Source organism: Rhinoraja longicauda, chromosome 15 (assembly GCF_053455715.1).
Source record: "Rhinoraja longicauda isolate Sanriku21f chromosome 15, sRhiLon1.1, whole genome shotgun sequence".
NCBI classification, from domain to species: Eukaryota; Metazoa; Chordata; class Chondrichthyes; order Rajiformes; family Arhynchobatidae; genus Rhinoraja; species Rhinoraja longicauda.
The window spans coordinates 32,502,312-32,790,669 of NC_135967.1; the positions used below are offsets into that span (position 1 = coordinate 32,502,312).

The 288,358-nt window shown below is 41.8% G+C and overlaps 3 protein-coding genes across 8 annotated transcripts; 1 reads left to right on the plus strand and 2 right to left on the minus strand.

The window, feature by feature from the left end:
• Positions 1 to 1,009: 1,009 nt before the first annotated feature.
• Positions 1,010 to 92,906, minus strand: LOC144600629 (MORC family CW-type zinc finger protein 4). 2 transcript variants are annotated; one of them, XM_078412450.1, is made up of 17 exons: positions 92,791 to 92,906; positions 92,621 to 92,693; positions 68,849 to 68,981; positions 62,456 to 62,678; positions 60,988 to 61,130; positions 55,537 to 55,693; positions 53,893 to 54,021; positions 50,564 to 50,683; positions 49,310 to 49,413; positions 35,124 to 35,231; positions 34,156 to 34,284; positions 31,696 to 31,773; positions 31,118 to 31,172; positions 15,437 to 15,648; positions 14,462 to 15,299; positions 9,973 to 10,256; positions 1,010 to 8,815 (listed from the first exon to the last, which is right to left on the minus strand). In XM_078412450.1, exons 1-17 carry the CDS (start codon positions 92,827 to 92,829, stop codon positions 8,668 to 8,670), a joined length of 2,973 nt encoding a protein of 990 aa, XP_078268576.1. In that variant the 5' UTR covers positions 92,830 to 92,906; the 3' UTR covers positions 1,010 to 8,667. The 2 variants fall into 2 exon arrangements, with proteins under 2 accessions (XP_078268576.1, XP_078268577.1); XM_078412451.1 differs by lacking the exon at positions 68,849 to 68,981 and having other exon boundaries at positions 92,791 to 92,828.
• Positions 92,907 to 96,547: 3,641 nt separating this feature from the next.
• On the minus strand, positions 96,548 to 122,859 carry rbm41 (RNA binding motif protein 41). Its single transcript, XM_078412452.1, has 7 exons — positions 122,793 to 122,859; positions 116,602 to 116,721; positions 112,389 to 112,581; positions 111,667 to 111,871; positions 103,838 to 104,256; positions 102,004 to 102,151; positions 96,548 to 101,291 (listed from the first exon to the last, which is right to left on the minus strand). The coding sequence occupies exons 1-7, from the start codon at positions 122,798 to 122,800 to the stop codon at positions 101,191 to 101,193; spliced, it is 1,194 nt and encodes a 397-aa protein (XP_078268578.1). The 5' UTR covers positions 122,801 to 122,859; the 3' UTR covers positions 96,548 to 101,190.
• Positions 122,860 to 123,000: 141 nt separating this feature from the next.
• Positions 123,001 to 135,448, plus strand: cox11 (cytochrome c oxidase assembly homolog 11 (yeast)). Of its 5 annotated transcripts, none has more exons than XM_078411992.1 (5): positions 123,001 to 123,061; positions 128,837 to 129,235; positions 130,716 to 130,871; positions 131,239 to 131,364; positions 132,760 to 135,448. In XM_078411992.1, exons 2-5 carry the CDS (start codon positions 128,921 to 128,923, stop codon positions 132,940 to 132,942), a joined length of 780 nt encoding a protein of 259 aa, XP_078268118.1. In that variant the 5' UTR covers positions 123,001 to 123,061; positions 128,837 to 128,920; the 3' UTR covers positions 132,943 to 135,448. The 5 variants fall into 5 exon arrangements, with proteins under 5 accessions (XP_078268118.1, XP_078268115.1, XP_078268119.1 ...); XM_078411989.1 differs by lacking the exon at positions 123,001 to 123,061 and adding an exon at positions 123,127 to 123,192; XM_078411993.1 differs by lacking the exon at positions 123,001 to 123,061 and adding an exon at positions 124,165 to 124,199.
• The last annotated feature ends 152,910 nt before the right edge of the window (positions 135,449 to 288,358 follow it).

A 288,358-nucleotide genomic window follows, 5' to 3' on the forward strand; every position in this document is an offset into this window, starting at 1 on the left:
TGAAAATAGTTCAGTAAAAGTATGGAATAGAGCAGATGTAACTGCAGGACAGTCTGAGATATGTTTGGAATATATATATATATATATATATGTATATACAATACACATTGCTATAATGTCAGTAAGATCACCGGTGTAAATCATCGTGTGATATCAAGACACAAACGGAAAAGATTTAAAGGGGTAACTGGGAACAACATTACGGGCTACAAGTTATCTGGGAATAATGGGGAAGTGCAGAAATGTAGCAGTATTGAAAAATGAAACCATTGCAGAAATAGTGAGTGATAATTTAGTTGAGGTCAAATTCGGGCAGTTCGTTGTTACAATTAAACGAGAAAGCTTATAAATTATAGGGTGTGGGCCACTTAAAAAAATGTGCAAGAACTAGTATTGAGGCACTTCAATTATGCTCATGTAGACTGGATGAATAACATAGCAAGGGGAAAAAAGGGAACCTGAGAAACTTACTAAATAACTTTCCGAGTCAGCGTTTCCTTGGTCTGATAAAGAGGAAGCTGTGCTCATTCTTGTTTTGTGAAATGAAGTGCTCACTGGATGATTGTTTCAGTAAGTTAGCAGTTGGAGGACAGTGATTATAGTTTCATTAGGTTTAGCAAAGTTGTGGAAAAGCACAAAGAAGTCAGACATAAAAATAGTTAAATGGAGGAATGCCTAGTTCAATCTACACCTGATAGATTGCACCAAAAAATATATGATTTGGGTGCAAACCCGACACAATTTCAGAGGAAATGGAAGCAAAGGCAACTTCACTTATGCAACATTATTGCAGAGAACAGTACAGCACAGGAACAGGGCCCTCAGCCCACAATCTCCTCTGCTTGCATGTGATCCATATTTCTCCATTCCCTGCAGAATTTTCAGTGTCCTTACACTGTGGAATATGGAGTGTGGTTGTCCACAAAGAACTTTTCACTTATATAAGTAAATGATAAGAATATTCCTAATGCTTGTAATCTTTATTCCTCTTTATTTACATGACTTATTTAAACATTTGAAGAGTTTTAGATTGGCAGCATCATATTTGGACTGCAAGATATCCCAGTAAATCACAAGAATGCATATTCCCTTGCATATTCTAACAGTGAAAGGGACATCTCACAGTAGTTTCTAGTGTTCCTGTTGGAAAAGGTACAAGTGAATCACAGGTTTAAAACAGGACTGCATAGATCAGAATGCACAAGAGGTCAGAATTTTTATTACATGGGGGCCAAGGAAATTCAGGTGTTGAATCAATATATGGCGCAGTGTATTTACAAACAACAGGTTTACTAAACAAACACAAAACCCTTTTTAAAAGTTTTGTTAGTTCAATGAGCCACAATCATGGATATAAAATATTGATCAATTACCTTGTTACTGCACATAAGATAGCATGATGACAGTGAGATATTTCTACAATTAAAATATTACCTACATACACAATAAAGCCCTCTGTAAATATCAAACAATAAATATTAATTTAATAGAAATAGACATTTTTCTTTATTCAAAGTTATGAAAAAAATGAACATCTAAGGAGATATGAGTGTATAGATTACATTTCCACTGGTGCCAAAAACAGGCAGGACCCAAGTACTTGTGGCTCTGTCATTTGGATTTGAAAAATCCAAATTTTCAAATTTCAAATTTTTAATTTAAATTTTTTTTAGGTTTTAATTTAATTTGAATCATCAACAGAGGAAACATTACAAATCAAATCATGATTTTCACTCCATCTCAAATCCTGCCAGATTTTGCATTGGGAAAGTGTAGACATAATGCACGTATTTTTTGTTGTAATGCCAGTTGGTCTTGCTCACTTCAGGTGGTACAGGGTTTTCCAGTCAAAATCTCATCACCTATAGGGATCCAACAATTTTATACTATAAACTTTCTTAAAATTAAATCCACAAATTGAATGAGAAATATTCCGATTATTTCTATGTCATATTCCTTTTCCTCCCTCCTCCATTTTAATGGTCAACAAATTGGCAAAAGAAACTCACTTCAGTTGGTAACTGTAATCAAGTTCCTCATTAATAACTTGGATATTAATATTGATTATAAAAAAATTAAATACTGGGCTTCAGCACCAAAGCAAGACAAATACTTATTGTAAAAATATATTTGGTTAAAATATATCAATATTTCACCTTTCATTACAGAACATTCCTACTGCACTAATCTAATGAAAGGAATAAAAATACCCACTTTGTTAAAATCATTGACAATCTATACCTAAACTCTACAACTGATTATGAATAAAACTTATCAGAAGTTATTGAAACCTATACAGAAGATACAAAAACATCAGTTCATGTAATGTAGTATTACAAAAGGATGTGAATCCTTTTATGATAGTCGATCACACATAACGATGTACATTGCACCTTTAATATTTTAAATCTGTTGGTTGTGGCTCATTAAAAACAGTTAACTATTGACCTTGAGGGAAACCAGTTGATGCAGAGTATTTTAATTTCCATAAGGCATTCGATAAGATGCCACATAAAAGGTTATTGTATAAGTGTGCTCAGAATTGGGAGTAATATATTAGCATGGATAAATGTGAGAGACCTCAACAGAAAATAGAGATTTGGGATAAACTGATCATTTTGGAATTGGCAATCAGTAAGCAGAGGTTTAATGTTGGTTCAACCTATAGTGATGACTTGGATAAAGGGATTCAGTATAGTTGCAAAATTGAGCGATAAAACCCAAAACAGGTAGGGCAGCAAGTTGTGAGGAATACACAAAGAGCCTTCAAAGGGATATAGGTAGGTTGAGTCAGCAAGAATAGTCTAATGCTGAAAAATGAGAGATTATTCACTGGAATGAAGAAACAATCATTTACATGGAGAGACTAAAATGTTGTGCTACAAAGTGAATGCATGAAACACAAAAGTGAGCGTGGAGGTAATTGAGGTTATTATAAAAATAGTGAAGTTTTGCAGCAACATCTTGTAAGACTAGAACTAATAAGAGTCTCATATACTGATTCAGATTCCACGTTTAACATGGCATTGGAGGCAATGCATAGCTGGTTCACCAAGTTGATTCCAAGGATGATGGGCTTGGTGCATGAAGACATGCTTAGTTGGTAGGAAAATGAGAGGTGATCTCATTGAAATGTAAAAGATTGTGAGGGGGATTGCCAGAGTAGATGCAAAGAGAATATTTTGATTTGTGGGAATGTTTAGAACAAGGGGGATCGTTTCAGAATATGGGGTTACCCATCTCAGACAGAACTGAGATGGAATTACTTCTCTCAGAGGTTCATGAATCTTTGGAATTCTTTAACTCAGGAGTTGATGAATATATTCCATACAGAGATGACTATAAAGAAAACAAGGGGAATGGTGAGGGTGCTAGAAAATGATGCTGAGGCTAAGATTACACCAGCCATCTTCCAGGAGCTGGTCACCTGGTTTAGCTCCTGTTTCCTATGTTTTTTTTAGGCTTCTACTTTGCTGCAGAGAAATCTCGCCTTGGCTTGCTGCTATTGTTACCCAGGCGGTCCTCTATGAATTGCAGGTCCTGAGTTAGATAACTGCAGGAAAGTAGTTTATAATCTCAAATGTTATTTAAACATTTATTTTAAACAAAATTCAATTACTGACTGTCCTGTGAAAATTTGATGTTGGTCTTAAAATGTTTAAGATCTCTTTAAAAACTGCCCCCTATTTTCATAAAATTGAGTAGCTTACTAAAAAGATTTTAAAATGGAAGTTCAGAATTAAATATTTTGACATGGACCTGAACTTGTATCAAGATTAGAAAGAGTAAGAATGGCAGTTTCCCTAAAAGAGTTTGATGATCCAGTCCAGTTTCTTGACAATCTCCAGAAGGTTGTTTATACTGTTGGTATTAAGTTTAAATAAAGTTGAATTAGGAGGAAAACACAGCACAGGACTCAGACCCTATCTCTGTCCTTTTTCCACCAGCAGTGTGATCATGGAAATACATTTAGGCCCAAATATATACAGGCAGAAAAATAAAAACATATTGAAGTTATCAATTTGATTGAATATAATAATTTAACCAATCGATAGAGATGGGCATACACGAATAGGGAAATGAGAGGTCTGCATGCTTTATCTATTGATTGGACAATTGCAATACCACTGAGGTCACAATAAGGTGGAATGTAAATTCATCCAGGAATCAGAGGCTTGCAATTGCTTTTCTTGGAAAATGATTTTAACAATGTAGCAGTTAAGAAAATTATTTGCACTCTTTACATTGAATAAACTTGCATTTTTAAGGTTTATGCTTTTTGGTTCTCAATAGAGAGGGGGGTGTGGAAAGACGGGGGTCTACGAATATTTTTGGTTTTGAGCTGTTACTGCCATCATTAGCAGACCCAACAGCACTTTACGCAGCCCTTTGATATGTCTCTATTGCATTTTCATTCCTCCAATTGTGAGGATGCCTTAGATTTCAGTTAGTATTGTCAAACCTTTTGTGAATTGAATATTTCAGCATATGGCACACAAAGGAGGTTTAGTTTAAGAAGATGAAAGTAGTGTGCAATAGTAGCGAGGCAATAGCAGAAAGCATATTAAAAAGAAATTTTGTAAACTTCAAACATTTCAAAAATGATCTTATTTGTCAGTACAAATAACATATCTCCATGGGCAAAACAGGCTAAAGTAAATTCATATATATTTACATACTTTATTTTTTAAGGAAAATCTTATATAATGATGTTTTGCACTTCTGAACAAATTCCATTGGGGAAATAGTTCGGAAGAGGAATCATTTCCTTGTGTGTGCAAGGTCTGTAATCTCAACCTCTAAAACAATGCTGTCATTCTATGCTCATACGTGGTATGACTATACAAAGCATGTTTTGAATTTTGTTTATTTAATATTCAGATATATTACAATGAAACAGCACTCCAAATCCTAATGATACTTAATCCAGATTCAAAGACTAAAAAAATAAAATTTCTAGAAAATGTATAGGGGAGCAATTATTGAGAATTTGTACACTCCTTAAAATTCTCCTTCAGCAGAGTCAAGCTGATCTTTCAGTTAAATATTTGTAATAAAATTGCAATCCAGTGAAATTGCAATGAATCTGCACTAAGTGCAATCAGCTTCAATTTTATGTTTTTTTTCTTTTAAAATATATTAAGGTCTATATTTTGAAAGTGTAAGTATCAAGCTACAACTAGTCAAAGGCAGCATGGCTCGATGTAACGGAAAGCTTGCACCACCTTTTTTACTCAACAGGCCTCAGACTCAATTTGAAAATGTTATCGAATGGCAGATTTGCAGGATGTGGACTGAAGTGACACAATTACGTCCTGAGAAGACTCATTTTTCTTAACCGTTCTTCTTACAGCTGAGTGTGCGTGAAGCCAATTTCAGACATCATTAAAAACAACGAGTAATGCTATAATGCAGTCATTTAGGTTGGACTGCATAGAATGGGCATGAGCCTCACCCTGAGGGATATTAAGGAATGATTTGAAATTAGATTAGATTGATTAGAGACAAATCAGCAGTTTTTATGGTTGTTTCTATTTAATGATAACAATTTTGTAATCTTTGTAGGGTGGAATTTGAACATACTCTGAGGCGCTCACATAGAGCTATAACCATCAAACTGCTATCTCATTCAGTAAATCCTTACTTAAGCTGCAGGTCTGTATAAAGTAGAATCACTCAATAAATTTCACATTTATTCCAGACTAATACTTCAGTGTTGAACTGAAGAAGAGTTGCATTGCCAATGGTGCTGCCTTTTAGGTGTGACATAAACCATAAACCATAAACCGCTACTGCTCAGTGGATCGTAAAAAAAATCTCAAGACTCTGTAAGGAAGAGAAGTGACTTCTTCTGGTTCCCTGGCTAATGGCTGTCCTTCAATCGACATATTCAAACATCCAGGAACTGGTTATCTCATTTACATTACACAGAACACAGAACAAGTATGCACAAAGTGGCTGCTAAATTTATCTACAGTAACAATAATTGTACATTGTGATAATGTAAAAAAAAGATTTACTTTTCGATACACTGAATTTTGTTCAGGCACAAATTAAATAACAAAAATGAATGTTAATATTGGCACAGGTTTGTCCAATATGTCCAGTATTGACAGCAAATTTGTTATTAAATTAAATGTAATGTTAATTAATAACAAGGCAAGACTATCTACCCACCAAACATTGCTCCATCAAGTACATACAAGTCTGGTTGACATAGCTTGAAGTATATTAAATCTGAGATGTATGAAAAAGAAGCAGGGTATCCAGAGTAGTAATTACTCAATGGCCTAGATAGTTTTACATTCCACAAATCACCTTTCAAATTTCTTTGGAAAGGACTGCCAGTTTAATACCAAAATACAAACAGGTCTGCAGTGTTAGCTTGTAATGAGTTCAAACTTTCATTACTGTCAAAGAGGGAACATTTCAACATATCACACTGTAATATTAAAACACAGATCCTCAATGTGAAAGGACTATTATATATTGAGCAAGCAAGCCATAATTTTGCATTTATCTTTAAAAGTTAAAACAGTTTATTAAAACTAATTGTAGTGTACTTCCTTTGATAAGCTAATTTATGATTCACTTTCTGTGTGACTGGGTATTTTGCTGAAAACGGTAACAAATTCAGATAAAGAGATCAACTGGAAATAAGTAAAGCACCTGTAGATATCATAGAAACGTGAACATTACTTAGATATTCAAAAAATCAACAAATGACTTAAAGATGCCTGTCTCTAAACTTTCTGAGCCTGCCAAGATAACTGCCAGTGATGAGAACGTCAGTAGCCAATCCTGACAATGCTAAAAACTGCACCCTTCTGTTTCCAATGGCGAATGTCAAGGCTTCTCTGCTACACTTCCACAGGGGGAATGGACCTTCTGGAATTACAAGGAGAAAAATACCTTTGTCCATTTGAGCACAATGTGTACAAAAGTATCAGTTTCTGGTTGCATTCCCATCCTGAAGCATTAGTTCCGAGATGGGAAGCATAAACAACTGACAATACATGTTCTCACATGTTCAATGCCAGAAACAAAAGGAAATTTCTCGCTTGGGGTTTAATGCCTAATACAATATATTGCATTGAAAGTAAGGAATATTCCAGTTAATTCACTGGGTTTCCCTTCATGTTTTGGACACCAACAATTAACTTCTGCTCCAATGTAATAAAAATTAACAAATGGGAGAAAGACTCACCTAGTCAAGCTAGACATTTTTTTTTCAATTCAGCTGGAGCTTTGGAAATAAGCATCTTTGAGAATTTTCACGGTACTTCTCCCTGCTTCTGCTTTAGATGATAGTGAAACATTCCAATGAAAAAATCAGCTTATTGATCAGTAATCAGTAATCTTTTAGGAAGGGAGTTATAATCTGACAAAAGGTCTTTGATATGAAATGTTAACTCTGTTTCTCTTGCCACAGGTGTGGCCTGATTTACTGTATATTTGCAGCATTTTGTGTTTTATTTCAGCTAACATCTTGGAATCAGTCAGAGTACTTTGAATCCAAATAACTGTAGAAATGAACATTTTTGCAGTAACCAGCAAATTCTAAAAGTAACCAGATCACTCAAATCCGATTTTGGTTCAGGTTTTAGCCAAAGGCAACATATTGATTTGTTCGTAACTACATGAACCATCTTGTTATAATAGTCTTGGTTTCTAAGAAAACATTTTTTGTAAGAGGAGGATGCTAAGAAAGCATCTTAAGAACTTCTCTTGTAATAGCAGTCGGAGAATTGGCTAATTGAGTACATACATATGTTATCTTTGAGTTGTCACTCTTTGTTACTGAATTTCAACACCAATCTGCCAATTGTTTTACAGGCTTACTCAATCATCTACTGGCTAAGAAAGGAAAAAGTGATCTTCATTAATACTTTCCTTTCTAACCATAGATAAATCTAAGAAGATAATATAAAAACAAACTTAGGGACTGCAAAAGTGATTGAGAATGAGATCTCAGTGGAATGGTAAGTCATTTCAATGCACAGGTTTAAAACCATAAAGCAACAACAGACATCAGATATCTGCTTCTGTATCTCCACTACGTATAGCTTATTATTATCTTAAGTCGGTCCTATATACTCGTTGGAGACACAAGAGATTGCATATGCTGGAACCTTGAGCAAAAAGCAAACTGCTGGAGGAACTCAGTGGGCCTGGTTGTATTTGTGGAGGGAAATGGACAGATGACATTTCGGGTTGGGACCCTTCTTCAGAATTGGTCCACTGAGTTCCTCCAGCAGATGGATTTTTGCCCTGGATACAAGTTTCTACTCTTTGAAATACAACAAAATAATCATTTGTCTTCAGACATATTTTCAATTGCGTTACTGCTGGAGGATACATTTTGCACCACATATCTCAGTAAGAAAAAAAATAAAATTGAGAAACATAGCAGAAATTTGTGTAATTACCAGCAACTCTGACAATTTCATTACAAATGTATAAATCTAATCAACTACATAGTTATCAAAACATTCAGTTTTGTGTTTTTGGTAGGTAGTCAGTGTAGCTAAGTGTGCAAATACTTGATGTACACTGCTATCACTTTTTCTATTTTTCTGAGATTCAACATTACAAATGCTCTCACATTTTGGTCAAACACAATCATCGGCTGTTGTTACTGTATTTATACAATATGAGAGATTGAGTTCAGAGTTTATTTGCTTCTATGACCTTTTCCAGGATATCGTCAATTGTGTCTGTTTCATAACTGATATCCTTTAAGTCCAAGTGCGGCAGAACAGAACCCAACAGGTGCCCAACCTTTACTCGCAATGACTTCAGCTTTGCCATTAAACTGTTGAAACACAACAGAAGTTATTTTTAATTATTTTGTTCACATTTTAGAAGAAACATTGATAGAAAGTAGAACACTTGAAAGAGAAAAGCTTAGTTCAAAGGAAAGCTCATTCAGTTTTGGTTGAAGCATCACCCTTGTTTTTGTTTAATAAAAACTGCCTGGAAGACATTTGCTGTACATTGCCATTTTGGAAACAGTCTCATACATTCACTATTTTGAAACTCCAATCATTTATGTTCTCTTGAAGAGAAGTCTGGTTGAAGGGACTGTGTGGTTTGTAAGGCCAGAAAGTGGACCTATCTGCTTATGTTTTTCAATACTGTCCCAGTCAAACTCTTCTTCCACATGTAATAGCAGTACAACTGCTGATCGCTCATAATCTCTGGGTTTTGCTCAGTTTACTATTCACTTCTTCATGTGGACTTCAAGAACAGGACAGAAGCAGGACTTGGTGTGAACTTGCCTCCGCATAGTGCAACTTGGAACTCAAGTAACTAGACTGTACAGAGTGAAATACTGGCTAGCAATGCTTTTCAACTCATCACTGCATCTCACACAATGTCAAATTCCTATAAATTTGCCTCACCGTTTAATTTTCCTGATGCTTTGGAAGAGAATTTGTAGGGTTGTTCACAATTTCAATCTTGTTATTCCATGTTACATATCATTGTGGCTACAAGCATGAAGTACTTCAACAAAGATTCTGGTGTCTAAAGCTTGCAACAGTGCAGTGGGTTGGAACTTTCACTTGCAAAACTATTGTTCTGATCAGAATAGCTGGCTTTCTATTTGTTTAATTGGGAGGAAGTTTGGATTATGGAAGGCAATGGGAAGTCCAGCATTCTGCTCAACAATTCCAAGACATGTGCGCTATGTAATTGAACTTGTGGACTCTGACAGGAGCAGCTTCAGCAGATATCCCTGCACCTTAAGCTGGTGATTTCTAAAATATTCCTTATGTTTGGTTTGAACCACAATGTAAGTTAATTTTTTTTAAATTTTCAATAATTTTTCAAATGATTGTTGATAAACAATTATGTTAAGTAATTTTGCAATACCCAGAGTTTCCCAAGAATTTTCAATGGTATAACTTTGTTAAAGGGTCTTTGTAAAGCAAAACTCTCTTTAGCCTTAAATACTTATATGTTCATTACCTGTTAGCCTGTGCAACTCCTTGACTGGTGGAAGGAACCAATGCCTCTTTATGTAATGCATTACATCTAAGGGCTTCATCCAATTTCTTCTCCAGCTCTTCCTTTTGTCCTTTTAACTTCTCCACCTCTGTCCGCATCAGCTCTAGTTCCGAGTATCTATAGGCAGCAGCTGATTTTTTGGTCCAATAAAATTCATCCCCTTTGTTTCTGTTGGATTTCATATCCTGCTTTATTTTATCACATTCTGATCTGAATTGATCTCTTTCTTGCTCCATGTTCACGAGCTAAAAAAAAGTAGTATTTTATTTCCCATGCCTTTTAGTATAAATTCATACCTTCCACCCTTTGAATATTTTTTTAAATTGAGAAACGTGAGATCGAAACCTGAGTATTTACATTCTTATTTTTCAAATTAAATATCTTTAAAGGAAAGCATTTATTGTCAATCCATAATTGCTTAAGTAGGTGATGGTGAGCCACCTTCTGGACCCACTGCAGCCTTCTGGTAAACATGTACAGTATTGTTGGGAAGGAAATTCCAAGGTTTAGATCAGTGACAACAATGTCTGTCTCTTGCTGGAAATGGCCATTGCCTGACATTTTTGTGCACAATAAAACGTGAGTTTGCCAGCAATGCCCATAACGTCCAAAAATAAAAAGTTGACCCTTGTATTTAATGCTGAAGTTCACTGCTGTTCCAATCTTCATCATCATCTACTGTGATATATGTCAGGATATATGTGACTTGGAGGGGATCCTGCAGGTTATGGTCCTCTCTGGCTTCTGAAGTCCAAATTGATGGCAGATGGAAATTTGGGAAGCATTGGTACAATAGATTGTCAGTCGCTGGAGTGCATTTTAAAAACAGTATACACTGGAGCCACATAGTATTGTTGACTGTGAGAATGAATATTTAGCCTATTGGAAGTAAAGATAATTTAAAGGGCTGTTTTCTCCTTCATGCAATTAAGTTTCTTGTGCATATTTGATTTATTGGGGAATTAAATCACATACTGTAGGATTTTCTGACCTGCTCTCATAGCCACATATTTACAAGGCTGGTCAATGATGGCTCTCAAGATATTGAAGGCATGGAGCATGGCGATGTTAATGCCACTGAATGTCAAGCATAAATCGTAGGTCTCTCTTGTTGGAAATGGCCATTGCCTGGCACTTCTGTGCGCAATAAAACCTGGCATTGCCAGCAATGCCCATACGCCCAAAATGAATAAACTAAAACAGTAAGCCTTGTATTTAATGATGAAGTTCCCTACTGTTCTAATCTTCATCCTTTTCTTAATCTAACTGTGGATCAGCTGTGCCCACTTTTTGAGTAACTTTGTATACAAGGATAAAAACCAAAATAAATCTAAAATCTTTCTCCAATAGTCAACCTCTTGAAAATACAGCATCGGGACGCCGATGTTAAATCACTTTTTTTTTGGAGTGTAGAGTGATTTTTAAAAACTTTAATAGGTTCTTTGAGACAACCATTCAGAAGTAAAATTTCCAAACCAGAAAGGTTCCTTTCCAATCTAGATTGTGCCTTACTGCATCCAAGCAACATAGCTGGATATTTGAAAATCTTTATTAGTACAAGATATATCTTAAAATTATGAATTGCCTCATTACAGACATGTATTCACTGTTGATGAAATTATCTGTAGAGTTCTCCAGCCACCAGTTAACAAGAACCCTGGTTGTGAAAGAAGTATGATCAATTTTTCAAAATGTGACTTTAAATTAAAATGTTAATAAATCTGTTTGAATGTAATACTTCCCTTTCATCAACAGATTCTCAAATCTACATTTCAGGTTACGTTGACTGATAACCATCAAATAATAAATGTGGAAAAACGCCTTGCTTCACTAATATGGTGATTTGGAATAAATTCCTTTCTAGTCATATTTTTTATAATGCAAGTACGAAGAGGAAGAGAAAGATTTATTCATGAGGGATAAAAAGATTTAAAAAGTTTACTCTTCTCCCCCCAATTAACTTAAACAGTTCATTCGAATGAACTGAATTTTAACAGAACTACAAAAAAATTGCATTTATATTCAAGTGGCATTCATAGATTCAGATTGTGGGACTGAGTTTACTGAAACAAAATACATGCAAACTAAAGAATAATTCAAAGACTGTCCTCCCATTCACATCCAACTCACAAGATAAATAGCAGTGAAAAATACATAAATATACCTGCACAAAGCACGATGAGTTACAGTGGGACCCTTTTGCTGCATGAATATGAATGATTTTGAAGCACAAGCACTGTTAATAAAGTCTGTAGGATTACAGCAAATTCTACTATTTAATCTTTATCATACAGTTGCATTTTAACTTGTAAAGTACAAATGTTTTACTTTTAAATTTCTTTTCACATTAGCTTTTACCAATATCCTAATTAATTTTAGTGTTTCAATAAAACTATTTTTTCTTTTCAGTTTTTCAGTTCACTAGAATTCCAGTCACTGAAACTTATAGTAAATAGCCAGCCTTTTCTTTATTGTTGGCCTCTTCCTCATTGCTCAGCTGAGTACATAAATGCCATTTACTGTTCATTAAAATGCTGCACTCACATATGAGCTCAGAAATCATCTGTGACAGTGGACTAGGCAAGAGAGTGTCAAGAGTGTTTAATTGTCATATGTACTGACAATGGAACAATTAAATTCTTACTTGCAGCAGTATAACAGGCCTGTAAACACTATACACAAAGATAATATATAATAAACAAAAATTCAACAATTCTATGCGAGTGTAAATAAACCCAAATTCCCTTGTGCAACCAAAGATCCTTCATAGATTTGTCATTCAGAATCTAGCGACTGTCATAGAGTCATAGTGCGATACAGCGTGGAAACAGATCCCTTGGTCCAACTTGCCCCAGCTACATGTCCCAGACCACTACCCCAACCTGCCTGCGTTTGGTCCATATCCCTCCAAACCCGTCCTATCCATGTACCTGTCTAACTGTTTCTTGAACGTTGGGATAGTCCCAGCCTCAGCTACCTCCTCTGGCAGCTTGTTCCATACACCCACCACCCTTTTTGTGGAAAAGTTACCCCTCAGATTCCTATTAAATCTCTTCCCCTTCACCTTAAACCGACTGCTCAATCATGAATAAATACCCTCGTACAAGTATTAAAATTCATACCAACATTTCATGAATATACCAGCTTCCCTCTGCAACAATAATTCTGATCAGTGGTCTTGTGTTGGTGATAACAGCTGCTGACCATCTGCAATGACAAGATGCAAACTTCTACCCAATACCAGTGCTGTGACTCTGAAAAGGCATGTAGTTTCAAGCCATAGTGAAAGTGAATTCTTGCTTTCAATTGTGTAATTATAAAGATGCATTGGAGACCAGAAGCTTTCCCTTGTTGTGAGTGAGAGCCAACCCATGTTTCTTTCATGCATTTCCTTTCGAATCATGCCAATTGCTAGAAGCGATAATATCAGGCTTCCAGCTCATCCTCTTAGCTGGAGATGGATTCTTAGCATGGAGGGAAAAGGGGAAAATGCAAATAATAACTTACACATTTTTGAAAGTCACTTCAGCTCACAAACTAAGAAGGTATTTAGAATCATTTTTTCAAACTATTTCCTTTAAAACACACTGATTTATTGACTCTGTTTCCATCGACATTGCAAGCTGTGATTCTAACTACCTACTGTGCAAATGTTTTCCTCACATCACCCTGTATTTGTCTTCTGATTCTTGAGTCATGTGCTAATGCCATAGCTTCCCTTTCTTTGCCCTGTACAAACCGGTTAAGACCTCGTACATCTGCATCAAATCTTTACTCAAATGTCTCTATTCTGAAGAGAATAAACCAGTTTCTCCATACTATAGCTGAAATATTTTATCCCAGAAACAAAATCGCAATTTATTTTTGCACCCGTTCCAGGAGGACTTCAACAATCCTACCAAAATCTGGTAACCAAACCTGGACACAATACTGTAGTTGCGCCCATGGCGTTGTGGGATCTTAATATGAATTGCGGAGGCATAATATAAATGTACTGCTTTTATAGTTAAGGCATCTAATTCGGTATTCTTTACCAACCACACTCTCAATGTGCCCACCCACTTTTAATGATTTATGCACATATTCACACAGATCACTCAACCATACTACTTAGTTAATATTGCCTCTCCTTATTCTATCTGCCATGGTGTTGCCTTTCTGGTTTTCTGTATGAAATTTTACCTACCATTTCTTCACTCATTTTGGCCAGCCTACCTTTGCCTGTTGGGGCTATAACCTTTTCCCTCACTGCTTATCACATCGTCAAGATTTGTTATCGACCAGTGTGGAAATTGTACTCTATACATTGCACCTGTGTCATTAATATATACATCAAAAAAGCAGCAGTTCCAGTAATGACGTCAAGGAACATCAAAGTCTACCATCCTTCAAATGTGAAAAACAACCATTTACCATCACCCTCCTGTTTCTGCCTTTAAATAGAAATTACCTTTTCTTTCAAAAGATTCCCTTCTAAGGAATAATTTTCCATCCCCTTTGTTGCATCTTCTAACTGCTGAGTCAAGGAATCGCGATCTTCAATTATTTTCTTGTAATCTGCTTTCATCTCTTCAAGACTCCAGATTTCAGCCTCTTTTTTCATTTTGCTTTGTTGTTGGCGCTCGTTTTCTTGGTACTCCAGCAGTTGTTTTGTTATCTGCTTTAGTGCAATTGCATGTTCTTCATTTTGCTTCCTAAAGCAATCTCTTTCTGCAGTTATTTCATCCAATAATTTTCTTGCATGGTCCAATTGGTTCTCTAAAAATTGCACTGAAGCTGGAGCACATTTTGTTGAATCGACAACAATTTCATGAACTTTGTCTGTTAAAACACTTCCTTGGGATCCAACATTAAAATGGGAGAGTGTGGGCTCATTCGTGCCATTAGAGTTTGTTTCAATTTTCTTTATCACAGGAAATTTATTGGTCTGCGTTCCAATTGAAATAAGTGCATTTTCTGCACAGACATGAATAACTGACCCATCACTATTTTCACCATTTTGGTTAATTATTTCATTGTCAGGATGATCTTCATGGGGTCTAGAGAACTCCACGGGTTCTATTTTTTCCTCCTTGGTGCTTCGTGGAATGTCTTCAAATCGCTGGATACTTTCATTATCTATGATGATGAGATCCTCATCACTACTGCTACTTTCCATTTCTCTGTTCGAATTCACAGTTCCAGATTCCATTGATTGGTCTGCATCAGGAGTGACCAATTCTTCTCCTTTCTCTTTAAAACGCTTTTTATTTCGGCTTTTACCTTTTGGACTCTGCTTTCGTTTGTTACTATGGGGGAGGAGGAAACAAAAAAGTTACTCCACAACAATTCATATGGCTGTAATTGCAAGCTTTGTTTTTTAATGTTATAATTTTTCTTTAGACATGGAATTTTCAGTATACAAGTGCAAAAGCAGACTAAGAACCTGTTCAGTCCGAGACTGGAGGACACAACACGTTCTTCGTTCACGACATCTGCATTTCCTGAAGTTGTGCTGACACTGGTGATACATGATCGTGTTCTGCAGCCTCTCTCTTCTTGCTCCTCCTCCTCTTCCTCTTTCTCTTCACTCTCTTCTGTTTTCAGGCTATCTTTTCTTTGGCTTGGAGAAAACAGTTCAGATTGCTGCTCAGGTAACTATAAATGAAAAGAATGCAAAACAAAACAATATTTCAAAATTTCAGTGGGGAAAAAGAAGTTTATAAAGCCAAATAAATGATGCAGCGTCCAACAATGATGACTGGGCACATGAAAGCAGCCATATCCCAACAATGATTTTCAGGGGAGTTATTTGTTTGAATTAATAATATGGAGTTACTTTAAAAAGTATAAAATTCTATTTTTTGGATATTTGTAAACTCATTCAAAGAACATATTTTACTTTAAATATTTGAACCAAAAATTTCTTAAACATTTTTCTTCTTTCATTAAATACTAATCAGAGTAACTGAGAAACTCTTCTCTCGGTGTCATGTAAGATATATGTAGCTGAACTCAAAATTTGTTCAATGGCTTTAAAGAAGTGTTAGTTTACTGAAATGAAACAAAAAGGGCTGGAAATACTCAGCACAATACCTGAAAGAGGAACATTTGAATAGGCCATTCATCAGAACTGAGTTCCTAAACTGAAATACGAATATTTTCTCTCTGCCAGAGAAACATTAGGGTTACCGGCTGAGTATGTTCTGCATTTTCTGTTTTATTTCAGATTTCCAGGTTCAGCAATATTTTGCTGTTTAAGTTATTGGGCTCTAATTTCGACATTAGCAAAAGCTATTGTCAGAAGTCCAGAAAGGTCGTATGGTAGCTTCTCAAAACCTAGCATTTCAATGATAAGTGAAAGAGTATTTGACAACCCAATTTAGACCCCATATCCTGTGCTCCAGCTGAGACAAATCCAGGTTCCACATCTTAAAAATAAAAAACATGCATTGCAAACAGGAATTGTTCTGGTCCTGACTCTTGCATAGGTTCCAAATGCACTTTGGAAACTCACCCAAACATAGGAATAATTAAAGCCTGTCAAAATCCAGTCATCAATCATCTTTAGACCAATTGACCAATGTTTAGACATAGACATAGAAAATAGGTGCAGGAATAAACCATTCGGCCCATTGAGTCAGCAACGCCATTCAATATGATCATGGCTGATCATCCAAAATCAGTACCCTGTTCTGGCTTTCCCCTCATATCCCTTGATTCCCTTAGCCCTCTCTTGAAAACTGACTCTACATTTTTCACATGATGACCCATGCACTTTCTGCCAAAATGTGATCAAAATAACATTAAAAAGACAGAATTAGCAGTAGACCATTTGGCCCCTTGTTCCTGTTTCGTCATTCAGTCCCCATTTTCTGCGTCATTTTCCTGCACTGATCTCTTGATTCTTTTGATATCTAGCTATCTGTTGATCATTATTTTTTTACTCTTTGAGACCACACATACCAACCTCCACTTGCACAAAACACTGATTGAATCAGGGATCTTCCAGTTTTGCATGAGGCAGCTCTTCCTCATTTTCCCACCTGTGCTATATCGATTTGGATTGGAAGCTTATAGAAATAGAAACAAAACAGGGAATCTTTTAAGATCCAGTGGATTGGGAGGAGAGGAGGGGACTGAGGTGGAAAAATTTATATCATTTGAAAAAAAACTTTGCTTTAAATTTAATTTTATTGGGAATGCTGGAGTGCTACATACAAGGAATCAAAGTATGAACTCAATGCTCCTGTTACACTAATTTAAGAATAATGAAATTGTTCTAATTTCTGTTATTTCATACACATGGTGTAAATATTCTGCCACGCCATTACACGATCATGTGAAATGACCAAACTGAATTACATTTGATAATATGTTAAATGTAAAATTCTTACGTGCAGCACGTTAGCACAGTCTGTAAATAAGTTAACAAAAGGTGTAGTAAAAGAATTGCACAATGGCATTAAGGAAATTAAACTCCACAATCTGTTTAAGACTGAAATTCAGTTGGTATTGACAATGCTAATTACTGCAAACTCAATGTGACATTTCTCTTAATCCTCACCAGTGCAAATACTAATACAAAATTTGCTGCATTTGTTTAAAAAAAGTTATGATATTACATCTTTCAACCTAAAATAACAATTGTCATTTCCTTCTTTAGTTTCTAAATCTACAACATATTTGAAAATAATATGTGAAGAAATGCAGAGTTCACGAATTGCACTTACCTGTGATGAACAACTTAATTTAACTAAGGTATTATTTTGTTAGAGAAAATAACAAGCATTCATTCAATCACCTAATTACCTTCATACACTAATACTACCAGGTAAACCAAAGGCAATGATTGTGAGATTGCAACTCAATGGGGAATTCAGAAAGTGGTGCTTCTCTGGCTTACCCCAACCTACAAATCTTTAGCTTTATCCATTAAAAAAACTCCCTTTTTAGCTATTATGTTCAAAAGTAAAAACATCTGGAGTTATTCTAATGTAACCTTCTAAAAAACTGACAAGATCAAATGTTAGTTTTATATCTTGTTCTATCTCATTCTTTATTAGTTACAAAAAAAGTGTGGTTTAGGCAAAATTACCATCTTATTCCTGTAATTGAACTTTCAGACTGTAAATTTCACTAGTGTATTTCTGAAGATCATAATGATGAGAATGAACAGAAGAGGCTCTGGCAGGAAGGGGCATCAGGAGGGAGAAGTTCTATTCTAACTGACATAGCTCTCCCACACAGTTCCAGCTTGCAATTCCCATCCTAACATTCTGTGACACTCCTTAGAATACATCATAACTTTAGACTTTAGAGATATAATGCCAAAACGGATGCTTCGGTCAACCATCGATACCAGCACTATCCTACACACTAGGAACAATTTACAATTTTACCAAAGTCAATTAACCTACAAACAGGTACGTCTTTGCAGTGTAGGAGGAAGCACCCAGAATAAACCCACATGGTCACAGGAAGGAAGTACAAACTCCGTACAATAGTCAGGATCGAACCAGGACTCTGGCTCTATAAGGCAATAACTTTACTGCTGCACCACTGTGCCATCCTCACAGTTCATTAGTAAAAACTATTCTTAATGGCCAGCATTTTTGGATGTTACAAAAACTAAAATTACTTATAGAACACATAACACAGAACACCACAGCACAACACAAGATCGGGCCGTTCGGCCTACAATGCCTGTGCCGAACATGATGCCATCTCTTATTTACCTGCACATAATCCATATCCCACCATTCCTTACATGTCCATATGCCTACCCATAAGTCTCTTAAATACGACTATCATATCTCTTTCAACCACCAATCTCAGCAGCCTTTTCCAGGTACTCACCACCCTCTGTGTAAAACAAGCTGCCACGCACATCTCCTTTAAACGTCGCCCCTCTCACCTTACCTTACAGCCCTCTAGTATTTGATTTTTCCATCCAGGGAAAGAGGTTCTGACCATCTACCCTATTATTGCCTCATCAATTTATATACCTCTATCAGGTCTCACTGCAACCTCCAGAGTTCCAGAGAAAGCAACCCAAGTCTCTCCAACCTATCCCTGGAGCTAATACCACCAAATCCTGGCATCATTCTGGAAAAAATCCTCTGCACCCTTTCCAAAGCCTGCACATTCTTCTTGCAATTAGCTGACCAGAACTGCACCAAATAATCCAAAAGAAGCCTAACCAAAGTCCTATAATGCAGTATCGTGACTTCCTGAGGTTATACTCAACCTCGACCTATGAAGGTAAACATATCATGTGCCTTCTTTACCACTTTATCTACTTTTGTTGCCACTTGAAGGTGTTATGGACTTGGACTTGTGACTGACCGTTGATGAGGCAAACAACTCCAATTCTGAAATTCCAGAAACTATGAAATGAAGAATTTTGCTTCATGTGTGTACAATTCCATTGGTTCTAAACCATTCACTTATATTTGGACTAACCTAAATTGGGACTGCAGTCTATAATGACGATGATAATGCAATGAGGGACATATATTTACAGCGTACCGTCTCCTTGCCAGAAAACTCCTTTGCTGTCCTACAAATCAAATAAGAGAGGATAAGCAAGGTATTCAATTATAAGATGCTTTAGAGCCTAGCCCAATCCACTGAACACGTATATGATTAAATATTTGTACTTTTCTATCGGAAATCATTGTATGGTGATTGCAAGCGGGAACCATGACTAATATTTCTGCCCTAATTATAATCTTCACAGACACCCTCAATGTTTCAGATAGCTCTCCACAAAACAGAGATCAAAGCTCAGATACAAGTTACTGACTTGAAATGGCCTTTAGTGCACAGGGATAATAAAATATTATTCTTCAATCAGTCTGAATAGTACTGCAATTACACCCCATTCTATGTTATTTTGGATTCATTTCAAAGTACTTTTCAAAGCAGAATCTGAGTGTTGAAAAAGCACAATCTCATAGGTTCCATTTAAGATCTGCAACAAAAATAAAGCTGTAATCCACCTGCACATTGCCTTTGTAAATGTTTTTTTAGAGATCTATATGCAAGCAGCAAACAGCAGAAACTCTTTATCGAATGAACATAACATGGTCAACATTTGTTTTCAATGTTCATTCATATCTTAGCAACACAGGAGTCTTACTACTTAGTACGGAAGCTTACTGGTAGAAAATATGTTAACATTCTTGATGCAATTTCTTATTTTAAAGCATGCCACAGTGGTTAGGAATCTCCAATAGAGCAGGAGATATTATCTCTAAACATGCAAGGCAGCAGTAGCATAGCCAGGGATTATTAATGGTTTGTGAGTACAGACTACAGGAGGAATGATAGAATCATTCTGAAGAGATTAACATCACCATTGTCCCCAGTTATTCTCAGTGTGGAGTGAGGACTTGAAGTTCAGAATTGAAAGCAGACCTTTTAAGTGGCAAAGCATCCTGAGCGAAAACTGGGCTGAGAACTCCAAACGGGAGGAAAGGGGCAGGACACAGGGCACCACGCTAATATTGCCTGTAAATTCAAAATGCTAGGGTTTAACAAGTAAAAGTAGAATTTATCAGGAACTTCGAAAACAATGCCAAAGATACCAGACAGAATATGAAAAAGTAAATTGAAAGCAAGATACACACCAAGTAATTCAGGGAGAAAGACCGAAATACAAAGTGGGCAATTAAAATTATAAGCATAATTGTAAAGAAAAGGGCAGATATTAAGGAAAAAAACACAGCTCGACAAGTTTCAGAACATTTGAGGACTTCCACAATATTATTTTAAATTTAAATGATTAATTAAAAAATGTTCAATTAACATTCTACTTGCTGATTTTCAGTTAGATTTCACTCCTCAATTTTTCAATAAATTTAACTCAAAAATTATTGTGCAATCCTCAAGGCTGTGCATAGTTACAAACAAATCATAACAGTTTCTGAAATATGAAAATAAATTAATATGCAACAATAAATTATTCAGTTCTCAACAACAACCATGTACTTTTATGGGGCATTAGGCTCTTGTACTCCAGGAACAAATACATAGCAGGAGGAAAGCTACTGGAAAATTCTGAAGGTGCTAAACTTTTGCAATAACCTCTAATTTTCACAATAACTTAATTTCTGAACTAATTCTTCATTTCAAGTTTATATTTCTTTGAAAATTATCAATACCTATGATCAAGTTTAATTTCTATAATATAAGAAGTATACACGTAGTTCATTTCAATAATAATGTTTAAATTCAATAATATGGGAATAATAAGGCGGTTCATTTAAATTTTAGGCAATGAACTAATTGTAATTTGCAGAATTATCAACTGGTAGCCTGATGTTGCTGCTTCTCATGGTGACTTGAGGCTACCTGTGACATATGCCCCATATATCAGGAAGGGAGAGAGCCATATACAGTCCTCACTATTTCACTATCTCTCTCTAACACCTTTTTTATTCTATCTCCGTTGCTAGGAAGCAAACTCTTTGAAAAGAACTGTGCATTTCCAGTGGATTAGCATGTGAATAACACAACAGCGGAGAGCAAGAACACAGCTGGCATCTTGAAATACACAAACTCAGGTTTCATAAGGCTTAAGAGGGAGCAAATCTTGATAACAATATTTTAAAGCATGGATATCTAATTTTTGTAATCTTTTTTAATTCGGATTTGCATTCATGCTTTGCACAGCACTAATTTGGTGCACCAAAATGTCTTAAGTTCAATCTCCGAGCAATAGTTTAAATGAATGCAAAAAAGACGGCAAGACAGAGATGTTTAAGGATGCAATTAAGATATATGGTACGGGCAAAACTAATTTTGTTTGTATTTATTCATGTTTTTGAGATATGGTCATCGCTGGCAAGGCCAGTATTTATTTCCATTCTAAAGTACACTTTAGATGGTTGTGCTGAGTCTCTTTGTTGTAAATTTTTGGGTGAATGTATTCCCACTGTCCTGGGATTTAGGATTTCGACCTAGTGACAATGAAGGACCTGTGACACACTGTGTCAGGATATTGTGCGACTTGTTGGTGACCCTGCAAGTGGTGATGTTCCAATGGAAGGGCTTAGGTATATTAGAAGACCACGTATGGCCGCACGATGCTCAGCTTCTGATCTGGTCTTATAGCTACAGCATATATGTCACTGAAAATGAAAATCAAACACCTGCAGATGATGGAAATCTGTTGTTAGTTCAACTGAATTTCTATTCAACAGATTGTTGATGGTTGGGCCTTGGTGAAGGTAATGGCATGATCTTCAGGATAGAAAATTCCACTCTCTTTTGTTGCAGATGGTTATTGACCAGCACTTTTATTTGGCTTAAATGTTACTTGCCACTTATCAGCTTATTCCTGAATGTGGTTTTGCTGCATGCAGGTATGGTCTGGTTTACTTGTTGAGGAGCTCCAAATTGAACATCACACATTCAATAGTGAAGTGATTATCCCCACTACTGACCCGTTCGTAAGTCATTGATGTAGCAGCTAAAGTCACTCATCTGAAAAACCTCTGCAGTGATTTCTTAGGCTGGGAGTATTGGTATCCAACCAATGGAGTCTTTTCTGTCTGATGCCCACTAATTTGAGGTTTACCAGGGATCCTTGTGTACTATATTGTGTTCAATGTTCTCAGCTATTTCTTGATATCACATTGAAGAGACTTAAACTTGAAACTGTAATTACGCTCTCTGGAAAAAGTCTAGAGGATCATCTATTCTGTGCTTCTGGCTGAACATGATTCAGCTTTGTCTTTAGCAGTCATATGCTGACTCTGCCCATTGTTGAGGACTGAGTTTCATTTGGAGCATCCTTCTTCTGTTGCAGATGAGAAATAGCAGCACCACAGATCTGATCTATTAGATTGCTTATATCTATTGTGTTATTTTACAGTTTAGCAATTATGCAATTCTGTACTGCAGCTTCATTCAGATGGCACTTCATAATTGTTAGGTATGCCTGGTAGTGCTTCTGACATGTTCTGCTGCATCCTTTGTTGAACTAAGCTTGATCCCCTGCTATGAATGTACTGGTAGGGTCAAGGTTATTGTGGTGATGCTGCTGATCAACATGACTCGTGAATGCCCATTTTTTGAACTGCCAGACGCTCATCATATCCGCTGTGCTTTGCAACCTGATAAAAAGCTGTACACAGTGTGAAGATGGATTTTGTCTACATCAGATATTGGATGGTTATTTCCACCAACACATCTGCCACCAGCAGTTTGGCAAGGACGAGTTTGTCAAATTAGTGCTCCAACTACCTACTCCAGGCCCAGTTTGACAACTGTCTTTGACAGAGCTGTTACGCCAAAGCATGCATGGTGATGAACATTGAAGAATTCCATCCAAAGTATGGGAGATTTCAACATGCAGGTAGACTGGGGAAATCAGCTTGGTACTGGACCCCAAGTAAGGGAATTTGTGGAGTGTCTTCCGAGATTGATTCTTAGAGCAGCTTGTACTGGAGCGTCCCAGGAAGAAGGGAACTCTGGATTTAGTGTTGTGTAATGAACTGGATTTGATAAGGGAACTCAAGGTAAAAGAGCCATTAGGAGGTAGTAACCATAATATAAGTTTTAATCTACAATTTGAGAGGGAGAAGGGAAAATCGGAAGTGTCAGTATGACAGTTGAGCAAAAGGGACTATGGAGGCACGAGGGAGGAGCTGGCCAATGTTGACTGGGAAGAGACTCTAGCAGGGAAGACGGTGGAACAACAATGGCAGGTATTTCTGGAAATAATACAGAGGGTGCAGGATCAGTTCATTCCAACAAGGAAGAAAGATTCTAAGGGGAATAAGAGACGACCGTTGCTGACAAGGGAAGTTAAGGACAGTATAAAAATGAAAGGGAAGAAGTATAACATAGCAAAGATGAGTGGGAAGCCAGAGGATTGGAAAACTTTTAAAGAGCAACAGAAGATAACTAAAAAGGCAATACGGGGAGAAAAGATAAGGTACGAAGGTAAGCTAGCCAAGAATATAAAGGAGGATAGTAAAAGCTTCTTTAGGTAAATGAAGAGAAAAAAAATAGTTAAGACAAATGTGGGTCCCTTGAAGACAGAAGCAGGTGAATTTATTATGGAGAACAAGGAAATGGCAGACGAGTTGAACCGGTACTTTGGATCTGTCTTCACTAAGGAAGATACAAACAATCTCCCAGATGTACTAGTGGCCAAATGTCCTATGGTGACGGAGGAACTAAAGGAAATTCACATTCGGCAGGAAATGGTGTTGGATAGACTGATGGGACTGAAGGTTGATAAATCCCCAGGGCCTGATGGTCTGCATCCCAGGGTACTCAAGGAAGTGGCTCTAGAAATCGTGGACGCATTGGTGATCATTTTCAAACGTTGTATAGACTCAGGATCAGTTCCTGTGGATTGGGGGATAGCTAATGTTATCCCACTTTTTAAGAAAGAAGGGAGAGAGAAAACAGGGAATTGTAGACCAGTTAGCCTGACATCGGTGGTGTGGAAGATGCTGGACTCAATTATAAAAGATGAAATAGCGGAACATTTGAATAGCAATAACAGGATCGGTCTGAGTTAGCATGGATTTACGAAGGGGAAATCATGCTTGACTAATCTTCTGGAATAGTTTGAGGATGTAACTAGGAAAATGGACAGGGGAGAGCCGGTGGATGTAACGTACCTAGACTTTCAGAAAGCCTTTGATAAGGTCCCACATAGGAGATTTGTGGGCAAAATTAGAGCACATGGTATTGGGGGCAGGGTACTGACATGGATAAAAAATTGGTTGGCAGACAGGAAACAAAGCGTAGGGATTAACGGGTCCCTTTCAGAATGGCAGGCAGTGACTAGTGGGGTACCGCAAGGCTCGGTGCTGGGACCACAGCTATTTACAATATACATTAATGATTTAGATGAAGGGATTAAAAGTAACATTAGCAAATTTGCAGATGACACAAAGCTGGGTGACAGTGTGAACTGTGAGGAGATGCTATGAGAATGCAGGGTGACTTGGACAGGTTGTGTGCATGGGCAGATGCAGGTTAATGTGGATAAATGTGAGGTTATCCACGTTGGTGGTAAGAACAGGAAGGCAGATTATTATCTGAATGGTGTCAAATTAGGAAAAGGGGAAGTACAACGAGATCTGGGTGTCCTTGTTCATCAGTCACTTAAAGTAAGCATGCAAGTACAGCAGACAGTGAAGAAAGCTAATGGCATGTTGGCCTTCATAAAAAGAGGATTTTATCTTGCTGGATAAAATAGTTAGGCACCCGCCTAAAGGTATGCAAAATCAACCATGTAAAATCAACAATACAGTGTACATTTGAATCACATATCCAACAAAAGTGTTAGAAAACACAAAAGGGAATTAATTAGTCAATCAGTTAAGCTTTTACATCAATTGGAACAATGCAACAAATTATCATATGGTGTGAAGTCACTAAGTGTCCACAAAAGAGTAGTAATGGATAAAATTCCAGCACTAATGCCTAACACTAGTAGATAAGAATTAGCCACCATCAGCCAAACTGCATAAGTACAGCTCTGACACTTACTTTATCTTATAATACAGAAAATTGTGCAGTTGTGTTAATTCATACCAATTTTGTAAATGATTATAAAGAAAGAATATTCTCATTACTGATGCCATAATAGAAGTTATTGCTCACCATGCTGAAGGTTGGGTTCGGCCAGGTGTACTCAACTTCACAAATAATTGCATAGATCTCAAATTGATTATGAGCTGAAACCAACTGTTCCTGACATCAAAGTCTATTGCAGGGGAACAGAGGGACATTAAGCCTCTTTTGAGTGTGTTATACAGAAACAAGAGGAGTCAATCAGCTCCCTTTGTGTCTTTTGCACAGGAAAAAAGGAAATCGGCCTCATGCTCAGTTTGTTAAAGAGGAACAGGCAGACGTGATTGCGTGCTCATTGAAACTGTTACACAGGAAAAGGAGAAGTCCATTCTATTCCCTGAAACCTGATGCACAGAAACAGGAGACTATCAGCTCCCAATGAGCTTGATACAAAACCTCAGAAGGAAACCACTCTGTCCCCTCAGCCACTACATTTAATGCAATATCAGCAGAAGCCAATTTCCCACTGAGTTTAGGAATTCAGGAGTGCCCAACTCATCGACAGAAAAAGCAGAATGTAACCAAGAAACTGCTAAAAAAAAATAATTGTCAGTGACAGCCAGGAAGAATAGAGTCCAGCTGTAACTTCCCAGTCACGAATGGACCATAAGTGTGACTTTCCCCATTCAGCAAAATAAGGAAAAAATTATTCTCATCAAATGAAACTCTTTCGCCACCATTTTTGTGGAGAGAAGAATAATTGTAAATTAAGCCATGTCTCTTCAGTGAAAATGCAAAACTTATATATTTGTTTTCATAATCCTATTTTTGAATCTGGCCAAGGAACTATCATTTTGAGATGTTCTTCAAAATAAATGTGTTAATTAATTTTAGGAATTCAATTTGAATTTTTCAATAGTATTTAACATATTGCAGGAAAAGACAGAAACCCCCCATGAAATTGAAACAAGCAAACTCAACAGTTGTAGATGATACATGCATGCATTGGGCCTCCAAACCACAAAGTTCTGAGATAGAACGAACAGTAATATCAACAAAACCATGTCATTCTCAAGGCAGAGATATTAGTCTACATCTTCTCAACAATAGACTGCGATAGGAAAAGATTTTAATAGAGTCATACAGCACGGAAACAGGTCATTCAGTCCTACTTGCCCATGCTGCCTAAAATGCCCCATACCCACTAATCCCAACCACGGTTGGCCCGTATCCCTCTAACCTTTTCTATCCGTGTACCTGCCCAAAATCCTTTTAAATGTTGTTTTCATAACTGTCTCAACTACCTCCTCTGTCAGCTTGCTCCATATACCCACCACCCTCCGTGTGAAAATGTTGCCCCTCAGGTTCTTATTAAATCTTTCCCCTCTTATGTTAAACCTATGTCCTCTGGTTCTTGATTCCCCTACTCTGGGTAAAAGACTCTGCATTCACCCTATCTACTCCCTCATGATCTTACATGCCTCTGTAAGATCACCTCTCAGCCCCTTGCAATCCAAGGAATAAAGTCCTAGCCTAGCCAGCCTCTCCCCATAGCTCAAGCCCTCAAGTGTTGGCAATATCCTCATAAATCTTTTCTGCACTCTTTCCAGCTTCATCCAGAAACAACATTTTCAATTGAAATTCTTAAAAAAATAACTGGAAATATTGCTTTTTGACACAGACTACAAACATAAGAAATGCAGAAAAATCTCCAATACATGGAAATGAAAACTGGGATTTGTTTTCAGTCAAATTCTTTATCTCAGATCTATACCACAAATTGTTTTTCATCTTAGATTTATGTTTTGAGCAAGCTTTATCAATTCTGAGAACAGAACATTGTAAAGAGGCAGTTAAGTGACCAGTATCAAGTGTTCTGAGGCAAGATAAAGCATGCGTTTGCTTTATTCAATATATTTACCTGCCTCAAATGAGAAGTGCCAAAAGTGGACATTTGATTTCATAGGTCAGGGCATTGAGTGTATGAGTCGGGAAGTCATGATTGGTTTATTTGAGTGTCTGGGCTGCGTCCACAATTCATTGCAATTTCTTGCGGTCTTGGAAGAAGCTGTTCCCAAACCAAGCTGTGAAGTATCCTGATAAAATGCTTTCTATGATGCATCTGTAGAAGTTGGTGAGAGTTGTAGGGGACATGCCGAACTTCCTAAGCCTTCTAAGGATGTAGAGGCGTTGGTGTGTTTTCTTGGTCATTACTTCAAGATGGGTGGTCCAGGTGAAGTTGATGGTGAGGAGCCAGCACTGCCCTTGCAGCTGCGGCTTGCCTGCAGTCCTTATTGTTGAACTGCGGGAATTTTTTCAAATTTTCATTTCACTGCACATTTATGTGTATGTGACAAATAAATTGACTATTGACTATTGATATTGACGCCATGGAATTTGAAGTTTTCCACGTTTCCTATTTCTGCACCGTCAATACAAACTGGGGTATGTGTACTACTACACTTTCTGAAGTTAATCACTATCTCCTTTGCCTTGCTGACATTGAGAGAAAGGTCGGTGTCTCGAAATCAGGACCCGAGGGTCTCGATCGCCCTCCTGTCCTCCTTCTCATCATTATTTGATCTCAAACATTGTTAGGCTGTAACAGCCAACATAGAAGAGATAGCCCTATTCTGTAACATACATTAAGCCGAGTCATGAACTATATAACTGAGGTACAGTGAAAAGCTTTTGTTGTGTCAGCAGAAAGACAATACATGATTACAATCGAGTCATTTACAGTGTATAGATACATGATACGGGAATAAGGTTCAGTGCAAGGTAAAGCCAGCAAAGTCCGATCAGGGATAGTCCGAGGGTCACCAATGAGGAAGATCGTAGTTCAGCACTATAAGAAGATAACTGCAGATGCTGGTACAAATCAAAGGTATTTATTCACAAAATGCTGGAGTAACTCAGCAGGTCAGGCAGGATCTCGGGAGACAAGGAATGGGTGACGTTTCGGGTCGAGACCCTTCTTCAGACTTCAGACAGTAGTTCAGCACTGCTCTCTGGTTGTGGTAGGATGATTCAGTTGCCTGATTACAGCTGGGAAGAAACTGTCCTGGAATCTTCTCACACTTCTATACCTTTTGCCTGATGGGAGAGGGGAGAAGAGTGTAGCCAGGGTGCGACTTGTCCTTGATTATGCTGCTGGGCTTGCTGAGGCAGCACGAGGTAGCAATGGAGTCAATAGAAGGGAGGTTAGTTTGTGTGAGCTGTGTCCACAATTTGGTGCAATTTCTTGCGGTCTTGGATGGAGCTGTTCCCAAACCAAGCTGTGATGCATCCTGATAAAATGCTTTCTACGGTGCATCTCTAGACATTGGTGAGATTTATAGAGGGCATGCTAAACATCCTAAGCCTTATAAGGAAGTAGAGACATTGGTGTGCTTTCCTAGCGAGATGGAAACGTCACCTATTCCTTCTCTCCTGAGATGAGTCTGAAGAAAGGTCTCGACCCGAAACGTCACCTATTCCTTCTTTCCCGAGATGCTGCCTGACCCGCTGAGTTACTCCAGCATTTTGTGTCTACCTTTCCTAGTCATTGCTTCAATATGGGTGGTCGAGGAGAAGTTGCTGGTGATATTGACTCCTAGGAATTTGGTTTTCAACCATCTCTACTTTAGTGGCATCAATGCAAACTGGGGTATGTGTACCGCTTCGCTTCCTGAAGTGAATCACTATCTCCTTTGCCTTGCTTACATTGAGAGAAAGGTTGTTGTCTCAACATCAGGACGCAAGGTTCTCGATCTCCTTCCTGTACACCGTCTCATTATTATTTGATCTCAAACATTGTTAGGCTGTAACAGCCAACACAGAAGTGATTGCCCTATTCTGTAACATATATTAGGCCTAGTCAAGACCTATACAAGAACCGTCTGCAGAAATCATACTTATGATACTGCAAAATATCTTTGATGGAATCAACCGTCTGGAGCTTTCAAATTACAGTCAAATTAGTTCTCAAAAGGAACCTGCTATTTCTTTATACCAAGGGTTGTTTACTATATTGTCAGGAAAATAAACCACATTTCCCACACAAAATTTGAATGCAGTGTGACTATTTTCCTGATAAAGGTGGAACTTGTGATAGGACATCATATCATCTTTTTTCCTTATGACACAGAAGGAGGCAGCCAACACATCGAGTTCATGCAGGATCTCAAAAGTGTTCCATTCCCACACTTATTTCCTTGCAACCTATTCTATCTCAGACAGACATGACCATGTCCAGTTGATTGTCCTATGATCCACCTACACTCGTGCTAATTTACAATGGCCAAATAACTGCACACCTTGGCTATGTAGGAGAAAACCCATGCAATCACAGGAGAAAACCTGTGCAATCACAAGATGCACAGGAGGTCAGAGTGAGCCTGGGAAACTGGAGCTGTAGCACCTGCAGTGCCAGTGTGCAAGTTGCAAAAGCAGACTACAGATTGAAACATCTCAAATCTTTATTGGTCAGTACAAGAGGCGGAAATGCACTTCACAGCTGAATCACTGGGAAACTACAATAGTTTTATTGTAGAACAATTACTCTGTTGAATATTGTCAATGTATGGATAAGCTATGAGACTCTCGATTATCCTATAGTTGATATACAAATGAACTAATGCAATAGTTTGAAACTACTAATAACTGGGGAACCATAGTACAATAAATATCTACATTAAAATATCTTCTCAATTGTACTTTGTAAGCCAGGATGAACAGACGCTTATGACAATTTCTTGTATTCAGTGAATGCAGAAAACATGGCTGGAACATTGGATTCACTGCTAGGATTTGTATATAGTCACACAATTTTGGTAATGAGTATAAGAACAAGAAATTTTAGTTATATGCAATTGAAAACATGTTGCTTAACATTGCTTAAATAATTTCTCGCATATCTAAAGGTAGAAAAAATATTGTTAACTCAAGTTAATAGTGTACAGATACATACATAAACATAGGTCACACTCGTGATGCCATTTTGTAATTCGAAGGAATCATTAAAAGTAAGTTCAGTACACATTTAAATCATTTATCCAACTTGAGTGCTTAACCAGGGAAAAAGTTATGATCCAGCTCTTGGCTGAACAAAGTATAATCTATTTGCCTATCAGTATGAAATATAACTTGGTGTAAATAATTTAACAAGAGACAGCTCACAGTTTTCAAAGCTAATTTGAATCTACTTTGGAAACTAAGTAAATAGTAGATTATTGTGGTATGGGTTTGTGGCATTGAAGTGTGATTTCTGCAGTCCTTCTGGCTTGGTTTTTAAAGAAGCCACCATAAATCTCAGAAAAGTCCTTCTCTCTTACAACATTAATTATTGGAGCCCAGACAATAGACTGGGTTAACCAGTGGCCTTAATTACAGGCACTCTCATACCATTACATTGGTTACACTAGAGATTGTGTGCTACACAGCATTTAGATCTTGCTTTTTCACAAAGGGTTCGATTAGGATATGACTCTTTCCCTGATGAAGTTTTCAAGTTTGGAGTATCACATACATACATAAGTCACCTGGAATTGTCTACAGCTGTTTATATAAGAGATTATTTTATATTTGTATAATTTCTTACCATGAGACTCTCTTGTTCCAAAGACTTTGTTCTTTTTCTCTCCAGACTTTGATCACTAAGAGAAAACATTGCACATTAAATTGAAAATATGGTAACAATCTAAAATAGCTGCGAGGTCTTTGGTTTTTACCATGCTAGAGAAGAGGTAAAGATTCCCCCACCAATTTTATTAAATTCTCCTGAAGCCTACTATTAGCTAATCTATTAAAATTATTAATAGATAGAATAAAATAGAGGGAACAGAATACTTTTAGTATTTGAGGGCTCAAGAATGAGAGGCACAACAAAATAAATGAAAGGTCCTTGGCGCAGATGAGGGATCTTTTATCTTAAATATTAGCATTTTCTCTCACACAGTCAGATGGTGCCTGATCTGATTACTGCTTCCAAACATAATTATTTAAGATTAAATTAAATTTAAGATAGGAACCAGAAAATTTTTAATCACTATTTATTAATGGCTGGAAATAAAGGGAATGTCATCAATTGAAAATAGGTTAAATAAGTGGTTGAACCTGAAATAGAAATATGCTTGTCTCCATCTTGCAAACAGACCATTTTTCTCAGTGATACTTAACTGTTTTTTTGATGTTTTCTCGTAACTGGGTGTAATCTCATCATCACTTTCTTCTGGTTCCTCTGGTATAGAACAGTCTCTAAAATGAAAACAAGTCTACATGTTAGCATTTTATCATCATACATGTTATTTATTACCCTGTAGAATAGACATTAATATTTCTTTGGAGGCTAACAGACTACTTATTCCACAAGAAGCTGCAGTAGCAAAATGATCCATGAAACTGGAGGTGTTTACAGCAATGTTTGAATTCCACCATGGATGAGGAACTAACATTTGTTAATTAGATGGATCTGCAATTTAAAAGCTGATGTCAATGACAGTAATCAAGACAGTCGTCAATGACAGTCTGAAGATAGGTCTCGACCCGAAAAGTCACCCATTCCTTCTCTCCTGAGATGCTGCCTGACCTGCTGAGTTACTCCAGCATTTTCTGATACCTTCGATTTGTACCAGCATTTGCAGTTATTTTCCTACAGTAATCAAGAAACTATTGGATGATTGTAATTTGCAGATTGTAAAGGAAATCCACCATCTTTACTTGATCTGGTCCATCGGTGACTCCATATTAACAACAAATGCATTTGATGTTGCATGCCCTCTCAAATTGCTTATCATCCACTCAGTTATATCAATGTGCTACCAGAAACTATCGGAACAAAACTGGAAGGCACATTAATCAACAAAGTCAAGACTGTGAAAATCCTGCTCCAAAGGCATGTTGAAATTGTGTGGAGTTTCCATAGACTAATGGCAGTACAATTTGGCATAGATTAAATGATAACATCCTATGTGCATGTCCACGTGCAAGACTGCACCTTGATCCGGGGGGGGGTGGCAAATGCCCTAGAAACCTGATGTCAGTGTGGCACAGTCAGTACGAGGGGGGGGACCTCAATTGTCTCTGAACTCCATTTAATCTCATGGCATCAGGTCACGCATAAGCATGAAAATCAGCTGCTAATTATCATCTTCCCCCTTGCCCCATTGATGAATTGTTTGTCCCCCATGTTGAGCAGTATTTGAAGAAAGCCAGTTAGGCCATTTCAGCGTCTTTCTTCAAGAGGACATCAGCATAATCACCTTTAATTGGCTGGGCAAGTCCTAAAGGATGTTTGTCTCCTTTCACAAAGTGAAAGGAAAACCCTTGACCCAGTTCTCATTAATCTATCAGACATCGGAACATCTGGCCATAACACTATTGAGCATCACACACTCCTTGTAAAGATGAGGCCCTGTCTTCACTCTAACGTGTTATGCGAAACCACTGACCACACCAATCTGCAAACTCTTATTGAAAGGAAGAGTTATCTGTGTATACAGTTACAACTGAGCTTTCAGTGCAAAGTGCGGATGTTGACATTAAGCTGACTCTAATTTGATTATTCAGTCAATAATGCTCAATATCACAAACTGTTATCTTACATCAAAGGTTTATCATGGTTTTATTATAGGCTGATCTGTATCCCACCATTATTGGTGCAAACCTTCAGAGTGAATTTGCAGGTCACTGTAGGTGTTTAGCTGATTTCCATTGGAGTGTTGTCTTTGCAGCAGATCATACCTAGTCAATTATGGGACTAAAGGAGCACAAGCAGCACCAGTCTTATTGAAAAATTAAGCTACTAATCTGGTGCTTAATTTTAAAGCTACTACACAGGACTACATCTGTACTAAACAATGCAAGCTATGTCAATTTAAAAAAAAAACCTATGTTCCACAATAATGAATCTGATCAAAGCTCAGTCATTCTGAAACATCCAGTTCAGAATGGAGGAGGTCAATTAACCAACAGTTGATATCCTGATCTTCAATGTAAGCACAAAAAACAGGACTGAAGCAGCTCCACCAAGAAGTGCCAAGTGATGAATCAGCTCAGTTTACTTTTGAAATACCTATCGTAAGCCAATTTGATCTATGCGCTATTAAGAAACAGCAGAGACCACTCGAATCCTTGCTATGGATCCTGACAATTTTCTCACTGGAATGTCGATGGCATGTTTCAGAACTGTCTATGACCATAACCAAGCTGTTTCACGTTTATGCAACTGGGATCAAGTAAATCCCGAGGATTACAAAGGGTGTTGGAATAAACTTAAGAGGGAAATCAGGGGGGGGAGCTAAAGGATACACGAGATAGGTTTGAAAGACTAGGTAAAGGAGAATCAATCACACATCCTAAATTGCAAATTAGGTGATCTGAACAATATCACTCCCCAACGTGCCGACTAATTGAGGCTTACCACTTGAACTTAATGTATTAGAGCTGTTGTCCAAATGGTACAGATTTTCACAAGTTAAATCAGCCACACTAATGCAATATGAAGAACATATTTTCAGATGACTCTGGTCATATATGATTACCCCACTGTAACCCTTTTTTTTTTTAAACAGCAATTTTACCAATTAAATTTAAGAGATCTGTATCTGCTTATGGTGACAAGCACCAGATCCTCCTTACCTGAATTTAGGGTCAGGATTCATATTACAGTACCAATTTTCTGGTAATGATTCTGGGTCAACTTCTGGTGGTAATTTGCGCCATTTCATGCAGGTCTCACACTGAACCCACGCTTGATCAGGAGCAGTTCTGAATGTACAAACAACAGAATAGAATAAACTTTTTTTTTGTTTAAATATTCATACAGTAACCCTATAATAAAATGAAACATTTAATAAAGTTAGAATCAAAAGGTAGTCATCCAAGTGTTAATGACATGTCTGGCAACAATTAGTATCGACAAAGTCTGAAGTTGCCATTATGAACTCTAAACCTTAGAAAGAAACTGAATGCAAGATGAAAAAAATCTGCTACCAGCTTTGATTGCACTGCTTTCTTATACCCTCCACTCAACATTTCTGTGTGATGGTGCCCATTAAATGTTGAAGGTTAACATCATTAGCAGCAAAATGGCGCAGCTGGTAGAGCTGCTGCCTCACAACGCCAGAGACCGGGTCCCATCCTGACCTCGGTTGTTGGCTGTGTGGAGTGTACATATTCTCCTTGTGACCACGTTGGTTTCCTCTGGGTTAGGTTTCCTCTGGGTTCGGTTTCCTCTCACATCAAAACATGTACAGGTTTGTTGGTTATTGATTCTCTGTAAATTGCTCCTGGTGTAGGGAGTGGATATGAAAGTGGGATAACATAGAATTTGTGTAAATGGCTGATAAATGGTCGTATGGACCGAAGGGGCTGTTTCTGTGCTGTATTTATCAATCAATCAATTGTCTGTTTCAAAGGATATTCCACAATATTTCCAGGAGGTTGATAAACTGTTTACTGAAACATTTCATCATCCACCAATCTGCAAAATGTGGGATAAATTTTCTGGGCTTGAGGGTTTGGATGGCAGCCTGTTATCAGGACACATTAAAACTGACGCATTCAATGCATCGTTAACAAGGGAACAGGAGCCAAAAATCTCTCACCGTGGCTCTTCTATCATCTCTGTGCTATCTGCTTCCTCTTGTCTTTTCTTGATTTTCTTTTCCTTCCAGTAATCATTCAGCTTCTGCCCCAGTGCCTGTAAAGTCAACCTGAAAAACATAACTTTGTCTTTTAGGATATTGTATCAATTATAAGCAAAACTATTTTGATGCATAGATGTTTTTTGGAAGTATTTCACACTTTCATAACAGGGTGTATCTAACAAGAGCTTGAGACACACCAAAGACGGGCTCTTTTTAGAGAACCCTTAGCTGTCAAATGGGTGTGCAGAGAGTTATATTTCTGGAAGGGTCTATCACTGATCCACGACAAATACAATGCAAACAGGAGATTAATAGAACAGGAAATACAGGAGTTTCTGCAGCTTTTGTTATGGTAGCTCAACAGAAAGACATTCCCCCAGAGTATTTTCCTGCAGTGCCTAAGAAAGGTAAGTACTTGCCATCTCCTGGCATCAATATTGTGCCACACATCTTCAGGAAGTATAGTTAGAAATGAAAATGTCAAAATTTGGATCACTTTTCATCAATATCCCCTAAATTGCTACCATTCCTGTTACCGGTTAATCCTACCACCACCCCTGGTAAATGGTCATTTATCATCTGATCAACACAAATCTACTCCTTCCACAATAATGCCCTGGTGATCGACCAGTTCCACCCAGTTAATCTCACAGACTGTCCACTTTCCCCATTGATTTTAAAACATCCAAAATGCTGGGCACCATGATTTGGCCTGTGCCCAATCCGTTGAGTCAGGCACGGAGAGGAGGAGACTTGTATTTGTTAAAATTCGTAACTCCCTGTTTGTTGAGCCCAAGGCCTGATGTTCATTTATGAATGGCTTTTCTGTTTTTAGTTCAGAATTCTCTCATATGCAGGTTTATATTTTCAAATGCTTTAAGGTATTGTGTCAACATTTTCAAGAAATTCATTATAATTGATGGCTTGGCTAATTTGATTTTTTTTTACACTGAGTTTCTATTGCGATGGATAAATCTCTGGCAGGCATGTCTTCATCTGTGTAGAAACACATATCTCTAAATCTTATTTACAAACAGCGGGTGCACCAAAAATACTAATGCGTGTATTACCTGACTCAGCAATACTAATGCCGGACTCAGCAAGTAAGACAGCATCCTTTGGATGGAAATGGTAAGGTCCACATTTCAAATAAATGGCCTTTGACCAGATCTTGAAGGAAGCTCAAGGAAGTTGTAGGTAATTGAGGCTCTGTGCGCTTAACACCAACTTTAATAGCTTCATAACAACCATAGTCCCCATAGTCTATGTCAAGTGCCGGTAATGAAGGCAAATGTTACCAGCATTTTCTGGAATAGCATTTGGGCATTGCGGTTACATTGGTGAATCCCCATTCACCATATGGTTTGATATCTGGTTTCAACCTAATTATATTTTCAAGCACACTCTTATCCCCTGAGACTTTTTCTTACATATCACATTCCCCCCCCAATTTTAGCATTCTATTTTAACCATTTACACAATGGTTTACATAATCAGACATATTTATTTTCTTTCATTACTTTTGAACCATGCTTCATCATTCTTACTTGCTTCACTTAGCCAAAGATCAGTGACTTGAAATGATGTTTTCTCCGCAGAAAGATTTAGCTTAACTTGCTCAATGATATCAGCATTTTCTTTCTTCCCTCCAATAAAAATCTTTAGTTTCTCAGCACTTTTGATTAAATGCATGTTGATATTTTAAATGGGATAACCACGGGGAAAAAAAAAAAGATCTACCATGACTGATATAATTCAGAAAGCTGCAATGGCACAGAAAAATAATCACCTAAGACTTAATTCCTAAAGGTATAGCTTTAATTGCAGAAGTCACACATAAAGATCAGTCTGATGAAGGGTCTCGACCCGAAACATCACCCATTCCCTCTCTCCAGAGATGTTGCCTGACCCGCTGAGTTACTTCAGCATTTTGTGTCTACCTTCGATTTAAACCAGCATCTGCAGCTTTCTTTCCTACATAATTTACAAACTGTATTCTTCCACACCAGAGATAATATAAAAAGTCGTAAAAATGTTTCTAACTTGAGAAATTAAAAAAAAATTAAACAAATGAAACAGGACATTATCAATGGTAAAATGAGAAGTGAACATAATCCCTCTCCTCTCCCCTTCCCCCATGCACCACCCAGACTTACACCCATTTCTCACCTCCCCCTCCATTATTTCCGCTAGCTATGCATTTCGCAACTTTTCAATCATTACATCTTTTCATCTCGGACTTTATCCAACCATCTGCATATCAAAACCCCCTTTCACCACCTATTATTTGCTAGGCTTTGTCGTGCCCCTCCTCTCTTCCAGCGTTCTTTCACCAACCTCCCCCACAATCAGTATGAAGGGTTTTGACCCGAAACGTCAGCTATCCATGTTCATCAGAGATGCTGCCTGACCTCCTGAGTTACTCCAGAACTTTGTGTATTTTTTGTAAACTAGCATTTGCAGTTACTTGATTCTACTAGGAAGTGAAGTTAAGTGAGTGGGCGATGTCAACCGTGGATTTTATTGGCAGGGATGATTTAAATCCTCGGGTTAATACCACATCGGTGATGCTGATGTTGAAAGGGTCAGCAGCTTTAAGTTCCTCGGTGTGCACATCACTGAGGACCTTTCCTGGACACTGCACACGGACACAATAACAAAGAAGGCCCACCAGTGGCTCTTTTTCCTGAGAAGACTGAGGAAGTTTGGCATGAACGCCAGCATCCTCACAAACATATGCAGATGCACCATCGAGAGCCTGCTGACGGGCTGCATTAGTCTGGTACGGGAACTGTTCTGCCCACAGCCACAAATCACTACAGGGAGTGGTGAAGACGGCACAGTACATCACTGGCAACTGTCTCCCGGCCATTCAGGACATTTTCTACCGGCGGTGCCTGCGGAAGGCACGCAGCATCATCAAGGACCACAGCCACCCAGCACGCAGGCTGTTCTCCTTGTTACCATCAGGCAGTCGATACAGGAGTATGGCTGCGCGTACCACCAGACATAAGAACAGTTTCTACCATCAGGCTTCTGAACTCAACCACATTTCAAATCATATATGTTGATTATTTTTAATATTGTCTTTTTACCTATTTTTAATATTGTCTTTTTACCTTACTAATGTCATTTTAAAAATCTTATTTATCCTTGGAATATTACTGCTGAGGTGACCCGTTGTCTTGTCAAATACATTTCATTGTACCGTTGACCCTGTGCCAACCTACATATGACAAATAAAATCTATTATTATTATTATTATACGTGCAGGATTACCTCTGACAAGCTGACTTTTCAATTTAGGTAATTGCAGTGGAATCCTGCACTACACTCATTATGTTTTTAACCTTAGCGTGCCCTACCTGTCCTTATCTATATTCTGTCATTGGTAATATGATCTAAATACATAGGCTCATGTGAACCTGATTTGAGGCATCAAGCAGCCTAGCCCACTCTGCTAGAGAGAGGCAGCTAGCAAGTCCAAGGAATCTGCTCCTGAGTCTAATTTACAACAAGCGCTAAGACCAAACTTGGTGAGAGGGGGCAAAACAGTTTATTTCTCCTGACCTTAATTGCTGAGTGTCTTTCCACTCACTACCAGTCCTTGAAGAATGATAGTGAATAGTTTATGTAGAATAGCAGCAGGTATTTCATACAAGCTACAAAACATCTGCATTATTAGTACACATAAAATAATTTTTACAAAGTATAAAAATAAATTGTGCAATTTAAGATGTCTCCCCCTATTGCTCCTCACCCTAAGAAATAAATAAGTCAACTGGCTTTTGCAAAACAATGGAAACATTTTCATAATCTTGGCCTTTTGGTCTGCAAATTAGTTGCAATATTTTGATGATGAAACTTAAGGAGACTTTTTGATCAATACCCTGTTTTATCCGAAACATCACTGGAAAGACACAAAGTGTATGGGAAGGAACTGTAGATGCTGGTTTATACCGAAGATGGACACACAATGCTAGAGTAACTCAGACTGAAGACAGTCTGAAGAAGGGTTCCGACCCATTACGTCCTCCTATTCTTTTTCTCCAGACATGCTGCCTGACCCGCTGAGTTACTGTATCATTTTGTGTCTAAATGCTGGAGTAACTCAGCGGGTTAGGCAGCATCCCTGAAGAACATGAAATCCCTGTTCCTGTCTCACCGTGAACACCAACATTAGATTTCCCTTTTAAATTACCGGTTGTAGCTGCAAGCACTGGTAGACAGTCACTGAGGTCTGGTTTCACTTCCCCTTTTCCGAATCTATCACCTTTCAGATAATAATCTGCTTTTATGTTATTGAAACCAAACTGAATAACCTTAATTTTCCTACATATTATAACATCTACCATACATCTGCCTGCTCCTTCAGTGTGTCCAAAACTGGAGCTACACTGTGTCTTTCTCACGGCTCATCTCACCTAGCTATGTATCATTTGTAAATTTTCAGAGCATAGATATTTATTTTCTTCATTTCCAAATCATTTCTATTGTGAATAGCTGAAGCTATAGCATTGACACCTGTCACCTCCCACTAATCACCAGCCACCACTTGGGAATAAAACATTTATTCCTGCTCTTTGTTTCCTGTTGCCCAAGCAGTCCCAGATGCTTTAATTTTGCAAACTATATTGTGCGACTTTATTGAAAGCTTTTAGAAGGTCCAAACACACAACAATTACAGGTTCTCAGTTCTCTGAGCATTGTAATGCTCGAGTTCCATTTCTTGGATCCTTGCTGTCTCCATCCGAATCCATTCCTTGTCTCCAAGCACACTTTTTAAAATGAACCCTAGCAAATTTACTACTCTTACATATTTTAAAATGAACCCTAGCAAATTTACTACTCTACCTTGAGCATGCCCATTGTTTTCCTGCCTGTGCACTGCCTCAAAGAGTTACGCACCATGTCATCTGCATCATGATCGCTCCATAGTGAATCCATCCACTGCTCCAACTGCGGAATGCAGTCAGTCAGAAACTGTTATTGGATATATTTCCTGTACATATGATCATAACTGATAGGAGCAGAATTAGGCCAATTGGTCCATCAAGTCTACTCTGCCATTCAATCATGGCTGATCTATCTCTTCCTCTACATTTTGCATTCTGTTTATTTTTTTCTCTTGCAGGCCCTTAATTCTCTTTAGTTTAAGGTATTGATTTATGTCTGGGAACTTATTCTACCCCAAATACTACTTACTACAAAGCAAACAGTTAACATCCAAAATTATACCAGCAAAGAAAGCGAAATGGAAGAGAAAGCTCACAGATTACAAAATATTTGAGTAAAATAGGTGATTAAAAAAAAACAAAAAAACTGACAAATGTAAAATGCAGCAAACATATGAAGTATACGTAACACATACAATTCATAAATTATACTGAAACTGCTCGTGCTATAGTTCAAAGAAATCTAGGGGTATTTGTTGATTCAATACCAATGATGTGCAAGCAGTCAAAACAAGCACTATATATTGGTATTGATTTATTATTGTCATGTGTACTGAGGGACAGTGAAAAACATTGCTTTGTATGCTATCCGGGCAGATCATACCAAAAGAGAAAATAAACAGAATACAAAATTTAGTGTTACCACTACAGAATAAGGACAGATTAAAAAAGAAGTGCAGGGGCTGCAACGAGTTAAATTGGAAGATCGGGAATACATTTTTTTGCATATGAGAAACTTAGTATATGAGGAACCACACTAAACTGTGTGTGAGGAAAGACACGAATAAGTTCCTACCGTGCATTGGTCAGACTCCACTAAGACCATTATGACTGCCCAAGAAATATGAGAGACAGTGAAAGCATTGTGGACAAGATTCTCAGCACAAGACTTGAGATCTGGAGAGGAGAATGGTGGCTTTTTGTTTCTAGTGTTATATTCAAGCAAATTATTGGCTGGCCACAGTAGAGAAAGAACTGAATTTGTAGAAGTAAGTGGAATTGGTAAAAAAAAAATTGTTGCTTTTTCTCCCCTGTGGCCATACAGCCTTAAGTAAAGGTTTCTCCAGTGGTGATCTTGCAAAGACATCAAAGATTGTTACAAGTTTAATAAATATTAATCAGAAAAATGAATTGATTGAGATTAAACTAAAACAGACAAACGGCAGTTAAATTTAGAAACAGATACCAATAGCGGGCCACACAGGGGCGCAGCGGTAGAGTTGTTGCTTTACAGGGCCAGAGACCCGGATTCGATCCTGACTACAGGTGCTGGCTGTAGGACGTTTGTACGTTCTCCCTGTGACTGCATGTGTTTTTATCCAGGTGCTCTGTTTTGAATTCTAGTGTGTAGAATAGAACTAGTGTATGGGTGATTGTTGGTTAGCGTGGACTCGATGGGGCGAAGGGCCTGTTCCCACGCTATATCTCGAAACCAAACAATAAATTATTCCTTACATATGGATAGATCAATACTTGAATGAAGCAATGAAGACCACATCCATGAAATCATTTATGAAACAAATGGATATTTCACCATGAAGTATAAATTACTGGAGGATTTGAACTGGATCCATAATTTGAAAGCATTTTTAATCTATATTTCAAAGTTTACACTTTAAAAATATACAGCGAAGGTAAGACATTAAAAAGTACCAATACATCAGTGAGGTTATTGTAATAACCATGCATGTAATCTACAGGACTATTTCATTGCTGAAACCCTGCGGTTTAAAAAAATGATGTGTACAGATGAATTTTGTACCAGAGCACAAGTGCTGCCCGATATTTGACAGAACACATGAATTGCTAAAATTTATCCTGGCAGTTAAGCTTTAACAGTATGTGGTAAACGTCTTTATCTGCTCTCGGCAATGTTCGTGGACAGCAGAGTAGGATATCCTTTGTTGCTGAAGTTCCTGTACAACAACCACATAAATACCCACAGGGGGGTTGAGTTTTGAAAGCAAAATACTTCTTTCAGAGCATCTTGTACAAAGCACTGACTGAAAAGCTAAGCAACAAACCAAATATGATTATCGGCCTGAAGTAAAAATTATCAGCTTGAAAACGCAATTGCTTTTTATTCATTTTGACAGCCTTTCATTATGGAAAATATTTCTGGAAAAAAATTCTACAAAGAAATATGATAATGAACATCTCCTGATTGTTTCAAGTCACTCGGAAATTTGACCACCCACAAGTCTCTCACCCTAATTCCACATCAATGGTACTTGGAATAATGCACACAGAATGAATCTTCTGGATCACTACAGGGAAACATGTAGAAACACTACAAATAGTACCACAAGGAGGCCCGCTCCGTCATTTAATACAATCATGGCTAATCTTCAACCACAACATTTTCTTCTGCCCTTTCACCATATCCCATGATTCCTCTGCTATCCAGAAATCTATTAATCTCTATTTTGAAATAAATTGCCAAGTCTCCATAGCCATCTGGTTCTGGCAAATGATAGTAAGAAACTTCACGATTACACTCAAAACCAATTTTTACAATAAAGGTCAATATACCATTAGCCTTCCCTCCCCCTTGACTCTGAGTCTGAAGAAGGGTTTCGACCCAAAACATCAACTATTTATTTTCTCCAGAGTTGCTGCCTGACCCGCTGAGTTACTCCAGCATTTTGTGTCTATCAACCAGCATCTGCAGTTTCTTCCAACCATTAGCCTTCTTGATACATAGATACATAGAAAATAGGTGCAGGAGTAGGCCATTTGACCCTTCGAGCCAGCACTGCCATTCAATGTCATCATGGCTGATCATCCACAATCAGCACCCCGTTCCTGCCTTCTCCCCATATCCCTTGATTCCACTAGCCCTAAGAGCTCTATCTAACCCTCTTTTGAATGCATCCAGTGAATCGGCCTCCACTGCCTTCTGAGGCAGAGAATTCCACAATTTCACAAGTCTCTGGGTGAAAAAGTTTTTCGTCATCTCAGTTCTAAATGACCTACCCCTTATTCTTAAACTGTGGCCCCTGGTTCTGGACTCCCCCAACATCGGGAACATGTTTCCTGCATCTAGCGTGTCCAATCCCTTAATAATTTTATGTTTCCATAAGATCCCCTCTCAACCTAAATTCCAGTGAATGAATATAAGACCAGTCATTCCATTCTGTCATCATATGGCAGTCCCGCCATCCAGGGAATTAACCTTGTGAACTTACGCTGCACTCCCTCAATAGCAAGAATGTCCTTCCTCAAATTAGAAGACCAAAACTGCATATAATACTCCAGGTGTGGTCTCACCAGGGCCCTGTACAACTGCAGAAGGGCCTCTTTGCTCCTATACTCAAATCCTCGCTTTATGAAGGCCAACATGCCATTAGCTTTCTTCACTGCCTGTTGTACTTGCATGCTTACTTTCAGTGACTGATGTACAAGGACACCCAGGTCTCATTACACTTCCCCTTTTCCTAATCTGACACAATTCAGATAATAATCTGCCTTCTTGTTCTTGCCACCAAAGTGGATAATCTCACATTTAACCACATTATACTGCATCTGCCATGCATCTTCCCACTCACCCAACCTATCCAAGTCACCCTGCATGCCACTCAGCTTTGTGTCATCTGCAAGTTTGCTAATGTCACTTTTAATTCCTTCATCTAAATCATTAATATATAATGTAAATAGCTGCGGTCCCAGCACTGAGCCTTGCGGCACCCCACTAGTCACTACCTGCCATTCTGAAAGGGACCCGTTAATTCCTACTCTGTTTCCTGTCTGCCAACCAATTTTCTATCCATGTCAATACCCTACCCCCAATACCATGTGCTCTAATTTTGCTCACTAATCTCCTGTGTGGGACCTTATCAAAGGCTTTCTGAAAGTCCAGATACACTACATCCACTGGCTCTCCCTTATTCATTTTACATGTTACATCCTCAAAAAATTCCAGAAGATTAGTCAAGCAAGATTTCCTCTTCATGACTTGGAGAAATCTTGTTACTGCTTTCCAAATGCACCGCTATTACATCTTTAATAATTTACCCCAGCATCTTCCCCACCGCCGTTGTCAGGCTAACTGGTCTATAATTCCCTGCTTTCTTTCTCCCTTCTTTCTTAAAAAGTGACATAACATTAGCCTCCAATCAACAGGAACTGATCCAGAATCTATAGAACATGGGAAAATGATCACCAACGTGTCCAACATTTCTAGAGCCATTTCCTTGAGTATCCTGGGATGCAGACCACCAGGCCCTGGGGATTTATCAGCCTTCAGTCCCATCAGTCTACCCAACACCGTTTCCTGAATAGTGTGAATTTCCTTCAGTTCCTCCGTCACCCTAGATCCTCTGTTCCCTAGTATTATTGGCTGCACCTGCATATCAGCTTTCAGGGACATGGGAACAAGGTCACACAACCTTTGGACAATCTTTCCCAATCCCCCTCATTTAAAAATTAAAGCATTTTTGTCTACCAAAATAGATAATCTCACATTTATCCACATTGTACTCCATCCGCCATGTTATTTTCCCCTAAATCCACTTGTCCATAAACCCTCAAGTCTCTTTGCATCTTTATCTCTACCCACTTTCACCGTTAATGTGATGTCTAATGTTATATTTAGTCCCTTCAACCAAATCAATGATATGGATTATGAGACCCTGGTGCTCAGACCCCAGCCTTAGTGTGCCGACCGAGAAGGAACTTTTATTCATAATCTTTATTTTCTAGCTGTTAAGCAACACTTAATATCTACGATTCCATATGCTCTAAACCTGTTCATTAACTTCCTGTGTGGGGCCTCTTTTTAAGCCTTCTGAAAATCCAAGTACATCACATCCACTGGTTCCCCTGCAGCTACTCCACTGGACATATTCTCGAAGAACTCCAGTAGATTAGTCACATATCCATCCCAACTGATTTAAGCAGTCGTTGGCATTCCAACAGAATCCCAATTGGGCACACAAGGTCAACCATTTGGGAAAATGAAAAGTAACATCAACTAGGGTTCCAGCATACTTTTTGTTATGCATCATGTGATAAATGGGCAGGTTCTAAAACTTCCGTTAAACCCTTGATTCCAAGGAACAGATTTTAAGTTCATAGAAGAGAAATTGTGACAATTGATTTAAAAATGAAGCAACATTCCTTGTGAATTCTGCCATTCTGCTACTGTAATTCCATTAGAGCCCTGGCAGATGGTGGAAAGTTCACTGTGGCAGGTTCCTTCCATTTTTGGGATTCTTTTGTTTGCCACATAACGGTCAAAATTTACGTTTGCTCATCACAAGCCAAATATTATCAGGAGTGAAACTGGAAGCAAGAAATTACAAAGACAAATGTCTTCTCTCTACATTATTTTTTTATGGAGTTAATTGTGACATGATTAAAGTATATAAAGGAGTTTTGAGGCAAATTAAACAGTAATGTTCCAAAGGTAAATAGCTAAATATTTGGAGGATAAAAATGTGCAACAGTATGTAAAAATTGGTTAGAACTAGACAGACATGTTGGGCAAATCTCCACTTAGTCGGCATAATTTGCATTATGCCAATCAAGTTGCATTTGTGGGTAGAATTGTATGAGGCATATTGACTGCAGATCAATGACAGCAGGCTACTGGTAAAGTCCAGCACAAGAAACCAGCACAAAACTATCAAAAATAAAATGTTACTTAGAAACATTTAAGATTCTAGCTCTCTTACACTATAGATCCTAATGATAAACTTTTCAGTTATTTATCTTTCTTAAGGACTCCATGTATACAATAGATCTAGTTTGTTACATTAATCTTAGACATGACATTTTATAGTACTGAACAATGAACCATTTGAAGTCTATCTCCTCACCAAAGGATAGCCCAAAAAACAGTCTCTTTGTCAAAATTATTGACAGAAAGTAATCCACATAATTTACCTTCGTCTAGCCTCAAGAGCAGTTCATTTTATCATCAGTTTTGAAATGTCGTTGAAATTCACTTAAAACTAATTCCGAACTTGGAAAACGATAATGGATGAAAATCGTACAAAATTGATTTCACCAACAAGGTGATAGGATGTTAGTGCAGCTTTACTCTTCGAAAACTTAGCATAATGCACCTCCAAATAGTCTTGTACCATGTAGGTGCTGTCAGTCACATATATCATAAAACAAGGGTAATAAAAGGAAAAAAGTTCAACAATTGCAGTAAAAAAACATTCCTTGGGTTGCACATATGCATCTAGCCGATGAACTATTAATCCTATCAATGTGTAGTATGGATCATCTTTACAGCTACTTCTGGGTAAAGAAGTCTTGATCAGGTTTATCTGAAACATTTTTTAAAATGTATTGTATGCAAAATACTTCTAATCTCTAAGAGTTGAAAAAATAATCAATCCCAAATCTTTTTTTTTTATTCCTTTCATACAAAAATACTTCTAATCTTGAAGCCTGGCTCAACAAAGTCGACAAGGCAGGCCTGCCTGGCAGATTCAAGGCCTGGATCTATCAGCATTCCATCCTGCCCCGAGTCCTTTGGCCTCTGCAGCTTTATGCTGTTCCATTGACCACAGTTGAGGCTCTCGAAAAGAAGATCAGTGGCTTTCTCTGCATGTGGCTTGGCCTTTCCCGCAGCCTCAACTGTGCAGAACTATACGGGACCAATAACATCTTGCAGCTCCCATTCAGTGGCCTCACTGAAGAGTTTATGGTGGCGCGAACAAGAGAAGCCCGACAGTACAGGGACTCCAGGGACCAGATCGGCTGGCATCGAGGTGAGAACAGGGAGGAAATGGAGGACGGAGAAAGCAGTGGAGGTGGCAGAGTCACGCCTGAGGCAAAAGGCATTGGTGGGAGTCATGGCAACTGGCAGAGTGGGCTTGGGATACTTCCCTAAGATCCAGGTTGGCAAGGCCCAGGGCAAGGAGAGACACCATCTAGTCCAGGAAGAGGTCCGATCAGATGTGGAGGGAGAGCGTGCGAGCAGGACGGTGGGGCTCAGGTAGCAGGGAGCGTGGACAAGGTGGGAAGGCAGACCGCAGTGCAGGATTACCTGGTCAAACATCATGCAGGCAGACTTCCAGCGTGTCCGGTTCCTTGTCCAAGCTGTCTACGATGCCCTACCAAGCCCAGCAAACTCCCACGTCTGGGGCAAGAGCGAGACACCTTCCTGCCCGCTATGCTCTGGAAGAGGATCATTAGAACATCTCCTCAGAAGCTGCCCAAAGTCCCTTGGCGAAGGTCGCTATTGGTGGCGCCATGACCAGGTGCTCAAGGTGGTTGCTGAGAGCATAGCCACTGCCATCAGTAGCAGCAAACACCACCACGCCCCAAAGAAATTAATCACTTTTGTCAAAGCTGGAGAGAAGCCCCAACCACAATCAAAAACAAGGGCGGGCCTCCTCTACACGGCCACTGACTGGCTGCTGCACGTCGATATGGGCAAACAGCTGAAATTTCCGCAGCACATCACAGCAACATCACTCCGGCCAGACATGATCATCACCTCCGAAGTGACAAAACAGCTGATCATTCTGGAGCTGACAGTGCCCTGGGAAGAGCATATTGAAGAAGCAAATGAGAGGAAACGCGCAAAGTACCAGGAACTGGTGGAGATGTGCCAGGACAGAAGCCGGAAGACATACTATGAACCAATAGAGGTGGGCTGTAGAGGCTTTGCAGGACACTCACTCTGCAAAGTCCTCAACCAGTTGGGCATTACAGGGCTGGCAAAGAAGAGGGCCATTCAATCCGTAAGCGAAGCCGCAGAGAAAGCCACTAGGTGGCTTTGGATTAAGAGGGCTGATCCGTGGGCGGTTGCTGCTGAGACGCAAGTCGGGGCCTGATCAAAGCCGGCTGGGTCGCCTGGGCGAGGGTGTCTGATGTTGTGAGACCCAAAACACCCGATGACCCCAGGTTACATCACTGAGGATGCATCCCAGCGCAAAATACTTCTAATCTCTAAGAGTTGAAAAACAAATCAATCCCACATCTTTTTTTAAATTCCTTTCATACAAAAATGCTTCTAATGATCAAGAGTTAAAAAGAATCAATCCAGTTTTCTGTGTACCAGGGAAGATGATTGGTGGCATTTTATCCTATAATAATTATAAAACTGTAGGAGACAGCAAAGAAGTCCAGCTGTAATGAAGAAAATTCTCACTGTTGCAACCGCACTGTGCACTTTCCTCTGTGACACTTCCAAGAATTGAAACTAATTTGACAGACCCTAGAACAGTCAAATGCCACATGGTAAATATAATTCTTGATTACATTACTGATTTTCTAAACAAATATGCATTTTCAGTTTTCAAATTTGTAAACTTTCTTGGAAAAGTATTCTGAATTTTGAAATATACTTAAAACTATATTTTATGCTCTAATCTATTTTGTTTCCTTAAATTTCTATAATAGATGTAACAATAATTACTTCTCGAACCACAGATGACATACATCACAGAATATTTTGAAGTCAAATGTGGAGATTTGCTGTGAAAATTGCAACTTTGTGAAATCTTATTGCAGCTTGCAAACACAAAAGAGTGTGGATTAGTTTCTTAAACTGGTTTATTCTTTACCACCATGTGTTTCCTCCATTTTTTTCTGAGCAAAGCATACTTAAAATATTTCCAACCAGAACGACAATGGAAATCAATATATTCAAATCTTTGGGGAAAAAAATTAGTATCGAAGTTTATTTTATTTGACCAAAACTTGGCCCACATTGTGTGGTTTGAATGGCACAATACATTATTTACATTACATTAAAAGGAGTTCCTAGTCTTATTGATAATGGCTTAACTAGTACATTTTCTTGAATGGACGTGAATGCAGGATTAAAATGGACCTGTTTATCTTTTAAAAGTCACTGATCTGTTTCCCATTATATATTAAGACTTGTGTAATTTTTTTAAATCCAAGAGTGGAGGAGCGGCGCAGATCTCGCTGGTGCTGAGAGAGAGGGGGGGGAGAGAGACGGGGAGAGAGGGGGGAAGAAATCTATAAATCGACTATAACCCAAATGATAACTTACACCCAATAACTCTAAAAAGATTTAAATAAGTTTGCTGGGCAATTAGAGATTATTATTTTAATGTATGAACTATGAACATTATCCAAATCTGTGCTTCATGCAAGCTTTTAGTCTCCTGTGTGTGCACTTCATTTAATATGATCAAAGCTGATGACCCTTTCATTTACATTTGAGATATTTATGTACTATTGTTTCCTCAGACTTACCTGTATTCTTTGGTGTATTCAAAATCTTGCTTATTATGTGCTGGTTTTAGAAAATTGCACTCAATAATTCCAATTACACCAATTCCACATCCTCTGGAGTTTGACTGGAGCAAAAAGATAATTAAAATGATTAATCCATTTTTCTATGCAGCTCATATTATTCACATGCACTACTTACTCCAAAAAATAAGCTTTTAAATTAAAATATTTTTATAAGGGACTATTGTGCAGTTGTAACAAAATCTAGTGCTGAAAAATTATAATTCTAAGTCAGTGTTTTAAAGTTAGATATCTCTTGACCTTTGCAACCCCATTATGTACACCCTTTTTTGTAACATGGTCGATTGTTCTTTTGATTGTTCAAAGTTATTCTTCGTACTTTTCTTTAAAGCAATACATTTGAAAGCAACTAGGTTGTTTATTGGTTTTCAGCCTGATACATGAAATGGCACATAACAGAATGCAGTTTTGTTTCTTGGCTTGTGTCAGCTAGCTTCTTCTTAGTTGCAACATCAATGATGCAAACAATCACAATGCTTAAGATTGAAGGCGATAAATCAGAAACATTGTCTGGGGCAAATATAAGATAGGCTTGAAAGTTGAACATTTCAACACAGACAATATCAAATTTAACCAAATTAAACGGTAATGAATTCAAGAATTTCAGATGGTCAGCCACTCCAGTTTATATCAGGACCACCCAGTTCAGATGAAAGGGAAATCAACTCAATGATCCTTTCTCCATGGATATTACCTAATCCGCTTGTTTCTTTTGAGCACTTTCTTCCATTTCAGGTTTCCAGAAACTGCCACACTTGCAATCTCACAAATCACAGTTGTTGCTATTTTTTCTCTCACTTGTGCATCTGTTTACATTTCCTCTAAACAGATCAGTTGTAACCAACAAACCTTAACCATCTTCTCCTTGCCAACAGCAACTCATTTGTCATTCAATCTCTCTTCGTCTCTCTCGGACTTTTCACAAACATTTTTCCCCTCGTTCACTGCACCTTTCCCCTTTTCTGCAACTTAAAACTTTGTTTTCTTACCTTTCCTAGTTCTGATGAAAGCTTATTCAATGGAAATGCTAACAACACATCTCTCTCCACAAGTACTGCCTCACCAGCTATACATTTCCTGCATTTGCTGTTTTTATTCAATGGAAAGGTATTCAGACAAGGAACATTGGTTAAAAGGAGTTTTGGGTGTCAATTAATAAGATCATTCCAAATTCTTTGAATACTATATTCTTACCTTTGTCTGACATCCAACTTTCTCATAGGATTTGATAAGGCGATTTTTATTGTACATCATTATCCCATAATGTTCCTTGTTCTTGCAGTTAAAACCAAAGGTTATTTTTACACGTTTATTCTAATCCAACCATTAAGGTAAAATACACGTTAAGCTTGGGATAAACTGAGTTTGTGAAACAAATTTTAGGTGCCACATATTTATAGCAGTCAACTTAATTTACACATTATGATACACGAGATCTTGCAGCCCATTGCTATTTCCCACAGAACAATCACATTCCCCTTTTGTTATCGGCCAAAAATTAGGAGGTAAGGAACAGAATAGGGATACTGGACACATTTTTTCATTCAGAAGGGGGTGGATAAATGGAATGAGCTACCAGAGAAGGTAGTGGAAGCAAGTACTATAAAAGACACTTGGACAGGTACGGTGAGAATGGTGAGGAAAGGGGTAATCGGCCAAATGGTTTTTGATTAGATGGGGCATCTTGGTCAGCATGGACAGTTTGGGCTGAAGGGTCTGTTTCCACACTATATGTCTATGACTTTAATTGGTGGGTTATGAATTGCATTCACAAAGGAAATACAAAAGGATTCATGTTAGGGTAAGAAATTAAATAATAAAAAGTATTATAGTGCAGGGTGAAAGTGATTAACAAAATAAAGTAGAAGTGGAGAAACAAGAGAAAGTTATTATCTAAAATATAGCTAGTAAAGAGAACAATAAATAAAGATGAAATACAAAATAAAATTGCTGAGCTTCTGAAATTGTTGAACTTACAGATATGTGTTCAGTAGCAAGATGGGGTACTGTTTCTCAAAGTTGTGCCAAGATTCACTGGAACAGGGAAAGAGGCAAAAGACAGCGAGGTCAGAAGGACTGGAATGGAGAACTAAAATTGTAATTTAAAGCTCCAAGTCGTGTTCGCAAAATGAATGAAGTTGTTCCACCAAATGACCAGTCCATCTGCATTTGGCTTTTACCAATATGGGGGAAACTACAAGGTGAGCAGTATATTCATTATATTAAAGTGGAAATAATGTACGTAAATTACTGCTTCACATTGAAAAGTAAACTTGGGTCATTGACAGTGACAATGGATATAAAAAAGGTAGATGTGGTATCATTGATTCCCATGATCCATTTCCATGTTAAAATCAAGTACAGCAAAGAAAATACATTAAAAGGGTAAGAGAAAGGTATCAGGCGAGTATCAGTGCACCTCACAAAAAGTATGAAGGCGGAGGAGTTATTGAAATCACATAATGACTAACGTTGCTTACACTATACATACTTCATACCTTTTTTAATCTAATTGACTGTCTTTGTGCCACCATACCTCTTGGGCAACTGATTAGTTTGGAATTTTATGTTTAATTCCTCTATTTTGCTCTTTAGCAAAAGGACAAGAGAATTAGAATAGTGAGATATCTCAGTTTCCATACAGGAAGCAAACAACTTACTTAAAACAGTGACAACATTGTCCACAATATCAGTCATAATATTGCACCTTTCTAAACCTAACCACTAAGCAACCATTAATGCTAAACCGTACATACAAAACCAAGCTACAACTTTAATTCTAAACACCTCACCCCATTTTTAAGACAAACCTGCACAGTGCCAATAATGCAGTGTAGAAATAACTGCAACTTCAATAGTTATGTTTTAAGGACATGGTGGTCTGGAGTACAGATATAGGATTAATATACTTAAGGGATTTGGGAGAATTGCAAGACTTGCTGGCATGCGAGCCTGACAGGGTGTTGGGGTGTGGAGAAAGAATGAGTCAGCATGGTGGCAAATGGACTGGAAATCAGGATAGTGTGGGAATTGATGCGATGCAAAGGGGAAGGTACAAAGACCCTTTACCTCCAAGGTCAATGCTACTTTGAAAATCAGATTATTTGGAAATGACAACTCCTGAACAACATAGTATAACGTCCCGTGAAAAACTAAGGGGGTAGCTTGGACCTCATTGCTCATGATAACCTATCAATGATGCTCATCAATTTATTAATTATGTGAAATGACCAAAATATGGTCATCCTTTTGTTTCACTAAAGAAATCAAAATTGAATTTAGAAACATAGAAAATAGGTGCGGAGGACGCCATTCGGCCCTTCGAGCCAGCACCGCCATTCATTGTGATCATGGCTGATCATCCACAATCAATAACCCGTGCCTGCCTTCTCCCCATATCCCTTGATCCCACTAGCCCCTAGAGCTCTATCTAACTCTCTCTTTAATCCATCCAGTGATTTGGCCTCCACTGCACTCTGTGGCAGAGAATTCCACAAATTCACAACTCTCTGGGTGAAAAAGTTCTTTCTCACCTCAGTTTTAAATGGCCTCCGCTTTATTCTAAGAAATGGCTTCCCCTTTATTCTAAGAAATGTTGAAAAACAACATTTTGCAATGAAATTTCTAGGCAGTAATATTTAGATGACAGATGCTTGACATTTCACACCTTGTATTCTTTATATTGAAATAAAGAAGAAACTTACAAGTTACAGAATTTTCTGATGCTTGAAAACTGTGATTTTGGCTGGAAAATGCTATGTACTGCTAAACATATAATGAAATACATTTAAATCAGGAGCACTAAAAATACAGCATAGGAGCATTGAAAACATAAGTACTGATTAAATTAAAAAGGAATTGATTTTGGTGTACTTGCTCGTGGGTTAGACTCATAAAGAGTATTATGTTATAAATCCAGTAGCTGGCTAATTAGATACAACATTGATCTAAAAGTTCCCCGCAACCTGTTCTAGTATAACGCTGGTTTGTGATTTCCACCATTATTCACTTACAATTCAAAGAAATTTAGATAAAGGAATTGATTTTGTTGTACTTGTTCATGGGTGAGATTCATAAAGAGTATTATGTAAGTTTAGATAATTACAGATTATATTACCTTTTACACAATTCCAGGCCGTATGCAACACTTTGTTGAAATGACAGGGGGAATGGGGAGAAGGCAGGAACAGGGTACAGATTGAGAATGATCAGCCATGATCACATTGAATGGCGGTGCTGGCTCGAAGGGCCGAATGGCCTCCTTCTGCACCTATTGTCTATTGTCTATTGACAAAAAAAATCTACAAATTGCTTCAGACAATGTCCAAATCTAGCAGTCAAAACAATGGCGATTGCTAATGATTTCGAATTTTGTTTTCAGAAGAGGAAACAGTGGTAACTATTTCTTTAATTGACCGCAATCTGAAAAACTGAGCAACTTCAATACAAGCAAAGACAGTAGATTGTAATTTTAAAGACAAAACAAGACTAATGCTTATTAATGTATACCCAAAAAAGGATACAATAAAATTAGGTCTATAAACATCATATTCCACATGCGCCAAACTCTTTGTGATAAGCTGTGCTTTGATTTTCTTCTTACGCAATATGATCTGCATTCGAGGTTTCAGATACAAAATGCTACAATATGCCTATCATCAGATAAAGAAACATAGTATTAGCTAGTCATCTTGCAGTCCTCAGCTTTTGTAATGATCTTCATTATTTCTTCAAGCAATAAACCAGTCAATGCAACAATAGTTTTAAAATCAGGACGTGTATCAGTATAACGTGCATATAATAATAAACTCAACATAATTTACAGATTCTAAAACAAAGTTCAGCACAATCAGGTAAATAGTTATGGTCAGGCCGTCAATAAACAAATAGAGAAGAACTTCTGACTTTTCCGACTGCACGTCCCTCCCTCTCACCTGGTCTAATGGAAATTATCACACGGATAACCTGAATGAGGCTGAGGGGGTAACCTGATAGAAGCATAGATAGATAGGGTAGACGGTCAAAATCTTTTTTCCCATGGTCGGGATATTAAAACAAGTTTAGATGAGAAGAAGGAGTTTTAAGGGGGATCTGAAGGGTGATTTTTAAAATATTTACAAAGTGGTTGAGATCTGGAATTCACTACCAGAGAAGTTGATGAAATCATATACAATTACTATATTTCAGAGGCATTTAGACAGACACTTAAATGACATAGGGGTTACAGTCCAAATGCAGCAACTGGGATGAGCAGATGGGCAAAAAGGTCAATATATATTTGGTGAGGTGAAAGGACAGTTTTTATGGTGCACGGCTCTAAAATCAAGAAACCCATTCTGGCACATGGCACACTTGCCACAGAAATTAAAGCACACTGCATCAACTAAAGAACTGTAACATTTCAGGCAATGGAAATTTGCCCTTACCCAATTGACAAATCATTTGAGATACAGTATAAAAAGTTACCCTTCTGGAATTTATGAAGGGAAAATGTAACTGAATAATTACAAAAAACAAAAGGAAACAATAAATCTTGTCAAGGGCTCGCATTACAAAGATTGTGCTAAGGGTGGCTTCTAGGAATGCAACCACCTGCCCTCACCCTATAGTGGAGTGTATTATAACAGTACATTCAGCGATGAAGAAAATATTTCTCTAAGGCTATATTCTCTAAAAAATTTAAAAGATAATTAAGATGATGGATTATGACAATGCAAGTTTTATACAGAAATCTTTGCCTGTTTCTCATTGCAGCTGAAACCTTAGAAACACTGCTGAAGCAGTATTTATTCAAAACAATATTCATCCTTAAATCTTTCTACTCTATTGTGATCTTTCTTTGATTTATAAATGTATAAAATTAACTGCTCCCAACAACACAAAAAGTAATTTAGTCTGGCAGTTGGTGATTTGGAGGCATTCAACCAAGACATTTAAATAGTGGATAAAAATCACTTAATCAAATTTCATGTGATTAAATATCACAAGTGATCATATGATCATATTATCAAACATGTCATCAAATGTTACATGGTTATACATGATCCAATATCCAGACATAGCAAACAAAAATCGCCAATCCTAATGTGAAGGTCTAGCCTCTAATCAACTCTACTCTTTTTTAAATAAACCTGAACAAAAAAATCCACACACAATTAAGTACTGACTCTTAAGGAGTAGTCACTTTCAGGAATTTGCTGATCCATCCTCTCTGGCCGCTTATAATTTTTCTTCTTTCCTGCACTCTCGTCACAATTGATATCTGGGATTCGGATGTCAGACTGGTCTGTTTCAAAATCCAGCTCGGGTTTTCCATCTTTGTTTCTGAAAAGATATAAAGCCATTTATAAATAAAAAGAAATTCCAGAGAAATTAAAAACTGGTCCAGCAGGATCCTTTCAGAAAAGGTCTCAACAAAATCTCTTTGACAATATATAACATAAACAACAGAAAATTCTGTAAATATTCAGTATCTGTGTTCAGGCAAACAGAGTAAAGGTTTCAAAGCAAAGACCCTTTATCAGAACAATTCTGCTGAAGGATCTTCAACCTGCAACATAAACTTTGTTTCTCTTTCCACAGCCCACACAGTTCAGCCTAGCTGAACATTTCCCATGTTTTGTTTTTATTTCAGATTTTGACATTCCACAGATTTTTAGAATTTTCATATTGAACATGTTAGTTGAAATTACTTAGCAAATCTGCCTACTAAAAGCATGTTGAGTTACATCAGTTTCAGAGATATTTGATAATGACATAAATAAAGATTGTTAGACAAGCATGGAGACATATGATGTTGCACACTAAATGTTTCTGAGGACACAGACATCACAGACATATCATATTAGAGATCACAGACATATCATATTACAGATGAACAATTTTATGTAAGGCACAACTATATATTTTGGAGCTTGTTTTGATTTAATATTTATTTTCAAAATCAATTCTGTAATGGATTGAGCTGGAAACCGCTGTGGTAACAAATTGTCCCCAACATGATTTTCCAGAGAATCAATACATCTTGGCACTCCAACAGCCTTAATTCATTGTGGACAGGTCCAGAAAATAAATCAGACATGATGAATTAATTTATCACTTATTTATTTATTTAATTCTGGTTTCTCATTCCGAGGTGGATTTGATGAATATACAAAGACAAATATGGAAAATCGCTTAACAGTGACATCAAGGATGAAACCAAAGTTGATTATTCTCTGTGGAAGCAAGGAATAATATGCTGAACAGGGTATCAGCTCTTTTGTAGAAATTAAAGACTATGCAATGACATAGCTGATTTAGTCGTGAAATCGTAATTGTATATTATTTGTAACTGGTGCAAATAAATTTGGATGACTTCAAAATTTTAAAAAGGGCAGCACAGCGGCAGTAGAGCTGCTGCCTTACAGTGCCAGAGATGCAGGTTCAATCCTGACAACGGGTGCTGACTGTATGAAATTTGTACAATCTCCCCATGACCGTGTGGGTTTTCCCTCGGGTATTCCGGTTTCCTCCCACACTCCAAAGGCGTACAGGATTGTACATTAATTTTCTTCGGTAAAAATTGTAAATTGTTCCCAATGTATAGAATAATATTAGTGTAAAGAGATCGCTGGTCAGAGCGGACGGACTCAGTGGGCAGAAGGGCCCGTTTCCGGGCAGTATCTCTAAACGAAAACTAAACTAAACATCCTTCTCAATGCAAAACAAAGCAAAGATATTACATTAATCAGACCTAGACTGAGAAATATAATACCAAAAGAAAATGCAATATGCTCAATAAATATTTTCAGGGGTGGATATGCAGGGAATTAAGGGAATGGACACAAGGGCAAGCAAGGCTGAGACTGTGCCATAACAACCTGGGAGATTGACCTGAAGCTCCCGGTGGACAGGTTGTAGCAGGAACCACCGAGCCGGTTACTGGTCGTCCCCTTATGGCAGGATGTGTAAAGACCCGATGGGCCGTGGCCTGTAGTAGGAAAGCTGCAGTCTGCCCTGCTTGACCCCTGAAGGTCAGAGACCGGAGAGGATGGAGCTGACGATGACTGGGCTGAGGAGCAAGCCGGTAGGAGAGAGGCCAGGCTCTGGCTTACCACGGCTGCAGAAAGCACCCCAGGGACACTAAGGTGGACCGGCGAGGAGAGGGACGTCAGTTCGCTGGTCGATCCACGCATCCTAAGAAGCCGACGAAGGGAGGCCAAGCAGCTTGGGCTTGCCTGGATTGGGTCTTGCTAGTAAGAAAAGAAGCAGATGCAAAATGCTGGAGTAACTCAGCGGGACAGGCAGCATCTCTGGAGAGAAGGAATAGGTGATGTTTCGGGTCGAGACCTTTCTTCAGACTGAGAGTCAGGAGAGCGGGAGACTAGGGATATGGACGGGTAAGGTGTGACAATGACAGATCAAAGCAGACGATGATCAAGGAAATGTAGAATGGTTCATTGTTAGGACAGTGAAACTAGTCAGAGAACTAGGATGGGGGAGGGTCAGAGGCAAAGCAAGGGTTACTTGAAGTTAGAGAAATTAATATTCATACCGCTGGGTGGTAAGCTGCCCAATTGAAATATGAGGTGTTGTTCCTCCAATTTGTATTGGGCCTCACTGACAGTGGAGGAGGCTCAGGTCAGAAAGGTCAGTATGGGAATGGGAGGGGGAGTTAAAGTGTTTAGCAACTGGGAGCGCGTAGGCCTAGGCAGATTGAGCATATTTGCAGAAAGCATATTTGAAGTGTCTGAGTTGCCCTCAGAAACGTCTAGATCGTCCATGTGAATTAGTTGGTATTTGAATATTCAATGGTATCTTGGCAGCTAGTGTCCTCCCATTGCAAATATGTCATTCTGCAAAGTTACCTGTCTATATGGAAAATGTTAAAGCTAAGTAGGCAATTACAACCATTCAAACAGTAGTTAATTGTTCATTGTTGTCATGGTGTTTAAAAAAGTATAACAACTCGATGTGCTTGTGAGTTTGGAAGATTCTACCGAGAGTCTCCAAGAGAATGTCTGTTTGTTTTGATGAATAAAGATTTTATATTAACCAAATTTAGGCTCCAAGTGGCTTAGTTCACAAGACACAACACATATCTTGTGGCTTTTCTTCTAGCATCAGCCATGTTGCAATTTGTGCAATGTCCATTTCTAGCCTTACTGGCATAAACTGAAGCTTTATGTGCAATCTTAAAGTCACTCTGTAACTAGAAGTACACCATGTTGCTATTACTGTTATTTAAAGAGGACATTATGTTATCTTTGTGAGACTGTCAGCTGCTTATACATCTTTTGAACGTGGCTTACACTAACAATGACTGTTTTCTCCAGCATTTAGCTGTCAAAATCGTTATTCAATGAGTATCTCAATGGTGACGCTACGGGCAACAATCCTTTCTGGAAGGTGTCGGTGTAACAAAGACTGATGGTTCAGGACATGGAGGAGGATTCCAGAACAGGTCAACATACAGGTCTACTCCCACAGAATTATCGAAGAAACCATCTCCTACCTGGACTTCATTGAGATGAAGACTTTGTACACAATCTCATCTCTTTGAGAAAATTATGGTTACATCAATTTTCAACTTTTTGTTTATCACAGGATCTTTCCAAGTTGCTGCAAGATATTGTCATATCACAGAATTTGCTACTCACTGCAGCATCATGGAGGTTACACAAACATTATTTAGTCATCAATTTCAATTTAATTGACAATTAGGTGTTATCTTGGGCAGGAGTATGAACCAGAATTTCTGGTTTTCCATGCGCAGCCAGGCATTGACTGGACATGTCCATAGAGCTCCCCTTAATAATCTAGACCTTCTCCTCAAGACTCCACTCTAAACAGAGAGGAAGGAACTGCAGATGTCGGTTTGAACCAAAGATCGACACAAAATACTGGAGTAACTCAGCAGGACAGGCAGCATCTCAGGAGAGAAGGAATGGGTGTTTTGGGTCGAGACCCTTCTTCAGACTGATGTCAGGGGAGAGGGAGATATATAAGCAAGTGTTCGGTGTGAAAACTGGACAACGGGAATGGAGATCAAGGAAAATGAAGAATAGATAATTGTTAGCTGGGAGAAGGTAACAACAAAGCAAACAGAAATAAAATGTAGTCGGAGACTGGTCGGACAACTGGGAAGGGGGAGGGATGGAGAGAGAGGGAAAGCAAGGGAAGTTCCTTCATACCGCTGGGGTGTAAACTGCCCAAGTGAAATATGAGGTGCTGTTCCTCCAATTTGCACTGGGCCTCACTCTGACAATGGAGGAGGCCCAGGACAGCACACCTTACACTTCCTTATCTATGTATCTCCCTCTCCCCTGACATCAGTCTGAAGAAGGGTTTTGACCAGAAATGTCACCCATTCCTTCTCTCCAGTCCCACTGAGTTAGTCCAGCATTTTGTGTCTATCTTCACTCTAAACATGTAGTTGGTTAGGGATCATCAAATAATCTTCCTGATGGTAAATTCCAGATGCGTCCAGGGACGAGGACTACCCACTTCGTTTTTGGCAGTCCTGACAGTTGGTGACTGCCTCAACAACAGCTCGGTGGAAAAGCCACTGGCTTGGGAACATGAAATTCCAATGACCGCATCAGTCCAGGGGAACCCCAGCAGATAGAGGGACTTCATTTCTGTGTGCTGTTTGTTCAGGACCTAGCAATCCAATGACACTCAGTAGTTCGAGAGGCAGATATGCCTGTAGACCAGAGCTCAAGCAAGAGGAAAAGGAAGGCAAAATATCAAAAGCCTCATCTTCCAACAGAACATAGGAGGAAAGTATTCACCATGACCAAAAAGATATCCGCTGACAGGGAGAGATGTTTTTCATAAAGAGCCTGCAAAATCACAATCCCCCATCCAGACGAAGTGATCCTTTCCAGATTACAATCCGTAGCTAATGACAGACACAAAACGTTGGAGTAACTCAGCGGGACAGGCAGAATCTCTGGAAAGGAGGAATGGATGATGTTTCAGGCCGAGACCCTTCTTCAGACTGTAGCTGATGACGTGTAATCACATCATTCTTTGCAGGATAACTTCCGTTGATTACTATGATGGATTACCATCAAAGAATGGGGTATGAATCATCCACGCACACTCCAAGCAAGTCAGGGAAACTTTACCCAGGAAATCGCTTGCTGCTACAGCAACCTCTGCAAATGATCCTGCTCTGCGACATCAGAAAACATCTTGCAAGGTTACATCACTAAACATGAGAGAGAAAAAAAAACCTAAGGCAGAGTAGAGGTGGAGGGCTGAGGTGCAATGCAGTTCACAATTAATAGGCAGAATGAGGGAAAATAATGGATTACTGGAGTGTGGAGGAGATCATACAGAAACTTTTAGGGGAACAATGAACCAGTTTCCCTCCACAACTGGCTAGCTGAGAATTTGGCTGGGCAGAGGAGATTTAGAAGGGGACAAGGTAAAGCAGAGAGGTTCGGAATTGGATGAGAATGGGATCAAAGGACAGGAAAGAAGTATGGATGGCAAAACATGGACAACTCGAGGGAAGGTGGATTCATATAGGAACCGAGGTATGCAAATTAATTCACAAGACAGTCTCACATCTGCTGAAATAAACCAGTTAAACTTTACTCTTCAGGTGAATAAGATTCTACACCTACCTTCTGATATTCCAAACAATAATCCGTGTTCCTTTCTTGCCAACAATTGTGTCAAATTCTGCCAGTAGCTCCTCCTGCGACTTGAAGACTGAAAATTTTAAAATAGCCTCCAGACTTGGCACTGAATCTTCAGTAACTATGAGGTTCTGTATTTCAGGGGGTTAAGAAATATTCTGAAGAATCTATTCATAATTCCACTTCAAATTCGTTCCCTGATTATTTATTTTACGATGCATTCAACCCCTTTATATATTGTGGCCCAGATCTTCTGGAACAGACCGCGAGCATTTACTTGTTTAAACTGAACCAATTGTTCTCCTAAAAAGTCCAGGAGGCCTGAACTTAACTGCGGATTTGGCTCTCTGTGGGGTCTAGCTGCAGAGCTCCATCTTTCTTGGATATCTCAGCATTTATACTAGGTGTGTTTGGAGGATGGGGGTAGCGGGGGGGGCTCAGAGCTTGCTAACATTATTTCACACAAGAAAAATGGCCCAGATGAACCTTCATGCATAGTTTCCCTCTGTTCATCTTACCAGGTTTTCTCAATTTCTTAAAAATTAGTCAATATGGGCAAGACTTCCTTATGCAAATTCTAGTCATACGATTACTATTCTGAGAAATCTATCTTGCAAAAACCACAAAAGGCCCAAATATATTTCCTGAGACATGTGGCCAGGTATGGTTCCCCAGTCTGATCCAGGGTTTCATCTTGTGGTTACATTACTTCTCCTCCACTGTAATGTATATTTTGAGTTTTAAAGTTCCATAAAAGGTGCCACAGAATGACAGAGTATCTTGGCCCGATTTCATGCAGATCATTTGTCTTTCAGCAGATATATCGAGGATTTGATGCCTGTACCAAACGTTGCTTTAATTTTCATTTTTTGCTTATCAGTAATATATTTTAAGCACTTTGGGGAAAAAAACAGCGAGTTTCAACTAAAAAAACAATCAAAATACATTTTGGACATATGCTACTCATGTTTCCTGCAATTTCCCATTTGTACCAATTCATCCTCCACCCGCCCCATTGCTATTCATAATTATCAATCTATCTTCACCTATTGGCTTACTCCCCTCCCCAATTACTATCCACAGGGATGGGAATCCTTTTGCAGCTCCCCCAAATAAGAAAACTGACAACGTCATCTAACGTTCAAGAATTCACTGACAATTTTCAAAACTGTGGTTCACATTTTTACAGGGATTAATCTATTTGCATATTATCGTGCTTAGAATATTTCAGAGTCCAGTTCTATTTACTAAGGACTGTAACACACACAAGATATTAAGGCACTTACATATTTTGAATGAATTGAGATAAATAAAATACAATGCTGCAGAAACAAGAGAACATTATTATAAGAAATGTACATTCTTGCATTACATTGACAAATTGTGGAATCTGTTATGCAAAGAAGCCTACTAAAATAAAACATTTTTATCATAAATACCAATATGTAAAAAGGATATTATTCTGTTGGTTGAAAGGCACAATGGGGACGATTATAGCTTGTGCATTAATCTGCTCCAGATACGACTGCGATAAGAGCCCCACGCTTAATGCTCCGCCATTCTTGGTGAAGACCATAGCATCCTTTCCCAGCCGCATGGAGCCTGATTTAAACCCATTTCCATACACTCCTATTGGCAAGTGGTTTTTATTCCCGGTTTTGTTAGTGAAGCCAAAGCTGCAAAATATGATTAAAGAGTGAAGTGAGAAAATTAGTAACAAAAAGCCATGTAATAATAATTTAAAAATATATATATAAGCAACCTCCTGCATTTCTGCAATTTGCTTAACAGAAATTCACCCTCATGTAAATCACAAATCACGACCAAAAAGTCTGGGATATGGAATAAAAATTTGCTTTCAAAATCTGTCTGTAAAAAAATAAATAAATAAACTTTTTATTCCAATTGCATTTCTTGGTGCCAGCACAGATTTGCAGCTTTGCATTATGGAAAATCATAATATTTGTCGTTTTCTAGGAACACAAGCACCCCCTTCCCCCAACATAGGGGTTGCCTATACAGTATCTGTATTTCATTCTGTTTCCATTAACTGACATTACAAAATTAACTTGCTTCTTTCATTTAAAACTAGGTAAGTTCAGTTAATTTTATACCGGGGAGGAGATGAGAGGAGATGCAAGAACTAGGAAGTCTTGGGTTCCAAGAATCATTTGATATTTAAATATGTGCATAGTTGTGCTCAAATTTGCCTGCAGTCAAAAATCCATCTTGTTGTTTGCCCAATTCCTTCTTTGCTCGATGTGTGTGTGTATTAAACAAATGGAACAGAGTAAAAAAAAAAGAAAAATGTTCACTTGCAAAAACTTTTTTCCGTAAGCACGTTATGGTTAGTGCAATCCCATGCATCAGATGTATAGTGGCATTGCCAGTAGAGTATCTGTCTCATGGCTCCAGCAATCTGGGCTCAATCCTGACTTCCAGTACTGTTTGTATGGAGTTTGCACATTCTCCCTATGACCACATGGGTTTACCCTGGGTGCTCCACTTTTATTCCAAATTTCAAAGATGTGCTCAAGATTAGCTTAATTGACCACTGTAAATAACCCATTATGTGCAGGTGAGTGGTAGCATTTGAGAGTGGGATTTGTTGGTAATGTGGAGAATAAAATTGGATCAGTGAAGGATGAGTGTAAATAAGTGTTTGACAGTGGACATGCACTTGCTTCCAGAACCAGGGGCCACAGTTTAAGAATAAGGGGTAGGCCATTTAGAACGGAGATGAGGAAAACCTTTTTCAGTCAGAGTTGTAAATCTGTGGAATTCTCTGCCTCAGAAGGCAGTGGAGGCCAATTCTCTGAATGCTTTCAAGAGAGAGCTAGATAGAGCTCTTAAGGATAGCGGAATCAGGGGGTATGGGGAGAAGGCAGGAACGGGGTACTGATTGAGAATGATCAGCCATGATCACATTGAATGGTGGTGCTGTTTCGAAGGGCTGAACGGCCTACTCCTGCACCTATTGTCTATTGGCTGCCTGAAACATACATTTCCCTTGTTTTCTGTTAGTTTAGTTTAGTTTAAAGATACAGCGGGGAAAATAGGCCCTTTGGCCTAGTGAGTCCATGCCGACCACTGATTAGTCGTTCACGCTAGATCTATGTTATCCCACTTTATCATTACTTCCTACATATTAGAAGCAATTTTACTGAGGCCAATTAATCTACAGACCCACATATCTTTGGAACGTGGGAGGAAACCGGAGCGCACGGAGGAAACTCACAAGGTCACAACAAGAACGTGCAAACTCCACACCGACAGTACCCAAGGTCTGGATTGAACCCGCATCTTTGGTGCTTTGAGACAGTAGTTCAAATAGCTGCACCATTCTCATCAGCCCTGTATATTACATGTTACTCTGAACAAAACAGCTTATCATTTTAACCAAATTTCTTCTTCTTGTTGAGACGAGGCTGTCGATGCTGGAAGCTGTAGCAAAAAAGGGAGGAGTTGGAGGAAGTCAGTGGGTCAGACAGCATCTGTGGAAGGTAATGGACAGTCAATGTTTCTGGTCAAGGCCTTTCATCTAGACTGAAAGAGTGGAGGGATAGTAGCCAGTAAAAGGAGATGGGGGTGGGATGGGGCAAGAACTAGCTATCAATAGGTGATACAAGCTAGATGAGCTGATTGGCAGATTGCAGTCAGGTGGCGGAAAAATGTTTGGAGATAGCAACAGAGATAAATGGGCAACAAAAGGCTGAAGATTCTAAAAACTTGATAGGCAAGAAAAGTGAAGAATGGAAATGAATAAGAGATGATAGGAACAACCGAGAGAAGGGAGAGGAGAGCATTGAGGGAGGAGAATGGATCCAGTAGGGGATGGGGGGATGACACGGTGATATTGGGAGCAAGGAGTAAGGTGGGAAGGGTATGGAAAGAGCACCAGGGTGGATGGGTGGAGAGAGATAAAAGGGACAGATTCACTGTCTCACCTGGAAAGGCTGTTTGTCCATAGATGGAAGCAACAGTGGAGGGACATGTGTTACTTATATAGTTACATGTGAAAGTACCTGTGGAAGTTGAGAGATGGATGGGATGGGTTAAGCAAACCAGGAAGTCATGGAGAGTGTATTCCCTGCAGAAAGCAAGAATGGGTGGAAAATGGATGTGACTGGTGATGGGATCATGATGTGGCTGGCATAAATGTTGAAGAATAATGTGCTTGATGGAGAAGTTTGTGGAGCATCCCCTACCCCTGTTCATTCTGGGGAGAAGTGGGGCGAGTGCAGAAGTATGGGATGTAGAGATGAAATGGCCGATTGCTTAGTCAATCACAGTGAAGAGGAGGCTGTGTTTCCTGAAAAAGGAGGACATTTCAGGTGTCCGGGAGTGGAAAGTCTCATCTCGAAGGCAGATGAGGCAGAGACAGAGAAATGAAGAGATAAGGATGGTGACTCTAGGAGTCAGTGAGTTTTGTATTAGTCAGGGGTAGCTTCAGTTTAGTTTATTGTCAAGTGAAAAACTTCTGGGTAAAAGACTCTGTCCATTCACCTTATCTATTCCCCTCTACTCCATCTGTAACCCACCAGCATACAAGAAAGGACTGTGTCAACTGTCATTAAAGCAAGACAAAGACTGCTTGAGTGAGCAACAAGGAAGTGTTTACGGGAGATACAAGCTTGTAGCATTGACGACAACAAACCCTTTTCACAAATATTTCCCAGTAATTTTATAAATCTTCAGAAAACAAGGAATTGCAGCAAATCTATATTTCGAATGATGATATACAGGGTTTAATTGAAAAACAAGCACTGCACATTAGATGATACCAGTGTATTCAAAGCCAATTATTTAATTATTCCTCTCTATGTGATCATGCCCACGGTTCTATACCAGCTACAAATGATGAGATTGATGATCAGTTCAATCTGTTTTTCTCTATTCAGTTAAAAGGCACCATAAGTCAAGACAGTTGAACAGGCAGAATATCAGGTTTACTTCACCACCTGAACAGCCTGCGCAACAACCTAGCAACCCTACAGTGTTGTCTAGGTGATATGCTCATTTCCAAAACTTCCAAATCAATTAGGGGGGCTGGGAAATTACCCAAATGCTATATTGAAGTCGATAGGCGATCCATTATTTTGAATGAATGAATGTGCATATACAAGGAATGTGCCTTGGTGCTCCGCTCACAAATGACAACACAAACATACAGTTAACTATTAAGAATAAAGCATAACCACATCAAAACAATCAAAACATTTTTGATCAAAAAAATAAATAAAAACTTGCTAGTGGAAACAAATTGAAACAAATACACTAGTTACAAAGCAAAGTCAAGGCAACTTTACAAAACCCCAAGAACATGTTTACCATAGGTAAATTAAATGGAATATTAATACTTCTAACGAGGCAAATAATAGATCAGTGTTAATTGAGATCTAACAGAATGTAATAATTTATTTAACTGTTAATATCCCATTATACCAATGTTCTTCCATGTTTTGTGTTGAATCAGATCACCAAATTACTAAATGGATTGGATGGAGGTTTACTAAATGGATTGGGTGGAGGCAACAGATTAAAAAAAAGAATTGAGTCCTTAAAATTTGGGCTGAGTTCATGATCCCATTGAGGCAGGGAAAGGTCAGGGTGGGAGTGGTACAGGGTAGGAGGGGTTAATGAGCACCGGACCCTGCTTAGGCCGGCCTCATTTAAATAACAATGCCTCCAGGCCTCCTGTTTTCAAGGCCTGCATCTGCACATGCATAAAAGAGAATAGGAAAATTATATCCAACAATACACAACTGTTGATCGTCCTGTTACAGGTGACGCTGGGGAAAATTTATATTGGTTATATATTTAGTTTGATACACTAATGTGTTGGTACAAATGGGAATAGTAGCCGAATTCTCCCTGGACCACGAGTTTTCATAATCTATCTATCCATATCTATTATATATATATATATATATATACACACACACACATATAACTAAAATTCTCATCTTGTATGTATGTATGTATGTATGTATGTTCCTGACATACAGCCAAAACAGTACACGATAGCACAACAATTTTAGGCCCACCGTACTCACCATTCGCCTGCAGTGTGCAGTATCGAGTCTCGTTACATTTTAAAAGTAATTAACTTTATAAACTTTAATAAATGCGCTCCTTCCCCCTGCGCAGCCACACCGGGAGGACCGGCGCCCATCCCGGTGTGTCCCATGCCTAACCTTCCTCCCATGGTGCAGCGCGGTGGCAGAGGGTCAAAGAGGATAGCCGCTGGCAGGACGAACATGCAGCAGCGCCTTGCGGCCGATCTCCTGCTGCTGGCTGCCGTGATGGCCTCCCGGGGCCGGGGTGAGTGGCTCCCTCTCCCCTTTCCTCTCTCCCCTCGCCCAGCCCCGGGGGAGACTCCCGGCCGGCAACGGTCCACGGGTCGTCAGTTGGGGGAGGCTTGCCGGGTCCGGTATCCGCGCGTGCCCAGCTGTGGGAGACTTGCCGGGCCCGGCAGCGGCCCTTGACCCTGGGATCTTGCTGAGCGCTTTTGGGGTAAAGAAAATTGCGTTTAGAAATTTATCAATGCAGGAGAGGTTTGGACCCAACGGGTCCACGGGTCGTCTAGTATTTATTAATAATAGGATCAAAATTTCACATAAATAATGTTTGCTATCAACAAGAATTATTCCATAATTTGGTTATTCTGTCAATCGGTTATTCCATTACTATAATACTTCAATATTTGTTTATTGCGCTCTTGGATTGCACTACAATCTTGCACTACAATCTTGCACCATTCTCCTATTTTGTACTCATCATTGTATTTATTGTTGTATGTATCATTGCTGATTATATACTGTTTAAGCTGCGAGCTTCAAGTGAACAAGAATTTCATTGCACCCTGGTGTAAATGTCAATAACTATTCCAAATCTAGAAAATAAAGATAAATATTTATTTCTGAAAGTTATAGATTTATTCTATAGTCAACTGTTAATTTCTCTAAAAGTATGGTAATGAGTGACAGCAATAAACATGTATTTGACATGATAAATTCTATCTTAATAAGCAATATATAAATAGACATGTTCATTGATACCAAAAATATGAAAATTTTCTGGTGTTCACCCGATCAAAAAGACAATTTTCAGAAGATAAAATTACATTCAAAATTAAAACTGTAACATCATGAAAATTAAACAAAATGCACTACTAGTTACCAGAATGCATTTGAGTGAGTGAATAATAAAGTATGGGAGGTTTTTGAAAGATCACCCGAGCATGTACATAATAAAATATGATGATTCTGTTCTGAAATAATCCAGTGAATTTTAAAGTTATGTACAGCTCAAGGGCATGAGTTTGCACCAAATATCTTTACATTCTTTTGAACTGAACAAAAAATATTTGTGTACATAATGAAACAAAAAACATTGTGCGTTATCAACAGATAATTACATTTTGAATCTTAACAATTGGGACTACATTTAATTGAATTTAGGAGAATACATGTTTTAATATTCTTCTTTGGAGGTGGATGATATTAATTACATACATAATTGAGAAGGTGATCTCATCTAAAACACAGCAGTCCAAATAGCATATATGTTCACACCATGTTTAGCTGGGGTGGCAGTGGTGCAAGAAATTACTACGTAACACTAAAAAAAATACGTGATAAATAACGATTATCATTCTCTCCTCCAATGTATTTTATCTCTTGTTCCATTCTAAACCACGCATGATGTGTTGTGCACCTAATTAAGTTTGCACTTTTTGTTTTTGACTGAATTCTCATCTTGTTTGTTAACTTCAGCCCTTATTTTCTTTATGAATGTATCTTAATAAAATTGGATTTGTTTTATTCATCCTTAAGCACTCTACCTCAACATTTTGTGTAGTTTAATTGGAGTCATTCCATTCCCATTATCAGTGAAGACCAGGCACAGCTCATTTTTAATCTCAGTCACGTCAATCCACATTTGTTTGGCACACACTCCTGGATCACATGCATTATCTGGAATAGAAAAGGGACTTATCATTAAAGCAGTTACTATTTTTTTGCAAGCAGAAACTGGTTGGGCAATAAACTGATAATGCATAAATTCTCATAAATTCTCATAAACACTTGTTACCTCAATTGCTCATGAAATAGAATCCACCCAACATTGTATAATAACTCTGCATACTTATCATAAATATGTATAATTCATTTTTGAAGACATTCATTCACATTACACTTATTTGAAACTTTTTTACATTGAATGAAATTCTTAATGATAGTCCTGATCCGCCACAGTCCTTTATTTTCCCTGTATTTTTTCCTTACTCTCCTGAAGTTCCTGGCTTATGCTGAGTTTAGTTCCATGAATTCTACTGATCTGTGGATGTCTTCCCCAAGTAGTCTCTTCACACCTGGTACATGTCAGCAGTCTAGTTTGTCACAATTAGGCTCAAGAGCAGAACTTAATTCTGTTGTAACTTTATATGACAGAAAACCCACTCTGCTTTAGTTACACTTACATTTTTACCTCCCCACCACAAATATCAAGATCTGATGTGGAGCTCCAAATGTTGCTTTATCTAAAATAGATTCAGCCAAAGTTTGAATCTAGGACTTATTGGTCAAGAGTTGTTTTATTGTCATATATACTGAAACGGAACAATGAAATTCTTACTTGCAATAGGACAAGAGATTTGTAAACACAACGCTCAATAGATATATAATAAACAAACATAAAAAAGTCAATAAATAATAAACCCATCACAGTGCAAAAAACAAAACAAAACAAGTCCCTGGAGCAATCAAGGCAGTTTGTAGTTTAGTTGGAGTTCGTAGTGTTCAATATCCCGATGTTTGTTGGGAAGAAACTGTTCCTGAACCTGGACGATTCAGTTTTCCAACCCCTATAGATTCTTCCTGCTGGTAGGAGTGAAATGAGAGCGTATCCAATGTGGTGTGGGTCCTTGAGGATGCCGACTGCCTTTTTTAGATAGTGCCTCCTATAGATCCCTTCAATGGTAGGGAGGTCAGTACTCATGATGGACTGGGCAGTATTCACATTTGTAATCTCTTTTGTGGCTTTCGAGTCGACGAACCAGGCCGTGATGCAACCAGTCAATATGCTCTCTAAAGTACACCTGCATGTATTTTTTATTCTTGCACTAAAATTACTCCTGCAGTTCTCTGGTTGGTAAAAAAACTAATAAGATATGTTTTAACATTATAAAGTTTACAACTTCCACATATTGTGTCAATGAATGTCTTTTTTTAAGTAATCCCACATCTAGCTAAATATAAGTGATGCCACATAATAGAGACAAAGTGAAAATCGTAAAACTGTACATAGTTCTACTGGCATTTAAATAAACAAACCAATGTTTGGCAATAATCTGAAAATACGCTTTCTTTCTGTTCCCCTCGTCTCTTACAAAGACTCCATCACTTTCCTCGATTTCCCATTTTTGTGAAATCCATTGCTATGCTCTCTTTGTACTGAAGGTACATTTTTCTTCTATTAAGATATTGTTAGCAAATGTTCTTTCTCTTCCAAGTTGAGAGCTTGTAACCAATTCTGCACCATTTCACACAACTCCAGTCTCTTTGCCGTGACAACGATCATTTGGTTTTGCCCAGATACATGTTCCATCTGATTCACTTCCAAGTTTGCCAGGTCAATACCTACTGTTCCTGTGAGATAAAATCAAAGATGTTTGGAAATGCTTCCATTCCGTTTTTAGTTCTCAGAAGTGATCTTACTATGACATTTTTGTATACATCCACCATTCTGAATTAAATTAAACGTTGCCTTATGGCGGAAATCCCATTTGTGAAGTAACACAGCTCCTATTTTATCTCAATCTTCCAGTAGTCCTCTTCCCTATTCCCTGCACAACTAGCCATTTCTCACAAGTGCTCCATATCTTGGGATTATTCATTGTTCTTGTAAACATCACCACCTAAATGGATTTCCTTGTCTGTCTTAAATTAGCCTTGCATTTATTGATGGTGTTTTTGCCTTGATTTGGCAACATCTCCAATCTATTAAGGATCTTTTACATATCCATTGCATCTCTGGAGACATCTTTATTTTTGTGGACAATTATTAGTGAGGAAAGTCCATCCACCTAGATGGGCTTTGAAACCAATCCCAAAAATGCAACATCAAAGTGTTTTCCCCCAATATGATTCATCCACCATTTCCTCAGGAAGACCATTAAAATGTAATAATTCTCAGTATAAAGACAATTTAATGATATACATTTACCTGATTACTTTTTAGTAGGTGGAACCCACAACCCCTAGTTCTCTTTCTAACCTTTAAATGCGTTCATTCCACTTCAGTGACATAAAATAGATACCGTGCTCAAAATATAGTCTAACCTTAATTCTATGTTGTTGTATCATATTTGCTTCATTACTGTGAATCTGTATTGCTTTGATACAGGATGGAGGCTATAAAGAAACGAAGGTTTCAATCCAAGGAATTTATTTCACTTTGCACAATCAGTAACCTGTGCCTGCCTTCTCCCCATATCCCTTGATTCCACTAGCCTCTAGAGCTATATCTAACATTGTGCCTTCTTGTGGGTAATTGCAGATGGGTGGTAAATGCTGGCCTTGCCAATGAATAGATAAAAACAATTTCTCAATTAATCGCAGATCCCATTAGAAACAGTAACGTTTTCTTACCCTTGAATCCAAGCTTTGCCCTTATTGCTCCATTACTAAGCAGCATAAATAAACCTATGTAGAACTTTGTAAAATCAATCCGAGATACAAAATGTAATGCACACCTTCGATATCACTTCAACATCACTGAGTTCAGTTGGTTAAGCAGGGACTTTATTTGGGATTAGTTATTGCAAATTTATTGTTTAACCTATATTTACACCTGGTAATGAATTCCATTCTTCTATATGGCATTGATGCAGAATCAATATACATGTAGTCGGCTGCTAAACTGACAGAGTTTTAGTCTTTTTACTAGACCAAGTGGACCCGTTGGGCCCAAACCTCTCCTGCATTGGTGCAGCACCCTCTCCTCCCTCTCCTCCTCCACCCCCACTCCTCCACTCCATCCCCCTCAACCCCCCTTATCCTCCCTCCTCCCTAGGACATAGATTTAAACTTTAAAATGTGAATAACTTTTAAAATATAACCGATTTCAATGAAACTTCTTCCATTAGCACCAAAGGGATGACGATGAGTAAGGTGGGCCTAAAATTGTTGCTGTGAAACAATGAAACTGATCTTTAGGGCATTGTCTAATAGCCTTGTATGACACTGTTTTATTCAAAATAAAAGATCCCGAGAACAATATTTTTCTTGTATAGTCTATTTTAAAAAACTCCAATTAAATGTTATTTGCAATATTAGATTTCATGGTATAAGAATTTTTTTTTAATTCTGGAGGAAATGGTAACATTCTTTTCATTAACAAGAGAGATGTTCGTCATATCAATCAGCTTACATTTATAAAACACCTGCAAAGACATTTGACTGGATTGAATTCAAACAGAATATGGATTTTTGCAGATTGAATAGAGGAAAGGAGAGAAAAACGAGGAGCCCAGAGATATTTAGGGATTGAATTTCAGTTGGTGAAAGGCACTAGTGATACATTTGGGCTAGAGAAACATATAGAAGTTTAGAGACAGGGAAAGGACAAGGCTGTGGACAGTTAATGACAGCAAATTTAAATAAGTACAGTAGAGGCTAAATGAAGTGAAGCAACTTTTTACAGCAATTTGGGACCACAAAAATAATTTGGCAGATTTGCAGAAAAGGGTAAAAAGCAGAATGAACGACATGACAAACAAAAAGGCATAACATGCTTTTTTGCAAGTCAGGCAGCATTTCTGAAGATACGGATAGACAATATTTTGGGTCAGAACCCTTCTTCAGGCTGTGTCTACAAGACTCATGACAAGAAGAATTCAGAGAGGGCACCAATGAAAGTGGACAATGTGCAAAATATCCAAAGGACCATTATGTAGGCTTGTTTATAGACCCAAACATTAATGATGGGGTAAAAATCCATGCTCTGCTTTTCATGCCAACACCGCTTCACAATATAGAATCTGGATATCCCTACGGAAGGTATCACCCAGGCTCTGTTCATTTAATTGCCCAATACAAAGTGTATTATAGTTTGTGTGGACCAATTCCAGTGTTGTGTATATATACGGTGTTAAATAGCCTGTGCTACTATATTGCTCTCAGAAAAACAAAAATTGTTAGAATAGCATTACCCATTTGCCCATGTTTTCTCCAAGTACAACAAGACCCAGGAAATTGGCATGGCATCTTCCAAGAACCGACATTATGGAGCTTGTCATTGCTCCAATAAGCAATTGTCTGATTTTTGAACGTCACCCAGACATGCCTAAAATATTCTGACTTCCAAAGAAATGGAAGAAAAGTAATTTCAAGTTTAAAGCATTTTAATGAAGTTGCTACAATTTTCTTACTTTTGGTCTTGATATTTTTTCCTGAACAGCACCCGTCTGAGCTGAAGATCAGAATTATTTACCAGAATATAATTATCTCCCAAAAATTAATTATCTCCCTTAGTGCTTGGGACTAAGAATGCAAGGACAAGAATGAGAGCATCAGTTGAATTAGTCTAGAATTGGTAATTGAAAGATGTGTGTGTGCTGCGAACTAGTTGAAGGCACAGCCATCTGCTGGTTCCTCCACAACAATGAAACAATTAATTAGTGGTTTTATCGCTGCACGGTTCAGTGTGGAGTGAGCCACAGAGGCAATATGCAATGAGTGTCTGCGAAGACTGGCATCTGGCAGACTGGGCAAGCAGCTTGGTTGTTTTTTTGCTGAGCTGTCGTATTCAAGGATGGATCCTGGCTGGCAGTGACTGCTCCAGGTGTTGGCAGACTGCCCAGTTACTAGTGCTCTTTCACCACCTTGTGTTGCGTGACCTGTAAACTGCTGACTCCCCGCCCCTGGCTGCCTAGCTCTCTCAGTTCTAGTGATTTTTCAGTGGTAACTGCTGTCAAGCACAGAGAAGGAGGCAACAGTTTCCAATCAGAGGTGATGAGGGAGATTATAGTATCTGGGCAGTCTCAATAGATGGAGAAGCTGCTGCTGATGTTCCCAGCCAAGGTGCAGCTCGAGTCCTGTATTTCAGCACTGAACTGGCACACCACCCACCACACCCTGCACATTGCCTCTCTGTATAACTGCACACTGAGCCCAATTAAATGCAAAGTCCAAATATTTTTATTAGAAAGTAATTTCTAAATTGGAAATTGGTTTACAAGATTTTCGACTCTGCCATAAAGTAAACAAATTACATTTTAAATATATACTCCTAAAGTTCAAAAAAATCTTATTCTGTATTTAATATTTAGTCAGTAAAATACAAAGATACTTCAGGGTAATTGTAACTACTAAAGAATGACACAAAATGTTGGAGTAACTCAGCGGGACAGGCAGCACCTCTAGAGAACATGAACAGGTGAAGTTTTGGGTCGGGAGAGATATGTATAACTGCTGCAGTCCTTGTGATTCTGATTCTTCACTATGATTAGTACACATGCACCAGATGAGCCATAGAAAGCATTTTATCAGGATGCATCACAGTTTGGTTTGGGTACAGCTCCATCCAAGACCGCAAAAAATTGCAGCGAATTGTGGACACAGCCCAGACCACCACACAAACTAACCTTGCCTTCTATTGACTCAATTTATAACTCACACTGCCCGGCAAGGCCAGCAGCGTAATCAAGGACGAGTCGCACCCTGGCCACTCCCTCCTCTCTCCTCTGCCATCAGGTAAAACGCACACCTCCAGATTCAGGGACTATTTCTTCCCAGCTGTTATCAAGCAACTGCATCATTCTATCTCAACCAGAGAGCAGTGCTGAATTACTATCTACCTCTTTGATGACACTCAGACTATCCTTGATCAGACTTTGCTGGCTTTACCTTGCACACAATGTTATTCCCTTATCATGTATCTATACTGTAAATGGCTCAATTGTAATCATGTATTGTCTTTCTGCTGACTGGATAGCACTCAACAAAAGCTTTTCTCTGTACCTCGGTACACGTGACAATAAACTAAACTAAATTGAACATGATAGGAAGAGGAATTGAGACAACCCTTTGACAATACAGCAAGCCAAGATTGTGGAAGAGGAAGAAAGATTATGATTTCCTAATGTATGCCTACAACACCCATTTTGAACAGTACATATTACAAAATAGTTTATTGAACTGGCCACATGAAACTGATAATACTCAATTCAACCATTCCAATTAGTGCACTATGGTTATTAACATAACATGTATCTTATTCAATGCCTTGACATAAAAGAAGAAATTCTAATTCACAGAACGGAAAAATCGTTTTCAAAACATTTAACAAATTAATATCAATGAAAAGGTGTGCGTGGGGGGAAATCAACTGGCACATAAGTTCAATGTGATACCAATATCTTGCTTCATGTTACTACCTTCAATTAATATCTTCAAATTTGTCACAGCACTAAGCAGAGATGAGTCTGAGCTCATCAGTACTTCATTCCAGTGATCCACAATGCAAAATAACCTCAACCAAGGGTGCCTTATCATAGATCAAGGCCAGCATTATATTTAAAGTATTTATAGCCACATTTTAAACCTGAATAAACAAAAATACAAACAACCCGAATGCAAGAACTTTGTATAAGCATGCACACTTCTGCTTCATTAAACACTGCCAACACAATAATATTGTACATCTATTTCTTTAAATGTAATATTTTCAATCAGGCCCAGAGGCTGCCAATAACATCACAATGCCACACCTAAACTCCAGAAGTTTTATCAATTCAAATGTTTCCAAACATAGGAAAATTGATTGGTCAGATACAGGGGTGAGGCACAGATGCAAAGAGTAGTGTAAGATTGTTTGGCAATATAGGGATATGTAGTCAATTATTTTAAATCTGCAGTAAACAGTAAGATTTTTGGAAAAGGGTTGTGTTCGAAAATAGCCATAATTAAGCTGCAGAGATCTAAAACAGACCAGTGCAAGGGCAGATGATGTGACGAAAGAAACATTGATGGTGGAGAATATAGCTGTAAATGTAGCTTGTACTGGAACCTACCAGGGAGAAGGCAATTCTGGATTTAGTGTTGTGTAATGATCCTGATCTGATAAGGGGACTAGAGGTAAAAGAGCCATTAGGAGGCAGTGATCACAACATGATAAGTTTTACTCTGCAAATGGAAAGGCAGAAGGGAAAATCGGAAGTGTCAGTATTACAGTATAGCAAAGGGGATTACAGAGGCATGAGGCAGGAGCTGGCCAAAATTGACTGGAAGGAGGCCCTAGCAGGGAAGACGGTAGAACAGCAATGGCAGGTATTCCTGGGAATAATGCAGAGGTTGCAGGATCAATTTATCCCAAAGAGGCGGAAAGACTCTAAGGGGAGTAAGAAACACCTGTGGCTGACAAGGGAAGTCAAGGACAGCATAAAAATTAAGGAGAGGAAGTATAACATAGCAAAGAAGAGTGGGAAGACAGAGGATAGGGACTCTTTTAAAGAGCAACAAAATTTAACTAAAAAGGCAATACGGGGAGAAAAGATGAGGTACGAGGGTAAACTAGCCAATAATATAAAGGAGGATAGCAAAAGTTTTTTTAGGTACGTGAAGAGGAAAAAAATAGTCAAGGCAAATGTGGGTCCCTTGAAGACAGAAGCAGGGGAATTTATTATGGGGAACAAAGAAATGGCAGACGAGTTAAACCGTTACTTTGGATCTGTCTTTACTGAGGAAGATACACACAATCTCCCAAATGTTCTAGGGGCCGGAGAACTTAGGGTGATGGAGGAACTGAAGGAAATCCACATTAGGCACGAAATGGTTTTGGGTAGACTGATGGGACTGAAGGCTGATAAATCCCCAGGGCCTGATGGTCTGCATCCCAGGGTACTTAAGGAGGTGGCTCTAGAAATAGTGGAAGCATTGGAGATCATTTTTCAATGTTCTATAGATTCAGGATCAGTTCCTGTGGATTGGAGGATAGCAAATGTTATCCCACTTTTTGAGAAAGGAGGGAGAGAGAAAACGGGTAATTATAGACCAGTTAGTCTGACATCAGTGGTGGGGAAGATGCTGGAGTCAATTATAAAAGACGAAATTGCTGAGCATTTGGATAGCAGTAACAGGATCGTTCCGAGTCAGCAAAATTAGAGCACATGGTATTGGGGGTAGGGTACTGACATGGATAGAAAATTGGTTGACAGACAGAAAGCAAAGAGTGGGGATAAATGGGTCCCTTTCGGAATGGCAGGCAGTGACCAGTGGGGTACCGCAAGGTTCGGTGCTGGGACCCCAGCTATTTACGATATACATTAATGACTTAGATGAAGGGATTAAAAGTACCATTAGCAAATTTGCAGATGATACTAAGCTGGGGGGTAGTGTGAATTGTGTGGAAGATGCAATAAGGCTGCAGGGTGACTTGGACAGGTTGTGTGAGTGGGCGGATACATGGCAGATGCAGTTTAATGTAGATAAGTGTGAGGTTATTCACTTTGGAAGTAAGAATAGAAAGGCAGATTATTATCTGAATGGTGTCAAGTTAGGAAGAGGGGATGTTCAACGAGATCTGGGTGTCCTAGTGCATCAGTCACTGAAAGGAAGCATGCAGGTACAGCAGGCAGTGAAGAAAGCCAATGGAATGTTGGCCTTCATAACAAGAGGAGTTGAGTATAGGAGCAAAGAGGTCCTTCTACAGTTGTACCGGGCCCTGGTGAGACCGCACCTGGAGTACTGTGTGCAGTTTTGGTCTCCAAATTTGAGGAAGGATATTCTTGCTATTGAGGGCGTGCAGCGTATGTTCACTAGGTTAATTCCCGGAATGGCGGGACTGTCGTATGTTGAAAGGCTGGAGCAATTAGGCTTGTATACACTGGGATTTAGAAGGATGAGGGGGGATCTTATTGAAACATATAAGATAATTAGGGGATTGGACACATTAGAGGCAGGAAACATGTTCCCAATGTTGGGGGAGTCCAGAACAAGGGGCCACAGTTTAAGAATAAGGGGTAGGCAATTTAGAACGGAGATGAGGAAGAACTTTTTCAGTCAGAGAGTGGTGAAGGTGTGGAATTCTCTGCCTCAGAAGGCAGTGGAGGCCAGTTCGTTGGATGCTTTCAAGAGAGAGCTAGATGGAGCTCTTAAGGATAGCGGAGTGAGGGGGTATGGGGAGAAGGCAAGAACGGGGTACTGATTGAGAGTGATCAGCCATGATCGCATTGAATGGCGGTGCTGGCTCGAAGGGCTGAATGGTCTACTCCTGCACCTATTGTCTATTGTCTATTGTCTAAAGCTGTGGAAAGGAAGGACATTAGCTTGGAGGAAGTGGAATCGATATGGGTAGAGCTACGAAACACTAAGGTGCAGAAAACGCTAGTGGGAGTTGTGTACAGGCCACCTAACAGCAGTAGGGAGGTTGGGGATGGCATCAAGCAGGAAATTAGAAATGCATGCACTAAAGGTGCAGCAGTTATAATGGGTGACTTCAATCTACATATAGATTGGGTGAACCAAACTGGCAGGGGTGCTGAGGAAGAGGATTTCTTGGAATGTTTGAGAGATGGTTTTCTAAACCAACATGTCGAGGAACCAACGAGAGAACAGGCCATTCTAGACTGGGTATTGAGCAATGAGGAAGGGTTAGTTAGCAGTCTTGTTGTGCGAGGCCCCTTGGGCAAGAGTGATCATAATATGGTAGAGTTCTTCATTAGGATGGAGAGTGACAAAGTCGATACAGAAACAAGTGTTCTGAACTTAAAGAAAGGTAACTTTGAGGGTATGAGGCGTGAATTGTCCAAGATAATTGATGGCGATTGATGCTGAAAGGGTTGACGGTGGACATGCAATGGAAGGCATTTAAAGGTCGCATGGATGAACTACAACAAGTGTTCATCCCAGTTTGGCAAAAGAACAAACCAGGAAAGGTAGTGCATCCGTGGCTAACAAGGGAAATCAAGGATAGTATTAAAACAAAAGATGAAGCATACAGATTAGCCAGAAAAAGTAGCATACCAGAGGACTGGGAGAAATTCAGAGTCCAGCAGAGGAGGACAAAGGGCTTAATTAGGAAAGGGAAAATAGATTATGAGGGAAAACTGGCAAGGAACATAAAAACAGACTGCAAAAGCTTTTATAGATATGTCAAGAGAAAAAGATTAGTTAAGGCAAATGTAGGTCCCTTGCAGTCGGAAACAGGTGAATTGATCATAGGGAACAAGGAGATGGCAGACCAATTGAACAAATACTTTGGTTCTGTCTTCACTAAGGAAGACATAAACCGTCTGCCGGAAATAGCGGGGGACCGGGGGTCTAATGAGATGGAGGAACTGAGGGAAATTCAGGTTAGTCGGGAAGTGGTGTTAGGTAAATTAAATGGATTAAAGGCAGATAAATCCCCAGGGCCAGATAGGCTGCATCCCAGAGTGCTTAAGGAAGTAGCCTCAGAAATAGTGGATGCATTAGTGATAATTTTTCAAAACTCTTTAGATTCTGGAGTAGTTCCTGAGGACTGGAGGGTAGCTAATGTAACCCCACTTTTTAAAAAGGGAGGGAGAGAGAAAACGGGGAATTATAGACCAGTTAGCCTAACATCGGTAGTGGGAAAAATGCTAGAGTCAGTTATTGAAAATGTGATAGCATCACATTTGGAAAGTGGTGAAATCATCGGACAAAGTCAGCATGGATTTACCAAAGGCAAATCATGTCTGACGAATCTTATAGAATTTTTCGAGGATGTAACTAGTAGAGTGGATAAGGGAGAACCAGTCGATGTGTTATATCTGGACTTTCAGAAGGCCTTCGACAAGGTCCCACATAGGAGATTGGTGTACAAACTTAAAGCACACGGTATTGAGGGTTCAGTGTTAAGTTGGATAGAAAATTGGTTGGCGGACAGGAAGCAAAGAGTAGGAATAAACGGGTCCTTTTCGGAATGGCAGGCAGTGACTAGTGTGGTACCGCAAGGCTCAGTGCTGGGACCCCAGTTATTTACAGTGTATATTAATGATTTGGACGAGGGAATTGAATGCAACATCTCTAAGTTTGCGGATGACACGAAGCTGGGTGGCAGTGTTAGCTGCGAGGAGGATGCTAGGAGGCTGCAGAGTGACTTGGATAGATAGGCGAGTGGGCAAATGCATGGCAGATGCAATATAATGTGGATAAATGTGGTTATCCACTGGCGGCAAGAACAGGAAAGCAGAGTATTACCTGAATGGTGACCGATTGGGAGAAGGGGAGATGCAACGTGACCTGGGTGTCATGGTGCACCAGTCATTGAAAGCAAGCATGCAGGTGCAGCAGGCAGTGAAGAAAGCGAATGGTATGTTGGCATTCATAGCAAGAGGATTTGAGTTTAGGAGCAGGGAGGTTCTGTTGCAGTTGTACAGGGCCTTGGTGAGACCGCAACTGGAGTATTGTGTGCAGTTTTAGTCTCCTAACCTGAGGAAAGACGTTCTTGCCTTAGAGGGAGTACAGAGAAGGTTCACCAGATTGATCCCTGGGATGGCGGGACTTACATATGAGGAAAGACTGGATAGACTGGGCTTGTACTCGCTGGAATTTAGAAGACTGAGGGGGGATCTTATAGAAACATATAAAATTCTTAAGAGGTTGGAGAGGCTAGATGCGGGAAGATTGTTCCCGATGTTGGGGGAGTCCAGAACCAGGGGTCACAGCTTAAGGATAAGGGGGAAGTCTTTTAGGACCGAGATGAGAAAAAAATTCTTCACACAGAGAGTAGTGAGTCTGTGGAATTCTCTGCCACAGAAGGTAGTTAGTTGAGGCCAGTTCATTGGCTATATTTAAGAGGGAGTTAGATGTGGCCCTTTTTGCTAAAGGGATCAGGGGGTATGGAGAGAAGGCAGGTACAGGCTACTGAGCTGGATGATCAGCCATGATCATATTGAATGGCGGTGCAGGCTCGAAGGGCCGAATGACCTACTCCTGCACCTATTTTCTATGTTTCTATGTTTCTAGTTGTAAAATTTAGCATGTTATTTAGGTCTATGATCAAACTATCATAGCCTATCAATGCAAGAGGAATGAAACCATTTGCTCAGTACAACCTCCTGTCCCTCATTTCATCTCCCTTCTACACTCTCACCCCTGATGCAAAGTCTCGGCATGAAACATCAACTATCTTTTCTGTTCTGTGAATTAGAATTTCTTCTTTAATATCCAGGCATTGAATAAGATACATGTTATGTTAATAACCATAATGCACTAATAGGAATGGTTGAATTGAGTATTATCAGTTTCGTGTGGCCAGTTCAATAAACTATTTTGTAATATGTACTTTTCAAAATGGGCGTTGCAGGCATAAATTAGGAAATCATAATCTTTCTTCCTCTTCCACAATCTTGGCTTGCTGTATTGTCAAAGGGTTGTCTCAATTTCTCTTGCTATCTTGTTCAATTTAGTTTAGTTTATTGTCACATGTACCGAGGTGCAGTGAAAAGCTTTTGTTGCATGCTATCCAGTCAGCAGGAAGACAATACATGATTACAATTGAGCCATCTACAGTGCATAGATACATGATAAGGGAATAACATTTAATGCTGCCTGATCTGCTTGCTTCCATAAGCAAACTATTTCATGTCCACAGAACACTAGTGGTATGGCCCGACCCTTGGGAGCTGCCACACTATTAACATATTTCCAATTATATACTATTAGGATGACCTATTTGAAACTGTGTCCACACAGCAATTTGAAAAATGTTGCACTCCAAGATGTCCATGCTGGTCACTAGTGTAGGAGGAAGCAAAATGTTGACCTGAATGCATGCACAACTATATTTTTAAATGTAACGACCAAGTGGACCCGTTGGGCCCAAACCTCTCCTGCATTAGTGCAGCACCCTCTCCTACCCCACTCCATCCCCACTTATCCCCTCTCCTCCTTCCCCACCCCCCTCCCGAGGAGATAGATTTAAACTTTAAAATGTGAATGACTTTAAAAATATAACACCAATTTCTATGAAACTTCTTCCATTAGCACCAAAGGGATGATGATGAGTAAGGTGGGCCTAAAATTGTGGCGCTATCGTGTACCGTTTTGGCTGTAGTTCAGGAACAAACGAACAAATTAGAGTTTTAGTATATAGATATTCAATGGTTCTTTATTGTCACCTCTGCATAGCACAGTGAAATTCATTTGCACAACTCACAAATGCACAATCACCATATTATGGCAACGTTTCTAGTGATTTTATTTGAATAGGGATATTGATTGCATCAATGGTTAAATTTGGTGCCAAATTTACTCAGTGAATTTCCCAACATTGTTTCTTAATAAATCAGACCTATGATATTATGATTACTGGTTCTCTTGAATGAGCACCAATTTCTATTAAAAGTAGAAAAACTCAGCATTGCCTATTTCAGGCATGCGAGCGAGGTAAAAAAAGAAAAGAGGAAAAGATCCAAGCGCTTGCACAGTGGAGGTCAAAAAATTACACACAAAATTACCAGTTTCAAGCCTCTTTTAGTGCATTTCAAAGTAAACAGAGACATTACAAATTAAGTGAATGCCATTGTACACTAATAACATTTTGAAGTAAATTCGCACATTAATTGATAATCAGCTCAAAAAGGTGGCAATTTACTTTTCTGCTTTGTTTTATATTTTATCCCTGTCTTAATTAATTGAATTATATAATCTTGCACTTAAATTTAATATTTACTCATTACAGTTCCACCACTGATTTTCTGGCACACTTGGTTCCAGAGCTTTGCTGGTTTATCCAGCAGGCCAAGGAAGACGGCTATGGGGATAGATGTGCTGGCTCCAGCTGGGTTGGAGTTCCGGAGCCCCGGCCGCAGGTTGCAAATTCAACCCACCAATCGGCCGTGGAAGTCCCGATGAGGTCGGGATTGGCTACCTTGCCCAGCCTAGGTGCCACATTTTCGGGTAGACTTCCACAGCACGGGGGATTTCCCGCGGAACCTCTAGCGACCGAATTGACAAATTGACCATGGAAGTCCCGATGAGGTCGAGATTGGCTGCTTTGCCCAGCCTAGGTGCCACATTTTCGGGGAGACCTCCAGGACGCGCGGGGGGATTTCTCGTGGAACCCCTAGCAACCTCTAGCGGAACCTAGTATTCATCACAAGTCTATACATCGTTTTTTCTTTCTTTCTTTTTTTCAATCCGATTTCTCCGTTTACTTGGCAAAGTGAAAAACTCGGAAACCATGCAAAAAGCGCAGAAAATTGATTTTAAAAACGCGGAAATCCGCGGAAAATTCACATGCCTGCTATTTTTTCTGATGCAAATAGTAGAAGCACAATATGAAAACTGCAGCAATACATTACCAACAATAGCACAAGTGAGTAATTAAGTGGATGGCATGGTGGCACAGCGGTAGAGTTGCTGTCTTACAGCGTTAGACAATAGACAATAGTCAATAGGTGCAGGAGTAGGCCATTCAGCCCTTCGAGCCAGCACCGCCATTCAATGCGATCATGGCTGATCACTCTCAATCAGTACCCCGTTCCTGCCTTCTCCCCATACCCCCTCACTCCGCTATCCTTAAGAGCTCTATCCAGCTCTCTCTTGAAAGCATCCAAAGAACTGGCCTCCACTGCCTTCTGAGGCAGAGAATTCCACACCTTCACCACTCTCTGACTGAAAAAGTTCTTCCTCATCTCCGTTCTAAATTGCCTATCCCTTATTCTTAAACTGTGGCCCCTTGTTCTGGACTCCCCCAACATTGGGAACATGTTTCCTGCCTCTAATGTGTCCAATCCCCTAATTGTCTTATATGTTTCAATAAGATCCCCCCTCATCCTTCTAAATTCCAGTGTATACAAGCCTAATTGCTCCAGCCTTTCAACATACGACAGTCCCGCCATTCCGGGAATTAACCTAGTGAACCTACGCTACACGCCCTCAATAGCAAGCATATCCTTCCTCAAATTTGGAGACCAAAACTGCACACAGTACTCCAGGTGCGGTCTCACCAGGGCCCGGTACAACTGTAGAAGAACCTCTTTGCTCCTATACTCAACTCCTCTTGTTATGAAGGCCAACATTCCATTGGCTTTCTTCACTGCCTGCTGTACTTGCATGCTTCCTTTCAGTGACTGATGCACTAGGACACCCAGATCTCGTTGAACATCCCCTCTTCCTAATTTGACACCATTCAGATAATAATCTGCCTTTCTATTCTTACTTCCAAAGTGAATAACCTCACACTTATCTACATTAATCTGCCATGTATCCGCCCACTCACACAACCTGTCCAAGTCACCCTGCAGCTTTATTGCATCTTCCTCACAATTCACACTACCCCCCAGCTTAGTATCATCTGCAAATTTGCTAATGGTACTTTTAATCTCTTCATCTAAGTCATTAATGTATATCGTAAATAGCTGGGGTCCCAGCACCGAACCTTGCGGTACCCCACTGGTCACTGCCTGCCATTCCGAAAGGGACCCATTTATCCCCACTCTTTGCTTTCTGTCTGTCAACCAATTTTCTATCCATGTCAGTACCCTACCCCCAATACCATGTGCTCTAATTTTGCCCACTAATCTCCTATGTGGGACCTTGTCGAAGGCTTTCTGAAAGTCGAGGTACACCACATCCACTGACTCTCCCCTGTCAATTTTCCTAGTTACATCCTCAAAAAATTCCAGTAGATTTGTCAAGCATGATTTCCCCTTCGTAAATCCATGCTGACTCGGATTGATCCTGTTACTGCTATCCAAATGCTCAGCAATTTCGTCTTTTATAATTGACTCCATCATCTTCCCCACCACTGATGTCAGACTAACTGGTCTATAATTACCCGTTTTCTCTCTCCCTCCTTTCTTAAAAAGTGGGATAACATTTGTTATCCTCCAATCCACAGGAACTGATCCTGAATCTATAGAACATTGAAAAATGATCTCCAATGCTTCCACTATTTCTAGAGCCACCTCCTTAAGTACCCTGGGATGCAGACCATCAGGCCCTGGGGATTTATCAGCCTTCAGTCCCATCAGTCTACCCAAAACCATTTCCTGCCTAATGTGGATTTCCTTCAGTTCCTCCATCACCCTAGGTTCTCCGGCCCCTAGAACATTTGGGAGATTGTGTGTATCCTCCTCAGTAAACACAGATCCAAAGTAACGGTTTAACTCGTCTGCCATTTCTTTGTTCCCCATAATAAATTCCCCTGCTTCTGTCTTCAAGGGACCCACATTTGCCTTGACTATTTTTTTCCTCTTCACGTACCTAAAAAAACTTTTGCTATCCTCCTTTATATTATTGGCTAGTTTACCCTCGTACCTCATCTTTTCTCCCCGTATTGCCTTTTTAGTTAACTTTTGTTGCTCTTTAAAAGAGTCCCAATCCTCTTGTCTTCCCAGTCTTCTTTGCTATGTTATACTTCCTCTCCTTAATTTTTATGCTGTCCTTGACTTCCCTTGTCAGCCACAGGTGTCTCTTACTCCCCTTAGAGTCTTTCCGCCTCTTTGGGTTAAATTGATCCTGCAACCTCTGCATTATTCCCAGGAATACCTGCCATTGCTGTTCTACCGTCTTCCCTGCTAGGGCCTCCTTCCAGTCAATTTTGGCCAGCTCCTGCCTCATGCCTCTGTAATCCCCTTTGCTATACTGTAATACTGACACTTCCGATTTTCCCTTCTGCCTTTCCATTTGCAGAGTAAAACTTATCATGTTGTGATCACTGCCTCCTAATGGCTCTTTTACCTCTAGTCCCCTTATCAGATCAGGATCATTACACAACACTAAATCCAGAATTGCCTTCTCCCTGGTAGGCTCCAGTACAAGCTGTTCTAAGAATCCATCTCGAAGGCACTCTACAAACTCTCTTTCCTGGGGTCCATTTCCAACCTGATTTTCCCAGTCTACCTGCATGTTGAAATCTCCCATAACCACCGTAGCATTACATTTGTGACACGCCAATTTTATCTCCTGATTCAACTTGCACCCTATGTCGAGGCTACTGTTTGGGGGCCTATAGATAACTCCCATTAGGGTCTTTTTATCCTTACAATTCCTCATTTCTATCCATACTGATTCAACATCTCCTGATTCTATGTCACCCCTTGCAAGGGAATGAATATCATTCCTTACCAGCAGAGCAACCCCACCCCCTCTGCCCACCTGTCTGTCTTTTCTATACGTTGTGTACCCCTGAATATTCAGTTCCCAGCCCTGGTCCTCTTGTAGCCATGTCTCAGTGATCCCTACAACATCATACTTGCCCATGACTAACTTAGATCCTGACTACGAGTGCTGTCAGTATGGAGTTTGTACATTCTCCCCGAGACCTGTGTGGGTTTTGTCTGGGAGCTCTAGTTTCCTCCCACATTCCAAAGACGTACAGGTTTGTAGGTTAATTTGCTTGTAAAATTGTAAATTGTCCCTAGTATGTGTAGGATAGTGTTAGTGTGTGGGGATCACTGGCCGGCATGGACTCGGTAACCAAAGGACCTGTTTCTAAATAACATGCGGTCTCATTCTACATTCAAATGCCATTCAATATATATGAATTACTCTCATTTTGGAGTTTCTGCAATAGCTTTATGGCTTGTGGCACTCTGGGATGGGATGTACTACTGAAGTCATAGGGAGCAAAATGCCTCATGCTAGATTGTCCTCTATGTGCTAATTTGAGTGTCGATTCCAGACAAAAAGAGCACCAGATGCTTTACCCCGATTCCTATTCTACGTGCCCAGTGGCTGTCTTTGCATACTATTAAACTAAGGGATTGTTGTAGCATACCTAATTCCATCCATAGTTCAGACTATTGAAGATTGAGGGATGAAGTAGAAGTAAAGTTAGCAAAGTCAAGAATTCACAGGTGTGAGTGCTGAGCTGATGGGAGGTTGTAAGACCGAAATTAGGTGATTTCCAAAAAAATATTGGTTGCCACGTTCAATGCGATAAAGTCGTGGTCAAATCAACTATGGTTATTGTTAAAGGTAGTAGACTCAGGGGGCCGAATAGTATCTCTGAATCCCAAATGTAATCAAAGTTTCTGGGTAAATTCTTTTTGCACCAAGTAGTAATTAGGAGTGGAAATATGGGTTTTTGTTTTTTTCTTTGACAAATTTCAATCTTTTCTTCAGTTGCTTAGCTACACACTTTCAACCAATCATGTCTGTCTGCTCTGAATCTTCCACAATTGAAGCAAATGGAAAAACAGCGTTAACGCTGTAATAAAATGAAGAAAAGCTGAAAACATTCAACAGGTCTTGCAGCATCTCTGGAAAGAATAAGAGACTCAATGATTCCGGTTGAATAACTGGGAAGAGAGAAAACAAATTAATTTTATATTGCAGTGGAAGTGGGGTGGGTATGCCATGCGAATAATCTGCTGCTGACATAATGCGGCTAATGGGTTAATGAGGACTGTTAGTGAAATAACATACAAAGGAGCAGACGTTATAAAATGTTAAGGAAAAGGAAATACTAAAAGATCAGGCCGTGCTAATAGAGAAAGAGAAACCTAGCCAAGATTATAGATCGGTGAGCCACAACAAAATGAACCAATTCTGATAAAAGAGCGAGTGAGATCCTTAAATCTGCTAAATTCATCATTTATTCATGAATAAATGAAGAAAAGATGTTGTTCCTCAAATGAACCATGTTATAATAAAGCAGGTGGTCCGAGACATATAGATCAAATGGAAATCCAAGGAATAGCAGATATTGGAATTTTGAGCAAAACTCGAAGTGCTGGAGAAACTCAGCAGCTAAGACAGCATCTGTGGAAGGAACGGATAGGTGACGTGTTAGGTTGGGTCTTCCTGAGGCTCAGATGTGAATTCTGATGTTGCTAAAGTAGCTGTTTTTACACAATATGAGTTTTCACATGATTTCCATGAAAACTGAACTCTATTCCAAGCAGGCAGTGTGACACAGTAGCACAGCTGACAGAGCCACTGCTGCATAGTGCTAGAGATCCGGGTGCGATGCAGACCTCAGATGAGGGTTTGTAGGTCAATTGACCTCTAAAATGTGCGTAGAACTAGTGTGAATGGGTGATCAATGGTTGCATAGGCTCAGTGGGCCAAAGGCCCTGTTTCATCCCGCATCTCTAAACTAGACTAGGTCTCGACCCAACACTTCACCCATTCCTTCTCTCCAGAGATGTTGCCTGACCCACTGAGTTACTCCAGCATTTTGTGTCTACATAACATATAACTTTGAAGCTTGATTCATGTGAAGCCCATCCCAAAATAATAATATTGATGCAAATGCCCAAAGATTTGATTGAAGTCACAAGGAACAGCGGATGCTGATTTACGAAACAAAGACACGAAGTGCTGGAGTCACTCAGCAGGTCAGACAGCATCTCTGGAGAACATGGATTAACAATGTTTCGAGCTGAGATCCTTCTTTAGATTGTAGCAGGGGGACGAAAGCTGGAAGAGACTGTCGGAGGGACAAAGCCTGGCATTGATCCAAATGATTCCTGTATGGATAGGAGGGAAGAGGTTTAGGGAGAGGTGTTACATCGCCTGTGATTGCCAGGGAAGATACCCAGGAAGGAGATGGTTTGGGTGTGAAGGGATGAGTGAATCAGGGAGTCTCTACGGAAAAAGGAAAGATGTAACCGGTGGTGGGATCACACCGAAGATAGTGAAAATTATCATATGTTAGATGAGGAGACTGGTGGGGTGAAAGTTAAGAACAGTAAACTCTCTTTTTGTTCCATCTGGGGTGAGGGGGAGTGAATGCTGAACTATGGGATACATGGAAGACAAGGGTGTGGGATTCATCTATGATAACGGGAGAGACACCAACTTTGCTGAAGAAAGAGGATACCTCAGATGAGAGTGGAATTTTGGGAGCAGATTCCATCACGATGAGATGAATATCTGGGAGCAGATGCGGCAGAGACAGAGAAATTGGACGTAGGGAATGGAGTCTTTGCATATGGCAAGGTGGGAGGGGGTACAGTTCAAATAACTGTGGGAGCTCTATTACAATCAATCTGAAGAAGGATCTTGACCCAAAAAGTTACCTATCCATGTTTTCCAGGGCTGTCTGGCCCGCTGAGTTACTTCAGCACTTTGTCTCATAAAAAAATCAAAATCCATTTCTCCTACATCAGTCTGTGAACAAAGTATTCAACTAGCTGACTTACTGACTCTATGTCATCTTGTACATGGCTCAGGGAGTAATCCAAAGATTCTCTCTGTTGCTCTGGGTTTTTTTTGGATCCAAAATGTTCACATTCCTGTTGCAGAAGCTTCGTCTTCTGACCATTCAATGTCACTGATTACCAAATGAATTACAGCTGGATCTTTAACCTTCTACTTTAAATTCAACCATGAAGGCATGTCCTGAGACACAAGGAATTTCACATGCTGGAATCTTGAGCAAAAACAAAGTGCAAGACAAACTCAACAAGTAAAAACAGCATCTGTAGAGGAATTAGGTAGGTGACGTTTCAGCTTGGTACCCTCCTTCACACTGACTGAAGGGAGTGGGTGGAGAAAGCTGGAAAAGAGAGTGAAGGTGGGGTTATTGGCCGATGGGTCGAATAAATGACAAAGTGTAGAGGTGAGAACAGACGAAAGGGTGTCAGATAAGACATCCTTAGTCTTGGCATTATTTGCCATGTGCTTTAGAATATAAGTTTATGTGGCCTTTCACGTAACCAGCACAGGTTTCCCCATTCATCAATGAATATTGATGTAATAAAGTCTTAGCCTTTGAAAAAAACTGTGCTCAAACTGGATGCTGATTGTTGAAATTCACAAATGTTTATCCACATCAATATGGCCTGTGGTGAAGTATAATTGACAGCACATCAGATGCAAAAATAATTATGATCTTTCAAGTATTAAGTAAATAATCAATGTACAGTTCATTTATCTCGGTACTCCTAGTCTCGTGGTTAAGAGACTAATTCATTCATTTAGTTCATCATCCTGATATGAAACAGAAAATTTCCCAACTTTGCCCTGTTACAATTGATGTTTGTTTCTTTGCTCTTCCTGTGTAAACTGCAGGCTGATAAGGACCACTGCAGTAGTATGAATGGAGCAAATGGATAAACACGCAGTCAGGGAGATATTGTCATTTCTAAGATATGTTTTTGTTAGAGTCGGTATGTCACTTAAATCATCCACAAGACTGATGATAAATGCCTTGTCCATGAGTCAATGAAGAGTTCAGAGTAAACATGGCGAATAAATGATAAACCTCCTTTCTGGAGGCTTGTTAAGAGGACAGAAAGTTCTAGAGATCATTATCCAAAGTAAAATACATTATTAGAATACAGGTTAATAAATGATAATCAACATGTATTTAGATAATCTTGTATATGAGTTTTTTTAAAATTCCTTAAAGGAAATAACCATCAGTCAGTCAAACAGTAGAGAGACAGGCCCTTCAGCCCAACACCCATTGTGACCAAGATGCCCCATTTAAGCTCTTTACCCATGTTTGGCCCACATCCCTCTCACCCTTTCCTATCCATTGATGAAAGTATCAGAGTTTAAAAATGGACTTTCAAAGGGATGTTGATAAATGCAGTAGAAAGGACTTTATTTTTAGCTAAAACGTCCATTGGATTAAAGAACCCACATCAACATTGCCAAGGGAAAAGGAAAGGATCATTCATTGTCGGATTGAAGCAAAATAGTAATGCATCCCTGGAGTGAGTTTTAGACTTGCTGCTCTTTTTGATATAGGTAACCGTGATATAGCAGATAAAATTTCAAATTTGCAAAAAATTGAAAAAAGACTTAGGTGGACAGATAAAATAGGCAAAACAATAACATAATTAAGCTCACATTATTGCAAGAAATAACATTTTGGGAGCCAGGATGAAAAGAACCAATATAATCAATAAAGTATAATTTTAAAGGATAACGGGAATAGATAGATTTCAGGGTTCAAATAAAAATCTTAAAGTTGCAGGGCATATTGCTCCCCAGGTAGTTCAATTATGTAGAGAGATGGAGAGCAGCTTAGAAGCTCATCTAAAATGACGTTGGTCCCACAGCAACCTGTCAAGCAAGGATTTAATAAACAAAAGTGCATCAGCAAGAGAACCAGACCATACCAATTAAGAAAGATTTCTTGCCCACTCAGGTGAGAGGTAACTGGATTGAAACACAAAAGACCCATAGTTGTGTCAATTGGGTGGGTGTTGAAACGATGCTTCCTCTTTTGGAGTGATCGAGAACAAGGGATCAATGATCAAAGGCTTTGGGGCAACTGTTTAAGACAAGGATATTTTTTTCATCCATCAAATGGTCATGTCCTCAGGAACCCTGTTCTGAAAGGGCACTGGATTTAGAATAGTTACGTTTTTTAAAGACAGGTAGAGAGAGATTCCTAAAATCATATCATCTCCACCATTGGGGAAATTGGAGGGTACTTCCAGCCGTATTCACTTCTTTGTTGTTATTAAGACATATTATGTGCACAATACTTTAGCTGTGGTTTAATTTGTATATTGCTTCCATGTATCATGATCTTCCCACACCACAGCCAACAAAATGCAAATATCTTATCCTTGATCATTTCCCTCCTGGGATAAATAGTTATATCTTATGTTATAACTTATGTAATATCTTATGTTATAACTGCACTGTTTGCTACCTTAAAAGGTAGAAGGATCTTGACCCGAAAGTCACCTATTCCTTTTCTCCACAGATGATGCCTAACCCGGTGCTGAGTCAGCTTTACTCCAGCTTTTAGTGTCTATATTCACCTTAAAAGGTACGTCGGTCCTTACACTCCTGTTTCCCTTCGCAACAAAGACATTGGATGCAATAACCAAACAGGTTGTGAGGCTAATTCAGAGGCGGGAATCCGACTGTGTTAACAGACCCTAATGAGAAGCTTCTCTAATTTGTACACAGAAGGTTTGGCTAATGAGCCCCCTTGACACCTCGTCGCCCTACAGACTGCAGCTTGCTCAGTCACAGTGGGCCGCATGTTCCCTGAGCAGCTTGCAACCCGGAAGCCTCAGGCTCATCCCCTTTGTCACGCGGTGTTTGTTGTGATTCCGTTGCACACTGCTATTGGGCGGCGGCAGCAAACGCCTCAAAAAGTGAGAGCAAGGCGCCGGCCAGGGCGCAGGAGAGACCCCGACCGATGCCAAACGCGCCCGTCGTCCGCCCTGCCGCCGGCAGCCGCCGTGTGGCCCCACGGATGGTTGTTATTAAACAGCCGCTGATGCGTCTCTCCAGCCCTCAACCTAACCTGCTGGCCCAGTCCCCGCCCACCTGCCTCCGCCAATGACAGGGCGCCGCCCGGTCCCGCCCCCGCGGGCGTTAACGCCGGTTAGTTCAAACTCCATTGGCCGCTGCCGCCGCCAATCAAATATAGGTCCCGCCCAGCCACCAGGCATCGTGCTCAATGGCTGCCCGGCACGTCCATCAGACATCCCCACTCACGGTCCCGCCCCCCGCATTGAGGCCGTGCCACCCGATTGGCCCCGACCTCCGTCCGTCATGGAGCGATCACGCGCCCCCTCTGCAAGTTTGGTTGTCGCTGCAGTGGCGACTTTGAACCAAATTAAATAATTGAACGTAAATTACAAGAACACCCGGCTCCGGCCACGCTGTCCGGCACGGGTGACGTGTTATTAAGAGATCAATGCGTCTCCGCCCCTTACCTATGATCTCGGCGACTGCGCTGAAAGGCCAGGTATGACTAGTCGAGTTGGTGTGTAAGTAGGTCGGGCTCATCTAAAGAGCAAAATAAAACATCGTCAGCATCCCTTGCCAGCTTTGCAATGGAGCTCTGTTTGATTTCCCTGGCTTGTTTCGGTGTTTTAAAGCTTACCGCACTGAGGCGAATCCCATGCTCGCTTAACCTCGCCATGTTTGATCAAGAATCCTTCGTTTCCCAGGTGAGGGCGCAGTATTGTCAACGGCGGCGCAGCGCCGTACAACATGGCGGCGCCCAGGAGCCTGATAATACGCCTTTGATTGGCCAGAACTACGGTACAACATGGCGGCGCCCAGGGACTGGATAAATCGCCTTTGATTGGCCAGAGTTGCCGTACAACATGGCGGCGCCCAAGGATCGGATAAATCGCCATTGATTGGCCAGAGTTGCCGTACAACATGGCGGCGCCCAAGGATCGGATAAATCGCCTTTGATTGGCCAGAATTGCCGTACAACATGGCGGCGCCCAAGGATCGGATAAATCGCCTTTGATTGGCCAGAGCTGCCGTACAACATGGCGGTGCCCGTGGGCCGGAGAAGTCGCCTTCGATTGGCCAGAGTGCCGTACAACATGGTAACCTCCATGGGACAGTATTTTCTCACTTAACTGACTGTAAATCCCCAGGATAGATACAAAATGCTGGAGTAACTCAGCGGGACAGACAGCCTCAACGGAGAGAAGGAATGGGTGACGTTTCGGGTCGAGTCTCTTCTCCAGACATGCTGCCTGTCCCGCTGAGTTACTTCAGCATGTTGTGTCCATCTTCGGTGTAAACCAGCATCTGCGGTTCCTTCCTACACAGTAAATATCCAGCGTCTGCTGAGAGAGACGTGCCCCAGACAGGCCACAACTAAGGTGTTCGATGAATGGAGGACGACAAATCTGATCTATCTTTTCTCGCTAGAAAGACAGCAGGACAGCAAGATACTGCACGTTAGTTAGTCTAACACAAGTGGCATAGACGTTTTAAGGGTGTGGGGGGGGGGAAGAAAAGGGTCAGGGACAGAAAAAGTTCTTCGGAAAAGTATTGATTATGCAAAAATTGGCAGCTTGGCGTCAGTGGGCGGAGGGGAGTGAGGGAGATGCTGATCAAAACAAAGTGCTGGAGGAACTCAGCGGCTCAGGGAGCATGACAGAGAAGACATGTCATTGGGGAAATGGATAGAGGACATTTCTAGTCGGAACCTTCTTGGTGCAGTAGGGAGATAGATAGAAAATAGGTACGGGTGGGGGCAAAGCCTGGCAAGTGATGGGTGGATACAGATGAAGGGGTTTGATTGGCAGTGTAGGAAGGAACTGCAGATGCTGGTTTAAACGGAAGATAGCTACAAAATACTGGGGTAACAGCGGGACAGGCAACGTCTCTGGAGAGAAGGGTGACGTTTCGGGTCGAGACCCTTCAGACTGATTAAAGATGGGTGGAGTAAGTGACAAGGTTCGAGGTGAAAAGGAGATAACATGGTGTCATAACGAGCAGGATGAGTGAAATGTAAAGTTGCAGGGCGGGACGTGGGTGAAAGAAAACATGCAGACACAAGGAACTGCAGATGCTGGTTTAGAAGAAACAAGTATTGGAGTAACAGCGGGTCAGGCAGCATGTCTGTAGAACATCAATAGGCAATGTTTTGGGTCATTCAGAGTGATTGTACGGGAGGAGGGAAGTTGAGTGGGGATGGGACAAAGCCTTGGAAGTGATGAGTGGAAACCGGTCAGTATGTTTTTTGATTGGCAAATGAGAGTACAATGGCTAGAGAATAAAAGACAAACGATGGCAAGGTGTGGAAAAAAATGGGTATTCAAAGAAGGGAAAAGCAGCAGCAGCAGGAGGAAGATGGGGGAGGAAGGTGATTTAAGTGATGGCGGGGGAAATGGGTAGGGTTTGAGGATATTACTTAATGTTGGAAAATGTAATATTCTCTTTGGTTCGTAAGCCAACTGAGCAGAATATTAGGTTGTTTGTTCTTCCATTGGTATATGGCCTCACTGGCAATGCTGAAAGTCAAGTACATAAATGCTGTATAGGAATGAGACGTTAAAATGGTTAGCTTCTGGAAACCCTTGCTGGTCTTGGTGGACTGAGCTCAAATGTTTGATGAAATGGTCAGTATTGATGAGATGGTATGGTAGTAAGGCTTTTGAGAAGATATGCATGGGAAACTGCTCCAAAAGGTTAGAGCAAATTTGAACCAGGGCTGGAAATGTGCCCAAGTCTACTCCATCAACCAAACATTGGAATAAATTGTACATTGATCCCATTTTATTCGGCTCATGTGTTCATCTATTCTCATAGGTGGGTTCCTTGGATCGGCATAGTTATGGCAGGATGATACACTTGTTTCTGTGTTGGGTACATTCTGTGACAATGTCTTCATGACAATTGTTAATAAGTAAGATGACCTGCTCTTTACTGTAGAAATTCTAAATATGATTTTGTACCATAAGCATTTAACTTTTTGTAATTCTGGAATCATGGCTTACAAAATAAACTTTAATTTGTGATCCAAAATTAATTGAGATGCTACAGTGCAATAGAAATACATTATCACCAGGTGTGGCAAGGTAATATGGAAACATAATTGTCTTATGTACATTTGAACATTTACTTAATTATGGTTCATAGCAATGTTGCCTTTGAGCAATTGCCGAAACTGCAAATGCTGGAATCTTGCACAAAACCCCCCCAAAAGGTTGGAGGAACTCAGCAGGTCAGGCTGCATCTGTGGAGGAAATGGACACATTTTGGGTCTGAAGGGTCCCGACCTGAAATATTGGCTGTCCATTCCCTCCACAGATGTCGCCTGACCCACTGAGTTCCTCGAGCCTTGGAGCTGTATGTAATTTATAAGAGTTTAAGTGCAATCGATGCAGACACTGCTGTATTGAACATAGCAAATGTTTTAAACAAATGGAATCGTTATGTTTTGGAACCACGTTAGCCTCTGTACTAATTCAGGTGCAGGTGGTCTTAAGCTCTAGTTTCCAGTGGAAGCAATGTTTTCTGTTAAGGTTCCAAGTCAGGGATCGAGAAACCTTGCATTAGGATTGAGAGGAAGGATTACCAGTATGCAGAATTATAAGGAAGGGGTGGGATAGAGAGAGGCTGGTAGGTGATCAGTGGAATCAGATTGGTGATGAGGCAGGCTGAGTGATGGAACTAGGTGGAAGAGAGAATGGGCCTGGTGGCATGCAGCTTGACTTGAATTCCAGATTCCTAAATCTGCAGTCTTTTGTCTTAAGGACCCCCTACACTATATTAGTTTGAATTATGAACCAGCACATCTTGTGAGAACTTTATCTAACCCTTGGAGTCATGCCTGTTTTCGTCACTTAACTGTACTCACCCACCTAAATTTTAAATTCAAAACAAAACCTAATACATCACCACAACTGTCTAGCTGTACAGACTTAAACCACAATATTATCACCCATGATACTTCTTTTAGAACTGTATCTAAATTGGAACGTATTGTACTTTTCCTTCACATTGAGGACAATAATCTCATTAATTGCTCAATACCTCAGCACCATTTTCTTGCATTAAAGCAAACTCCCTGTCATCTCCCCATATTCCTCAATGCTATCCATCTGTACTTTAAAGGAACGCAATAACTGAACCTCCACAGCTGGGGAATTCCTAAAAATGACCACCAACAATTAATACATTTCTCATCGAAGTTCTGAACAGATTCCCTTCTATTTCTTGGTTTGAGTTTAATTAGGTAATGGAACCATCCTTTCTGCACCCAGCCAGTCAAGCATTGCGAGTGTTTTGAAATAGGAACAGAAAATGTAGACAAAATCGATGGATATAGAAACAGGGTTAAATGAGTTAATAGTTCAACATTTTATGTTTTTATTTATGAATTCCAACATCTGCAGATTTATTTGCTGCAAGAATTTTATGTTTTAATGACATCTATCACTTTATAAAAAAACAGTCCTGTCTACTCAATCTTTCTCACTCAGCAAATTCACGAGTGCCTGAAACTTAGCTGCAGTCCCTTTACAATAAGTACAAACAAAAACCTTGCACATTCCACATGTGGTTTATTCCAGGTCCTTTACATTTGCTGGTTAATGGACCACTTTCCTTCCTACTTGTTGCATTTATGTTTGGCTTTCATTGTCATAACTAGGTCTTTTTGATTATAAACATTACACAATTTCACATCTTACAAATATCAATAGATAACTCAAATCGTGATGTCATGCAGGAAAAAAATGGTCTGGTTTACTGTTACACCTGCACAAATCACCCACTTGAAATTAGGGGGCATTTCCAGCACACTGGATTAAGAAGAGAAGGATTTCTTTTAACGTAAAAAGATCCCAAACAACAGAATACAAATGTTATAATTTACATGGAGCCTCCTGGTCTCCATACCCAAGGATAGGCATGAAATCGATGGAATACAGTAAAGGTTTATCAGATTGTTTGTGAGATTACAGTGTAGATTAACCATTTTTCCCCATGCTCTTGAGTTTGGAAGAACGATTTTATTGAAAATATAAAATCCTTCAGGATTTGACAGCTGGGATGCAGAGATGATTTGCTTCTCACTTGGGGGGGAAAGTAATCCTGGGGGCACAATCTAAAGATAAGGGGTTGGCTTGCAGGTCTAAAAAAACAATTCATCTAAAATTTGGTTTGTCTTTGGCATTCTCAGTAATTCAAGACATTGATTTTTTTAGATATTAACTGAATCAATGCAGGGAATGCTGCAATGATTAAAATATCAGCCAAGATTTCATTACTTAGAGCATGCACAAGGGACCAAGTGGCCTAACTGCTTTTATTTTGTATTTTTGTGTTTATATAATTGTGTAATAGATAGTAGCATCATTTGAAACTTGGTACCTTGCATACAGTAGGTAATACATACAGTAGATATCAAATTTGACAGAAAATTAAACCGTTGGTACTCTTTGTACTCTTTGTTCTCAAAATTTTATTCACCAGCTCTATCCCTTGGAGACATTCCTGATGCATCTGCCTTATGTAAGTGTAGTTAAAATAAATATATTCCCTGGACCAAAAAAATGTCATTCAAATCTTATAAAATTCACACGTGGTTAAATGTATTGAACAGGCTAAGCTGGTCAAATGTTGTAGATTAAAAAGTTAAGAAATTAAGGAAACACCCAGCAAGTCGGAATATATCAATGGAAAGAGTAGAATTAACATTTCAGGCTATTTTTCTTTGCACAGATGCTGCCGACTGCTAAGTGCTTCAACGTTTTGTTTTTATATTTCAGATATCCAGCATTTGCTGCTTTGATTTTAAGCCATGTGACTTTTGAATAACAAATCTTGTTCTGGGATTTAAAGTTATTACATGCTATTCCCTTTCCCTCCTACACCAGACAAGAGCATATAATTTGTAGAATTTACAGAACTGAATCCTACATTCTCCAGTGTTCCTCATTGGAATCAATGTGCTGGCCCACTGCTTGGAGTTGCACCATGCCTGCATTTATATGGGCTGGATCTGAAGGGCCAGTCTTGTTAGCCCTCTACACTTTGTAGTTGGGTAGCAATTGGCACTACATCACCTGCAGTGAACCCCACCCTGAATGCCCCTGATTACTTTGACGGAACCAATGGTCGGAGTCTAATTTCATCTTCTGGCGAAATGGTAACGCATTTTAATAGCATGAATGCCTGAAACATTTAATATTTACAGAAATTTTAATAAAGTTCAATGAACAATGTTACATTAACATGATTAATTAAAAAGAAAGTAGACACAAAATGCTGGAGTAACTCAGCGGGTCAGGCAGCATATCTGGAGAGTAATGGGTGACGTTTCATGTCGAGACTCTGCTTCAGACTGATGTCAGGGGAAGGGGCGGGACAAAGATAGGATGTAGTCGGAGGCAGGAAGACAAGTGGGAGAACTGGGAAGGGGAGGGGATAGAGGGAAAGCAGGGACTATCTGAAGTTAGAGAAGTAACACTTATTTATCTACTATTCAACAGGCCTGAAATTCCCATTTCAATCAACAGGATCCCAAGATCTTTGCCAGTCTGACTTGGTACAGAAAGTGAGTTATAATTTCCCCAGAAAATCCTAGCAAGACTATCTCGGCCAGTAAATTTCATGTGGTGTCCAAAAATAAAGCATTTTATTAAATAAGTGTCAGACCATGTTTGATATCATATGTGGAAGTCACTTCCATAAGTATAAATAACCTAATTCCAACAGTTTTGAATATGACTGCGGCTAGAACGATTTGCCCTATTAACTGATCATTATCTCAGGGGAAAATACAAATGGTACAGTGGAACTTGGGTTCATTTTGGTCAGAAACATTTTTATTATTTCACACTTGTGAATAAATACCTATTAACTAACATGAGACAACAGGTAAATCCATGATCAGAAATGGCATTTAATATTGCTTAGAAATTGTAATTAATTCATAAAGTTAAATTACAGCCTTGAACTTATTTACCAGACAATATATACAATGCCTACATTTATGGAATTTTTATTTCAAGCGTGACTCTTCTGTTTCTTCTCGTTCCCTATTTCTATTATTTCCAAGGGGGTTTGAATGATTCCTAATGGAATCTTTGAACAGGACAAAATTCCTGCATTGTTTTATTACTGACAATTGATTGATCATTTTTCTTACTGACTTTGAAAACCCAAATGTGTGAAAAGCACAAGACCCTCATGCAGAATAACAAAATATTTTGACTCACAAGACTTACTTTAAAAGACTATATTTTAAAACAGGTGCATACAATTATTCTAAAGGGAAAATTACCTTTGTCACCACGAGCAGTATCAACATTAAAATACATGCCAAAACTCGGAATTAGTATCTGTCATCTTTGCATAACAGAACTGACCAATAACCGAAAAGACAATGACCTGGCAACTTGAAGCATTATTTCATCATTCTCTAAGAATTCCAATTCATTTGTTTCCAGACTCTGCACAAGCTTACAACCTCCATTTTGGGGCGGGGTTGGGAGATTAATCATTCATTTTCAACAAAATGCCACATATGTTTAAAACTGACTGACAGATGACATCATTTGAAGTGACTACAGTAAAACATTTTTCACTTGCAAAAATCTTGAAGTCCCAAGTAATATAATGCCATTAATACACAATTCTTGAATGTCAAAGATATGGCTCCAGAACTTTATGGCTAATAAGTACAAATACTAGGAATAGAGGATAACCTCAAAATTTTTACGTAATAATTTGTTACAATTCCTTAAGTTAATTACAACGGAATGTAGGGGAATCGGTATATTATCCCTTTGAATTAGTTTTCAACTTACAAATAGGAAGGCACATAGCAAACTGAAATAAACAGACTTGTTGAGTTTTGATCTCACGGCAGAATATCACTGCACTTTCAAACAATATCTCAATGTTAGATGTACCTTAATCACATCGTAATTTAAAATCATAAACACAGTGAATTGGAATTGTCTTTGCCAATTTTGGTATTATTACCAAAGCTTATGTTATAATTAATCAAAACAAGTTATCTTCTTTGACACAGAAGTGTCTAAAAAAAATCACAATGAGTATAAATATAATGCATAAGTTATCCCTCATTTTGAACGTGCTGCCCATGGACGTAATTTATTCTATTATTTGTGTGCAGTTAAAAAAAATTTAAGAGGGTAGAGATGGATGAATTTAGATTTGCTGGACAAACTCACAATGGATACGTTAGGTGCAATCACTTTCCAGGTTTTGCAAAGCTGAAAAACTGCAACTAATTAGGTTGCAAAAAGCACATATTTTTCTGCTTTCCCGGGTCTGCTTTTTGTCAAATCTTTACACCTAATTGGCCGTATACATAAAGCTTTTCCATAAAAGTTCTTCTCTGGATTCATTTTCTCCAAAGAAATTACAAGTAACAATTTTTTTCTATCCATATTTTATTCATTTATAAAATAACCTATTCAAATTTATTTTAACTATGTGGCTTTTTATTTATTATCTCAGATTTATTCCCTCTTCTCCGAAACAATGACCTTACCTAGTTTTTGTTTTATAACTGGTACCTTGCACACAGGTCCATTTTACAATTGAGACAAAAAAATTAACTTTGCCTGGTGTTTCAACATCAAGTCGCCTTAGCTGGAATCATTTAACTACACAAACAAAAACTCTAGATATGTTCTCCAATCTAACAGTTCATTCAACTGTAGTAGTCCAAATAGAACTTGTACTGAGAACAGTTAATTGAGACTAAATCTGGATCTTTCCTGTTGTAAATACTCAGTATCACATCAGGCCAAAGATTTTTTTTAAAACCATACCCTTACTTTTTTTCATTATGCATATAAGTGCATCACTGCCTATATTAAGTGAGTATTTTCTAGAATTGAAAATCCAAGTATTGTAACGTATTAAATATCTTTCTTGGGGGAAGGTGGGGCAGGGGAGGAGGTCACTTTCCAATGTGTAGTGTATTGAGTAAGTAGCCACCTCATTGTACTGAAACTCCTTCCATTGGTCATAGCACTGAAAGTACTGGTCACTGGTCAGATCGATTCTGCCCGTACTCAATGATAATTGGCTTGCCCATTAGATTATAGCCGTTCACCATGTTGAGCGCTTCCATTGCCAATTCGACACCTAAAATGCAATGAAATAACTGAAAATTAAGATGAAATAATGCAACTTTTGCCAATTATACATTCAACTCATGGCAGAAATAAAAATAAAAAGCTCACCACATTAATGTATAAACCTAAACACAAGTGTCAGAAGGCCACTAGACCATCGACAGGACCTCAACCAAGGCAGATCCACTTCTTTATGTTTAAATATACTAAATTTACAGTCAGAGCCAACGAATAATCAGAGCAAAAATTTAATTTATATTCACAAGAGATCCTGATTTTGACAAAGATTAATATTAAACCTGTTCAGCTGAATTTTTCAGGATAGTTCTCAAGTATTCAATCATTTACAAATATCTCCTACTATTAACATGCCTTGGTATCCTCTCGTGTTAGAAACTCAGCACAAAAAAAATGCCTTTGGTAATAACAGCATTTCACAAATTTTAATGACAAAGTACATTTGAAAGTGGAAGGAAGCCTTAGCAATACTTGTACAGATGATTCTTTCTTTCCTACCGGTCACCTGTTTTATAGCCCTTATGAAAAACTACCAGCCAGTGAGCTTTCAGTCCCCAGAGATAGTTACTAACAGAACCTTTAAAAAAAAAATCCTTACTGTAGACAATTAAAGGAAAATAAAGATATTTTTCTCTGACGTTTGATGAACAAAACATCACTGTGATAAACGTTAAAAAAACTTCTTCCTTCCGCGCTACACATACTTGGGAAGGTGATGAACGCCTGTCCCTTCATTCGACCGGTCAGTAACCGGAAAAGGAGCTGAGGGCCATCCTTTTGTTGGAATGAAACAAATAAGGAAAACAGATCTTCCAGTGTGGCTTTTGAATTCAGATTTTTCAAGTACAAAACCTGAAGAGAAAAGAGAAAGCAAAGGAATGAAACACACTGAAGTAAAATGTCAATTGCACATTGGTACATTATCATGGCTAATGGCTTACAACCATAAGCAATCTGAGTGAACTCACCAATGTTGCCACAAAAAATATTTTTCTGCTTAATCAAATTGATCTTTCATGTCAAATCAGGTGATGGTTCCAGCAATGGCGGGAGCAACAAAACCATTTTTGACCCAAAATGTAACCTATCCATGTTCTCCAGAGATGCTGTCTAACCTGCCTTACTCCAGCACTGTCATTTTAGTAAACCAGCATCTGCAGTTCCTTCTTTCTACAAACGCATGTTCATGATCCTGATGGAATTACATTTGTGACTCTTAATTAATGGGACTTAGATACAACAATGTCTATTTTCTCACACCCTGAAATGGGCATCCTTTGCTAACTCAAACCACGCATTTCTATTTCTTAAACCATTCAGTCAGATGTCTTTTCTATGATATGTGCAATTTGTTTTGGTTTCCCAAATCAATAGGGCTTACGTCTGAGGCCACTTTACTGAATCCATAAAATACTGCAGTCAATTTGCCCCTTGCATGTCATGTTGAATCCAAGTGACTGAAGCACAAGTAAACAAGCGTGCAGAGGACATGAAATAACGACTGATCACCTTCGAAGCAACGTAGTCAGAAAGATGATATGGGTGGATACAAGATTGTACACTACACAAGATTAATCCTAGGCATTTAGCAATCACACAGGAGGAAGTTTAATATCCATCAATAACCAACAAATGGCTCTTTTTATTTTTAGGGATAGGTTGCTTTTCGGGTTTGACAGTGTTGATGCTGAGTTGTTGTCTGGGAGTATAGAATGTGGAAACACAATCTAAAAGGGTCAGCCATTCAGGACCAAGAGAATTAATTTCTTCAGCCAGTGGGTAGCGGATCTCTGGAATTCCCTGCGCAAGAGTGCTATGGAGCATCAGTTAGTAAGTTATCTGAGGCTTTCACAAAGTCTGTTGATATTAAACAAAGATATATATTTTCTTTTCATAGTAGCTTTTAAAAATATGGTTGTTCCTTTCCCAGCCCACACTATCAGACCCATAAGTAATTAGCAAAAGCAACATTTGTGATGGGACCGATTAAATATGTTCAACAAGGTGGGCGAGACGGAACAGGAGAGATTTAAATGTAAAAGTAAGTAACACAGGTGTAGGAATTAATTCTGCAGTGGATTACAACAAGCAGGAAAAAATTGTATGATATGGGTCAGACCAAAGATAAAAGATTCAAAATACAACGTGCTAGAGCAACAGTGCGTCAGGCAGCATCCGAGGGAGAATGGACAGGCGGCATTTCAGGTGGGAACCCTTCTTCAGACTCAAGACCCTTGAGTGAGAAAGATGACAATAAATGTAGTTTAACTTTTTTTAAATTTGCATTTTAAGCACCTGGTATATGCAATTCCTTTACTAAGAAACAACATTAATTCCAAATGTAATGAGTTCCATTACAGACTGTTTCAGTTCTTTAAGTAACTGAACTGTGAGATTGCTCTAGTTGATCTCATTAAAACTACAGCATCAGCAGTCCTCCCTTGGGAGTTCACTTCATCAAATACCACGCCGCAAGGCCATTTTTCGCTCAAGTAAAATCATCAAGAATACTGTTCCAACTAATGACAAATATCCTACCCTGCTTGGCTGTCCTGGGTTATAGTTTGAAAATCTGGGAATCATTCTGATTTCCTCCTCAGAAAGTTTGTTCCTTCGAATCTCTTCTATGGAAACAGCTTCCACATGCTGTGTGATTTTTTGAGGACACTGGGTGCCAGTGCTGGGGAGGGTTCTGATAGGCACATTGACAGAAAGTCTTTTGGTATTCTGATGTTCATATTGGTCGACAACACTGAGCTCATGTTGTGGTGGAATAAGCAGGCTAGTCATTTCTCCAAAACCAACTCCTTCACTTGTGGCTGTGGAAGGAATTTCTGTGGAAGACCCTGGCCTGTTTTTTGGATTTTCTTCCATTCCAACTGTATCATTTTTGAATTTTAATAACATCATTTCCAATTGGTTGATTGGGTCATTCTGGTCTTTTACATATTTTTCATCTGAAGTGGAAACAACACAAATATATTAACAAAAGGCATCTCAAGAGAAAAAACACAATAAAACAAGCATGTCAAAGTGATCAATTCCTTCTCCCTGTACCCAATACTATTCTCTTTGGCCCAAGTATGGGTTGGGATGATGGACACAGCACTTGCCTCAAGCATGCCAACATCTGAGAAGTCCAGTACGTATATGAGAACAGAGGACTCAGTGATGTGCCCGTCGTGGATGTCCTCACCTTCCTTGCGCGCTACGTCGAAGGGGCCGGGAACTGTGTGGACATAAAGGACTTGTTCGGGATCTGGACGAGCAAGAGGCAAGTGAAGGTGAAGCTGAGGGTGGACGGGAAGGGATTCATCATCCACCCTCCCTCGGTGTTCGCTATCGGAGGGAACCGGGGCTACATGACGTACGCGGGGCAGCTCAGGGTGTGCAGGAAATGCAACAAACCTGGGCACGTGGCGGCAGAATGCAGGACAGTCGTCTGCAGAAACTGCAAGTTAGAAGGCCACGAGACAAGGGATTGTAAAGAGAGTAAGAGCTGCAACCTGTGTGGGGAGGCAGGCCACCTTTACAGGGCCTGCCCTAAAAGAGCTAGCACTTATGCACAGGCGATAAGAGGGGCCGCTGCCAGCACCCCCAGGGTGGACGAGACGCCTCCTACCACGACAAAAGCCCAAAAAGGAAAGGAGAGCAGGGGCGATGACAACGCGACCACCAGGAGCCCCCAACCGCAGGACAGAGCCCCCCAGGCCCCCGCCCACGAGGGTGAGTCGATGGAAGAGGGGGAACAGGAAGAGGAGGAATGGCAGTTGGTAAAATCGAGGAAAACATTGAAGGCTGTGCGCACGGAGAAAAAGGCGGAGGGGGCAAGCAAGTCCCAAAAAAGAGTCCTCTCCCAGGACGAGGCCAGCAGCCTCTCCGCATCGGAGGATGAGACGACCAGGAAGAGCCGACAACGGAGGCAGAGGCAGAGGAAGAAAACGGGGGAGGAGGAAGGTAAGAGAAAGAACGTGTCTGTTGCCCCCCAGCCCCAGGAGACTGGGAGCAGTGCCAATGGGCCCCAGCCCCAGGAGACCGTGAGCGGCACAACGGCCAATGGGCCCCTGCTCCGGGAGACCGTGAGCGGCACAACGGCCAATGGGCCCCTGCTCCGGGAGACCGGGAGCGGCACAATGGCCAATGGGCCCCAGCTCCGGGAGACCGGGAGCAGTGCAGTGGCCAATGGGCCCCAGCTCCGGGAGACCGGGAGCAGTGCAGTGGCCAATGGGCCCCAGGACCGGGACACTGGGAGCAGCGCAGTGGCCTCGCCAGAAAATACACCCTGTGCTGAGGAAGCCACCAACCTGTACCACTACCTGTGCGACAAAAATGTGCAGGAACTCAGCCAGATGATTGGCATGCGGGAGGATCACCTGGGACACTAAAGGACAATGGAGCTGAAACTGGCATCCTTAAACGTGCGCAGTGTGAAGAGCACTGTGCGATGTGTATCCGCCTTGCAGTACCTGGCCAAGGTAAAGGCGGATGTGACTTTTTTACAGGAGTGCGGGCTGCCACACCTTCGCTGCTATCGGAGGTGGTCGCGATGGTGGCCCCATGGACTGTCGGTATGGTCGGGGGGAAATGATTGTCGTGCGTCCGGTCTGGGGATCTTGCTGCGGGGAGGGGGCTTCACCATCACTGAGGTAAGGGAGGTGGTGGGGGGGGCGTCTCTTGGTGGTGGATGTAATGTACCGTGGTTCTCCGCTCCGGCTGATTAATGTGTATGCCTCACCCAGGTGGAGCGAGCGGGTGGCCGTCCTCCAGCAGCTCCCACCGCTGTTGGCCACGTCTAGACCGCTCGTTCTGGCCGGTGACTTCAACTGCATCATCGATGCGGCTGGACGATCCGGCAGTGCCAACCACAGACTGGACGGCACCTCCAAACTCCTGGTGGAAACGGTCAAAGATGCAAAGCTGCGCGACGCCTTCAGTGACCCTGCAGGCGGAGTCCAGCTACGGTTCACCTGGTCAGGACCGAACGGTTCAGCCCAGTCCCGGATAGACTTCCTCTTCACATCGAGGGCCGTCACGGTCAGACACACCGACCTCGCGCCGGTGTTCTTCTCTGACCACTGCCTCCTTCAGGCCACCTGTCACCTACAGGAGGACCGGAAGGCGGGCAGAGGGACGTGGAAACTAAACGTGGAGCTGTTGACCCCGGAGAACGTTAAGGAGCTAAAGAGGGACTACGCATGTTGGAGAACTGTGAGGCCCCTCTTTGACTCCCCGACACTCTGGTGGGAGGCAACAAAGGAGAACATCAAGAAGTTCTTCGTCTCCAAAGGTGTTCAGAGAGCAAGACAGGGTAAGAGGGAACTGTGTCAACTCCAGACAGATTTGCAGCAGCTACTCCTTCTGCAGAGGAGAGGGGTGGATGTGAGGGAGGAACTGAGAGAGTTGAAGGGCCGGCAAGCTCGGCTCTTTACCTCTGAATCCTCCAAGATCATCGTCCGGTCCAGGGTCCGCCATGTTGAGCAGGATGAGACGTGCTCACGTTACTTCTTCCATAAGGTTCACAGGGGGAGCTCTGTGATCAAAAGCCTTGGGGAGGAGGACGGCTCGGTAACATCCTCGCAGACAGACATGCTCAAGATCTGCAGATCCTTTTATAAGGATCTGTACGATGTAAAGACCACAGACAGCACCGCCTCCCAGAACTTCCTGTCCTCCATCACGGAAGTCTTGGACGACAGCAAGCGGGAGAGTCTGGACCAACCACTGACCCTGGAGGAGCTGACTGGCTCCATCCGTTCCTTTGACTCGAGTAAAACTCCCGGAGGCGATGGCTTACCGGCAGAGTTGTACTCGGCTCTGTGGGACTGGGTGGGCCCGGACCTGCTGGAAGTGTACAACGATATACTTCTAGCCGGCAGCATGTCAGACTCTATGAGGAAGGGCAACATCACCCTGATCTACAAGCAGAAGGGGGAGATGAATGACTTAAGGAATTGGAGACCCATCACATTGTTGAATGTAGACTACAAGATCCTGTCTAAGGCCATCGCCAACCGGGTCAAGTCTGCTCTGGGACAGGTGATCCACCCGGACCAAACCTGTGCTGTACCTGGCAGGAAAATCTCAGACAGCCTGGTGCTGCTGAGAGATACCATTGCCTACGTGCAGGACAGACGGGTGGATGCCTGCCTGGTCAGCTTGGACCAGGAGAAGGCCTTCGACAGGATATCGCACACGTACATGAGGGACGTGCTCTCCAAAATGGGCTTTGGGGAGGGAATCAGGAAGTGGATACAACTACTCTACTCCGATATCTGTAGTGCAGTCCAAATTAATGGGTGGGAATCAGACAGCTTCCCCGTCAGGTCTGGAGTCAGGCAGGGTTGCCCTTTTTCCCCTGTCTTGTTCGTCTGTTGCATTGAACCCTTTGCCGAATCCATCAGGAAGGATGCGAGCATAAGAGGAGTGACATTGCCAGGCAGTGGGGGCACTCAGGTCAAGGCCTCCCTGTACATGGACGATGTCGCCGTCTTCTGCTCGGATCCAGGGTCGGTCCGCAGACTGATCAGCGTCTGCGACCAGTTTGAGTTGGCCACGGGGGCCAGGGTAAACCGCAGGAAGAGCGAGGCCATGCTCTTTGGCAACTGGCCTGACCGATCTTCCATCCCCTTCACCATCAAGCCTGACTTCCTGAAGGTGCTGGGGATCTGGTTCGGGAAGGCTGAGGCGTGTGACAAAAATTGGCTGGAGTGGATAGCCAGGGTGGGGAAGAAGCTGGAGCTGTGGAAGCAGCGCTCCCTCTCCATCACGGGGAAAAACCTGGTCATCAGGTGTGAGGTGCTCTCGGGGCTGCTCTACTTGGCGCAAGTGTGGGCCGTCCCTCCTTCCTACGCCACGGGGATCACCCGGGCCGTCTTCCGTTTCATCTGGGGGTCGGCGATGGACCGGGTGCGACGAGCCACAATGCACAAGTCGGCAGACAACAGGGGTAAAGACGTGCCCAACGTCGCCCTCATTCTGATGGCCACTTTCGTGTTTGGCTGCATCAGGCGGAGCATAGAGCCAAGGCACGTGGGCACCAAATGCCACTACCTGCTGAGGTTCTACCTGTCCCCGGTGTTGCGAAGGATGGGCCTGGCGCAGATGCCACGCAATGTGCCAGTCAGCTGGACATTGCCGAACCATCTGTCGTTTGTGGACAGGTTCTTCCGGACCAACACCTTTGACCACAAGTCCATCGGGCAGTGGTCAGCACGGAACGTCCTGCAGGCACTGCAGGGGAATGACTCCATGGATCCTGTGGCGTGGTTCCCAGAACAGACAGCCCAGCTTGTCTGGCAAAATGCCTCATCGCCAGTACTCACCAACAAGCACCAAGACCTGGCTTGGCTGGCGGTGAGGGGAGCCCTCCCAGTCAGATCCTTCCTGCACCGCCGGAACCTCACTACCAGCACACGCTGCCCTCGGGACGGCTGCTACGGAGAGGAAACGGTGGCCCACCTCTTCAGAGTGTGGATTTGCCAGGAGAGTCTGGAGAGGTCTGCAGGGGTCCCTGTCACGATTCATTCCGAGCAGCTCCGTCACAGAGGACTCTGTGCTCTACGGACTGTTCCCAGGGACGCATTCCGAGACTGACATCGAGTGCTGCTGGAAGGTCATCAACTCGGTGAAAGACGCTCTTTGGTCTGCCCGATCCTTGTTGACCTCCCAGCGGAGCGAGCTGTCCGTCAAGGAATGTTGCCGACTGGCCCACTGCAGACTGCAGGAGTACGTGCTGAGGGACGCTCTGAAGCTCGGTGCAGCCAACGCCAAGGCCCTGTGGGGGAGGACCACAGTCTAGGGTCCTTCCGCTGCTGGACATGGGGGGGAGGTGGCAGGGTGTGGTGGAGAGAGACGCCCCTCCAAATAAGGGATATGTATGTAAATGTATGTAAATGTCTAAGTAAATGCCTGTATTGAATATGTAACCTCCGGAAATGTCGGATGGGTTTGTTTAAAAAAGAGGGACTCAGTGATGTAAGTACTGTTCCCAGGGACTCATTGAGAGACTGACATTGAGTGCTGCTGGAAGGTCATCAACTCGGTGAAAGACGCTCTTTGGTCTGCCCGAGCTTTATTGACCTACCAGCGGAGCGAGATGTCCATCGGGGAATGTTGCCGACTGGCCCACTGCAGGAGTAAGTACTGAGGGACGCACTGAAGCTTGGTGCAGCCAACGGCAAGGCTTTGTGGGGGAGGACCGCAGCCTAGGAGGGTCCTTCCGCTGCTGGACATGGGGGGGGGGGGGGGGCAGAGGGGGGGGTCGGGAGAGGGGGGGGGCAGGGTGTGGTGAAGATGCCCCTCAAAATAAGGGAAGGAATTCCACGCCAGTGAGCCACATGAGTGGCAAGGGTGGGGGGAAATTGTATGTAATTGGTGTACTGAATGTATGTATAGGCTCCAAGAATGTCAGATGGAGTTTTGGAAGGAACATGTTTTGTATATATTTATTTCTTGAATAAAGTATTTTTTGATAATATATATTTTTTTAAATCAGCCATGGGATGATTCTCATGGCCTTCAAATATAACAAAAATTAAAGAAATTCTAATTACTTGGTGCTATGTTTTGGCACAAACTTTCAACCAAAACGGAAATTCTATTAAACCATGGAAAGATTGAGTTTTTACATCTTTGTTCCACAACACATTGGTTAAATCACTTGTAAATTTATAATTATATGTTGTATCCAATTAAAGTTAACAGTGAGAATGTACAATGTCAATAAAGATATAATAATATAATTTGTAACTGCACATTAAAACATTAAATTTAATACAAATAAAATCATATAATAGAGGCAAATATCTGTGATTTATTTTTCTCAGTTTTAACATGAAGGTGAACAAATTTGACAAAAATTAAATGAAGTTAAAATTAAATTTGAAAAAAAAAAATTGGTCAAAAAAAGTGATGTTTAGAGCAGTCCAATTTGGATGTCAGCATTCTGAAAAGCTTTAGGAAATGAAATCATGTTGGATACAAGATGGACCAGCCTTGCAAAATAAGTGGTTTTCACTTCACCATTAACTTTGTTCTTGCAGACAAAAGAAGCGGCCTTTACTTATCCCTTAATTTTTCCTGGGGCTGTTAGGCTCCATAATCAATGATACTTTTGCATCAACATAGACAGGGAATCTAGAGAGGGTAGCATTCTTTTAGGTGGCAACCCAATTTGGTAGTGAGGGAAGAAAATGACAAAAAATAGCACCATCTGCCCCATTTACGAGCAGCCAACCTGACAGTTTCTTGAATAGCATGTTGCAAGTTATTTTGTTCATTTAATTTGGTCCTCTGCGCCATGCATCATTCCCTAATCAGAACAGGCAATGCTATTCAGTATTTTCAAAGCTCTCTACCCAACCCATTCTAGAATCAGTGGCTGTGAGGCTTAATTGTTACTGATTCACTTCAATTTGCTTTCCCACTCACAGCCTCACCTCTCTGCACTTGTTTGCCAAACTGAGTTAGGTAGCTTGCTGTACTTGGACATTAAAAACAAGCAAGCAAGGACTTTGGAGCCATGCTGTGCTACACTATGGGTTACAGGATGCAGGTTTATGCCCCATCTTCCCCATGTTAGGCTTCTAATGTTAATGCTGTTTGGAACTAGAAACCAGAGAAGGGAAAATAAAAGTACATGTCATCTGCGCCCGTCCTGTGCATATCCGTTGATCAGTTACATAGTGACTTTGGCAGAACTTTGGGAGCAGTTCTCTACGCCATACTTGTAGTTGGGGAAGGTGCATGATGTTGAGGAGATTTCAGGAACTAAAATTGGGTGAACGAGACTTACAAAACAAAAACATAATTAACTGTCACCCCTCAGACGATGACTGGCACAATGTCATACAGTACCATTTTCTGTGTCCACTACTCTGGAAATTTGCCATTTATTTGTCACAAATATTCTGGAAGGGTACAGAACAATAAGTATTACAAATTTGAATCATAGAAACATACAATTCACAGAACAGGTCTGTAAGTATTTAAATAGAACAAGAAACGTCTCTGACCACAAAACTGCCTAGTCAAAGAACAACATTTAATGAAACACAGCTTTCTGACCTCTGAACTGAAGCAGAAGGCTTGAGTTCTTTCTGTAATTAAAGATGAATACTTCAGGTCTTATGGCTCTACAGCTCCTGTGCCCTGCTCTACAGAATTGTAAACCCTGAGTTAGCAAACAAGCTAGTTCATTCATTTTTAACAAAAAAGAGAATCAAAGGCATTTTATACCAACCTATTCTTACTTATTTCCCTAAAAAGAAACTTGGAAACAGGTTGCTTCCTTTCTCTTGCCTAGGGAATGATTGTGTCAAATGAAGAGAGTGGAAAATGTACGTTTATTTAAAGATCAAAATATATACCTTGGTAGTAGAGTGCTTTCAGAAAAGTATGTCGGTCAGTTCCTTGGAACATGGCTTTTTCAATCTCCATCTCTCTCCTATTCAACTGTTTACTTCCAGCAAATCTCTGCGGCAATGACAGAAGTCGTTGGCGCTCCTCAATCTTTTCTTCAATGGCACGGAGTCTCTGCTGCATAGCTGCTGGATCTGCTCCAAGCCCTGAGAACTTTAAACGATAGAATGGTTTTCAATGAAAGGGTTTCCTCAATACTCCCTCATTAATAAACTGCCAGATTTCACTTTGATGCAGATATGGCTTAAAGAAAATCAGGGGCGTTACACTAGGGCATATTCCAAAAATCGCTATAAAAAGTAAAAGGTACTTATGCAAGTATGCACCATTCCACAAAAACATTCCATAAAGAACAAGAATGAGAAAATAATTGATAAATAGTTTAAAAACTGAGTGGGCCACAATTCAACATCACTTCAATTGCGGGTGGTAATGGTGACTTATGTTTTGGTTAAAGCTGTAACTCTTAAGTACATAATCACAGACCTTTCCACGATTAAACAGGACTTAAGTATAAGCGGACACATTGACATAGAAATCAGTTATTTTATAAAAAAGATTTTATCTTTTCACGTGGCTAATAGTTCAACTAAGCATATTTGGATGCTAACACTGCAAGTTATGATTTCACCCTGCCTGTGCTTTGCAAAACCCTTCATGCATTCCTCACCTTGACTAGAGATTCCCTTTCTTGCCAGAGTTGGATTTCCCTGTCAGTAAGTCCAAGGTCTCTCAGTGCAGCAATCTCCCCATCTCCATCCTGTAGAGTCTGGAATTGTGACAGACTCAACACACCTGCTGCTTGCTCCCCAAAAGGCTTGTATAAAGCACTTGGAGTAAAGCATTTCTTCTTAGCTATGCATCTATGATAAGGAGAAACTCGAGTTAAGAAATAAAAGCATTCGTAAGTCAGCAATGTGTAGGGAGATAGGAACAAAAGATAACAATTTAAGAAAAAAAAACCTTCATCTGAAGTCCACTACTGTTTCTTGAGACAATGCAGTGGGTCATCAGAGTAAGTAAAGTTCATGAATGTTCACAGACTCTAGACCTGAGCTCTATCTTTTCCCAGAACTAAGTTCCCAGAAAGTTTTTTCACTAAAAGCAAAGCATTTCAATAGAAATGAAAATGCTGGCCATGGTAGATGGTCTAATCATCAAATGTGGCCAACTCCTTTACTGGCGTTGGGCATTTGAAACTCACATATCAAAGTTTTGCCTTGAGGGTCTTACAGTGCCCTCCATGATGTTTGGGACAAAGACCCATCATGTATTATTTGCCTCTGTACTCCACAATTTGAGATTTGTTATTGAAAAAAGATCACATGTCAGATTTTATTAAAGACCAATTTTATACATTTTGGTTTCACCATGTAAAAATTACAGCAGTGTTTATACATAGTTCTCCCTTTTCAGGGCACCATAATGTTTGGGACACATGGCTTCATAGGTCTTTGTAATTGCTCAGGTGTGTTTAATTGCCTCCTTAATGCAGGTATCAGAGCTCTCAGCACCCAGTCTTTCCTCCAGTCTCCCCATTACCGTTGGAAACTTTTATTGCTGTTTATCAACATGGGGACCAAAGTTGTGCCAATGAAAGTCAAAGAAGCCATTATGAGACTGAGAAACAAGAATAAAACTATTAGAGACATCAGCCAAACATTAGGCTTACCAAAATCAACTGTTTGGAACATTAAGAAGAGAGAGCACTTACTAATCGCAAAGGGACTGGCAGGCCAAGGAAGACCTCCACAGCTGATGACAGAAGAATTCTCCCGATAATAAAGAAAAATCCCCAAACAGCTGTCCGACAGATCAGAAATACTCTTCAGGAGTCAGGTGTTGATTTGTCAAAAGACTTCATGAACAGAAATACAGAGGCTACACTGCAAGATGCAAACCACTGGTTAGCCGCAAAAATAGGATGGCCAGGTTACAGTTTGCCAAGAAGTACTTAAAAGAGCAACCACAGTTCTGGAAAAAAAGGTCTTGTGGACAAATGAGATGAAAATTAACTTATATCAGAGTGATGGAAAGAGCAAAGTATGGAGGAGAGAAGGAACTGCCCAAGATCCAAAGCATACCACCTCATCTGTGAAACACAGTGGTGGGGGTGCTAAGGCCTGGGCATGTTTGGCTGCTGAAGGTACTGGCTCACTGATCTTCATTGATGATACAACTGCTGATGGTAGTAGCATAATGAATTCTGAAGTATATAGGCACATCCTATCTGCTCAAGTTCAAACAAATACCTCAAAACTCATTGGCTGGCGGTTCACTCGACAGCAAGAAAATGATCCCAAACATACTGCAAAGCAACAAAGGAGTTTTTCCAAACCTAAAAAATGGTAAATTCTTGAGTGGCCAAGTCAATCACCTGATCTAAACCCAATTGAGCATGCCTTTTATATGCTGAAGAGAAAACTGAAGGGGACAAGCCCCCAAAACAAGCATAAGCTAAAGATGGCTGCAATACAGGCCTGGCAGAGCATCACCAGAGAAGACACCCAACAACTGGTGATGTGCATGAATTGCACACTTCAAACAGTCATTGCATGCAAAGGATATGCAACAAAATACTAAACATGACTACTTTCATTTACATGACACTGTTGTGTCCCAAACATTATGGTGCCCTGAAATAGGGGGACTATGTATGAACACTGCTGAAATTTCTACATGGTGAGACCAAAATGTATCAAAATGGCCTTTATTAAAATCTGACACGGTGCACTTTAACTACATGTGATTTTTTCTATTACAAATCTCAAATTGTGGAGTACAGAGGCAAATAAATAATGATGAGTGTTTGTCCCAAACATTATGGAGGGCACTGTAAATGTTCATTTCTTAGAATACATCTGCAGCAACAAAAGCTATGTGTCTACATAAAGCTATGGGGAAAAGTTATCAAGAAAGATTTGTTGAACTATCAACTTCTGAAAACCACCTGTATTTTATAGACCAATAATTCCATGATTGCAGGGTGCTATTCAGAATTACATGATCTTTTGGGGACTATTCAGCAGTCACTTGGACAAATGAGGATTGATTAAAAAATGTCAATATGGATTTGTTAAAGGAATATCACATCCAATTAACAATACAGTTTTTATTAAGTAAGAGAGAGCGTCATTGACTTCGAAAAGACACTTGCATCAATAGGATAGTCAGAACCTTTGTGTAGGAAGGAACTGCAGATGCTGTTTTAAACCGAAGTTAGACACAAAAAGCTGGACTAACTCAGCAGGGCAGGAAAAAAGCATCTCTGGAAAGAAGGAATGTGTGATGTTTTGGGTTAAGATCCTTCTCTTGACCCAAAACATCAGAACCTTTGTGTCTATTTACTTTGTCAGAATCTTTGTGTCTATTTGGACATAATTGCTGAATCTGCAAATGACATAAAACAAAGGCATAAAAAAAGTAAGGGGATTGAAGGAATTATAGAAGAGAAAGAGGCAGTGGTCAGGCAGATAATGGGAGACAAAATTCAATACAGAAAAATGCAAAATATTAGATTTTGGTAAGATGAATGAGATGAAGCAATATAAACTAGAGGGCACAATTCTAGAATAAGCACAAGAACAAAGAGATCTGGATCCATATATTTATAACTCATTGAAAGAGGCTGTACTTGCAGAGAAAGTGTTTAAAAGGTATTCTATTAGTCAGTAATGCAGCAAGATGGCTCAGCTGTTAGAGCTGCTACTTCACAACAAAAACCTGACCTTGATTTCGGGTGTAGTCAGTGTGGAGTTTGCATATTCTTTCTATGGCCACATTGATTCCTCTGGATGCTCCAATTTCCTCTCACATGGCAGCAGAAAATACATGGCAAGAGGACGAGAAAGCACGAGAACCAAAGTACCAACGAGTGGACAAAGAGTATGGGAACTGGGGCCACGGTAAGTGAACAGGAAGCACAGTAAACATCACCTGGTGATCCAAATGCAGAATAGCAGATAGTGGGTGTAGGATTCGTGTTTTACTTCACAGGATATGCATTTTGTTTTAATGTACGTTGATTTGATTGGTAGCACCAGGTTCTTTTAGAATGGGTTACCACTTTGGATAAAGGATCTTTTTAATAAATTGGTTGTTCCCGCTCAAGTGAAATAATCCATTTAGCACTAATTAGCATAATGCCTTTCAATGGGAATATTTTAAACTTTCTAAAAAGACTATGATTAATATTGAAATGTAAATTAAAACCATCCAGTGGATCAGTATGCTTTATATGAGATACAATTAAACAAGTAAATCGTAATTTAAATAAGGAAAGAATTTTTTTTGCAAATAAGTAAGACAAAGAGTTTGCAGGGATTAAACAATAACAAATGACGTAAAAATAGAAAATGCTTGGGTTGTTAAAAAAATCAACTTCCAATAAAGGGCAGTTACGGTGGCACAGCGGTAGAGTTACTGCCTTATAGCGAATGCAGCGCCGGAGATCCGGGTTCGATCCCAACTACGGGTTCTGTCTGTATGGAGTTTGTACGTTCTCCCCGTGAACTGTGTGGGTTTTCTCCGAGATCTTCGGTTTCCTCCCACACTCCAAAGATGTACAGGTTGTAGGTTAATTGACTTGGTAAATGTAAATTGTTCCCAGTGGGTGTAGGATGGTGTTAATGTGCGGGGATCACTGGTCGGCGCGGACCCGGTGGGCCGAAGGACCTGTTTCCGCACTGTACCTCTAAACTAAACTAAAATTAAACTCAACAAAAGAACCATTTGTCTATATTTTCTTCAGATACTGACAAACTCGAAATATGTCCAAATGGGTTATATAATTGAAAATGCAAAATATTTCAAAATGTACGAAATTATTAACATGTCATTTCATATTCATACAGAAACAGATATTTTGTCAATCTTATACTTACTCTTCAAGTGACACAGTTGTGTCTAGCTGGTGCTTCAACAGGTTTTGTAGCTGCCTCTCTCCTTCTGTTTCCAGATCCTCTGGTTCAACGTCCTCATCATAGCAAATACGACTACTAACCCTAAATGTTATTAAACAAAATGGAGGTCTCAGGGGTGGTTACAATAAGAGGAAAAAGTGTTTTTAAGGGCAAGATTTGCTTGGAAAATTAGCATCACTTTTAAAGTTCATTGTTTTTTTAATTTGGTGGACACAATGATCTGAATCCTTCTGGCACATGCTAACAGTTCCATAGCAGGCAGCTGGTCTACATCCCTATAAACAATGGCAAGTTTGAGATATTAGCCCATGTTGCAACCAAATATATTTGTCCTCACTTGTTGATGGATTCCAGTAGGTGAATTGGTGAACACATTCTGCCACTTGGATCCATGGAATCCAACGGTACAGCATGATGCTAGAAAATCTGGTCAAAGAATCTCCTCCCAGAGTTTGCACATTCTCTGTGCCGGCATGGGCTTCTTCCTGATGCTCCAGTTTCCTCCCACATCCCAAAACATATAGGTTAATTGACCCCTGCAAATTACCCCTGGTGGGATAATGTAGAGCTAGTATGAGCGAGTTACTGATGTTGGCATGGACTCGGTGGGCCAAAGAGTTTGTTTTCATGCTGTATCTTTCAATCAATCAATCAATCATAATTCCTTTTAATGCTCCTGAATAACAGAAACATTGTAAAAACTTGACAGATGGAAATACAAAGGGCATAATTTTGTTGTTTATTTACAATGAGTTGGGTTGAGTTTTGTTTATTGTCACGTGTATTGTGTAGGTAGTGAAAGGTTGAGTGCTAACCAGTCAGCGGAAAGACAATACATGATTACAATTGAGCCATCCACAGTGTACAGATACCATGGGAAGTAATCATACAGGCAAGTCCGGCAGAGCCATAGTAGTGGGTGACTCCATTGTCCGAGGTGCGGACAGGGGATTCTGTGGAGGCAGGCGAGACTTTAGGATGGTCTGTTGCCTCCCTGATGCCAGGGTTAAAGATGTCACAGACCGACTTCAGAATATCCTCGAAAGGCAAGGTGAACAGCCAGAACTAGTTTTCCACGTTGGCACGAACGATGTCGGGAAGAAGAGGAAGGAGGTTTTGCAAAGTGAGTTTAGAGAGTTAGGAAGTAAACTGAAAAGCAGGACTTGTAGGGTGGTTATCTCTGGATTGCTTCCTGTACCTCGTGCTAGTGAGGCCATGAACAGGGAGACAGGGGATATGAATGTATGGCTGTGGGGCTGGTGCAGGGAGCCGGGATTTAGATTTATAGACCACTGGGACCTCTTCTGGGGTAGGGGTGACCTGTACAAAAGGGACGGGTTACACTTTAACTGGAGGGGGACCAACGTTCTGGCAGGCAGGTTTGCTAGTGCTTCACGTGTGGGTTCAAACTAAGTAGTTGGGGGGAGGGGTTGACAAATTGGAAGTATAAAGATGGAATTAAAGGGGAAGCGAATACAGGAAAAATTGCAAAAGACTCCTGAATTGATGGGAATGAAAGTTCGAGAAGAGATAAAAGAGTAAGGTCAGGGCCAATAGTGACTGGTGGGACAAGGGAGTTAAAGTGTTGTATTTAAATGCGCGAAGTGTAAAAAATAAAGTGGATGAGTTTGAGGCTCAGTTAGATATTGGCAAGTATGATGTTGTGGGAATTACAGAGAAATGGCTGCAAGAGGGCCAGGGCTGGGAGCTGAATATTTAGGGGTATACGACCTATCGAAAAGACAGGCAGGTGGGCAGAGCAGGGTGGGGTCGCTCTGTTGGTAAGGAATGATATGCAGTCCCTTGCAAGGGGTGACATAGAATCAGGAGATGTAGAATCAGTATGGACAGAACTAAGGAATTGTAAGGGTACAAAGACCCTAATGGGAGTTATCTACAGGCCCCCAAACAGTAGCCTGGATATAGGGTGCAAGTTGAATCAAGAGTTAAAATTGGTATGTCGCAAAGGTAATGCTACAATGGTTATGGGAGATTTCAACATGCAGGTAGACTGGGAAAATCAGCTTGGTAAAGGACCCCTAGAAAGGGAGTTTGTGGAGTGCCTCCGAGATGGATTCTTACAGAGCGTGTACTGGAGCCTACCAGGGAGAAGGCAATTCTGGATTTAGTGTTGTGTAATTAATCGGATTTGATAAAGGAACTCAAGGTTAAAGATCCATTAGGAGGTAGTGATCATAATCTGATAAGTTTGAATCTATAATTTGAGAGGGAGATGGGAAAATCGGAAGTGTCAGTATTGCAGTTGAGCAAGGAGGACTATAGAGGCATGAGGGAGGAGCTTGCAAGAGTTGACTGGAAAGAGACCCTAGCAGGGAAGACGGTGGAACAACAATGGCAGGTATTTCTGGGAATAATACAGAAGGTGCAGGATCAGTTCATTCCAAAAAGGAAGAAAGATGCTAAGGGGAGTAAGAGGCGACCGTGGCTGACAAGGGAAGTCAAGGACAGTATAAACCTAAAAGAGAAGTATAACATAGCAAAAATGAGAGGGAAGCCAGAGGATTGGGACTCTTTTAGAGAGCAACAGAAGATAATTAAAAAGGCAATACGGGGAGAAAAGTTGAGGTACAAGGGTAAGCTAGCCAAGAATATAAAGGAGGATAGTAAAAGCTTCTATAGGTATGTGAAGAGAAAATATATAGTTAAGACAAACATGGGTCCCTTGAAGACAGATGCAGGTGAATTTATTAGGGGGAACAAGGAAATGGTAGACGAGTTGAACAGGTACTTCGGATCTGTCTTCACGAAGGAAGACACAAACCATCTCCCAGATTTACTAGTGGACAGAGGTCCTAGGTTGACGGATGAATTGAAGGAAATTCACATTAGGCAGGAAATGGTGTTGGGTAGATTGATGGGACTGAACGCTGATAAATCCCCAGGGCCTGATGGTCTGCATCCCAGGGTACTTAACGAAGTGGCTCAAGAAATCGTGGACGCATTGGTGATCATTTTCTAATGTTCTATAGATTCAAGATCAGTTCCTGTGGATTGGAGGGTAGCTAATGTTATCCCACTTTTTATGAAAGGAGGGAGAGAGAAAACGGGAAATTATAGACCAGTTAGCCTGCATCAGTGGTGGGGGAGATGCTGGAGTCAATTATAAAAGAAGAAATTGTGGAACATTTGGATAGCAGTAACAGGATCGGTGGTCCGAGTCAGCATGGATTTACGAAGGGGAAATCATGCTTGACTAATCTTCTGGAATTTTTTGAGGACGTAACTAGGAAAATGGACAAGGGAGAGCCAGTGGATATAGTGTACCTGGACTTTCAGAAAGCCTTTGATAAGGTCCCACATAGGAGATTAGTGGGCAAAATAAGAGCACATGGTATTGGGGGTAGGGTACTGATATGGATAGAAAATTGGTTGGCAGACAGAAAACAAAGAGTAGGGATTAACGGGTCCCTTTCAGAATGGCAGGCAGTGACTAGTGGGGTACCGCAAGGCTCGGTGCTGGGACCACAGCTATTTACAATATACATGAATGACAGATGAAGGGATTAAAAGTAGCATTAGCAAATTTGCAGATGACACAAAGCTGGGTGGCAGTGTGAACTGTGAGCAGGCTGCTATGAGGATGCTGGGTGACTTGGACAGGATGTGTGAGTGGGCGGATGCATGACAGATGCAGTTTAATGTGGATAAATGTGAGATTGTTCACTTTGGTGGTAAGAACAGGAAAGCAGATTATTATCTGAATGGTGTCAAATTAGGAAATGGGGACGTACAACGAGATCTGGGTGTCCTAGTGCATCAGTCACTGAAAGGAAGCATGCAGGTACAGCAGGCAGTGAAGAAAGCCAATGGAATGTTGGCCTTCATAACAAGAGGAGTTGAGTATAGGGGCAAAGAGGTCCTTCTGCAGTTGTACAGGGCCCTAGTGAGACCACACCTGGAGTACTGTGTGCAGTTTTGGTCTCCACATTTGAGAAAGGATATTCTTGCTATTGAGGGTGTGCAGCGTAGGTTCACTAGGTTAATTCCCGGAATGGCGGGACTGTCGTATGTTGAAAGACTGGAGCGACTAGGGTTGTATACACAGGAATTTAGAACGATGTGAGGGGATCTTATTGAAACATATAAGATTATTAAGGGGTTGGACACGTTAGAGGCAGGAAACATGTTCTCAATGTTGGGGGAGTCCAGAACTAGGGGCCACAGTTTAAGAATAAGGGTTAGGCCATTTAGAACGGAGATGAGGAAAACTAGGGGCCACAGTTTAAGAATAAGGGTTAGGCCATTTAGAACGGAGATGAGGAAAAACCTTTTCACTCAGAGTTGTAAATCTGTGGAATTCTCTGCCTCAGAAGGCAGTGGAGGCCAATTCTCTGGATACTTTCAAGAGAGAGTTCAATAGAGTTCTTAATGATAGCAGAGTCAGGGGGTATGGGGAGAGGGTAGGATGATCAGCCATGATCACATTGAATGGCGGTGCTGGCTCAAAGGGCCGGATGGCCTACTCCTATTGTCTATTGTCTATTGAAGTGAGGCAATTTACACAACTGGCAAAGTTGATGCCAAACCAAGTTGAGTGTGGAGCAATGGCAAACCTGAGCAGTGATTAAAAATGGCAAGCTCCACTCAACAGGATTTGTAACATACTCTTAGCAGAAATCTTTCCTGGTTGTCTACCAAATGCATGATTTCAATGATTTTTTGTGGAATAGTGCAGAATGGATTAGAGATCAAAAGGAAAAAGACAGTAGTTTTTCTTTCCATGGATAAGTCTCTTCATTGCCACAAGCAATAATAAATCCATTTGCCCCTTGAGGTGTGCAAGTAAAAAGTACACTCTCAAATAATCAAATTAAATTACATCTGTGAATCAGATTTATTTATTTAGGGCTGTCAAACAAAACTGAAACAAACATTGAGGAATAAAATGTATTGATTATTGAGAGAGAAACAATTAACAGTTCAGTCTGATGATTTTTCATCAGAACAAAGAAACTGAACAGGTTTTAAGTTGTAAGGAAAGGGGAGGTATATTACTCGAGATGGATTTGAATACATTTGAAAATAATTCATTGCCGCTGTGAGCTGAAGAAGCTCACTATGAGCAGACAGTATTGTACTACCGTTCTGTGGGTATTCAAAAGATCCCTTTCTGCAGGTTAAAACATTTAATTTCTAACATTTCCCAGCTGTCATTAATCATTCATATTCTCTCTCCACAGAAGCTGCCTTACTTGATGCGCATTTCCAGCATGTTTTGTGTAATGATCTGCATCTATAGCTTTTTTTATTTTCAATATCATTACATGAACTTCATTGGCTTTGCTAATGAGTTTCTGCAATGTACCTGTACATTTATTTATTATTTTCTTCCTTCTCCAAGGTTAATCCAAAAGTCCTCACACTGCATATTGATATTACTGTTTCCAATCTCGAAAACCTCCCCCTTTCTTCATCCCATCCCATTGTATAAGTAAGTGCTCAGTTTCCATTATCCTTCTGAAGCCAGATTAACATCGGGGAAATTACTCTCTCCAGCCATTTTCATTTCTTACTCCGAGCTGGACACCGTGTAAATACATTCAATTAGACCAAGAAAAGTAGATAAAAGGCACGCTCGGTTCTGCACTCGCCAATTAAACACAACGTAGGTTTCCAGCAAACGAGGCTGCTCCTTTGGCCATAATACAGCGGGGAAATCAGGGCAGGCGTTTTTGCTCGGGTCTCAGAAGAGAGACATAACGACACGACCTTCTGATTCGAATGCCATGAAGCTATAAAACGAGTCAGCAAACAAAAGCAAGGAAGATGAAGCAACGTAGACGGCCAAGCATGTGTGCTACAGTCCTAAATATAGTCCCACTCTGCACACTCGAGATCCGTTTTGGGTTGTGGGAAAAGCGTGAATTATCATTGTGAACAGGAACATATTATTACAAGCAGCCAGTGTTGTATTTTATTGCCCCTCCTTGGCTCCCCCACAAGTCTCTCCACGGGCGGCCATCTCTCCCCCTCCCTCTCCTCCGTGTCTCACTGAATACAACAACCTTTCTTCAGCTCAAGCAGAATTAATAACCAGCTCTGATCGTGCTGACACCCTGCCCCATTACCGATTCCTCTGCGACAAATAAATCCGAATCAATACCGTCAAATGTTCGGTCGCTCTCACTTACCTACGCATCTTCTCCGCACGAACAGCAATAGCCAGCGATCTTGCGCATGCGTCCAACACCGCTTGGCACCGTGGGAACTGTAGTTCATGTCCACGACACGTGACCGCACGAATGCGCATGCGTCGTGAGGCCCAAAAAGTGCACGATGGGAGATGTAGTCCGTAAATCTCAGGTGAAAATTAAAAAATGCTGCCGTGCCATTGCCCAACAATTGGAGCAGTTACTTGGGGGGTGAATGGACTACGTGCATTGCACGAAATTAGAAAAGGGTATTTATTTTTCAATCGGCAGATTGTTCAGGGCGTTGAACTAGTCAGGCAGAGGCGGCCGGTGGACCTGGTCCTGCTGCCAGAGAAGGTGAACGGCGGCGGCGCGACTGGGGACAGGGCACCGGACACTGGTTTGTCAGGGAGTGTGGCTGTTGTCGGTGAACGCTGTGCGCTCGGAGGGAGGGCAGGGGGGTGAAATGTCGGCCTTGTGCGTATTGAGGTGGTCGCCGGCCACAGTCTTCAATCCCAACAACACAAATTGCTGGAATTATTCAAGCCGCCGAGCAGCCTGTGTGGGGAGAGAGACAGAGCGAACAGTCTACTTCTTGGTGTAGGAAGGAACTGCAGATGCTGGTTCACACCGAAGATAGACACAAAATGCTGGAGTAACTCAGCGGCGAAGGCAGCATCTGCGGAGAAGAGTCTCGCCCCGAAACGTCACCCATTCTTTCTCTCCAAAGTTGCTGCCTGACCCGCTGAGTTACTCCAGCATTTTGTGTATATTAACATTCTGTATCTTTAGGACCGTTTCATCCGTTCTCCACTAGTCAAGGCAATTATATGACAATCACGCTGCACCGTATCTCTCAGCCCGGGAAACTTTGTTCAAATGTACTTTCCAGTTTCAATTATGAGGGTAGGCAGGCCCAACTCCATTGTATACCTATAGTTAGAGCTGTGTTCTCTAATACAGCAACCACGTATTGGCTAAAGATGTGGATAATATTTTTAATAAAAAATAATAAGATGAGACGCTACTATTTAACACTCGAATTTCTGTAACTTATATAAGTGCATATCTGACCATAACAGAAAAAGTAATGACAAAGTTTGGAGGAATCCAAATATAGGAGCAATTAGTTTGAACATTATTAGGAATATGGCATATCACTGCAATGTTTGTATAATTAAGTTATATTTTTTAAGAATGACCTTGAAGTGTTTTCTTTGTTCCCTGGAAGTTACTTGATGTGTTGAAGGTTGGTGTTTCAGAAGTCATGACAGGTTAGCGATCTTGTTGTGCAAAGCCCCTTGGGCAACAGTGGCCATAATGTGGTGGAACTCTGCATTAGGATGGAAAGTGACATGGTTCATTCAGAGACTAGGGTCCTGAACTTAAAGAAAGGAGACTTTGAAGGTATGAGATGAGAATTGGATAGGATAGACTGGCAAATTATACTTAAAGGGTTGACAGTGGAGATGCAATGGAAAATATTTAAAGACTGCATGAATGAACTCCAAAAATTGTTCATCCCTGTCTGTCGAAAAAATAAAATGGGGAAGGCTCAACCGTGGCTAATGAGGGAAATCAAGGATAGCGTTAAATCCAAGGAAAAGGCATATAAATTGGCCAGAGAAAGCAGCAAACCAAAGGACTGGGAGAAATTTAGAACTCAACAGAGGAGGTTAATTAAGGGGTGGGGGGGGGGGGGAGAGCATGAAAGAAAGCTTGCGGGGAATGTAAAAACTGACTCTAAAAGCTTCCTTAGATATGTAAAAAGGAAAAGTTAAGTGAAGACGAATGTGGGCTCCTTACAATCAGAGACAGATGAATTTATAATGGGAAACAAAGAAATGGCAGAACAGTTAAACAAGCACTTTGGTTCTGTCTTCACTAAGGAAGACACAAACAATCTCCCAGATGTACTAGGGGTCTGATGATCTCGTGGGAGGAAGGAACTGAAGGGAATCCACATTAGTCAGGAAATGGTGTTAGGTAAACTGTTGGGACTGTAGGCAGATAAATCCCCAGAGCCTGATGGCCTGCATCCCAGAGTACTCAAGGAGGTGGCCCGAGAAATTGTGGATGTGTTGGTGATAATTTTCCAATGTTCTCTCGACTCTAGATCGGTTCCTGTGGGCTGAAGGGTAGCCAATGTAACCCCACTTTTTAAGAAAGGAGGGAGGGAGAAAACAATAGACAATAGGTGCAGGAGTAGGCCATTCAGCCCTTCGAGCCAGCACCGCCATTCAATGTGATCATGGCTGATCATTCTCAATCAGTACCCCGTTCCTGCTTTCTCCCCATACCCCCTGACTCCGCTATCCTTAAGAGCTCTATCTAGCTCTCTCTTGAATGTATTCAGAGAATTGGCCTCCACTGCCCTCTGAGGCAGAGAATTCCACAGATTCACAACTCTCTGACTAAAAAAGTTTTTCCTCATCTCTGTTCTAAATGGCCTACCCCTTATTCTTAAACTGTGGCCCCTGGTTCTGGACTCCCCCAACATTGGGAACATGTTTCCTGCCTCTAACCTGTCCAACCCCTTAATAATCTTATACGTTTCGATAAGATCCCCTCTCATCCTTCTAAATTCCAGTGTATACAAACCTAGTCGCTCCAGTCTTTCAACATATGACAGTCTCGCCATTCCGGGAATTAACCTAGTAAACCTACGCTGCACTCCCTCAAGGAGGATGGTCTGTGCCTCCCTGGTGCCAGGGTTCAGCACATCACGGACCGACTTCAGAAAATCCTAGTGAGGGAAGGCGATCAACCTGAAGTCGTTGTGCACGTGGGCATGAATGACGTCGGGCGGAAGAGGAAGGAGGTGCTACAGCGGGAGTTTAGAGAGTTAGGAAAAAGACTGAGAAGTAGGACGTCGAAGGTGGTTATCTCTGGACTGCTACCTGTACCTCGTGCTGGTGAGGCCAGGAACAGAGAGATAGAGGGTATGAATTTATGGCTGAGGGGCTGGTGCAGAGAGCAGGGATTTAGATTTCTGGACCACTGGGATCTCTTCTGGGCTAGGGGTGACTTGTACAAAAGGGACGGGTTACATCTTAACAGCAGGGGGACAAACATTCTGGCAGGCAGGTTTGCTAGTGCGACACCTGTGGCTTTAAACTAAGTAGTGGGGGGGAGGGGTTAACAAATTGGGAATATGAAGATGAGGTTAAAGGGAATACAGGAGATATTGCAGAAGACTCGGAAGAATGGGAACAGAAGTTCTAGAGGGGAAAAGAGATTAAGGGCAGGGCCATTTGTGACCGATGTGAGAGGGGAGGTAAATACAGAAGTTAAAGTGTTTTACTTAAATGCGCGTAGTATAAAAAATAAAGTGGATGAGCTTGAGGCTCAGTTAGTCATGGGCAAGTATGATGTTGTAGATATCACTGAGACATGGCTACAAGAGGACCAGGGCTGGGAACTGAATATTCATGGGTACACAACGTATAGAAAAGACAGACAGGTGGGCAGAGGGGGTGGGGTTGCTCTGCTGGTAAGGAATGATATTCATTCCCTTGCAAGGGGTGACATAGAATCAGGAGATGTTGAATCAGTATGGATAGAAATGAGGAATTGTAAGGGTAAAAAGACCCTAATGGGAGTTATCTATAGGCCCCCAAACAGTAGCCTCGACATAGGGTGCAAGTTGAATCAGGAGATAAAATTGGCGTGTCACAAATGTAATGCTTCGGTGGTTATGGGAGATTTCAACATGCAGGTAGACTGGGAAAATCAGGTTGGAAATGGACCCCAGGAAAGAGAGTTTGTAGAGTGCCTTCGAGATGGATTCTTAGAACAGCTTGTACTGGAGCCTACCAGGGAGAAGGCAATTCTGGATTTAGTGTTGTGTAATGATCCTGATCTGATAAGGGGACTAGAGGTAAAAGAGCCATTAGGAGGCAGTGATCACAACATGATAAGTTTTACTCTGCAAATGGAAAGGCAGAAGGGAAAATCGGAAGTGTCAGTATTACAGTATAGCAAAGGGGATTACAGAGGCATGAGGCAGGAGCTGGCCAAAATTGACTGGAAGGAGGCCCTAGCAGGGAAGACAGTAGAACAGCAATGGCAGGTATTCCTGGGAATAATGCAGAGGTTGCAGGATCAATTTATCCCAAAGAGGCGGAAAGACTCTAAGGGGAGTAAGAAACACCTGTGGCTGACAAGGGAAGTCAAGGACAGCATAAAAATTAAGGAGAGGAAGTATAACATAGCAAAGAAGACTGGGAAGACAGAGGATTGGGACTCTTTTAAAGAGCAACAAAAGTTAACTAAAAAGGCAATACGGGGAGAAAAGATGAGGTACGAGGGTAAACTAGCCAATAATATAAAGGAGGATAGCAAAAGTTTTTTTAGGTACGTGAAGAGGAAAAAAATAGTCAAGGCAAATGTGGGTCCCTTGAAGACAGAAGCAGGGGAATTTATTATGGGGAACAAAGAAATGGCAGACGAGTTAAACCGTTACTTTGGATCTGTCTTCACTGAGGAAGATACACACAATCTCCCAAATGTTCTAGGGGCCGGAGAACCTAGGGTGATGGAGGAACTGAAGGAAATCCACATTAGGCAGGAAATGGTTTTGGGTAGACTGATGGGATTGAAGGCTGATAAATCCCCAGGGCCTGATGGTCTGCATCCCAGGGTACTTAAGGAGGTGGCTCTAGAAATAGTGGAAGCATTGGAGATCATTTTTCAATGTTCTATAGATTCAGGATCAGTTCCTGTGGATTGGAGGATAGCAAATGTTATCCCACTTTTTAAGAAAGGAGGGAGAGAGAAAACGGGTAATTATAAACCAGTTAGTCTGACATCAGTGGTGGGGAAGATGCTGGAGTCAATTATAAAAGACGAAATTGCTGAGCATTTGGATAGCAGTAACAGGATCGTTCCGAGTCAGCATGGATTTACGAAGGGGAAATCATGCTTGACAAATCTACTGGAATTTTTTGAGGATGTAACTAGGAAAATTGACAGGGGAGAGTCAGTGGATGTGGTGTACCTCGACTTTCAGAAAGCCTTCGACAAGGTCCCACATAGGAGATTAGTGGGCAAAATTAGAGCACATGGTATTGGGGGTAGGGTACTGACATGGATAGAAAATTGGTTGACAGACAGAAAGCAAAGAGCGGGGATAAATGGGTCCCTTTCGGAATGGCAGGCAGTGACCAGTGGGGTACCGCTGGGTGCTGGGACCCCAGCTATTTACGATATACATTAATGACTTAGATGAAGGGATTAAAAGTACCATTAGCAAATTTGCAGATGATACTAAGCTGGGGGGTAGTGTGAATTGTGAGGAAGATGCAATAAAGCTGCAGGGTGACTTGGACAGGTTGTGTGAGTGGGCGGATACATGGCAGATGCAGTTTAATGTAGATAAGTGTGAGGTTATTCACTTTGGAAGTAAGAATAGAAAGGCAGATTATTATCTGAATGGTGTCAAGTTAGGAAGAGAGGATGTTCAACGAGATCTGGGTGGAGGCCAAGTCGTCAGTTATTTATAAAGCGGAGATTGATATGTTCTTGATGAGTAAAGGTGTGAAAGGTTACAGGGAGAAGGCAAGAGAGTGTGGTTGAGAGGGAAAAGTAGATCAGCCATGCTCAAATGATGGAGCAGGCTCAATGGGCCGAATGGCCTAATTCGGCTCCTATGTCTCACTCTGATTTACACTTGTACTGCTGGTGACTAATTCATGGTATTCTGGCATTGAGACCATATTTGAATCAGTCTGCACTTCCTTGTATCAATGCAGTATAATTGGTGAGCCAGTAGGGGGTGTATGGTGCAAATAGATTTCAAGCGAGCAGGAAAATGCTATCTTTAATTATTCGGAAATTAGAACAATTGAAACAAGATGGTGATACCGCAGTAACATTAGTTAGTAATATTTTTATTCAGTATACCTACCTCTCCCAGTTAATACTGCACTCCATCTCAATGTTTAAATATTGTAGAATACTATGTCTGCACTTGCATAATGCACTCGTAAAGGAAGAAACAGACAAGTTTTACGACATCTAATTTTAATTGTGTTTGTTTGCAGATCTTGCAGTAGGTTGCAGGTAGCTTTTGGCATCGAGAAGAGAAAAGATTGCACAATAGTTCCACAAACTGAATAACTGTCGGCATGCTGAGGTCTTGTTGGACAAGCATCTCAAGGGTTTACATGGTGCCCTCTTGTAACGAATGTGCAAGAAGGCTACAACAGTTTCATTTACCGAGATTTTATTCCGTAGTCAATCGAGTTACACTTCAGAAACTGAACAATCTTTCATCTCAACAGTCAGTGAGAAGTGTGAATGGCCGTAATCCCTTCACTAGAAATCAGGAAGAGCAATGGAGAAAGAGAAATAAAACTGCACTCACTTACATAGCAGCAGCAGCGATTGGGATGATTGGCGTGTCATATGCTGCTGTACCTCTCTACAGACTTTATTGCCAGGTCGGTGCTTATCCCAGTATGCAACTAATTTACTGACGTTAACATGATAAATAGACATTAACAAGTATTAAAAATATGTCTGTGCCTAAATGTTTTTAAACACTTTTTAACAGGTTCTTTGAAGTGAACGATGTGATTTAAAAGTGCAGTAATTTTAATGTATCTGATAAAGCAACTGGTCCGATCAAAACCTCTCACTATCCCCTTCTTCTATCGCCAGAGAAACAAATTGATGTATACCAGATCTCATGCCTGAGACTTGTGGAAACTAGCAGAAATTGTTCCACAAATTTATAGAAGTTCAGTAACTGAATCGACAGAGTTGGATGCACATGCATGGCCAGCCTTTTTTAAAGTTTTCGTTGCGATTTGGTTTTGTAGTGCATTTATAAACAACATAGGTGAAAAAAAATGGAGGAATGTGGGTTCTTTCTCATAAGGCGGAATGGATGCTGCATTTAATAACATAAAAGTCACTCTATTCTAGAAGGCAGTTATGTGATCTACACTCAGATGTTCTAGGAATGCAAGATGCTACTTAAATGCAAGTACATTGGGGGGTTTTTGTAATCAGTTTGAAAAGGTTTGTGCACTGATACTATTGTTGATAGAACTGCAGACTTGATTACTAGTTCAGGAAAATACCAGATTGTACTTAACACCTTTCAATCTTAATCAAAACATTTTACAAATGAAAGAGTTGCATTACTGTTAGCGGTGTTCTCATATTAATTGCTAGGTCGATTGTTATTTTAAAATCTGAAGGATAGATTTTTGTAAACTGAAGGTTTTAAGGGAAATGGGTAAAGTCAGGTGGATGGATTTGGTTTGCAGATTAGCCACAATCTTATCGGTTGGAACAGGCTCCAGGAACCAGTCTGAAGAAGTATCATAATCCAAGATATCATCTACCTCCACGGATGCTGCTTGACCCGTTCAGCTACTTCAGCATTTTGTCTTTCCCAGGAACCAAAATCGACTGTTTTTTCATTTCTCTCCCTTGTTCAAGATTGCATTCGATCAAAAGATGCTTTGACAAACTGTTGTGTTTATCATATTAGATAAAAAGAAATACTGACTGGTATGTTTGTTTATGTGCGCACATTTCAATTTCTGTCTGTAAAACAAAAAGAAATAAAGAATTGAAATGGCATGTGGTAGATGATTTTTATATATGCCATGGTCAAAAAGATTACACTTTGTGAATAGCTCAAAGAAAGACAAGAAACTGTGGACTGGAATCTTAAGCAAAAAAAAGTGCTAGATGGGTCAGGCAGAATCTGTGGAGGGAATGGATGGATGACATTTCAGGTCAGGGCTATTCTTTATTGGCGTGAAGCAAGGCGCTCTTATGGATGTCTAAATGAAAAGAACTAGCTGTATATCCCAATTAATTGTACGATGTATATAAAATAAACAATTCAAAGTTATTCTCATTTCAGCTAGTTGCTTTTAGTTTTAACAAATTGTCTACTTTCAGGCCTCAGGACTGGGAGGGACTCCAGTAGCTGGTCACAACATGGAACAAGTAGCCACGATGGAGCCTGTGAAAGATCGAGTTATTAAAATTGCTTTTAATGCTGATGTTCATTCCAGCCTGCAATGGAACTTTAGACCTCAGCAAACTGAAATCTTTGTGAGTATTTATGTACTAATGATGTACATGATATGAGGAAACTGATGTACCACTCAACAATGCAAATTAAATTAGGGAAACCTAAACCACTTAAACTTTGTTTTTGAGACATAGTTTTAATTTGGGACCTTTGCAGGTATGCAATGCATAAATTAGTAAATAGATTTTAATGTACTAACAGGGAGGTGACATTGGAAATGAGTGCATTGCTCCTTCAGATCTGGCCATGCTATCAATTGATTTTAGAACATTGAACCAGGCCATATGTCTTTGGTCTTTGTCTATGATCTTCTCTGCAGGCCTTTTAATCAAATCCCACTTCCAAAATCCCACACCAATGTGACCTTTGTTTTTGCTTTTGGTTTAGGTGGTTCCCGGAGAGACTGCTCTAGCATTTTATAAAGCAAAGAATCCCACTGATAAGCCAGTTATCGGAATCTCTACCTACAATGTAGTGCCATATGATGCAGGGCAGTACTTTAACAAAATACAGGTATGGTACAATGATGCAAATGTTAAAAGAAAGAGATACTCTTTAAACACCTTATAATTTTGTCCAATGTGGTTTTAGGAGGATGTTTTGACTTCTGTAAGGCAAAGCTTTTAAGCCCTCTGGATGGAAGTTCCACAATTTAAGGACTCTTTTCAAATAATATAACACCTCCAAGACCATCTGTTTGTAATTTTTTTTAATGTAAAAGTTGCCATAGGGATGAGGATAGTTTTTTTTTAAAGCCGATGTATTGCAGATTTTCCTTCCCCGGGCATATGTCTGTTAGGAAGATTTAATATGTTGTGACATGTAAAAGGAAAAGTTAATCTGTGGAAACAGTTTTTAATAAATGATGTATCCTTGCCACCCATGATCACAGTGACAGTTACTGCCTTGGTTTGGCCAGGACATCACTGTGCAGCTGATCAGCCCAACACTTTATATGCTACTCGCCAAACTCTGAAAATTCACCTGGAAAAATATTTTGGCAGGAGCAAGTAATTCCAGATCAGCTCTTCATCACTCTAAATTTAATGTTTATCTCAACTCATTGAGTAATTTTAGGCAGAAAGACTTCTTACTCATCACTGACAAAAATAAAGCAGACAAGAGTTGAGGGTAGAGGGTCTCCATTTTTTATAAACGGCATTATTTTCAGCATAAAAGTCCGATATCATTCTTCTGATGCAAGGTAAATGGAACTGGTGGAAGGTGGAACTTGGTTGTCATTGAGGAAACCATACATGTAACAGTAGCATATTCTTCCGTTTCTCACCAAATAATTTCCACTTTACTCCCATGACCACCATACCTGGACATCCATTTTGCACATTAATCATGCTTGGATACAGTTCTGAATTATCTTTTATAGTTTTAAAATTGTTGCAGTTTGTTCTAGAAAATGTTTAATTTTGAATAATGCTATAGATTTGCCTTTCCTATTATCCTGCTATGGTCTCACCTCAGTTATTTCCTCTTCAGATCTTGCCATGCTAAAAAAACATAATTTACCTCAGCTATTTGAAACCAGCATTCAGTGTCATCTTTCAATATGGCATTGTCTCCAAGGCTTAAAGATCTTTCCCACGTCAAAGGTTTCAACTGGGTTCAAAGATCAATATCTGCCTGATCAGGGCAGTGTTCAGGGCAGCCTTTCAAGCAATATTCATTATGACTTTTTGCAGTATTGTTTCACAATTTATGAAATTGCTTATTTTTCCTCCTTTAAAAAACCTGACCAAAGTAAGAATCAAATTTGGTTCAGGCGAGAATGCGAGTTTAATAGGTGCAGCTAATTATAGTAAATGTCTTTGTTTCTTCTGTAATGTCTGTTATATCCATGCAAATTGATATAACACCAGCTCAATGATGCTGGATTTATTTGCTGTCTTTCAGTGTTTCTGTTTTGAGGAGCAACGGTTAAATCCCCATGAAGAAGTGGACATGCCAGTCTTCTTTTACATTGATCCAGAGTTTGCTCAAGATCCGGCAATGGCACGTGTAGAGACAATCATTCTCTCTTACACATTCTTTGAGGCAAAGGAAGGTCAAAAGCTACCTTTACCAGGATATAATTAGCACAATTGCTATAAATATTGCATTCATTCAGCAATGTTCCTTTAAATAACGCGTCCTTTGGTTAACCAATGAAGAATCCTTGCTGTTGTGATTGTTAAAATGAGACGATCGACAAAATAATCAAAGAGCAGAGAATTGTTTTGTAAGCAGAATGACTGCAGAGGTAAATTGAAAATGAAGTACGAGGAAAATAAACTGCTTCCCAAGGATATAGCAGTCCATAAAGCAAATATCATGGGAGGAACCTAGGATCTAGTTTTGCAATAACATATAATCATTAACATTTCACTTAGTGAATTATATTGTGTCAAGATGATCAAGATAATAAGTGATTGAGACTGGCACAATAACAACATTTAAAAGACATTTGGACAAGTATGTGGGCAGGAAAGGTTTAGTGGAATATAGGAAAAATGCGGTGCATGAGACCAGCTTAGGTGAGGCATCTTGATCGGCATGGACCAGTTGAGCTGAAGGGCTTGTTTCTGTGTTCTAGGACAGTATGATGCTATGAAAGGTTTACTATTGAATGCCATAAAGACACAATGTCCTGGAGTAATTCAGTGGGTCAGGCAGCATCTCTGGAGAACATGGGTAGGTGGGTGAAGGTTTGGGTTGGGATTCTTCAGACTCATCCTTAGTGGTGGTTAGGTAAGTGATGAAACGTTGATTGAAGGATCCTGACGCAAAACCCCACCTATCCATGTTCTCCAGAGATGCTGCCTGACCCACTGAGCTACTCCAGTACTTTGTCTTTTTTTGTAAACCAGCATCTGCAGTTCCTTGTTTCTAAACAACTGTAGGAAGGAACTGCAGATTCTGGTTTAAACTGAACAGAACTAATGTTTCAGATTGAAGAGCCATGCTGCCCGACAAGCTTCCTGCATTTTCTGCTTCAATTTCAGATTTCCAGCATCTGCAGCTATTTATTTTCCAACAAATATAAAATATGTTTGCATAACATATGTAACATCGAGATATGTTCCAGGAAGATTTTTAAAAAAAGATGGTTCCTGTGGCAAAAGAAGGAAAGCCCAGGAAGGATGACTAAGAGGTCTTAAGCAGAGATGCCCATGTTCAATGAGATCAAGCCTTGACAAAAGCAATATTAAAAACTTTAAAAATACTTACTAGCAGTTAATAGTCTGAGGTGGGTTGTGTTGATGGTTACTGCAACCAAGGCGAAAACAGATAAGGGAAATGCAGATTCGGTGAAGAGAGCCATGATTTGCGCTGGAGTAGGAAGATAAAAAGCTATAAAGCTACCAAACTTGCTTCTCCATAATGTTGCAGTGCACAGCAAATAAACAGATTTAATAAGGGAAAGAGAAATGAATCAGTACAGGGTCAGAATTAGTCCAGTGGATGTGTTTGTGCTGAATTATGAAGATAAAACCTCCAGTTACTAAACTCCAGAAATGCTGTTTGACTGGCTGAGTTACTCCAGCACTTTGTCTTTTTTTTGTAAACCAGCATCTGCAGTTCTTTGTTTCCACTATTAAATGCTGTTTTCTTTATCACAATGAATCGCATCATTTTTCTATTTTGTCACCTCCATTGTCCACTTGAGGAGACTGCCTTCATCTCATATCCAAAGAATAGCCAAAGAATCTCCTGATAGCTTTTCTCTCCTCATCTTATTGAACGTTCTGAGAAATCTGACTTGGGTCTTGTATTGAATTGTGTTGCCTCCTGTCCCTCAACTGCATAATGCAGATTCAGGTTCAACATGACATTCTCCCTTCCACACTACCCCTCACAACGTATCTGCTGTTCTTTCAGAAAGGGCAAGCAAGAGTGTTACAGAAACTGTCTCCAAAAGCGTAGCAATTTCAGTATTTCAATGGAGTAACATTGGTCTGCAAAATTCTGGAATGGACCCACAAGTGATTGACTCAGATGTGAATGCTGCCAATTGAGGCGCAACTGACCACCATGTGACATGTCTCAAATTACCCATATATTATATCTCAGAATAATTTCTGAAAGTAAATTGTCCAATTTTATGAGATTTCACCTTATCCGACAACACGGAAGAAGTATTGACACACGAGAGGTGGTGATGAGATGTTGCTGAGAGCTTGACTGATGTGAATTATTTGCTGGATGTCAATAAATGCATTTCAATAAACATAGGTTGTTTGATCTTGTGTTGGGATTCTAACACAAGTAGGACAGTCCTGGCTCACCTTGTGTGAAATTCCATTGTATACTACATGTATAATTCATTCAAAAACATAAAAGTTTATTGTCAAGCTTTTTGAGAACCTCATTGTATATAAATATGAACAATCTTGAAAATATGGTACAACTGCCTGTTTGTAATCCTATTTAAATTACAACCAAACTGAATTATTCATTATTTTTAGGGAATCAGCCTGTCAAATGTGATATTAGGGAAAAATATTTTGGTTCGACAATGTTTTAGGTTTAATATGATGCAAAATCGGCAGTTTTATTGTTTTTGATAGCTGTAGTTTATACAAAATTCAATTAAAGACTGTGATTCAACCAACATTACCTGGCATTTTACTATGTATATTTAAGTAGTGAATTAAAATTATTTTGACATGATTTGGTGACATAGTGATCCAGTGGCAGGTAAGGATAACATGGGTTGTGACCATAAGATAATCACCAATAAAGACCTTAAAATCGATACATTGGTTATAAGTAAACCAGTGAAATGTTTCTATGTACATTTGTTAAGAGTTTAAGACAGAAAGATTGGTTTGTGTTTTGAGTCACTGGATATTTTATCCAACTTTGGTCTAGTTAAATTTAGTTACATTTCATTTGAACAGAATGAAGAAGCCCATCCATATATGAAAACCATGTTCAGTACATTTTTTCACAAGAGGATGCTATTGATACATTTCTCTGATATATTGGTTTCTATCAAGATAAGGTTTTTTTCTATTTATTTGTGTATTGGGCATCCCTGGCAAGCTGAGGAAGGCTGCCTAAGTACATACTAGGAGATAGCTCAGCTGCAGAAATGGGTGAAGAAATTGCAGATGGAGTTTGATCTGATTAAACGTGAAGTGTTGCACTTATGGGTCAAATGGAAGGGGAAAGTATACAGTGAAAACCAAGACCCTTAATAACATTAATATTTTGAGGGACTAAAGGCCATACCTCCCTGAAAGTAGCAACACAAGTAGATAGTGGTTAAGAAGGCATATGGAATGCTTGCCTTCATTGGTCAGGGCATTGAGTAAAAGAGTCAGGATGTAATGAAGCTTTATAGGATATTGCATGCAGATCTGGTTGCTCCATTACAGGAAGCATATGGAGACTTTGGAGAAGGTGCGAGGTTTTCCAAAATGCCTGGATTAGAGGGAATTAGCTATAAGGTGAGGTTGGACAGACTTGGGTTGTTTTCTATGGAATGATGGAGGTGGAGGGGAGACCTGATTGAAGCGTATGAAATTATGAGAGGCTTAGAAAGAGTAAACGATCAGAACCTTTATCCCAGGATGGAAATATCCAAGACTAGAGGGCATCGAGGGGCAAAGTTTAAAGGAGATATGCAGGGCAAACATGTACACAGACAGTCGTGGATGCCTGGAACATGCTGCCAGGGGTGTTAGTGAAGGCAGTTACGAAAGTGGTGTTCAAGAGACTTTCAGATGGGCACATGGAAATGCACGGAAATTCTCTGCTCGGCGGGGGCTTCAATGTTGGGGGCCAGAACCGCCCCGACGTGCAGCGGCAGTGGCAGCGGCAGCGTCGTCGCCCGCCCCGGATCAGGGGGCTTGGGTCGGCCCGCTGCGGACCTTTCACCGTCCGGCACGGCCTGGCAAGTTCAACAGCCTGACCATGGGAGAAGACGGCAGGGGAAGAGAAAATACATTCTGGCCTTCCATCACAGTGAGGAGGTGTCTGGAGGAGACTCACTGTGATGGATGTTTCTCTTTTTTTTTTTTGTGTTGGTTTGTGGTTGTGTAATTGCTTATTTTATTGCTCTTACTGTTGGACTGTGGGTGACGAAATCTCGTCCAAAAGACTTGGTTTTTTTGGATGACAATAAAGGTAATTCTGATTCTGCTGGGGGTTAGAGATCATATGCGGATAGATAAGATTGGATTATCTTGACATCATGTTAGCCATACACATGGGGTGAAGGGCCCACTCCTGAGCTGCACTTTGATCAATGTTCTGATTTTCAAGTTCATTTGAACAGAATGAAGAAGCTATACATTGGGTATGCAAACAAAGAAATGTCACTGTTCCTAGTCACATGCGACAAAGTATTCCTATTCCTTCCTAAATATGAAAAGCGCATTTCCAGTTCTGATCACAAGAGGATGCTATTAGTACATTTCTGTGTTGCTGGAGATATGTAGGAAGGAACTGCAGATGCTGGTTTAATCCAGAGATGGATACAAAAAGCTGGAGTAATTCAGCATCTCTGGAGAAAAGGAATGGGTGACGTGTCGTGTCGAGACATCTTCAGACTGATAGTCGGGGGAAGGGAAACGAGAGATATAGATGGTGATGTAGAGAGATATGGAAAAAAATGATAAAGGAAATGTTATTGTTAGTGGAGTGTTAGGTGAGAATGAGTTACAGACAATGAAACTCAAAAAGACGACTTTGAAGCTGGTACGGCTTGAGTGGGGTAGGGATGGAGGGAGGGGGGTATGCAAGGGTTAGTAGAAGTTAGAAAAATCAAAACTCATATCACTGGGTTGCAAGCTGCCCAAGCGAAATATGAGATGCTATTCCTCAAATTTGCATTTGGCCTCACTCTGCCAATGGATTTATTGGTTTCTATTAAAATAATACTTATTTCTTTATTTATTTATGTAATTGTGGCATCCCTGGTGAGCTTAGTGTTTAAGACAACAAGACATAAGACATAGGAGCAGAATTAGAAGCATGAGAGGGGATCTTAGAGAAGCATATAAAATTATAAAAGGATTGGACAAGCTAGATGCAGGAAAAATGTTCCCAATGTTGGGCGAGTCCAGAACCAGGGGCCACAGTCTTAGAATAAAGGGGAGACCATTTAGAATTGAGGTGAGAAGGAACTTTTTCACCCAGGGCGTCGTGAATTTGTGGAATTCTCTGCCACAGAGGGCAGTGGAGGCCAAATCACTGGATGGATTTAACAGAGTTAGATAGAGCTCTAGGGGCTAGTGGAATCAAGGGATATGGGGAGAAGGTAGGCATGGGTTATTGATTGTGGACGATCAGCCATGATCACAATGAATGGCGGTGCTGGCTCGAAGGGCCGAATGGCCTCCTGCACCTATTTTCTATGTTTCTAATTATGCTATTTGGCCCATTGAGTCTGCTCTGCCATTCAATCATGGGTGATCTATTTTTCCCTCACAACCCATTCTCCTGCTCCTCTCTGTAACCTTTGATGCCCTTACTAGTCAAGAATCTATCAATCTCCGCTTTAAAATATCCATCTCCACATTTAAATACCCATTGCCATTTGTGGCAATGAATTTCACACATTCACCACCCTCTTGTTAAAGAAATTCCTCCTCATCTCCATTCTAAAGGTACATCCTTTTATTCTGGGGCTTTGCCCTCTGGTCCTAGACTCTTCCATTACTGGAAACATCCTCTCCACATCGACTCTATCAAGGCCTTTCATTATTAATGCAATTTTCAACGACTTTGTGAAATGGTGTAGACAACATAGTGAAAGTACACCCATTGTGCTGTAAGATAAAGACCCAGTATTCCCTACATACTGAGATAGATGGTCAAACAGAAAACAAAGTAGAAATAAGCATATGTCAACTGTTTGCAATCCACATATGTGTTTTGGATGAGGTGCCAAGATGCAATACATGCAAATTTGCTGATCATACAAAGCAGGATAGCTGTGATAGTTGTAAGGGGAATGCAGAGACCTCAAGAGATGTAGCAGGCTAAGAGATTGAGTGAGGACTTGCAAAATGGAATATAATGTGGGAAATGTAATAGGCATCCATTTAAACAGACAAAAGAGAAAAGTGGAGACATTTGAAATGTTGTGCTCTTCTTGTACACTTCATGTGTGGATGCAGCAACCAATCAGGAAGACAATCAGCATGTTTGGCAAGAACATTTGAGTAAAGACACCTTACTGAAATTATTGGGATGCTGGTGTGATCATTCCTGGAATACTGTGTACTGCTCTTGTTCCCAACCTAAGGAAGGATATACTTGTGGAAGAGAGAGTTCACTAGATTGATTTTCAGTTTAGATATTATTTTAATGAGGAAAGATTAGACAGTCTACACCATGCTCTTCAGACTTTTGATGAATGGCAGGTGATCCCATAAAAACATTTATATACTAAAACTCTCGTTTGTTTGTTTATTTGTGATCGAACTATAGCCAAAACGGTACACGATAGCTTGACAATTTTAGGCCCACCTTACTCACAGTCATCGCTTTAATGGTAAAGCAAGTAGTTTTATTGAAATCGGTGTTATATTTTTAAAGTTATTCACATTTTAAACTTTAAATCTATCTCCTAGGGAGGCAGGAGGGAGGGAGGGAGGGGGAGGGAGGTGGGGGAGGGAGGGAGGGTGGATAAGGGGGGTTGGGGGGGATGGAGAGGGGGAGGGGATGGGGAGGGGGGAGGGGGGTAGGAGAGGGTGCTGCACCAATGCAGGAGAGGTTTGGGCCCAACGGGTCCACCTGGTCTAGTAGAACATAGAAATGTACAGCAAAGGAACAGTCCCTTCGATCCACAGCATCTATGCTGAACATGATACCAAGCTATTCAGGGCAAGTTTTTTACACAATATTGAATGCTGGAATGCTTTGCAAGGGATGTCGGTGGAAGCAGATACAATAGAGGTATATAAGAGGCTTTTAGACAGCCACATGAATATGCAAAGTATGGTGGGGATATGGATGACATGCAGGCATAAAAGATTCATTTAACTTGGCATCATGTTCGTCACAGACATTATGGGCCAAAGGGCCTGTTCCTATGTTGTACTGTTCTATGTTCTAAAGTCATCTACTTAGCTATTGGCCTAATATCACAGTGGCCGGAATGGAAGAACATGCATAGAGATAAATTGTACACAACCTTCTTTTACCGGTAGTACCACCTCCATGTCCAACTATTAGCACAAAAAACCCCCAACTGATGATGATGGAAATAAAACAGAAAATGCAGGAAAAAAACTCAGGTAGAATCTATGGAAAGAGAATCAATCAACATATTGGCTTTGTGACCCTTTGTCAGAACTGGGGAAAAATATAGTTTCAATAGGAGGGAACATTTGCATACTAATTCAAAATGTGTTCAGAACAGTCTATACAATTACATTGATTTTCTCTACCTTTGGCAAGAATTCATCTTGTGGAGGAACATGATTTGTAACATAATATTTATGGCTGGCTGGGCAAGTTTGGATAACACATTAATCTATTTACCCTGTAATAATGACAATAGCTTTGATGTTAACATTATAAAATCTAGGCTAATAGTCCATTATGGGTTCAGACTGTCGGTGCATTGGCAGAGGTAGGCATGCCATACAAACATATTATTAATATTCACATATAGTAATTTCAAGGCCCAGATTAATTTAGAGTCCAGACTGAAAGGCATAAATACATGTTTAATTAAACTGTTGGTCTCTGTCGATCGATCTTTGTAAGTGTGCAGGATGTTGTGCCCCATTTTCCAACTGCATTAATAATTTAGCAACACATCTAAATCATACAAATGATTACTGTCTCTTTACAATCAATGGAGTAATTTAGTAAGCATGAAAAATATTCTATACTAAGAAAATAGTTTAAAATATTTAAGATGTAATTTAGAAAACCAAATGCTGAATCTTTATCTTGGTTTTTACTAAGCCCTGCCTTCATCCCATTCCCAGCCCATTTTTGGACTGCCAGGAGTACATAAATGGTGATCTAGCACCAAAATGTGAAGAGAGAAACGTGGAACTGCAAATGCTGGTTTACAATACAAAAGAGCCGGGGGGTGGATCAGAGGGTAAGGCAACATCCCTACAAAACATGTATAGGTGATGGTTCGGGTCAGGACCCTTTTCAGACTCGGACTGTGAAGGGATATTGGAATGACTCCCAAAGCTGTCTTCTCTACCAACAGGGAATGGGTGACGTTTCGGATTGAGACCTGAAACGTCACCCATTCCTTCTATCCAGAGATGCTGCCTGTCCTGCTGAGTTACTCCAGAATTTAGTGTCTATCTTCGATGTAAACCAGCATCTGCAGTTCCTTCCGACACACTTGTCAACCAACACAATATGGATGGGAAAATGTGAGTGGGTTGAGCATTTAAATATGCAACCTCTCTTTCTGTTTAGGAATAAGCAATAATGGATTTAAGATGTGGAGCAACTCCAAAAAGAATAATAATAACTGATGCCATGGGAAAAACTAAACGATTCCAGTTGGAGCAGAAAGATAGCAAGAATGTATAAAACAACTTGAGGCATTTATTGGAAGTGATATAAAGTTCCACAGATAAAAGCATCTTAGACCAATATTGATTATGTTGTACAGCCGAACAAAAAGGCTCTGGGGCTCATCAGATTACCCCAAACAACAGTTGTTAAGCTGTTTGGTGGTTTGTGAAGTAACATTTGAGTACACCAACAAAAATATGCAGATTTTTCTGCGATGGTGCTATGGAATCTTTAACATCTATACAAACCAATAGAAGAAATAAATAGAACAATGCTTAACATGCTGTCAAAAGGATGGAATTTCCAAATCCAACAAACCTTACAAACTGAAGGTAGACACAAAATGCTGGAGTATTTCAGCAGGTCAGGCAGCATCTCTGGAGAAAAGGAATAGGTAACGTTTCAGGTCAAGACCCTTCTTCAGTCTGATAGCAATTTACCATTTTTAGCCTATGAAAAGTTTTATACAACTATAGGACAGCATTTACATTTTTGGAGGAAATAGCCCATTCACACTTTCAAAAATGTTGGCAATTACCTGAATTAGGATACATAATTACTGTTCAAGAGTATGTCGGATAAGGCATTTGCCTCTGTGAAGGACTCTGATCCATACTTTGCAAAGCCGCATTACTATCTAAAGAGCATGTCACGATTGCGAGAGAACAGAACTACACATGCATGGAAGAATGCTGTACTTCAAACAGAAAGCTGCAGCTACCTTCATCAACTGCAGTTCAACATGATGCAACACCCAGGAAATGTGCTCTTTATCTGATCAAAGTTGCACACAGATGAGCCTTGAGCTACACAGTCTACAATGACAACAGCAACTGTCACTCGGCTGCTTTAACTCTGGCAACCTGGACTTCAAGACAACTAACATCCTCACTCCAGTTAACGAGGAACCATACAAATGTTACTTAAACCATGATATGTTACAATCGGAGCTTGTCTGCTTCATGATACATACACTTTAGGAAAGGTGGATAATGCCCAGCCATTTCTATTTGCATCATGATCAGCTTTCTTCTGTAGGCTCACCATGATGGTCCTTATCTGAGTCCTTCCTAAGCGTTATTGATGAAAACCTCACTCTCTGTGTAGTTGGCATAATGACTACCCTTTACAGCCTGTAGTCCCATATTTGACATTGGGATTATGAATACTCTGGTACATATTCAGGCAATTTGGAAAAGTAAGAGTGAGTGTTAGTGATTAAAGAATGGTGTTTTTGTCTAACACTGGGACAATGTCTTACTCTTCCTTACACGTACTAGGTAGACATTTTTGGATACTGGGCATTCAATGTGACAAATTAGGGAAACGGATCTTTCAAAGGAGACCTGTCAACAGCAAGATCCAGATTGGCATAGATCTTGCTGTTGTCAATGTATATGTGTGTTTCAGATGAGGTTGCTTAGAGTTAAAGATAGAGATAACATGGGACAGAGAAAAATAAGCCATTGTACAAAATGTTAAACGTATATTATACATGAGCTATATGAAATCAGTCGTACTCAGCCAGATACCAATACATGTGTAAGCTGTTTTACTAACTCTGTCAAAGGCTACAGTCAGGATGAGGTGGATGAAGAATGCACAACATACAAAGAACAGTGCAACACATGAACAGGCCCTTTGGTCCACACCGAACATGATTACAAGTTAAACTAATTTGCTCTGCCTGAAAAATCCATATCCACCCATTTCCCTGCATATACATATAACTATCTGAAAGCCTCTTAAATGCCCGAATCATATCAGCCTCCACCACAACCCCTAACAGTGTCTTCCAGGCACCCACCGCTCTCAGTGTGAAAAAAACGTTCACTGCACATCTCTGTTAAACTTTGCCCCTCTCCAAAGTTTTGTCTCTAGTCTTTGACATTTCCACCCTAGGACAAAGGTTCTGATTGTCTACCCTATCAATACCTCTGACGTCCCAGAGGAAAACAATCCAATCTTGTCAAAAATACTCCCTAGCACAGGCAGCATTTTGGTAAATCTCTTCTGCACCCTCTCCAAAGCCTCCTCGCCCTTCCCATAATGGGGTGCCCAGAAATATTATTTCAGATCACATTCACACTGGCAACTTTAATAAGAATTCTTTTCAGTTTTGGGAAAGGTGTAGAAATTTCATTGAACTAATTAATCAAACAGATCCAGGAAATTGGGTGGGCTTCCCTTTAAAGGTTGTGGGAAAGGAAAGGTTGGATGCAGGCAAAGTGATAGTTTACAAGGATATGGGTCTGACATTGATACTGAATATAAAAGGAGATGGACATTACCTCGCGAGAGGGAACTGTTAACTGTTTTGGATAACACGAGAATGTGAATTTGTTGGGTGGTCATCAATTGGATGAAAACAGCACTGAGATGTAATAACGAGGTTTCATGGATAAGAGGAGCAGAGGAGAAACATGATGAGATTGAGCAGGTAAACTGAAAAATATGCAAACTCAGGTTTCAGAGTAGAGGCATCTCAGGTGTAATTAAAATAACATGACACGTCACCCCAGCCAGCTGTCACAAGCTGTACTCCACACCAACGGGACTGAAATATATCGGGCAATGAAGTCAATTGGTCTACTGGACTCCAGTGTTAAAAGAGGCAGCTCTTATCGCAGTATTTAAAATATTTTAGACAGGTACATAGATAGGATAGGTTTCGAGGGTTATGGGCCAAACGCAGGCAGGTGGGACTAGAGTAGATGTTGGTCGTTGTGGACAAGTTGGGCAGAATGGGCTGGTTCCACATTGTATGACTCTGTGACTGCATAACTCTGAGGCTTAATTTACTCAAGAAGAAATTAGGAGCATTTTAGTTTCCTTACAAATACATGGTTGCTCCATTAAAACTTCCATGTTGACCCCCCTCTGCCAGCCTCAAGACTAAACGTGTAAAAGGGAAAGAAGGTAAGCAGCTGAGACCACTGATAATATTACACTTGCCCAGCCAGGTGGAAGTGCAAGTGAATTAATGTTGTAATTTATCAGTTTAGTTCTCTTGTTGTGGATAGTTCACCCACTCAGTTCCTTCAATTAATATCAGAGCACAGGATCATTTCTGAAATATACTTTCCAGATAAGGCAGGCACAATGTTCTGCTTTAACCTAGGATAACCTTTATGATAGGCATGAACATATATCCGATGTATTCAGCGATACAACTATGGAAGAGAGAATGAATGATTTGATGTATAGTTAAATGCAAGATCTGTTATGAGACACGGTTTAAATGGATAACTTTGAAACTTCAAAACAGTGGAGATTGCCATAAGCTCCCATGAGCAATATAAAGCCAATTTTCCAGGATGCAGAAATTTATTTGCTGTATTTTTAGTCTCCTATAACTGCCTGCATGACACAAGCAGTTTGATTATTAAGGTGGTCACTGAGTCTATCATGTTTGGAAGAATGATCTATCTCTTGTCTATTCCTTACATCACTACTGCATCTGAATGTTTATGCTAAGGGCTTCAGGCCTCCTTTAACAGTACAATCACGCAGCATGTTATATTCTCTGTTTAGGAAAGGAGGAGCACTGTTCTCCTCTACTTAATAGATTCAAACATGCTACAGGCTTTCAAGATCGTAGTTCATTGAGACAGCATAGGATGGAAGTTGCTTCTTAAGAGAAAGTGGCTGGTGCAATATACATATCTTATCATGCTCTTTGTTGTGGAGATAGTGAAAATAAAAGAAAATAGTAATGAGGAATTAAGATAGGAGAGTTGGTGAGAATACAACGAAAATAACAAATTAAAAGGACAGAGAAATGATCAGAAAGAGAATAAAATGAGGGAAATAAGGAAAGAAATGGATAGAGAGGAAGAAGGCAATACAGAACGGGACATAGTTGGAGATGCAGAGTAAGAAAGGGAGAAAGCGATGAAGCCTGAGTTAAATAAGAGAGAGAATGAATAAAATAAAGTAATGTCTAAAGTACCTTCAATGTACTAGGATTTCCCAACAACCAATGTGTTTTGAGCTGTTTGGATTATTTTTTTTGCCACCATGCAGGTTCAATGTTTTCATTGCAATGGTCTTCATTTCCAATTCCTTTACTCAGAAAATCATGGAACTTGAGCCTATATCTGAAGTACACCAGCTGGTAACACATCTTGCTGTGTATGTCCAGTTTCAGCATTTCTAGTATTCTACTAAGGATCCATAGGAGACAGCAGTGTGCTGAACAGCGTGATACTCCACACAAGCTAAAAGCAGATGTCTTCATACATTCAGCCGTGATGCAGAAGTTTCTTGGCTGAATTTCCAACATCTTATAATTGCTTGTGTGACACATCTTATAATTGCTTGTGTGAGGGGTATAAAATCATGAGAGGAATAGATCAGGTAGATGCACAGAGTCTCTTGCCCAGAGTCTCTTGCCCAGAGTATGTGAATCAAGGAACAGAGGACATAGGTTTAAGGTGGAGAAAAGATTTAATAGGAATTTGAGGGGTAACTTTTTCACACAAAGGGTGGTGGGTGTATAGAACAAGCTGCCAGAGGAGGTAGTTGAGGCAGGGATTATCCCAACAATTAAGAAACAGTTAGACAGGTACATGGATAGGACAGGTTTGGAAGGATATGGTCCAAATGAGGGCAGGTGGGACAGTGTAGCTGGGACATTGGCCAGAGTGGGAAAGTTGGGCCGAAGGGCCTGTTTCCACACTGTACCACTCAATGGCTCTATGATTTGGTCAAGCCAGATGAATGTCCTGATTATATTGAGAAGCACAAGTCTGCACATAATAGACAGGTACCCTGCCTGCACAGTCAGCCTGCCAATCTTTCTGTCTAAAGGGATCAACACTCTTGCAAAGCCCATCATTCCCAGAGCTGCTTATTTCATCTGGTTGAGCGCACTGACTCAGTGGGGGAAACTACCTATCTTTTCCCTCTGTGTTATGCTCTGAGTTGGCTTGCAGAAAGAGGGGGCCAGAGTGAATGAAAATGAAAGTACAATTGCCTATCTTTGGAATTCCTGCATCTAGATCTTACCCTTGGAGGCAGGAGAAGAAGCATATTTGAGGATTTGATTGGGAGGCAATGAATGTTGAATAGCTTTTGCATTGTAATCAGCGCTGCTCAATCTGCCTCAAGATGGATGTATTGGTATCAGTATTGTTTTATTATTGTCACTTGCACTGAGAAACAGTGAAAAAGTTTTTGTGTGCTATCTAGGCAGTTCATCCCATTCATGAGTACAACAGATAGTGTAAAAGAGAAACTAAATACAGGATATTGTGTTACAGTTACAGAGAAAGTGTAGATGAAAGAAAAAAGTGCAAGGGCCACATCGAGGTAGATTGGAAAATCAAGTATCCATTAAAAGTGTATGAGGTAGAACTAATAATGGGGAGAGGGAACATTATCAGTGTGGTCTTCCTCCTCCAAATACATTGTGTTATGAGATTCTGAAGCTTTATGTTTTCACACACATTCATGAGATCTGAATATATAATCGTGGGCCCAGCGTTTCATCAGATCAAAGACACAGAGGAAGATCATCACAAGAGCATTGTACCAGAAATATAATCTGTGCTCTTGACAATGAAGGCTGAGCTGCACCTCATAGAGTCATGCAGCACGGAAACAGGCCCTTCAGCCCAGTTTGCCATGCTGACCAAGGTAGAACATCTACACTAGTCCCACCTGCCCACATTTCACCATATCCCTCTAAACCTTTCCTTTCCATGTACCTGTCCAAATATCTTGGTTGAACAAGGGTCAGCTGGGACATTACAGGGACACAAAAATTCAAACAGAAAGTCCGGGAAATACCAGCAAATCAGGCAGCATCTGCAGAGAGAGAAGCACAATTAAAGTTTTAAACTCAATTGTTTCCCGTTTATATCACTAAAATATATTGGAGATTTTTGGCAAAGAAAGAGATGGAAACTTGGTGAGTTCGGATGACAACCATGCTGTTCTATCAGTTCTGTTTCAATGTTGAAGTTACTTAGTGACAGGTTTGTAATATCAACATAAATAAGTTGGTTTAATAACATGAGAGACCTGTTTTCTGGGTCGATTTCATGTCACTGTTGTACAAGACATATTTTAATCTATATTATAAATTTAGTTATATTTTCTAAGACGTCAAAAAAAGCTTCATTTTTATTGCATGTTTCACAATTCAGGCTGTCCAAAATGCTTTGTAGCCAATAGGTTTCTTTTGATATGTAGTTTACAATGTAAAAAATGTGGCAGACAATTTGTACACAGACAGCAATGTAAGAATAACAAAAAAAAAGCTTTGTTAGTGATCAAAATAGGAAATTAATGAATTGAAACTTTAACTGTCTTTCTTCTCAAACATTGCCCGATCTGAGAGGATTTCCCAGATTTCCCTCTCTCTCCATCCCTCCCCCTTCCTAGTTCTCTGACCAGTCTGACTGTCCCCTTGATTAAATTGTGTATGCTTTGTTGTCACCTTCTCCTAGTTAACAATGATCTATTCTACATTTGCCTTGAGCTGCATCCCCTTTGATGTCTTGTTTTCACTCGTTTGAGATTTTTTGTTTTAGGTGCGTTGATTGAAGGATAAATATCAGCTGGGAGAGGACCAATTTAGCTGCAATTTTCCAATCTGTGGTTGTGATGAGAAGGTTATTTGCTAATGTAAATTTCTGTCCGACCTTGTTTATAATTTCCAAATGCCAGCACATTACAATTATTTTACTAATCCCCATTCCCCTTTGGGCTGCAGAATTCATTGGTTCTGATTACCATTTTATCACTATAAATTTACCGGCTTCATTGATTAATCTGGTTTGCTCTCAACTTTTGAATTCTTTCCACGTTGTCATTGCCAAACAATGTTACCACTGTCCTAAAGATATCCGATGCATCTTGTGTGACAAATGAATATTGTTTCACCCCATCAGACTTCAACTTACTTGCTATCAGTATTGCTTTAGTCCTGGTTCAAATTGTGTTTTCATAAATTGAACTTCCAGTTTCTTATTAACAAATTGCATTTATTTTGACAATATTCATGGGTGCAATGTTAACATATTCAATGATTGTACGCTGGTAGATAAGAGATGGGCATTATGTTTGGCACAAACATTATGGGCCGAAGGACTTGTTCTTGTGCTGTACTGTTCTTTGTTCTTTATTCACCTTTTTGTTTTAAGGCCAAGATTTAATATGTTTCTGAACATGTAATAAACATGTATAATTGGACAGGTTTATGCATAGAATAGGGTTAGAAGAATATGTGTTACATACAGGCAAATAGGCCAGGTTCGGGAAGCACCTTGATAGACCTAGAAGAGTTGGACTGCAGGGCCTGTTTCCATGCTGTATGACCATGGGTCTATGTTAAAATAGATGCATATTGATTACACAGTCATAGCTTTCTATATTAGAGTCCCATTGGTAGATAATTCATAGAGTCATAAGGAGGTACAGCATGGAAACATGCCATTCAGTCACTTAATCCTTGCTGCCCATCAGCCACTTACTTTTATTAACCCTTTATTAATTCCATTTTAAGTATCCCAAGGATGAGTCTGAAGAAGGGTCCCGACCCAAAATGTCATCTATCCATGTTCTGCAGAGATGGTCCCGACCCATTGTGTTACTCTAGCATTTGTATCTGTATTAGTTCTATTTCCCTGTTCACTTCCTGGCCTGCTGAGCGTTTTCAACTTTTTTTTGCTTTTCTGTCTACTTATTTTTCATGTCCTCAAGACATGTCTCAGCAATTTCTAACGAATGATTTGCTTTTGGAATGTAATCAGTGGTGTATTGTGGGCAAATGCAATGGCTTCTTTGTGTGCAGCATGGACTCGCATAGCAAACAAACTAACCTGTTGGTGGATTTTGATAGTACGCAATGAAGGCAAAATACTTCACAGAGCACCCAGACACCTCCATGTTCTATAATAGAGTGAGTAGAACTTTAATAAAGGATTTACATTAAGCAAGTAGGTGGAACCACTGTGCACAAGAACCAAAAGGTCCACAAGAACCAAAAGCCACACAATGAATGGGTATATTTAAAGAAGGGTTCCGACCCGATACATTACCTATCCATGTTCTCCAGAAATGCTGCCTAATCCGCTGAGGTTGCATCAAATGAATGATACAGCTTGAAGTAATTAACAGATGTGGAAAGGAAAATGTCCTCCACCTGGTGATATAGGAAGTGGATGCAGGAAGATTATTAATATTATAATAATAATGATCCAGAACTCAGCATTCCTGAAAATGCTACAATTCCCCAATACGTCTCTAAGGTATCAACCTCGATTACGTGCTCAGGTAAGTAGTAAGGCAGGAATCGTAGCTGATGTAAGTGTGCTTTCATAGTGAATCCAACCAGTCTCTGAAATATACAACATGACTGGAATGAGAATGCGGGCTGCAGAGGGAGTGTTGTTAAGACTGACGTCATGTCAGCTGTTGCATATACATATGGTTTCAACTTGGCTCTTGTTTAGGCTGCAATTGAAATTTTCAGCAACAAAAAATAACGTTCTAAGTATAAAGTATTTTTATATAGAACTACTCAACAAACTTTACCTTCTGTATATTATTTCAGCACAGTTCAACTGGAATTTAGCCGCAGTATTAATATAAATTGATTATTCATGTACAGAGGAATGCGCAGAGGAAATGAATCCCCGATGTAACTCCTAACATTATAGATAACAAATTTGATTTTGGTTTATTTCCCATTAAACTGTATGTTAAAAGAGAGCATGCCAACTTCACAATTAATGTATCAATTTGGCTCGAAGGGCCGAATGGCCTACTTCTGCACCTATTATCTATTGTCTATTAATGTAACAGTATCTCTTATCAACAGAGTATATAGTGGGCAGCAGCTCAGTACAGGTGTGCCACAGTCATAAGGACCTAAAAAATACTATTTATTTGATACTCCAGGTACCTACAGTATGTACGGAAATCCAATGTGTGCACCAGTATAACTCTACAGGTAAGATGGAGTAGGGTTTGTTGGTTTAGAAAAGCAGATATTTTATATAATTTTAATAACCTTCCTGCATCAGCTTTCTATATCACCAGTACATTTTCCTTTCCACACCTGTTAAATGCTTCAAGCTGCATCACTTATTTAATATCTGTCAAACATAATCCTTTGGCTTATACCACACAGAACAATATTCTGTAATAACAAGGAGCTACAGATGCTGATTCACCAAAGAAAGGCACAAGATGCTGCAGAAACTCAGCCGGTCAGGCAGCATTTCTGGAGAGCATGGCTAGGTAACGTATCGGGTCTTCAAATATACCCATTCACTATGTGGCTTTTGGTTCTTGTGGACTGTTTGATCAACCATTCACTAGAGTGCATCAGTGATTAACTCCTGATGTTCAGATGCTCCAGCTAGAAACTTTGTAAAGTAGGTGATATACTGTGGACTGTGGACACGGAGTGCAGATATACATTTCCCAGGGCTCTGGAAAACTGGCAATAACAGAGAAGTGGGAGTTGGCAGCACAGAATGAAAACAGAGATTGATTTAAGATTATTCTGAACATCCACGGGGTAAAAATAGGAAGGCAGATTATTATCTGAATGGTGTCAAGTTAGGAAAAGGGGACGTACAACGAGATCTGGGTGTCCTAGTGCATCAGTCACTGAAAGGAAGCATGCAGGTACAGCAGGCAGTGAAGAAAGCCAATGGAATGTTGACCTTCATAACAAGAGGAATTGAGTATAGGAGCAAAGAGGTCCTTCTGCAGTTGTACAGGGCCCTAGTGCGACCGCACCTAGAGTACTGTGTGCAGTTTTGGTCTCCAACTTTGAGGAAGGATATTCTTGCTATTGAGGGCGTGCAGCATAGGTTTACTAGGTTAATTCCCGGAATGGTGAGACTGTCATATGTTGAAAGACTGGAGCGACTAGGCTTGTATACACTGGAATTTAGAAGGATGAGAGGGGATCTTATCGAAACGTATAAGATTATTAAGGCGTTGGGCGCGTTAGAGGCAGGAAACATGTTCCCAATGTTGGGGGAGTCTAAAACCGGGGGCCACGGTTTAAGAATAAGGGGTAGGCCATTTAGAACGGAGATGAGGAAAAACTTTTTCAGTCAGAGAGTTGTGAATCTGTGGAATTCTCTGCCTCAGAAGGCAGTGGAGGCCAATTCTCTGAATGCATTCAAGAGAGAGCTTGATAGAGCTCTTAAGGATAGCGGAGTCAGGGGGTATGGGGAGAAGGCAGGAACGGGGTACTGATTGAGAATGATCGGCCATGATCACATTAAATGGCGGTGCTGGCTCGAAGGGCCGAATGGCCTACTCCTGCACCTATTGTCTATTGTCTATTATCTATTGAACAGGGATAAAATCTGGACCTTGGAGAAGCTCCTAAACTGGAGTAAGGCAGATTACAACGTTATTAGGCAGAAGCTGGGGAGAGTAAATTTGGAGCAGTTGTTAATCGGTAAGTCCACATCTGACACGTGAGAGTCATTTAAAAGCCAGTTGAAAGCCAATTAACCTACAAACCTGTACACCTTTGGAGTGTGGAAGGAAACCGAAGATCTCGGAGAAAGCCCATGCAGTCATGGGAAGAACATACAAACTCCGTACAGTACAGCACCCGAAGTCGGGATCGAACCCGGGTCTCGGTTGCTGCAAGGCTCAACTCTACCACTGCGCCACCGTGCTACCCTTAGTCATTCTAATAACATAATTTTTCTGCTATATATATGAAGTTAAAATTATATTCTCCAATCCACAAAACCAAATGCCAAATTTTAAGTCTTCCGCTTTAATATCTGGACTCGCATCCAAAGTGTTTGAAAATAGACCAGCATTTCTGTTTAGAGATCATAATCATAAAAAATCACAACATCATGATTTACCTGGAAATCATAGTTTTTTTAAACAGTAAAAATGTGGTAAGAACTTAAGATCCTATTTTACAGCTGAAAATTTATGGCAACATCTGTCTGTTAACTTTAACTTAAAGAACTGGTCACCCAGGACGTGGAGTCGAAGAGAACGTGTGTGTGTATGGTTGGCAGCATCATTCCTGGAATGTTCCGGCAATGCTGACCATTTAAATATTGATGTGCAATGATTCATGACGTTTATTGCTTTCACCTTGTCTCTCTTCAGTGCCATCAAGTACGAGTTACATAAACTTAATTATTCTTCAAGGATATATTGGTGATAGAGAAAATTGGAATCATTAGCTAAAATTTACATCTTCAATCCTAACCAATAATGTAATGTAGCCACACAGTTCCGCATTTTTTTTTCTTTTTGCTGCCTCACAGCTCACTGATCTAAGTTTCAATCCAGACCTCCTGTGCTCTTTTGTGGAGTTTGCACCTTCTCAGTGTCATCACATTTGTTTCCTTCAGGTCCTCCAATTTCCTCCTCTCGACCCAGACCTTGCAGGTTGGTAGGTTTATTGCCCATGTGAAGAGCCCTTACAATACAATACAATACAATACAATATATCTTTATTGTCATTGTACCCAGGGGTACAACGAGATTGGGAATGCGCCTCCCATACGATGCAATAATTTAAGTAATTAACAGCAACCCAACGAAACGAAACAGTTGGAACAGTTTTTAGACAGGGTAAAGTGCAAGTTGATCTATGCGTTGTGGCCATCCGGCTCAGCAGGACCGGTTCATAGCAGCTATGGCCCTGGGGATGAAGCTGTTCCTGAGTCTGGAGGTGCGGGCGTAGAAGGCCTTGTATCGTCTGCCCGATGGAAGGAGTTCGAACAGACTGTTGCAGGGGTGTGAAGAGTCTTTGTGGATGCTGGTGGCTTTTCTGAGGCATCGTGTGTTGTAGATGCCCTCCAAGTCTGGTAGCTGTGTTCCGATGGCCCTCTGAGCTCTATGGACTACCCGCTGTAGAGCTTTCCTTTCTGCCTCCGTGCAGCTGAGGTACCACACAGGGATGCCTTGCGTTAGGATGCTCTCTATGGTGCAGCGGTAGAAGGTCGTCAGCAGTGGTTGAGCATAGTGGGAGTGATAGAGTCTAAGGGAGGTTGAGGGAAAGTGACCAGAATGAAACAGGATTAGCGTAAACCGGTGGTCAATGACTGGACTGATAATGGTGGGTGGGCATGCCTGTTCTTGTGGCATACAATTCAATGACTTTATGATACTATGACTCAGTATACAAGGGGGGGACTTAACAGGGCCAATATAGTGTGAGGGAATGTGAAGAAAGGAAGTACAGGGGCTGGTTTATACCAAAGAGAGACACAAAGTGCTGGAGTAAATCAATTGGTCACAAAGCATCTCTGGAGAAAACATTTCGGGTCGGAGCCCTTCTTCAGAGTCCAGCGTGGTGCCTGACTGGCTGAGTTACTCCAGCACCTTGTGTCTCTGCGGTAGAGCTGCTGCCTTACAACGCCAGAGAACCTGGTTCAATCCTGACTATGGGGGCTGTCTGTCCGGAGTTTGTAAGTTCTCCCCATGACTGCATTGGTTTTCTCAGGGTGCTTCGGTTTCTTCCCACATTCCAAAGACGTATTGGTTTGTTGGTTGATTATCTTCAGTAAAATTGTCCCTCGTGTGTCAGACAGTGCTCGTGTATGGGGATCTCTGGTGGGTGTGTGCCTGGTCTGCCAAAGCGCCTGTTTCTGCGCTGTATCGCTAAACTAAACTAAGATTATCCTGACATTTTCAGGGTAAACCGTATATTTTTTGGTCCCCAACACCCAATTTTTTTCCAAATTCCTCCAGATTGGTCTCTGAGGGGCATTTTTGCCCAAGATGCATGGTTTACTTGGCAGTGACCTGTACCCACCATATCCTTAGGTTTACGAGAATGATCCCAGGAATGAGTGGGTTAATATACGATGAGCATTTGACCTCTACTCGCTGGTGTTTAGAAGGATGAGGGGGGACCTCATTTAAACTTATCGAACAGTGAAAGGCCTGGAAAGAGTGGATGTGGAGAGGATGTTTTCACTGGTGGGAGAGTCCGGGACCAGAGTTCATAGCCTCAGAATTAAAGGACGTTCCTTTAGGAAGGAGATGAGGAGGAATTTCTTTAGTCAGAGGTAGTGAATTTGTGGAACACATTGCCACAGAAAGCTGTGGAAGCCAAGTCAATGGATAGATAGATTCTTGATTAGTAGGGTGTCAGGGGTTATGGGGAGAAAGCAAGAGAATGGGATTAGGAGGGAGAGAAAGATATGTTGGAATGGCAGAGTAGACTTGATGGGCCGAATGGCCTAATTCTGCTCCTATCATTTATGAACTGATGAACATATATACTGAGATACCCACCTGGCTATTTTGAACACATTCCTCAAGGCACCAGAAATATACCTTCATTGATGGCTTGGCAAAATCCTCCAAATCCACTGAAAGGATAAATGAACCATCATCAGTGTCTCCTCTAGATTGACATACCCAGCCATCAAAGACCTAGTTGCACTCAATTGGCTCCATTGGGCAGGCCACAGTATTCATATTCCTAACACCAGATTCCCAAAAGATAACATCCAGTTAAGGGTTCAAACCCGAAACGTCACCCATCCTTTTTCTGCAAAAATGCTGCCTGACCTGCTGAGTTACTCCAGCATTTTGTGTCTATCCAGTCTGAGTTCTGCCTGGGAAAGAGTTGCACACTATTTTGCAAGCTGTGTATTCACCTGCCCCATCAGGTATTCATGCCCATCAGTGGAAAAAAAAAATCTGCATATCTCCCATGAAACTCATCAGTTATCCTCAGACCCACAAAAGCACAAGCTAAAAAGAAAAGAAAAATCTTAGTTAGATGGATGTTTTGCATTGAGATTGAATTCAAATACCCATGAAAATTCAATTGTAAAACTCTTTTTTCAGCAATATGCAATTGGAAATCAAATTATTCAAGAGGGAAATATGATGACAGTCATCTCTAAGTTGTTTTGCATCTGCCAAAAGGCAACTTTTATTGTAGAACATCCTGAAGTGAGTTTTTTCCAAGCATGGCAATGGAGCTTGGGTCATGCTGTTCTGAGATGCCGATTGTTGGGCATTTTGTGATTAAGCTAGAAACGATGGTTCAATAGTTCAATGGTATACTGAGTATACCAGAGTCGCTAGGTTTGGAGCTATTTTCAAGTCCAAGTTGTCATAACTGCAGAGTTCTTAACCTGCCCATAAAGGCCCGTTGTCCTGACAGAGTTGCAGGGGTTGGTCTGGCCAAGCACAGCCGTTGGTGTCCTCCACTGCTGCTGCACCACTCCGTGCTGTTGCAGGTTGCGTCTGGTCCACTCGCTTGGTCTCTGGGTGTGGCGCTTGATCCAGCTGAGTCCCAGGCTGCTGCAGGGCCTCCAGCGACCCACACTGCACTACCTCCCGCAACCAGTCCACTTACTAGCCATTTGTTCCTTGCGTTCGCTACTGCCATCTTGGATTTCTTCACCCTTCTCTCTAACCCATGGCGACAAGCAGCACAGGGCTTGGTGGCTTCCCTCATGGGAAAGCATTCCCGGCTCTATGATGGATGAGCCAGGCCTGCTACCGGAGGGATAGGCGCAGTATCATGGTTGGCCACATGGCACCATGGTCGAGATTCACAAGGATATGGCCTGGATTTGAAGCCTTGAGTTATAAGGAGAGATGAGACATGCTGGGTGTTTCCCCTGGACTAAAAGGGGGCAAGAAGTGACATGATAGAGGTAAAATTATGAGAGGCATAGATAAGTTAACTAGCCAGAGTCTGTTTCCAATACCAACCTTGGGGGCATAGGCTTACGGTGAGAGGGAGTAGGTTTAAAGTGGATTTAAAAGGTATGTTTTTCCACATCCAGATGGCAGTAGTGAACGAAAGAGACATCCAGACACGTATTTGAATGAGCAAATCAGGGAGGGATGTGGAATTAATGTAGACAAGTGGAATTTGTAAAGATAGGCATGATGGTCAGCATGGACGCAACGAACTGAAGGGACTGTTCTATACCATACACCTCTAACTCGAGGACTCTCAGGGTAATGTGGTCTAACTTGCAGAGAACTGACTTGAGAAGCCTGCAAGGTAAATTAAGTACTCATACAAACCTACCGGCACTGTTGATATTGGTGCCCTGATTCTCTCTTCACACATAGCCTGGGCATCTCCTGGTCTTTGGGAGAGATGGACAAGGCAGCCCACTACATTGATGCAAAGCTGCATTACCTAACTTGTGGTGACCAAGGCCTTGGGCATACCATTGACATGGAGGAGATAATGGAGTGCAGATATTGTGCAGCCATACTTAAAGCATAGGAAGACAACAGGTTTCACCGTGTCCACCACGATTCGATGAGAGAAGCCATTGGATCTGGGCAGCCTGTCAACACAAGGAAAAACCTCTGCTGCTGAGAAACGGCTTCTACTCTCTTGTCTAGTCACAGAGCAACCGTGAGTTCTACAAGTCAGAACTGAACATCCACACCAATCATGCAACCCTCAGTCAACCATGGAGCATGACGATGACTCACTTCACACCCAGTCATGTGGTGATGAGATCACTTTAACTGAGTCACTGCTGCAGGAGAGCCAGTAGAGGGCCGAGCCCTCACTTCCAGCACAGATCACATAGCAGTGAGGATTGCAGGTTTTCATGCCAAGTCCCCAACACAATACCACATCTCACTCTATATTCTGCAACAATTGCCCATCCATATCTGTCTCATTTCTGAGAATGCACAGAGTGCTAAGTGAGCTTCCAGAGTCATTAGAATTTGATGCCTGCTAATAATTCCAAATATCTGGTACCAATTCAGCCAAAAATCATGCAAAAAGATATTCCCAAAAGTACTTTTAGCCCATAAAGCACGCCTATCACTTTGAATCACTGAAGAAATAAATTATCTTTTCTGCTTTTGGTGAATTATAAATCAATATCATAATCAGCCAACTGTCCCAGCTCTTAAAGGTAATGTTTCGAACATTACTTCAACAAGCTATTGGATCTTTCCCACATTTTATAAAGAGTGTCTGATATAGCCTTGATTATATGTGTCATGAAGGGGAACAAATGTTTATTGATGAATGAGAAATATCTGAATGATACATTCTTGGCTGGCACGTGGACTAATTAAAACGAGGGGCATTGTCTTTTTTATTTAACAAAGATATTTTTAAAAGACAACTGTTATTTCAATTCCACAAATCTTTATTTTATTTACTCAAACCTCTCCCATCCCGTGGAATGATTTTATTTTATCGGTCAGTTCTTTTTGAAATTTCTGACAAGTACTTGTGCTAATTTAAATTACTTGCCTTGGATAGAATGATGCATTATTGGCCATAATTTTTAGGGGGGAAAAAAAAAGAAAAATGCAGTTCAAAAACAACTTCTTTTAAAAGTGATCTGCCTAACCTTGTGACATAAAAGGGCCTGTGCAGAAATGAGTGTGCATGTGCTAGGTCTAATTTATTAAAAGATATAGACGGTATATGTCAAATATGAAATATTGACAAAAAAGATTGATGAAATCATTTCAAAATGGAGTTGGAAAACAATGTCATTTCATGACTAAGGATTGTAGCGTTGGGCTGCAATAGGAAAGAGCACAATCAGAAAAGAAAGTAATTAAGCATCATTGAAAAAATCAATGGCCCTGAAAATGGAAATGGAAGTAGGAATACTGTATTAATTGGTTTGATGTAGAATGGAGAACAAAATAAATCCAAGGCATTTATTTTAACTGTCTGAAAAACACTGACTTGAGCTATTGAATTTTAATTCCTCAAGCACTACAGATGAGTTTCTCATCTAAACATAGTCGGGCAGCAGCAGCTTGTGCCAAGTATGACTTTGTTTATCAGCAGTCCTGGGCATGGATATAATTGCTTTATCAAACATTGACAAAATCAGTGATGAAGCAACATGTTTCGTCAGATGTTTTTATTTTTCTGCTGATTCATTTTTATTGCTGCTCTCTGTTAATCAAAACACACTTCCTAGCTTTCTGATTCCAAAATAGTTTAAGTGGTGAAAGAATGCAGAGTTAAAGGTAAGTTGAACGTGTTATTAAATTAACAAATGTGTCTGAAATAGATAATTGTGCTGCTTAGATATAAGGGAGAGGAAAATGTAGAAGAAAGAAGAATGAGGAAATAGGGGGGAAAAAACCCCACTATTTTAATTTGGTGTTCGAGTTGTAATTTGGTTGTGTAGTTGTGTAATAAAATTAATTCACTTCCTGTTCACATTACGTTTTTAAACTTAACCAATATAAGATATTGAGCTAATTTTACTATATTAATTGTTTCCCTGAACAGACATTATTTAACCATTAGATGGGCAACAATTCATCCAAAACATTAGATTTTTGTTAAATACCATTGTTAACTGCATTTATATTTCACTGCTGCCCTGAGTCTCTGGTTTGCTAGTGCAGACCTCTGAATTATTAATCTGGTAATTTAGTATTTGTGCTACCATTACACATTGCTAAATATTAAATGTTTCAGGATTGGAGTTGCTATTAAAGAATCCTTGATAAAATGCTGCATTGCATCAAGTATGTGATTTTAAAACAGCAGCTCCAGAGGACTGGAAGTGGAGAAGTCAAATGTTCATTGAGCAAGGTTGGAGCCATTGAGGCAGGCCGCCTCAAGGCCAGACCCAGACAACAAAGGCTGAAGCGGGACGTGCAAGGAGAGGGTCAACGATTCTCGGGACAACCGGAATGGAGGGAACAGTTGAAATGAGCCTTTGTTGCCAGCTGCAACTGGGACTGTAAAATGGTGTCAAAATGGAGACTAGCGCATCTAGGATCAGTGGGCTGTTCTGTACATTCTGTAGTAACCAGGGGATTATGCTTATTTATGGTGATAATCTTGCAGATCTGAATGCATAAATGGTATTTCACGGTACCCTTGGTATGCATGATAATGAAGAAATCACTGAACCATTGAACCATTTTTCCTTGCTGGAGTGGAGCTCCTTGAAAGTTGTTGGAACTGCACTTGTACAGGAAGTGAAGCCGATGCTCCCTCACACTTTGAAGATTTATGCTTTGAAGATGATGGAAAAGCTTTTGTCAAAGTGGATCATGTACCACAGAATAGCTAGCCTCTGACCTGCCTTTATACGGCTGATCCAACAAAGTTTCTAGTCAATGATGGGTCACAGATTGTTGATGGTGAGGATTATGGAGATAGTCTTGCTGATCTGTATGCATAAAACTGTAGAATGTAAACAGTACAACTCCTCCCACTTCTGTCGTGGGGTAGACTGGCGTCCCCCCCACCCCTCCCTCAATCTTTGCACATCCCCAATTCTTTCCACTCGTCACTTTAATTTCATGTTTCATGTATCTTGTGTTTTATGACTGTTGGCAGATCAATTTCCCTCATGGGATAAATAAAGTCCTATCGTATCGTATGATGCCAGAGCCATTGAAAGTCAGGAGTATGTCGATGGACTTAGTCGTGCTAGAAATGGTTGTTGGTTGGAGCTTGTTTGGTACACATATCCCTTGCAGTAATCAGTCCAAGTGGAATGTTTGTCCAGGCCTTGCTACTCACAAGTCCAAACCGTTTCACTTTTTAACATGTTGCAAATGGAATTAAATATTCTGCTAATGTCCTCATTTTTAAACTTAATATGGTGGCTGAGCAGCTAAGGATAATTGAGTTGGTGACATTAGCAGATGGTGATGTAACTCTCTGATGCAGCAGGGTCTTGAGCATATGGCTACAAGGTACATCCATGGGAATTAAGCAAATAATACTTTCAAGATGATAACCAGCTGCCTGTCTCATTCCTGCTAACTGGGGTGGATTAAAATTGCTCTCTACAGAGGTTTAAAATACTTTTTATGGAAAGGCATATGAATTGCCAAAAGTTATTTCAGTTATTTTTTAATAATTCGTTTAGATGTCATAATGGGACAATTTTTATTCTGAATGTTGAAATTGATGCGGAAACATATAGTCAGCCAAGTCATATGATTACCCAGCTTTCCATCTTTCTGAGGCACTTGGGACTGAGCAGTGGCTGAAGAAAGTTAAAGAACATCAGTATCACAAAGCACAAATAAATTAATTGTTAGTTCGAGACTGTGTGTGGCACAGTCAGGGTAACCATGTGGCAGTCTGACCGATAGTGACTTCTAATTCTTAAGGTGGCATAATGGCGCAACAATAGAGTGGCTTCCTTACGGCACCAGAGACCCGGGTTCGATCCTGATTATGAATGCTGTCTGTCTGGAATTTGTACATTCTCCCTGAGACCGTGTTAGTTTTCTCCGGGTGCACCGGTTTCCAACCACACTCCAAAGACGTACAAGTTTGTAGGTTAGTTGGCATGATAAAATTATAAATTGTCTGTTTAGTTTAGTTTAGAGATACAGCGCCGAAACAGGCCTTTAGGCAACGGAGTCCACGCCGACCAGCAATCCCCGCACAAGAACACTATCCTTGACACACGAGGGGCAATTTACAATTTTACCAAGCCAATTAAACCTGTACGTCTTTCGAGTGTGGTAGGAAACCGGAACTCCCAGGAAAAACCCACACAGGTCACGGGGAGAACATACAAATTCCGTGTAGACAAGCACTGCATCGGATAGCATTAGTGTGTAGGGATGGCTGGTCAGTGCCGACTCAGTGGGCCAAAGGGCCTGTTTCCACGCTGTGTCTCTAAACTAAACTAAACTATACTAAATTCTAGCACTATAGCCTCATATGTTCTTGAATAATTAAGTGGCCAAGAGTACTATCTTAGCTTGTGCACTATCAAATTAACCTGATGCAGATGCAGCCACCTTGATTTTGGTTTATCCTCTTTCATTGTTGCTTTGCTATGAAATCAGACAATACTTATCCAGGCATTGAAGGCAGATTAAGTAGCTTTAACTAAAGAGGGGTTGCAGAATCATCAAAGTTTCCTTTCCCACCCCATTTGCCCATTACAGCGTTATTCTAAACTATTCTGCAGCTATTGTTTAGGGAAAAGGTCAATTAGAAAATTAAAAACTAGCATGGTTGGTTGCAGAGACAGAGCACAGAAACAGATGCTTTAGAACCTTGTATTAGAAGGGGAGTTATTTTAATGACTCCATGCACAGCTAAGGTGTGTGCTGTATAATATTCATCTTCAAGGCATCACTGCATGTACAATGGTCCAGAAGAGCCAGAGGCAAGAAGATCTGGCAAAGATTCAGCATAATAATCCATCCACTGAGTCTGGGTGGAACGAGGAGGGTGAGATAGGGGATAGAGTGATGTGCAATTGAAGAAATGAAGAGTTGGCCAGTCCGGGATATGTGTTATCACACTCAGTATTTCACAACGCCTGCTGAAGGAAAGGGCCCTGGAGAGTCACATAATTGGCCTCATAGCCAGGAGAAGATTGACTTCCTTGATAGGAAAGGTTGCTTTGGTTCAACTGCAGGCTGTAAATCATTGCAAAATTTCAAGTAATGTCATGAGACATTCTGAGCAACACATAGTAATTTACCAAAGAGCAAACAAGGGCAATGTGATGTCAGCAAATACCAACTACGACGGGGATGTGTGTGAGATAGTTGCAGACGGCTTCACTAGCTGCAACATCACCCATGCACTGAAGAACTTTAATCAGGAACAGTTGTCAGCAGTGTTCTAGATAGTTAACTGGATTCTTGACCACTCCCAAGATGAATACAATTTTTGACGCTGTACGCTGGAGACTTTAATTGCCACAGCACCACCTGGGGCTACCGTTCAACTAACCCAGATGGCGCTGCACTAGAAGACTGGGCCTCAGCCACTGGCGTTCAACTCCTGTACGACCCAAAACAACCGGACAGCTTCCGCTCTGGCAGGTGGAACACCACTACCAACCCTGACTTGGCTTTTGCAAACCTGAATGGACCATCCGCACACCGTACCGCCCTGGATCACTTCCCGAAATCACAACATCGTCCATCTCTGATTATCCCGGACATCCCATCGAGCCGGTCCCAACCAAATCTGCGAAGAGGTGGAATTTTCGCAAGGCCAGGTGGGACCAGTTCACAAGTCTGGTGGACCTCTGGATCGACAGCCTTCCCACCCCCACCCCCACCAATCTGGACAATGCCCCCAGCCCTCTGCAAACACCTCATCAGGGCAGCAAAGAGTTCCATTCCTCGCGGCTATCATCGCCGGTACATCCCCACATGGGGCGAAGAGTGTGACGCATGCTACGACGCATTCCTGTACGCTGAACCTGGCGAAGAGGCTGCCTCCAAGGCTGCGGAACTGACAAACTGCCTCGACAAGAAGCGTAGAGAGCGGTGGGAAGAGACAGTCCAAGGCGTCGACTTCACACACTCCAGTAGGGTGGCGTGGAAGACCTTCAATCGCCTCACCGGTCGGAGTACCCGCCCAAAGCATTGCCTTGTCACGGCCAACTCCATCGCCCACCAGTTCCTGGCCAATGGCCACACGAAAGACGCGGACAAGAACCATACTCGTTCTGTCAAACAGGAATCCACTAATCTTTGGAAAGCTCCAGGCGCTGATGGGCACCTGTCAGCAGCCTTTTCCTCTGCAGAACTTTCTTCTGTCACCTCTCAACTGAAATGTGGAAACACTGCGGTCCTAAATGCCTGGCCTGGCTCCGTGAGTTTTATTGCTCTTGTCTCATTGGTCAGTCCATTCTGAAGATCTGGCGGAAAGCCACCGTCATTGTGTTACCAAAATCAAACAAGCCTGCGGACAACCCAAGGAACTATCGGCCCATCTCACTCCTCTGTGTCACGTACAAGCTCCTCGAACGGCTTCTCCTGGCCCGGCTCGATCCAATCGTTGACCCTCAACTACCCGCTGAACAAGCCGGATTTCGACGTGGACGCTGCACCACCCACCAAATAGTCAAGCTGACCAATGGCATCGAAGACAGTTTCGAAAAGGGTGACAAGGTGGGCATCACACTGGTGGGCCCCACCGCCGCCTATGATACAGTGTGGCACCAGGGCCTGATCTTGAAGCTCCTCCGAACCATCCCTGACCATCACCCTGGTGGGCCCCACCGCCGCCTATGATACAGTGTGGCACCAGGGCCTGATCTTGAAGCTCCTCCGAACCATCCCTGACCGTCATTTGGTGCGGCTCCTTGCCAACATCCTTGCCAACCGCAGTTTTGTACTCAAGACCAGCGACGGACAATCTAGCCGACTGCGACGCCTAGGAAACAGAGTCCCCCAAGGCTCGGTACTGGCCCCCATGCTCTTCAATCTCTATATCAGTGAACTGCCATGCACGACCTCGTGCCAGTATGGATACGCATATGACTTGGCCCTACTGCACTCGGACAAGAACTGGTCAAATGTTGAGGATGTGCTCTCGGCGGATATGGAACTTGTCGCGGGCTACCTTAAGACCTGGAGACTAAAACTGAGTATGGCAAAAACTACCACAATGGCCTTTCACCTGAACAACAAGGAAGCTCAACACCAACACCTGGAGGGCGTTACATAATTTCTGCTGCCTCAAACGCAAGAAGAAGAAGACAATTTTTATGATGGAAAAGAATGGCATCTTCATTCAATCACAATTGTGCCTGTAAGTTCTATTGCTATGTTAAAGATTAATAGCCATGAAATTGGATTGCACGGCAGTGTATTCTTACAGTGCACGGCAATCCACGGCAACATAACCCAGAGCAAATCAAGTCAGTGATTCTTTTTTTGTATGAAATGATGTCAATCACAAGATTGGATTTCAGTCTTCCAGTTGGTATCCACTATGCTACATTTAGTCCCGGGAATTACTTGTAATGGTGTCAATTGTAATACAACCCTCGGGCGATTTATTCCGGGTTACATAGATTTCGAATTTACTTCTGAGCAATAGGCATAGCTGTTGCCTGACAGTCATCATTGATAGTGTGCCTGTAAAGGCTGAATCCATTCTCTGATTACTGTGGAGTAAAGAAGCAACCACTGTGATACATGGCGAGTGCCAAGAACACAATTAAACACATCTTTCTGGGTGCAAACTATGCTGGTACACATGCACTTCTTTGCAACCAATTTAGTGACCCAATTTAGTACTAACACCATATTTTTTGAGCCCAAGAAAGAAGTAATCCCATTTTTAGGCAACATTATTATTCCAACATATTTTGACTTGGTTATTTGGTGGGAAGGGTTGGGGCAGTGCAAGGTGTGATGAGAAAGTAACTTAAAACAAAATGTATTTTTAGAAACGAGGAACTGCAGGTGCTGGTTAATACACAAAAAGACATAATGTACTGGAGTAACTCAGCGGGTCAGGCAGCATCTCTGGAGAACACGAATTGGTGACACTTTGGGTCAGGACCCTTCTTCAGGCTGAAGAAATCTTCACTGCAGTCTGAAGGAGGGTCCTGACCCAAAACCTCACCTATCCATGTTCTCCAGAGATGCTGCCTGATCTGCTGAGTTACTCCAGCACATTATGTTCTTGTAGGTATTTTTATGTGCGTTTCTGTTTATTTTTAGCTAGAACTAATGGGAAGCTAGTCCATGCTTATTGCATTGTAATTCTTGTTCTGTAATATTGAATGCTTTCTCGTCCCTAATGGTTGCGAAGGGTCGAGCTATTTGTTCTACAGGTAAAGGATTTAGCCATGTCCTTAGAAACCACACGGACTGACCAGTGGGAGTATTCAAGGATATCTTTAATCTCTTCCTGCTCCGTTGTGAGGTACCCACTTGCTTAAAGAAGACCACTATAATCCCAGTGCCGAAGAAAAGCAAGATCTCATGCCTTAACGACTACCATCCAGGGGTTTTCCAGGGTGGTCGGGTTTCCTCCCATACTCTAAAGACCTACCGGTTTGTAGGTTAATTGGCTTTGGTAAAAGATTATTAATTGGCCCTAGTGTGTAGGATAGTGCTAGTGTACTGGGATCGCTGGTCGGCGCGGACTCAATGGGCCGAAGGGCCTGTTTCCTCGCTGTATCTCTAAACTAAATTAAACTAAAGACAACCTGCAAAGACAAGGTTTTTGAGGGTGAGTGACACTTACTTTGACTTTAAGATCAATTCAAGCACGTGTTTAATTGTAACTTTCAACAATTTCTGTAAATTCACAGTCTGTCTTAGTTTGTCTTATAGGTTTTGTCTTGCAAACAAACACAAGTATCTGAACTGTTTTCATGTTCAATGTGACAGTCATCTTAACTTACAGAAGCTTTGCCCGGGGATCTATGCAGCTGGCTTCAGCTGCCGCATGCTCTATCTGACATTTATTTGCTCACTACTGCAATGACAACACCAAGAATAGCTCCACAGGCCAACTGGAAAACTTAGTTTTGATAAATGTGCCTTTTACTTTCATGGCTGGAACCGGCATTTATTTGGAGTTTAGGACTCCCATAAGTGTCGGCATTCAACAAGGGCACTCATTCCCTTACAAATATCTCCTCGGCAATGTCCTTCCATTAACGCCACCTCATCTATCTGATGACTTTCTCCAGTTTTTCATTTGCTTCTGGACTGATGAATGCAGACCATTTCCCTTTTTGCAGGCACAGTGGCATAGTGGTAGAGTTGCTGCCTTACAGCACTAGAGACCCGTGTTTGATCCTGACAAAGGCTGCTGTCTGTATGGAGTTTATACGTTCTCCCCTTGACCGGGTGAGTTTCCTCCGGATGCTTCGATTTCCTTCCACATTCCAAAGATGTTCAGGTTTGTAGGGTAATTGGCTCCTCTAAATTGTCCCTAGTGTGTGGGATAATGTTTAGTTTAGTTTAGTTTAGAGATAATGCACGGAAACAGGCCCTTCAGCAAACCGAGTCCGCGCCGACCAGCGATTCCCGCATATTTACACTACCCTATACTCACCAGGGACAATTTTTATGTTTATACCAAGCCAATTAACCTACAAACCTGTACATCTTTGGAGTGTGGAAGGAACCAGAAGATCTTGGAGAAATCCCACACGTTCACGGGAAGAACGTACAAACTCCATACAGACAATACCCGTAGTCGGGATTGAACCCGGGTCTCTGGCACAGAAAGCGCTGTAAGGCAGCAACTCTACTACAGCACGGAACCAATGCACCACCGCATTGTATGGGTGATTGATGGTTGGCGTGAACTCTGGGGGCCCACGGCCTGTTTCCATGCTGTATCCCTAAACTACAATAATTGGGCTCCTACAATGCTAAAGTTGATTGCTTTCCCTGCAATCATGTGGCATTGTACACTGAAATTGAGCTGCCCTGGGATAGCTTGCATCTGTAGCTGAGCTGTCACAAGTCATAAATTGACTGATTGGCACTCCTGAAGCAGTCTGGAATGAAAATTGGATTATCCCTCATTTTTCTGGCGAATGAGTACAAGATAAACTATCTCAAATGAAACGCTTTAAATACTGCAGCTCTGTCATGATGTTTGATCTGTGAGAAGCAAGATGAAACCTCGGGACCTCGCTGGGACCTCGGGAGCTCCAACCGCGGGAGCCTGTGGACTTTAACAATGTGGAGCTCACAGTCCCTGGTTAGAGACCGACTTCGGGAGCTCCAAGCCGCGGGTGCTTCGACCACCCTGATCGCGGGAGGCTCGATCATCAGCTGCGGGAGCTTCAATCGCCGCAACTGCGGATGTTTCGACTCCCCCGACCGCAGGAGGAAGAGGAAAGAAGATAAGACTCCCCATCACAGTGGGGAATGTGGAGGAGCCGCTGTGCTGGATGTTTATATCAAATATGTAGTTGTGTGTCTTGCTGCTTGTTTGGTATGACTGTATGGCAAACCAATTTACTCGTATGTTACATAATAAATTGGCTAATAAATTACGATAATGATTATGATTATGAAATATTTCTTGCAATGACAGTCTTGGTGAATAGATCCAGTAGGAGTAATCCATCAATCTTTTGTGAGTTGATATGCTCATAGTTCACCATTGATTCACTTCCCTCACATGTAAATTATGTACAATGAGATTACAGAACCATATTAGTAAATGATGTTCATAAATTCATGTTCATAAATTCTAGGGGCAGAATTAGGCCATTCAGCCCATCAATTCTTCTCCACCATTCAATCATGGCTGATCTATCTTTCCCTCTCAACTACATTCTCCTGCCTTCTCCCATTAATTGTAATTAATTTATTAGCAAAGTATGTAAACATACAAGGAATTTGATTTGCTTTACTAATCAAGACTCTATCAATCTCCACCTTAAAAATATCCATTGACTTGTTATGGATCAGTCCTCTCCAACAACCAGAGATTGGTGGTGGAATTGATATTTAACAAATCATTTTGGTCTAGATTAAGTCTTAGCAAGATTAATTGCTATTTGCTGATAGTGATTTGGAAGGATGCAGGGGACGGTAAAAGGGAGAGCTCTAGTTAATGCAGCCTATGATTCCATGCCAGTGAGAGTGCACGCTGGTAATTTTTCACATTTCTCCAGTCACATTTCCACTGCGTACTGGCACTGTTTGACAGTATCGATCCCATTTTCCAGCGGATCCCCGCATTATTCATTTATATGCGATGATGATCCACTCTCTTTAATTAAAGTGGATATTCATTGCAAAATAAAAAGCCTGTGAAAATGATAAAACATTGTTTACTTTGCTGAAGCCAGAATTAGTTATGTAATGAGGGAGCAGTCATCCTGAAGAGCATCAAGGTATATGGATTTAAAACATTAACAGGTTTTTATATTATGCATCACATTGCACACATACATTAGAATTCTTCACATCGTTGGAAATCTTTGATTTGAATGTCATAAATATTTTAAAAATTAACTTTAGTATAACCAATTTTATACCATGTTGAGAATCAGCAACTTTTGGTTCAAATTCTTTTCACTGTAAAATCGGACTAATTGCAGAACTCTTTTTGGAATGTCATTAAATTTGAGTGACGGGATTTTCTTCATGATTTGGAAATTGAATTAATTTGATATCAAGAGACAAGAGTGTTTAATAACCAAATGTACTGGCAACAGATCAATGAAATTCTTACTTGCTGCAGGGTAAGCAATAAAACAAATAAATATACAATAATCTATAGTCCAAAAAGTTAAGGGCCTGTCCCCACTTAGGCGATTTTAAGGCGACTGCCGGCGACTAGGCTGTCGCCAAACGTTCGCCGGGGTGTCACGGGCATGATCGTGAGGAGTCTTCCAAAGATCGTAGTGGATCGTAGTGGATCTCGGCGCGTCGCCGAGAAATCAAACGGTTTGAAATCTCTCGGCGACAGCTGGCTTGTCGCCAGGCATCGTAGCTTATTGCGGTCGCTGTCGCATGCTGTCCCCAGGTTTGAAAGGTTCTCTTAAGATTAATTTAGAAGCACATAATATTAAAATAAGTAAAGTCATTTCAAAATACCACAAAATACTTGTGTTTAACCAATTTATTTACCGTCAGGACATTTGACAGGTAGATTGGAGGCGACAGATTGACGGTCAGGTAAGCGTGGGAATTTTCGCGATGTTTTTGGCTTCAGCCATTACATTTAAAGTGGGCTCCCAACCCAGATATTCAACTCAGAAACCAGATATGCATCTCCCTTACATTTTCAAAGAATGCCCACACACTTTTCACAAAAATTCACTGAACCACTTTAAAAAAAAAAAATTAATACAGCTATTAGTAAACTGGAAGTAAATCCAGTTTATTCCTTGTTACAGTGAAGTTTGTTTTTTAAGTAACCCATACAAGGTGTTATAGTTCAAAACTCTCAAGTACTTACCGACTTGTCAGTGATTTCAGCAAAAATTAGGACGCTGGAGAAGCATTGACAGCGTGGGAATTTTCTCGATGTTTCAGAAGACGCTATAATCTCGACCTGACTCGGCATTGTCGTGGTCATCGTTGTCGGGTAAAATAAAAGTTTGGCGATCTGCTACGACTCTGCAGTCGCCAAAAAGATCGCCTAAGTGGGACAGGCCCTTTAATAATCACACAAGGTAACCAAAGCTTAGTAATGCAATATCAAAATCTGTAGTGTATTCCAAACCCAGCTACAGATGATTGTAGTTGCTGAGGAAGTGGTTAGTGTCAACTTCAGGTTGAGCATCTCAAATTAATCTCAGTCTGGTTGGGAAAAATAGATTAGAATGATTGTACAGTAAGCAGGCTCTTGTTTGAGATCCATATTTAGTGAGGAAGAACGCAGTGAATTGTTCGTCTGTCTAACTATCTAACTGCACCTCCTCCAACCTCAGCTACTGCATCCGCTCTTCCAGGTGTCAATTTCTCTACATTGGCGAGACCAAGCGCAGGCTCGGCGATCGTTTCACTGAACACCTCCGCTCAGTCCATCTTAACCTTCCTGAACTCCCGGTGGCTCAGCACTCAACATCTGTACAATATCCATTGCAGGATGCCAAACATATGATAGATCACATCCTGTAGTAGAGCTGTAACCTTCCACAGTAAACCCTGGTTATTACAGACCTCTTTATAACAATAGTCTGAAGGAGGGCCTCAACCCATTCCTTCTCTCCAGGGATGCTGCCTGCCCCACTGAGTTACTCCAGCATTTTGTGTCTATATAACATGATTTTGGTTATAGTGGATGGACCTGCTGACCTTCACCGCCAGGCTGGGTTGACGAATGCACCCCTGACCCACACTGCTTCCAGGTCGGACTGTTGATGCCAGCCCCTCCCTGCATCAACTGATTGTGGTAGGGAGGTGGAGAAAGCTGGAAAAGAGGTGGGGGCTGACAAAGTTTGGCATGCGAGAGGTGGATACAGGTGAGTGAGGTTTTTAATTGGCAGATGGTTGGACAATGGCCAGAGATGAAAAGATAAGAAGTGTGTGGTAAGGTTTGTTTGTAAAGCAGCATCTGCAGTTCCTTGTGTCTTCATTAACATGTGAGTCCAGACTGAATTTCTGATGTGGATTGGATCTTCCACTTGTCCAGTATCTGTTTGGCCAACTTCCAACAAACCTCCAGCTTCCCTGATGTGAGAGCAGCTTGGCCACGGCATCAAACTGTTTCCCAGTGATTTGTGCACTCATCTACTACAACTTCATCAATTAACTTCACAAAAATGGCCATGCTGAGCTTTTCACCTTGTCTTATCTGTGAATCCTGATGGCACTCCCTTCATCTTTACACGTCAGTGAACTGATTTTCTTATTGCAAATCACACACTTCCTCTATATTGTTTATCCTCTGTACAGGACTGCGGGTATTCCCATTGCCCTGACACTGCTTTGTCACTGTTCAAACAATGTTCTTTGATAAGTCTGCTCAAAGTTGCGTTGTCTTCTATTCTGTGATGTCTCAAAAATGTTGCCTATTTTTCTAGCTTATGTTATCATGTATTGTCTTTTGGCTGACTGGTTAACATGCGACAACAACTTTTCACTGTACCTTGGTACACGTGACAATGAACCAAACTCAAACTCAAAATGGTATGCACATTGAATTCTTCAATTTCAAGTAATACCACCTCTCCCCTGCCACTACTTCAGTGCATTTCTCCCACCGTCTCCCACCACCCCAGTCATCCTGCTGCTTTCCTTGCCCTCTTCCATCCTATATTTCTCAGCACTGCTCCAATCAATCTAAAGAAGGGTCCCTAACCAATTCCTCATCTGTTCCTTCCCTCCAATGCCCTTGTTTTTTACTCTGTCTTTACTCTGTTTGACAGCATCATGAAGGAGGACAGCATTAATGTGATGTGGAAATGGAAGAAATATAAGGGCCATCTGGTACTGAGTACGGCAGTGACTTGTGCTTTCCAATTAGAAGCTTGGAGATTGGTAGTAAAATACCCAATAAAAGAGTTTTATTTGTAATTAAATTAGTTAATTCTGCCAAAACTATGGCAGAAGATCCATTGAAACCCCAGGAGATATGAAGTAAACAGTTAATTAAAATACGTCTGTGTTTTCTTTTTAACATTCTTCTAGTTATGACAGAAATGCTCAAGAATCTGTACAGAAATTCTCTCCCTCGATTTGCTGAGGTTCCACGATGATAAATTATTTTGTCAAAATGTGTCCATAATTCTGGTCTTAATGCGGAAGCAAATAATAATAATTTCTCAAATAATCTTTAACCATTTATTGGTGATTGCTTTGCTGGTAGGTGTTCACCTAAACACCAACCTTACAATCCCACCTACACCCAGTCACTCAGCAAAGTGCATGAGCCATTTAATGTAATTTAACTTAGAAATCCCACCATGCTCTGAATTAACCTAAATGAAAGTAAACTCTTGAAGTCAATATGAAAGAGCTTATTTTTTAACTTGATTTAAATCCATTGTCAAATAGAAACTGATCTGCATGCAATTGACATGTAATACATTTGTGTACCTAATCACAGAATCTTCCAGGGATATCCTGTGGGGTGGCATGGTGGTACAGTGGTAGAGTTGCTGCCTTACAGTGCCAGAGAACTGGGTTCGATCCTGACTATGAATGCTGTCTGTATGGAGTTTGTACGTTCTTCCCGTGGCCACGTAGATTTTCCCCAGGTGCTCAGCTTTCCTCCCACACTCCAAAGACGTACAGGTTTGTAAGTTAACTGGCTGCGGTAAAGATTGTAAATCACCCCTAATGTGTCGGATAGTGCTAGTGTATGGGGATTGCTAGTTGGCACGGACTCCATGCCCTGTTTCCAGGCTGCATCTCTAAACTAAACTAAACTAAACTAAATCAGTACTTTCCAACTGCACAGCACCAGGCAATGCAAGGAGTGGATCATATTGTGTTAACCGTCAAAATTCAGAAATGTCGATTTCTGCTATCTGGAAATAGAGCACTAAAAAACTAAAAGGATTGTGTCAATTTACCTCTGACCAAATAAAAAAAAGAAAATGTTATCCATTTACGGGTCACATTTTTATGGAGTCATAGAATTACAGCACCGAAACAGGCCCTTTGGCCCAGCATGTCCATGCCAACCATCAAGTACTCATCCCATTGGACAACACTTGGCTATAACCTTTCACACCTTGGCAATTGAAAGCACTTCCAAGCACTTGGCAAGTACTTGTCCAGATGGTCCCTAAATGTTATGACAGAACCAGCCTCTGCCACCTTGACATGTCAGTGCATTCCAAATTGCAACACCATCTGGATGAACAATTTGTTACCTTGAATACCCTCTAACTTATTCCTCATGTTAAACCTACGTCTTCTGATTGTAGATACCCCTGTTATAGGGAAAACGTTCTTAATATCCACCCGATCTGCACGGTCATGATCTGCATGTCATAATCCACTTTTTCAAGGAAAATAATCTTAGCCTATCTCAACATATCCATTCTCTGTTTATAATTCAAATACTCCCCTGGAATCTCCAGATAAATTTCCTCCACACCCTTTTCAGTGCATTCACATCCTTTCTGCTCTTATGCATGTAGCGATACAGCTGTGGTCAAACTTTTCGAAAGTTGTCTTATGACTTCCATGATCTTATATTCTCCAGTATAATTATTTATGTTCTAGCTCAGAAAGGGATGAAGTCTTGCATGGAAGTTAGGCTCCATCCTGAAGAAGCGTTACGACCCAAAATGTCACCCATCCTTTTTCTCCAGAGATGCTGCCTGACCCACTGAGTATGATTTGATTTTTGATTTTAGATACAGCGCGGAAACAGGCCCTTCGGACCACCGAGTCCGCACCGCCCAGCGATCCCCGCACACTAACACTGTCCTATACACACTAGGGACAATTTTTACATTTACCCATTCAATTAACCTACATACCTGTACGTCTTTGGAGTGTGGGAGGAAACCGAAGATCTCGGAGAAAACCCACGCAGGTCACGGGGAGAACGTACAAATTCCGTACAGACAGCGCCTGTAGTCAGGATCGAACCGGAGTCTCCGGCGCTGCATTCGCTGTAAGGCAGCAACTCTACCGCTGCGCCACCGTGCCGTTACTCTAGCACTTTGTGTATATCTTTGGAGATATAGGGAATTAGGCATCACCTCATAGAAAGTAATCTCTGGAATGCTCATGTGTGCCATGCGCTAGTGAGGGATGGAGTCAGAGGACAAGGCAGATAAATGCATGGCTAAAGAGCTGACGGAGGGTTTGGGTTCAGGTTTTTGGACAGTGGTATCTCTTCTGGGGCAAAGGTGCAAAAATAATAGGCTTGTAATAGTGGTGGGATATTTTCTTTCCAAATATTGACTGCAGTGATGGGCCTGAGCTGTAGTGAGAGGTTGAGCAGGCTAGGACTCTATTCCTTGGAGCGCAAGTAGATGAGGGGTTGTAGCGACCATAGAGAATGGTCCAGGTCGTCGAACCCTCGGATTGGCCAGCGAGGTCACGTGGGAACGCGACCATGAGGATTGGTCCAGCAAACGACATCGCTGATTGGCCAGCGATGTCAGGTGCGCGTTTGGCGCCCGATTTAGCCGGTTCGGCGAAGTCTTCAAGGAAGACAGTAAGTTTATATTGGTTGTCCTGTAACTTGTTGTTTTGATTCTGTATTCGTGTATTGCGGCTGCAATAAACTTCGTCTACAACTAGCAAGTTTCGGACTCGCCATATTGGTGACCCCGAACGTGATCTGGACGATCACCAACTGAGCAGGAACCCGACGCCTCGTTGACGATGACCGAGCAGGGCACACCGGAGTCAAGCGCGGCAGGCGTTCATCTTCCGTTATTTTGGACGTACGCACCGCAAGCTTGGTTTATCCACGCCGAGGCTCAATTCCACATAAAGAAGGTGTCGGACGATTCCACGAAGTACTTCTACCTCGTCAGCGCTCTATCGCCGGACACAACCAAGCGCATGATGCGGTTTATCATAAATTCACCTGCGGAAGACAAATACGAAACCATGAAGAAGGCATTACTGCGAACCTTCGGGTTAAATAAGCATGGTGGTGCGGCAAAACTTCTGCACCTACCGGAGCTTGGAGACCAACTGCCTTCCGTCCGCATGGCTGAAATGATGGTGCTAGCCGGTGAGCATACGGATTGCCCGATGTTTGAACAGGCCTTCCGCGAGAAACTTCCCGAGGATGTCCGACTGCTGCTTACGGATTGTTCTTTTAAGGACCCCGAAGCATATGCAGCGAAAGCGGACGCGCTCATAGCGGGAAAAAACAAGGCAAGTGATTCCATCAACAAAGTCTCGACATCGGTGACCACGCCACAGCGACGGAAAGATGGCGCCACGTCTCCCGCCAATTCCCCGAAAGCCCGCCAAAAAGATCCGCACAAGCGCGGCTGGTGCTATTATCACCTACGATGGGGTAACGAATCCCGCAACTGTCGTTTGCCTTGTACCTTCGCGGGAAATGCCTCGGCCGATCGTACATAGGGGCAGTTACGATTGGCCAGAACCGGCGCCTCTATGTCCATGATCGATTCACGGACACAGAATTTTTGGTAGACACCGGAGCCATCGTCAGCATAGTGCCGCCGACCGACCTCGAAACCAGATCGGGTAAGACAGGTCCCACCCTCATCGCGGTTAACGGCAGCCCAATTCGCACTTTCGGCACACGGAAGATGTCCCTTGCTTTAGGCCTCCGCACGTACGAATGGCCATTCATCATAGCCGACGTCAAACAAGCGATCCTGGGCGCAGATTTTCTCTGGGCTTTTTCACTGGTTCCTGATGTCCGTGGTAATGACCTCCGACCCGCTGCTGAAGACGAGCACGTCGCTCCGGCAATCGCCTCCTCGCCCAGCCCTACTGTCCAGGCCGTCGTCGCGGCCCCCGACTCGTATGCTGCGATTCTGGCAGAGTTCCCAGAGCTGCTCGTCCAACGTTTTGACGCACCTTCAGCTAAGCACGGTGTGGTCCATCACATCCGCACTGAAGGCCCTCCCGTTTTCGCTCGGGCCAGGAGACTACCGCCAGACAAACTGGTGGTGGCACGGGCGGAGTTCAGGAAGATGGAGGAAATGGGAATTGTTCGTCAGTCTGACAGCCCGTGGGCCTCGCCGTTACACATGGTCTCCAAGGCATCTGGGGGGTGGAGGCCATGTGGCGATTATCGGCGTCTCAATGCTGTCACCACGGCTGATCGCTACCCCATACCGCACCTACAGGACTTTTCATCTGGACTGGAAGGAGCGGTGGTGTTTTCCAAAATCGATTTGGTGCGAGGATACCATCAGATTCCGGTGCGACCGGAGGACATACAAAAAACTGCAACTATTACTCCGTTCGGGTTGTTTGAATGGTTGCGTATGCCTTTCGGTTTAAAGAACGCGGCACAGGCTTTCCAGCGACTGATGGACCACGTGGGCAGGGGTTTACCCTTTGTGTTTATTTATTTAGACGACATCCTGATAGCCAGCCCCTCAGTGCAAGAACACCAGGCCCATTTGCGGACCGTGTTCCAGCGGCTCCAAGACCACGGGCTCATTATTCAACCCTCCAAATGTCAATTCGGCCTGCCTGCTCTCGATTTTCTAGGACACAGAATTACCCCTGCCGGCGCTGTCCCTTTGCCAGAGAAGGTGGAGGCTATCCGGGCTTTCCCCAGGCCTACCACAGTAAAAGGGCTGCAGGAGTTCGTAGGCATGGTTAATTTCTACCATAGATTCGTTCCGGCAGCGGCGCGAGTCCTGCGCCCACTTTTCCAATGCCTTGCAGGTAATCCGGTAGAGTTGTTGTGGTCCCCGACCGCAGAGTCGGCTTTTACGGCAGCTAAGGCAGCCTTGGCAGACGCCACCATGCTGGTCCATCCGAGCCCCACGGCCCTGACGGTTGACGCCTCTGACGTGGCGGTGGGCGGGGTTCTGGAGCAGCAGGTTGGTGGCCGTTGGCAGCCTTTAGCGTTTTTCAGCCGGCAACTAAATTCGGCCGAGCTGAAATATAGCGCATTTGACCGAGAACTTCTAGCTCTCCATTTAGCTGTCCGTCATTTCCGGTATTTCCTCGAGGGCCGCCCATTTGTGGCATTTACGGACCACAAGCCATTAACATTTGCTTTTTTGAAATTGTCTGACCCATGGTCGGCCCGCCAGCAGCGGCACCTGACTGCTATCTCAGAATTTACCACAGATGTCCGTCATATCGCGGGTAAGCTGAATGCCGTTGCTGACGCCCTGTCTAGACCTGCTTTTCCCCCTATTTCGGCGGTGGACTGCGAGGTGGATCCCCAGGAGCTCGCGGAGGCACAGCTCCTGGCGGATACCGTTTCGACGTACCAGTCCACCACTTCGGGATTGAAGTTGGCCCAGGTAGCTTGTGGGTCGGAGGGCACGAAAGTCTGGTGCGATGTTTCTCTTCCTCGCCCCAGGCCGGTAGTACCGCCCTCCCTTCAGCGCCGGGTTTTCGATGCCATTCATGGGCTGGCACACCCGTCCATCCGCTCCACCTCTGCCTTGGTGGCAGCGAGGTTTGTCTGGCATGGCCTGCGGAAACAGGTAGCGGGATGGGCACGTTCCTGCGTGCCCTGTCAGACCGCTAAGGTCCAGCGCCACGTCCAGCCCCCCGTACAGGATTTCGAAGTCCCGGCTTTTCGTTTTTTCCACATCCACGTGGATTTGGTCGGGCCTTTGCCTTCCTCCCGGGGCTACACCCACCTCCTCACGGTGGTGGATCGGTTCACCCGGTGGCCAGAGGCTTTCCCATTGTGTGATATCTCGTCAGCGTCTTGTGCTAGGACTTTGGCCCTTCACTGGGTAGCTCGTTTCGGGGTCCCGGCAGTTATTACAACTGACAGAGGACCACAGTTCACTTCGTCCCTCTGGGCCGCGCTGGCGGAACTGTACGGGTCCAAATTACAACCCACAACTGCATATCACCCCCAGGCAAATGGACTCGTAGAAAGGTTCCACCGCCAACTTAAGGCGTCCCTCTGTGCAAGGCTTGAAGGCCCAGACTGGGTAGACCAACTCCCTTGGGTTCTGTTGGGTATCCGGACGGCTCCTAAGCCAGATCTCGGTGCGTCGTCCGCAGAGCTGGTATATGGCTCGACCCTTCGAGTACCTGGAGATCTGTTTCCGGACACTTCAGCCCTGCTCCCTACAGTCCCATCAGCGTTAGCAGCTCTCCGGGAACGGGTGGGCTCCCTGGCTCCAGTGCCGACTTCACGTCATGGGTGTCCCATGGTACATGAACCGTCTTCCCTGAAGGACTGTGAGTTTGTTTTTCTGCGTAAAGATGCCCATCGCGCCCCGTTGCAGAGGGTCTATCAAGGGCCGTTTCGGGTTTTACGTAAGGGAACGGCTACTTTCACCTTAGACATGGGCGGCAAGAGTGAACTCGTCTCGGTGTCCCGGCTCAAACCTGCCCATTTGGACCCAGATCAACCAGTCCTGGTCGGTCAAACCCCTAGAAGAGGCCGACCTCCGTTAGTTCCGCCCAGTCCACAAACCCCCATTCCGGCAGTTCCTCCGGGACCTCCAGTTTCGGCAGTTCCCCTAGGACCCCCCGTTTCGGCAGTTCCTCCAGGACCCCCCGTTCCGGTAGTTCCTCCAGAACCTCCCGTTCCGGCTGTTCCACCAAGTCCGGAACCTCCGGCTCCTGTGGTTCAGGCTGTCCCTCTCCGTACTCGTTATGGTCGCGAAATCCGGCTCCCTGCTAGGTTCCGCACCTCGGGTTCTGGGGGGGGTCATGTAGCGACCATAGAGAATGGTCCAGGTCGTCGAACCCTCGGATTGGCCAGCGAGGTCACGTGGGAACGCGACCATGAGGATTGGTCCAGCAAACAACATCGCTGATTGGCCAGCGATGTCAGGTGCGCGTTTGGCGCCCGATTTAGCCGGTTCGGCGAAGTCTTCAAGGAAGACAGTAAGTTTATATTGGTTGTCCTGTAACTTGTTGTTTTGATTCTGTATTCGTGTATTGCGGCTGCAATAAACTTCGTCTACAACTAGCAAGTTTCGGACTCGCCATAGGGTGATCTTATAGAGGTGTACAAAATCACGAGAGAAGTAGATCGGGTAGACGCACAGAGTCTCTTGCCCAGAGAAGGGGAATCGAGAACCAAAGGGCATAGGTTTAAGACGAGGGGAAAGGGTTTTAATAGGAACCTAAGGGGTAACTTTTTCACACATCTCTTTGAACCAAACTAATACTAGAATGAGGTAATTGAATCCAGGAAGATCAATCACATTTGCTGGATAGGGATACCAAGTGGAAGCCAAAATTTGTTTTAATTACTTTAAAAATATTTATAACTTTTGGCTCACTTGAGCCTCTAGAGCTAAGTGGTAATAGTTATCTATGGCTTTGAACTTGGAATCAGACAGATTTCAGAATTGGGATGAAAGAACTGATGTGTCCTTCTAGATGTCAGAGTCTATTAAAGCCCTCTCCCCACCTGCCCGCACAACCATGTAAATGATATGAGATGGCCATACATTTTATATTGATTGAATTCCACCCGTTTCGGTTTGCATCTAAATCCTGTGAGACATCTCACGACAAATGATCAGGCCACACTGTACTGAATGACCACGGTTAAACCCCAAATCATATTTTAATTTACTTCCTTTGGCTTGCTGGTAAAAATAGAATATTTGTTTGGAAGCTCCAATGTCTTTATTTCTTTGAAATTCAATGCCATTGTGTCTGAACCTGGCTGCGTTTGAACGAGTGTCCTAGAGACTTTCACGTGGACGTTATCTCAGTGGAAACAGATGCGCTCCCAACCTGTTCTGAGCACCATCCTGAAGCCACAATCTGCCAGTGGGATGATGAATGTCCTTTAGATATATTGACATCTGACCAAAATTAGGAATAGTTGGATCTGTTCCACCAATTTAGTAAAGCATTTGTCATGAAAATTGTGCTATGGATATGCTACACCGATCAAGCAGCCATTCGGAAAACCTACTGCAACCTTAACCCGTGCTTTGCCCAGCGCATGTGAGATTGCAAACAGTCACAGAAAAACTTACTTATAACGATGAAGTAGGGCTGGAAATCTAATAGCATTCTCTCGAGTCCTTCTTTTGGTAAATGTATTTATGCATGAAGTATATTTCCTCAAATAATAAACTTATAAATGGGACATTAGAAGGTGAATACGCTTATGATTTTTACTGAAAAATAAGAATAGAAAGCTTCCTCTTATTGTTCATAATAATTTTTAGGTTTTCTGTGTGTTTTTATTTTATTCATTCATTGTTTTCCCTCACCGAAGACTCTCCGTTTTTCTTGGATATCAAACATTTTATAGAGTCGTGCAGTATGAACACAGGTCCTTCGGCCCCCTAGGTTTGGGTCTGCACCAACTATCAAGAATAATTACAGTAATTCAACACCATAAGATTTTAATTTAAAGAAGATAGACACACAATGCTGGAGTAACTCAGTGGGACAGGCAGCATCTCTGGAGAGAAGGAACATTTAAACCAGCATCTGCAGTTCCTTCCCACACAAGATTTTAATTTAGTTTAGCTTTGAGATACAGCGTGGAAACAGGCCCTTTGGGCCACTGAGTCTGTGCTGACCAGCGATCCCCACGCACTAACACTATCCTACACACACCAGGGACAATTTTACAATTTTACCAAGCCAATTAGTCTACAAACCTGTGCATCTATGGAGTGTGGGAGGAAGCCGAAGCACCCAGACAAAAACCCACGCAGGTCATGGGGAGAATGTACAAACTCCATACAGACAGCACCCACAGTCAGGATCGAACCCTGGTTTCTGGCGCTGTGCCACCATGCTAACACAGTATTCATTGGTTCTCAATCAGTACTAGAAACACTGGCACATACTTTTGCACCTTCTTTATTCAGGTAGTTTTATGATTGCATGAGTTTATTGTCATGTTGCAGATGTATGGTGTGGTAGAGATACTGCAAAAAAAATCCTTCCAGCAGCATCACGGGTACATAGACAACACACAAAAGCCTAAATTATACATAAGCTATACATAAATTACACATAAATTTCTCAATAATTCGACAAGATAGAGGAAAGAAAAAGACTGCAAAAAACCAAAACATTAGCCCTAATCACATTTAAGAAACACGTCCATGATAGTGCAAGATATGATCCATGGTGTCCTGTGGCTGAAGTAGGATTAAGGTTGTGCGGGTCGGTTCAGGAACCTGATAGCTGCAGGAAAGTAGCTGCTCCTGGACTTCAGGATTCTGCACCTCCTGGCCAATGGAAGCAGTGAGAAGAAAGCAAGCCAGAATGGCGGGGAACCTTGATGAACATGACACCTCTTTGAGGCAGCATTTCATGTGGATGCTTCCAATGGTGGAGAGATCTCATGATGGACTCGGTTGAGTCACCCTTCTCCGCTGCCCTCTGCTACTGTTCCTTAGCTGTGAATGGCTCACTCAGATAGGCATCAAATCTTGATACCTACAGCCTATGAGTATTGTACACAGTGAACCTTTTAGAGGCCTGCTTAGGCTTTGATTTTTTGCAAATAAATCATTTTTAATCCAATTGATATAAAAGAAGCATTCATGCAAAAAAATACATATTTTCCTTTCTCTCGGTGGAAAGGTAATACATGTAGTGTCTTTCCACTGACCGGTTTATATGTAACGAAAGCTTTTCGCTGTATCTCAGTACATGTGACAATAAACTAAACTCAAACTCAGAGAGACTACTCAGGGAGTTAAAGAGCTGGGCAGCTCCAGCTGAATGTTCAATGGTCAATGCAATGTTCTTCCTTCATAGTCAGACCTTTAGCTTCAAGGCTGACTTCCTTCCACTCTAAGGGTTCCAGTGAGGCCAGTGCAGGAATGGCAGAATCTCCCACAGACGGGTCAGGAGGTACCTGACAAGGCAGGATAGACAATAGACAATAGACAATAGGTGCAGGAGTAGGCCATGCGGCCCTTCGAGCCAGCACCGCCATTCAATGTGATCATGGCTGATCATTCTCAATCAGTACCCCATTCCTGCCTTCTCCCCATACCCCCTGACTCCGCTATCCTTAAGAGCTCTATCTAGCTCTCTCTTGAATGCATTCAGAGAATTGGCCTCCACTGCCTTCTGAGGCAGAGAATTCCACAGATTCACAACTCTCTGACTAAAAAAGTTTTTCCTCATCTCTGTTCTAAATGGCCTACCCCTTATTCTTAAACTGTGGCCCCTGGTTCTGGACTCCCCCAACATTGGGAACATGTTTCCTGCCTCAACATGTCCAACCCCTTAATAATCTTATACGTTTCGATAAGATCCCCTCTCATCCTTCTAATTTCCAGTGTATACAAACCTAGTCGCTCCAGTCTTTCAACATATGACAGTCCCACCATTCCGGGAATTAACCTAGTAAACCTACGCTGCACGCCCTCAATAGCAAGAATATCCTTCCTCAAATTTGGAGACCAAAACTGCACACAGTACTCCAGGTGCGGTCTCACTAGGGCCCTGTACAACTGCAGAAGGACCTCTTTGCTCCTATACTCAACTCCTCTTGTTATGAATGCCAACATTCCATTGGCTTTCTTCACTGCCTGCTGTACCTGCATGCTTCCTTTCAGTGACTGATGCACTAAGACACCCAGATCACGTTGTACGTCCCCTTTTCCTAACTTGACACCATTCAAATAATAATCTGCCTTCCTATTCTTACCACCAAAGTGGATAACCTCACACTTATCCACATTAAACTGCATCTGCCATGCATCCGCCCACTCACACAACCTGTCCAAGTCACCCTGCAACCTCATAGCATCTTCATCACAGTTCACACTGCCACCTAGCTTTGTATCATCGGCAAATTTGCTAATGGTACTTTTAATCCCTTCATCCAAGTCATTGATGTATATTGTAAATAGCTGCGGTCCCAACACCGAGCCTTGCGGTACCCCACTAGTCAATGCCTGCCATTCTGAAAGGGACCCATTTATCCCCACTCTTTGCTTTCTGTCTGTCAACCAACTTTCTATCCATGTCAGTACCCTACCTCCAATACCATGTTCTCTAATTTTGCCCACCAATCTCCTATGTGGGACCTTGTCGAAGGCTTTCTGAAAGTCGAGGTATACCACATCCACCGGCTCTCCCCTGTCAATTTTCCTAGTTACATCCTCAAAAAATTCCAGTAGATTAGTCAAGCACGATTTCCCCTTCGTAAATCCATGCTGACTCGGAACGATCCTGTTACTGCGATCCAAATGCTCCGCAATTTCGTCTTTTATAATTGACTCCAGCATCTTCCCCACCACTGATGTCAGACTAACTGGTCTATAATTTCCCGTTTTCTCTCTCCCTCCTTTCTTGAAAAGTGGGATAACATTAGCTACCCTCCAATCCACAGGAACTGACCCGGAATCTATAGAACATTGGAAAATAATTACTAATGCGTCCACAATTTCTAGAGCCACCTCCTTAAGCACCCTGGGATGCAGACCATCCGGCCCTGGGGATTTATCAGCCTTGAGTCCCATTAGTCTACCCAAAACTTTTTCCTGCCTAATGTGGATTTCCTCCAGTTCCTCTGTCACCCTAGGATCTCTGACCTCTAGAACATCTGGGAGATTGTTTGTATCCTCCTCAGTGAAGACAGATCCAAAGTACCAGTTCAACTCTTCTGCCATTTCCTTGTTCCCCATAATAAATTCCCCTGCTTCTGTCTTCAAGGGACCCACATTTGCCTTGACTATTTTTTTCCTCTTCACGTACCTAAAAAAGCTTTTACTATCCTCCTTTATATGGTGGTAGTTTGAGAGTTGATGCGCTCTTGCTGCTGTTTCTGTACACTTTCGAAGCAAAGCTCCCAATGCTATTTCATTATGTTACAAAAGTCACAATTTGAATTAAATTCCAGCTGGTAAAACACAATTTCAATCATTTTAATAGTTTCAATAGTGTTATAGGTGGGGAAATACTTCTGATGAATTGCTGTGTTTATTTTGTTTGTTTGTGATAGTGGATCAACCCTCACTATTGCTATTTATGAAGTAGCATTCTGTACATAAATTGGAGTAATTCTCCATTTACACATCTATTGAAAACAAACCAGCTCTTGTAACACAGCAGGGTTTCAAATAAGGCAGCTCTGTGTTTCTTGTGCATGGTTGAAGTGCTGTTTTCATATCATTTTTATAATTCAACAGATTTTTGACCACTAAGCATTTGGCAGAACTGTGGTGCAGTTGGTAGAGCTGCTGCCGCACAGCGCCAGAGACCCGGGATCGAGCCTGACCTCGGGTGCTGGCTGTGTGGAGTTTGCACATTCTCCCTGTGACCCCATGGGTTTTCCTCCGGGTGCTCCGGTTTCGTACCGCTTCCCAAAGGTTAATTGCCCCCTAAAATTGCTCCTAGTGGATGAGAAAGTGGGATCACGTAAAACTAGTATGAATGGGTGATGGATGGTCGGCATGGGTGGTGAGCCAAAGGGCCTGTTTTCATGCTGTATCTCTAAACATTTCCAAAACGTTTTGAGCATAAATCCTTTGGACGCAAGAACACACAAAAATAGTAGCAGGAGTAGGCCCCTCAAGCCTGCTATGCTATTCAATACAATCATGGCTGCCCTTAACTCCTCTGTGCACATGATGCATACCCCTCCAGTTCCTGCATATCCATGTGCATTTCTAAAAACCTCTTAAATACCACTTCATATCTGCTTTGCAACTACCCCTCGCATTGCATTCCAGGCACTCACCATTCTCTGTGTAAAAAAAATCTCCTGCACATCTATAAACTTTGCCCTTCATACCTTGAAGCTATGGCCTCTCGTATTGGCGGTGAATGAATCGCGGTGCTGGCTCGAAGGGCCGAATGGCCTCCTCCTGCACCTATTTTCTATGTTTCTATGTTTCTATGTATTTGACGTTGCACTACAAAGCTTATATGGAACTAACCTTGCATTGTTAACAATTTCTGTAAGGGGACAAATCTGCCGGCCACATCACATAAAAACCTCAAGTAATAACCAAGTATCTGAGGAAAAGCATAGGCCACAGTAATGATAATTGGTTTATTAACATCTAATATTGTTCTCAACCTCTCCTGGGTCTTTGCCATTCTGGCCAATTATGAAGCTCAAATTGCATAGTGCTTTTCATTTGTTCTGTTTCAGTCATACATTGTGGTTCTGTAGTCTGCCAAGTATTTGCCACATAACCTTCAAATGCTACTGGTGAATCTCCATAGCACGGTATCGCTTATGGGTTGCATCAACATTTTGGATCCCCTGCGGTATTTTGTTCATTATGCACCAGATGTTCACCAATATCCCAAGCTCATTGCCAGTGTAATATCTATTATTTTTTCTCTATTTTGCCATTTTGTTAAGGCAAGTAATTAATGTTGGAGCAAATCAAATATACCTTACTGGAGAAAAATATCACTGAACCAAATACAATGGTTGATGCAGTCATTTCATGAAAAGTCATACAACTGGTGCACATAGATTTTAAAAGTACGTACGCACTCAATTTATACCACATAAGCTGAATGTATGTTATTGAGAAGTAATATAAAAAGCATCATAAATATAAATCGGACTTGACAAGTGTTACTTGAACCATTTTTGTAGTAAAATATTAATTTATATTTCCCAGGCAATTTTAACATCGAAGTGCTTAACTAAGTGATCATAATCACTTTAAAATTGTAATCCACTTCAAAATGTTCCTTCAAATCTGTCCAGTAGAAGTCATCTGTACAATGATATGATGGTATCTCATGTTATCTTTTTTTTATCACTTCCTGTGTTGCAACTCAGCAATTGGAAAATTAACAAATGGTGCAATGGAAAATGGATCACGATCACCATAGTCACAGCACTATTGCAAAGAAGGAAAGTTTATTATTTTCTAGATTTGGGGACAGGTTTGGAAACGTTGTTATAATTCTTTTAATGTTTCTTACATTTCTTTCTAAACTCGTACCAGAGGGTCAATCTGTTGAAATTAATTCAAAATTAGTGAATGCAATTTTAAATGCTAAATGCTGTCACTCCCCCTGCCCCCCCCCACCCCCCCCCCCCCCACCCCCCCCCCCCCCCACGCCCAACACCCACCCACCCCACCCCTTGTGATTTCTCGATAACAAGGGAATGGCCTTAAAATGACTAACTGAAACCTTAAACTTATCTGTTGCCGTAAAGGCTAGGAAATATATACTGTACACTGCACATTTAATTTCCACAGGGATTTTCTAGTGCAGATTAGTGGATCCAAAGGGAATAATAGCATCTTTAAGGAGAACTATGGATGATTAAAGCGTTATATGTGAGTGCCTTTCTCTTTAATTCACTCAGTTCAATGGTATTTCTATGTCATGATGCAGAGCACCAATTCAAAGACCAATCTACTGAGAAAAAAACCATTTTGATTCCACAGTGATTGCGAGCAACGTTATTTGAAAAGTTAATTGGAAGGAAAAATTGTTATTTTGAAGTTTGAGGCTTGTCAAGAAGTAGAATGGCTGCTGGTGTGGTTGGGGAGTTGAGCATGCTGGGGAAAGAAAGACATTTGGAGTCACATATGCAATAAGGATGGCAGATTTCCTTCCATAAAAGATATTTGAATTTTTTTCATAACTTGTTATTTTCATCCATTGATTTTTAATGTATTTAAATACTTTATTTTGAATTGTCTACGTGATATGTGAGATTTGATATGATGTTTTTTGGGTCAATGATGCTGAGGTCTGACTGCTAGACTGACCAGTCAACCATTATGCTATCGTGGAGAAAGAAGATTATATTACCCACAATCTGGAGCGTCACCTTTTACAGATGTGGCCTGGCCTGCTGAGCTCTTCCAGCAGGTTGCTTTTTGCAGCATCTGCAGTCCCATATGTCACCTTTTGCGTGGGGAAAGAACATAAAATTAAAGTTGCAGCATTGCTGCTGATTTCATGGCGAGAATCTTGCAATCTTTACCAGGCCCTTAAGTGCTTGGAATCCAATTATATTCAATTGTGACTGTTGAATAAAGAGCAAGAATGCCTCCAGGCACTGAAAATAAATTTGCTGCTCTACTCGCCAGTAATTAAAATAAACTGGGCCTGACACTTCAAAAAACAGCTTCTTTCCATCAGCCATAGATGCAGTAAGACATGAACTCCATCTAGATTGGATCAAGAAATTGGCATGCAGTCTGTGTGCAAAAGCAATAGACAATAGACAATAGGTGCAGGAGTAGGCCATTCGGCCCTTCGAGCCAGCACCGCCATTCAATGTGATCATGGCTGATCATTCTCAATCAGTACCCCGTTCCTGCTTTCTCCCCATACCCCCTGACTCCGCTATCCTTAAGAGCTCTATCTAGCTCTCTCTTGAATGTATTCAGAGAATTGGCCTCCACTGCCCTCTGAGGCAGAGAATTCCACAGATTCACAACTCTCTGACTAAAAAAGCTTTTCCTCATCTCTGTTCTAAATGGCCTACCCCTTATTCTTAAACTGTGGCCCCTGGTTCTGGACTCCCCCAACATTGGAAACATGTTTCCTGCCTCTAACATGTCCAACCCCTTAATAATCTTATACGTTTCGATAAGATCTCCTCTCATCCTTCTAAATTCCAGTGTATACAAACCTAGTCGCTCCAGTCTTTCAACATATGATGACAGTCCCGCCATTCCGGATAGACAAGTTCATCATGCACTTGATGAACTTTTATACATCAATGCAGACTTTACTTTTGTGTAGGAAGGAGCTGCAGATGCTGGTTTAAACCAAAGACAGATACAAAATGCTGGGGTAACACCAAAACTTCACCCATATCTTCTCTCCAGAGATGCTGCCTGTCCCACTGAGTTACTCCAGCATTTTGTGTCTTTCTTTGGATTTTACTCTTGGTCGAGCTATGACCAGCACTAGGCCACACCAAGGCCTTCCTATAGTCCTTTGAGCGAAGTCCTTGACAAGAACATCAGATTCCTTATGTTCTTCTTCTTTCGTATGTCAACTACAACAATCAAAAGCGTCAATTGGTGCTTCAGAGTACCGTAGTTGACACTTTGCTGCAAATTTTGCCAGTTCTGTAGAACTACCCAGGGTGGACGACGAGGAAGTAAAGCAGCTCCCACCCCGATTCCTTATGTGTTTTGTTCATTTGATTTTCTTTCACAGTTAAACCAGATCTGCATTACCATTCAGAGGTAACTCACTTGCTATTTGACTGGCAATAAAATGTTTTAAAATAATATACGTAAATGTCGTGAATGGGGAAAGATAATTTAATATGGTTATATGCAGTTCCATTATATATTTGATTGATGTCAAAAATAAATTCCTTGGAACTGGAGCCTCAATTTTCATTTTTATCCTCGTTCCAGATATAATGGATTATTTTAGAGTTAAAGTCATACTGCATGGAAACAGGCCATTCAGCCCAACTCATCCATGTTGACCAAGATGCTCCATCCAAGTGAGTCTCCTTCACAAGCGTTTGGTTCATATCACCCTAAATCTTTCCTATCCATATACCTGTCCAATGATTTTTAAATTATTATTGTTCCATCCTTAAGTACTTTCTATCGCAGCTTGTTCCTTATACCTACCACCCTCTGTGATAAGATTGCCTGTCAGGTTCCCATTGAATCTTTCCCCTCTCCCGTAAACCTGTGCCGTTTATGTTCTTAATTTTCCTACCCAGGGATAAAGTCTCTGAGCATTCACCCTATCCCTCATTATTTTGTACACCTCTATGAGATCACCTCTCAGCCTCCTGCGCTGCAAGGAATGAAGTCCTAGCTTGCTCAAGCTCCCCCTCGAGCTCAGACCCTCAAGTCCTGGCAACATCCTCATAAATCTTCTCTGCACTTTTTCCAGCTTAACGGCATCTTTCTTGAGGCAGGATGACCAAAATTGAATAGAATGCTCCGAGTGCAGCCTCACCAACATCTTGTACAACTGTAACATAATAATGCCCTGTCTTTTATATTCAGTTCCCTGACTGATGAAAGTCTGTATGCCAAAAGCCTTCTTCACCACTCTGTCTACCCGTGATGCCCTTAATTACATCAGCTAGACTAGTTTTTCAGCGTTTTTTTGTGAAGGTTTGGTGAAATAAAGGCAGCTGAATGCCATTTTCAGGGAACTGTGTACTTGTACTCCTAGATCCCTCTGTTCTCCAACACTTCCCAGGCCCCTACAATTCAATGTATATGTCTCCCCTGTTTTGTCCTATCAAGATGCAACACCTCATATTTATGTGAATGAAGCTCCATTTGCTATGCCTCACTCCTTTGGTCCAGTTGATCAAGATTCCATTATAATCATGGATAACCTTCTTCACTGTTCACTATACCACCATTTTGTGTCATCGATACTTTACAGCACAGTAAAGAAAACAAGTCAAACAAATGCATGACGAGGCATAAATCCTCATTCCATGGAAAATGATTTGTATTCTCCCAGCCCTTTTCCCTCTGACATCTTCAAGCTTGCAAACAGATGTTTTTGAACTTGCTCTTATTCCCACTGCATTTGTGATTTACAATTCTCCACAGGTCCATCCACCTGTTCAGTGAATGTGAAAGATCCCATGCAACAAAAGACATAAACTGTTCCTGAGATGCTCTTTCGGTGGGAGGCCAATCTAATTGTGGGAGGCCACAATGAGAAAAGGCATGGTGAGGTCAGAAAAGAGTGCTGCAGCCTGCAAACCTGTACCTCCTTGTTGAATATCCCAATATACTTTCAAAGTTGAATAGAGCTTGAATGGTGCCAAAGGAGTTTAGTTTGAATGGTTGGCCTAGATCTTCTTCACATGAGGCTGTCTAATGCCAAACATCACCGTATGATTCAGATATCAACAGAACAGTCCATTGATGCCTGTACAACTGTTTATGTTGACCAATAAAGGGTTGTGGTGTGAAAATGAGGGAATGTGTGCAGTTGACATGCAGGAAGGTTGTCTGAAATAGGTGAAAGGGAGGGCAGGGTGGTGCTTCCAATGCAGTCACCTGACAATGATCCTTGTGAACCTTGCTTGCCATCAGACTCTGAAGATGGGTCCTGACCCAAAACGGGCCTGTCCATTCCCTCCCCACCCCACAGGCTACCTGAGCCATTGAGTTCCACCAGTGCTTTATGTTTTATTCCCAGAATGAGTCTTTTTTCTTTACTTGTGCATTACATGCATTTAGCATTGGAAATTCTCCAATGGATGTGCGTTAACATAAATGTCCAATAAATTCACCCCTTCAGATGGTATTTTGACACAAACTTTGTGCAAATTGGTGGCACTTGGTCTTAAGAACTCTTGAATGATAATAATTCTTTAATGTTAATATTGGTGGAAGGAGAAACATAGGCAAGAGATCAACAGGATGTGCATTTCAGGGTATTTTTCATAACTATCTGCAGTGAAATGCCAATCTGAATGAAAATGGTCTGGAATAGGGTATGGAACCTCCAACCTCTGAATCAATGGGAAGAATGACACCTATGTGCAAAAGTGATATTATTACGAATACGTATCATTTTTTTAATAACAGCTGGTATCTGCATGAATTTATTTGCATGAACTGACTGCCTAGGATATTTCTGGCAAAGCGGCAGTGGAAGTGCATTATAATGGTGAAACGTGTGGCACTGTGAGAGATTATATCGTGCTGGAGATAAAATGCTAATGCTCTTTTCTTATAACTTTTCTTATGACCTGACTTTCAGTCTCCTGCGCTGTTTCTGCAAAACAGCTGTTAAAATCATTTGTTGCTCATTAACACACTTCTATCCCAATGGAAAATGCAACTCGAACAAATCTTTTGAATTCTGAATTGGCTGTAAATTTGCAATATGAACTCAGGTATCAGAGCATGCTTATTTCCAAGATGGAGTGTTGACGATCTACCATGTATTATTTAAATGGACAGCGGCAACAGTGAGAATATATTTTATTCAGCATCTGCAAATTTGATTATCTAATTACTTAAGAAGCTGACACTGTTGGATATACCAATGTCCAGAGCACCTGTAACATCTTGTCTGTCATGCTGATAATGTGTGGTTCAGGAATAATGCACCCCTGGTCCGGTTAACATCAATGATATCTGCAAAGCAAAGTGGAAATTTATCCAGAACCCTGTTCTGAGCAAGATTAAAGCAAAACTAAGAATGTAGAAGAAAGGAACTGCAGATGCTGGTTTACAAAAAAAAAGACACAAAGTGCCCAGAGTAACAGCCAGTCAGGCAGCATCTCTGGAGAACATGGATAGGTGATGTTTCAGGTCAGAGCCTTTCTTCAGACTTGTGGGGGTGGGAAGAAAGGCAGGAGGGAGAAGGGGCAGGACAAGTGCATAGAAAAGAGTTCAGTGCATGCTTGCTCCTGTTAGTGTGAAGAGCAAGGCATGTGGGAGTATGGAATAAGGAATCTTGGATGATGAGAGAAATTGAAGCTCTAGTCAGGAAAAAGAAGGAGGCATGGGACAGGTATAGGCAGCTGGAATCAAGTGGATACATGGAGGAGTTTCAGGAATAGAAGAGCAGACTTATAAAGGGAATCAGGAGGGCAGGAGATAGCTCTGGCAGATAATATTAAGGAAAATCCAAAGAGATTTTATAAAGGAAAGAGGGTAACTGGAGAGACAATCGAGCCCTCAGAAACTAAAGTGGTCAACCTTCTGTAGAACCGCAGAATACGGGCAAGGTCCTCAATTAGCGTTTCTCCTCTGTTTCAAATGTGAAAAAAGACATGAAGGCAGGGGAACTTGGGACAATTAATGGAGATGTGGTAGGCAAGTTACTGAAGAGGATTTAGAGGGATAATTTATTTATGCACTAGGATAGACAGGGGCTGATTGGGGAAAGTCAGTACGGTTTTGTTCGTGGGAGATCATTTCTTACAAACTTGATAGTGCTTTTTTGAAGAAGTAACCAAAAAGGTTGACAAGAGCAAAACTGTTGACAATGTCTATATGAACTTCAGCAAAAGGCATTTCAGATTGTTCCACATAGTGGGCTGCTCTGGAAGGTTAGATCACAAAGGATCCGGTGAGAGCTAGCCAACTAGATAGAGAATTGGCTTCATGGAAGGTAGCAGAGGATGATGATGGAGGGTTGTTTTTTGGACTGGAGGCATGTGATGAGTTCGTATGCCTCAGGGATCGATATTGGGACCATTGCTGTTTGCAGTTTATATCAATGAATAGGATGAGAATGTACAAATAAGTGAGTAGTAAGTTTACAGTTGGCACTAGGGTGGGTGGTATCATAGATAGTGCAGATGGTTATCAAAAATTACAGCAGATCAACTGGGCAAGTGGTCCAAGGAATGGCTAATGGAGTTTAATGCTGATAAATGCGAGGTGTTGCATTTTGTGGAGTCAAAACCAGGGCAGATCCTTCATAGTGAATAGCAGGGGTCTGTGGTGTGTTGTGGACCAGAGGAATCTAGGTGTGAGGGTACATAGTTTCCTGAAAGTGGCATCGAAGGTGGATAGGCTGGTCTAGAAGGCTTTCAGCACATTAGCTTTCATCGTTCAGGTTATAGTTGTACAAGATGTTGGTGAGGTGGCATTTGGAGTATTCTGTTCCATTTTGGTCACCCTGCTATAGGAAGGATGTTGTTAAGCTAGAAAGAGTGCAGAGAAGATTTACGAGGATGTTGGTGAACATGAGGGTCTGAGCTATAGGGAGAGGTTGGACAGGCTCGAACTTGAGCTCGGATATGGGCCAAACTTGGGGCAGGTTGGACAAGTGGAGATGGGGCATCCTGGCTAGCATGGACAAATAGGGCCGAAGGGTCTGTTTCCATGCTCTATGACTCAATGACTCTCTATGACAACTTCAGAGATAGAAACCCTAACTTTACTAGTTCTCATTCATTATCATCTTTATGTGAATCTGTTTTCATTTTCTCATTCCACATAATGGGACGACAAAAATAGATATGATTTTGTGTGATCGAGGTAGCCTTGGAAGGACTTCTGCTATTGGGTGTTGTGTGTCCAGTGGTACTGAAAATCGAGGATACTTCTCCAGCTCCTACCGTCCTATTCTATTTAGAATCTTTTCATTTAAAGAACGTATCCCTTCCCCATTCTCACTTCCAAAATGTATTTTCTCCCTTCCTTCTTTCCTTTGCTCCACTGTAGGCTTTCATGTTCAATGTCGTAAGGTTCACTTTTACAAATTTATTTGTCTCTATCAGTGAAAACCCATACCTTAATCTGATCTGATTTATCCGCACTTTTACTTAAAGTCTTTATGTCAGCACCAGTTCCCATGCTACAAAGAACATTTGCTTGGCGGATTGATGGCCTCAGTTTGAGGTGCTCATCTTTAATAAGTCAATGCACTGAGGAAAAAAAACCAGACAAATTCATTAAATTCAGTGGCTGGCCATCAGTAGTCTGTTTGAAGGGAAGAATCTTAGTAGCTTAACATTGATGGCTTCTTTGGCATGAATATACTATCCATGCTTTTGTTCGATGGTGCATTTGAAGTACGATACGATACGATACGATAGAACTTTATTCATCCCCGGAGGGAAATTGGTCTGCCAACAGTCTCAACACACAACATGGTGCACGGAAACATGAAATTAAAATTAAATTAAAAGTGGGAAAAAAGAAAAAGACAAGCAACGGTTGGCTGGCTGCCCTGTGCACAGCCTTAACCGGAATGAACGAACAAACAAACAAACAAACAAACAAAAGCACGCAGGCTTATCTCCAAACGCACGCAGGCTTACCCCCTCCCCCACACCGGGTCCCCCTTTGTTCTCCCACTGTCCCTCACAGCAGTCCCCCACGCTGGGTCCCCATTGTTCTTCGCAGCGATCCCCCCACACCGGGTCCCACTGTCTTCCCCTCCCCCCTCAGACTCATCGACCACTGATCGTGGGTCGACCGTGAGGCCCCACCGCCGCTGATGTTAAAGTTGCATGTTTTAATATTTAATTGATGTCTTCCATTTTTATTATTTTGTGCATTCGTACTATATCTCACTACTTCTACCTCTTATAATGACATGGCACATGGCTGAAGACAATGCTCCATTAACACAGTATTTAACATTTTTTTAGAGAAAACAAAGTGGGTGTACATTAAATTCAGTGTATAAAGGTTGAAGATAATTGTTAGTCTTTTAATTTGCTTTTTCACATACTATATAAAGGCATATAAAGGCATATCCTCTACCTGTTCCCCCTTGGTCAATTAATCCGCCGTCATGGTCTCAACTTCCACTGCTTCGCCGATGATATCCAGCTCCTCATCTCCACCAAGTCAATTTCCCCCACCACACATTCTACACTGACAAACTGCATCACTGAAATAAAATCTTGGCTTCAATCAAATTTCCTCAAACTCAACTGCAACAAATCTGAAATCATCATCATTGGTCCAAAAACGCTCACCAAATCCACCCAAAACTTCATCCTCAATATTGATGGTCTCCCAGTATCCACCTCCCCTCACATCCGGAATCTTGGAATCATCTTTGATCAAACCCTCTCCTTCGACAAACACATCAAACACATCACAAAGACAGCCTTCTTCCACCTCAAAAACATTGCCCGTCTCCGTCCATCCCTCTCCTCCACAGCTGCAGAAACCCTCATCCACGCCTTCATCACCTCCCGTCTGGACCACTGCAACAGCCTCCTCTATGGCGCACCCTCAAAAATCATCAGTAAACTTCAATACATTCAAAACTCCGCTGCCCGTCTACTCACCCACACCCCGATCCGTGACCATATCACCCCCGTCCTTTACAAACTCCACTGGCTCCCCATCCCCCAGAGAATCCAGTACAAAATCCTCCTCATGACCTACAAAGCCCTCCATAACCTGGCCCCATCCTACCTGACCGACCTCCTCCACAGGCACACTCCAACCTGCACCCTCCGCTCTGCTGCTGCCAATCTCCTATCCCCCCACATCCGGACCAAACTCAGATCCTGGGGGGACAGGGCTTTCTCCATCGCTGCTCCCACCCTATGGAACTCACTACCCCAAACCGTCAGAGACTCCTCCACACTCATCACATTCAAAACATCACTGAAGTCTCACCTGTTCAGTACTGCCTTCAACCACTGAAGGTCACCTCACCTTCTGTCTCCTTTCTCTGTTCGTTTACTTATTTATCTATTTATTCACTTCCCTATGTTCTCTAAATCCCTGTAAAGCGTCTTTGAGTATATGAAAAGCGCTATATAAATGTAATGCATTATTATTATTATTATTATTATAAAAGACTTATCTGTTTATGGGAGTTATTTTTCTGTCATAAGAACAAAATAAAAATGCAAGGTTATATCTCTTTGGTCTTATTTCAGGTGAATGGTTGTTTCTTGGAGTACACTTCACTAAATTGGAGTGCATTTCATAACATTCTGTGAACCCTCCGAAATGGACAGACTCTTTATGATGACTATTCTTTCCTTTTGCAAATCCCATTTTTTTTTCTCAGTTAGCCTTTCCACTTATGGATAAGTAAAAAAATGAAGGAAATAGAATGGGAGTGAAGATTAGGAATGTTAAAAATTATATTTGTAAATTCTGTTCAACATATGGACTACATCCTTCAAAAGCTTTGTCTTCCTTGACTTCGAGCAGATTCATATGTAGATCACATTTCCTCTTTAATTACTTGGATTGGCATGAATTAATATTTCTGTGGCAGTAATTAGATTCACTGAGATGGTTGACAACCATTGCTATTAGTTTCCATTACTCCATGGAAATGGAGCATTTCAGATTCTGCAGTTAAAGTCAATTAGCATAACTTGGTGCAGAGTTAGTGACTGTTTTAACCTTGGCTCAGTTTATGATATTATATACTGAACAAAATGAGCATATAACAGCTATAAAATATGCTCGGGAATTTTCAGATAATTTCCATTTTCATCAAATGACACTTTCAATAGATATTTGAAGTTGCACACTGTGATTTGATACGCAGTTGTCAATTCAGTTCCCATTGAGCCATTAGTGTCTGTTCCCATATGTTCGCAGCACCAGTGCAGTGATTGTAATATTAAATAGTCACCTACCAAACATAGTTGAAATCCCAGTGTGCTATTTTAGTTGGTGACTAATTTTAACCCAATGGTTAACTTTGCTGCATACATTCAGATATAAAGAGATCAGTGAATCCATTAATCCCACAGTCACAGCTGATATCAATTCAACTTTAATTGGTCTGAGTCCTTTCTTTCAGTTTTTCAATGTGTGTTTCCAATACATATTGTAGTGGCAACTTCAGTCTTTACAATAAAGTGCTCTAGGCTTACCACCATTTCACGGAGGAGTGGAGTGATCAATCTTGATGCAAACCGATAACAGAGAGGTCTTCACGACGTTTCAGTTTAATTAGCCGTTTATTGAAGTAGTGATACAAACAGATTTGTATTTCCCCCATCATGTCTGGTAAGGACTGTATCTCACCATAGCTTCTCCGCGACTGACCCCTCCTATCCCTGCATTCCCAAATATACTCCTAGTTCTGGCCCCTCCCAGTCCATTATGCCTGTTATGCTCTGGGGCACACAGGAACTGGACTCAAACGCACGACTCACACACAAGAGTCAATTTGGAGAAAATAAAGGCGTTCTTTCATTTTCACATTAAAGAACACTGCGATTCGAACCAAAAACTCTAAACTTACTCTAAACGGTTTCCTCCCACACTCCAAAGACGTACAGGTATGTAGGTTAATTGGCTGGGTAAATGTTTATAAAAAAAAATTAAAAAAAATAAATAAATTAAAAAAAAAAAAAAATTGTCCCTCGTGGGTGTAGGATAGTGTTAATGTACGGAGATTGCTGGGCGGCACGGACTTGGAGGGCCGAAAAGGTCTGTTTCCGGCTGTATATATATTATATGATATGATATGATACTCAGCTGCAAAAACATTAGTTACAAAAATTACTTACTAGCTATACTACGACCGAGAGCACATGAATCACAATACGAACTGGCACAGGACAAAGGGAGGCGTGGACTATATATACATGAGGTAAGGGCATACAGGTGGAAACAATCAAGGCGGGGCTGACAATTACAATGGCAGGAAGTCAAGGGACCTGAAATGAGAATCTAAACACAGAACATGACACAAGACTAACAGATATGACGGGACATTACAGTACCCCCCCCTTTAGGACCGACCCCTGACGGTCCAGGCTGGTCAGGATGAGTCTTGTCAAAGTCCTTGATCAAAGTTTGGTCCAAAATGAAGCTGGCAGGAATCCAGCACCTCTCCTCAGGACCGTAGCCTTCCCAGTCGACCAGAAACTGGCGACCGCGACCTCTCTTGCGGACTGCAAGAAGTGCCTTAACTGTGTAGACCGGACCACCGTCAACGAGCCGGGGGGGTGGAGGGGGCTTGGAGGCGGGCACGAGTGCACTTTCCTTGACCGGTTTTATTTTGCTGACGTGGAATGTAGGGTGAACCCTTAATGACCTGGGGAGTTGTAGACGGACCGAAACAGGGTTAATGACTTTCGAAATGGGAAATGGACCCACGAACCTTGGAGCCAGCTTTCTGGCGTGGACGTGAAGTGGCAAGTCCTTTGTAGACAGCCATACCTTCTGGCCTGGGCGATAATGCGGAGCGGATCTGCGGTGGCGGTTGGCTGCCGCTTTCATCCGGGACTGACCCCGGAGTAGAACCCTCCGAGCTCCGTCCCAGATTCGGCGACAGCGTCGGATCATGGCGTGGGCAGAAGGCACCGTCACCTCACCCTCATAAGCCGAGAACAAGGGGGGCTGGTAGCCGTAGGCACACTGGAAGGGTGTGAGTCCCGTGGCAGCCGTAGGAAGCGTGTTGCGTGCGTACTCGACCCAGATGAGATGGTCGCTCCAGGTGGTCTGGTTCTGCGCGATCAGACAGCGCAAGCAGGTCTCGAGCTCCTGGTTCATCCGCTCAGTCTGGCCATTGGATTGCGGATGGTAACCAGAAGACAGGCTCACGGTGGCACCTATGAGGGAACAAAACTCACTCCAAAACTTGGACACAAACTGAGGACCTCGGTCCGAGACAATGTCTGTAGGGAAACCATGGATACGGAAAACGTGAGACATCATTACTTCTGCCGTCTCTTTGGCAGAGGGGAGCTTGGCCACAGCGATAAAATGTACCATCTTTGAAAATCGGTCTACCACCGTCAGGACAGTTGTGTTATCTTTGGAGGCCGGCAACCCAGTAACAAAGTCAATGGAGATGTGGGACCAGGGCCTCTGAGGGACTGAATGTGGGTGCAGCAGGCCCACTTGGGCTTGTCTGGAGGGCTTGCTCCTTGCACAGACAGGGCAGGCGGCCACATATTCAGCTACATCCTTCTCAAGTGAAGGCCACCAAAAACGCTGTTTAACCACAAAAACAGTTCTCTTGGCACCTGGATGGCATGTGAGCAGGGACGTGTGAGCCCAGTGGATTACCTGGGGGCGCAATGTCACAGGAACAAACAAACAGTTAGTAGGACAGCCACTCGGTGCTGGAGTCTCATCATTAGCCTGCTTCACATCTGTTTCGATCTGCCAAGACACCGCTCCTACCACACGGTTAAGTGGCAGGATGGGTTCGGGTTCTCTGGTATCATGTTCAGGGTCATAAAGTCGGGACAGGGCGTCTGGTTTTGTGTTCTGGGAACCGGGCCTGTAAGACAGAGAAAAGTTGAACCTACTAACAAACAGAGTCCATCTGGCCTGACGTGAGTTGAGTCTCTTGGCTTTACGGATGTATTCCAGGTTCTTGTGATCTGTCCATACCAGAAAAGGCTGCTCGGCCCCCTCCAGCCAGTTCCTCCACTCCCCCAATGCGGCTCTGACCGCCAGCAGTTCTTTGTTTCCGACATCGTAATTTTTTTCTGCGGGGGTCAACTTACGTGACAGGTAGGCGCAGGGATGAATCCGGTTGTCCTTCTCCGCTCTCTGGGAAAGTACCGCCCCAATCCCCTCGTTGGAGGCATCCACTCCACAATTAACTGTCTCTGGAGATCTGGGATGGTCAGAACAGGAGCATTGGTGAACAATGTTTTGAGGCGCTGGAAGGCGGCTTCGGCCTGAGGATTCCACTGGAACTGGGTCTTGGAAGACGTGAGAGAGTGCAGAGGAGCAGCAACAGCACTGAAGTCTCTAATAAAACGTCTGTAAAAGTTTGCAAATCCGAGAAACTGTTGCACCTTCTTTCTGTTAGTGGGGGTGGGCCAATTGGCCACCGCACTGACCTTACCAGGGTCCATCTGGATGTGGTCGGCCGATATAATGTAGCCCAGAAAGGACATTGTGTCTGCGTGGAAGTCGCACTTCTCGGCCTTCACATACAGACGGTTAGCTAAGAGCTTCTGCAACACACACTTGACATGACGCTCATGAGACTGTATGTCTGGAGAGAAGATAAGAATGTCATCAAGGTAGACAAAAACACACTCATTGAGAAATTCCCTGAGGACCTCGTTCATAAAAGCTTGGAAGACTGCAGGGGCATTGGTTAACCCGAACGGCATCACCAAATACTCGTAGTGCCCGTTAGGGGTGTTAAACCCAGTTTTCCACTCATCCCCCTCTCTGATTCTCACTAGATGGTATGCATTCCTTAAGTCTAGTTTAGTGAATACTTTGGCTTTGTGCAACAGTTCAAAAGCAGAAGACATCAAAGGAAGTGGGTAACGATTCTTGATCGTAATCTCGTTTAGGAAGCTGTAATCTATGCAGGGACGAAGTGACCCATCTTTCTTGCCCACAAAGAAAAACCCCGCGCCTGCTGCCGAGGAGGACGGGCGAATAATGCCCGTCCTCAGGGAGGACTCAATGTACTCATCCATCGCCTTCCTCTCGGGGCCGGATATGGAGTACAGTCACCCCTTGGGAATAGGGGCCCCCGGCAGCAGGTTGATAGCGCAGTCGAACGGTCGATGAGGAGGTAGGGTGGTGGCCCTGGACTTGTTGTTCACCTCCTTCAGTTCATGGTAACATGGTGGAACCTTCGACAGATCGGGATAGTCATCATCATCATTAGAAATCTTTATTTCTTCAGGTTTAAGAACATTTATTCCCAAAACCGCCCCGATCTTCCCGTAACTCACCCCTTTGTTCACTGGTTCAACAAGACATGATTGTGTGCACTCAACCCCCCATCGTCTGATCTTGCCAGATCGCCAATCAATCTGAGGATTGTGTTTCTGCAGCCAAGGGAAACCAAAGACCAAGGGATGTTGAGCTGAGTCAAACAAGTGAAAAGACATTATCTCCACATGGTTAGCATTGAACATGACTTTGACAGGTTCTGTACGATGAGTTATCTCAAACAACTGACGTCCAGCTAAAGCGCTCGCCACAATAGGTTGCAACAAGGGCACAGATTTAACCTTACACGATCGAGCTAGAGTCCAGTCCATGAGACTCTCGTCGGCTCCGGAGTCGATCAAAACCCCCCGAGTCACAATTTGCTGATTCAGAGTGAGGGTGGCCTGTGTCAGAGGTCGAGGAGGTAAGTCCGAAACGGGGACTTGGCTCACCAGTGTCCTCCTTTTCACTGGTGAGCCACCCCTTTTACCGACAACCCATTCATGAATGCATCCACTTGTGCAGGCATATTCCACCCACTGTCTGTTGCAAGGGTTCGGAAGTCAATGGCATAGTCTATCACTGGGCGAGTGTTCTGTTTTAGCTGCAGTAAGACTCGGGAAGCTTCCTTAGCAGAGGAAGTGTGATCAAAAATACTGCTAAATGTTCTTTGGAAGAGGTTTAGATCCTGACAGACTGTGGAGCCCCGAGACCACTCCGCAGTGGCCCATGCTGCGGCTCGTCCCGTCAAATGGGACACAATAAATGCTACCCTGGCCTGGTCTGATGGGAAGTGTGCAGGGTTATGCTTGAAGTGGAGATCACATTGTACAAGGAATGATCTACAATTCTCCGAGTCTCCAGAGAACTTATCTGGTGAAGCCAGGCGTAGAATCAGCATGGGGTTCACAGGCGTGGCCGGAACAGTAGGCGGATGGCCGGCTGAAGGTTCAACGTGAGCCAGTGGAGAAGCTGCCGAGGTTGGGTCGAGACGAGCCAGAACCTGATGGAGTTGTACAGCGAGGTGGTTAATCTGGGTCGTCACTGATGAATGGAACTCGCCTTGTCTATCGTTCAGCTCGCGCACCCCGTGACTGACTGAGCGCAGCTGCTCCTCCTGGTGCTGGATCTTAGTGCCCTGGTTGGCAAGGGCTGATTCCCAAATCTTAGAGTCAGCTGAGTCCATATTATGGCCAGTTCGTTCTGTTATGCTCTGGGGCACACAGGAACTGGACTCAAACGCACGACTCACACACAAGAGTCAATTTGGAGAAAATAAAGGCGTTCTTTAATTTTCACATTAAAGAACACTGCAATTCGAACCAAAAACTCTAAACTTACTCAGCTACAAAAAACATTAGTTACAAAAATTACTTACTAGCTATACTACGACCGAGAGCACATGAATCACAATACAAACTGGCACAGGACAAAGGGAGGCGTGGACTATATATACATGAGGTAAGGGCACACAGGTGGAAACAATCAAGGCGGGGCTGACAATTACAATGGCAGGAAGTCAAGGGACCTGAAATGAGAATCTAAACACAGAACATGACACAAGACTAACAGATATGACGGGACATTACAATGCCTATATATGCCCATTATGCCCATATATGTATTCATCTCACGACAACCCCCAAGTGTCCAAAAATAATACAGCAAGATACAAAATAATATAATATGCGAAGACAGCTAGTAAACACAAATGGCTCCTACACATATATTTTGCAATGACTTGTGATTTAGTGAATGTTTTAATGATATGCTTCATTCACGGATACATGGACCAGTTTCCAGCAATGGATATATTATGTATGCGTTGAACACTAAAGTAAACTTTGTTATTCTTGGTGTATGGAGTTTAGTTGGACTGAGGGGAGATGGAGCTTTGCCTCATCATGATATTCTTAGTATCCTTTGGTTGGAGATATTGTTTGAGGTATAATTGTTGAACAATTTATGACAGGGAACTCTCCTAATTTTCACAATATTTAAAAATCTGATTTGTGAAGCATCAAGACCAAATTCAATCTTTGAGTATGTGTTCATTAGGTACTGGTGTCTCTCTAATCATCTTTTCTGATGTCTTGTTTACCTTGTGAAGTCAATTTCAATTGAAGTTGAGAAATAGAGACACCAGGAACTGCAGATGCTGGTTTACCAAAAAAATACACAAAGTACTAAGCAACTCAGGGGGTCAGGCAGCATCTTTAGAGAACATGGATAGATGATGTTTGGGGTCGGGACCCTGTCGGACCCAAGCCAAAACATTAGCTATCAATGTTCTCCAGAGATGCTGCCTGACAGGTTGAGAAATACTTTATTAGAACAAAGCAAACTGAAATGTGTATCACTTTAGATCAGCAGACCTGTTGGGAAAGATAACACTGAACTCACCCCACAGGGTCCTGACCCAAAACATCATCTATCCATGTTCTCTAAAGATGCTGCCTGACCCCCTGAGTTATTCCAGTACTTTGTGTATTTACTTGTAAACCAGCATCTGCAGTTCCTAGTGTCCCTGTTTCACGATCTCAATTTAAATTGATCTCCCAATGTAAACAAGGCATCAGAAAAGATGGGAGAGATCACGCTGGACTAGTCCCACAGACCGGGTGCTATAGAAGACCTTTGCCACTATTTCCAAATATCTAGGACGATCAGAGATATTTGGAAAATTTGTAAAGAAAAAAGAAACATTAGTAACAAATTAAAAGCAATTTTTAAAAAGGTAATGAATTACTATTAATTAATTAAAACAAAGTTACAGTGATATAAAAATTAATCAGATAACTTAACTGAATCTATCATTATTCAGAGTTTATGCATTGCAGTGGACAGGTGTAGATGTCTACAACACACCCACTAACAGCAGTTCTTTACCAAAGCACTGGCTGGATGTCAATGTGATTCAGCCCCAGTGAGTTGTTAGTTCTCCTGGAAGCAGATTCAGTAGGCAAGGTGAGGAGGACCCATGTAGAAAATGTAAATCCTCCTGAGGCTGCAAATTTATTTGAAGTTGGAGTGAACCCTTGTGATGGATAGAAGCTCTACTTTTTATTGGGACCTGAGAGAATCCCAGATGAAGGAGCAGACGATGACTGAAATGAAAATATGTTTGGAAACAAGCTTCGTTTGCTTTTCCCCATCCTTACCCTTTCTCACTGAAATTTATATCCATTTGTCTTTATTTTTATCAGATAGAATAGGAGCAGACAGTACAACCAAAATTGTATAGTGTCGAAATATATAAGCAGATTTGCAATTCTGCTATGAATCTAACGTGTTAATTTGGTTTGAATTTATTTTGCATTCTACATATTACCTTATCTCTCACCAGTTAATACATAATTATACTCATTAATAGAGTTAATTAAATGTTCTTAATCTGGATATCCTCAGAATTCTGGAGTCTAATTCTGGAATCTGCAGAATTCACCTACATGAACCACAATTCTATATTGTTGCAGGTCAAATAAAGAATAAATAAAAACTGGATAGCAAAAGACACAGTACCTAGTTTAAACATAGAATAGGTTAGTCAAGTTCACACATACATTTGAAAACACTTTTCTTTTTTTTGTTTCACTTTTCCCTCGAGCAGTTTGAACGTTGTGTTGTTGATTAATTCCTTTTTTTCAGATTCTTAACCTTAAACAGAAACTTTCGCTCTGATTAAAACCAGGATAATGCATCAAATTTCCCACATGGAACAGCTATGGAGGAGCAGGTTGATTTAAATAGTTGAGATTACTGACATTTTGCTGGAAAATGTCCCTCAATGAGGGGCAGCTTACAAGGGGTCTTTTAACTGAGCTCAGAAGCTGTTTTTTCTGTGGTACAACAAATGTACAGGGCACCACGTATAAAATGGATGACGACTTCACATTTCCCAAGGGAACAAAAAAATAATCTGGTCAAAATGGATCACTTTCACTGAATGGAGAATTCCTTTCAATAGGAAGGTTTCTCTGGTGGCAATATGCAGACACTAGATTTCTTTCTGTTAATTCACATGTTTTCCAACCATACAAAGTCATTTTAAAACCACACTTCACACACTTCACTTGTTATGATGGTGGGTATATTTCTATCAGCAAAAAATTCCGATGCCTTCAAAGCACGAAGCCAAGATGGATTTATTTGCATTAAATTTCACACTCATCTACAGACAGGTATTTTATCACCACATCGTCGTGGTTATCCCTTGAGGTCGAGGGTGATGGTCTATGTTCCGATGTCAGAACAAAGACGCCTGTGCGAGTGTTTGTTTAACGTGTACTTGATGTTGCACTCCAAGAAGCACACGATCCTTCAGAAATCAATCAACTAATTCCAATGGCAAGGGAACGAAGAGGATTGGAGCTGATAGATTTATTGCAGCCTTCATCCGCCTTCACAGCCGTTGAGTTCAAGATAACTTCGTCCGCCTGGTCCGCTGTTGAGATCTTGTATGTTGGATCGTTCTTAGTCTGGACCGTCATCCTCGACCTTACCGCCATGGGTGGCCCTACCAGAAGCTGGTGCTTCCGACGGCATCGCTCTCTGAATCATGGGGGCACGCAAGCCTCTTCACCAAAACAAGGTGAATGATCTGAAGAGGTTTATCACCTACCTCACAGCCAAAATAGACCATTGTGGGTTTAACTTTTCCTTGATCATCATTGCTTTTTCCATATCTTTCATTCATTTGTGTTGGAAGGAACTGCAGATGGTGGTTTAAACCAATGATAGACACAAAAAGCTGGAGTAACTCAGCGGGACAGACAGCCTCTCTGGAGAGAAGGAATGGGTGACATTTTGGGTCGACCCGAAACGTCACCCATTCCTTCTCTCCAGAGATGCCGCCTGTCCCGCTGAGTTACTCCAGCTTTTTGTGTCTATCTTTCATTGTTCTACGGAACTTCTAGAACATTTGTTTCATGTAACTTCTATATCTCTCGTTTTCCTTTCCCCTATCGCTCAGTCCGAAGAAGGGTCTCGATCCGAAATGTCACCTATTCCTTTTCTCCATAGATTTTGGCTGACCCCCTGAGTTCCTCCAGCTTTTGTGTCTATCTTCAGTATTTTGCTGAATATCAATTTATTTAAAACCCAGGGAAATAACTTTTTTAAAGTGCGCCCAGTGTGAAATGAAGAAGCCATTTTTTGTACAGGAAGATCTGACAAACAGCAAGAAATCAAATGCTTGCTAAGGCAGTGGGAGAGTGTTAGGCTCAGTAGGAGCACATTGGACCTAGAGGTACATCCGGATATGCTGTTGCTGTCTCACCACCCAACACATTTAACACGGTCACTAAATGGTATTTAGAAATGCTAACTGATTGTTTCTCTCTGCTTTAAACCCAATTAAACCCACTCAAAGTTTTGACTTAGAGACATAGAGTCACACAATATGGAAACAGGCCCTTCAGCCCAACTTGCCCATGCTGACCAAGATGCCCCATGTACACTAGTCCCACCAGCTCACTTTTAGCCCTTATCACTCCAAAACCTTACTAACCAAAATACAGGGAACTATATTTTGGTAAACCTAGCATCCTTGTAGGGAAAGAAGCAAATATTAAAAATGTTTTTAAAGTTTAATTCCTTGGAGAGCAGGAGGCTGAGGGATTTTCTTATAGAGGTGTATAAACCAAAGATGCCGTTAAGCTGGAAAGAGAACAGAGAAGATTCACAAGGTTGTTGTCAGGACTCGAGAGCTAGAGCCATGGGGAGAGGTTGGTTGGGCAGGCTAGGACTCCATTTTATCTGCTTCATCATCAAAGAAGCCATAACCTATGGTTATATAATGCAAAGGTTTGGGCAGAGATTGCCAGAATGGCTGCTGGAAATAAAGAAATAAACTTAGAATATTAACAAGCTGGCAGAAGTGCTGAAGCTACATTCAACCAAAAGTAAGGGTTGCAATATCAGTCACTTTTTATTACTCTTTTAAGACTGTCAGAATGGATATAATGCCACTTTGCAAGAATGGTTCTGCTTTCCAACTGTTAATAACTTGCCAATATGCAGTAAATTATTCGATAGTGCTCGTCACAGCATCGGGATTTTATGTTGAATGCAATATCAGTCACTTTTTATTACGGGAAAGAATTTTGTAAAAAAAAATGATCTGGCAATATTGACCTTTAAAGAATATGCACGTAGATTATGCACGTAGAATATGCACGTAGAATATGCACGTAGATAGTTTGTCTGTTTGTCTGTTTGTTTCTATGTTAATTGTATTTGTAAAGCGCTTTGTGCATGTGTTAAGGCGCTATATAAAATAAATATATTATTATTATTATTATTAACAGGAGATCTCTAAATGCCACCAAGAATAAAATGTTCGTTACTGCAGCACCACTGCATTTCTTTGAGGATGATTTAGACTTTTGCTAGTACATAATATACAATGTTAATTTGGCTACAAGGTGTCTAATGGGCACTTGAATCACCATCATGTTTTTTAATATTATCATTCAAAATGTAAACTAACCATTCAGTATTTGAACAAATTAGATCCTTCCCCAAAATGAAGCAAAGATAAGCACAAACTATTAAGCACATAATTAATATTCAGTTGGTAAAGACATTCGAAAATGAATGTGGAGACGATGTTTCCACTGGTGGGAGGGTCTCGGACTATCATAGCCCTAGAATTAGAGGACGTTCTTTTAGGAAGGAGATGTCAGTGGGTGATGAATCTGTGGAATTCTTTGCTACAGAAGACTGTGGAGGCCAAGTCAGTGGATATTTTTAAGGCAGAGATAGATAGATTTTTGATCAGTGCAGGTGTCAGAGGTTATGGGGAGAAGACAGGCAAATGGGGTTAGGAGGGAGATATAGATCAGCCGTGATTGAATGTCGGAGGAGACTTGATGGGCCAAATAGCTTAATTCCATTCCTATCACTTATGACCTTATGACCTTATGAAATACATTCTATTTAACCAAACAATGGTACTGTATTGCTTAATTCTATGAAGATAGTTTTGCTCAATTCTTCTGTGTCTGGACTTGTCTCCCTCTCATTATCCCAGCGCAGAACTTTCAAGCGATAGATAGATTCTTGATTAGTACAGTGTCAGGGATATGGGTCGAAGGACAATATGCTTTCGATGGTGCATCTGTAGAAGTTTGTAAGGGTTATTGGAGACATGCCAAATTTCCTCAGTCTCCTCAGGAAGTAGAGGTGTTGGTGTGCCTTCTTGGCTGTGGATGGTCCATGACAGATTGTTGGTAATGTTTACGCCAAGGAAGTGAAAGCTCTCAACCATTTCCACTTCAGCACTATTGATGCTTTATTTCTTTGATTTCTTTATTTCCAGCAGCCATTCTGGCAATCTGTGCCCAAACCTTTGCATTAAGTAACCATAGGGTTTATGGCTTCTTTGATGTCTTCCCCATGCTTTCTGAAGTTGATATCTAGCACCGTTGTCTTGCTAACATCGAGGGAGAGGATGATGCCCTGATACCATGTTACTAATTTCTATATCTCCTTCCTGTACTCTGTCTCGTCCTTGTTCATTATCTTGCTGGATTTCATGCGTGGCTCAGGTAAATTGGAATTCAAGAAGAATGTCTCTGAACCAGTTAAATCCCATTTTGTTCATCTTCAAACCTCCCTGGAAGTGGGGATAGGTGTAAGACTTACCTGCACTATCTAAGGCACAGCTATGCAAACTGCAATTGGGTGAAATGTGTTTTGCAAACATTTCAAAAATCCAAATTTGATGGGATTTTGGTTTTTGAATTTGGATAATGTAATGGAAATTTTAATAGTACAAAATTAAGAACTTAAAATACAACAACAACGCCAGCCCCAAATTCTGTTCAATTCTGATTCATTCTTAATAATTGAAAGATGTAGTATGGAAACGGGCCCTTCAGCCCACCAAGTCCACACCTAAAATCATCACCCATTCGCCCTAGTTCTAAGATATCCCACTTTCACATCCACCTCTTACACACTGGGAATTTACAGAGGCTAATTAACGTACAAATCCATATAACTTTGGGATGTGGGAGGAGACCGTAAGCACCTGGAGGAGTTTCACGCTGTCACAGGGAAAGAGTGCAAACTCCACACTGACAGCATCCGGAGTCGGGATTGAACCTGGCTCTCTGGTGCTGTGAGGCAGCAACTCTACCAGCTGTGCCACTGCACTGCCCCTGCACCACTGTGCTGTCAACAATAATAAAAAAAGACATATACTTACAGAACCTATTCATCAAAGTAGAAATACCTGATGAATTGGGATATTTAGGAAAGGTTTTTGATTAAGGATAACAGCATTTTCACGGGTGATTGTAGTGACTATCAGATTTCAGAGAACTGAGAGATTGTCTGACACTACACAGGGTGCGGTTTGCAGCCCTGCTTGATTAGGGGCACTAAGTAGCAGCATCCAAACATTTACAAACAGGAAATGCTTCCTTTCCCAATGCACCAGATGCAGTAATGGGCACGACTACTTGCACATGAATTTGAGATCTAATGGTGCTGTTATGCATTCAGGCTTCACGGGCACAGTATCTCACCTCCATTTTGACAGCTGCATCTAGGGGCTGGATGAAGGCTCCTTTGCACATCTCGGTGGCAAGTTCAAATGAGCCAAATATTGGAACACTCAATAGAAGGCATAAAGAGACTGATGGATATTGCATAATCCACTAAGGAGCATCGTGTGGATCATGGCAATGTATTGTGTATTTCACAGCCTTGTTTTCAGGAAAGAACTCATGATAAATGTCCCAGAAGATGGCAGAAAGACTGATAATTCTGTGATGCTGTCAGACAAGAAAACAGTGATAGTGTGCTCACATGATAAATATGTCATTCAATTAAATCATCTGTCAACTTCAAAATATCAAGGCTAGTAGAGCTGCTGCCTCACTCGAACACGGGTTCGATCCTGACCTCGGGTGCTCTCTGTGTGAAGTTTACTGTACATTCTGAAGGCTGGTTCTCCTTTGAATTAATGCTTACCCAGATATTTCCATGTCCTTAATATCCCTTAAACATGCCGCACCTCATTAGTTCTTCTGAGGAAGTAGAGGTGTGTGTACAAATATAATAACAAATACAAAACAACAGAATGTTGCAAGATTGTAGTGCAACCTCAGGTGGTGCAATAAAAAGGTACAATACCAGAATGACTGAATGAGGTAGAGTTAAGGATAAGAGTGTTTGGCAGTACCTCTGGGAATGGGTGTGAGAGGGGTGATTGGTTCAGAAGTCTGACAGCAGTGAGGAAATCTGGACATCCAAGCTTTCAGGCTCCTATATCTTATCCCAAAAGGTAGAAGAGAGAAAAGAATAAGGCCAGAAATGCAGGCATCTTTGATGATACTTCTAGTCTTCCTGATTTAGTTTTAGTTTAGGTTTAGAGATATAACGTGGAAACAGGCTCTTCGGCACACCAAGTCCGCACCAATCAGCGATCCCCACACATTAAGACTATTTGCACATACTTATGACAATTTACATTTATACCAAGCCAATTAACATAGAAACCTGGACGTCCTTGGAGTGTGGGAGGAAACCGAAGATCTCGGAGAAAAACCATGCAGGTCACGGGGAGAATGTACAAACTCCGTAAGGATAAGCACTCATAGTCAAGATCGAACCCGGGACCCGGGACTCTGGTGCTGTAAGGTAGCAACTCTGCCGCTGCGCCACTGTACCGTAATGCATTGTGAAGTTGGGCTGGACCACTGTTGTTGGATGAATAACGGGTAACGCTGAGTCAGAGTGCAGGAGGGAGATCGATAAATTGATTGAAGGGTGCCAGAAGAATAATCTGTCTCTCAACATAAGCAAGACCAAGGAGCCTATTGTTGACTTCAGGAAGGCAAAGCTGAGGTACCATCTACCTGTCTTTGTAGACGAGATGGTGGTAGAGAGAGTCAATAGATTGAAGGTCCAAGATGTACACATTACTGATGATCTGTCCTTGGCCTAACACATTGTTGCATTCACAAAGCCAACTCCTCAAAGTCTTTACTTCCTCAGAGTTCGTGAAGATTCAGCATGCGGCAGAATATTCTATTTTACATCTGAAGTGTCTGCTGAAGACCATACCGACTGGTTGCGTCACAGCCTGGTTCAAAAACTCAAATGCACAATAACAAAGAAGGGTACAGAAATGGTGGACATTGCTGCGACAATCACAGGTACTGACCATCCCACCATCAAAGGGATCTACCGGAATCACTGACTTGAGAAGGTAACTAATATCATCAAAGACCCACCCTGGCAACATTCAATCCCTGCTATCATCGGGAAATGGTACAGGAGCTTGAGAACTGCCACCTATGGGTTCAAGAGCAGTTTCTTCTCATTAACCATCAGGTTCTTGAAACACCCTGCACAATCTTAACCACCACCCTACTTTAACAATGACTTTGCTCTGGTATGGTTGCAATACATACTTTGGTTTTTGCACTGTGATGGTCCAGTTTACTTAGAATAACTGCTAATTTTTTGTATATTTATTTTTGTCATTGTTGTGTCTCACGTGCCTTCAAAATTCTCCATCCAGATGGCTGCAGAAGCTGGAGTCAACGAGATCACTCCAAATACTTTGTCAAAATGCTTTCAGTTTCTAAACTTGGCCTCGCAGATGCTCAATGCTGGAAGTATGGTTTGTAACTTAATAAAGTCTTTAAAAATATACAGCACATACATTCATCGATTTTCATTGGCATTTCCTCTTTGGCCCTCTGCTAAATTGCTCAGATGGTTGGGGAGTCTTAACCTGCCATTTTTATTGAAAATTAAAGTTTGAGTGAAGTTATTGGGAGGCAAAACCCATATCAACGGTTCGACTGTGTTTCACAGTTCTTCTGCTTGAAGATTTATTGTTAGACATGGCGAGGAGAGGCAGAACGCGGGCACTTTATTACATCCTGCACATTAAATTTAAAAGGTGGTGAGCAAAGAAGCGGCCAGAGGACATTGCGATCTACCGTGAACGTCGCAGGATTTATTGCAGGATAATGCGCAGTACTTAAAATAGTACATATTGCATCTTCCAGTGTGGTATTTCTGTCGCTCTTAACATGATGGATCATCTAATTTGCCATGAACAATGTGACAGGTGATCTGCATATGCACCTGTGTCTGTCACACTTGGGTATCACACCTGATATATTAAATAGAGGTCACATTTTCTCATGATTAGTTCAAACACTGATTTCATTAAACAGAAACTAACGATGCAGAGGAGATAAGACCAGTAAGCAACCAGCCAGATCAAAACATAGAAACATAGAAAAATAGGTGCCGGAGTAGGCCATTCGGCCCATCGAGCCAGCACCACCATTCAATATGATCATGGCTGATCATGTAAAATCAGTACCCCGTTCCTGCTTTTTCCTCACATCCCTTGATTCCTTTAGCCCTAAGAGCTAAATCTAACTCTCTCTTGAAAACGTCCAGTGAATTGGCCTCCACTGCCTTCTGTGGTAGAGAATTCCACAGATTCACAACTCTGTGGGTGAAGAAGTTTTTCCTCATCTTAATCTGGCCATGGTGGCGGTCATGGTGGCGCAGCGGTAGAGTTGCTGCCTTGCAGTGAATGCAGCGCCGGAGACCCGGGTTCGATCCTAACTACTGGTACTGTCTGTATGGAGTTTGTACATTCTCCCCATGACCTGCATGGGTTTTCCCCGAGATCTTCGGTTTCCTCCCACACTCCAAAGATGTACAGGTTTGTAGGTTAATTGGCTTGGTAAATATAAAAATTGTAAAATATGTTAAAATTGTCCGAAGTGGGTTTAGGAGTAGGAGGATAGTGTTAATGTGCAGGGATTGCTGGTCAGCACGGACCCGGTGGGCCGAAGGGCCTGTTTCCGCACTATACCTGTAAACTAAAACTAAACTAAACTAAACTAAAAGGCCTACCCCTTATTCTTAAGCTGTGACCCCGGGTTCTAGACTCCCCCAATATCGGGAACATTTTTCCTGCATCTAGCCTGTCCAATCCTTTAAGAATTTTGCATGTTTCTATAAGATCCCCCCTCACCCTTCTAAATTCCAGTGAATTCAAGCCTAGTCAACTCATTCTCTCATCATATGTCAGTCCCGCCATCCCGGGAATTAACATGGTGAACCTACACTGCAGTCCCTCAATAGCAATAATGTCCTTCCTCAAATTAGGAGACCAAAATTGTGCACAATACTCCAGGTGCGATCTCACCAGAGCCCTGTACCACTGCAGTAGGACCTCCTTGCTCCTAAACTCAAATCCTCTCGCAATGAAGGACAACATGCCATTAGCTTTCTTCATTGGCTGCTGTACCTGCATGCTTACTTTCAGTTACTGATGTACAAGCACACCCAAGTCTCGTTGCACTCCCCTTTTCCTAATCTGTCACTATTCAGATAATAATCTGCCTTCCTATTCTTGCCACCAAGGTGGATAACCTCACATTTATCCACATTATACTGCATCTGCCATGCATCTGCCCAGTCACCCAACCTATCCAAGTCACCCTGCAGCGTCATAGCATCCTCATCGCAGCTCACACTGCCACCCAGCTTTGTGTCATCCGCAAACTTAGAGATGTCACATTTAATTCCCTCATCTAAATCGTTAATATATATTGTAAATAACTGGGGTCTCAGCACCAAGCCTCGCGGCACCCAACTAGTCACTGCCTGCCATTCTGAAAAGGACCCGTTAATTCCTACTCTTTGCTTCCTGCCTGCCAACAAGTTCTCTATCCATGTCAATACCCTACCCCCAATACCATGTGCTCTAATTTTGCACACTAATCTCGTGTGGGACCTTGTCAAAGGCTTTTTGAAAGTCTAGATACACCACATCCACTGGCTCTCCCTTTTCCATTCTACTTGTTACATCCTTAAAAAATTCTAGAAGCTTAGTCAAGCATGATTTCTCCCTCATAAATCCATGCTGACTTTGAGCGATCCTGTCACTGCTTTCCAAATGCGCTGCTATAACATCTTTAACAATCGACTCAAGCATCTTCCCCACTACTGATGTAAGGCTAACTGGTCTATAATTCCCGTTTTCTCTCTCCCTCTTTTCTTACCCTCCAGTCCACAGGGACTGATCCAGAGTTGAGAGAACATTGGAAAAAGATCACCAATGCATCCATTGAGTACAAGGGCCACCTCCTTGAGTACTCTGGGATGCAGACCATCGGGGCCTGGGGATTTATCTGCCTTCAGTCCCAACAGTTTACCTAACACCATTTTTTGACTAATGTGGATGCCCTTCAGTTCCTCCCTCCCACAAGATCCTCGGTCCCCTAGCATTTATGGGAGATCGGTTGTGTCTTCCTTAGTGAAGACAGAACCAAAGTACTCGTTTAATTGTTCTGCCATTTCATTGTTTCCCATTGTAAATTCACCTCTCTCAGATTGTAAGGGACCTACATTTGTCTTCACTAATCTTTTCCTGAAAGAGAAGTAATAGTTATCTATATACTAAAACTCTCGTTTGTTTGTTTGTTCCTAAACTGCAGCCAAAACGGTACACGATAGCGCAACAATTTTAGGCCCACCTTATTCACCGTCGTCCCTTTGGTGCTAATGGAAGAAGTTTCATTGAAATCGGTGTTATATTTTAAAAGTTATTCACATTTTAAATCTATCTCCTAGGGCGGGAGGGGGTGGAAGGGAGGGAGGGGGTGGAGGGAGGGGGGAGGGAGGGAGGGGGAGGAGGATAAGGGGGGTTGAGGGGGATGGAGTCGGGGGAGGGAAAGGGGAGGGGAAGGGGAGGGGGAGGGGAGGGGGGAGGGGGGTGTAGGGGAGGGGGAGGGGAGGGGGGAGGGGAGGGGGGGATGGGGGAGGGGGAGTGGGAGGGGAGGGGGGGGGAGAGGGGGAGGAGAGGATGCTGCACCAATGCAGGAGAGGTTTGGGCCCAACAGGTCCACTTGGTCTAGTGTAATCTAAAAACTGCCAGTCCAGAAATGAAAGTTATCAAACTGTTTTAAATAGCAAAACATCGATATATCTCTTTAAAAATCCAGAAATACAACATCTATTATATTGAAAAGCTACATAGAAAAGATTTAACCATTCCCCTAACTCTTGCAAACCTCATTGCTAAAATGCCTGTTTAGTTTTTCCCCCTCCCAAACGTCTGTGAGAATTAACTTCTTTAATTTAGTTTAGTTTAGAGATACAGCGCGGAAACAGGCCCTTCGGCCCATCGAGTCCATGCCGACCAGCAATCTCGATGCACTAGCACTAGCCTACAAATTGGGGATAATTTACAATTTTTGCCAATGCCAATTAACTTACAAACCAGTACTTTGCAGTTTGGGGAAAAACCAGAGCACCCAGAGAAAACCCACGCGGTCACTGGGAGAACAGACAAACTCTGTACTGACAGCACTCAAAGTTAGGATCAAACCCTGGTCTTTTGCGCTATCAGGCAGCAACTCTATCTCAGCGCCATCATGCTGCCGTTTCTGTGAAAGGTTTGTGCCTTATGTGTTTGGCTCCAAAGTTACTGTTGATGCCTTTAGTGCATTTATGCATCACGTGTAAATAAGTCATGTAAAAAGAACATATTGAAATTATCTTTGTCTATGTAAGTTGAGGCACCAAAGTCCCATAACAAACATAATGCTAAAAAGTAACCTGCAGGCACAGTTGTTTTTATTTGCTTTGATGGTCGACATCAGTTAGTGTATGCTGTTGTTACTCTATAAATAGAAATAGACAGAATGTGTTTTGAAGCCTCTATGTTCTGCAAGTTTTATTCAACTTAGTCAATAGTCCATTATAATTCAAGGTCCGCTCAGATACATTACAATTGATGTGAGGCTGCTTTGAATGACCGATATGGATTGGTAATTGGGAAAAAAGTAGTTAAATAAATGAAAAGCATTATCACACAACTAGAGATAGTTCCCTCATCCTGTTTGATATGGAACGCATGGAAATCTCTGTGGTTGTAAATAGTAGAAACAGCAGTGAACGGTCTCCACTCTTGAAGCTGCTGGTGCTGGGACTGCATGCGCATTTGCACAGTTACCCTGAGTCAGTGTGAAGAGCATGTGAGTAGTGCAAGTAAATGCATTTTATTTGAGACATAGCAGCACTCAGTCTTAAAGCAACAACAAACAATAACAAATTAAAGCAAATTAAGCAGTGTTAAGTCTGGAACATAATAGAACAAGGAACGTAGAACAGTAAGTGTCACAAAATGCTGGAGTACCTCAGCAGGTCAGGCAGCATCTCGGGATAGAAGGAATGGGTGACGTTTCGGGTCGAGACCCATTTCTTCTCTTCCGAGATGCTGCCTGACATGCTGAGTTACTCCAGCATTTTGTGAATAAATCGATTTGTACCAGCATCTGCAGTTATTTTCTTATACTACAGTAAGTGTCACGACCCCTTAATGTCACGTAACGTAACATGTCACCGATTCCTTCTATCCAGAGATGCTGCCTGTTCTGCTGAGTTACTCCAGCATTTTGTGTCTATCTTCGGTGTAAACCAGCATCTGCAGTTCCTTCCTACACATAAAAAAGAGCAACCCACAAAATTTGTCAAGTGCCAAAAATGATGCCAAATTAAAATATCCCTTCTCCCTGTACATACGTTATTTTCCCTCCATTATCTGCATATTCATGTGTTTATCCAAAAACCTCTCCAACACCACCATTGTTTCTGCTTCCACCATGACTACTGTTAGTTCCACTCTCTCTGTGTAAAAAAACTTATCCCACATATCTCATTTAAACATTCCCCCTCTCACCTTAACGCTGTGCTTTCTATTATTTGATATTTCAACATGAGAGAGTGGGCAACCAGAGCTGCACTCAATTCAGCAAATGCAGCCTTACCAAAGTTTTATAAAGCTACAACATGATTTCGTGACTCTTATACTGAATGCCCTGACTGATGAAGGCAAGCATAGTGCATATTCTTTACAATTCTATCTACTTGCATTGCTACTTTCAGGGAATTATGGACTTAGACCCTAAGATCCCTCTGTATAATAGTGGAGTAAGCCAGGTTTCAAGTCCAAGAACACACAGGAGACTGAAAAATGAAATAAAGTGTTCTGCACAAGCAAGCTTTATTCACATACAGTATGGGGATGATGAAGATGTTTCTCAGGTCAATTATATTCTTGAGTCGAAGGTGGTGCTGAGAGCAATGACAGACAGGCTGGCTATTGAAATCAGATCTGATGGCAACTCACACATTCACTAAATGGCTCTATGGAAATTTAAATGTACCCTCTTTGTAGATATGGTGCAAAGGTTAGAAGAATATTTCAATCGTTTTATGGCGAGTCCGAAACTTGTTGGTTGTAGAAGAAGTTTATTGCAGCCGCAATATTCGAATACAGAGTTAAACAACAAGGTAAAGGACAACCATCACAAACTTACTGTCTTCCTTGAAGACTTCGCCGAACTGACTAAATCGGGCGCCAAACGCGCACCTGACATCGCTGGCCAATCAGCGATGTCGCTCCCTGGACCAATCCCCACGGTCGCGTTCCCACGTGACCTCGCTGGCCAATCCGAGGGTTCGACGACCTGGACCATTCTCTATGGTCGCTACAGTTTGAGATAAAAGAAAGTAATAAATTATGCAAAGCCAATCAAAGAAAAGGGAAAGATGAGTGATTGCATTGTCACATTAAAAGATCTATGAGGCAACTTTGATAAGTTTTTGGAATGTGCTTAATAGAGACAGGTTTGTGCATGGTTTCAGGGATGAAAGAATCCTCTCAAAGGTGTTAGGCACAAAAAGACATTTGATTTAGCTTGCAGGGTTTCGACTTTCATTGGAATGGCACAAGAATGTTAAGAATTGCAGACCGTCACAAGCACAAGTTATGAGAATAGGTGATTGTCGACAACTCTCAAAGCTCAGTCCAGATCCAGAAACAGTAATGCGTCACTGGAAATGGTGAGATTCAATTATATTAATGTATGGGCACCCATTCCTCAAAGCAACTGTCCTTTTAGCTAATTCAAATTCTGCAGATGGCTGGAGAGAGTTGCAACAGAGTTCCTGACAGCATTTAAAAAGGTATGTAGATGAGCACTCATATCACCTGGACATTGAAGGCAATGGGCCAAGTTTAGGTTCAAGTTTATTGTCATATGTATGAGTAGGGTGAGGTAGCGGGCAGCACAGTGGCACAGCTGGTACAGCCGCTACTTCACAGCACCAGAGATCTGGGTTCAATCCTCAACTCGGGTACTGTCTGTGTGGAGTATGCATGTTCTCCCTGTGACTGCTAGTGTTGGCTCTGGGTGCTCCAGTTTCCTCCTACATCCCAAAGAGGTGCGTGTTTGTGGGCTAATTGACCTCTGTAAATTGCCCCTGACGTGTCGGGAATGGATGTGAAAGTGGGATGACAGAGAACTCGTGTCTGGTTGGTGTGGACTTGGTGAGCTGAAGGCTTGTTTCCATGCTATATCTTTAAACTGAATTAAACTAAGTTCGCATTATCGCAGGCACGTAGACTCAGAAAAGCACAGAAAAGCACACAAAAATAAATTGTACACAAATTACACAGGGGGCTGTGCAAAAATCATGACACAAGTACGATAAACATAATTAGAAAAAAAAAGGAAGCCCATAGTAGATGGGTAGTTGTCTTCTGTTGTCGAAGTAGGATTAGGATTGAATCGGGTGATTTGAGAACCTGACAGTTGTAGGAAAGTAGCTGTTCCTAAACCTGGTGATGTAGGACTTCAGGCTTCTGTACCTCCTGCCCAATAGTAGCCATGAGAAGACGTCATGGCCTTGATAATGGGGATTCTTGATGACTGATGCTGCCTTTTTGAGGTAGTTCCTCATGTAGATCATTTTGATGGAGGAGAAAGCCTTGCCCATGATGGACTAGGGTGAGTCTACCACCTCCTGCAGCTTCTTGTGTTCCTGTGCTTTGGAATTGCTGTACCAAACCATGATGTAACTAGTCAGGATACTTTCTACATGGATCTGTACTGTACTGTTCTTCCAGTCGAATGCTGGCCTTGGGATTAATTTGTATCCACAAGTCAGCATGAATGTGTTCTGCTGAGAGGCCTGTTTCAATGCTGTTTGACTGCATGACTTTAGGACTCTTAGAAAGGACAGCCAATAGTTTTAGTGTGAAAATTGAAACTCAGGAAAATGATAACAGATCTGCCTGTAATGCAAAATCAGCACAGAGTTGCCAACCTGCCGTTCAATTCCCACTTTCTGAACAATATCACAACTATTCCAGATGACACAAAATTTACTTTGGATAGCATTTAAACAACAAAAAAAACATAATGTGAGACAATGGGATTTTGGCTTCAGTCATTATCGCTGGAAACTTAATGCAGACGCAGATCAATGTTGCTGCAGACATTTCAATAACCCAAAAGAATATATTCAACAACTACAGTTCATTCACCTAACCTTGGAAAGGTGCAAAGTCAATTTTAGGACTTAAACTGGACACTTTTTGAAAGTCTTGAGAGAGATGCAATCTGTCATAATAGTCAGAGTTTTCAACTATCCATTTTTGTGGGAGACTAGACTCTATCAGGCAAGGGCTGGTTTATAATTTGGCACTCCATGGGTAGGATCTAGAGAGCTATCACATCAATATGTTAACCATGGTGTCAAACCTGTCGTCTATAAACCCTGGCTAGATTTTATTCCCTGAAAATGCAAGTGGAAAACAAGATGAAGATGTCAAAAACTGTTTTCTTCATCAACAAAACTCATACATCAACAATTCCAATAGTATTCGTGTCAAAAGAAGATAGAACATTGCAATCATATGCCAACTACAAAGTAACTTTAAGTCAGAGATTGGATAATAAACAATATCTGTCTCTCACATTTTGGATGAAGGGCCTCAGATATAAAACAATAACTCTGTTTCTCTTTCCACACTCATTGTCTGACCTGAAGAACATGAATGGAATTGAACTCATATGCAGCATAAATCCAATGCACATTTAGCACAGATGAATGCCAACTTTCTATGTTGCCTATTGTGTGGAGGGAACTTTAAGCAAGCACCTGATGCTTTAAGTTCCCACACAGGTGATGATGGGCAGAGACAGCACGTGCCTTGTGTATTCTTAATGAAAGTGAATTTAATTACTCCTGCAAACTGTAAAAGAACCATTAGCAGGTAGCTTTAATGTGAAACGATTTCAACAATCTTTGTTAGCCATTATTGGTGATTTTGGGTCGAAATCAGCAACTCCAACAGCAACTTCCTCAATGCCAAGCTGGGCAGTTATGCTGTAACAGTGCGTTTATCGAACTATATATTGTTTGTGAAACCAAACCAAGTTGCAGATCTTCTGTCCAGTTTACCTGTGAAACTATAAAATCAAACGGCACCCTCATTTTCCATCATGACCTGTAGACCAGGTTTTCCAGCCATTGAGACTGTCCAAGTAACTTAGCCAGTTAAAGCATGTTTATGAACATACAGTGTCCTCCATAATGTGTGGGACAAAGACCCATCATTCATTTATTTGCCTCTGTACTCCACATTTTGAGATTTGTAATAGAAAAAATCACATGTGTTTAAAGTGCACATTGTCAGATTTTATTAAAGGGTATGTTTATACATTTTGGTTTCACCATGTAGAAATTACAGCTGAAATACATAGAAATACACAGTTCCTCCATTTGAGGGCACCATAATGTTTGTGTACATTGGTACAGCAATGTCGTGTAAATGAAAGTAGTCATGTTTAGTATTTAGTTACATATCATTTGCATGCAATGACTCCTTGATGTCTGCGATTGATGGACATCACCAGTTGCTGGGTGTCTTCTCTGGTGATGCTCTGCCAGGCCTGTATTGCAGCCATCTTTAGCTTATGCTTGTTTTGGTGTTCAGTCCCCTTCAGTTTTCTCTTCAGCATATAAAAGGCATGCTCAATTGAGTTCAGATCGGGTGATTGACTTGGTCACTCAAGAATTGACCATTTTTTAGCTTTAAAAAACTCCTTTGTTGCTTTAGCAGTATGTTTGGGATCATTGTCTTGCTGTAGAATGAATCACTGGCCAATGAGTTTTGAGGCATTTGTTTGAACTTGAGCAAATAGGATGTGTCTATACACTTCAGAATTCATCATGCTACTACCATCAGCAGTTGTATTATCAATGAAGATAAGTGAGCCAGTACCTTCAACAGCCATACATGCCCAGGCCATAACACCCCCACCACTGTGTTTCACAGATGAGGTGGTATGCTAGTGATCTTGGGCAGTTCCTTCTTTTCTTTTTAGATTTAGAGATACAGCGCAGAAACAGGCCCTTCGGCCCACCGGGTCCGCGCCGCCCAGCGATCCCCGCACACTAACACTATCCTACACCCACTAGGGACATTTTTTTTAACATTTGCCCAGCCAATTAACCTACATACCCGCACGTCTTTGGAGTGTGGGAGGAAACCAAAGATCTCGGAGAAAACCCACGCAGGTCACGTGGAGAACGTATAAACTCCATACAGACGGCGCCCGTAGTCAGGATCGAACCTGAGTCTCCGGCGCTGCATTCGCTATAAGGAGGCAACTCTACCGCTGCGCTACCGTGCCGCCCGGTACGGTGGCATACTTTGCAAACTTCCATACTTCCATACTTTGCTCTTGCCATCACTCTGATATAAGTTAATCTTTGTCTCATCTGTCCACAAGACCTTTTTCCAGAACTGTGGTTGCTCTTTTAAGTACTTCTTGGCAAACTGTAGCCTGGCCCTCCTATTTTTGCGGCTAACCCAGTGGTTTGCATCCTGCAGTGTAGCCTCTGTATTTTTGTTCATGAAGTCTTCTGCGGACAGTGGTCATTGACAAATCCACACCTGACTCCTGAAGAGTGTTTCTGATCTGTCGGACAGGTGTTTGGGTTTTTTCTTTATTATAGAGAGAATTCTTCTGTCATCAGCTGTAGATGTCTTCCTTGGCCTACCAGTCCCTTTGCGATTAGTAAGCTCACCACTGCTCTCTTTCTTCTTAATGATGTTCCAAACGGTTGATTTTGGTAAGCCTAAGGGTTGGCTAATGTTTCTAACAGTTTTATTCTTGTTTCTCAGTCTCATAATGGCTTCTTTGACTTTCATTGGCACAACTTTGGTCTTCATGTTGATAAACGCCAATAAAAGTTTCCAACGGTGATGGAAAGACTGGAGGAAAGACTTGGTGCTGAGCGCTCTCTTGTACCTGCATTAAGGAGGCAATTAAACACACCTGAGCAATTACAAACGCCTGTGAAGCCATGTGTCCCAAACATTACGGTGCCCTGAAATGGGGGGACTATGTATAAACACAGCTGTAATTTCTACATGGTGAAACCAAAATGTATAAACATACCCTTTAATAAAATCTGACAATGTGCACTTTAACCACATGTGATTTTTTTCTATTACAAATCTCAAATTGTGGAGAACAGAGGCAAATAAATAAATGATGGGTCTTTGTCCCAAACATTATGGAGGGCACTGTATTTTGATGGATTGAACAGCCTGGAAATGTGTCCACTTTAACTTCACAGACTTTCTAACTGTAGGTTTGAATTGTCAACAATCCAAATGATTAAAAATGGTGACATTGAGAAGTCAATTCAAGTTTTGTTAGGAAATGGGTTGCAGGACTAGACACTGAACATACTAGAATTGTGAATGTGAAAGCAGTTGCCAGGAGTTTACCCTGTTGGTTGAAAATTGGTAAAGACTTGGAGAAAGTTGTATTAATGTCAACAATTTTATTTTCCAGAAAATGGAGTAATGTCACCTAAGAAACAATTGAATACCATGGAAATAGCTGATTTGATTTGGCTTGGGACCGTGGTACTCAGAAAAGGAATGATGGTTTCCTTGCTCTCAATAATCTTTGCTCAACGTAGTTTGAAGTCAGACATTGAAGAATTACAGTGAATTTATACTGCTTATGAAAGACGTGGAATTAGTCCCTGATATTAGATCAGCGTTCATTTTGCATTTACTTGAGATTTTTATGGAATAGAATAGGATGAAAGATATATTGATTGCTCATATGGTTCTGCTTGGGAAAGCATCATTCTGCATTTATGTGCACCACAGAAATTAGATACATGATAAAAAACATAATTATATCATATTGTATATGCATAGAGAGAACACATGTTTTTACATTGTGGTTATGGGACGAGCAGCTAAGGTTCTGGATCAGTGGTGCACAGATGTGATTTAAATCCCATCAAAGCAGCTGGAAATATTTAAATCCAAGTATTTAAAATAAATCTGCAATTCAATTAAAAGTAAATCTCAATAGAAATAGCCATGAAACTAGTGGAATGTTGAAGTTTATTTAGGTTAGAGATACAATGTGAAAATAGGCACTTTGGCCCACCGAGTGCACTCTGACCAGTGATCGCCCTACAAGAGCACTATCCTACACACTTGGGCCAATTTCCAATTCCTACCAAAACCAATTAACATACAGACCTGTGTGTCTTTGGAATGTGAAAGGAAACCCGAGTTCCCTGAGAAAATCCACACGGTCACGGGAAGAAAATACAAACTCCGTACAGACAGCACCAGTAGTCAGGATCGAACCCGGATCCTTGGTGCTATATGACCGCAATTCTACCGCTGCGCCACCATGCTGCTCTAACCAAGGCTACAGCCCACTCATACATGGCTTGCTGTACACTGGCCTCATTCTGCGTTTTTTTTAATCACCAATGCGATAGGAATCTTACCAGAGTGTTCATCCTTTCCTTGTGCTTACTTCCATATCCTGGTCCACATCAACTCGCATCATCACCTCTCTACTGTGTGTGACTCTGATCTCGAGAGTAATGCTGTTATTTCTCAATAATGCCGCCAACTCTCCAGTGACACTTTTGTCTGAATCTATGCTCCATTCAATTTCGAGCTGATCCCAAATCTGCATTTGGTATTCCTGAGCTATTTCTATCTTATGCCTCAGTGATGTCTTTTCCCATCAATAACTCTCTCTTCCTGGCCACACCACCCAGAATCTCTACAATCCCTGAGCCAAACTCAAGCCATCCAGGGTGTTTTCATAGAATGTAGAACAGTACAGCACAGGAACAGGACATTCAGCCCACAACGTATGTGTCGAACACAAGGCTGTTAAACTAATCTCCTCTGTTTGCATGTGATCCTTATCCCCACTTTCCCCACATATCCATCTGCCTATCTAAAAGCCTCTTAAATGCCATTATCGTATCTGCCTCCACCACCACACCTGGAAGTGTGTTTCAGGCACCCACCACTCACTGTGTAAAGAAACGTGCCCTGCACATCTTCTTTACATTTTGACCCTCTTACCTTAAAGCTGTGCTCTCTCATCTTTCAATTCTAGTCTGAAATCAAACTCTGTTTTTCGGAATCCATTCATGCTGCAATTCAACCCAATTGTCAGTAGACGTAGCCCTTGCCATTTCTTTCAAAGTCTACTGTTTTGATATTCCAACCCTAGCCCCTCACTTACTCTTTCTCAGTAACTTCCACGTCTGTTCAAACTTATCTGCCTCCTTTTCTTATTGCATATGCTCTGCTGTACTGGCACTGTTGTAGCCGTATCACTTCATGCTTACTTAGAAAGTAGCCTTTCTACAAGTTAAACACACTGAGAGATAAGCAGTTCTGTGAGATGCAAAAATGCTAGGCCCTCTCAAGGTTACTGAAGGGTAAATATAGATTGTGATTTCAGCTTTTTGATGTAAATTTGACATTTTTATTGCTGCAGAGCTGAAAAAACATTGCAGGAGACTATGAAAGTCACCTAATTAGATGGATGATAGTCTTATTATTGACGAATGGGAGGACCTTGTTAACATTGGGTGTGATGTCTACATTATATTAGTGCACATTAAGATGAGTGATAATAGTACTGCTGAATTCAGAGCAGTTGCCAGCTGTACAGTTTCCAAACTTCCATAAGAAGTGCTAAAAGTATTCAATGAATTAAAAATAAGGCAATATAGACATACAAATATGCATTCCCCGGTGGTGCTATTTAGTCAGGTCAGAAGCAAGAAACATAGATTGGTTCAGCAGGTTTTTGAGATTCCTAGAACAATTAATGCTTGCCAATATTTATTTTCCTTCAGTATCACCTGCTTATAAGGCATCCCTTTGTGCTTGGATCACATTGCAGCCTAAAATGTTCAATGTATAAATTTCAAATAGCTGCACCTGAGTGAACTTCATAAGGCATTGTCTCTTGTCAGGGATACTGTAGCATATATGGTTATCTATTGATATTGAGATGTGAATTTGAATCTCACCATGGTAACTGGAGAATTTTAATTCAATGGTGGCACAGTGGCACAGTGGTGGAGTTGCTGCCGTACAGATCCAGAGACCTGGGTTTGATTCTGACCTCGGTGCTGTCTGTCTAAAGGTTCTCCCTGTGACTGTGTGGGTTTTTTCCGGTTTCCTCCTGCATTCCAAAGACGTACAGGTTTGTAGTTTAATTGGCATCTGTAAATTGCAATGTTCAGGATGCGAACCAGGGATAACTAGATTATAAATCACAGTCTGAAGAAGGGTCTCGACCCGAAACGTCACCCATTCCTTCTCTCCTGAGATGCTGCCTGACCTGCTGAGTTACTCCAGCATTTTGTGAATAAATACTAGATTATGGGTGATCATTGGTAGGTATGGACAGTAGGCTATAGGTCCTCTTTCCATGACGTATCTGTGAACTAAACACTAAACTAAGCTAAGGTGTATAAAATAATTTGCAATGAGTTGTTATGAAGCTTCTAGACTGTTGTAACAACCCATTGGCTTACTAAATGCCTTCAAGGAAGGAAATATGATACCTTTATATTTTCTGGCAACAATGGCAGCAAAGTGGTGCAGCTGGTAGAGCTGTTGCCTCTCAGCACCAGAGAACAAGGTTAACTCCTGACCTCAGGTGCTGCCTGTGTGGAGTTTGCCCGTTATGTCTGTGTGATCGCATGGGTTCCCTCCGGGTGCTCCGGTTTCCTCCCACATCCCAAAGACGTACATGTTTGTAGGTTAATTGGCCACTGTAAATTGCCCCCTAGATTGTAAGGAATGGGTTAATATAGATCTATCGTGAGTGGATGATCTATTGTCAGCATGGACACAGTGGGCCGAAGGACCTGTTTCTATGTTGTATCTTTAAACTTAACTAAGTCTGATCCCAAACCCACAATTTATACCTGGCTTCTCAAATGGCTTGCAAACCATTCAGTTTAAGGACAAATGGGAATGAGCAATAAATATCAGCCCTTCCAGCAATGGCCACAGCCTGTGAACAAATAACTATGCAAAATTATTTGCAGATAAGCAACAGGAATTCCGATAGATTTTCTGAAATAGAGCCAGTGGTAGCTCAAGGACAAACAGTGTTCTAAAGGCTTCTGGATTTTTTGTTAGTTTCATTGAAGTATCAGACGATTTTTTCCAGGACTGATGTATTTTTAAAAATTTTGCATTTATGAATATAAACTGATTCTGTGGCTACAATACTTGCTTAGTGATGAAGATTGATTTTGTTATTTGGCTAATTTGGAGGCAGATGAATCTCCAAATGTTGGTGGTTGGCTGTTGAAAACATATGCCTGGCCCTTCGAAGTCATTGCTTCCCTGTTACTGGGCAGAAAACCTTCTGCTGTTAGATCCCAAAACAGACCCTGGCCTGTGAATAACCAAAAAAGATGACCTCACAGACAAAACAGAACTCCTTGCATCTTCTGAGCACGTCATGCTTCGGTTAGTGTTTGGTCCCACTTTCCGAATGACGTTCTAAGTTTGCCTGGAATACCATTGCCAACTGTGTGATGTAGCCCAGTGGCACAGCCTCATCCACAGAGAGGACATATATTTGAAAATAGCATGGAAGCAGCTGAGAGGAAAATTGCAGATTCTCTAAGACACAACTAAGGAACCAATTAAATGTTCTGCTGCCAAAATTTGAAGTCACTTCTTGGTTGTCAAGAGACTTTCAGTTGACCTGGCCCTTTACCTTTGTGATGGATTTTCACTATCCAGGCCCAAAAAGGCCACTCACTCAATGTCCAAACCACTGACTGCTATCCTCAGCTTTTTAGTGCTGCAGCAGAAACTGACCAAGGTTCAAAATGCTTTTTAGTGATTAGATTCAACTTTTAACTCGTACACTTTGCCCATCCTCACGACATGATCAAGGATAACAATACTAACCACGATGACTTTAAGACGATGATCTGCTGACCCGAGCAATAGGGCAAGATAACCTAATTACATCATCTATTTTACTTAAGCAATGTAGCTGTAAAACATCACATCCAGATGATGTAAACTCTGAGAAAAACAGTATAAATATTAGAAAAAAAGGGTTACAGAGATGAAGCCATAGAATCTACTCCCCAGCCCGAGTCCAAGAAGGATCTCTCTCTGAAGCCTTCTTTTTACAAGGACAGCTCGTTCTTCTGTAATTTATTGGTATGTTTTTCTAGATTGTAAGTGTTGTATATATTTTGGAAGTCCCTTGTAAATAATAATCCCTGTAGAAATTACTCTTCAGAATTAAATGTGCTCTATTTAAAAATATAACTGTGTTTAAACTGCTTTGTTAGATGGAAGTATCTCCTCCTTGGTTGGGAGTGGGGACCTACCACTGAAAATAGTGATATTGGCAACTAAGCTCCTTCAAAGGAGACTAAGATAGGGAAAGTAAATTAGTCTTTGAAATATACTGTAGGTTGAAACAGTATTATCTCTCTAAAGTGAGAGTACTTATAACAGATAGGGCTCAATGTCGACTTAAGCCTAGGAAGCTAGAAAGGGTACATTCAATGAGTCAAGAAGGATTCAGACCTCAAGGGTCACCTATTCCTTTTCTCGAGAGATGCTGCTGACCTGCTGAGGTACTCCAGCATTTTGTGTCTATTTTTCTTACACTCAATATCATCACACTGTCACTGCTGCTTTGAAGTTCAGGCAGTTCTGAATTCACATTTCACTTTGTTGATAATAGCCAGTTCCCCCATTACTCCAGAATGCATTGAGCCAGGAAAATCAGTTCCATGTATATATATATATATATATAATGGAAATATTTGCATTCTTTGTTTTATCTTTGTTAGTCACTTCTATAATTTTGCCACACCCTGGCTACTTCACTAGTAATATTTCTTGCTTGCGTTTCTTAACATTTCAACCCCTGGTTCACACTGTCATCACAACTGCTGCTGCACTTTGCTGAACTTTGGGAGGTTTAAAAGCCCTCAGTTTTATAGTTATGCCCATTACATGAAACGTACAAAGGGGAGGCTGCTTAGCACCCAATCAGCTGAAGGCTGATAAGTATTAAAAAAATTGTTGCTCAACACCAAGAAAGGAGGAAACCTTTTATTGAGTTGATCATCGCACTTGCAGAAATACAATAAATATTCACAATGAAGGTGGTCCGATCAGCACCCAGAAATAACAGGAATATGAGAGGCAATTTATATTCCCTCCGAGGCAGATTGCACAATGGACTAAGACAGGATGGAACAGAAAGCCTCCTCCCTAGCAAAGTATTGAGTGAAAGATGTTTAAGTGGAGGTCATAAGGAATTTGGAATAAATTGGAATAAATTGAGAAGGTTGTTTTGGCTTTGGGTGTTTCAGAATAGGTACGCACTTTTGCACAGCTCCATCACAACTGTAATAAACTTACTCTCATAAGTAACCTATCTCATCCAACCATGCAGTAGAAATGCACTCAAGATGAGCACTTTACAATGAGTGTCTAGCAGTTCGTGGCATCAATCAGTATGTAATTCCTATCTAATTGCCAGCAGGTCCATGTTGAAGCTTAATATGCCCTCTCCAAACCCGGTATAGTGGAATGTGTGTTCAGCAGTACAACACAAGCAGAAATGCTTGAAAGGGTTCAGAAAAGATTTACGAGGATGTTGCCAGGTCTAGAGGGTGTGAGCTATAGGGAGCGATTGAGTAGACTGGGTCTCTATTCCATGGAGCATAGGAGGATAAGGGGAGATATTATAGTGGTATACAAAATCATGAGAGGAATAGATCGGGTAGATGCACAGTCTTTTACCCAGAGTAGGAGAATCGAGGACCAGAGGACATAGGTTCAAGGTGAAGGGGAAAAGATTTAATAGGAATCTGAGGGGTAACTTTTTCACACAGAGGGTGGTGGGTGTATGGAACAAGCTGCCAGAGGAGGTAGTTGAGGCTGGGATTATCCCATCGTTTAAGAAACCATTGGACAGGTACATGGATAGGAAAGGTTTGGAGGGTTATGGACCAAGCGCAGGCAAATGGGACTAGGGTAGCTGGGACATTGTTGGCTGGTGTGGGCGAGTTGGGCCGAAGGGCCTGTTCCACACTGTATCACTCTATGACTATAACTCTATAACACTACCATTACTTAAAGTGCTAAACTGCTTCCAGCTTAGTTGGTTGATTTTCAGTGGACGGTTCCACAATTCCACAAGTACCTGCTGCTTTGAGAGTCACTTAAGTCACTGAAGATCTAGAGAGTAGTCTGGAAAGTGCTGAAGGAATTTTTGCTGATGCCAAGATGTCCATACAGACATATCACTTCCAGACATGGGTGATGAGAAAGCAATCCTTTTATGGCACAACATGAATCTGTAAACACCAATCTGTCCTGAAAAAGAGGGATTAATATACAGTATTAGACCAAGTGGACCCATTGGGCCCAAACCTCTCCTGCATTAGTGCAGCACCCTCTCCTCGCAAACTCCCCCCTCCCCTCTCCCCCCCCACTCCCCCCTCCCCATCCCCTCTCCCCATCCCACCCCCCCCTACTTCCCCTCCTCTCTCCCTCCCTCCCTCCCTCCCTCCCTCCCTCCCTCCCTCCCTCCCTCCCTCCCTCCCTCCCTCCCTCCCTCCCTCCCTCCCTCCCTCCCTCCCTCCCTCCCTCCCTCCCTCCCTCCCTCCCTCCCTCCCTCCCTCCCTCCCTCCCTCCCTCCCCCCTCCCTCCCTCCCCCCATCCCTCCCCCTCCCTCCCCCTCCCTCCCCCTCCCTCCCCCTCCCTCCCTCCCTCCCTCTCTCCCCCCCTCCCCCCCCCTCCCCCCCAACCTCTCCCCCCCCTAGTTATGATGTATCTTAGTCACAAAGTGTTAGAGTAACTCAGAAGGTCAGGCAGCATCTCTGGCGAACATGGATAGATGATGTTTTGGATCTGGACCCTTCTTCAGACTGCTGGGATGTTGAGAGGAACTGGTGCAGGCTCAATGCACTTCCCCTTTAAGAAATTTGGTGGGGGCCACTAATGCTGGATGTCCTTAGTAATTGCATAGATGAACTTGTTCTTGTTTTACCTGCAATGGAAGCAATGGATAAACTTCCATTCTGCAGTATGAACCCTCCCACCCCACCCCGCCCGACAACTCTTCATATTGAAGGCTTTCTAATTAAACGTTCATTATGTTTTAATAAGTGATATAGAAATGTCAGGAAAGATGCTACAAAACTTCAGGCCAAAACTGCCCGTTACTGTTCTTGCATGTTATTGTCGCTGTGCTGTTCGGTAGCTGTAGGATTTTGTCAAAAATTAGATAGCTGTTCCATATTCTTGCTGACTCACATTCTTGAGAAGATCAGTTCTTAATGTTATCATCAGGTTGTTGCCTCAGGAACTACAAAAATAGATGGTACAATCAATCAGCCACGCTCTCCTGATAGAGTGATCTCTAACTCGCTTTCCTTCAAGTCACCAAATGCACTGAGTGCTTGGTCTGTCCAACTTCAATCATAATTTCAATCCCCGGCAGTATTGTGGTCAACAGATTTGATGGTTTACTACTTTCACTTAAGAGCATGAGTGTAAACTAGCATGCATAAAGACACAACTACAAAAAAAAGATTATTACCAGTGATAAGCTGAACAAAATGGGTTTGGATGAGCACAAAACAATGCCATGATCCCTTCATCATTAGTCAGAAATTGCAATGTACCGGCAATATTTAACAAGTTACACTTGAACTGATGGAAAATCAATCCATTTAATAGGGCATAAATGGTTTTAACATATATCATCTGTGCAATTTTTGAGTTGTTATTGGTTTGCATTTAATAAATCTCCTAAACATCTGTCCTGTGTTCAGGTAATTTTCAAAAAAAGTTGTTATGTGAAATATTTGCTAACTTTATGATCATTAGGAAGGATTGCACTGCCCATTGTAAAGCATTTCCACTTAAAGACATATTACGCTTGTTCTACATGAGAGCCATGTGATAGACCTATGTTATATTTACTTTACAACACTAAGTAATTGGAACAATCAGTCAATGCAGGAGGTTGTACCAGTAACATTGTTTATAGTTTAGATGTTAAGAGTTTTCCCTTGTGAGTAAATCATTATTATTCCTCAGTATCCAATGTATTTACTGGTGTTAGGACCTTGTACAGAAGATATTGCAAAGATGGAATATGGTATTGGGCGGGAATATGGTAGGGTGTTGACATGGATAGAAAATTGGTTGGCAGACAGGAAGCAAAGAGTAGGAGTAAACAAGTCCTTTTTAGAATGACAGGCAGTGGCGAGTGGAGTGCCACAATGCTTGGTGTTGAGACCGCAACAGTTTACCATTTATATTAATGATTTGGATGAGGGAATTAGAAGCAACACTAGCAAGTTTGCAGATGACAAAAAGCTGGGTGGCAGTGTGAACTGTAAAGAGGATATTAGGAGGTTGCAGGGTGACCTGGACAGGTTGAGTGAGTGGGCAGATGCGTGGCAGATGCAGTATAATATAGATAAATGTGAGGTTATCCACTTTGGTGACAAAAACAAGGAGGCAGATTATTATCTCAATGGTGTTAGGTAAGGGGGAAGTGCAGCGAGACCTGGGTGTCCTTGTACACCAGTCACTGAAAGTTGGCGTGCAGGTACAGCAGGCAATGGCATGTTGGCATTCATAACGAGAGGATTTCAGTATCGGAGTAAAGAGGTTCTTCTGCAGTTGTATAGGGTCCTGGTAAGACCACATCTGGAGTATTGTGTACAGTTTTGGTCTCCTAATTTGAGGAAGGACATCCTTGTAATTGAGGCAGTGCAGCGTAAGTTCACGAGATTGATCCCTGGGATGGCGGGACTGTCATATGAGGAAAGATTGAAAAGACTAGGCTTATATTCACTGGAGTTTAGAAGGATGCAAGGGGATCTCATAGAAACATATAAAATTATAAAAGGACTGGACAAGCCAGATGCAGGAAAAATGTTCCCATTGTTAGGCAAGTCCAGAACCAGGGGCCACAGTCTTAGAATAAAGGGGAGGCCATTTAAAACTTAGGTGAGAAGGAACTTTTTCACTCAGAGAGTTGTGAATTTGTGGAATTATCTGCCACAGAGGGCAGTGGAGGCCAAATCACTGGATGGATTTAAGAGAGAGTTAGATAGAGCTCAAGGGGCTAGTGGAATCAAGGGATATGGGGAGAAGGCAGGCAAGGGTTATTGATTGTGGACGATCAGCCATGATCACAATGAATGGCTGGCTCGAAGGGCCGAATGGCCTCCTCCTGTACCTATTTTCTATGTTTGTATGTTTCTAATAAATTAATATAGGAGAGAGAAAATGCTTCTTTCAAAATGTCTCGGTGTAAAAGATGAATTCCCCACTGCAAGTGAAACAGCGTTAACCCAAAACCCTCACACTAGTAATAGTTGTCATTTTCTTAGGAACATCATTGGATAGTACAAGCCAGGGACAAAGACACTGTAAGGGGCTGCAGTGACAGCAACAGCCACCTCTATACAGAGTATATGCTGATCCAGGTTTTACATGCAAAGTGTCACAGTCCATGCCAAGAAAACTGGTTTCAAGGTACACAGTGACATGGGGTTATGTTCAACAAGGTGGTGTTGGTAGCTCAGTGGTCTGAATGATGCACCATTGAATTAACCATTCTTGAAATAGCGAGAACAATTCGCCTGTTTGAGTCCAAACATCACTTTTGGTGCCAATGATATATGAAGAAGAGTGGCTGGTCTGTCTATTTATAGTGAAAAGTTTAAAAGTTTCATTTAGAGTTTCTACATATATTGAGTGATGGAAGTACTTTTTTAAAGAATGGTATCTTAGAATTTGACAATAATCCAAACAAACATTTGAACAGAAAAAACTGATCCTCTTAACTAAAATTAGACCAGAGGTTTATCACACCTCATCCACTTTACTCATATTCAAAACGCAACAGATGCCTCTTTGTAGTGGTGATAAAAGAGACGAAGGAAAAAATTCAATCCTACACCTCACCTTTGGAATAACTGGAAGTCAGAAATTTGGAACCCTTCATTATTTTCCATTTTAATGAGTTTCTTAACAGAGCCTGAAAGAAGGAACTCTGTGGATTGATTGACAAAAGCATCCAGTCTAAGTTGCATAGTGTGCCTGAAATTTCTTTTGATAAAGGTTGTTTTTCATTGCATCTCTGATGATAATCTTGCAGAGCAGTGATGCAAATTCAAGACAGCTATCTGTTACTGAAGCCAAAGTAAGAGTCGTATTGTGGTATATCACAGATTGCGACTCACACTGAAGGCAAAATTGGGTGATCTTGTTCAATTTCATTTCAGTGGACAAGAATGATGAGGAAACTCATTCCTATGTATAACGTGCATGTTGTAACCATTAAAAATGAAAATCAGGGAAATTAATAAAGTGATGTCTACTCACCTGTCTTTGACAATAGTATTGCAACTGCCCAGTCTCCCATCACAAATATCCTGAGGAGTCGGCATTGACCAAAACATTCATTCGCTTCTTCACTTCTGCACTATTGCTGTAGTGCGTACCATAACTAAAATGCACTTCATGCAGCACAGTGGCACAGCAGTAGAGTTGCTGCCTTACAGTGCCAGAGACCCGGGTTCAATCCTGACTATGGTTTGCTATCTGTATGGAGTTTATACGTTCTCCCTGTGACCACATGGGTTTTCTCCGAGTGCTCCGGTTTCCTCCCACACTCCAAAGATGTACAGGTTTGTAGGTTAATTGGGTTTAGTAAATTGTCTCTCGTGTGTATGTTAGAACTATTGTACGGGTGGGTGATCATTGGTTGGCGTGGATTCGGTGGGCATAAGTGCCTGTTTCCATGCTGTATCTCGAAACTAAACTTAAACGGGAGCAATCACATACATTCAGTGACTACATTATAGGAGCTTCTTTCTCTCCTTCTCTGCATTCCTTCTCTCCTGAGATGCTGCCTGACTGGCTGAGTTACTCCAGCATTTTGTGAAATAAATACCTTCGATGTGTACCAGCATCTGCAGTTATTTTCTTACAGTATAGGAGCTGGTCAGAGGCTGAGTAGCCAGTGGCGACGGACTCATTTCGTAACACTCCTATGCTTTTCCACCATTTGCAAGGCACAAGACAGGAACGTGACAGAATATTGTCCACTTGCCTGGCTGAGTGAAGGTCCAACTACGTGGGGTTTGCAGCATCCTGATTTGACATTTGCCCATTTACTGAGAAGGTCCTGAGGGTAAAAAGAACAATGTGCTTACGATATTCGTAAAGTACAGACAGATAGTAAAGTTTTTATTGTCCATTATGACACTAACCATGAATTAATATTAGCTTGCCATGCTTCAGGCCATGATAGTGAAGTAGAGATGGATGACAGCCAGGAAAAACAAACAGGTTTTATGCCCAACACTTTAACGGAAAGCAAACTAAAGTATGTTCAAATAGAAAAGGGGGATCTTGCCATCAAGATGTTTAGTGTCAGTAAGTTCCATCATCGCCCTCAGAACACAAATCATTACTGGCTTTATGGACTCAAGTCTGCTCCAACACAAAGACGGCATCATAACTATATTGTAAAGACAAGGGACTGCAGATGCTGGTTTACAGAAAAAGACACAACATTCTGGAGTAACTCAGAGGATTTGTAATGATGGGAAATTCCTCCATCTCAATTTGAGCAATGGACGGAACGCAAGAACTTAAAACAGAACAAAGTGGTGGATAAATTGCCTGGATTAGCGGTTTTCATTTATTTTCGTGACTAAACCCATCTGCTCCAATAATAATAATTTCTCAGATCTGTGGAGGGGTGTTTATTTAAAGAAATAATAATGCCTCACTCTTTAATATTACACCGCCAACACAAGGATTGCAGCACCCACTTTGAAAACAAATGGTTTTGATGATGCCAGAAGAGAATGGATCATTTATGCCCCAATTCAAGTGTGTGACAATTTTCCAGCGTGAACTTCCGAAACATAATTGGGAGTTATGCTTGCAACCCAATCTTAGTGGCTGGCCTGAGTGAGGACAAAGAGCTAAGACTATTTTAATTCCATCAAAATGATTCACCATGTGATCAAGGGTGTTGAAACAGAGGAATGGTTCCTTCCTGATTCTGGCAAAGGGTTGTCAACCTGAAATATTAACTTTGTCTCACTTTCCACAGATGCTTCCTGACTTGAGCATAGAGAGAGAGAGAAGCACTTTTTGTTTTAATATCATATTCCCAGCATTTATAGCTAAGATTTGCGTCAGCATTCTTAGAATGTGGATGCAGGAGTGGGCCATTCGGCCCTTCGAGCCAGCACCGCCATTCAATCTGATCATGGTTGATCATCCAAAATCAGTACCCCGTTCCAGCTTATTCCCCATATCCCTTGATTCCCTTAGCCCTAAGAGCTAAATCTAACTCTCTCTTGAAAATTGTTTGATGGAACAAGGAACAAAATAGCATCTCAAGTGCAAACTGGTTGTATAGGCAGTCTGAGAGTACAATCACAATGTGCGAGGAATGGATGAATGTTCTTATAGAGTCATAGAGTCTTAGAGTCATACAGCATGGAAACAGGCGCTTCGGCCTAACTTGCCCAAACTGACCAACATGTCCCTTCTACACTAGTCCCACCTGCCTGTGTTTGGCCCATATCCTTCTAAACCTGTTCAATGTATGTACCTATCTAATTGTTCTTAAACATTGCAATAGTCCCTGCCTCATCTACCTCCTCTGGCAGCTCGTTCCATACATCCACCATCCTTTGTGTGAAAAATTTGCCCCTCGGGTTCCTATTAAATTATTCCCCTTCACCTCAAACCTATGCTCTCTGGTTCTCAATTCCCCTACTCTGGGCAAGAGACTGTAAGTCTACCTGATATTCCTCCCACGATTTGACACAACTATAATAGATCACCCCTCACTCTCCTTTCTGACTAATAATATTCTTGATGTCGAGGTCCACAATGAATGCACAGACACTGGATGGTGCAGTAAGAGAGAACAAATTAAGCCATATTTAATGACACAAATTGGCACTGAACACACTGCAGCCTTATTAATCTGGCATCTGTTGGCTCGCCAGAAAGTCAAAGATGTTTCATTTGCAGAGGTGGTAGAGAATTTGGAAGAGTACTTTAACCCACAGTTATTTGGGAAAGTGGAGAGCCTTAAACTTGGTATATAAAGACAAGAAAATAATCAGTGACTATTGTAGTGCTGATAGCTTTTTCAGATGCTGCAGTTTTGGAGAGTGTTTAGACCATGTGCTGGGGATAGATTTGTGTGTGGCTTGAATGATGACTGGATCAAATTGAAACTGTTATGTACGATCAGCTACCCATTTGTTCTGGCCTGCAAAATTGCAATTTCAATGGAAAAACTGCCAAAAAATTCCATCCACTGCCAGGTACAAATGTAACAGTAGCCCTTGGTTCAAAAGAAGCAGAGGAAGCTCTGTTCTTGAAACAGAGTCAGCGCCACAAGGACGTGACTGGTGTGCATCTGTGCTACCGATTAAAGGCAGCCGGTCCCCATACACCCGTGCTTTTAAGACAAATTGCTACATATGCGAGAAAGAAGGACACAGAGCATCGGCATGGGAATCTAAACACAGCAATACATTAGCATTGTGTAATGGGAAAGAAGATCTTTTGACAACTGAACACAGAAAATAACACTGAAGGTAGACACAAAATGCTGGAGTAACTCAGTGGGACTGGCAGCCTCCATGGAGGCTGCCAGTCCCGCTGAGTTACTCAAGCATTTTGTGTCTATTGTTGGTGTAAACCAACACCTGCAGTTCCTTCCGACACAGAAAATAACACTGCTTAACATTGAAACTCATGCAGCAAAGGCAGAATTTAATTTGTACAGCAACTATGCCAGGAGTGTCAATGATTGGGAAGAAACAAGACAATGTCACGGTGTTGTACCACAGATTGATACGGTGGGCTGATTATTTCATTATACTAACGAATATCAATGCCAAAATATTTAGTCACTTACCCTGTGGCACAGAACACATTCTCAAGACTGACTTGGGGATGTTGAAGCAAATGGCCAGTAACTAGAATTGCCCATAGTAGCAGCTGTCTAAACTATGTGACCAATGTTGTTAGGCAAGGATTGACCAAGCGGACTGGAAATTGAGTGGGCAGAACATTTTACTGCTGAAGCTGATGGCCGATTCAGACTGCCACATGGCAATTCTGATGTGTGTGTGGTGAAAGCACGATTTCCCCATTACTGCTTGTGGAAGGTGTTTTTCCAGTCACAGCTGCAGCATTTGCTCAGGAGAGAGAGAGATGTTCTCCTAAATCGAGTCTGTGCTCATAGTCTCGCAGGTTGGTGCAGATTGGATGTGTTTGAATGTGAAGCATAACCACTTTACAACAGAAGGCTTGAGTTATCCACAGGCCATGAATGTTTAATGAGGGAACACAGGTTATTCCAATAGTCTGAGAGAAAAAATCTTTGATGAGTTCCATGCCGAATATATTGGCACTGGTCCCATTTCAACTCGCCTAACATCACAACAGAACGTCAGCAGATGTGATCTCACTGGCTCTCCAATTAGACAACAAGAACATGTAACTCAGGCTGTTGATCATCAACCGCAGCTTGGTGTTCAACATTATCATAGGCTGCTCTGGAAGGTTAGATCGCATGGGATCCAAGGAAAGATAGCTGAATGGATAGCAAATTGGCTTCATGGAAGGAAGCAGAGGGTGATGGTGGGAGGTTGCTTCTCAGATTGGAGGCCTGCGACTAGTGGTGTGCCTCAGGGTTCAATGCTGGGCCCGTTACTGTTTGTCATCTACATCAATGATTTGGATGAGAACACACAGGGCAAGATTAGCAAGTTTGCTGATGAAACAAAAGTGAGTGGTTTTGCAGATAATGAAGATGGTTGTGAACGATTTCAGCGGGATCTGGATCAATTGCCAGGTGGGCTGCGGAATGGTTGATGGAATTTGATACAGAGAAATGTGAGGTGTTGCATTTTGGAACATCTAACAAGCGCTCAACCTACACAGTGAATGGTATGCCTCTGGGGAGTATTGTAGAGCATAGGATTGCAGGTGTACGGTTCCTTGAAGGTCGAGTCGCAGGTAGATAAGGTGGTCAAAAAGGCTTTTAGCACATTGGCCGTCATTAGTCAGGGTATTGAGTATAGAAGGTGGGAGGTCATGTCGCCATTGTATAAGACGTTGGTGAGATCGCATTTAGAATATTGTGTTCAGTTCTGGGCACCATGTTATAGGAAATATATTATCGCTTGAAAGGGTTCAGAGAAGATTTACGAGGATGTTGCCAGGACTAATGGATCAGCTATAGGGAGAGGTTGAGTAAGCTGGGTCTCTATTGCTTGGAGCGCAGGAGGATGAGGGATGATCTTATAGAGGTGTATAAAATCATGAGAGGAATAGGTCGGGTGGATGCACAGAATCTCGTGTCCAGAGTAGGGGAATTGAGGACCAGAGGACATCGTTTCAAGGTGAAGGGGAAAAGATTTAATCAGAATCTGAGGGGTAACTTTTTCACACAAAGGGTGGTGGGTGAATGGAACAAGCTGCCAGAGGAGGTAGTTGAGGCTGGGACTATCCCAACGTTTAAGAAACAGTTAGACAGGTACATGAATAGGACAGGTTTGGAGGGATATGTACCAAGCGCAGGTAGGTGGGACAAGTGTAGCTGGGACATGTTGGCCAATGTGAGTAAGTTGGGCTGGCCTGTTTCCACACTGTATCACTCTATGACTCTATGACTCTAACAGCTCCTCCTTGCTTACCTTCAGCAGAGGGGCATCTCAAGGCTGTGTTCTCAGACCCTTGCTCTACACTCTCTATACTCATGACTGCACAGCCAGATACGGCTCCAATGCCATCTTTAAATTCACCAATGATATCACCATCTTTGGATGAATAACGGGTTGCGAAGCTTCAGGGTATAGGAGGGAGAGTGACAAGTAAACACAGGGAACTGGAGATGCTGGTTTACCAAACAAAGACACAAAGTCCTGGAGTAACTCAACGGCTCAGGTGGCAATGCCTAGAGGATATGGATAGTCAACATTTCGGGTCGGGACCCTCCTTCAGACTGATTGAAGTAGGGGTAAGAAAGCTGGAAGGGAGGTGAGGACGGAACAAAGCCCAGCAAGTAATGCGTGGATACACCTGAAGGGGAGGTTTTATTGGCAGATGGGTGGCCAAAGACCAGAGATGGAAAAGAGATTGTGCAGTGGTGCAGCGGTAGAGTTGTTGCCTTACAGCACCCGGGTCCGATCATGACTCTGGGCACTTGTACGTTCTCCCTGTGACACCATGGGTTTTCCCAGGGTGCTCCGGTTTCCTCCCACACTCCAAAGGCATGCAGGTTTGTAGGTTAATTGTCTTGCGTAAAATTGTAAATTGTCCCAAGTGTGTAGGATAGTGCTAATGCACGGGGTGATCGCTGGTCGGCACAGACTCAGTGGGCCGAAGGGCCTGATTGTGCACTGTATCTCTAAAGTCTAAAGGAAAGTCTAAAGAGACAAAAGAATGTCAGATAAGACGAGGAGAGGAATGAAATGTAAAGCCGAAGTGAGATTGACAATGTAGTTGAGTGGTGCCAGAGAAACATCCTCTCATTTATGCCCATTGAAGAGATTTTCCAGGTGCCTCCGTGAGTGGGGAAACAGTCTATTCGTTTGAAGAAGTCATTAAAATATCCAAATCAGTGCCAGCACTAGGACTTCAGTTATAATTTTTAGATCCAAATAAAAGAAACATTTGTACCCCATTGAGCAGCCTAACTCTAACTGGTATTTGAAGTTATTTTTGGTGAACTGTGTTTATCCAAGGCATCCAACAAACATCCAGCTAAATGCCTGAATATTTGAATCTTCACCTTCCTCATTCCCCAACCAGCCTAACGTTAGTTATTCCACGGAGACCTCATGCAATAAGGTTACTGCCCCCCCCCCCCACCCAAGGGTGGCACAATGGCGCAACGGTAGTTATAGAGAAAATTGGTGCCTTAAAGCGCCAGAGACCCAGGTTCGATTTTCACTATGAGTGCTGTTTGTACATTCTCCCTGTGACCGTGTGGGTTTCCTCCGGGTCAAGTCAAGTCAATTTTATTTGTATAGCACATTTAAAAACAACCCACGTTGACCAAAGTGCTGCACACCTGAGTGCTCGGGTTTCATCCCACACTCCAAAGACATCCAGGTTTGTAGTTTAATTAGCTTCTCTATATTGTCCCGAGTGTGTAGGATAGAACTAGTGTCTAGGTGATCGATGGTCAGCGCAGACACGATGAGCCAAATGGCTTATTTCCACGCTGTATCTCTGAACTAAACTAAACAAGTATAACGTAAATGAAGTGAATTGGCATATATAATACAAATAGTTGCATGATTAATTGTCCAGCCTGTGAGAGCCTGTATCTTTTCAATGTTTGCATTAATAGAACTTCATAACCTTTGGTTTCTAAATGAGAGCAGTGTTTGTGCAGGGTTGTATATGAGGCCAATTACTGTGAGTGCACCAGCACAGTTGGCGAATAACTCGATGCATTATTAATGAAGATTTCCAAAGCAAAGCTTATAGGAAATGCAAATCAGAGCAAAATAATCATTCTTGAAGGGTTATTTTCACAATTCATGGTGATTGAAGTTCTGTCCTAATTGCTCTCTCTGAGATGATAAGGCAGATTGTGATTTTGGGCAAGAAAACATTCCAGTATCTAGTTAATTTAAATGAAAACTGATTCCCTAATATTAACTCTGATCTTCATTAACGGCACAGGCAATATAAGGAAATATGCAAACTCCTTCCCCCTAATTTTAATGGAGCTATTAACCCATTCAAAGTAAATAAAGCCTCTGTTGATACAGACCAAGAAACTATATGTAAATATTTTAAGACATCAACAGCCCTGAAGATCTTACCCATTGTGGTGCATAAATAACTGCAGATGCTGGTTGTACCAGTTTTTTGTTTAGTTTAGTTCAAAGATACAGTGCGAAAACAGGCCCCTCGGCCCACCGAGTCCGTGCTAACCAGCAATCCCTGCACACTTACATAATCCACACACACGAGGGATGATTTACAATTATACCAAGCCAATTACCCAACAAACCTGTACGTCTTTGGAGTGTGGGAGCAAACCAGAGATCCCGGAGAAACCCCACGCAGGTCATGCAGAAGAAGTACAAACTCTGAATTGACAGCATCCATAGTCAAGATCGAACCTGGGTCCTTGGTGCCGTAAGGCAGCAACTCTACCGTTGCACCCTCATTTACTGAGCTTGACAATAGAAGTAAATTACTGAACGTAGGCAACCAAAAATGCAATTTAGATTTAAATACCTGTATTTATTCATCCTCAGTTTAAGTCAGGACTGGTTCTTTGCACAGAACATACAGTAAGATTTAGGCCATTTCGCATAACGTCTGTCTACGCTGCCATTTATCCTCCTGAAGAGTTTCCTCCCTTTCCACCTGTCTCATCCCTGCCTTTCTGCATATCTTTCTATTCCCTTTTCTCTCATGTACATACTGTATGTAGTTTCATTTTGAAAGCAACCAAGAAAATTGTCTCAACCACTCTCTGTGGTAGTTGGGTAGATCACTTCCAAATTCCAGTCATTTTTGGTATTAATAAATCTTCCATTATTATTATTATTATTTTTATTATTTTTCACTGTATTTTACTGCCTATCATATAATAGCCCAGTCTGGTTTTGAATTCTCCAATGTGGATACATTCAAGCCAGAGTAGGTCCAAGACCCTTCTTCAGATCAGTCTCCAGAGATGCTGCCTGTCCTGCTGAGTTATTCCAGCATTTTGTGTCTACCTTCGATTTAAACCAGCATCTGTAGTTCTTTCTTACACATATTTGTTTAAGACTTGGGACCTAGAGATTTAGTCGTGTAAGGTTTTGTAAATGAAGTAAATGAAAGTCAGTTCTTTTCAGAATGGTCCGTCGAAGATGTTGCTTCCCATAGCACAGTCATTTAGTGAGTTGTTCAGGAAATTAGGCTACCCTGCTCAGATGTTTGCTTGTTGTTGGCTACTCTTGGTTTTAATGGCACCACTGCATCTGCATCTGCACCATTTAAAATTGGGCTTCCGTGAGCCTAGTTCTGTAAACCCAGCTCACTGGGTGCCCGTTATCGCCTTTCATTGTGGTGCCCCTAATGCTATGCTGACTATCACTCCCCAAAATTAAGCACATGGCCTTCACCAACAATACTCAAGGACCTCCCTCCATCCACAACTGGGTTCCAATCAATAATTTCTGACACTCCCCAGGTTGTTACCGGACCAATCCTCTGTCTCTCCCCTCTCATCTTAGATTCCGACTGAGCCTGTACCACTCCCTCCCATCCCAGATCCCCAAATTGACTACCAAGCCTCTCTCTTAGGCCCAACACTGGGCCACCCTCTGCTTTGTGTCCATTCACCACATCAACCACAGCCAGGCCCTGGTCCCAGAATCACCGGCCTTGGTCTTCGTCTCGTGGCCAAAATGCTCATTGACGTGCTGAACAATGACCATTCTCAAGCCTTCCCCAAAGCAACTGAAAGTGTTGCCCCCTGCTTTTACTGCAGGAGAAAGCACCATCTTGTTCACTTTTCCCCATCAGCTGTAATCTCTCAGTCCTTGTAGGTTGCTTGCTTATTGTGTTTGTACTTCTGCATATAGTACATCCTCTTGCTGTTTAGAATTATGTTGTTTGCTGTTTAATTTTCAAATTACTCTTCTCGTGTAATTTTGTTGTCCCTATTTTAGGCTCCATTCACTCCCATAAATGAGAGCGACTGTGGGCGTAATGATATTGAAGGCATGAGGGGGTGAGATTATCTTTCTTATCCACCATCGATAACAGCTACCACATCCAACTCTGGCAGAGGTTTGGAACTGCGCAAGATACGCCTGCCAGGAAGTGGAGGAGGTACATTTTTAATATTTTAACAAAGAGGATGATTTCAAAACCCACAATTTCTCTGCTTTTTACACCAGAGCTGTGTGCATCCATGCACAATGGGTGCCAAAAATGTTTAATTCAACGGCAAAGCACTGCAGATGTTTGGAATCTAAAATGCAAGCAGAAAATGTTGGAAATGCTCAGCAGGTGCTTTAAATGCTGAATATTATTCCCGGTGCATTCTACTATTTCTAAGCAGCTGTTTTATACGTGCAAAGTTTTAAAGGGACAAGGAAAAACAAATGGAATTTATAAATAATAAACTGTAATTCCCCGCCATTTTGCTTTTTGTCCACAGCACTGGAATAGTTTCATTTCTGGATTTTATTTTCTGTTCTGCGGCTGTGAATAACTTCAATAATCATTTTTTATTGGAATGTTCCCATTGGAACATGTTGCTTGATTTCATGTGGAGAACAGACCTTCCCATGGAGATAATGTTGTTAATTCTTTCTATTTGAGAGAAGAAAGTGGAGGGAATGGAGGATGTCAAGTGGCGAGGTTGCTCCAGAACTTTGTCCTCAAGGTAAGGAGGGGTTTGGTTTATCTCTTCCACTGGCAGCTTCACATCTCCATCAAATCCAGGGGCAGGTAAACTGCTCTCTCATTGTTTCCCATCATCATGGCCATGCCCTGTTCTCAGCCAATCCATCTTTCTAAAAGCCATTCCCCATGTAGCTTATTCCCAGCTCTATCTTAACCTATCACCTCACTACCCCTCACGGCTCTACTTTGGAAAGTGTAACCCTTTCATTCTACTCCTATGACTTATTAAATTATTTCATTTACTTAGATAGTTTGGATTAGCTTGGGGCAGTACAGTGCCACAGTGGTAGAGTTGCTGCCTTAAACGCAGAGACCCTGGTTCAATCCTGACTACGGATGTTGTCTGCATGGAGTTTGTAGGTTCTCCCTGCGACCGCGTGGGTTTTCTCCGGGTGCTCCAGTTTCCTCCCGTATTCCAAAGACATGGAAATTCGTAGGTTAATTACCTTTTGTAAATTGTCCCTAGTCTGTAGGATAGCACTAGTGCATGGGTGATTGTCGGTGTGTGCAGACTCAAAAGGCTGACGGGCCTGTTTCCACTCTGAATCTCTAAAACTAAAACTAAGCTCAACGTGAGGAGAAATGTTGTTAGCCAGAGTCTGGTGAATCGATGGAAATCATTGCCAAGTCATTTGGAATTTTTAAAGTGGAAATTAACAGGCTCTTGATTAGTAAGGATATTAAAGCGCAGCGGTAGAGTTGCTGCTTTACAGCGAATGCAGCGCCGGAGACTCAGGTTCGATCCTGACTACGGGTGCTGCACTGTAAGGAGTTTGTACGTTCTCCCCGTGACCTGCGTGGGTTTTCTCCGAGATCTTCGGTTTCCTCCCACACTCCAAAGACGTACAGGTATGTAGGTTAATTGGCTGGGTAAATGTAAAAAAATTGTCCCTAGTGGGTGTAGGATAGTGTTAATGTACGTGGATCGCTGGGCGGCACGGACTTGGTGGGCCGAAAAGGCCTGTTTCCGGCTGTATATATATGATATATGATATGATATGATATGAAAGGTTACGGGGAAAAGGAACAAAAACGAAAGAATTGAGAGGGAAAAATAGATCAGCCATGATCGAACGGCAGAGCAGACTTGATTGGCCAAATAGCTTAATTCTGCTCCTATGTCTTATGATCTTATCATCTAATGAACTATACTTTTAATGAAGTCTAGCTCTCTGCACGTAATAAATTTGTTCGGGTCTTGTTTGCTATTTCCCCCACAATGCAATGGATGATTTCTTCCACCTTGAACTCTCTGATCCTTATTAAAAGCAAACAAAAATAATCCCATTTTAAGCACATCACCAAAGCTTCAGTTTGGAACTGAAAATGAAAGGAAATTGTGTCTGCATCAGGAGATCAGGCAATAAACCAATGACAAGAAGATAGACTATTTCTGGCCATTCCATATATGTAAGACGTGTTCATTTCTACTTCAAGTGGCAATTGAAATCACTTTTTTTTTTTAAACATCCATTTCGCATGTAAAACAAATCCTCCTAACACTCCACAAGCACCTCCTTTAGCCTCCTCTGTTATTTTGAATGTGGCCTCCTGTACATCAGTGAGACCAGGCGTGGTCTTGGTAACTGTTTCGCCGAACGCTTGCTCTTGGTCCGCCAAGTCTTACTGCATCTCCCGGTTGCCAACCATTTTAATTCGCCTTCCCATTCCCGTACTCACTTTTCTGTTCTGGGCCTCCTCCATTGTCAGAGTGAGGCCACATGCAAACTGGACGAACAGTGTCTCGTATTCCAGTTGGGTAGTTTACAACCCAACAGTATGAACATTGAATTCTCCAATTTTAGGTAACAACATAATTCCCTTCCTCCACCAAAACCCTCCTTCCTTTCCCCCCACCCCCCACTTTCTGCCCCTCCCCCCCATGCTCCACTTGAACTACCACCTATTTCTCCCTTTTCTCTTCCCCTTCCTCCTACATTCACCCTTCTCACTTCACAATTCGCTACTCTTCAATCCTTTTGTCTCACACCTTCTGCTTTTTCATCTCTGGCCTTTGTCCAACCATCTGCCTATTAACCCCCCACCCCCCTCACCCGTGTCAACCTGTCACTTGCTCGGCTTAGTCCTGCCCCTCCTCTTTTACACCTTCCTCCCCTCCCTCCATAATCAGTTGGAAGCAGGTTTCCGACCCAAAACGTCACCTATCCATATTTTCCAGATATGCTGCCTTACCCGCTGAGTCACTCCTATTTTTTTCCCCAACCTGCCAATTCTTTCAATTGCATTAGACAGGAACATTTGTAGTAGTGGTGTTGAAATAATGTAATGTTTCTCGCTCTTGGAGTGGGATTAACTGGTATTGTTTGAAAACAAAACAGCAGGAGGTTATTTGATGCAGATCCGGGTGTGTTTTTTGTCTCTGCTCTGTACAAATGGTGGCTCAGTTTGTGCACATCTCCAGTAATATTTACAGATTCCTGATTGATTCAGACTTGCAGATCCTGATTTGTATCCGTTTCAAGCTCCCTGATCCTCAGGCTATGTTTTGCTTTCCAGAATGCAAATTAGTGATACTGGTTCATTGAAATGGAAAATGTATTAAATATGTCAGACATTTGCAAAAGATTAATTGAAGCCATAAATCACATCTCTTGGCCCTTTCTCTTCCAAAGCATAATTCGAAAAATGAAATAATGGCAGTAAAATGAGTGTACATAGTTAATTGTTCAGCATTGTGCAGCCAGTATTCAATGAAGCTTGAGATGGAGGCCATGTGTTTCAGCTTTGATTCCTATGTGCAGTGGCCGCGGTAGAGTTGCTGCCTTACAATGAATGCAGCACCGTAGACCCGGGTTCGATCCCGACTGCACGGAGATTGTGCGTTCTCCCCGTGACCTGCGTGGGTTTTCTCCGAGATCTTCGGTTTCCTTCCACACTCCAAAGACGTACAGGTTTGTAGGTTAATTGGATTCCTATGTGCAGAACAGATGGGTGGATGTCTGCCTGGTCAGCTTGGACCAGGAGAAGGCCTTCGACAGGATATCGCACACGTACATGAGGGACGTGCTCTCCAAAATGGGCTTTGGGGAGGGAATCAGGAATTGGATCCAACTGCTCTACACCGATATCTGTAGTGCAGTCCAAATCAATGGGTGGGGATCAGCCAGCTTCCCCGTCAAGCATGGAGTCAGGCAGGGTTACCCACTCTCCCTTGTCTTGTTCGTCTGTTGTAATGAACCTTTCGCCGGGTCCAGCAGGAAGGACGTGAGCATTAGAGGAGTGACATTGCCTGAAGTGGGGGCACTTAGGTCAAAAACTCCCTGTACATGAATGATGTCACTGTCTTCTGCTCGGATCCAGGGTCGGTCCGCAGTTTGATTAGCGTCTGCGACCAGTTAGAGTCGACCACGGGACCCAGGGTAAACCGTAGGAAGAGCGAGGCCATGCTCTTTGGCAACTGGCCCAACCGATCTTCCATCCCCTTCGCCATCAAGCCTGACTTCTTGAAGGTGCTGGGGATTTGCTTTGGGGGGGCTGAGGCATGTGAGAAGAATTGGCTGGAGCAGACAGCCAAGGCGGGGAAGAAACTGGAGCTGTGGAAGCTCTCTCTAAAACGGGGAAAATTCTGGTCATCAGGTGTGAGGTGCTCTCAGGGCTGCTATTCTTGGCGCAAGTGTGACCCGTCCCTCCCTCCTTCGCCACAGGGATCACCCGGGCCGTCTTCCACTTCATCTGGGGGTCGAGGATGGACCGAGTGCGACGGGCCACAATGCACGTCGGCAGACAACTGGGGTTAAAGCAGTCTAGGGTCCTTCCGCAGCTGGATATGGGGGGCAGGGTATGGTGGAGACGCCTCTCAAAATAAGGGAAGGGATTTCATGCCAGTGGGCCACTAGAATGGCAAGGGTGTGGGGTAAATTTGTGTAATTTGCGTAAACAGTACTGAATGTATGTTTTGCCTCCGAGAATGGCGGATGGAGTTTTGCAAGGATCATGTATTGTATATATTTATTTCTCGAATAAAGTATATTTTGATTTTTTTCTTAATTGATTCAGACTTGAGGCAGCTTGAACAGCTCTTCTGCCAGTGTCTGTTCTAGCAGGCCACTCTCTATGTCTGTCATCTTCACCGTGCTGACCATGTTACCAGCCTCCACTCCACCCCACTAGCCATACTAACTCCCTCACACTTCCCCCTACTAACATTCCAGTCAGGCCTGAATGGGTGTGAATCTTGGCCCCTTGTGCTCAATCGCAGTGTGACAATTGCATTAGACCAATGCTGCAATGCTACAGATGGCATGTCATTACTTTTCAGATGTTGAGTTGACTGTTCAGTACAAGGGTGGATATAACTGTGGAAATAAGCATGGCTCAAAGCAATACAGCGGGAAAGATAAACAAAACATAACTATACCAGGTACTAATAAACAAAATTCCAAGCAAAAAAATTCCCCACTGAATTACTCCAGCAGTTTGTTGTTTTTCTCAAGATTCCTGCATTTGCAGTTCCTTGCATCTCTTTGTATTATATTGCACTTTGTCCCAGGTTTTATGGTATTAATGCCACAAAACTGTCCGTTTTTATTGTTATTAAGCCATGGAATGCGGAGAAATATTCACGTGTGCATGACTGGAGGATGAGAACCTAAAATAAATAGCTTGGGCCTTCTTCATGGGATGAAGTATTTGTATCTTCCAACATCACAATCATAGCAAGTCATTTGCATATAAGTGAATTACAAATATTTACAGCTCGTCTCACTACAACATTGAGAATTAACTATACCAAGTACTAAGAAACACGATTCCAAGCAAAATTTTACAGAATAAATATGAACATTTAAAAATGAACCTGTTATTGTAATAAATAAGATATAAAACATAGGGGGGGTGGGAATGGACGGTCTGTTGATGAAAGAGTTAACAATCTATTGTGGTTTAAAGATATTAAGCAGATAACAAACAGCTTCTCAAAATGTAAAGATAATTTCAATCAGGCTTTGTCAATGGAAGTTGCAGAAGGTGTCTTATTTTGCCCACAATATCTGCTGCACCAAAGGCAGCATTGTGATGAACAAATATAGCATTAAAATGTCCACCATGCGGCAGACATTTCAGGTAGAACATTAAGACAGTGTGCAAGCAAGAACGTGACTGTGTCTAAATTCCACAAGGTGGCAGTGCAGAATGGAAGCCTGCAATGACCAGTCATAGCGACGGACAGCACAGAAACAGGCTCTTCAGCCCAACACATCCAGACTGGTCTTACCTGTTCCTCTTACCTGCATTATGTTGATATACTATACCCTGCATATTTGTGCCAGTCTAAATGTCTAACTCCATCTCTTCCTCATGCAATGAATTCCTTTATCAATCACACTCTGTGTAAAAATCCTCAAATCCCTCAAATCCTCTTTAAAACTACTACCTCTCATCTTAAATTGATGCCATTTTGTTTTAGATACCCTATGGGAAAAAGATTTTGACCGTCTCCTGTATCTGTGCCAGCTATAGTCGTACATACCTCTAGCAGGTCACCACTCAACTTCCTTCACTCCAAGGAATACAAATCCAGCCTGTCCAATCGCTCCCCATAATTAAAGTTCTCCTTCCAGAAAACATCCTGGTGAATTATGCATTACAGTGCCGATGCCAATTCCTAATCTCACATGCCTTTTTTGAAGATGTTCTCCTCTCTCCGGCGAGAGTTCTGTGAGACACTCTCTCATTGCTGCTCCTCTGTGATTCCTGCTCCTTTCCTGTTCTTCGACCATGTTCTGACCCAGACTCACTACCACAGTCATGCCTGTTTCCTCAACATTTGGCTGACCACAATCTTGCACAAGATGGCTTCCAGCTCGGTTTCCAGGCTTCCCAGTTTGGATCGAACCAGGATCTAAGGTCCACAAATTCTTGCAATAGTACTCTCGCTGTGCACTGCATTACGCTATCTGCAGAGAAGAGTCCCAACCTGAAATATCGTCTATCTATTCCTTCCACAGATGCTGACTGACCCGCTGAATTACTCCAGCAGTTTGTTTTTTTTCCTCAAGATTCCAGCATTCGTTGCTTCTTGTATCTCCTTGCATTGTTTTGTGCTTTGGCCCAGATATTGAGGTATTAATGCCACAAAACTGTCAGTTTTTGTTGTCATTTGGTCATGGCAGGGGGAGAAATATTCACATGTGCATGACCTGAGGAAATAATTTGGGCCTTCTTCCCGGAATGTAGTATTTGTATCTTCCAACATCATTATCTAAACAAGTCATTTAGTTTAATTTAGTTTAGTTAAGTTTAGTTTAGTTTAGTTTAGTTTAGTTCTATCCTACACATTAAGGACAATTTATAGAAACCAATTAACCTACCAATCTGCAGGTCTATGGGATGAGGGAGGAAAATGGAGCAGCACCTGGAGAAAACCCACGCGGTCACAGGGAGAACGAACAAACTCCGTACATTCAGCACCTGTAGTTAAGATCAAACCCAGGTCTTTGGCATTGTAAGGCAGCAACTCCACTGCTGTGCTACTGTGCTACCCCTAATTGAATATAAGTGAATTACAAATATTTACAGCTCGTCTCGCTATACAATATCCTGAAATCCTCAAGTTTTACATAGAAAGAATTGTACAGCACAGGAACAATGTCCATGGCGAACACAAAGCCAAGATAAACTTATCTTATCAAGTCAAGTCAAGTCAAATTTATTTGTCACATACACATACTCGATGTGCAGTGAAATGAAAGTGGCAATGCCTGCGGGTTGTGCACAAAAATAATTACAGTTACAACATATAAATAAAGTTAATAAGTTACTAAACATAGCACAAAAAGTGTCGACAAAAATTTAGTCTCTGGGGTTATCAAAGTTGACAGTCCTGATGGCCTGTGGGAAGAAGCTCCGTCTCATCCTCTCCGTTTTCACAGCGTGACAGCGGAGGCGTTTGCCTGACCGTAGCATCTGGAACAGTCCGTTACTGGGGTGGTAGGGGTCCCTCATGATCTGCCTGCACATGATCCATATCCATTCTCTGCATATTTATGTGCTTATTTAAAAACCTCTTAAACGCCATTATTGTCATTTCATGAAATCTGAATTTAAATGACATTGATAGCTGTAATGATACTTTGCAAACGTATTCGTTTAGAAATGCTGACTTTATATACGTGGATCACAATTTTCTCATGTAACTATTTCAAAATAATAATACTTTGTTTTAGACAAGTTCATTTTTATTTCAGCTTCGACTTCAATCATATGTGTATTCTTCAGGCATTAATTAATACTGAAGAATGTTTCCAAAATTTATTGACAATTTTGCTTTTTCCTTCATGGGTCCTTTCTGTCCAGGAAAATTCCTTACAAGGATCTCTACCCGGAATGTTGACTGGCTATTCCCTCCACTAATGCTGCCTGCCACTTTGTCATAGAGTCATAGAGTGATACAGTGTGGAAACAGGCCCTTCGGCCCAATTTGCCCACACCGCCCAACATGTCCCAGCTATACTAGTCCCACATGCCTGTGCTTGGTCCATATCACTCCAAACCTGTCCTATCCATGTGCCCGTCTAACTTTCTTAAACGTTGGGATAGTCCCAGCCTCAACTACCTCTTCTGCGAGCTTGTTCCATACACCCACCACCCTTTGTGTGAAAAAGTTACTCTTCAGATTCCTATTAAATCTTTTCCACTTCACCTTGAACTTATGTCCTGTGGTCCTCGATTCCCCTCCTCTAGGCAAGAGATTCTGTGCACCTGCCCAATCTATTCCTCTCATGATTTTATACACCTCTATAAGGTCACCCCTCATCCTCTTGAACTCCAAGGAATTGAGTAGGGACCCAGCCTACTCAATCTCTCCCTATAACTCAGACCCTCTAGTCCTGGCAACATCCTCATAAATCTTGAGTTGAGTTCCTCCATCAGTTTGTTTTTTGCTGTTGATTGCCCAGTTTGGTGCCATCATAGCATCTGGACGCCAGAGACCCATTGAGCAGATGCTCTTGCCACAGAGGTTGTTAGTTCTTTGCTGGGAATTTTAATTGTGGAAAACACTGCTACTCAGCCAGAGATAGATTTTGGACCTTAATCTTTGTTTCGCTTCCAAAATGAATAGACGTCAAAGTGAACTGAATCAGCTTGTTTCTTAATATCTATCCTGCAAATTGGTCATTTCAATGTGGTTTTGATCAAATGAAACTTTAAAACTGCTTAGCTGTGACGGGCGAACCTAATTCATGTTACTCTACTCGAACCAGAAGCACACGTTGAGAACCAGAGTGAACAGAATATATTTCTTAATTGTGTGATGGAACCCAGGTAAACTGCAGATGCTGAAAGCTGGAGCAAAAATAGATGTGCTGAAGAAGTCAGCCAGTCAAGCAACATCTGATGGAAAGAGAAACCAATTAATGTTTCGGGTCAAAGATCCTTCCTATCCTTCCTTGGAACTCGAGGGCTAATGGAGGGTTTACAATTTTTGGAGCAGAGTTGTAGGGGGGAGTGAGGTGCAAGTCAAACAGTTTAAGAAATCAGGTGATGGGAAGCATGAATAGAGACCACTGGCATGGCACTTTTACAAGGGGTGAGAAAGGGGCATGAGCATGAGAATGGAAAAACAATGAGAAAGTTTAATTATGTAATGTTAAAAGCATTGAAAGACCCATTGGAAATAACAGCTGAATGGTAGACACAAGGAACTGCAGATGCTGGAATCTTGAGCAAAACACAAAGTGCTGGAAGAACTCAGCGGGTCAGGCAGCATCTATGGAGGGAATAGGTCGGGAACATTTCGGGTCAGTAAAATGGTAGTTCAAAACTAAAATGGTTGTCTGCTTAATCCTGGGGAAGATAAAAATCTGGTGTTCGCATATTAAGTGCCTGCCCTTAGATCTGTATGGGTGCCTAGATTTCTGTGAGACTTCTAACACGAATAATTCAGAAGTTAGGATTTCTTCAACTTTCTGCATTATGAAATCAGAGACACATTTCTGCTCGCTATTGTAATCAGAATCACTTGAAAAAAGCATTGAATATGTCAAGGGCACAGAATGTACTTGATGGGAAACTTTAGTGTCTGTCATCCAGAGAGTCTTGGTAACATTGCCACTAAATGAGCAGATTGTGTACTGAAGGACATAGATGTCAGACTGTGTCTGTGGCAGATGGTAAATGAATTTACACAAGGGATAAACTGATTGACCTAGTCTTCAATGATCTACCTGTGCCAGATGCATCTGCCCACGATGACATAGGTAAAAGTGAGCATTGTACAGTCCTTGTAGAAACAAAGTCTCCTCATCACGTAGAAAACACCCTCTGTCATGTTACATGGCATTAAAAATGTACTAAATGGGATAGAGTCAGAACAAATCTGGCAGCTCAAAACTGGAGAAAAATAACACAAAGCGCTGGAGTAACTCATCGGGTCAGGTGGATAGGTGACATTCAGGCCGGGACCCTGGTACCCTCACCTCAACATCACTGTGGGACTATCTTCACTGGGAGGACTGCAGAGATCCAAGGTGCATTCTCTTGGGTAATGAAGTCCTGATTCTGACAGCAAATTAACAAAAAATCATATTTATCTGCCTGATGATGGAATGAAAGACCTTGGGAACAGAAGGGCCAAAGAAACATGTCCATAAAGCAATGATTCTGAATGATTCTCAGACCTTTGGACTATGTGATGGCTCTCCTTTACACTGAGCGGGGCATCATTCATGCTGAATTGTCTAGCCGTTTATCATTGAAATGTTCTAGTGACTCATATTCATCAATTAATTTATAATATGCACAATATTATTTAGGAAAAATTACAGTTAATTAGTGTGAACATTCTTGGTAAGAGGTTGATGGATTGCTTTGTTCCATTTCTGAATCAAAAACAAGTTTGATTTTATCAGAGAAATTGGATGCTTTTAGTCTACTAACATGTAACCTGGACTGGAGTGTATGCTATAAGGAAAGTGTGTAGAAAGGAGCTGCAGATGTTGGTTTACACCGAAGATTGACACAAAATGCCCTAGTCATTCTACTAGTTTCACTATCGTCCTGCTTAGTTTCACTGTTTCACTCGTCATTTTCACTAGTTGTTACCATCTCCAGTCAACAATAGACCATTGTGGGCCCCACCTTTCCTAGATCATTGTTGGTGGCTTTGATTTGTCCTTTTGCATACCTTTCATTCATTTGTTATTTTATCTCTTCTTATCTCTAGGTTTCCTCTCCCCTGACTCTCAGTCTGAAGAAGGGTCTCGATCCGAAACGTCACCCATTTCTTTTGTCCAGAGATGCTGCCTGACCCGCTGAGTTACTCCAGCATTTTGTGTCTATCTTCACCTATTATAAAGAAAGGTTGAACAAACTTGGATTATTTTCACTGGAGTGTTGAAGGCTGAGGAGGTGACATGACAGAAATGTATAAAATTATGAGAGGCAAAGGTAGGCTGGAGATAGTAAGAGAGGATTTAAGAAATAGTAAGAGTCTTTTTCTCAGAGTGGAAAGATCAACTACCAGAGAGCATAGGCATAAGGTAACAGGGGAAATGTTTCAGGAAGATGCAGAGGACAGTTTCTCTTTACACAGAGAGTGGTAGGTGCCTGGAATGTCCTGCCAGGAGAGGTGGTAGAAACCGATGCAATATTGATGCTTAAAAGGCATTTGGATGGACACATGAACAAGTCGTGAATAAACGGATTTAGGCCGTGTGCAGGCATAGTTTAGATTAGCATTGTGGTTGGTACAGACTTGGTGGGCCAAAGGGTCTGTTCCTGCTCTTTACTGTTCCATATTTCATGTTCTAAGGGCAGTGTTTACCTTGGAAGGATCAAGGTAGATCTTAGGAAGTGAGGTGGGGGGAGGGGGAGTGGGAGGGGTGATGGGGGGAGGGGGAGTGGGAGGGGTGATGTGGGGAGGGGGATTTGGAGGGGTATTGGGGAGGAGGAGTGGGTGGGGGGATGGGGGAGAGGGAGGGGGAGGGGAAAGGGTGATGGGGAGGGGGTGGGAGGGGTGATGGGGGAGGGGCGGGGTGATTGGGGGGAGGGGGAATGGGATGGGGAGGGGGATTGGGGTGGGGGAGGGGGATTGGGAGGGGTGATGGGGAGGGAGATTTGGAGGGTTGATGGGGAGGGGGACTGGGAGGGGGAATGGGGGAGGGGGAGGGGGGGAAATGGGGTGGGGAGGGGTTGGGGAGAGGGAGTGGGAGGGGTCAAGTCAAGTCAAGTCAATTTATTTGTATAGCACATTTAAAAACAACCCACGTTGACCAAAGTGCTGCACATCTGACTAGGAAAAAAAGAAACATACAGTGGCAGGCAGCCAAACACAACGGCGCGGCCATCTTGAACAAAATGTTAATTCAATCACCCACAGTCCAACAATAAAAGCACTAAACAGGCACCCAAATTACCCAACCCCAAAAACCCCCCAAAACACAGTCCAACAATAGAAGCATTAAATAGACATTCAAATCACACACCCCAAAACCCCCAAAAACACAGTCCAACAATAAAAGCATCAAACAGGCACTCAAACCACCCAACCCCCAAAACACACAAAAAAGAAACATCCATCAAAGAAACATCCATCACAGTGAGTCTCCTCCAGTCCTCTCTCTCCTCACTGTGATGGAAGGCCACAATGTCTTTCCCTTCTCCCGCTGTCCTCGCCCGCGGTCAGGTTGTTGTGGTTGCAGGCCGCACCGGACGGTCCACAGCGGGCCAAGCCCAAGGCGCGTCGCGTCGCAGCCGCTCCCGCAGCCTCCGAAGACGGCCGGCTCCGCTGATGATAAGTCCGATCCGGGGCGGGCGAACACGCTGTCGCTGCCGCTGATGTTGCACGTCGGGGCGGTCGTGGCTCCCGACATTGAAACCCCCGCCCAGCAGAGAAATATCCCGCGGCCATCCTAGGCCGCGCCGGACGGTGAAATGTCCGCGCCCCAAGCCCCGCGATCCGGGGCGGGCGAACACGCTGCCGCTGCCGGAGCTCCCGATGTCGGAATCCACGCGGCCCGAACCTAAGGCGAGTCGCAGCCGCTCCCGCAGCCTCCGAAGACGGCCGGCTCCGGTGATGGTAAGTCCGATCCACGGACTTGGATGGTAAGTCCGATGGAGGCTGACAGCTCCAGGAGTTGGGCCGATGGTAGGCCGCAGCAGGAACGGAGACACGGCCCAGAAAACAAAGGTCGGGTCTCCGTTCTGAAGGGACACATATTTACAGTGTTACAGTTTCCCCCTCCCCCCCACATACACACATAGTACACAAACACAAAAACACCACATCACAACTACAATTAAGACCAAAAAAACCCAACAAAAACACAAAGACAAATGGACCGCAGGTGAGCGGCAGCTGCTAGGGCAGTGCCGCCATTTTGTATATGATGGGGGGTGGGAGGGTTGATGGGGAGGGGGAGTGGGAGGGGGAATGGGGGAGGGGGAGGGGGGGAAATGGGGTGGGGAGGGGGATTGGGAGGGGTGATGGGGAGGGGAGGGCTGATTGGGGGGGAGTTGATGGGGTAACGGGGAGGAGGAGTGGGAGGGGGATGGGGAGAGGGAGGGGAGGGGAAAGGGTGATGGGAGGGGGTGACGGGGAGGGGCGGGGTGATTGGGGGAGGGGGAATGGGATGGGGAGGGGGAATGGGGTGGGGAGGGGGATTGGGAGGGGTGATGGGGAGGGAGATTGGGAGGGGTGATGGGGAGAGGGGGTGGGAGGGGTGATGGGGAGGGGTGATTGGGGGGTGTGGGGTTGGGGGAGGGGGAGTGGGAGGGGTGATGGAGGAGTGGGAGTGGGAGGGGTGATGGGGAGGGGGAGTGGGAGGGGGAATGGGAAGGGGGAGGGGAAATGGAGTGGGGAGGGGGATTGGGAGGGGTGATGGGGAGGGGGAGGGTTGATTGGGGGGAGTGAGTGGTGGGTTGGGGAGGGGGGTTGGAGGGGGGATGGGGAAGGGATGATTGGGGGAGGGGGAGTGGGAGGGGGGATGGAGAGGGGGAGTGGAAGAGGTGATGGGGAGGGGGAGTGGGAGGGGTGATGGGGAGGGGAAGGGGAAGGGGATGTAGATTTGCTTTGAAGGGAGATTAGGAAGGTGAAAGGGAAACTGAAGCATGGATCATCAGCAGTGTGCGTATAGGGTGGGGGATACATGGAAGGGAGAAGAAACACCTAAGCTGTTGCGTGTGAACAATCAACTATCTACCTCATTGGTGACCCTCGGACGATCTTTGATCAGACTTTACTGGCTTTACCTTGCACTGAACGTTATTCCCTTATCATGTATCTGTACACTGTAAATGGTGCGATTATAATCATGTTGTCTTTCCGCTGTCTGGTTAGCAGGCGACAAAAGCTTTTCACTGTACCTCGGTACACGTGACAATAAACCAAACTGAACTGAACTGAACTGAGTCTGTGATGAACATCCAGTTGTGGGGAAGTTTGGTTAATTGCAGGGCCAAGGAAACAAGTTAACTTCATGGATGGGGGATGCAGTGGGTGTGTAAGGGGGACCTCCTTACTCTAAATCAGTGCAGGAAAGACTCAGCACCTGCATTTCTAGCCTCCCCATAACTGCAAGGCCTCCAGTCACGTTGAACAGCTGCCGGTAACATTTTGCACTGGAATTCCAATGGCAAGAAAGCAAGTAATGATACACAGCGTAGCTGTAACTATACTCTGCACTCTGTATCTTTCTCTTTGCTCTACCTATTGTACTTGGAAGAAAATGACTGGCAATTGCTTCCACCTCCCAACAAAGGAACCGAGCTTCTGACAACGTAGTTTGTGAAAACACCGCTCGCTCTTCTCAGCGACACTGAGTGTGAAGTGTGAATAAATGAAGGTTACAAAACGAGGTCATCCTTCTGAGAGCGGTGAACATTCTGACACAAACTACGTTCAAGACAAAGGTCTGCAGAGATTTCATCTCCATCCTGTTTACATGATGTCACAAGATAGGTTGATTAAAAGGACGTCTTCAGCCAACTTAATCTCTTCCATCTAGACCAGCAGGCCTGAATTCTTCCCATTGATGCTTTAGCAGCCAGATCCAATGCAAGCAGACACTTCGGATGAGTTGCATCGTTTTATATTGCAGCTCTGCCGGTGGGGGACTTGTCTACCAGCAATACTAATTAGAACTTTGGGTGCTAAATGCCTGCAATTTTCTGAGCAATAAAATGATAGGGCAGAAAATAAATGGTGAGCAGATTTATGATTTATATCGCTGACAAATGGGACTTCCTCCAAGCATCACAGCATTGTAAAATTAACCCTAATTTTTCTCCTGAAGGACAGGACTGCTGACAGCACCACTGCTGCTTTCATGCTGCTCTGCGCTATCAACTAGAATTATACATTCAAGTTTTGGCTTGGACCCAAAACCCCCAACCTCCAGCCACGCAGTCAAGAACACAACTAACTGAGACAAAGTGGTGCATAATTCCATGTCAGGTTCTGAAATCAAAACAGAAAATGTTGGAAATATTCAGCAGGTTCGGCGATATTTGTGAAGAGAGAAATTGAACTGTCCCGCTGATTCCCACTCCAGCATTTTGTGTCTATCTTCAAGAGTCTGAAGAAGGGTCCTAACCTGAAACGCCACCCATTCCTTCTCTCCAGAGATGCTGCCTGTCCCGCTGAGTTACTCCAACTATTTGTGTCTATCTTCGGTTTAAACCAGCATCTGCAGTTCCTTCCTACACTACAAATATTTTAGCCTGACAACTTTTCATCAGAACGAGGTAAAGTTGGAAAACATGCATGTTTTAATTTTTTGAGAATGGGAAGTGGGAGAAAGAGCAAAGGGAATTTGTCATATGGAGAGAAGACCGAGAGAGACTTAATGGTGCTGGCTGAGAGGTGGTGGTGAAGGCTTGTTTAGTGCAGGTAGTTTGTTACAAAGAGATCTGAACGGAAGGAGATGAAAGAAGAGCAAGGAAAGAGAACTCCAAAATAAAATCTACAGGACACAGACCACTATTCCTGAAATCTGAAATCTATATACTAAAACTCTTGTTTGTTTGTTTGTTTGTTCCTGCACTACAGCCAAAACAGTACACGGTAGCGAGACAATTTTAAGCCCATCACAGTCATCCCTTTGGTGCTAATGGAAGAAGTTTCATTGAAATTGGTGTTATATTTTTAGTTATTCGCATTTTAAAGTTTAAATCCATCTCCTAGGGAGGGAGGGGGGAGGGAGGGAGGGAGGGAGGGAGGGAGGGAGGGGGATGGAGGGAGGGGGGTGTAGGGAGGGAGGGGGCTGTAGGGAGGGAGGGGGAGGAGGGAGGTTAAGTGGGGGTTGAGGGGGATGGAGTGAGGGAGGGGAAGAGGGGGAGGGGAAGGGGAGGGGGAGGGGATGGGAGGGGGAGGGGAGGTGGAGGGAGAGGGAGGGGAGGGGGAGGAGGGAGGGGGAGGGGATGGGGAGGAGGGGAAGGGAGGAGGGGTTGGGTGGGGGGAGGGGGAAGGGGTGGAGGGGAGGGGGACGGAGGGGGAGGAGGGAGGAGGGGGGATGGGGGAGGGGGAGATGGGAGGGGGGAGGGGGCAGGTGCTGCACCAATGCAGGAGAGGTTTTGGCCCAACGGGTCCACTTGGTCTAGTATAAGACAATACTGGAAAAAAAACAATGTGCCAGGCAACAAATGTGAAGAACTAGAGTTAAGGGTTGATGACCTTTCCTAGGACTGACCAACACTGGCACAAACTGGAAAGGCTGGATATCTGAAAATGATGAATTCATTATTGAGCACTGAGTGCTGTTACATGCCCAGTTGAAATATAGGATACTGTTCCTTGAGCTTATGTTGTGCTTCATTGGGACGGTGGAAAGTGGGTATGGGATGGAAAATTAAAGTGGCGGGAACCTGAAGCTCAGGGTTGCTCTTGCAGAGATATTCTGCAGAGCAGTTGCAGAATCAATATTTGCTTGTTCTATTGTAGACAAGATATTCTCACAACCAAATGTAATTTCTAAAAGGATTGCTTCTTCAACAGGAAGGAATATTTGGATCCCGGGAAGTTGGGAAGAGGTGGAGGAACAGATGCTGAATCTTCCTTTATTTTATAGGAATATGCCACGAGAAAGTGAATGATTTGTGGAGATGGGAGGGCACATGATGGAGTTGTAGAGCAAATAGTGCTTTTGGAATGCTTAAAGGAGAGGAAGCGGAAAAATGTGTTTGGCGGCGGAATAGTATTGAAGGAGAGGGTGATTTTTTAACGTAGAAGCTGGTAGGATGGAAGATGAGTGAAGCGAGTGAAGAGATGAGAAAAGGGAAACCACATTCATGCTTTGGGTAGGTGGAGAGGGCGGTTTGGGCAGAACAGTAGTCAGGGCAAGCATACTTGAGGCCTCATCAACTGTGCTAGAGACCGGGTCAAGTGTAAGGAAAAGGGAAGCCATTTCAGGTACGTCTTCATCAAAGAAATATGACAAAGGAAGAGAAATGAGAAAATGAAAAGGTGACCTTTCTGGAAGCAGGGTGGAAGAAGGTGTAGTCGAGGAAGCTGGGGCAGTCTGTGGGTTTGCAATGGGTATTGATCAAGAACCTATCTGCTGAGATATGGATGGAGAAGTTGAGAAAAGTAACGGTAGAGTCAGATGGACCAGGTGAAAGTGAAAAGCGGGTGAAAAATAGCCATAGAGATGATGAACCTTTGATGTTTCATGTGAGAGCAGGAGGTAACAGCAATGTAGTCAACAATGTCAAAACACTCCATTAGACAAGTATGAATGTTAAACTCATAATGAAACTCATAATGTTAAACTCATAATGAAACATACAGGCTTTCAATCTATGAAACGGATAGAAAATACAAATGACAAATCACACAGCTGGCTACACCAGAGCTGTTTTAATTGTAAAGTTACTCCTTGAGAAATTGAAACAGTGAGATGCATTTTCGCAGGACCTTATTTATTATGCTAAGCCAGTCATCAACTCAGAAAGATCTGTGAATTCATGGATAGAAACTAATTAAAATGATGGAAATACTTCCTTCCCTGCCAAATCTGATTTTGAATGAGCATCCTCCACGTACACACTAATGGACCAAGAGTCACTTTGATGCAATGTCACTGTTGTAATCTCGCAAAGGCAGGAGATAATTTACATAGAGCAAGCTCTCTCAACAGCAATGTGGTTCTGACGAAATTATCAGTTTGACTAATGTTGATTGGGAGATGAACAATTGGGATAATTGCACAGCTCTTCTTTGAAATTGCATCCAATTGTCCACTTGAGAGGGAAGTTTGGACCTTGACTGAGCACAATCTGATAGGCACAAAAAGCTGGAGGAACTCAGGCAGCATCTCTGGAGAAAAGGAATAGGTGACGTTTTGGGTCCAGACCCTTCTTCATACTGAGAGTCAGGGGAGAGAACGGAGCTACTCCTTTGTGTCTATCTTCACAAAACCAGCATCTGCAGTTCCTTCCGACACACTTAACCTGACATACACCTTGCACTGCTCCCTGGCTACTGCTGTTGAATGTCACTTTGAGTTTGGCATACAGGGGTGTACAACTCTTGCGCTGAAGTGCTGCTCATTGAGGAACAGCTGACATTGTAGCTGTTAGTGCTGCATGAAGGCAGATGAAAAGACTAGCACTACCATTTCCAAATCACCTTACTTTTGCAGTCAAACTAAAAGCAAGTTACCAGGTTCCTAGCATTAATCAGCTCGGCCAATTCAGTACTTTTGTATTCTTGGGAGAGGCACCATTTTCTATATATGGGTTTTTGTGTGAATTTCTGTAGGTGGTCTTATTTAATGATCTTAATTTACTTATTTTAATAATAGACATTTTCCAATTTTTAGGAACTGCGATTCTGCCAGACAAGATTCAGATACATTTTCTGAGGGGTACAATCATATTACCTATCTTGTAATAAAAAGGAACTGCAGATGTTGGCTTATACCACCAAAGATAGGCATAAAATGCTGGAGTAACTCAATGGTTCAGGCAGCATCTCAGGGGAAAATACTACTTATCTTGTCCTTAGCTTTTGTTCCCACCGTAAAAGGATTAAAGAGACACCCACATGTGACGGGCTTGTGATGCTGGCACCTTGGGGATACTATCTGAGGTTTGTGTAAGTCAAGGGCATCATTATAACCCACTCTTATAGTATTGAAGAAGATGTTTCCATCCATGTCCACTTTCTGATACCCTTCACATTGATGCCTGCTGCTATCATTGATTGTCCAATTGTGGACTGTCAACCAAGCATTTTCACACCTCCTCTTGATGACTCCAAAAGTTCTTTTGCACTAGTGCACATGCATCCTTTGGGCTAAGCCTACACACATGCACGAACACATATGATACAATATGATATGATGGAACTTTATTTATCCCAGGAGGGAAATTGATCTGAAAGGAGGGAAATTGCACACACACACACACACACACACACACACACACACACACACACACACACACACACACACACACACACTCAGAAAAACACATCTGCATAGTTAAACACATGTGGGCAAACAAATACATAGACACACACATACACAGACAAACATACAGATGGAAATACACAGGCCTAGAGACAAAGGGAAGACACATACACTCATATGTACACATAGGCACACAATTGGTTAGTTGCAATCACTAAAGGGAGGTTAAAGGATTACAATGAAATGTAATTTTCTACAAACTATTAAAATCAAGGATGAGCTTGAGGCCCAACAATGTTCAGTTTAAATTTACAGTATACTGGTAGATTTTAAAAGGATGAACATGATGTAGAAAATCCATGCTTTTCATGAGTATTGTTTTCATTTGGCACAAATACCTACATTTTTAATTGTGTTCAGAAGTTATCAGCCACTCCTACAATGGAATCAAAAGACATGGATTTATGTACAGATAGAGATGTATGTATCTGACTGTGCTGATTTGCTGACTCAGTGAGCCGATCTGGTTCGTATGATTGCAGCAATCTTGTTTAATGGGCCAGAACTCGTCGCTGTGGATGAAATAATTCTCTGCAGCTATTATAACAAGCTGCGTATTGGGAAATTAAATACCAGTTTCTTATTTACTGATTAGATGTATAAGATCAGATGGTGTACAAGTTGGTCATTTGTCAGTCGCTAAATTGATGACATTATTAGAAAAGAATGGGCTGCTTTTATTTATTGTTCCAATTGGATCTATTGCCAATCATCCATTAACACTCCAATGAGTTCTAGATCTCCATTATACATTGTGAATACACTAGGATTTACAACAGATTAAGAGAGCTGGATCCATCAGTGTGTTCCCCTGCTGTACTTGCTGAATGTAAGGCAAGTATTAGTCTGGGTAAATTACAAAAACATTATGCTGATAATTGCCAATTATCATTGTGCCCATTATTATTGTGCCACACGGACTTTGGAGGCAAAAGGTAAAGCTCTTCTTTAATACTTTAACATAATACTTTGAATTCTTTTGAACTGTTTTGGGGATTTTAAATTCACGTTTTGATTTAAATGAAAATAATAAATGGTAATTATAGAAAATGTCTATTAACACACAGCATCTTTTCAGGAAAAAGATTTCACACTTTGACAATTTTTTTTTAAAGGATTATTGACACTGTTGAACAGTGATTTGTACTTGTCACACTGCTGAAAATTTCACTCCTGAAAGACTAGCCCCAACCTTTTCAGTTATTTTTACTGCACAACAACTGGGGTAATTGAGTCAATTAAGCCAGCTGGAGATAATTAGGCCTTTATGTTGATTCCGTCAACATTCCTTCAATTAAAAGTGCATCAACACAACCTGTAGAGGAGCAGAATATTAATGACAAGAACTGCTGAATATCGGAAATTGTCATCAAGTTTACCTCGTAACATCCATGAGCATCGATGGCCTTGCTGGTATCATTATGGCAAGTTCCAGAACAACCCACAGCACCGCTGGGTGTCGATTTGACAAACTCCGCACAGACAGCACCCATAGTCAGGATCGAACCCGGGTCTCTGGCGCTGTAAGACTGTAACTCTACCGCTGCGCCACCCTGATGCCCTTATTTGATATTTGACAAAGACTGTTCTGAAGTCTGCAGCTTCATTACCCTGGTGAAAACCCACATGGGCCTTACTTATTGAAGAGTACGTGTCACTCCATTGTGGAGTTGATGACATCTTTTTTCTCTTTGTTCATGATGGAGAAGAGACCAATTTGGCAACACAGTTGGATTGGATTTGTCCTGCTCTTTGCGGCTGGGGTATACCTGAGCAATTTTCCACATTGCGATGGTGATGCTAATCTTGTGCTGGAGCAGCTTGGTTAAAGGGACAGCTGAAGTGCAAGTCTTCAGTATTACTGTCAGAAAATTGCTAGACATTGCTGTATCCAATGGTCTCAGTCATTTCTTTATATCATGTGGAGTAGCGTTTAGTTCAGTTTAGTTTAGAGATACAGTGTGGAAACAGGCTCTTCGACCCACCAAGTCTGTGGGGACCAACAATCATCCCATACATGCCAGGGACAATTTACAGAAGATAATTAGCCTACAAACCCGCACGTCTTTGGAATGTGAGAGGAAACGGAAGAAAACCCAGCGGGCACAGGGAAAATGTGCAAACTCCATACAGACTGCACCCATAGGCATGATCAAATCCGGGGCTCTGGCACAGTAAGGCAGCGAATCTACCATTGCACCACAATGCCGCCCAAAGGTCTGATAGAGTCATAGATTGATACAGTGTGGAAACAGGCCCTTCGGCCCAACTCGCCCAAACCGGCCAACAATATCCCAGCTATCCACTTGCCTACACTTGGTCCATAACACTCCAAACCTGTCCTATCCATGTACCTGTCCAACTGTTTCTTAAATGATGGGATAGTCCCAGCCTCAACTATATCCTCTGGCAGCTTGTTCCATACACCCACTACCCTCTGTGTGAAAAAGCTACCCCTCAGATTCCTATTAAATCCTTTTCCCTTCACCTTAAACCTATGTCCTCTGATCCTCGATTCCCCTACACTAGGTAAAAGACTCTGTGAGTCTACCCGATCTTTTCCTCTCATGATTTTGTATACTATAAGATTTCCCCTCATCCTCCTACGCTCCATGGAATAGAGACCTAGCCTTCTCAACCTCTCCCTATAGCTCACACCCTCTAGTCCTGGCAACATATCATATCATATCATATCATATCATATATATACAGCCGGAAACAGGCCTTTTCGGCCCACCAAGTCCGTGCCGCCCAGTGATCCCCGCACATTAACACTATCCTACACCCACTAGGGACAATTTTTACATTTACCCAGCCAATTAACCTACATACCTGTACGTCTTTGGAGTGTGGGAGGAAACCGAAGATCTCGGAGAAAACCCACGCAGGTCACGGGGGGAACGTACAAACTCCTTACAGTGCAGCACCCGTAGTCAGGATCGAACCTGAGTCTCCGGCGCTGCATTCGCTGTAAAGCAGCAACTCTACCGCTCCGCTACCGTACCGTATCCAAGAACTACTTTGTATGGCTGTGTATATAAGTGATGGGTGTGATTAGGCGGTCACTCTGGATCCAGGCGGCCTTGGAATAAACAGCTTGGAGTTAAGCTCCACCATGATAACATCTTAAACATGTGTACTCGTGGTCCTTCCAGAGTCACAACAAAGGTACAACAGGTACCGGACCACGAAGTACAACATGGTGGCAGCGGTTTGGGTGTTTCGCCTAGAAAAGGAAAACAAGAAAAACCCCAAGAATAAAAGTTAACAAGTGCGTAAAAACAAACAAAAAAGAAGGTTAACAAACAGGAACCAGCACAAAGGTTAACAGGAAGAAAAGATAGAGCCCTGAAGAACGAAAAAAGTTTCCCGCTCGGTAAGGGGCCAATATAAACATCCTCGTAATTCTTTTCTGAACCCTTTCAAGCTTGACATATCTTTCCTATAACATGGTGCCCAGAACTGAACACAATATTCTAAATGCGGTCTCACCAACGCCTTATACAATTGCAATATGACCTCCCAACTTCTATACTCAATACTCTGACTGATGAAGGTCAAAGTACCGAAAGCCTTTTTGACCCCTTATCTACCTGCGACTCGACCTTCAAGGAACCATGTACTTGTACTCCTAGATCCCTCTGCTCCATAACTCTACCCAGAGGCCTACCATTTACTGTGTAGATCCTCCCCTTATTCGACATCCCAAAATGCAACACCTCACACTTCTCTGTATTAAATTCCATCAACCATTCCTCTGCCCACCTGGCCAGTCGATCCAGATCCTGCTGCAATCGTTCACAACCATCTTCACTATCTGCAAAACCACTAACTTTTGTATGGGGGATCCACAGGTCGTATCTGGTGATCGTTATGAATGTGTGAGCTTGCCTTTTGCTGGGACCCATGATAGAAACATAGAAACAGAAAATAGGTGCAGGAGTAGGTCATTCGGCCCTTCGAGCCAGCACCACCATTCAATATGATCATGGCTGATCATCCATCATCAGTACCCGTTCCTGCTTTTTCCCCGTATTCCTTGATTCTGTTAGCCCGAAGAGCAATACCTAAGTCTCTCTTGAAAACATCCAGTGAATTGGCCTCCACTGCCTTCTGTGGCAGAGAATTTCACAGATTCACAATTCTCTGAGTGAAAATGTTTTTCCTCATCTCAGTCCTAAATGGCCTCCCCCTTATTCTTAAACTGTGACCCCTGGTTCTGGACTCCCCCAACATCGGAAACATTTTTCCTACATCTAGCCTGCCCAGTCCCTTAAGATTTTTTTATGTTTCCATTATCTTTGAGTTTCGTGTTGTGTTGGAGCCAAATCACCGTTAATTTTTCCACTGCCATTCCAAATGGTGTGTTAAGACATCAAGAGAAGCGGCACTGTGGCGCAGCGGTAGAGTTGCTGCATAACACCGAATGCAGCGCCAGAGACTCAGGTTTGATCCTGACTACGGGCGCCGTCTGTACGGAGTTTGTACGTTCTCCCCGTGACCTGCATGGGTTTTCTCCGAGATCTTCAGTTTCCTCCCACACTCCAAAGACGTACAGGTATGTAGGTTAATTGGCTGGGCAAATGTAAAAAAATTGTCCCTAGTGGGTGTAGGATAGTGTTAGTGTGCGGGGATCGCTGGGCGGCGCGGACCCGGTGGGCCGAAGGGCCTGTTTCTGCGCTGTATCTCTAAATCTAAAAACAAATCTACAGATCTTTGGTCTGCAGATCTATTGACATTTGCATTTCCATTTGCAGGAGACAATGTTGAGTTTGATGATGCAGCTTCGACCAGTAAAGAGATATCATTTTGAGTCCATTGGCATACGAGATGAAAAACAGGTGAAGAGTTTATTGGAACTTACTGGGGTCTATATCATGCAGTCATCCAATACATGAAGAAAAATAAATCCTTTTATCATGCAAAAAATTGAAAACCCTTCACAAGCAGTCTTTCTTTTTATTGTTGCAATCCATAAACAACTGCATCATGAGTCATTGCCTCTTTTCCATTCTCTCCAGCTTTTATGCATTCTATATTTTGATTTTAATATAAACCAGGCCAACCTCTGAGCTTCAGATTTCCATTCTGCTGGCTAACTTCAAATATGCCGAAAGAAAACAATGAAAAATTGGAATGAAACAGCAGTGTCAGGCTATAAATAAATCTAATTTAGTGGCAGTTGTTTCAGAAAACAGAGTTGAAGTTTAATTTTCACCGAGATTAAAATGCCTTCTGAAAAATTGATGCATGGTCCAATCAGTCACACTACTGTGAGCTCCAACTGTCCAAGTAACAGGCTGTTTTATTTTTATTTTACAGCTTTTGAGATACAGCGCGGAAACAGGCCCTTCGGCCCACCGAGTCCGCACCGACCAGCGAACCCCACACATTAACACTACCTTACACACACTAGGGACAATTTTACATTTATATCAAGCTAATTAACCTACAAAGCTGTACGTCTTTTGGAGTGTGGGAGGAAACCAAAGATCTCAGAGAATACCCATGCAGGTCACGGGGAGAACGTACAAACTCTGTACAGACAAGCACCCATAGTCAGGATCAAACTCAGGTCTCTGGCGCTGTAAGGCAGTAGCTCTACCTCTGCGCCACTGTGCCATCCTGTTGCCAATGAAAGGATGCAGGGATTTTATTTGGGAGAATCTGGAGTGTGCACAAGCTGGATTTCTGTATTGAACATCTACTGTTTGGGTAATAGAACCTTTGTCATTTTATTTTGATGGTACCACTGTATTCCTTCAACAATATATTCAACCCCAATCTCAGTATTGCCACCTCTTATCATATCAAAATAACATGCTCCACATCAATGCGATAAACCCTCGCTGATCCACTCTGGGAGCACTGATGTTTAATGTTGGTGCTTAATGTGGAATAAGGTCATATTCCTTTTGTTAGTGCTGATAATCCAGATTTTGATGGACACAAAGTACACCGAGGGTTACACAATTGGTAGAGCTTGTACCACACAGCACACAGGTCCGATCCTGGCCTCGGATGCTGTCTGTTTGAAGTTTGCACGTTCTCCCTGTGACTACACGGGTTTCCTCCAACTGGTCTGGTTTCCTTCCACATTCCAAAGATGTGTGGGTTTGCAGGTTAATTGGTCCCTGTAAAATTGCCCCTATTATACAGGGGGTGAATGCAAAAGTGGAATAACATGGAACTGATGTTAAATGGGTGATTGATGGTCAGCATGCCTCGGTGGGCCAAAGAGCCTATTTCTATGCATCCTTTTCCTTTAAAAGTTTTAAATTATATTATCTACACCAGCACTTTGTGATCATAAAATCATTGAGCTTTCGCAAGGAACAACAGCGATTTGAAAATTGATTTCAAGGACCAAACTGAAACAAATGTGAAGGCTTATCCCATGTCACCCATTGCAGCTATATCTGTGAATCAAAACAAACCTAACTACTCATTCTTGGCACGATAATAAAAGCTTGTTTGTAGCATGGGAAACTTACCAGCACAGTATTTCTTGTATGGTGCTGTAAGTCACAAAATGTCCAAAGATGGCAAACTCATCCTGAAAGACGTAAAGCAAGCCAAGCTTCTCTCCAAGGAGTCAAAGCAAGTGCCATCAAAGTTGCTGTCGAAACAACTTCTTAATAATTAAAGAACTCAGAGGTAATTTGCAACAATTATTCTGAATGCTTTCGAAAGCAATTAAAACTTTTATGGAGTTCTTTGTTGGAAGAAGTTTTTTAGAACATAGATCAATACAGCACAGGGACAGACAATTTAGCCCACTATGTCCATGCCTAACATGATGCCAAGTTTATCTAATCTCTTCTCTGGCCATGTCTAATACCTCCATTTGCTGCATATCCATGTGCTTATCTAAAAGCCTCTTAATCACCACAATAGGTTCTGTTTCCACCACCACCCCTGTGAAAAGGACTTGCCCTGCATATCTCTCACCTTAAAGCTGTGCCCTCTAGTCTTTGACATTTGCACCCGAGGATAAAGGTTCCGACTGTCTACTGTCTCTCTGCATCTCATAATTTCCTCCAATTCTCCAGAGAAAGTTTATTCAGTCTCCTTATATCTAATACCCTCTAATCCAGGCAGCCTTTCTGGTACACCTCTTCTGTACACTTTACACACTCTCCAAAGCCTCCATATCCTTCCTGTTATGGGCTGACTGGAAATGTATACAATACTCCAAATGCAGCCCAACCCAACTCCTATAAAAGTGCAAAGTGGCTTCCTAACCCAGAAACTCAATGCCCAGACTGACAGACATAGTATCATGCACCTCCCTTGCCACTCTATTTGTGTTGCCACTTTCAGGGAGGCAGGGACTTCACGCTCAAGATATCTCTGCACATCGATACAGTTAAGTGTCTGGTCATTCACTGCACACTTTTCCCTTGCATTTGACCTCCCAAAGTAAAACACCTGGCACCTTCTCGGTTTCAATGTCATCTGCCATTTCTCTGTTCATTTCTGCAAAATCGAAATGGCTGATCTATTTTTCCTTCTACACCCCATTCTCCTGCCTTCTCTCAATAACCTTTGACACCTTTGCTAATCAAGAAACTACCAATCTCTGCTTTAAAAATACCCAATGATGTGGCCTCAACAGCTGTCTGTGACAATGAATTCCACAGATTCACCACCTTCTATCTAAAGAAATTTATCCTCATTATCATTCCAAAGGTACGTCAATTAATTCTGAGGTTGTGTGTGTATCTCGCCACTGAAATAAAACAAATGCAGGGAGATTGCTACATCTGCATCACAGAATAAAAGGTCATTCCAGACTTAAATACACATTCAACAATTGGTTAAGTATAGATCACTGCCTAACACCAACACTACAAATCGATAATGACAAATGGAGTCTCATTGCCTCAGGCATTAGTCGCTGGACGTTTTAAACATAACAATTTTTTTAAACTTTTCATTTCTGTCTCCAATTATCCTTCTGCCTTAATTCAATATTAGTTCCCCTCACTATTTCTCATAAAATTAATATTAACATTGGAATCATCCTCATTAATAATCTATTCTTCTCAGTCAGTCTAGTCCTTAATTCTCATTTTTCTCCACACTCAGGTCCCAGATGCCCTGGTGTACACACACTGTACCTTTTATCAGCTCACACGCTTGGCAGCTTAATCGGTAGAAGTGAAGGGGGCACAAGCAAATCCAACTCATGGCAGGTGGCATTAATAGACAATAGACAATAGGTGCAGGAGTAGGCCATTCGGCCCTTCGAGCCAGAACCGTCATTCAATGTGATCATGGCTGATCATTCTCAATCAGTACCCCGTTCCTGTCTTCTCCCCACAGCCCCTGACTCCGCTATCCTTAAGAGCTCTATCTAAATGTCCTGCTACAACAGCAAATGACTCAGAGTGTTGCTTAGAATTTAGAAAAAATCAATCAGATATATTTATACAAAATACCGGATTTTAGTTGGGTGTTGAATGGTGCCAGAGTCAAATAGATTGGCCGGCTAGGCGAATAATTCTTTTTATGGTTTCTTGCTCGTGTCCAATTCACAGCTCACAGCGTACAGACAGTTGTTGATGAAGTGCTGTTCTGCCTGTGCAATTACAAGCTGTTCCTAGAATGGTATGTGGTAACCATCAAATCTAACCTTTTTTCCCTATTTATGGGATAATATGGGGAAAAGGGAAAAGGGAACTGTGCACCAGTTTGCCTGACACAGTATGAGAGAGAATGCAGAATCTATCACTGCAGACCTGGCAAAAGGACACACAGAAAATCAAAACATGACTGTGAAGAATCAAAATGGATTCATGAAAGGGGACTTCTTTCGGGTATGTCGGGCCAGTAATAGGCTGGGTAGGTGAAAGAAAACAAATAGATTTACAAAAGTGATTTAATAATCTGCAATTCAAAACCCAAGCATTAAATTCAAGCCAATAATGTACCTGGTCATAAGGTCATAGGAATAGGAGTAGAATTAGGCCATTCGGCCCATGAAGTCTACTCCGCCATTCAATCATGGCTGATCACCTCTCCCTCCTAACCCCATTCTCCTGCCTTCTCCCCATAACCTCTGACACCTGTACTAATCAAGAAGTTTTCCTGTTCCATAAAATTCAAGGACAGTCCGAGTCAGGCACAGCAGGAAATGCAACCACAGATGAAACATTCCTCTCTCCAAGTTGGACAATGTCAAAGCCACACCACCATCACTCGCAGCCATGAGCGGGTGCCAACACTAAATTTAGTTCCATAAAGAACTACGACAGATTTATTTTTGTAATATTGTCCACAACCTGTTCAATTATTGAAAGTAATATTTCTAAATGAAAGTAGATTAAATTCTTGTCTTGAAATCTAACTGTCCTGTATATTCTTTGACTGATATGACTCATTCTAGCTTTGATAGTTTCATTCTATTTTTACTTAACGAGCAGTCTTTTACCTCAATGGACTACTACATACTTCAAAAATTACATTTTGCTGTTGAGAGTTCAAATAAATTGCTAATTTGTTAGAGGCAAATTTCAAGAGCTGTTTTCCAGCCTACCACAGGTTAAAATTCTCCCAAAAAACAAAAAAACCTTCAAGGACTTAGGCAGGTAATTCTTTGTCCATGTCTTATTTTTTTGAATGGAAAAGCACCACTGACAGAGGATCTCGGTAGGCTAATAGGTTGCAAAGATAGTGGTAATTACATCTTCCTATTTCTTCACGTTGTGTTACTGCACTGCATGAATTTGTCAAGTCTAACAAAGACCTGAGGTACACCCTTAACAAAAAAAACCCGTTTTTATTAAAGGAAACAAATTTGAAATTCAGTGCGTCAATTCACGCCAAATGAAAAGAATAAAATATTACGGATGTGTAAGAAGGAACTGCAGATGCTGGTTTAAACTGAAGATAGACACAAAAAGCTAGAGTAACTCAGCGGGACAGGCAGCATCTCTGGAGAGAAGGAATGGGTGACGTTTCGGGATGAGACCCTTCTTCAAACACAGATATTGGAAATCTCAAAAGTAGAAAATGCTGGAATAAAATACTCAATAGGCAAGGAGCATCTGTGGGAAGAGAATTAACATTTCAGATCATTGATTTTTCAATATCATCAGCACAACATAGAGATGTCGAAACCCCCCCCACCAGCTCGTGTTCACCTATTACCTGCCGTGCTTTGTCCTGCCCCTCTCTCTTCCAGCTTCCTTCCTTTCTTCTCCAATCCCCCTCCCACCATCAGTCTGAAGAAGAGTCCCGACTCGAAGTGTCACTTATCCATGTTCTCGAGGGATGCTGCCTGACCTGCCGAGTTACTCTAGCACTTTGTGTCTTTTTTTTAACATAGAGATTTTTAACTAAAGTCTAAAGTCTAATGATGTAAGGGGCATGAAATGAGAGTGCATGCACCCACTGTTTTGTATTGTAAGTGCTGACATTGTTCTGATTTGCTTTCCAATATGTCCACGTTCATTTCTAGCAATGCCAATAGACAATAGACAATAGGTGCAGTAGTAGGACATTCGGCCCTTCGAGCCAGCACCGCCATTCAATGTGATTATGGCCGATCATTCTCAATCAGTACCCCGTTCCTGCCTTCTCCCCATACCCCCCTGACTCCGCTATCCTTAAGAGCTCCATCTAACTCTCTCTTGAATACATTCAGAGAATTGGCCTCCGCTGCCTTCTGAGGCAGAGAATTCCACAGATTCACAACTCTCTGACTGAAAAAGTTTTTCCTCATCTCCGTTCTAAATGGCCTACCCCTTATTTTTAAACTGTGGCCCCTTGTTCTGGACTCCCCCAACATTGGGAACATGTTTCCTGCCTCTAACGTGTCCAACCCCTTAATAATCTTATACATTTCGATAAGATCCCCTCTCATCCTAAATTCCAGTGTATACAAGCCTAGTTGCTCCAGTCTTTCAACATATGACAGTCCCGCCATTCCGGGAATTAACCTAGTAAACCTACGCTGCATGCCCTTAATAGCAAGTAGCCGTGGTCACAGTGGAAGTAGTGGTAGTATGCGGGAAGTATCTTGAAATACGCAGAGAAATATCAATCTGTGGGTGAGACTGTTTGATATCATCTCAGCCAAATTGGAACTCAAAGATGAAGCAAATTTCATGCTCAAAATTCAGTTGGAGGCCCAACATTTAGCATCTTGAAGGAAGCTAGCAGTCACGCTGTATGAAGGGGTCATCAATTACTTACATATTTCTCGCTCACTGTTTTATGGAGTGTCAGAGTGAAGTTATTTAGTTTTTCTCAAAATCTCTTGGCTGTTATTGAAATCTTCCGGGAGCGTTGCTACAGAAAAGAAAATTGTGCTTCTTCAGTTGGAGACCCCAAAGAATGCTGTTGCTGCCAGACAAGGGGTTTGGTTACCATTTCCATGGGAGCCTGACGGCGAGTATAATAGGGAGAACGAAGAGAGGGACATGCAGGCAGGACAAAGGAAGAATGGAGAGTAAGGCCACTAGCAAAACTGTTTGGGGAGCAATTCTTCGATGCGCACTTCAAGGAGTGGAAGTGCATTGAGAGGGTTCATCACAAAGGAGCCCTCAGCAGAATAATGCCATGATTCAGTCAGAATTATGGCTGCAGATTGGAGACAAGTGTGTTAGTCACTTCAATTATGGCAATCTTTTCCTCTGCTATGGGAGGAACTCCTTGCAGGAACTCTTAAACACTGTCCGTGTGTTATCGCTGATGCCTGTTTTATGTCATTTTAGCCTTCAAGACAAAAGGAAGCATATTCAATTGTCCTTATTTATTTAGTCATTGGATGTGAGCATGTTGGCAAGGGCAGTATTTAAAGACAGACTGCAACCATGACAGTACATACAGGAATTTGGAATGCAAAAACTGAATGCTGTAAGAACTCAACAGGTCAAGCAGCATCTGTGGAGACAAAAGGTACAAGACAACGTTTTGGGTCAAGATTCTGCTTGAGGAGGAAGTACATGGCATAGTAAGGGAATAACTGTGGGGTGGAGGACTGCATGGGAATAGAGGCTGGTGGGTGATAAATATGCCTCACGCTGCCTCAGCAAGGCTAGCAGCATAATCAAGGATGAGTCGCACCCTGGCCACTCCCTTTTCTCCCCTCTCCCATTGGGCAAAAGGTATAGAAGTATGAACACGCACACCTCCAGATTCAGGGACAGATTCTTCCCAGCTGTTATCAGGCAACTGAATTATCCTACCACAACTAGATAGCAGTCCTGAACTACTATCCACCTCATTGGAGACCATCAGACTATCTTTGATCGGACTTTACTGGTTTTACCTTGCACTAAAAGTTATTCCCTTATCATGTATCTATACACTGGAAATGGCTTGACTGTAATCACGTTTTGTCTTTCCGCTGATTGGTTAGCAGGCAACAAAAGATTATCACTGTACACGTGATAATAAAGTAAAGCAAGCTAAACTAAACTAAATGGAACCAGATGATTGGGTAGATGGAACCATCCGGGAATGGGGATTGGGGGATGAGATGGGGGAGAGGGTGAGAAGAGGGGTGTGGGGGGGGGGGGGGGGGGGGGGGGGGGGGGGGAGAAGATAGAAAGGTGAACAATGGGAGAAGGTGAGTGTGGATGGGAGAAGAACACAGGGGTGGGGCTGAGTTAACGGAACTTGAAAATTTGAATATTTATACCTTTGGTTTGTATGCAACGCAAGCAGAATAGGAAATGTTCTTCAAGCCCATCTCAATTTGCCCTCCAAATACAAATCTAGGACACAGAGAAGATGCTAGAAATCCACAGTGAAGGCCAAAAATACAGCAAATACTTAGCTGATCAGATAACAAAAAGTGTGAAATGGCGATAATGTTCTAGGTAAATAACCTTTCATTAGAATAAAGAAAAAGTAAAAATCAAATTCATTGTTTGATTTCTAACATTTCCAAGTTCTGATCATTGGCCTTTGACCTCAAACATGACTTCTCTTTCTCTCTCTGTGGATGCCACGTAGGTGACATTTCAAGTCAGTATCTTTCTTCAGATTCTGAAGAAGGGCCCGAACCTGAAACCTTACCTCGCTCGTCATGTTCTCCAGAGATGCTGCCTGACACATTGAGTTACACATTGAGCTTTGCGTCTTTTTTTGGTGTCAGATGTAAAATGAAGACATAAAGAACTGCAGTTGCTGGAATCTTGAGCAAAAACACAAAATGCTGGAAGAACTCAGCAAATCAGGGAGCATCTTTGGAGTGAAAGGAAAGGCAACGTTTCGGGTCGGAATCCATCTGAAGAAGAGTCCAGACCTAAAACATCGCCTGTTCATCCCCTCTAAAGATGTTGCACGTGTAAGCTGTAAGATGTGGATGTGAGATTTGAAGTACCATGAGAATGTGGCTGACATTTGATTGTGCGGCTTGAACTCTGATTGACAAAGATTGTTGATAGAAAAATGATGGGATGAGATACCTTGCACAAAGTGCCCATCTCCTGGTACAGACATAGCATTAGAAAATAGACAATAGACAATAGGTGCAGGAGGAGGCCATTCGGCCCTTCGAGCCAGCACTGCCATTCAATGTGATCATGGCTGATCATTTTCAATCAGTACCTCGTTCCTGCCTTCTCATAGAGTCATAGAGTCATAGAGTCCTACAGCACAGAAAAAGGCCCTTCGGCCCATCATGTCCGCGCCGCCTGTTACCAAACACAGTCTAATTTTAATCCCATTTTCCTGCATTTGGACCGTAGCCCTGAATATTGTAGCATTTCAAGTGCCCATCCAAATGCCTCTTAAACGTTGTGAGTGTTCCCACCTCCACCACCACCCCAGGCAGTGAGTTCCAGATTCCAACCACCCTCTGGGTGAAAAAGTTATTTCTCACATCCCCCCGAAACCTCCCTACCCTTACCCTCCCCATACCCCCTGACTCCGCTATCCTTAAGAGCTCTATCCAGCTCTCTCTTGAATGCATTCAGAGAATTGGCCTCCACTGCCTTCTGAGGCAGAGAATTCCACAGATTCACAACTCTCTGACTTCTGAAAAAGGGTCCCGACCAGAAACGTCACCCATTCCTTCTCTCCAGTGATGCTTCTCGTCCGGCTGAGTTACTCCAGCTTTTTGTGTCTATCTTCGCATTAGTAAATGCAGTCATTTAACTTTGCTCTGTGCAAGTGAGACCATTGAGTTATCTCACTGGAACTGCAACCAGCTGCGACAGATGATGAGCCATTGAGACTTCCAAATAATTGCTTAACAGATTTTACTGAATTGTAAAATATGTGCTCTTTAAAACCTGATTATGAAAAGTAGGACATTTCATTCACTCCAAGGAATTGGCAGTTCTTAGAGCTCACAATAAATGAAAGGCTAGAATACTATAGAGGATGGGGTTTGTAGGAAATCTCCCCAAGGATGCTGAAATTAAAAATCCTTTCATTAGTTCCGAGAAAATAGTCTGAAAATAAAGAAAGAAACAAAATATCACATTTTCACAAATAAATGTCAGTGAATCATGTGGGATTTAAATGTTGCAGATGACTCAAGGAGGGTCAGCTACTCTGGGGTAGGAGGCACAATTCTACAGATGTGCAAAGGCCCCATCCTTTGAGAGATTTCAGTGACACAACATCCTACCATGACCTGGTACTATCACAGGTAATATCACAATATTTAATGTACATTTAGATAGGTGCGTATATGGATAGGATAGGTTTAGAGAGATATGGGCCAAATGCAGGCAAGTGGGTCTAGTGTAGATGGGACATGTTGGTCGGTATTATCAAGTTGGGCCGAAGGGCTTGTTTCCATGCTGTTTGATTATGAGTCTATGGCCTCTCCACAAGCTCAAGTTCTCAAAAGCATGTAGGGGCTGATGCATTTGGGGGCGATTTCCTGCCAAGGTCACATACAGTACTCACCAGCAACTTCCTAGTCCTAGAAGCATTCTATGCTGACCTCTACCATATTTCATTGCTGTCCATTGCTTCATGAGAGAGGTCACTTGCATAATTAAGGAGCTGATATTTTGTAGGATTCAATTTCGGAGATGCTGAAATGACTTTGTATGGATAAGAATTTGTAAGTATTGCAGATTCCACTAGTGTCTAAGTTGCCATTGACTGCACTTGTATGAGCATGACGGCTACACTGAGAATCCTGGTCAGGAAACACATTCTCCATGTTTACTGGAAGCTGTCATGATTCTGTCATTCTCTTAGTCTGCTCAGCCAGGCATTCTGGTGGAAGACAAAGGTCTGAGGAATGAACCAAGGGACATGAAGATCTTATTAAGGTGTAAAAAATCATGAGAGGAATAGATCGGGTAGATGCCCAGAGTCTCTTGCCCAGAGTAGGTGAATCGAGGATCTGAGGACATACGTTTAAGGTGAAGGGGAAAAGATTTAATAGGATTCTAAGGGGTAGCTTTTTCACACAAAGGGTGGTGGGTGTATAGGAATAAGTTTCCAGAGGAGGTAATAGAGGCTGGGATTATCCCAATGTTTAAGAAGAAGTTAGACAGGTAAATGAATAGGACACGTTTGGTGGGATATGGCTCAAACACTGGCAGGTGGGACTAGTGTAGCTGGAACATGTTGACCAGTGTGGACAAGTTGGGCTGAAGGGCCTGTTTCACAATGTATGACTCTATGACTCTATGAAGGCTGCCCACTCCTTATTTATTTTCTGATGTCCCCCATCACTTCAGCTGAGCATCACTACAACAAGTGCCATAACCTAGACAATAGTGGAGAATGACATTGATTTGCTCCTGATGAAATTTCCATTGTCTACATCAGTTCTGGATTGCCCTCTATTATTCACCCAATTAGTGTACAAACTTCATCACCTTTCTGAGGAGACAGGATGGTCTTCATTTCTCCTTGTCTCTTCTCCAGCATAATGCAGGAGAAAATGCCTAAGTGATTCGTCATATGTTGTTCTGCACCTACACCAGTTGAAGTACAGATAAGCACAAATCCCTGGTCCTATCACTCAAACATCTTGCACAAACTTATGTCAGGATAGCTCTTTGCTTAAAGATCTTTGACCTATACATATTTTCAACTTCCTCAGAAAAAGTGGCAGCGTCAGTGTTATCATGGGTTGAAAGTCTTTTCACACTTAGGAATTCTGATCTGCATTGATGGCAGTCAATAACTATTTGATGCATCACAGTTGAGAGGACTGGACATTACAAAATAACATTTAGAATGGTATGGTGTGGCACGGTAGCGCAGCAGTAGAGTTGCTGCCATACAACGCCAGAGACCTGGGTTCAATCCCGACTATGGGTGTTGTCTGTACGGAGTTTGTACGTTCTCCCCGTGACTGTGCGGGTTTTCTCCGAGATCTTCAGTTTCCTCCTACAGTCCAAAGACGTATAGGTTTGTAGGTTAATTGGTGTATGTGTAAATTGTCCCTAGTGTGTGTCGGATAGCGGGGATCCGATCGGTGTGGGGATCGCTGGTCGGTGCAGACTTGGTGAGCCGAAGGGCCTGTTTCCATGCTGTATCTCTAAACTAAACTAAACTAAAGAATGACAATGAGAAACTGCAGTAAACTGTTAATATGCCCAGCCAATGAAGTCCTCTCAGAATCAGTAATGAGGAATGCTTTTTGTATTCACCTTGTGTAATGACTTTCAGTTGAAGTCATTGAACCAATTGGATAGTTCAAGTTCCGGGTTGTAAATATCACCAACAATCTGTCTTAGTCTAACCACTCTGAGGCCATGAGCAAGAAACACATCAACACTTCTACTTATTTAAAAGGCTCAGGAAATTCAGCCAAAGAAGGCTAATGAAATCTCTAATGACTCATCAATTTCTACAGATTCACCACAGGTGACAGAGTGGTGCATCTGGTAGAGCTGCTGCCTCATACCGCCAGAGACCGGGGTCAATCCTGACTTCTGGTGCTGCCTGTGTGGAGTTTGCACGTTTTCCCTGCGACTATGTGGATTTCCTCTGGTTTCCAGAGACATGTGGGTTTGTAGGTTAATTGGCCTCCATAAAATGTAGGGAGTGGATGCAAAAATGGGATGACATAGAACTAGTATGTACAGGTGATTGATGGTTAGTGTGGACTCGATGGGTCGAAGGGCCTTTTTCCATTCTATATTTCTAAACTAAAGTAAACTCTAGGAAGTAGCCCATCCAATTTCATCACAGCTTGGTATGGCAATTGCACTGCCCAAGATTGCAAGGAATTGCAGAGAGTTGTGAACACAGTCCGATCCATCATACAAACCAGCCACCCCCACCACAGAGTTCAACTTTCCTTTACGCTGTCGTATTGATAGCAGCCAGCATAATAAAGGACCACCTCTCTTCCCCTGTTGGGCAAAAGATACAAAAGCTTGAAAGCAGATACCACCAGATTTAAGAACAGCTTCCGCCTCACATGTTCAAGAGTCTGTTATCAGACGCTTGAACAGATCTCTCATATGCTAGGGCTGAATTCCTGACCTTTCAATATACCTTGTTGAGGCCCTCAAAAGTTTTTATAGGCATTTTTCAGCAATTGTCACGCTCCATTCTGCACTTTGCTTATTTTCTCTTTCGCACCACCTGACAAACTCATGTCTGGTACGACTTTCCTGGATTACACTCAAAAACAAAGTTTTTCACCGTATCTCGGTATTCTTGATGACAAACCAACAGCAATACCAGTCTCAGGAACACAATGATGGAGTTTCCATCGCAGCATGATCACATTCATACTAACCCACTCATGGAATAGTGTCACAACCTGACCTCCTCATTCGGCTTTGATCAGTAGATGGATATGCTGTGTCACAGAGGAAGGACAGCACTGAATATGCAACTCCTGACCCTTCTATGTTCCTCACACACTTCAGCCTCACTGAGGAATCCCCGCTTCAAAGTATAATTTCAAGGCTTACCAACCCACCAAGGTTCTCTCTGTTCAATGAGAAAAGCAACGTGCTGCAGATGACATCTCACAGTGTATGCGAGAATCAAGCTTCCCAGGGTGGCAAGAATCACATATCTAGCGAATCCATGTGAGACTCTCTGGGGTCAATAAGATGTCAAGTATATCCATGGCAGCTGCAACCTGACTCGGTGCCTATGTGTGAGGGGATTGTCAATGGCCCTTGAAAAGAAGCGAATTTCAACTCCACAGTGGAAATGATGTCCTGGCAGCAAGCAACCTTCTGTGAGATAGAGACAAAGTGCTAGAGCAACTCCGTGGTTCAGGCAGCATCTCTGGGGAAAAGAAGTAGGTGATGTTTCGGGTTGGGACCCTCAAACCACAAGAGATTCCCAAAACTGCTCGTTCTAAACTACAGAGATTCAGCATCTCCAAACTTACGGGTGGAAATTCCTAGCAGTTCTTCATTGCATCCTGTGCTGCACTTATCTATTTGAGATGGTGAGTTGAATTGAACATGATGATCCTCCAAGTACATTCTGATCAATACACAGTAAAATCTTAGTATCCCTTCAGAGGCTTGATTATATTTTTCAACACACCATTTGCTTTTCCAGTTCTCTCTCCACATTGCCGAAAAATTGAAAGTGTTACACTTTTCCTCATCCTATTTGAAGTTTTTTTCCTTCATATACAGTTCCTTATATTGCGCGTAATCCACGATTATTTGACCATCGTACACAACTGAAATAATCATGGATAGGTTAAATTAAAATGGTCTCATAACAGATTTTAGGAAGTGTTTCTGAGCATCAGTGGTAAGAATGACCATAGTTCCCCAGACCTGGCTTCTTTGAACACATGAACAACAGCATCTTTCTTGGGGATATGTTCCAAAATGCCAAGATGTACTGTTCCACTGTCAACCCACTCAGTGATAATAGAAAAATGGCAATATTTGTCCAAATGAAGCTGACATGTGAGCTGGAGGAGCATAGGAACGTACCATTTTACCGTTATCGTGAAAACAGACCATTCGACCCAACTTGCCCACGCCGACCAATATGCCCCATCTACACAAGACCCACCTGTGTGCACTTGGCCCATAACCCTCTAAACCTATCCTATCCATGTACCTGTCCAAACTTTCCTTAATTGCTATGATAGTACCTGCCTCAATTAGCTCCTCCGGCAGATCGTTCCATATACCCACCACCCTTTGTGTAAAAGAGTTACCCCTCTGGTTCCTATTAAATCTCTCTCACCCTCACCTAAACCTATGTCCTCGGGTTCTCGGTTCTTCTACTCTGGAGAAAAGACTGCGTTTACCTGATCTATTCCTCTCATGATTGTCTACACTTCTATAAGATCACCCTTTCTCCTGCGCTCTAAGGAATAAAGTCCTGGCCTGCTCAACCTGTCCCTATAGCTTAGGCCCTTGAGTCCTGGCAACATCCTCATAAATCTTCCCTGCGCCCTTTCCAGCTTGACAACATCTTTCCTACAACATTGTTCTTTCTCTATTTTGTTACATTTGGCTCAGCCTCAGTATTTTCTTCTCTGTTCAATCCCACTCCCCCTCTTTGGGTGTGCCTGCAACCATGTTCACTTGAGTAAACAAATTGAAACATCCAAAAAAGATTCAATGGACTACACTCACGCCAAGCCATATGTTATGTTCGGTTCTTACTTGCCACATCCCCATTATGACCATCTTCCATCTATACCAAACTTGACTTTAATTATGGCACACAATCTACTTCTGGAAGGAGGCAGATTCCACATTAATAACTCAAGTCTGAGAGTTAAAATCTTCTGGTCCACACGACTGACTGGGTCTGGTCAGTTCACTGAATGCTTTATCTTACATGCTCCGCACTTTTCATCACGAGGTAAAATCAGTCCTTTTCTGCTTCTGTGCCAAATGGACTAAATTTATCCAGTGCATATAAAAACATAAATATCCAAGATGTCAAATCATCAATCAATTCAACTGTCCTGAATAAAATACATGAGTGCTGCCACAATATGATGTAACAATTGGGGTCCTTCCCTCCCACAAAACAAGCCTCCATAGCAGAATAGTGAAGATAGTGACAAGCAGATTGAACTTACATAGAATAAACATTGCTCCCTGTTGCCTTTCTTTTCTTTGATGAATGTTTTGCTGTAGAGCTCCTTTGAAATAATGTTTGCTACTCATGCATGATGGATTCAGTGTGCTTGCTATCATCTTTGCAATAACGAGCATTCTGTTGTGGAAACTACAACCTTCACTGGTTTATTTCTGATCAGTTTCTGACCTCATAGTATTTTTAAAGAGATGAGACAGGGATTTGTGCTGATTCCCAATCTTTTGCAATGACATCAATTTGCTGTCTGGAGGCACAGTGCAGTCCTTAGGGAATCTAGCAATGCAAATTAATTTTTATCCAATACTACATGTTTTATAAAACACGTTCACACATTCTAACTTTCTTTCTGCTGTTGAAGTTTCAGGGATTTGACAGGAGATTTTCCTGTGCTTAAGCACATACTGTGAACGAACATTCACAAATTAACTTTCTTTCATGGAAATGGAGGATGAGCAATATGTTTCATTGCTGGTATGTCCTCAGATTTAATATTTGCTGTAGGATCACAGGATCTATCCTTGGGCCCTATCTATTTCTTAAGAGCATGTTGTCCCTCAAAAATATCATTTGAAAATCACAACGTCAGTTTCCATATCTACATTCAGGGCACTGGGTACCATTTTCCTTGACCCCTCCATCACCTCTAAAGTTTGTCAGTGTTTGTTCAGCATCTAGTCCTAGAAAAAGTCTCCTTCAACAAATTATTTGGTTGATTGAAGCCGTCATATTCACAAGTTCTGTTCTATATACATCTTCTTTATGTATAGAAGTTGGGAGGCCAGGTTGCAGTTGTCTAAGACATTGGTGAGGCCGCATTTAGAGTATTGTGTTCAGTTCTGGGCACCGTCGTAAAGGAAAGATGTTGTCAAGCTGGAAAGGGTACAGAGAAGATTTACAAGGATGTTGCCTTGAACAATGGAACAAGGTGAATCTGAATTATGAATTGAATCTGAATTATCCAACCACATCCACCTGTGGGGTCATGATGAGCTTGTTTACATCAGCGAAACCAAATGCAGACTGTGTCACCGCATTGCAGGACACCTCCGCTCAGTCCAAAAGAATGACCCTGAGCTTTCGATTGCCTGTGACTTTAGTACTGCAACCCACTCCCACTGCACCCTCAGTGTTTCAACAATGCACACTGTAAGCACAAGGAGCAGCATCTCATCTCTGGCAATGGCATGTTCAGGCATTCATATTCAATTCAGAGATTTCAGATGACTGGTCTCTTTTTATTCTCTCCGTGCGTAATACTGGATATTTTAGGTGTAATTTATTCCTTTGTTACTTTATCTTTCTATTTCAAGCAGCCAGAACTTAATCTATTGGTTACCTTGACGATTCTGGACTGCATTCCATCATAGACATTACCACAGTCATCTCCACCTCTCACACCCTCCAACCTAAAACACACTTCTTCTCTCATTTTTCTTGCTCTGACACAGGCATGTGCCTGAATTTCTGACTCTGTCTCTCACCTCATGGATTCTCCAGACCTGCTGGCTTCTTCCAGCATTTCTTGTTTTGGCTGAAAGTGAGGGGAAGGGAGGGAGCTGGGTCTGGTACAATCCATTGAGGTTTTGATTCATGAGGAAGTGCCACCATAACCAAACAAAAGTCTATCAATCTCAGTTAGGGAGTCAGTACAGGTTTCCACTAATTCTCAGCATTAATTCTTACTAGACCAAGTGGACCCATTGGGCCCAAACCTCTCCTGCATTGGTGCAGCACCCTCTCCTCCACCCCTCCCCTCTCCCCCCTCCCCTCTCCCTCTCCCCTTCCCCTCCCCCACTCCATCCCCTCAACCCCCCCTTATCCTCCCTCCTCCCCCTCCCTCCCTCCACCCCCTCCCTTCCTAGGAGATAGATTTAAACTTTAAAAATGTGAATAACTTTAAAAATATAACACCGATTTCAATGAAACATCTTCCATTAGCACCAAAGGGCCGACGGTGAGTAAGGTGGGCCAAAATTGCCGCGCTATCGTGTACTGTTTTGGCTGTAGTTCAGGAACAAACAAACAAACAAACAAACAAGAGTATTAGTATATAGATATTATGACTGGTTGAGAAAGAACTGAACATTGTGCCATAAAGAGGTGACAGTGAGCCATTGGCTTTCTCAACTTATTTCAATATTTATTTTCAATGAAATCAAAGTTGAAATTTGTTCTAATGTGGCTGGTAGTTCTTTAGAGGGCTGCTGGTGACTCTGTGGGTTGAATCTGTGAAATAATTTGCCACAGAAGGCTGTGGAACCTGTCAATGGATATTTTAAGGCAGATTCTTGATTATTACAGGTATCTAGGGGGTTATGGGGAGAAGGCAGGAGAATGGGGTTAGGAGGGAGAGATAGATCAGCCATGATTGAAAAGTGCAGTTTGTGTATAGATCACGTGTGTATATATATATATATATAAACATAGCACAAAAAGTAAGGAAATTTGTGTTTGGTAGATTATTTCTTTGTTGTAACAATGCTTCTTGGCAATAAATTTTATACCGTTGGAAAGCCTGTTTATTTCCCTTTTAAATGGTGCCACATTTGTAAGGAACATGCATTTGTGGGATGAGCAGCAGAGCTGAGTATATGGGTTGCGCCCATGAAAAATTTGCCAAATCTTCTCTGCCAATGCCAAACAGCTTATTCTGCTGTTGCTATTGACTCTTGTTTTGAGCTTCTGGTACCCCCAGGTGCTGACAATCAGGTGCCTGATTGGCACCTGATTGGCAGCATCTGTGAGCATGGGCCCTGCTACAGTGGTCAGTAGGTGTCTGCTCCAAGAATCGGCATGCCACGTTTGACTGATCTGGATAGGGCCCGTGCGATAGGGCAACTTCAAGCTGGTGTTCCGCAAAACCAAGTTACGGCATTATTTGGAGTGAGCCCTAGTACCATCTCCAAAGTGAAGCCCAAGTTCCATATAACGGGGGATGTCAGAGACAGGCTGCGAAGTGGGCGTCCCAAGAAGACGACACCCGAAGAAGACCGTTTCCTCACCCTGTCAGCACTTAGGAACCGTAGGCTGTCTTCTACAGATTTGCAGTCAAGGTTTGCAGGACGATATGGCCGACGGCTCTCTGCCCAGACAATTCGGAACAGACTGCACGCAGCCGATCTCCGGTCTCATAGGGCAGCCAGGAGGCCTGCCATGACTGCCCTTCACCGTCAGGCCCGTTTGCACTGGTGTCGACAACACGTGCACTGGAACCTGAACATGTGGAGGAACGTTATGTTCAGCGATGAGTCCAGATTCTGCCCACGGCAGTTGGATCATAGGGTCAAAGTGTGGAGAAGACGCGGAGAACGCTATGCTGATTGCTGCACCGATAGAGTAACATCTTTTGGTGGAGGCAGTGTGATGGTGTGGGGCGGCATCTCCCTCACTGGAAAAACGAGGCTTGTCATCATTGGAGGCAATCTTAATGCAGAGAGATATCGAGATGAGATTCTGCAACCAGTGGCAATCCCATATCTCCACAGTCTGGGACCGAACTCTATCCTCCAAGATGACAATGCTCGCCCCCACAGAGCAGGGTTTCTCAGAGACTACCTCCAGAATTTGGGAGTGGAGAGGATGGAATGGCCTGCCAGCAGTCCTGACCTCAACCCCATTGATCACTTGTGGGATCAGCTTGGGCGTGCTGTTCGTGCCAGAGTGACCAACACAACCACGTTGGCTGACTTGCGACAAATGCTGGTTGAAGAATGGGATGCCATCCCACAACAGTGTGTGACCAGGCTGGTGACCAGCATGAGGAGGAGGTGCCAGGCTGTTGTGGCTGTGTATGGTTCTTCCACACGCTACTGAGGCTCCTGTTTATTAAATGAATAAATTGTTAAATTGCCAATATGTCTTGTTTCTTCAGACTTCAATCATCCAATTCCCCAAACAACACCGAACAAGAGTCAATGGTAGAATAAGCTGTTTGGCATTGGCAGAGAAGATTTGGCAAATTTTTCATGGGCGCAACCCATATACTCAGCTCTGCTGCTCATCCCACAAATGCATGTTCCTTACAAATGTGGCACCATTTAAAAGGGAAATAAACAGGCTTTCCAACGGTATAAGATTTATTGCCAAGAAGCATTGTTACAACAAAGAAATAATCTACCAAACACAAATTTCCTTACTTTTTGTGTTATGTTTATATATATATATGTGTGTGTGTGTGTGTGTGTGTGTGTGTGTGTGTGTGTGTGTGTGTGTGTGTGTGTGTGTGTGTGTGTGTGTGTGTGTGTGTGTGTGTGTGTGTGTGTATTTATATATATATATATATATATATATATATATATATATATATATATATATACACATATCCGTACACACAAAAAACAAACAAACAATAATAGTGCACCTAGAGGTCAATTGATATGACAGAGCTATGAAGGTAAATGTGGCCAATGGAGTAGTGCAGCATGAGTGAAACTGTCAAGTCGTATTGCACACAATCTACCCAATGATTTTATATGTCAAGATGTAAAGGCATTATTCTAGCCACAGCCTAACATCCGATGCAACTATAGTCTTTGTTTGGGTCTTCCCTTCTAGGTCATAGAGTCATAGAGTCATGAAGTCATACAGCGCAGAAACAGGCCCTTCGGCCCACCTTTCCCATGCCGACCAACATGCCCCTAGTGCATCGGAAGTTGATGAGAAAGTAGAATAACGCAGAACCTTGTGTGAACGTGTCGGCGTGGACTCAGTGGGCCGACTGGCTTGTTTCCAAGCTGTATTTCTAAACTAAAATATGCTTTTTGACATTCTGCATAGTGAAGAGGGTAGTCAGGAGACTGAGCAGGCACCTCCATCGGGCACCCGCATCAGGCACCAAAGACCTTCATGAGCTTCAAGGAATTACATCCTATTATTGTGCAGTAGATTAAAAGGCAAATATGCCATTATCCTACTCAACATTCACAACTCGAGAGATATATGAGCAAGAAATACCTGTCTTTTAAGATAATGAAAACGGTTGGATAAAGTTGAAATAGTATATTTCAAGAGTATTATTTTGTTTTAAACTTGAATGATGGTACTCAGCAAACTATGTAGGTGGACCGCTGCACACTTTCACAAGCCAACAAGATCCTACAATGAACACAAAGGAAGATTAATGACAGCACCAATGGATAGGCTCTTTGTGTGCTTTATTAAGCAACGTTTATACAGGTGATGGTCAGTCAAGAGGAATCAAGAGTATTTAAATGTCATGCTGCATAAAATTCTTACTTGCAGCAGATTAACAGGCCTGTAAACACAATACACATAGATGATATATAGTAAACAAAAATTGAATAGATTAATAACCATAATGCTAGTGCAAAACCCCAAAGTCCTCAGACCAAAGACATTCCATAGAAGTTTCTAGTTAAGGTTTAGTTTAGTTTAGTTTAGAGATACTGCGTGGAAAAACAGTCCTTTCGGCCCATCGAGCCCCTGCCAATCAGTAATCACCCATACACTAGTTGTATCCTACACATAAGGGACAATTTACAGAAGCCAATTAATCTACAAACCTGCATGTCTTTGGAATGTGGGAGGGAACTGGAGCAACAGAGGAAATGCATGTGGTCACAGGAACAATGTGCAAACTCCGTACAAACAGCATCCGTTGTCAGGATCAATCCTGGGTCTCTGGCGTGGTAAAGCAACAATTCTACAGCTGCGCCACTGTGCTGCCCCGTTAATGTTGTGCAGTGTTCAAGAGCCTGATAGTTGTTGGAAAGAAGCTGTTCTTGAACTTGGTTGTCACAGTTTTCAGATTTCCAAAACTTTGTCCCAATAGAAGAGTGAAATAAGAGCATGGGCAGGGTCATGTGGGTCTTTGATGATAATGGCTGTCTCTGAAGAGGTACCTCTTACAGATCCCTTTGATGATGGGGAGTTCAGTACCTGTGTTAGTCAAAGCAGTATCTATCACCGTTTGTCATCTTCTTCATTCCTGGGCATTCGAGTTGCTCAACCAGGCCCTGATGTAACCAGTCAGTATGTTTTCTGTGTAGAAGTTCAAGGAAGTATTTGTCGACGTACCAAATTTCCTCACTCATGTAAGGAAGTAGGGGCATTGATGAACTTTTCTTTGTGGTTGCATCAATGTGCTGGGAACAGGACAGATCTTTTAGAGTTATACAAGCTCAGGAATGTGAAGTTGTTGACTCTTCACTACCAACTCGTCAATGAAGATAGGCGTAGGAGCATCCGTTTTAGCCTCATAAAATCACCAATTACCGCCTTGGTCTTGATGACGTTGAGAGCACGATTGTTGTTCTGGCTCCATTCAATCAGATTTTCAATCTCCCTCTGATACTCTGACCCTTCTTTACCTGGTATTCGTCCAACAATGGTGGTATCATCAGAAAGTTTATAGATGGCATTGGAACTGTGCCTGGCTACACAGTTATGGGTGTTGAGGGGGTCATCCAATCTCTTGCTGCCAATGGAGTCTATGGATTGCCAAATGTAGCGGAGGAGGACGAGTAGTCAGGAAGGCCACTAAAATAATCCAAATCTTCTGATCCCCATTTATGTTAGCATTTATGTATTTTGTTTCAATTCCTTGCTAAGAATTAGAAGTGGTTCCTGATGTAAAGCCTGCCATTACTTTGAAATCGCCCCAGACCAAGTTTTAGTCTTCAGTCAGCTGTGCACTGAATCGGATCATCAACTAGTGCACTGTCCAATATAATGATACATTGCCTGGTTTTTATTTTACAACAACAACACAATGCCTTTGGTGTCTTTCCTAGCCAAGTTATGGAATATTTAATTGTTTCAGTGCAAACTTTATTTAATATCTCTTTATTTTTGCTCACATCAAATTATAGGTTACAGAAAAATGCCTCACATTCTCTTTGATTAAACCTGTGTCTAAAAGTATCTAAAAAGCTGTCGTGATAAACATATACTCTATTACCAGTTAGCAATGAAACAAAAACTTCTTATGTTGCTTCTTCATGCAATTATTTCTCCAAAGACTGCTCGTTCTGGGGAATGGCAGTAAGCCATTGTTACGGCTCTTCATCTTTCCTTATTCTTCCTGCCGAATTCTGTTAGCCTTATACCCAGGGTTTTTCTATTGAGCACTCATGGTCGACCAATGCTAACAGGGTGCCCAACAGATGTAATGAACTTCCTTGACATAACAAGGAAATTCTGACAGGGTTCGTCTTGCTCCCCTCTGGTGCATACCTGCTCCTTTATAGAGCAGGAGAGTGGGATCACACCAGTTCCAGCCTGAGACCTCCAGAACCTGGTGCCAGAAACTGTTGCCTGGTGCAATGTTTATGAACTGTGACTGCACGCTCTCCCTTGGATGCCAATCTGATCCCTGGTTGACAGGCCAGGAAAGGCCAATCCTCAGCATCATTGGTAACTGCCGGGTCCAATTAGCTGATATTGGTTTGGCCACTTGAACCTCGTCAGCCTACTCCCTCTTAATCCCTGGCATTCTCACCAGAGAAAGAGAGAAATGCACCTCCCTGCTAGCTATGTTCCCCTGTTGCAGGTTTGAGTATGACTGAGCCACTAGCATAAACCTGAGACCACTAGTGCCACCAGGCTGAGCTGCCTGGAAGAAGCCCCAGACAGCCAGCGCCTATACCGAGGCTGAGACTAAGTGGGGGGACAAGCCTGAGATACCAGAGCTTCTTTCTGCCCATGGACAATGAGGGACTGTACCCATACATATAGGCAAAGTCTGAGTCACTAAGATAATCCAGAGACTGCCAGCATCACCTCTTCAGCCCCCAAAGTTGAGCCACCAGGAAGAAACGTGAGACTGTCAGTACCTCCTCTTGAGGCAAGAGGGAACTGCAGGTAGAAGCCTGAGATCACCACGTCTCCTCCTTTGAAGACCAGGACTAAGTTGCTTGGACAAGGCTGAGATTGGCCGCGTTACTGCACATGTGCTGTGACGGTGAGGGTCCCCCATGCGGTCCTGGAATTTCTTACCGGTGTAAGTAAAATATATCCCGCATGTTCACCCTACTGCGAGGTTCGGTGCGGTCACTGCCAACCCAGGCGTCATCTCCAGGCCACAGTACTACATAAGATAGCATTTAGATCTTGGTAACACACACCACACATTCCTATGTATTTTGTGAAGCTCATTAAAATTTCTCCAGTTTCTGCATTTGTTC

Bases quoted from the DNA above. Each gene is read 5' to 3' on its own strand.
- LOC144600629 (XM_078412450.1), bottom strand. From the start codon at position 92,829: ATGGCGAGGTTAAGCGAGCATGGGATTCGCCTCAGTGCG. The intron at 62,679-68,848 runs GTAGAGTGCTTA...CATATTTTGCAG, and splicing joins AAACTACACAAAATGTTGAG to CTTTGGCTTCACTAACAAAA. The intron at 34,285-35,123 runs GTGAGAGATTTT...TTGTACATTCAG, and splicing joins GAGATGATAGAAGAGCCACG to AACTGCTCCTGATCAAGCGT.
- rbm41 (XM_078412452.1), bottom strand. The intron at 112,582-116,601 runs GTAAGTATAAGA...TCCTTATCATAG, and splicing joins ACAACTGTGTCACTTGAAGA to ATGCATAGCTAAGAAGAAAT. The intron at 102,152-103,837 runs GTAGGATATTTG...TTTTCTCTTCAG, and splicing joins ACCCAGGACAGCCAAGCAGG to GTTTTGTACTTGAAAAATCT.
- cox11 (XM_078411992.1), top strand. From the start codon at position 128,921: ATGCTGAGGTCTTGTTGGACAAGCATCTCAAGGGTTTACATGGTGCCC. The intron at 129,236-130,715 runs GTCGGTGCTTAT...GTCTACTTTCAG, and splicing joins TCTACAGACTTTATTGCCAG to GCCTCAGGACTGGGAGGGAC. The intron at 130,872-131,238 runs GTGAGTATTTAT...CTTTTGGTTTAG, and splicing joins CTCAGCAAACTGAAATCTTT to GTGGTTCCCGGAGAGACTGC.